Source organism: Panthera pardus, unplaced genomic scaffold (genome assembly GCF_024362965.1).
Source record: "Panthera pardus isolate Hobbes unplaced genomic scaffold, ASM2436296v1 HiC_scaffold_24, whole genome shotgun sequence".
In the NCBI taxonomy this organism is placed as follows: Eukaryota; Metazoa; Chordata; class Mammalia; order Carnivora; family Felidae; genus Panthera; species Panthera pardus.
In genome coordinates this window covers 38,546,762-38,835,119 of record NW_026526810.1, presented here as the reverse complement: position 1 = coordinate 38,835,119, position 288,358 = coordinate 38,546,762, and the positions used below count along the sequence as shown (strand labels likewise).

The following is a 288,358-nucleotide window of genomic DNA, read 5'->3' as shown; positions in this document are numbered from 1 at the left end:
TTATTTTTGAGAGAGAGAGCGCACTAGCAGGGGAGGGGCAGAGAAAGAGAGTGACAGAGGATCAGAAGCAGACTCTGAGCTGTCAGCACCAAGTTCAATGTGAGGTTTGAACTCACAAACCCTGAGATCATGACCTGAGCTGAAGTTGGATGCTTAACTGACTGAGCCACCCAGGCGCCCCTCCCATTTTTTAAATAAGAGTTATTTGTTATACAACATCCCTACGTATGAGCAATAGTTATAACAACTTCTTTCCCTGATAAACTTTGGCATGACATTTCATCATTTTTTTTTCTGATTGTTAAAATGGTTTTCAATCATTGTACTATTCCCCAAAGACTTGCTTACCTAGGGAAAGAAATCTGGAAGACCGATGAAGCAGGAACCCAACTCACAGAGGATCATAGGAACTGAGAGCCGAGGTGGCTTTCAGTGACCATCTATCCCACCCACCCCTGAATATGGGCTCTCGTTTCCAGTGACCGAAAGGTACTCACCTCTGGGGCTCCCTATTTTGAGGTACAGAACCTTTGATTATGGGCTCCTTATCTCTGTGAGCTCCGCTGAGTTGCTCCTGAGCTCACAATTTCTAATTTGTACCTATTGGGTCCCACTTGGTGGCTTTTCCTGGTCCCCTGTTGTGAGGATTTTTTGTTGTTGTTGCTTTTCAGAGCTGCCCTTTTCCCAAGATGGCCGCTTTGACTTAATGAATCAGCTGCAACGCTTGTGATCTGCTGCCAGGTTTTCTGGGAGGCAGCTTTCCTGGGCTTCCATCAGGCTTTTTAAAGAGCCCTCTGGTCTTCCTGCTGGCTGTTTGCTCTGCTCCTTTCTCCTCCTAATTAATGCCTTCGTCTTATCTGAGTGGCCTGTTCTCAAACATAGCAACCAAGTGATTGATGTGTTTTGTTGTGTTTTCTTTTGGAACCCTCCCTATCTGCCCAGACTTGATTTAATTGGGGTTTGCTCACTGTGATTTAGACTGATTCTCCCACTAGGTATCCCTTACATCAAATCCTGCTCCCCACTTAGAAAAACCACAGCTAAAGATTGTTTGGCAAATCTCAGTGTTCACAGGGCTTCCTACCAAGGGTCAGGGTTGACTCAGCGATCGAGAGCTTGGGCTCTTGGGTCAGCTGGAATTGCTTCTGACACAGTGCCCTTGACAAGATAATGAAGCTTCCTAAACTTCAGTTTCTGAACCTATAAAATAAGAATTATAGGACCTACTTCATAGAAATGTTGAGAATAAATTAAAATAATGCATGGAGAATGATCAGTACCTGATAAGGGCTCAGTAAGAGTTATTACTGATTATCCCACTCAGCCTTTGGAAATAGGCAAAGCAGCTCATCTTACCCCCAGGTTATGAATGAACACAGAAGGCTCATAGGCTCACCCTACGCCACACAGCAGATGCATGAGCTATGGTGTGCACTGGACCCCCAGACTCACATTCTATCCACATCCCCAGCAATGCCTCTCAAAGCCAAAACCTGCATCCTCTACAACAGTAGTTCCCAAAGTGTGGTCCCCAGACTCATAGCATCAGCATTACCTGGGAACTTGTCAGACATGTCTCCTTTTGAGTCCCAGGCCTAATGAATCAGAGGCCCAAGACTGTGATGTAAGCTCAAGTTTGAGAGCTACGCCTCTAGGGAATAATAATTTATCTCTTGATCTAACACCTGAAATGGAGTGATCCCCACAAATCCTGGTGTGATCCCCAACATGAGTTAACCCTTCCAGCCCTGTGACCTTATCCTCTTTGCGAAGGATACCTAATGATACCATTTGCAGAGTGGTCCTTACCCCTGGATGCACATTAGAATCATCTAGGGAACTTTTCTTTTTTTTTTTTTTAATTTTTTTTTAATGTTTTTATTTATTTTTGAGACAGAGAGAGACAGATCATGAGCAGGGGAGAGGCAGAGAGAAAGGGAGACACAGAAGTAGGCTCCAGGCTCTGAGCTGTCAACACAGAGCCTGACACGGGGCTCGAACTCATGGACTGTGAGATCATGACCTGAGCCGAAGTCAGACGCTTAACCGACTGAGCCACCCAGGCGCCCCGGGAACTTTTCAAATATGCAAAGGCCCACCCCAGACCACTTAGCATTCAGTCATAAAGACAGCCTGGAATGAGAAGCCAAGAACTTCAAACTACCCTGTGCACACCCTTCAGAACCCTTCTAATCTGGGAATACGTTTATCTCATTAACGTTTGTGTGCTTTACAATCTACTTTCAGTGTATTGTTTCTTTCCTTCCTGTACACATTGGGTCCCCTGCCAGGTCAAGCCTTCCACCTCATGCCCACTTATTTGCACAGCTGCCAGCATTTGTACAGAGATATTTGCCTCAGCTTCACTGCCCTGTCCACACCCAGAGTTACCTGCTTGATCTAAAGGTAGTGACAGGATACGATAAGCATTCAACATTGACTTACTATAATTCTTATTTTTCTTCTAACTTAGAAGGAATAGGGACAAATAGTTTTATGAGCACATTGGAGTATTAAGGATCCTAACATCACTCCCTGGCCCTCCAGGGTCAGAATCACACACAGACTACTGAGCACCTAAGAAAGAAGACAGTGTCAGCCTTTCTCACCCTCACAAAGGACAGGAGGATCTGGCTTGGGCTCCACAGAGGTCATAGTGAGGACTTGTTCTGCAGACCCTCTGAACTGAAGATCAGCAGCCTCCAAAAAAAATCCACCTCAACTTGTCCAGTGGCTCAGATAAGGAAGCTGAGAATCTTGGGGCTGCCTTACCCCAGGAAGGCCTGGCCACTGTTTACAGTGTAGAGCAGAGGAAGACCTTAGCTTTTGCTGGACTCCATCCATAGAGGTGACCGTGCCCTCTAGTAAATGTGGCCTGTGGATTCCAGTTATTAACAGATAAGGCTCCTGGGGAAGAACCAAGAAAAGAATACAGATTAAGGCAGGTGCTCCCTCCCACTTGCCCAACAGAGTAGGGTTGATAGATATTGAATCATGTGCAGACCAAAAAGGACTTCCCCCTGTACATGGGCATAGCCTGGTCTTATGGGGTTTAAAGCCCCATATAGGTTTGAATAGGAAGGGGAGGCTCACTTTAAGAAAAAGAATACAGGGGCACCTGGGTGGCTCAGTTGGTTAAGCATTCGACTCTTGGTTGTAGCTTAGGTCCTGATCTGACAGTTCGTGAGTTCGAGCCCCACTTTGGGCTTTGCACTGACAACATGAAGTCTGCTTTGGATTCTCTGTTTCCCTCTCTCTTTGCCCCTCCCCATACCCCATTCATTCTTCTCTCCCTCTCTCTCTCTCTCTCTCTCTCTCTCTCTCTCTCTCTCTCTCTCTCAAAAATAAACATTAAAAGAAAAGAAAAGAAAAAGAATATAAAATGACAAATACAAAATTAGGCATGAAATTTCAAAAGGGGCCTTGCACACCAAGGCTTAAGTTCAAATTCCACTTGCTGCAGAGTACTTTCCCCTCTACCTAAATTCTCTTAAAAAGTGTTCTGGATTTTTTTTTTAAATGATCACCTCCAGGTGTGCATCCTTCACAGTGCCAGATGACTTTCCACTATGTCATTATCTTCACAAAATATATTCTTTGAATTTCAAAAGACTTCGTAAATGGGAAATTTGCTCATAAAAGAAGGTAGTCACATGTACAAAGACCACCATTTAATTTATTGACTTTATTTTTTTTACAAGGTAGCATATTCACATGGCCCATTGTTCAAAAGGTACAAAAGGATATAAAGTGGTTTAAGTTCTGAATAGGTTTTATAAACTTTTAAACTAAAATGCATTATTATAAAATTCTTTTTTTTTCTATTAAGAAAGTAGTATTTGCTTAACACAAAATTTTTTAAAACAAAAACACAGAAAGAATCACACTTAACCCATTATCCGAAGTCAAAACTTAGGATATTTCCAAACACCTGCCAAAAAGGAGTAGACAAAGGTGGAGACCTGTCCTTTTGTCTGTCTGCCTTTCATCCTCCTAACAACACCTAACGCTTTTCTACTCTGTCCAGTAATGAGTAAGAAATGGGCTTCCTTAAAGAAAGGTGGGAAGAATTGAAGCCTAGTAGCATTTTGTGGGGAAAATTGCAAGCTTTTGAAATGTATAGAGACATCAGGCCATACCCAGTTTAGGCCAAAGATGGTAAGTAGCTTTCAGCTCAGGGAGCAATTCCTTCCCTTCAGGGATGACTGCCATGGGGAGGACTGTGAGATGACCCCAGGCTCGGTGTGGAAAAATGCTGTGGTCCATTAGCTATCTCTGTCACAATCATAGGGAGGTGACAATCTGAGTGCCACACACATGTCACAGTGATCTAGGGGTGGGCCAAGCAGCAAGTGGAGGTTTGACTAAAAGAACCATCTAGAGTCAAGGCTCCAAAAATGAGAATCAACTGAGTAAATTAATTAAAGCAAACAGAAATGCATGGCTATCCAATCCTTGTTGTGTAGAGAGGCTTACAGAAGGCAGGTGCCTGAAGGTCCTCCGCCCATCTTTTCCCCTCACCCAGTGATAGCTGTCCTTGTTGGCAACACTTCCCAAGCCAGGCCAGGCACATGCCCTCTCCCTCCCCTAATGCCCTTTGGGCTCCTTTCCCCATGTTGTTTGCTTTCCCTTCTGGAGTGCCTGCAGGGTAGGGCCCGGTCCCCTACTTCCTCCCATTACCAGAAGCCCCTCAGACATTTACTAGTTATTTACTCTGCCTTTTGTATTCAGAGATGAAGGAGATATAGCCCCTTCCCTCAAGGGGCTCACAGTCTGTGAAGGGAGTAAAGCACACACCTAAATCATTATATTTAAATAATATAGCACCATAAATGTTATCAACTTAAAATACAATTATAATTAAATTATAGTTATTTAAATTAGAAAGAAGAGAAATTACCTGCCAGGTATGGATGCTCAGCATTTTACTTAATATACCACATTTAATATAATATTTACAATGGCCCTGTGAGGTTTATTGATATTATCCCCATTCCCAAATAAAGAAACTGAGGCTTAGAGCATGTAAATCACTCATCAAGCTACTCAGTGGAGAAGCCATAATTCAAACCCAGGTATGTCTGTCTTGTTAATAAAAGGTGAAGGGGGTCATTTCAATTTGGGTTTGACTGAGAAGGATAAGTGATATGGGTATGGGCCACTTTGAAACCACCATCATGACCCCCACGCTCCATTGTTGGCAGAGGGGAGTTGGACACCTGGGGAGGGGCCGGAGAGCCGCCAGAAGTATCCACTGCAGTCCCAACTACTGAGACCCAACATTTCAACCAAGGCCCACCCTGGCCCCGGCCCCCGGCCCCAGCCCCGGAGCCCTGGGTAACAGCTCAGAGCCTAGAAGGCTACTGTGAGCATGTGGTTACTGCATTTACTGCGCACATGCTGCTGGGGTGGGTTTTATGAGACCAGAGAGAGGCGGGGAAAACTGATGAGAAATCAGAGATCTGCCAGAGAGTGGGGAGATGAGCCACAGGAAATGCTTTCGTCTAAAAATATGCCATTTCTGAAAGGAAAACAGTCATTAGAGGGTGTGAGAAGCCCCCGTGGTGAGGAAAGCAAAACAGTAAGACTCACTGGGAGGCCAGTGGAACAACAGAGAAGCCCATTACCCACCCACTTCCTGTGCGATTAGCGAGACTTTAGGAGGATGAAAGCCACGCAGACAAAATGACAACCCACAGTCAGAACTCCAGGGGAAACGTCTGGGGACAGCCTCCCAAGATGCAGCCTGGAGGTAGGAGGAGAGGAAACCGCTCCAGTTAATACTGTTCTCCCATCATTCGGATCAGCTATACATTCGGCTAAAATTGCCTGTGTCCTTACTGTATGCCAGGCACAGTGAGGGGTGCCTGCAGTCCTCGAAACCACACTAAGAAGGAGGAACACTAGGTCAGGTAAATCGTCCTAGGTCATAGAGCTAGCAGGGGACAAAACAGGGCTTCCTGCCGGGGTTTCCTGACCCCAAATCTCTCACTCATTCCCAGTCTACCAAGATGCCTCTGATGAGATCAGGGTCCTGACCATCTCCAACCTACACAAGTCGGGGCCAAGTCACTCCAGTTTTCCTGGTGGACTACAGCTGTTTCACCTTCTTTATCTTGTCTTAGGTCATAGCAGATCTTGTTAAAAGGAAATTCGCCATCGTTTTATTAATGACTCATTGTCAGTTAAAACACATTACAGCCACACCGGCTCCATCTACTCACCCAGGAGCAGTGTAATTTTGGGATGGGAAGGTAACACCTCAGCCACTTGATCCAAGGTCCTTCTACCTCCATCGTGAAGCAACTGTCCCTCCCCTGCTGAGAGTTCCAGGGATTGGGACAGGGAAGCATGAGGACCTTTGGTGGAGGAGGAGGGGACAGTTCCTTCAGGGGCATCTGGACCTTCAGGAGAGCTCTCCTTCAGGGGAGCACAACCTCTGTTCTGGGAGCAGGGAAGTTCCACGCTGACACAGGTAATTTGTCACCAAATTGACATCTTGTATTCCTTCACATTGAGCCCAGATCAAGCTCCTTCTGCTTCTCACTTACGTGTCAGAATTTGGCATTCGGGAACACAAAGAGATCTCCTTCATGAACACGGGAAGGGTCGCTGTGAGGGTGACAGCTTCCTCAGCCCCTCTCATTCCCGACCACCGGGGCTAAACATCCTCAGGCCCCTCAACTACCCTCTTGGACACAAAGTCACTCCTGCCCTGGGGCAGCCAGAGCTGGCTGGTGAGTCTCCCGGCCATCCCCACAAGTGTAGGGGACAGCTTCCAGGTCCCTGATGACTCAGACCTCAGTCCAGCAGCCAAAGCAGAAGGGCACCCACCTCTGTCTACCCAACTGGCCCTCCTCAGCCCTTCCCTGTTAGACCTTCCTGAGTCAGAGCCCTGGGAGTCACTGTGGACCTCTTGTTCTCCCTCATACCACATAGCCAGTTACTAAATCCAGTGATTCAGTGGACATGGAGGCCACTCAATGTCTCACTTCATGTCTCCCATACACCCCCTCCCCTACCCCCCTTTGCTGCCATCCTCTTCACGTCCTTACCCCCTCCTCCCTGTACTGCTGCTCTAGGCCCTTCACAGGCTGCCCCCTACCATCCTTCCCTGGCCTGGAATCCTAGTGATCTTTCAAAGAGGCAGATTTAATCAAACGTTCTCCCTATCTAAAATCCTTCCAACAGCTCCTCATGGCCTCCAGAGAAACACAACTTAGCCTGGCCCCCAAGGCCTTCCATCATCTGCCCCCTACCTGTTTCCTGGCCATCTCAAACGACCTATGACTTCCTGCCTCTGCCCTCCTTCCCCTCCTCTGCCCACAAACGTCTGTTCTTCCTTCAAGACCCAACCCAAGTACCTTCGGTCCCCCACACCTTTCCTGACCTTCCTGCCCTCACATCAGAGGTGATGTGCCCCTCCTGTTTTCCACGAGCACACCTCACACTCACCTTGCCGAGGCACTCCTGGACTACATTGCAACCGCTGACTCACACGTCTGTCTCCGCCAGTAAATCACTGAACTGGGAGGAGCCGTCTTCTGGACCAGGCCTTGAGCAATGCACGGATTTACAAGAAAGAGAGATGCTGAAGGACCACATGAGCTAACTCATGGCATTTGGTCCCCAGGAAAGCAGCAGCCCAGGACACGGCCCAGACCTGGACAGGTTTAACTGTGCAAGACACCATATTAACGACAGGAACCACTCTGAGCACTTTCCATGTGCCAGGAACTATGTGAAGCGTTTAGCCTACATTATGTCATTTAAAAGGATTGAGTGAGTTAATTTATGTAATGTGGTTAACACAGTGCCTGACACAGGGTGAGCAGTGACAAATGTTAGCAATAAAAGTGACAGATCATTTAGGGAACACTTAAATGATCTGCCTGAGCCAGGCAGTGTGCCACACTCAGTCCATGCACTGTCTCACTTCTAACAACTCTGGGAGGACAGTAGTTTCATGTGTCCCCATTTTACAGACGAAGACACTGAGTCTGGCTGGGCTAAGGGATCAGCACAGAAGCACCCAGGTTCTCCCTGTCTCTGGTACAGCTGAGCGCGAGCAGGTCCCCGGAACTCATTTGGAAGAAAGCAGGCCAGGTTCTTTCAGAGCAGAACCTAATGAGATATCCAGAAGAGACATGTGCCACTGAGAGGCTTCTTGTCAAATTCATACCATCCTCCAAGGAACCCGATTCACAGGAAGCAGTGTAGATTCGTTCCTCTTGATTCCTTCTGTGTGCCAAGTAGTTGTGCCTTCCTTCTGGGCTGGCATCATAGTGTAAGCTGGAGTTAGTCCCCTCCTTCGTGCAGCTAGGGAAACTAAGGTCCAAACAGTTAGAGGGATACACAGAGAGCTAAGACATGGGGGCCAGTCCGTCAGCCAGGCTGGGCCCCACTCTGATAGCTGTATACCAAATGACAGTGGCATGGTGCCACGGGTGGAGCACAGGGTTTAAATCTGAAGCCCCAGTTCTGCCAGGTGCTGGCAGCTCTGTGATAATTTGGTCAAGCCATTTGCCTTCGCTGAGCCTCAGTGTCCTCACATATGAAAAAAGCTGAGGCCTCCTTCCTAAAGGGCTGTGGTCACAATCAAATGGATGGTGTGTGTCCCCATACTCAGGTGGCAGGGGATGGGAGGCTGTAAAATGCTCTACGACCTGGTAGCATTTAGCTCAGAGGAAAGTGCATTTGGCCTTGAGCTCCATGGCCTCTCTCTCCCTGTTTCTGCTGGACTGCACTGTGCCTGGGTTCTTATGCACCCCAACAACAAATCAGGTTCGTTCTGCTCGATCTGCACCTCTAGTGGCTTGTCAGGACAGTCTGAATAGCCGGCTGGTCCTGCACCACAGCAACATCATGCTGAGCTGCCAGTCAGGCAATGTTTGTTGAGCTCTGAGTGGGGTCTTTCCCTGCAAGCTTCTTCATGTTTCCCTTTTCAAACAATTTTCCCTTCAACTGTAGCCTGCGGGCATTGGATGATGAAGTCAGCCAGAGGTCTGTAGAGTCTCTTCCAGGGAGGAAGAGGGCTTCGCTATCTCCTGCCTTTTAAACAAAACCTGCCTTGATTTTCTCTGCCAAGATACCTCTTTGGACAGAGATAAGGTGCTTCTGAGGCTCCACAAGTTGGAAAAAAAGGAGTGAAAGAAGGAAGTAGGAGTGAAGTGGCCATGTTCAGGGGCTGGGCCCCTGCTTTCCAGAGAACCTGCCTGGTGGCTCATCCACCATGGACTCGACTCCTGGGGACAGACTGGAAACAGCCCAAAATCAGGAGACATTTTAGGGGCCAAACCACCTTTGAAATTTAATAATTTGGGGGACAATATTCACCATGTGATCATAAAGGGCATGAACCCCACACAGAGGAAAATAAAAGGGTTCAAAAATTATTGGCAATGCATCTCCCTTCAAGCTTGTAAAAGACATGTCTCCACTCACCCTGACTAGCCCTGCTAGAAGTACCCAAAGTGACTCAGAGCCAGATGATGTAAAAGTTAGGAAATGCCTGTATTTTCTGCTTGCTTTAATTTGGGGAATTGCCTGACTGAACAGTAACTGAATTTCATTTTTAGGATAAAATACTTGATCTCCAGGGGAGCCAACTGATTTTTACCAGGTCACTTCTCCTTGACATCTGAGGGCTGGCCTGATTCCTGGAGAAAAGTTTAACCACTTAACATTCTGCAGGGGTCTACAAGTCCCTCCATGGTCTGATCCACCTACCTCTCCAACTGTATCTCATCTCCCTCCGCTCCCATCAGAGCGACCTATAACCACCCACACCCACCTTCCCAGGCTCTAGCTTTCAGCTCCTGTCCACAAAAGGCCTGCCCCCTCCTTGGGTTCAGCATACCCAAACTTGACCCAAATCAAAGCCACGACCACCTGTCTTGCCTCCAAGCTAGAAGAAATGATTCAACTCCAAGAATAGCAATTTATTATTATTATTATTATTATTATTATTATTATAGCTTGCATTTCTTGAGCTGAGTGCCAGGCATTTTATAAGCTTTCTTTCATTTACTCCTCTCAGAACCTTACCATATAGGTATTACTGTGATTTATCCCATCTCACAGATGAGACATCTAGGAATTAGGGAGGTAATGCAAATTGCCCAAGGTCGTATAGTTGGTAAGTGTAGGAGCCAGTAATTGACCTCAGAGTCTGGTTCTAAGCCTATGGCACACCACCTCTCCCAGGGGCATTGTTTCATGCCACAGACCACCTCCCACCTTGCACTATTAGAAGTCCTGTGCACCTGTTTTGAAACCGTTTATAGAGTTATAGTTCAGTGGGCAAATACCACGCAGAATTCTTCATATCTCCAAGAATACTGAGCTCTCAGGAATGAATGAATGAATGAATGAATGAGAAAATGTACATCAGACTAGTGAGTTAAGCCAACTTTTATAAGCATTAAGGAGTTGTCATGTCAATAAAGATTCATTAAGTACCAGCCATGTGGCCCACATTCTGATGGACTCTGGGCCCCAGACTTGAAGTCCGTTGGACTCTCAGATGTTTGGTGAACATTTTCCAACCTACAAGACCCAGTTCTCTATGGAGCCCTGATTTTAAGTCTCCTAGCAGCTTCTCTGCTCATTACTGCTTGGCAAACAATGTGATTTATGCATGAGACACACATATTAAGATGCAATGTAGTTATTTCAACTGTCATAACCACTAAATTGAATTGAATGGCACTCCACTGACAGTTCAACCTCTACAGGTATAAAAAAAGAAAAATCAGGCTGAAAATAATCAATCCAATAGTACTTTAGAGATATTGCTGGAAACAAGTGTATAAACAGTAGGAAAGGTGATGCCATGCTTGTCTTTTAGTAACACATGGAGTTTTGGTGCTCTGCACTGAGATGAAGGCCACTGAAATGTGAAGCTAATTTGTCCAACAGAATTTCTAATAAATACTTTTGATTATTCCTTTGTCTCTATCCTTTACCAAAGACAGGCAATTAGCCGCGTTTGCAATATTACAAGCAGATGAAATTGGGTCTCTTCCCAGCCCGCCTACAAAGGACTTCTATAGCAATAAAAATAATCAATTAGGTTCTTCATTTTCTGCTGGGTCCATGTGATTTCCTTAATAATGTCAATGCAGATTGCAATTTGCAGGGGAAAAATAAATACCACTTGCATAAGGCATGAAATTTCAGACCACAGTAATGTCATCTTTTCTTACAGAGTGGTTTTGTTACAGGGTATGCAGCTTGGACGACTTGAATAGGCCTCAGGTCTGGTGCCCAATTTGTCTTTCATAGACTGACCTACATTTTGTCTCCCAAATGCATCTTGTGTGTTTCTCCTTCTGTACTTTTGCTCTTCAGTAGTTAGCAAGGGAAAGTACCACAGTTAGGATCAGAACCAACATCAAACCCCCAGCTTGGCCACACAGTAGTCCAATGACTTAAGGCAAGCCATTTAACACCCCCAGAGCCTCAGTTTGCTTCCCTGTAAAATGAAACATACAAATGTGGAAGTGCCAAGAATCTAAGTTCTCTAGGCTCCTAGGACATTGCATGGCCCACAATAGGCATGAGCAATATCACTTGAGCAAATGAATGAATGAGTGTCTTGCAGGGTATCTGGCAGGTGATCAGCATAAACTAATTATTGCTTAGAAATTAAAAATTAAGGGCACCTGATGGCTCAGCCAGTTAAGCATCCGACTTCAACTCACATCATGATCTCAATGGTTTGCATGTTTGAGCCCTACATCAGGCTCTGTGCTGACAGCTCAGAGACTGGAACCTGCTTTGGATTCTGTGTCTTCCTCTCTTTCTGCCCCTCCCTTGCGCGCGCACTCTCTCTCTCTCTCTCTCTCTCTCTCTCAAAAATAAATAAACATTAAAAGAAATTTATAAAAAAAGAAATTAAAAATCCACCCCCCACCTCTAGCACTCACCTTCTTCCTCTTAGCCCAGAAAAAGCTTACTCATTCATCAAATTCTGCTCCCTCTGAGAAGCCTTCCCAAGAGGCGACCAGCTAAAAGTGATATGACTCCCCCAAATTCCTAAGATATTTGTTGTCCACAAGCCTCACTTAGAACTTTAGCTCCTGCCTGGCCTTGTATTGTTGCTTCTCTTCTCATGAGATATTTGTTATCTGCCCAGTCAGATTACAAGCTTCTTGAGGGCAGGTGCAGAGTCTTTGATTCCTGATGATTCCTACAGCTTCTGGTAAAGTGCATGGCATATAAGGGATGCTCCATAAATATCCATAGATTGGCTGGTTGAGAGGGGAAAGCCCAGTCCCCATGGAGAGGGGCAAACACCCATGAGTTCCTAGGTTCCTGCCCCTGCCCCAAAGAGGCCACAGCACCAATCTTTACAACTCTCGGTCGAATGCATTGTGACTTGTCTTTCTATAGAAGAAAAGTTTGCTCCGCTTTACAAAAATGCTTCTTGCTTGTAAGGAACCGATATCCTCACGCCTTGTGTTGGAGTGGCAGCTGTGTGACCTCTTCAGAGGGCAGCATGGCAGTATCTGGCAAACTTTAAATCTCACCAACAATTTTTAAAAATTAAAGACATACAGATATCCTTTGAGCCAGCAATTAGATGTCTAAATGTTTATCTGACTTTCACATGTATAGAAATATATTAAGAATATTCGCTTTGGGTCAGCACAAGAGTGGAAACAAGGTAAATGTCTATTAATAGAGAACTGGATAAATAAGTCTTGGTACATGCACATAGAAAAGATGCAGCCTTTAAAAAAAAAATGACATAGACCTGATGTACTGATGTGGAATATCTTCCAAGATTTAAGTGAAAAAACAAGACGCCACCCACCCTGTGTGGCCTAATCCAACTTATGTAAAAGAGGACACGTGCACATGTGTACTTGTATGAACATCAAGTGTCTCTAAACAATAGCAATGGCTGAATGGGGGAAGCAGGTGGCAGAAGGGCCTGGGAGTCAGAAGCAGGAGGAGACTTGTCACTGGGTTCTATATTCCTATTCATGCAGACTAAATTTCGTTAGCAAGTGTCTGCATTATCTTTCTCTTCTTTTCCTTTTTTAAATTTAAATGTTATGTATTTTTATAAGGTAACGCATTTGCACGTAGAAAATTATAACAGGTACAAAACAGTGTATGGTAACAAGTCTTCCTCCTAACCTAGCCCACAGCCTCCTGGCTTCCACCCCAGAGGCCACTAGCAGAGGCTCTTTCTTCTCCCCCCTTTGAAAGGTAGCCCATGCACTACAAGTACTCTCTTTAAAACTCATCTTAATAAAGTGAACTGGGGTGAAGCTTCCATCCGCTTCATCCGCCCCCTCCAGCTCTCCGACCCTCCCTTCTCCACATAGTCAAGCCAACTTTTGGACAGCATTGTCTGTTGGCATGGAGTCATGAGAAGAGCTTTCCCAGGATTGGGAGTCAGGCAGACCCAAGTCTTCTCTGGGCCTCATTGCTCATCTGTAAAATGGGCGAGTAATACATACTCCTAGGTTGTAATACAACCTTTTGTGTTGTAAAGGTGGAAACAGTTCATGAAAAGAAGGAGGGTCACTAAGCAGGTGTATGGAGCCGCTGTGGCTGCTGGAGCTCTGGGCACCCTCCTCACTTGCACGCATCCACCCTGAGCAGTGTTCCTGGGGACAACAGGAGACCACAAGACCCCTGGAAGTGCCCTCCAACCCTCTGATAGCTACATCCCATGTTTTCAAGGCAACATTCTATGGCAAACATCTACAGTAAGCTGAAAAACTTTGTGGCGTGGTTTTAGCCAAATGATAAACACCATCCCCTCACCCTGTGTTTGGGGACTTTTGAAAGGGCTCAGGGTTAGAAAGTCAGGAAACCTATTTTTGAGACCTGACTCTACTGCTAACTGGGCAATGAACTCTACTGCTAACTTGAGCAATGAACTCTCATCCAGAGACTTGCACAGATCGGATGGGTGATTTCTCAGACCTGGCCAGCATTATAACCTCCTGTTGGGGATGTGTTAGGGGAGCACTTTATTCAGTGAGAGGGTAGCTGGATGTGTTTCTGGGCCAGTGTGATTTCCAGCCGAAACTATGATCGGCCCCTGATGATACAGGTATAGAACAAAATGATGTGGCCATGGAACAAGTAGTTTTGAAATTCTTCAAAGCTAACCAACCACATAACTAAGTTCTTCAGAAAGGGAATAAATATTTTAAATTATCTTTAATTCATTTTTATCATTCCTGAGATGAAATGCAAATCATATGAACTATGTAGAGAATCCCTCCGTCAAATGCCAGGTTACTAAATATTAAGACATGACCATTGGTTACAAAAGTTTTGCAGACCAATAAAGTAGCCATTGTGGGGAGATTTTCTATGACTCTGTCCAACTCCAGGAGGCTCTGATCTGATGTTTGGCAAATAAGCAATTGACACCCAGCATTGTGACTTAGTCACACTTACGATCCTGAAGAGAGAAGGGGATTTTGCACCTGACAGAAGATTCCCAGGAGCACACGCACACGCACCACCCCCCCCCCACACACACCACTAGAGGCATAAGTGGGGGGACGGGAGGGCCCGATGTCAGGATAGAAGGAGGTCACCCGTGTCCCTTCACCGTGTCTCTCTCATTGCCACATCACCATTCAGCATACATACTCCATCCCCCAAAATAAACCGCAGATATAAAGTAGAAATATGGTTCTCCATCTATTTTTTAAGTAAATTTTGGGGAGTTAAAGAGCCTGCTGCCTTCGATGATACCACACTCATTGAGTAAAAATATCTCTTAGCAAGTTGTCCTAAATCTTTTTTTTTTAATGAGTACTCTTTTTTCCTACTTAGTGTTAGTAATTTAATAGCTCTGTGAAAAGTGCTATGGAAGCAAGAAAACTAAGTATTTTCTAATTTATTCTATGGGAGATGTATCTGTTAATCAAATATCTGAATTTTGTCCATACTTAAAAAGGGCATTTTAAAGTGACTTTCCCAGACATCCCAGATCACTCCTCAAATTTTTATTGTCTGTTTTTTAAATTTATGTCCAACGTGGGTTCTCTTATTGAGGACTGAGCTGGTTGAGAAAATTGCTATGGAAATTTTGGGTGAACCTACCAGTGGTGCTGAGTCTACCGAGAGGGTGGGCCACTAAAACCTGGCAGGATCATCCCCTCTGACGCTGTCTTTTGGCCTGTCATTCTCATGGGTCTAGACAGAGCTAAGCATGCAGGTCTGCCTCTAGTATCCTGTTCTATCTTTGACATTTCAACCCTCTTCATCACATTATTCCCTTCCAACCCTGTTTGTCAATAATTCCCTGTGCACTGGGTGCTTTTCCAGGCACCAGCATGGAGAGAGGTGCCTAAGCCACATTCCCCACCTTCAGAAAGGCTTTAAGACTGGGCGGAAGGGGGAACGGTCACACTGTGTAACTAATGTTAATAGAGCACTTACTATGGGCTGGACATGGTGCTCTTCAGGGCATTACCAATATTAACTCACTTAATCCTCACAACCACTCACTAGGATGGATACTATTATTATCCCCTTGTACTGATGGGGAAACTGAGGCACAGTGTAGGTTAATAGCTTGCTGAGGTCACACAGCCAGTGTCAGCACCAAGTTCTGAGCCCAGACACCCTGGCTCCCAAGTTCATGCTTCTACCTTTGGGCGCACTGCCTCTCGAAACACCTTCTTGGGGCACCTGGGGGGCTCAGTTGGTTGAATGTTTGACTCTTGATTTCAGCTCAGGTTTATCTCCCAGTTCATACAATCAAGCCCCATGTCAGGCTCTGCACTGGCAGAGCAGAGCCTGCTTGGGATTCTCTCTCCCTCTCTCTCTACCCCTCCCCAACTTGCTGTCTCTCAAAATAAACATTTAAAAAACTACAAAAACATAACAAAGAAAAACACTTCCTTCCCCAAATCCAAAGATGCTTGACTAAAACCAGCCGCAAATAGAACACGCTGAGAATGCTACAGAACACAGTGAGGAAGTGACCCTTACATAAAACCTAAATGATGAAATAGGAGTTAGCTAGGCTAATGGGAAGGAAGTGGGTTGCAAGTCAAGGCTGTCGGTGAAGCAAAAGTGAGATGTGTTCTAGGAACTGAGCAAAGCCACCATCGTAGGAGGGTAGAGATGAAGGAGGAAAGTAGCTCAAGGGGCAGCTGAAAAGTGGGCCTGAACCATAAGATTCAGCAGCCTCCCCATAGGCCATGGGTGGTCCTGTGGCTGGGTTCCCCAAGAATAATAGGTAAAAACTAGCAAAGGGTGTGCGTAGGGGGACGACAGCATCAGCTTTGAATTAACCAGGGATCCCTCCGGCTGCTGGTGTACAGAGGGTGCTAAAAGGGGCAAGAGAGGAAGAAGAGACCCACAAGGGGGCAGCAGCCAGGAGAGAGCTGGTGGTCCCTTGGATGGGGTGGGGATGGGTAAAAGTGGATTCAAGAGAGACTTAGGAGGTAGCATTAACATGAAATGGCAATCGATTATGAGGGTGAGGGAGAGAGGTGTCAATGATGGCTCTAAAGATTCCGGGTATCTGTGGTGTCAGGGAGTGCTGGAGGTGGGACAGGGTTATAGCATGAGCCGCACACACCATTCACCATTCCCCTTGTTCACAGGCCCCTTTGGGGCTCCAGGCCTTCGGTCCTCTGAGAGTCCTTTCCCTCCTGCACCTCAGAGCTTGAACGTCAGTCTTCCATGCACACATTCCGTGCTGGGCACAGTATCAGGCACTTGGGCAGACATCCTCTTATTTGGGCCTCACAGCATCCCTACAAGGAAGCTATTGCCGTCCCTGTTTGACAGATCACTGAGAATCAGGGAAGGTCCAGATTCAGCCAGGCATTCAGGGGGCATGTGGGAGAGCCAACAGACACCCAAGGCCACCTTCCCGGTGACACTGAGGGAAAGGTGAGCTTGGCCTGGGGCCCCTTCTCCTCAGAGGCATTGAGGTTACTCACCCAGCAGAACAGAGACACAACTTAAGGAGCAATGAGAAGCTAGGACGCCTGGGTGGCTCGGTTGGTTAAGCGTCTGACTCTTGATTTCGGCTCAGGTTATGACCTCTCGGTTCCTGAGATCAAGCTCCGTGTCCGGTCGGGCTCTGTGCTGACAACTGGAGCCTATTTGGGATTCTCTCTCTCTCTCTCTCTCTCTCTCTCAAAATAAATAAACATTAAAAAAAAATGTTTTTAAAAAGGAGCAGTAAGAGGTTCTGCAGCATGACTGTGGGTGTGTGAGGGCCTCCGCAAGACGTGTGGATGAGGACTGCCAGCCCCAAAGCCCATGTGCACCACACAGCACGCTTCTCTCCATGTCTCCCCCAAGTGAAGCAGCCGGCAGCCAGGGCTTCCCTGTTCTTCCTAGGAGTAGGTTCCAGCAGACAGCCCACACCATGACTGAGCAGGGACTCTGTGCTTCCTCTCCGACCACTCTTTGATATGGACCCTGCACTCTGACCATGCCACTGCCTCGTGCCACTGTCCCTTCACCTGTGTCTGTCCCTCTGCCGTCTTCCCCGCCCCCTCTCTCTTTAATGTGCCCAGAGAGGTCCTACACTCTGGATCTGTCTCACCTGGAACATCCCTTCCACATCCCCTCAGGCTGGGTGAGGGTGACCACTGTCCCAGTTTGCCTGGAATTTCCTGGTTTGTGGGACTTCTGGTGCTATATTGGGCAGACCCGTGTAAACCAGGACAGCTGGTTGCCCTAGTTAGATGCGTGGACGGCCTCAGCTTGCTGCAAGCCCAGCAAGTGTCCGCCTGTCTCGTCCTTGTTGGTTCTCTCCTCTGTCCCCTCCTCTACAGCAGATATGCCTCCTGGAGACCCCATATCCTTGCAGTCTGGGTGCCGCGTGCAGTCAGTGCTCGTGGGAGGAATGTCTGATATGGCCACAGACCCAGAGCGCGCATGGTCGAGGATGACTCTACCACCCAGCAGTCAGAGGGCGAAGCAAAGCACCAGAGGGCACCTCAATAAAGAAGGATGCTAGTAAAATACGCAGCTCGAAAAAGACTGAACACTGGCCCATGAGAGGCAAAGAACTCGTTTTGCTTTTTGTTTATTTGTCCCATTTGCCAGCCAGGAGCTTGGGAGATAATGTAGTGGAATCCCTTCCTAGATGCATTTAACTTGAAAGAGTTCAACTACAGGTGCTTGGCCAGCAAACCACCAAACAGTGAGATAGCATGTGAGAGAAATAACGACAATAATCACAAGCACGGGGATGGTCCCTCTCGCCAGGCCACTTGGTGAGCACGAATCCACAGTGGGTGTGAAGTAGGAGGTAGGGTGCCCTTTCCTCCTGCATGCCCCACGTGGCGTGAGCATCTTGCTGCCCCGAGTATGATTCTAGCATACAAAGAAAGACACTTGTTTTTCATTCAACCTGGCCTTCATCTGATGATCCACTGGAAAAAAGTACAGATATACCTTGTTCTATCATCCTGGGCCTTACTGCACTTTGCAGATACTGTGTTTTTTACAAACTAAAGGTTTGTGGCAACCCTGCATTGAACGAATCTATCAGTGTCTCCGACGCCGTTTGCTCACTTTGTGTCTCTGGATCGCATTTTGGTAATTCTAGCAATATTTCAAATTTTTCATTATTATTATATTTGTTACAGTGATCAATGATCGGCGATTATGACCTGCTGAAGGTTTAGATGATGGTTAGCCTTTTTCAGCAATAAAGTATTTTTTAATTAGAGAATTCCTTTTTAAGACATAATTCTATGGCACACTTAACAGACTACGATATAGTATAAACATAACTTTTCTATGCACTGAGAAACCAAAAATTTTATTTGACCCACTTTGTTATGATATTGGCTTTATTGTGGTTGTCTGGAACCAAACCCACGATGTCTCCCGCATGAGGTATGCCTGTATTGGCTGAACTCCGTATTGCATGAGTGATTACCAGATTTTCAAGGGCAGTTCTGAATACACATGCATGCTGACTTTAGAACCCTCATGAGCGAGACTCTGGCCCTTCCAGTCAAATACCCCCAGGTTTCAGTCCCAGCTGGACTGCTTAGCAACTTAGTTCTTAAGCAGGTCAATGATCTAACCTTGCAGAACCTCAATTCGCTCTTGTGTAAATGGGGCTGAGGGTATTACCTCTACTTCCTGGGCTTGTTGTGAGGATTAAAGACAATGCATGTACCACACATAACAGAGTGCCTGGGACATAACAAGCACTTGGTAAACACTAGGTGTTGTTTTCTAGCGGTGATAACGGTATTGCTTTTATTGGGCACTTAAAACTTCTAAAAGGAGCATGCCTGCATAACTCATTCAGTTGAGTTATGGCCCAGGTCATGATCCTGGGGGTCACGGGATCAAGCCCCATGTCAGGCTCCGTGCTGAGCATGGAGTCTGCTTGAGATATTCCCTCTCTCTCTCTCTACCTCCCTCCCCCCCTCTGCCCTTCCCCTGCTTGTGCTCCCTCCCTCTCTCTAAAATTACATTAAATTAAATTACATTAAATTAAATTAATAAACTTCTAAAAATGAAAAAACTGTAGAAACAATCTGGACCTTTCCGGATAGTTCCTTAATAAATAGCTTCCAGAAGATTTGTCCCTTGAAACTGACTGCATTTCTGTTTCTGGGTTATCAGGCATGTTATTTCCTACCTGCTGGTTTTGCTCCAGAACATTGTGGTGCAAACAGGCTGACTGATCTGTATGCATTTCCAGAGCTTGTACCGTCATTCAGAAGTAGCTTTCTCAGCAATTAGTAGGTTTAACAGGCTTTTCTTTTCCCTACCCCACGTCTGGGACCTCTAACACGTTAAGTTGATCACAACAGTTATTTTAAGGAAATTTGGCTGAGGTATGCATGGGTTTTGAGGTAAGCTTGGTTCCACCATGGATGCATCATAAAATCCTGCTGTCAGGAATATTGTCAGGGTGTGGCCCGGAGGCTGGAGGTCAGGAAAGCCGGGGTCTACCCCCCAAGCAGCTGTGTGGCCTGGGGCAGATTGCTTCACAACTCTGGGCTTCAGTTTCGTCCTCAGTAAGGAAGTGGACTTATTCAGTCCCAAAGCCCCCTTCCAACTCAGGAACTGGGTGGGTCTTGGAGATCAGTGTCCATGCTCAGGTTGGCCACTGAAGTACACGGAGCCACCGAGTGCCTCAGCTTCCTCATCTCTGCCACGCATCCAACAGCTATTTATTAAGTCCCTGTTAGGTGCCAGGTACAGTGCTGGTGTTTGGAAGAGTCACTCCGTAGCCATCCTATCTGGACAACCTATAGGGATGACTTTTGCTCTCAGAGTAGGCTCCTTGGAAAGGAAAAGACTTTCCTTCCCGTCCCTGCCTGAAATCTTCAGGAACTGTCTCTCTGACCTGCCTCATCCTCTGAAATACCTCAGAGGAGTAAAGCCCAGGCTTGGAGTCTTCAGTGCAAAGGGCCCAGGTCTGGGGAGAAGGAGGAGTTCCAGGACAGAAGAAATCCTGGGATTTTTTTGGCCTCTCATTATCCAGTCTTAGTAAAATCATTCTACAGATAAGCAAACCTCTTTCCCCTAATACTTCCTTTTGGCAATACCTAGGACCCCGTCTATGGGGACCATACCCCAGCATCTTCTGACAACCTAGGGATGAATTCCCTGGTACATCTTACTGGAGGGAGCAAACCCGGATTTAGGAGTCCAGACCTACAACTTGAAAAGGGGACTTAATCTTGACCTCTGGTTTTGTCATCTGCAAAATGTGGCATTCATATAGCTAACTTGATGATGCTGAGTGTGCATTTGAAAGAAGGGGGCCTGGCGTCCAACTTGATTTCAGGTCAGGTCATGATATCACAGTCCCTGAGTTCAAACCCTGCATTGGGCTCTGCGCTGACAGCACAGAGCCTGCTTAGGATTCTCTCTCTCCTCTCTCTCTCTCTCTGCCTCTACCCAGCTTGCACTCTCTCTCTCTCAAAATAAATAAATAAACTTTAAAAAATGTTTTTTAATTAAAGAGCATTATAAACTGTAAAAACAATGCCTGTGTCCCTCTTGGCCTTTATCCACTTCATGATAATACAGGGCTGACCCTACAAAAAAGCTGAAGGGATGGGCATCTCCATAGAATTTGAACGGCAGCAAATAGCTTTACCTGTCCAAAAAAATCTTCCCCATCACCTGAAATTTAACTATTTGTGATTCATTCAAGCACCCTATTAAACACCTTTGTCGCCATGCCCTACCTGCTTATATTATGAAGAACAATTACATGCATTGGGAACTTGCCATGTTCCAGGCCCTTTGTAATAGTTAATTTTTTTTTTTTACCCCAAATGAATATGCGAGACAGGGATTATTATTCAATACATTTTAAAAACTGGGAAACTGAGCCAAAGAGAGTTTAGGAAACTTGTTAAAGGCCCACATGAGTGATAGGGTCAGGACTTAAGTAGGGGTGGGTTGGGAAGGTGGTAGGCCCAGGGTGACATACAGGACCCCTGCTGAGGAGAAGGGTCTGAAGGAGATGGGCACAGGTGCTGGCTTAGGCCACTTAGGCCACTTCCTAACTTTGAGCCCAGTGTCCTCAATGCATGGGGCATCTCCACCAAGACAGCTGGACTTTCTGCCAGAAAAGAAATAGAGAATGTTGATGCTGTTCACTTTATGAAACAGCATATCTTGTCCTGCTAATCTGGAAATATTATTTACAGGGCTCTAGAATGCCCCTTTGTCGCTAAGTGGGTAGATAGGTACCGCGAATATTTGTCACTGCTGCTCCTCTGCGAGCCAGCACTGCTCATTGGATAATTACCCTGTTGTCTTCTCACCTTGGAGGGGGGAAAATGCAAGACGCCCTCTTTCCAAATCTGGCCCATCGCACTAGCAACACTTGTATTTTTAGAAGCTGTTTTTCCCTGATAGTTTCACAACCTCTAATCTGCCACTCTCTGGATGCATATAAATTAAAACACCAGAGTGAAATATGGAGGAATATTTTCTCCCATCATAATCTCTGGTTTTCTGAACCCAGGGCTGGGAGTGGGTGGAGCCCTGATTTGTCTCCAAAGCAACCAGGGAGCAAGAGACAGCGATGAGGGGTGTTACCTGCTTGCTTCCGGCTCTGATGAATGACTGCCAACTGGTTATTAGGGAGGGGAGAAGCCCTTGCAAAACCTTCAGGTCTCAGGTCTTTCAGGTCTCTGGAAGTGTAGAGGATTATAATTACACCCAGGTGGAAGCCTGACTGAAGCCCACCTGCTAAGGAAAAAGTGCTCCCATTAAATAGCCAGGATGGAATGGAGTTCACGGTTGGGCGCAGGGGAGGGTGAATTTTTAGACTGCAGCGTCAGAGTGGTTCTCAAATTTATCCCCTAAAATCTGGAAGTAAAGAAACAAAAGCATCCTTTAAGAACAGGTAAAAAGAGCCTTGTCCATAGGGAAGGTGACCCAGTCCTTGGCTCCTGACGGCCATCGCCTCAGGAGGATACACATCCTGTCTACACAATCCTGCCCCAATAGCCCAAGAAAGCCCCAAAGGTGGAAGCTCCGAAGCTGGCGTTTCAAGAAATGACAGTGCCCCCCACTCCACAAACACAAGGGAGAAATCGCAGCACGGCCTTGCCACAGAGTGGTTGAGCGTGGGGTTTGAGCCAGTCACAGGTTCTAATCCTAACTCTATTTCTTACTAGCTGGGTAGTCTGCAGCCAACCACTTTACTCCTCTGTTTCCTGGCCTGTGAAGTGGGAGGAATTATGCTATTACCTCTGTTGTGAGGTTTAAGAGACAACGTGAATTGAAGTGCCCGACACACTACTTAGAACCTAAGAGGTGCCAAGGCTAGTTTCATCAGTCCCTTTCCCCGCCCCCATACAGCAGAAGGCAAATTCCTGATGGATTCCTAAGTACTATCTCTGCTAAATACTCGTTAGTGTTGTAGCCGGTGGTCAGGCAGCAGAAGCTCCACAGCCCTGCCCCCTCTGATACATCGTTCAGTGAGTGTGGAAAGTTCAGGCACAATGATCAGAGATTCAGGCTTTGGTGGGCACCTGCCATTGCCTGACCATGTAGCACTGTCCCTCTCCCCCATCCTTGTACTAAGCACAGGCTGTCATCGCCAGAGGGCTGAGCCACCACAGGGCTGTCCATCCCAGTGACAACTCAGTGGTGCTGAAAACGCTGCCTGGCGCATGATTCCAGGTCGACCCTTTCTGGCTGTGCCACCAGACCTGGAAACCGGACAGCCTCTCTGCCCGCACCGTCACACAAAACCTGGAGCGGGTGGGGGGCGGGGCTTCTACTTGGCTGCATTTCTGACCAAGTTAGATACCTTGACACAGTCCCAGCAAGCAACAGAGCACCCATTGTTCAGCCTCCCCGGCCCCCGAAAGGGACCGTGCCTGCCAAGTTCAGAGGTACCATCCAGATTCTGGCACCAGAGAGAAAGCTTCCCCAGCCCTCCCACCCAGAAGCCCAACTGCTCTCACCCACATGGCCTGAGGCCACTTAGCCCACAGCTCCTGCAAGAACCTCAAATCTGTCTGCTCTGCTGTTGGTGAAGGGGTGGTCAGAGAGGCCAGGCAAGCAGAAGAAATCTAAACCACGCTCTCCACCTGAGAGTATATCGCTGTACTAGAGTAATAATCCTATAACTAACTAATATTATTGGAATTAATATTACTATAATATATATGTAGCTATAATATAAACATATAATGCAGCTGTAATAACTAACCATTATTCTTACTATATGGCAGGTCTATGCTAAGTGTTACCTCATTCTGAACATCAAACCTTTGTGGGTGTTAGGAACCCCAATGGCTAGAGGAACTATCACTCTATCTATCCATTTATGGATGAGGACAGTGCAGAGAGGCTAAATTACTTGCCCAAGACCAAACGTAGGAGCCCAACTTCCCACTCGGGTAGTCTGACCTAAGTCCTGTGCCATTTGGCTCTGTAAATGTGAGCACCCCAGCCCTCGAGCTGGTCATGCTGGTGGCAGAGTTCTGAAGACCAGATCCAAGGGCCTAGAAAATGTACTGTGTTCAGCAAATGCCACTCCACTCCATCATCACTTGGTGCCTAAAAATTGCTTAATTTGTGTTGCTTTGTTTTCATGCTTCAACCTCTTCTTAAATGCAAATATCCCTTTCAACAGTCTCGAAATCCACAATTAGATGCCTTGGTGGGACTTATTTATGAGGTCTTTCCCTCCAGACAGCTAGCTGAGAGCAGGAGAAAGAGGCCCTGAGCAAATCTTCAATATCACATCAAAGTTTCTTTTCCCCCTCATGTGCCTCTCATTTCTCATGCTTTCTCATTCTGCCCATGATCCAGAACTTTCATGCTGTTGTAAGGAAAACTGACTTAATAAATAAACTCACACTGAGAATGTTTCCTCAGTGATAGCCCATATCCTCATCAGACCCATATATGTATATACATATATATATATATGTGTATATATATATATATATATATATATATATATATATATATATATATACAGATTATTTCCAAGCAAGATCCAGTGAGAACTTCAGACTCCCTGTTTGCATTCAGGTGAAAGGCTAATATACATATATATACATACATATATATATATACATATATATATATATATGTATATATATATATATATATATATGGAAAATATATATTCACGTGATTAGGAAGCCTGTGTAAATAGCAAGTCAAGGAGGTCCTCTCTGCCAGCGACTCCGTCCCCGACACTCCACCCACCACAGCCACACAGTGGGTACTGTGTGCTCACTCAGACCAGCATCTAGTGTTGTAGGACCCAGAGTATCATTTTGAACTGCTCGAATTTAATTCCACTAAAATTATGTCACAAAATTGGGGCATTATGCAGAACTAAGAAAAACAGAATCAATAAAACCTCCATATATGCTTGACTGGTATTTGAGTCTTGCCCAATTTGCATACATTAGGCCCTATGGGTCTCAATTTTTTTTTTTTTTTAAATATAGGGCCACATGTAAATGGCTCTTATCTATAAAAATAAAAACATACGTATCTTTACAAAGGATACTCCTTAAGTAGTGACTTCATCTCCCAGGGGCATTTTCCTAGTAAGAGTCCTATGGTCATGGTTAACCCAAAGGGATGAATAAGCTGTGATAGGATATTCTTCCCTGGAATACCCAGGGCAGCAAAGGTTTTGAGAATGAGGGAAGGGGCTTAAGCAGAGGTCTTCCTACCTCCTAGTCAGAGGGTATATAGTTATCAATTGCCACATTACAAATTACCTCCAAATCTAGCAGCTTAAAACAATAGATATTAAAATGTCACAGTTACAAAGAACCAGACATCTGGGAGCAGCTCACTTGGGTGGCTCGGACTCCATGGGGTAGTCTTTTATGAGATGGCACTTGAGCTCAGGGCCTCTTACGAGGCTGCAGTCAGCAGGGGCTGCAGTCACTTCAAGACTCGACTGGGGCTCGAGAATCACTAACAAGCTCATTCAGTGGGTTATGGGCAGGACTCAATTCCTCACTGGGTGCTGGGCAGAAGTTTCAGTTCCTTGCCATGGGGGCCTCTCCATAGAGCTGCTCATGACTCGGCAGCTGGCCTCCACCAAAATGAGACATCAGGAGGAAGGAGAGAGAAAGAGAGAGAGAGAGAGAGAGAATCTGACACAGAAGGTCTGGTCTTTTATGATCTAATCCCAGCAATGACATCCCTGTGCTGTATGCTATTGGTCACACAGATGAACCCTGGTACATTGTGGGAGGCGCCCACACAAAGGGGTGAAGACCAGCAGGCAGGGGTGTTTGGGGCCTTCTAGGAGTCTGGCTACCCCAGGAGGGTAAAGAGCACAGGGAGGTCCACAGTGAGAGGTATCCAGAGGGCATCCACATGCCCTTGAGCAGGTGCGTTAACCTCACCCGGCCTCAGTTGGCAGTTACATAAAATAAGGGTAGTAGAGTTGTCAGGGCTCAGTGATGTTCATGAAAGCATTGACCAGAGTCCTGCAAACATAAGGCAACACTATTTTGGTTGTTCAGCAGTAGTGGTGGCACACAGTTCTGGGGACTCCTACTCGGTTGAGCTCTCGGGCCCAACCCACCTGTGTAAATCAGTGCCAGTGCGTAGCTCAGATTGCCAATACCCAACGTCAGATAACGAAGTGTTGCAAAATACAGCTTGGGTGGAACCTCTTTAACATCTGTTAGAGCTAATTTATAATTAGCCTTTCACCTGAATGCAAACAGGGAGTCTGAAGTTCTCACTGGATCTTGCTTGGAAATAATCTGTACTCTTCATTTCTATGCCCTCCCTTCATTCTATTTCCTTAGTGATCCTGGTGCTTCTACTTCACAGACAATACGAAACGAAGCGTTCTGTCCAGCCCTCTCAGAGGTATCACAGGTTCACAACCACTCAGCTCTAGGGTGATTGATCCCATCTGAGACCTGCCCAACCATCCGCCCCTGCCCCTGCCCTAGGGGCTTTCAAGACAGACCTGCTTTAACTCCAGTCACTTAGGGCACTGAGAACTTTCTCACTAAGAAATGCCTTTTTCTCTTAGAACCCCAACAGTGCTGGTCAGACAAGTGCCGGTCCAGTAAGAGCACTGGACAGGAGCCAAGAATCTAAGGCACTAATCCTGGCTCTGATCTTTGTCTTTGGTGTGGCCTTAGGCAGGTCACTTCATTGCTCTGAGCAATTTAGATCTGTATCAAAGCCTCCATGATTCTACTTGTTATTCACTGAGCCCCTCTGAGCCTTCTCCAATGCCCCCCCCTCCCTGCCCTACAGCACCCCACCAAAACAAAGTATATGCATCCTTCAGAGGTACTCCTTGTACTTCTGTTTCTCTCCCGGTGAGGTTTTCTTTCCTTCTGAACACTGGCAGGACTCACCTGTGTGCATCATGCACTGAGCACGGAGCCGTATGGACTGGTGCTGATAATTCAGCCTCATCTTCACCACAATCACAGCCAACCCTTACTGAGCACCATGCACGGGGTTCTGTTCTATCTCATTAAACTAAAAATTCACAACAGTGCTGAGGTCGTAACTATCACCATCTCCATTTTAACAGATGAGGAAACTGAGGCTCAGAGCGAAGCAACTTATTCAAAGCCATAGGGCCTGTGTGAGGCCGGGCCAGGATTCAAACAGTCAGACTGGGCCCAGGGTGGTCTCTCTTGGGACTGACGTCTTTTTCCACAAAGAATGTAAATTTCTCGATCACAGGCCCTATTTCTGTTGCACATAGTTTCTGTAAGCCTTTGCTAATTAATATTTTTTTATGTTTATTTTTTTTGAAGAAGAGAGAGAGCACGAGCTGGGGATGGGTAGAAAGACAGGGAGACACAGAATCGGAAGCAGGCTCCAGGCTCTGGGCTGTCAGCACAGAGCCCAAAGCGGGGCTCAAACCCACAAGTTGTGAGATCATGACCTGAGCCGAAGTCTGACGCTTAACTGACTGAGCCACCCAGGAGCTCCGCTCATTAGAATTAATGGAAGTATCAGGCTTCTGTCCTAGGCACTCTAAGTATATGGTAAAGCATAAACTTCATCCCTACCTTTCCAGAGCCAGTGATATAATATGTTATAATCGATAAATCCAAACTTCCATAGACTCATAGGACTGGGAAGGAGTGTTTTCCCAACTCTCATTTTGCAAGTAAGAAAAAGGAAGCCCAAAGAGAGTAAGCGAGTGGCTTGTGATCACATAGCTCACTCCCTGCAGCGGAGCCAGGAAAGGAGCTCTGTCCTGTGGGGAATTCAGTCTCGGGCGTGGTTCTCAGTGTTGCTTAACTGGGGCAATTTTGCCCCCTTGCAACCCCCCACCCCTGGGACACTTCACATTGTCTGGAAAATTTTTTTTGGTCACAACTGGGGAAGAGGGTGCTATTGGCACCTGGTGAGTAGAGGCCTGAGGTGCCACTCAACATCCTACAGTGCACAACATAGCCCCTTAGCAAATAATTATGCAGCCCCCAGCGTCAGTAGTCTGGGATTGAGAAATCCATTCTATGGGGCTTGCCAATTCCCTCTGAGGCTCTTCTCTCCCATTTGTTTACATGCAGTCATCCACAGTCGACACCTTGTCATATTCATCCTCTATTCTGGTGCCCAACAAAGCACTTGGCATGGAGCAAAAACCCCATGAAAGAGAAGGAGGAAAGGACAGAGGAGGGAGAAAGGGAGAAGGGAAGAAAGGGAGAAAAGAAGGAAGAGAGAGAAAGACAGGAAAAGATAGCAGGCTTTTCATGCGGACAAAGAGAGTCAAGCCTTTTAAATCAAGACCTCAGTTCACAAAGCAGAAGACTAATGACTTCTTACATATTTTTCCAGAGAGAAGACTAACTCTGAATACCTTAATTACACCTCAGCGTAATTTAGGCCATTTCTAACAAAGTGAATTAAGGAGACAACCAAGCCTTGCTGCAGAAATCTTCTCCCTATTAGAGTATGTCCTGGTTGATGGGTGTGATGGAGCTGGTGAGGTACAAATGCACTGCCTTTTTAAAAGTAACTGGTTCCTTAGAGGTGTCCATTGGGAAAATTGCAGTAGTTACAGCTGCCACTGAGGAAGACATAATAGACAGCTCTCATTCCCAGGCAGCCGAGCCGTGGAGGAGGGCTGGCCGGTGGGCTGTAAATCCAAATATCCAAGTATGGTTCACGCTTCTGCCCCCGACCAAATGACAAATGGCTCCCCTGCCGGAGCTGGCAGGTGATGCACCACTCCTCACACCCTGCCCACCGCGGTGGGACAATCTGTCAGCCAGTAATTCTCGGGAACAGATAAGGAAGGGGAAGAAGTCAGCCTGTGGCTCTTGGGCAAGGAGAAGGGGTCTCTGAGTCCAGGACCTTCTTGGGAAATGCAGCTCCTGCCCTTTACGGCAAACAAGGCTCCACTGCCAACCAGAGGAGAACATCATCTCTCTGTGTGTTCAACAAGGTATGGTGGCCACCTAGAAAATGCCTTGGAACCATCGGATAGAAATGTGCTTACACATATGTCCCTCCCTCCCTCCCTCCTTCCCTCCATAATTCTCTCCAGCGTCCTCATTGTAGGAGCCTTCCCCTTCTTCATAGGTGTGCCTCTTCCAGAAATCAAACAACACTTCCCGCAGGGTTTTCCCCAGACTCCACACCAAGGCGATGCTCTCCCCACTCCATGCCCCGACTGCATATGTGCCTCCCTGGCAGGTGCTTGGCACACTCCACCCCCTGCCCACCGCTGGCCGGCAGTAGACTATCCTGCCCGGCTGCCCATCTGTGTGACCTATAGGACTGCCACCACCCACTGGATCTTCCACGGGGCTGACTTGCATGGAACCCATGGAACTTAGGTTTCAAGACCTCCTCACCTGCACAAGCCCCTCCCTAAGCCCCCTGCCCAACTGTGTATTCATGATTTCTTATTCCTTTTCCTAAACGAGATACCTAAACTGTATCTACAACTCAAGCCCCAGAGAACCTGGGTCTTTCCTGCCCACAGTGCCCTGCATAACTTGTACAAAAAAGGTGCTTAAAAAGGACTGGAGGATTAAAAAAATGGATCCTGACTGCGATGGCAATTAATTAGGAATCAGTGTTTAACAAGACAGTGAATATTTGCATTTCCCTCAGGCAGGCTCTAATAATTCTTCATCCATTGCTGAACCGAAAAAAAAAAACCCAGTGGTGGTCTGTATCAGCTAGTCCAGTGGTTCTCAAACTCCAGCATGCAACAGAACCCCCTGGAGGGCTTACTAAGGCACCTCCAGCTGGGCCCACCCCCAGAGTGTCTGGTTCAGTCAAGTTCAAGGCAGGACCAAAAATTTGCATTTCCAACAAGATCCCTGGTGCTGCTGCTGGTCAGAGGACCACACTTTGAGAACCACCGTGAGTCTATGCATTCTCAACAAGGATGATACTGCTCAACGGGGATGAAAAGTTGTTCTTGGTGGGGGGAGGACACAGGAATCTTACCTTTTTTTATTATAAAATAGAAGACAGGCAGTGCCTAAACAGATCTGGTGGTATTAAAATTTCATGGATGGGCAATTAGGAAAAAATGTCTACAAAGCCTCCTTAGGGAGTGGGGCGCCTGGATGGCTCAGTTGGTTAAGCATCCTACTTCGGCTTGTGGTTCACATGGTTCACGGCTTCACGGTTTGTGGGTTCAAGCCCTGCATGAGGCTTTCTGCTGTCAGCACAGAGGCTGGAGCCGGCTTCAGGTCCTCTGTCTCCCTCTCTGCCCCTGCCCCACTTTCTCACATGCTCTCTTTCTCTCTCTCTCTCTCTCTCAAAAATAAATAAATATTAAAAAGACTCCTTTAGGGAGTAATAATGAAAAAAAGTTAAGAACATTGATCTGGCCCAACTTTCTGCTTGGTGCTGAATCCCTGGCAACCTGAACCGGGACCCCTCCCCCTCCACCCCATATCTGATACTGTGGAAGGAGCCCGGGACGTGGAGTCAAGAACCCAGGTTTAAATGCCAGCTCTGCCCAGCAGCTGTGAGTTCCTTCCACCCAAACCCACGTTCGCTTCCGAGCCAAAATAAAGAAAGTAAGATTGACCAACTCTACCCTCAAAGGGAGTGGTATGTGTGGTTGGGAGACATACTTTAGGAGGTTGTTATAAGGATGGAGGTGAGTGAGGCCCAAAGAGCATCAGGAGTAACGAGAGCAGCCCATTAAAGCACCTTCCAGCAAGGGTGGGGCTGTTGACAACTTGCTTTGCTGAGCAACAGAAGCGAGAGAATGCTCATCTCAGGGCAGAACCAGATTGCTCCTCACAAGAGAGGCACAAGAGAAGAGGTCTGGGGCAGGATGCAGCCAGATGGTGCTGGTGGCAGCCTAGAAAGGAGAAAAATGTCTAAAACACACATCCAATCCTGCTTTGGGCAGTTTTCTGATTGGCAGCCTTATAAACTCTTTCTTCATCACCCCTACGAATTCTGCACTAAGTTACTTCTAGCACTGAAGAATGCTAGAGGAACCAGCAGATTATCTGGGGGTACAGCCAAGAGGTGTCAGGTCTACATGAATGTGTTGCTCAAAACCAGAGGCTCCCACAAGGTGATTGTCACGCCCCTGGGTTACATTCTTATCTCTGCTACTATTTGCCCAGTCTTCCAGGCCTCAAACCTGACTCCCACCCTCCTTCAGTCCTCAATTCCAGCCAGACACCAAACCTTGGGGATTAGCCAGAGCAGGCCTCTTTTTGTTTGTAGGTCTCTGATTTCCTGGGACCTGCTCCCCTGTGTCTCTTTAGGGAGCTTCTGCCTCTCATCAAGCTCTCTGGCTCCTGTCGACTCCACCTAAGACGCCTCCTGTAGCCCTTCTCCTCTGTATCTCCAGAGCCCCACACCTCATCAGGGCCTTTACTATCTCCCCCAGTGCACTCAGCAGCTTCCTGATTGGTCTTCTCCCTTTATACCTACACTCTTTCTGGAAAAGATTCCAGGCAGCTCAGCAGGTGCATATTCAAACGCATCCACCCCATCCCACTATAACTACCTGAAGGGCACTCTTACTATTTTTTATGCTTTAACTTTTTTCTTGTTGGGTTTTTTTTTTTCCAGTTCTACACTCCAAGATTTCTTTGGTGATGACAGATCTTCCCCCAAAATGACAAAGAATTTAGAAACATTTTCAACTTATTTTTAACGTCTGCGTCAATGAACAAAGAAATCATAGCTGGTGACAGGGTGGGGAGGAAGGAGGAAGGGAACTTAATTAGCTTTAGCTTTTATAGGGTACTTTCATCAGTGCAGGTTGAGCTGGGATGTGACATCTGATGGGGTCTAATCACAAGAAGGGAAGGTACACTAGATTGCCACAAATATATTTACCAGTTTTTACAATACCATTTTTAAAACTCTCTGCAGAAGTCAATTTCCTCATGAGGAAATTTCTGTACTGAGATTTTTTAGAATAGGCAAACCTGAAATTTCTTTCTTAGCTGAAGTCCGTTCATCCGGCTCCAACACTATGATTCTGAGAACAAACATCAGTGCAATCTTAGAGCCTCTGGCTCTCCACCCTTCAGGAATTTTCTGCAGCCTGAATTTAGGTAGGGAAACCTGAGGATGAAAAGATTAACTAGATAGCTGTTATGTGTCTTGGCGTTAGAGAGTGGGAGTAAAATCCCAGCTCAGCCTCACACCTGGGTAGGCTAGAATTTAATGAGATCCTACAGATACGTGGGCCAAGAGAGAGGCAGTAGCTGAAGGCCTGGCTGGAGAGGCTGGACCTAAGGCCTGGCTAAGTAACTAAGCAGCCTAAGGCCTGGCTGAGGCCAGCGAGTTGGAGTCTTGCACGGGCCTTGGTGACAATACAGATGGTGGACTGTGACAAAGAAGGAGCTGACTTACCATGACATCTTTTTTGTTCCCTTTCTCTGATGTTTCACCCCCATAGGTCCCTTCCCTCCTCTGAAGCCCCACAGCCCTGTCCACCCCACTCCCACACAGGGCTGCACCTCTTTATGCATAGGACCTGCCTTCCCACCACACTGTATGCACCTGGACTGCAGGCAGTGACTTACTCACCTATGTATCCTGAACACTACCCAGCATACAGTAGATGCCAAGTGTATATTCATTAAAAGAAAGAAGCATTTGTGGTGCATTATTTCTCAAGTCCTACATTTGGGCTTGTAAATCTTGTGCTCAACTCCATGTATATTTCTCTCTCTTTTGCAAAAACATTATCATTTAGCTTGCCATCACTCTCTTTTTTTTAAGTTTTATTATTATTATTATTATTCATCTTGAGATAGAGAGAGCAGAGAAGGGCAGAGAGAGAGGGAAACAGATCCCAAGCAGGCTGTGCACTGTCAGTGCAGAGCCCAATGTGGGACTCGAACCCACGAACCGTGAGATCATGACCTGACCCAGAGTCGAATGCTTAACCAACTGAGCCCCCCAGGAGCCCCAGCTTGCCATCACTCTTTTTTTTTCTTTTTAATTTTTTTTAATGTTTATTTATTTTTCTAGAGACAGATTGACAGAGTGTGAGCGGGGGAGGAGCAGAGAGAGAGGAAGACACAGAATCCGAAGCAGGCTCCAGGCTCTGAGCTATCAGCACAGAGCCCGACATGGGGCTTGAACCCACAAACTGTGAGATCATGGCCTGAGCCGAAGTTGGACGCTCAACCGACTGAGCCACCCCAGGCACCCCAGCTTGCCATCACTCTAGCTTTGAGGTCACAAACGTCAAAGTAGCCCCAAGTCACTAATGTGTAGTGGTTAGGGTATAATGTTCCAAAATCAGAAGTAAATTTTCTAAAACTAGATTTTCAATGCTGAAGAGAAGTATAAAACTAGTAGGGTATATCTATTCATCCACTTATGTATTCACTAAGCAACTTTTGGGGTATTCCCATGTGCCAGACTATGTACTGGATCTTGGGTGCATGAAGATGAATAAGATACGATTACTACCAGCCCGAGAATCTCTCAGCCTATAGACCTTTCCTTGTCATTCAGCAAGCATTTAATGAGCCCATGAGGTAATGAAACGCTTTACTTGGCCATTCTTTTTTTTTTTTTTAAGAACAAACACCTCCATCATACGTGCCAGGCAGCACTAAAGATTATATATGAACAGAAATAATTTATATATTTTATGAACATCAGCTATTACCTTTATCACAACTCTATGAGGTACAATTAATTAGCTATTATTACAGACATAAAATCTCTTTTAATACTCACAGTTGAATGAGGATGCCAGTACCATGACAAGAATTAAGGAACTGGGGCTCAGAGAAGTCACCTAATTTGCCCAGAGTCACACAGCTGATGAAGTGGTAGAACCAGGATTTTATTTTCCTTCTGAGATAAGAGAACTCGATGTGTTCCTTAAACCCGGGTCAGAATCGGTCACCAGCTTTGCCTGCCATTGATTCAGAGGCTGGAGGAAGACGGCAGAGGCTAAGGTCAGAGTCTAAAAGAAGGAGTCATGAGGGGTACCTGGGTGGCTCAGTCAGTTTACTGTCAGTCAGTTAGGTGACTCCTGACTTTGGTTCAGGTCATGATCCCAGGGTCGTGGGATCGAGCCTCACATCAGACCTTGGGCACTGGAGCTGTTGCTATCTTTGTGAGACCCCACACGTGCTAGGGACCAAGCACAGAACAAGCATCTGAGAGCAAAGAGAGCAGTGGGAGAAACCATGGAGAGGTGGCATATCAGGGCCAGCCCGTGACCCACCAGGCACAGGGGACCCACACCACTCAGAACCCAGGGTAGACTTTACACACACACACACACACACACACACACACACACACTCTTTAGGTCTGTGTCCTCAGGTGGGCATTTTCAGAAGAAAACCAGAATGCCATGCTACCAAGCCCATGAGCTGTTTCAAGATCTGACAAGGCATAATTTTCTAAAAAGAAAAGATTTCTGAGAAAACCCTGTTTACTCCAGAACTCCATAGCCCAGTTTGAAATCCCAGTCTGACAGATTAGGCCAGAGTATGGCCCGCATGGCATCCTGGCTGGAGTAAATGAGCACCGTCTCAGCTTCACAGAAACCCCAGGCCCCTTGGCTTAAATGTCTCCTACATAGTGAGGTTATATTCCAGCCCCATCTAGGCCAATGACCTCTCAGGGCAGAGGAAAATAAATACGCCATTGTTGGAAACCACAGGGCTGGAGTGATGACAGCTGTCCCTTCTAAATTTTTCTTTTTTATACCTGTGACCAGACTTGGACCTTTCAGGAAAGAGATGGTGTCAGAGTCTCAGGCAGGCGATTCTTCAAGCCAAAGCCACAAAGAAATTCCCATTATCTCCAGTTCTATCTCTGGAGGTCAACCCCCCATGCCTCCTCCCAATGTTCAAGGGGACTTTGAGGCGGTCAGGCTAGGCAGAGTGGAGCACAGTCTGGGGACTGCACTGCTGCATCCGTCAGCCTTGAGGCTGCTATCTCCTTGCTGCTCTCCCCACAACCCACTTCCTAATGTTTTGGTGGTTAAGAACAAATTTGGATATTTTTTCCCCTTTTTGTCCTTCTCCTGGCAATTTCAAATGTGTCTAAAGAAAGGAAATTTCTGCCATTGTCAGAAATGAGACCAAAATAACATGGCACCATGAAACCCCGGGCTTTTTGTCACTGGAAAGCAGCACAACTCGAGTAACAGAGCTCTGAGCACTGCTCAGTGCACGTGAATCAGTTGGCCCCGTTAGCTCAACACCGGGAGAGCCGGGCAAGCTGCACCCTGTTTTATAAGGCCCATCATGTTCTGGTGGCAAAGAAATGATGTCCTGGTTCCTTTTTTTTTTTTTTTTTTTTACATCCAAGTTAGTTAACATATAGTGTAATAATGATCTCAGGAATAGAATCTGGTGATTCATCACTTACATATGACACCCAGAGCTCATCCCAGTCAATGTCCTTCTTAATGACCCCTTTGCCCAATTAGCCCATCCCCCCACCCAAGACCTCTCCAGCAGCCTTCATTTTGTTCTATGTATTCAAGAGTCTCTCATGGTTTGTCTCCTCCCCCATTTTATCTTATTTTTGCTTCCCTTCCCTTTATGTTCATCTGTTTTCTGTGATCTCCCAGATCTTAATGTGGTACGAGGAACACCAAGCATAGTTAGAGGAAGAATAGAGCTCACGTGGCCAGATATCTTGAGTCACATGAGGCTTCAAAACCTGAGACACACAGAAGCTGGAGGAGCCACTAAGGCAAAGAGAACGAAAATTCCTCAGACACTGGACATCAGAGGGTCCCCCAACTTCCTGCAGCACGTAAAGCCTGATGTGACAATGTTGGAAGAGATGACCAGTCCATGCACTGAAAGGGACCGATGGGCAGAGAAGCCACTAGAAAGCTATCCAGGTGTTAGGCCAGGGTGGGGCTGGTGGGAGCAGACATAGACCCATGTGCTGATCGGAGCCTCTGCTACAGGTGTTCCCAGCTCCACTTCTCCCTAGCCAAGTGGCCTCAGGCAGGTTGTGCAGTCCCCGAGCCTCAGAGTCTTTGTATTCAAAGGTGGAACACTAAAAGACTGATATACCTCAGTGGTCGTGAGGATTAAATTATGTAATACACAAAAAAACGTTTAGAACAGGCCTCGGCACACCGTAAGCGCTCAATAGTTGTTGTTGGGCAGGAGCCTGGTGGGCAGGGGTTTCTACGAGGTGGGACAGGCATGCCATGAGTATAAAGGCAGACTGTTCACTGCTGTTAGAATGCTCCTCCCTTTATTACACCAAGACGTGTTTCCTTCATACTCCACCCAGCCTCATACCAGCCTTTCCCTTCTTTGGCTAAATATCCCTCCAAAAGTTCTTCGGGTGACATGGCTGCCAGTCCCCTCACCCTTAGGTCGGTCTTCTTGGAACGAGCTCAAGTTGCTGGATGTCCAGCCTGCAAGACAGTTCCCGCCCAAACCAACAGTCCCAGGTCAAAACCACCACGTCCATTGCTGAGCATCCATTTCCATTCGTGGGACTTCAGATTGCATTCTCGGGGCTGCAGGCCACCGACCAGCTCTGGGGGATCCAGCGCCATGCAGGCCCTCGAGCCCCCGCCCCAGCTCACAGCAGATGGCTGTTGCCTCCTTCAGCCAGCCCTCCCAGGCCTCAGAGAGAGGAATCCAACTGCTTGGAGTCTCTTCCTTACGCAGCCAACCTGGAAGGAATGCCTTAGAGGGGGTGGCAACCACACAGCCACCATCCACCTCCCTTGACCGCACCCTCCTGGAGTGCACCCTGTCTAGGCTGCACCTGGACCCCTCAATAACACCTGTCTGCCCTGCTCTGGTCTCCCACAAACACCAGGACCTGTGCCTTACAACTGGGCTCTCCTTAGCCAAGGAACCTCCTTAGCCTGGGAAAAAGATGGCCACACTGCCCATGGCATTGTTGGGGACAAGGGTGTTGTTTTGTCACCTTCATAGATCGTTAAAACCACAGCTACGCCAGAACCCAGAAATAGAAGCCACACCCGGCCTGCTGGGGAGTGGCACATTGGCTCAGTTCTGCCACAACTGAAAGGGCACGTTTCCACAGAAGACCCTCGACCAGCTGTTCTGGGACAGCCACTGGGGAGATGGGCCCTGAATAGGGTAGGGGCTGAAGAGAAGGCACAGCAAAGGGCACCCAGGCACCTTGCTCACTCCCCCTTCATTCCCAGCCAACTGCCCACAATTCCAAATCTAGACCCCTAACTTCTATTTTTTTATTTGTATTTTTATTTGGGGGGGGTGGGGAGAGAGAAGGAGCAGTAGGGGGAGAGAGAGAGAGAATCCTAAGAAAGCTCGAAGCCCACAAAAAGCCCGATGCAGGGCTCAAACCCATTAACCATGAGATCATGACGTGAGCCAAAATCAAGAGTGAGATACTCAACTGACTGACCCATCCAGGTGCCCCCAGACCGCTAGCTTCTGAGAAACCCATGCAGGCAGCAATGTTCTTTTTCTCCAGATGATACCAACTGCTGAGAGGCCCCTCCAAAAAAGCAGTCGTGTTCTCCCTGAAGACACAGGCTCAAACTGTGCTCTGCTCCAAGCTGGCTCTCTTTCTCAACTTCCAAGCCCTGCTGGCTTCCCCACCACCCCTCCCACACACACACACACCTGTCAAGGGCAGACACTCCTGAGGTGTTGGGCCAACCAGGCAAACACCATCATGTTTACCTGTACTGACGGACTCAGAAACAAAATTGGTTCTCACAATGGCTAAACTGTTTGAATTCCTTCTTGTTTTCTCTTATCTTCTCAGGTGTCTTTTCAACCAAAAGAGAAAAACATGTCTGTTTTCTTTTTGGTCTCTTAAAAAAAAATGAAACCAATATAAGCCAGACTAACTTGACCTGACTTAGCTCACTATTAAACATACAAATGGGATCACCCCTGTTCTTGGAGTGTGATCTGTCACCTGCCATATCTGAAATCAAGACTAGAATCCAAGACAAGCCATCCACCAGCTACGGAAAGCTAGCTCTTTCTGAGTGTCAGTCTCTCCGTCTGCAAGGGGCAGCAACACCGTCCAATCCAAGGGTTTGTGTGAAGATTAAATGAGCACGTGCTAGCTTAGCAGGTGTTCAGTAAATATATATATTCTCCTTCAAAATGCATTTCTTGGCATCACGGGCACTGCCCTAGTTCTTTTGTACCTTTCTTTTTTACGTTTTTTTTCATGTTTATTTATTTTTGAGAGAAAGAGAGACAGAGTGTGAGCAGGGGAGGGGCAGAGAGAAAGGGAGACACAGAATCCGAAGCAGGCTGCAGACTCTGAGCTGTTAGCACAGAGCCCCATGCGGCGTTCGAACTCACGAACTGCAAGATCATGACCTGAGCTGAAGCCAGACTCAACCGACTGAGCCACCCAGGCTCCCCACTTCTGTGCCTTTCTAAAGCATAACAACTATCCTACGGCTTGCCAGTTCTTCAGCAAGACAGGGACCCCTGTGGACTTGGAGCGCTTTGCCATATCATTTACAGGGATGCAGCTCTGTCTCCTATAGTCCCAACCTTACACTGCCTGGTGACCAAGAATCACTCCTGTCACTACCTGATAGCATGTCTGTGTCTAGAAACAGAAAAGTGTTACACACAAGTAGTTCACACGATGATATTCAGAATTCTATCAATGGGAGTCAACCATTATATTTTCCAGTCAAAATTTAGTCCTTGTAATTGGTATCACCAATTATATGAATTCAGAACAAAAGAGCTTTCAAAAACAGCAGAAGCTATTTATATACTATTTTATTTCCATGAGACTTCAATCGATTCCACCGCTAACAAAAATGTACCAGTGCAGGATTATATTAATTCCTTCATTCATGTGACACATATTTATTGAGTTCTTTCTGTATCCCAACCTTGTACTACAGTGTTGGGCACACAGTGGCAGACACAGCTGACGACAACTCAGCTCCCTGGTAGAGCAAAAAGATACTTTATTTGATCAATTCTGAACCATTTTCTTCATATGTAAAATACGTTTGAAATTGGAATATATCTTACAAATGCTGGGGTTGTGAGGTTGATAAGAAGTGCTCATGTTATCATCACTTCACTGGAGTTTTGTGCATTGTTGGTACTACATGGGTCAAGGTTCATTGCCAGTTAGAATGTTTTTGAAAAGACTAACCTATGATTTGCATGCAAAAAGGCATGGAGACAGCGTTAAGACATAAATTTGATACGTATTATTGGAGAAATGTCAACTATCCCATAATTTTTTACAAAGTAACAAACAAGTGTTTTATGGGAAGATAATCACAGTGTATGAAATGGTGCTTTGCTGATGCCTGTGCAAAAGGATTGTCCGTTACACTCTAAGCAAACCAACTGGCGTAGGAGAAACTGCCAACCCCTCAAAATAGATGAAAGAAGTCTCAAAGTAATGAGAGGCTATTGTGACCAATTCATGCATGACACAGGACTATCATTAAAGCATCATGTCACAGCTTAATTTGTAGGTTTCTTTTTTTCCTTTTTAGTGGTATATAAAACAATGGTGTATCATACTTTCCATGGCATCATGTTAGATTCAGTGAAATACTGTAATAAACAAGTAAGCAAAACAAAATCATTCCAGGTCTCAAGAAATGTTATGAACACTCAGAAAAATGCTGTGATAGGGAAAAAGAGAACAAGCTAATTTTTACAGAGGTCAAGAAGGCCTCCCTGAGAAGGTAAATTTGAGGCAAAGCCAGCCCTGCAAAAGGCCAGCAGAGCATCCCAGGCAAAGGGCACCGCTGGTGTAAAGGCCCTGAGGCGGGCAAGGGTTCCGGTGTTCCGGAAGGATTTTATCACTGGTTATGAGGTCTTGGTCTGCTTAGAAGCTCATAACAACATCATGAGGCCATAAGCCAGTCCTACACATAGCTAACTTGGTGTATAACAAACATTATAATAAAAATAATTTGGAGGTTACAGAAATATTTATTGCACTTCATCCTGATAAAGGCAATGTCATTGGCAAAGAAACTCAATAGTAAATAATTATGGGGGGAAAGGAATTAATACCCAATTCAGATAAGGCAAATCTCACTTCTCTGCTGTCTTTAGTTTATGTGTGTTATTCTCCAAAAGTGCCCTATATCTATCTAATGTTAGCATTATTCACAACCATGTATTTTGCAGAAATGCCGTAAATCCCTTCAAGCCAATGGATAATTTGGGTCAAAAGATTTTCAGGAGTTTAGAAGCCAGTTAACCTCAAATTCATCAGTATACTGATAACTAGTTAAATTCCCAGAGCCTACATGCCTGCTGTATGGATTTACTTACAATCAGACACCTAGATTGCCCCTCTAGGACTAACTTTCAACAGCTGATCCTTTTACCAGATTTGTGATGTTTATTTTTTTACAAGATCTACGATGCATGTACGAAGCTCCATTGAAAGGCAAGGAAACTGAAGCTCAGTCAGGACAAGTGACTCACTTGAGACCACACAGCTGGTCAGAGCAAAGACTGAAGCCCAACTCGAGGCTCTTTCATTTCTTTTTTTTTTTTTAAGTTTGTTTATTTTTGAGACAGCATGCATGTGTGCACGTGAGTGGGGGAAGGGCAGAGAGAGAGGGAGAAAGAGAGAATCCCAAGCAGGTTCACCCTGTCAGTGCAGAGCCCAACATGGGGCTCTATCCCATGAACTGTGAGATCATGACCTGAGCTGATATCAAGAGTTAGACGTTTAACTGACTGCTCCACCCAGCGCACCGAACCTCTTTCATTTTCTTAAATAGGTCATGTGACCTCAACAGTAAAGAAGCCAGAAGAGGCGTTAGATTGAGGTTGTCAGATAAAATACAACACACCCGATTAAATTTGAATTCCACATAAATAATGAATAAATTCTGATATAAGTATGTCTCATACTTAAAGTGTCCATTATTTATCTGACTTTCATATCTAACTGAGTGCCCTATATTTTGATTTGCTAAACCCTACCACTTAAATGGCTATGGGCTGTTCTTTCCCACCATCCTCTACCTTTGTACCTGGCTGTGTAGTTACCATTTCTCTCTTTCTCTTCGGGTCCATCGTATCTCATCGTAAAAGATTCTGGTTACTCCATACCTCTTGTCAGTCCACACACTAGTTTTCCCTCTCAAGTGTTAGCGTAGAGTTGTCTATGTACTGTTTTTATCCACACGGGGCTTGCACTCTAAGCTGGACCGTTCACTTCACGTACTATTCTTACAAGCACGTTTTATATAAGGAGACTCAGCCTCTGGGGTTGGAAAAAAAGAAGTAGCGAAAGGGTCAGAAGAGCATCAGAAGAGAAATAAGGAGCCAGGCAGCTCCTTGCTAATTCACCAATTTGGTGTTCATCCCCAAACAGATTGGCTCTGCTGTACTTCAAGGAATAGCACCTGCTCAGACCAAAGGGTACAACACCTTAAAGGCTCGCTGTTGGGATTCTACTGGAACCAGACAGGCCTCATTTCAAACCTTGTTTCCCCCAATGACTGGCTGTGGGGCACTGAGCAAGTCTCCGAGCCTCTGTTCCTTCATCTGTTAGAGTGAGGTGTTAATGCCCCCCATGCAGGGCTGTTGGGGGTTGAATGAAATTACTTTGAAAAATGCCTGGTTCTCAGTGTTCCTCACTGAAGGGGCACTATATGATATCTCTGTCTTCCATTCTGGATCCGCCTTGGTAAGACAGCATAGACATGTCATACGGAGGACAGGCGCATTCTCTCTGGCTCACAACTTTCTGCAGCTTCCTAACCAGAGACCTTGCTGGCACCTTTAATTTTCTTCCCAGCTAAATAACCAGCCAGCTGAGCAGCACAAAGATGTGCCCACAGCATGTGAGTACTGACCCAAGTTGAGAGAGACATTTCGGATGCAGAACAGGAACCTCCCTTTGAACCACGGTTGTGTGACCTTCCCCAGCCCCTACCCCATCCCACCCCCACCTCATCTGCAGCTTGAGCAGGCTCTTCCATAGCAGAGATAACAGTTTTCATAGGAAAGACTGTCTCTTTCCCAGCATCATTCTCATAGACAAAGATGATCCCCCACGTGTTTCCCTGAGTCTGCTCACTGTCCCAACCACAGAAGAATTTACATTTGCCTGTTTAATCTACAGGTGTGCAAAATGATAGAAAACTGAACCCTCCGTGTGCCAGGCATTGTGCTAAAGATTTCACAAAAAATTTATTTCAAGTTAAGCTTTGTTATAAGGTCGTGAGCATTAAACTTGTCTATATTAGTTCCTGTTTTATTCCTAGTATCTAGCCTAGTGCATAACCTCTTAATATATGTATATTATTTTCTTTCTACGTATAGTATATATATGAATATATGAACAAATCAATGAGATAATATCAATAAAACACATGGTTGGCACTCAATAAATTGTAGCTTTTCCCATTGTATTTCTGTTTGCCAACTTGACCCTGCCTCAGTAGGTCATCTGGACACACCCTACAGAATTCAAGGACCTTGTTCACTCAGTTCAGAGATGAGGAAGTTGAGGCTCCGAGGAAGTTACATGATTCGACAAAGGTCACAAAGCCACTGGGTGACCAGGTCTGGGACCATGTCTTCCAACTAGAAACCTCAAAGTCTACAGAAATGACTATACTAAGAGCATCTGTAGACAAATCAGTGTCCTGATGTATGCCATTTCATCCAGTCTCTGATGACCTACACCAGGCAGGTCTAAACTCAGCAGCCCAAAGGTCCACAGACGGCTGTGCCAAAACTCAGTGAGAATGACACATTGCCGACAGCGTTTCATGTGGACAACAGCACCTCCCTCCAGGTATACTTCGGCATGCAGAGTGCTAACACACAAGATCTCCCTTCAGCATCCCAACAACCACACCAGGAAGGCATTATTATTATGCCTATTTTACAGAGGAGGGGGCTTGAATTGGTTAAGAGACCCCCTCACTCAGCTAATGCCTATGGAATCAAAACTAGAACCCAGGACTCCTGCCTCCCTATGCTGGGTTTTCCTTCTGTACTACATGAAATGGTGCAAAATATGAATTAAACGATCATCCACATTCATGTGTAATTCTGGCATGGTTCCAGCTGAGACTTCCCAGCTGTTGATCTACCTCCAAAGTATCCTCAGTTCTCCTAATTCCTTTGCAGTCCCTGGGGAGGGAGTGTGGTGAAAGGAAAGTAACTGAATCCTCATTAAATGCGAGGCACAGACTCAAGGAAATGTAGGCAATAACTCATCTCATTGCACCTACCCTGGGGCTCTCCAGTGATGATGGCAGATGCATTCAGGAACATGAATGATAAATACCATACCCCCAAGAGTTAGGATCTCGTGGGGAAAGTATAGGTATGGCTGACTTGGGAGAGGCAGGACCCACTACGTCCACAAGCTATGTTGGTAGTTTGCACGAGTAAGAGCAGTAAGAATAGAGTGGGGCTAACAGACAGCGACAATGTGAATTAAGAGTCTTAAAAGATCAGATCACTTAACCTAGTGTCCACTTCCAGGAATTCATTTGAAATGTTATTCATCTGGGATGTAGAAAGAGGTCCACGAATAGAACTGCATCACGGTGTTGTTTATGTTTGAAAAAAAAAAAGTGAATGTAACTTAAATCATAACAGTAGTAGATCAAAGAATCCCGGTAGAACCACACACTGGGATTATCTGTGGCCATCAAAGCCAATTACTGACGTCGTGGGGAAATGTCCAAGACAAAATATGAAGTTATAAAATCAGGACTGTAAATAAGAAATACATACCTCTTTATGTACACGTACATATAGATGCACATGCAGACACATACCACATTTTAAAGACTAGAAAGAAACCAAGGGTGCCAGGAGACCAGCAGATACATGTGTCCCAGGGTTAGTTACCAAACGTAGGCTGAGGGTGAGTGGCGCAGGGTACCAGACTGGGGGTGGGGGATGAAAAATGAAATCACGGCCCCTATCCTTAAAGTGTCTGCCATCAATGTGAGGAAGTGAGACAGCCCTAAGCGAGGACCTATCACAATGAGGCTCATTCCACAAGCATCCTCCAGACCCCACTGCAAAAGTTCTGCCTTTTGACCGCCATCCAACTAAACAAAACAAAAAACACCCACAAAAACAAAAGTCAAAAAAAAAAAAAGTACATAGAAAAGGAGACACAGAGGAACACAGAAAAGCAAAACACACACACACACACACACACACACGCACACACACACACACACCCCCAGAAACTCCTTCAAACTGGTGACTGTCTCATCCCAAAGGACATCCGACCTTTCTGAGGCATTGTGCCACTGAAGAAGTCAATTTTCCATGGCCCACAGCCCCCAGATTCCACCTGGCACAGTCTGGAACCAAGGAGTTCATTTAATGGAAGCTTAGCAGATTCAGATTTCTCTAAAATTCCACATCCCTTTCTGCCAAGAAGCTGTTTTGAAAGCTGACACTCCCTTGGTGTGAATTTGCAGCCTGCCCCATTAACAGGGCTTCACTCAAAAAACATTTTTAGATCGACCCCGTTCCAGACACTTGCTCCCAAGGACAAACGAGGAGAAATTCTGTACCAGCTCAAACCTTTCTGAGCTCTTTGATGATCAGAAATGAGGGAAAATATTAGAATGAATGTGATTAATCCAAAAATTCTCAACAACCTTCAAAGCAAACCACACAGCTCCTGCAGAGTCGGCCCCTGTGGCCCTGATTCCTATCAGCCAAGCCAACCCCTTAAAAACAGACCTCAGAACAATGGGGGGAAGCGTTAAAAATCAAAGGTGAGGAAAAGAAAAAGGAAGGGGAAGCAGGTAAATGAATAAGGGGAAAGAGGACTGAAAAACTGGCTGCGATTAGTATGGTTTATAAAAGAAAAAGATAAGGTGCTCAAATGGCACAGCCCCTTCCAAGAAGCCCCCTTCATTCACTCTTGTGCAGCTGAGAAGTCTGGAGAGACCCTGAGGCAGCAGGCATCTGTGCCCTGTCTCCACTCACAAATGGCTCAGCACTGTCCCCACCATATGCAGCTGTGTCTCTCTTGGGCAGGGCGGGAAGGGCGTTTCCATTCCAAACCTCAGAGCCAATTGCTCTCAGATAAACAAACACCTCCCCAGCCTTTGCCAACCTCGCCCAGCCGGAAAGCCGTAATGCTGAATTAGTAGCATTTCAATCACTTCTGTGACAAGCTGGTGACAAGCTAGAATATGATGAGTGGAGCAATCAGATGTTGTTACAGGGAAAAGGAATGAGGAGAGAATAATAACAGAGCGGTACAGAAATAATAATCACCATAATGGCCCCCATTTACGTAAAATTTATAATTGCCAGAATAGCCATAGGAATGAGAGCACCTGTTTGCCGTCAGACAGACCTGAGACATAATGCCGGGTCCTCCACTTTTAGTAGCGTGACCCTGAGCAAGTTTCTTGACCTTTCTAAGCCTCAGTTTTCCATCTACTGATGGTGAATCATGATCTCTGCTTCCTAAGATCATTTCGGAGTTTGAGTGAAATAATGTTGGTAAGGCATTTGCACAACATGAGAAGTAATATTGCCACTCGTAATGTTGATAGGAGAAGTAGTATTTCTATCACCTCAACTAGGATCACGTACTCTTTCGTTTCATGTTTGCCTCACGTGGGGGCGATAGTTTTAGCCCTCCTTGGCTGAACGCAAAACAGAGACCCAGAAAGGTTAAATGTCTTTCCAGAAAATATAAGGAGTTAATAGGGAAACAAGGACCGTGTATTACCTTCCGTATGGTACTTCTGTAACAAGTTATTACAGTTTTGTGGCTTAAAATAATACAAGTTATTACCTTACAGTTCTAGAAGTCAAAATTCCTAAAATCAAGTTGCGAACAGGGCTGTGTTTCTTCTGGAAGCTCAGAAGAGAGAATCCGTTTGTCTTCCTCAGTTTCTAGAGGCTCCCTGTATTCCTTGGTTCGTGGCCCCTTCTGACATCTTCAAAGTCTTTAGCCTCTGTCTTATAAGGACCCAAGCAACGATATTGAGCCGGTCCTGATAATCCAGAACAACTCCCCATCTCCAGATCCTTAACTTAATCACACCTGCAAAATCCTTTTGGCCATATAAGATAAAATTCACAGGCTCTAGGTGTGGTGAGTGAGTGGACTTCTTTGGGGGAGAGTCATTATCCAGCCTGCCACAAACCAACGCCTATTCTGCAGAGTATAATTATTTGGGCTTGGTTGGGTTTTTGTTTTGTTTTTGTTTTTGTTTTGCCTTGAATTCTCATTTATTCATTTAGCAAATGCTTTGTGCAGGATGCATTTATAATTTATAATGTGCTCTTCCAGATAAAACCAAATCAGAATCAAGCTTCCTTAAGTGTGAAATAAAAAGAGGTCTGTCTGTATATATACATGTCCTAAAACATCACTGAAACCCAGACTTTAATTTTTTTAACATTATCATTCATTTTTGAGAGATGGAGAGAGACAGAGAATGAGTGGGGGAGAGGCAGAGAGAGAGGGAGACACAGAATCCAAAGCAGACTCCAGGCTCTGAGCTGTCGGCACAGAGCCGAATGCAGGACTCAAACTCACGGTCTGCAAGATCATGACCTGAACTGAAGTCGGACACTGAACCCACTGACCCACCCAAGCACCCCAGAAACCCAGACTTTAAAAATGAAAAGGACCTTGGGAGGCTCTTAGCCACTCTTATTTTGTAGAAGGGCATACCAGACCCAGAGGGGTAACATGACATCTCAATGTCAAATAGCAAGTTTGTGAGAGGTTTTGAGGGAGGGCCTGGATTAGAACTGGAGGAAGAGAGGGAAACTAAGAGGCATTTGGGAGACAAAATCATTGGGGTTTAGGAATCAGCTGGATGTGGGGTTAAAGAGATGTAAGAATCAAGGGTGCCTGAAGTTCATAGCTTAGGGGTGTCATTCACTGAGCGGGGGATATATAACAGAGGGAGCACGTTTTCTAAGGAAAATCATGTATTTAACGTGTTCTGGAACTTGGGCCTCTCTTTGCAGGACCAGGACTAGCTTAGCATTACTGTGAAACTTCTAGTACTCTTTCTCTTCTCCATATTCTCTCGAAAGTGTGGGCACGGAGCTATAATCCTCATCTGACCATCACCTGTCAGTCCTTTTTTTTTTTTTTTTTTTAATTAATAAACTTTATTTTTTAGAACACTTTTAGGTGACAGCAGAATTGAAAGGGATGAGAGTTCTCATATGCCCCCGCCCCCACATACGTACCACCTCTGCGACTAGCAACATCCCCCATCAGAGCGGTTCCCATGTTACAATCGATGAACCTATGTGCCACACCACTGTCACCAAAGCCCATCATTTACAGCAGGGTTCACTCTTGGTGGTGTAGATTCTGTGGGTTCTGACAAATGTGTAATGACATGTGTCCAGCATTATGGTGTCCAACGTAGTTTCAGTCCCCTAAAAACCCTCTGTTCGCCACCTATTCATCTTTCCCTCCCCCCAGCTCCCGATGCCACTGATCTTTTTACTGCCTCTACAGTTTTGCCTCAGTGCTTTTACTTCCCTACTCCTACTGGGCTGGGCCTTGAGGATGAGATTCTGTCCCAACACCTAGCAATTTACATTTGCCCCAAGGCCTTGGAGATGGCTACACACATCTGTTTGATCTCTGAAGATGTTGTGTCACAGTCTTCTGCCTTGCTTCCGGGGAGATGTCTGTTAAATTCTTATCTGTGTTTCTTTGTATACAATGTGGCTTTTTACTCTGGCTACTTTTAAGACTTCCTCTTCACCACTGGTTTTAAGCAATTTGACAACGCCTTGGTGGTTTTTTTTTTTTTGTTTGCTTTTGTTTTTCCTATTTCTTTTGCTTTGGGGTTCATCAAGCCTCTTGGATCTATGCATTTCCAGTTTTCCTCAAGTTTATGCATTTTTCTGCCATTATTTTTTCGACCACTTTTTTCTGCCCTCCCTCTTCCTCTTCCTTTGGAATCTCCAATTACGCAAATATGAAGCTGCTTAAAATTACCCCTCAGCTCCCTAATGCACTCTTCTTTTATTTTCGGTCTTTCTTCTCCCTGTGTTTCATTTTGGACAGTTTCTATGCCTTCATGGACACTGATCTTTTCTTCTGCAATACCTGATCTGTTGTTAATCCCACCCAATGTATTGTTCGTCTCAGACATCGTTTTTTCAATCTGCAGGTTCAATTTCGATTTTTTAAAATATCTTCCGTATTTCTTCCCACCATGCTTACATTTTTTTCTACCTTCTTGAACATATGCAGTATAGTTATAACAACTGTTTTAATGTTCTCATCTACTGGTTTTCTCATCTGTAGCATATCTAGGTTGGTTTCAGTTGATTGATTTTTCTCCTCATTATAGGTTGGTATTTTCCTGCTTCTTTGCATACCTGGTAACTTTCTATTACATACAAGACAGCATGAATTTTACCTTGTTGATGCTGGGTATCCTTGCATTATCTTAAATATTCTATAGCTTTGTTCTGGGATGCAGTTAAATTGTTTGAGAATCGTTTGATCCCTTTGAGGCTTGCTTCAAAGCGTTTGTTAGGTGGAGCCAGAACAACCTTAAGTCTTGAGCTAATTTGCCACGCTCCTGAGGTGATAACTTTTTGAGTATTCTAGCCAATGTCCTATGTTTACAAGGGTTTTTTCCCACTCTGCTGGTGGGAACACAAACCCTTCCCAGACCCAGGAGTTCCTGGGGACTGTTCCCCTGGTCCTTTCTGGTCATTCTTTCCCCAGTTTCACATGGATTCCTCACATGCCTGTGCCCATCTCTATCAGCTGAAAACTGCAGGGGACCCTCTACAGACCTCAAACCTCTGGGGCTTTCTCCTCTCCAGCACTCTTCTCCATAAGCCCAGCTCTGTCTCCCATTTCCCACAGGAGGGGTCCATCCCCTGGAAATGTTCCCCAGGTTGCAAACTGAGGCAATGATGGAGCTCTGCTCTTTTGTTCCCCCTTTCTCAAGTCCACTGTCCTATATGCTGCTTGTTGCCAAATGTTTGAAAACTGCTGTTTCGTATATTTTGTCCAGTTGTTTAAGGTGAGAAGATAAATCTGAATAGTCTTATTCCATCTTGGCTAGAAGCCGAAAACTTTGCCAGACACTTCTGAATACTAGAATTGGAGGCGGCTCACTTAAAATGAGTCAACCCACCACAGCCCTGTATTAAGATTCCAAATGACATGTTAATAATTATAATATGGGGTGCCTGGGTGGCTCAGTCAGTTAAGCATCCAACTTCAGCTCAGGTCATGATCTTGTAGTCCGTGAGTTGAAGCCTCGCGTCGCGCTCTTTACTGGCAGCTCAGAGCCTGGAGCCTGCTTCGGATTCTGTGTCTCCTCTCTCTGCCCCTCCCCTGTGCGCTCTCTCTCTCTCTCTCTCTCTCAAAAATAAACATTTTTTAAAAAATAAATAATTGCAAAATGATGCCCAGCCGTTCTGTTCCACACTATTTCTTACCACACTAAGCCTCCCCTCAACATTGTATTTGAATAGAACCATTTACTGCCTCACTTCATTCTCTTATTGACTCCCAAAGCAAAATTCTCCAATGTTTTTAATAAATGCCAAACAGCTTTTTACACCAGCTTTGCACAGGACCGGACCTCTACCTCTTTCTCACAGTGTTGTACCCTGTCTACTCTACATGGTGGGACCCTAAGCCAAACAACATGCTGTCAGACGGACGTCGTCATAACATCCCATATCCTCATCTAGGGCGGCCTATGGCACTCAGCCTCGCACACGACAAAATCAAACCCAAGATTCAGCACTAAAAATATCTCGTTTTTCTGAAGTGAACCTCTTTGGGGGTCTCACAAGAATTCGAAAGAGAATTTTGAGACTGCAAGTTTGTGTGCTGAGAACTACAACCTCAGAGAATTGTAGAGACCTTAGAAGCCCTGCCCATGGTTCCAGGAAACACCCTTTGTAGATGAGCTCCTTCCCCACACAAATGTGAGAATGAGGCTATGGCCCTGGAAACTGAACACTGGGAAACAGAAATCCTGCTGAACATATTCTTGCACTGACATTAGACACAAAAACACCCATATAAGCATGCTTTGCTGTCACAGTCAAATAAAATAATCATATGTAAGCATTTCAAAGCAATTTCCTTGACATTCTCAATTGATCCTGACAAGTCTGTAAGTATGAAGCAGGCAGCAAGTCCCCAGCAAAAGATGAGGGGAGTGAGCCTCACAGAGGTTAAGTGATTTGAACAAAGTCAAATAGCTAGTTGGTTGGCAGAGGAGGACCTTGAACTTCTAGGGGTCTTCTATCTCTCAGTCAAGAGCTCTTTCCGTGATGCGCTGTTTCTTCTTTTCCTGAATCGGAAAAGGAAACAACTTCTAGAGTCAGTGTTGACCAAGGCTTCTTGGTCCATTTACATTTTGAGCTGGATAATTTGGGGAGTTGAGGGTGCTGTCCTGAGCATTGTGGGATATTTAGCAGTATCCCTGGCCTTCAGCTACTAGATGTCAGTAGCAACCTCTCCCCCAGTCCTGACAAGCAAAAATATCTCAAATTGACTACCATATTGTCAAATGGCCCCAGTGGGGGAAGAGGGACAAAATGGCCCCTCAGTTGAAAACCACATCCCTAAATGCCTGAAAATTGCTGCTGGCATGTTTGAAGAGGCGGCAGTGACAGATTTTGTCCTGTAAAAAGAGAAATACAAAAGCAAAAGAAAAGCTTATGTTTATGCCAGTGAGCCTAGGACCATGGAAGTCAGCAGTGAGGAACTGAATTGCACAGCCCCTGGGAGTTCCTCTAAAAAATACTCTTTTTGGCACCTGGGTGGCTCAGTCAGTTGAATGTCCCACTCTTGATTTCAGCGCAGGTCATGGGGTCATGGGATTGAGCCCCACATTGTGCTCCGCACTGAGCTTGGAACGTGCTCTCTCTCTATCCCTCTGTCCCCCTTCCCCTCCCGTGCTCTCTCTCTCTAAAAAAAAAAAACAAATATTAAATAAATAAATAAATAAATAAATAAATAAATAAAATTTTAAAAAGTTCTCTTTTTGGCCCCACCCTGAACTTAACCTTTTGGGATCTCACTCCACCCGTTCAGGCTCAGCCAATTGTGCATAACCCAAACCACTTTCTGGGAGACATTTCCAGAAGGCAGCATGGCATTAGTTAACTTGACAAAAGGCAGTATGGCACAGAAGTGAAAATACAGGCTCTGTACGTGCAACAACACGAATGAACCTCCCACACTGTTGAGTGAGGGGAGCGTGCACAAAAGAGCAAGTGTGGTACGAACCCACTTACCTGATGTTCAAAAATAGCCAGTACTAATATCAGGTGATGGAAGTCAGAATAACAATTACATCTTTGGTGGTATTCTCTGGAGACAGTTTTGGGGGAACCAGCTGGGAATGGAAATGTGCTCTGAGTTGTTCTGGGTGGTGGCTACAGTGGTTATAAACATATGTAGAAATTCACAAAGCTATACACTTAGGATTCGTGCACCTTGCGGTGCATACATTACACTTCGTATAAATCAATAAGCTCAGGGGCACCCGTGTGGCTCAGTCAGTAAGCATTCGACTTTGGCTCAGTTCATGATCTCACGGTTCATGGGTTTGAGCCCCGGATCAGAGTCTGAGTTGACAGCTCAGAGCCTGGAGCCTGCTTCGGATCCTGTCTCTCTATTTCTGCCTCTCTCTCTCCCTTTGCCCCTCCCCTGCTCATGCTCTGTCTCTCTCTGTCTCTCAAAAATAAACATTTGTAAAAGTTTAAATAAATAAATAAATAAGCTTCATCGCCTTAAAAATAATGTCCACTCTGGAAGCCAACCACCTGTGTTTGAGGATGAGTCTGGCTGCCTCAGAGTGTTTTTGACAGGTTAGTGAACTGAGTGGGGCACAGTAAATACTCGGCGAGTATTAACATCACTATCATTAAAAGGACTACCATTCCAACCAGCCAGGCAAAGGGAAGGATTGAGAAACGTGCTCCTGAAGCCCTCTTTGTCCCCTATGCCCCACCCCACCACTGCAATGAATGCAGAGTGTTGCATACGGTAGGTAGGTAGGTATACGATAACTCAATCTAGCCCCTCCTCTGTAGGCATCCCCATCCCAGTGATCAAGACACGCATGTCTGCCATTATTCTCTGTCTTCTTTAGTTCCTCCCGAATTCTCTCAGGAGGCTTGCTTAGGAGCTGCCCCTATTTGCAGAGCTCTTCATCAATAGACTGAATATTTACAGAACACAGCAGTTTTGATTAAACAGTTCATTTCACTGGAGACTGGGGTATTGTACTGTGTCTGCTTATGAGTTATTCTTGGCAGAAGCTGCGGTCGCTCTGAGCATACATTTCTTTACATTTCAAGGCCCAGCCTAAGGAGGACGGCAGGGAAGCAGATGAAATGAGGAGCAGATGGCATTGTTCTGTACCTTTTACCCAACTGTTTCTCCGTGGGGTTAGTGCAGTATCTTTGCTGCTATTTGCTCCTTGCTGCCTTTTATTCTTCTCTTTGGAAACTGAGTCAGGAGGAAATAAGCAAATGCAAGGGTGTGGAGAAAGGGCATTCAGTGGCGTATTGGGAAGCGTGAGCTCTAGATCCAGTATCCAGAGGTGTGATTGATTAATTAACATGAGGTTTAACTTTTTGGGACCACAGTTTTTGTTTCATTTTAATATGTTAAGTTGATTGGTCTAGATTTGTGGGTTTTAAATGTATGTCATCCACAGAAACCCTCCGACAAACAGAATCTCCAGCAGAAAATGTTGACTCCTGAAGGCAGCATTGTTTGGACTAAAACAGAGGTGGGCAGTCAGGAAGCTGCCCTCTCAACCTGTGCCTTCCCTCCTCACCCCCCGCAACAGCCTGCTCCACAGGGCCCTCGGGCTTGGGATCCTAGGAGCACAAATCAAAAACAATTCAACTTGTCTGTTTTTTTAAAAAAGATCATTTCCCAGCCAGTTAAAATACTATTTGAAAGTGGCCCCACTTCTACACATTCCACAACTTTTGATCAACAGACTCTCCGCACTTCAAGAAAACCCGTAAGTAAAATCCTGCATGCCGTATATCTGTGTGGGAACAATCTGTAAGGAAATACACAAAGATTTCAAGACAGGGGTCATCTCTGGACAGCAAGAATATTATGACAATGGTTGCTGCGGGTTTCACATGGTTCTCACGTTCCTGTATCACCACCTACAGCAAACACCTTGTATGCCTCAAAGTGCCCAGGCCTGTGTCCCACACCTAAGGTCTTGCTCTCATTAGAGAAGCTAGTGTCAGCCTTGGACACACACACACACACACACACACACACGCAGACGCAGAGTTGAGCATGAGTGCAACTCTATCAGGATACAAGCATGATGGAAAACTGTCTATCCTCCAACAAGATGTACTCAGGTGTGTCCCAGAGATGAGATATCAGTCCCAGAGTTGCGGGTACACACAAAGGCATGTGGGGGGCAGAGGCGTTCTGCTCCAAAGTAATTGTGTTTGAGAACCACTGCATAACATTTGCCCCTACTAGAGATTACATACACAGTAAGGAGTGGCTTAACATCTCTGTCTGGCCAACAGGAATGTTGATTAATGTTGCTTAATATAGTTCTCAAATTTATTTGACCACAAAATTCCTTTTCCCCATAACCCTTATTAATATCTCAACAAACAGTTTCAGATCAGAAAAGCCTTCACAAAGGCAGTTTTTAAAAACCGAACTTTAAGGCTTGAAAGAAAATGAGGCATTACAGATGAAGGGAGGTGAGGGAAGGAGGCGGGCTCAGGGTCTCTAGGATTTGGAGGTGAGGACAAAACAAAGAACCGCTCATCATTTCAAAGAATGTCTGGAACTTTCTTCATATCTGTTAGTGCCTTTTTTCCAGCTCATTCCTAGACAGTGAACAGAGGCAGGGATAACTGCATTAGTAGCTCACAGCACTGAAGGGGACTGTGGGTATTAAAAGTGACACAAGTGCGGGGCGGCTGGGAGGTTCAGTCAGTTAAGCGTCTGACCTCAGCTCAGGTCATGATCTCATTGTTGGTGAGTTTGAGCCCTGGGTGGGGCTCTGTGCTGACAGCTCAGAGCCTGGAGCCTGCCTCTGATTCTGTGTCTCCCTCTCTCTCTGCCCCTCCCCCACTCATACTCTGTCTCTCTTTCTCTCAAAAATAATTAAGCATTAAAAATAATTTTTAAAAAAGTGACACAGTGCAGGGTCCCTGCCTCTACCCTTGCCTTCCTCTCAATATTGGCTCACTGTGACAAAAGTCTCCCTAGGAAGAGCAGAAAAATAAATGATCCTGCTAATTCAATCCAGGAAACCACCCACCTCTGTGCCAGACTCGTGCAGGTGCTGGGGCCACGTGAATGCATAAGACACGCCTTAGAGCTGAGTTGTGAAGCCAGGGGAGAGACAAAGAATCCCTTCCTCGGGATCTGCATGGGAGCCTGGGGCGCACACAGAAGGGGCCCTTCACCTGACCGGTTGTCAGAAGGTTCCTGAAACATACATTCTCGTTCCTTCAAGCTGAGGGCTGAGTTGTAGGAAGGGGAGCAAGAACTCCTGGTGGAGGGAACTGCAAGAGCAAAGTCGTGGAGGCAAGAGGGGACAGGCGTTGGGGGATCCCCAAGTGGCTCTGGCTGGAGCAGCATGTCAGGGTGTCTGGCAGGATGGGGAGGATGTGGACAGAGAAGGCTGGAAAGGCCCGTGCAGGCCTCGACAGGTTAAGCAGGTAGAGCTGATGCCAGCTTCTCCATCCATCCCCAACACCCTGCCCCCTTTTGTCCTTCTTCCCGAGACAGGCTGGGCTGGCCCAGCTGGGTCCTGCACCACCACCGCCAGAACGCCTGTGCTCACATCCAGACTCCTCACAGCTCTCCTCTTCCGTGACCAGCCTACAGCTGACCTACTCGCCCAACCCCAGCCCTTCATGGGACGATCCTATCCTCCTTCTTCTGGCCAGCCACAGGCCAGAGTGGCCACCACCTCAGCTTCCTCTGCCCCCGGCTCCTGAGTACCTGGGGGTGCACCCCCTTCCTGCAGAGGCAGAGAACAGCGACACCAGGTGCAGAATGAGGCCATACTGGAAACAGAATACTGGGACGCCCTCCTCTTAGAACGCATGATCTTCAGGGTAGATGTTGAATTCTAGTAACACATTCCCTGGGGTGTTTTCAAATCCAGACACACTGGAGCCTTGTTCCAGCCTCTCTCTGGGCCAAGACCTGGGCTCTCATCCAGGCTCCGACTGGCTCTGGCTGTTGCCCTCCACTCAGTCCTGGCCAGCAGTGTTTACCAGGCCGGCCTTGCAGTCCCAGGGCTTCCCAAGTCCACTCCCTCCGGACTCAGCTCCCGAGTGCCCACTCTTTGATATGCTCTTGCTCCTGAAAGCCACTTCTTTCTGCCAAGACCTCAGGCTCCGCCACACCCGGCCGAGTCTCCACTGACCTCGTGGTGTTCTGACCACTTGGAGAGCCCACCTCACCCGCCACCTACATCTGGGATGGTGAGCAGGAGCAGCCAAGTTTTAAAGACTTGCCAATTTCCTCTGGAGTTCAATTTCTTCCAAAGAGCCTGGCACATCTCAGCTGCCAGTATGAACTGTGAGTTCCCAGAGATGCCGATGGCACTTTCCAACATTCATCACTTTTGACACATCTAAAATATCCTCGCTCCCAGCACTCTGTGAGCACCAGCCCAGATGGACCGGCTGCCGAGGAAGTGTCAGTCTCTGAGAGGTCTCTGAGAGGCCCTGGGCAGAGGCTTCCTGACTGAGAAGCGTGTGCTCTCCACTCCCTCCCTCTGCCCCTTCTGATGCTGAGCTGGTGAGTGGGCACCACTGGGCCCCATCACAGCCCTCGCTGCCCAGCTTCCAAGCTCTAAACCAGTCTCCTCCCATAGAACTCCTCACACCTTGGTTCCCCATAGCTCCAAGCACTTTGCCATCTTCCAGGCTCAGTTCTTCCAGAAGGGAAGCTGGCTACTTGGGAATTCCCTGTGGGGTCACCTCTACTCTTTAAGGTCACATGGAAAGAGCCTGACCTCCTGACCCATCCAACAGCTGAAGTCGAGGGCCCATGAGGCCAAGGTCAGTGAAGACCTAGAGGCATGACAGGCAGATGCCTAGTGAGCCAGAGAGGTAGGCCTGGGAAGACAGATGGGGCTGGTGGAAACTTTGGGCCCCAGTCAGGCAGTGAAAGGTCAGCTCCCAGAGCCCTCTGGGGCTTGGGAGGGGTCCAGCAGCAGGTGCACTTTGTCTTATTTAAGATTATTTTCTGAAGAAGGAAAACACTCACACGGCTCAAACGAAAAGAATATAAAATGGATAGATTTGCAAAGTTCTGCCCATCCTCTCATGTCCTCTCATCCATCTTATCCCCCTCTCTTCCACCATGGGTAATTACTTTTTTTTTTAATTCATGGGGAATCACTTTTTTATTGATTTCTCCTGTATCTTTCCAATGTGTCTTTATGCAGATAAAAACAAATGTGAATTTACTTGTTTATTTCCCACTTTCCCACAGAAGATGTCACACTCTAGATACCATTCTTTACTTGACTTTTGTCACTTAGTAATACATTCTACATCTTCTCAATCAGTACAGAGTGTTTCTTCAGTAGAGCCACATAGCATTCCACTGAGGGACATGTCCCCAGCTTGGTTATCTGGTCTGCAGATGGACACTTGAAATGTGTCCAGTATTTTACAATTACAGACAATACTACAATGACCTTGTATTAATTTCATCTCATGTGTGCAGATACATCCACAGGGTAAATTCCCATGAAGGGAATGCCGAGTAAAGAGCAAGTACATTTGTAACCTTCATGGCTGTCTCCAAATCCCGCTCTATCATTACACTGTTTTGCATTCCTGCTAGACTCACCGCTGAGGAGTGCGATCAATTCTTTAATGTTTACCAACCCAATAAGAAAGACTTGTGCCTCGGTATAATTTTAATTTATATTTTTCTTCTTCTTAGTGGGGTTGAGGACAGGTTGTATTCCTTTTTCTATGAAATGCACCTTTATGGTCTCAGCCCATTTTTCTTTGAGTTGTTGTTCTTTTCTTCTTGATTTCTAGGCACTCTTTATATATCAGGGAGAAAACCCTTTTGTGTTATGAGTTGCAGTTATTTTCTTTTTGTTATTGATATTTTGACTTTGCTTATAACATTATTTTATTTTATTTTATTTTATTTTATTTTATTTTATTTTATTTACTGAGTTGGCCATGCAGAAGGTTTTGTTTGTTTGTTTGTTTTAATATCATCTAAGTTAATAATCTTTTCCAGATTCTGAATTTTCAGTCTCAGAGGATCCTTGCTTAAAAGGTGATAAAGGACTTTGCCCAAATTTTCTCCTAGTCATTTTATGGTTTCCATTGTTTCATTCAAAACTTTGATCCATTTGGAATTTTTCTGGTATATGATGTGAGGTGTGGTTCCAAATTTTATATCTTTCTATCTTTTGCCAGGTGTCCCAAAACTAATTATTTAATTTTTTTTTTAGTGTTTATTTATTTCTGAAGGAGAGAGAGACTGAGCATGAGCAGGGGAGGGGCAGAGAGGAAGACACAGAATCCAAAATAGGCTCCAGGCTCTGAGATGACAGCACAGAGCCCTACACAGGGCTACAGAGCCCTACACAAAGCCCTAACAGCACAGAGCTCTACACAGAGCCCTACCTCACAAACCACGAGATCATGACCAGAGCCAAAGTCGGACACTTAACCGACTGAGCTACCCAAGCACCTCGCAAAACTATTTATTTAGAAGTCCATCCTGGGGCATGGGTGGCTCAGTCAGTTAAGCGCCTGAGTCTTGATGTTGGCTCAGGTCATGATCTCATGGTCGTGGGATTGAGCCATGTATAGGGCTCTGTGCTGACACCATGGAGCCTGCTTGGGATTCTCTCTTCCTCTCTCTCTGCACCTCCCCCACTTGCTCTCTCTCTCTCTCTCCCAAAATAAATAAGCAAACATTTAAAAAATAAAAACAAAAAATAAAAGAAAAGTCCATCTTTACCCCACTGATTTGAGAGGCCACTGCTATCAAATCCTGAATTTCTACATGTACTTAGGTGTTCTGGATTTCTGTTCTGCTTCTTTGGTCTATCTGTCCACGCACCAGTACACACAGTTGCATTATTGAATTTTTATTGTAGGTTTTATCATCTAGTAAGGAGAGCCTTCCTTCACAGTTCTTTATTTTTTCTTTCAGAGTTTTCTTGGCCGTTACTGACAAGCTGAGCTCTGTCACTCAGGTTCTCCCCTTGCTCAGTCATATTCTCTCATACAAGAAGTCCAGCCTATATCTGCAGGTTTCCAACCAGAGAAAGGGCCAAGCACAGCTCACTCCTCAAACAAGTCAGAGATACTCTCCTCCTGGGAGAGTCTCAGTAGGGCATGTCTATGCACATATTTGAGATAACTGTGTTGGAAAAAAGCCAAGGATGAGACCTATGTCTTCCTAGGTGCTTCCTAGGGGCTTTACCCTGCAGATTCCCAACACTGATATTCTGGTCCATTCCAACTTTTGACATGAAGGTGATCCCATATCACTTTGACATGAAAAGTTATCCTATCTGACATTCTATCTATTCATGATAAGTTACTGACAGGGCGTAGAAGGACCCTTCAAAGAGCAAGATGTTGTAATAGCAACACCAATCACTACTTCTGTTACTGCCAATAGGATGATAGCCATCTCTATTCATTGAGAACTTGCCACATTCCAGGCATGTGGGAGGCACTTTACACGTTTATCTCACTCCAGAGAGGGGCCTCCTTTTGGCACAAAGGCAGAGCATCCTTGCCAAGACATGTGATGTTCTGCCTAAAAGAGGTAAACAGAATTCACAGAAAGGTGCTAAGTAGGCTGGCAAAAATCTTTGCAAATACTTATCCAGAAGGAACTCTGCTGGGTCAAGTTATGAGACAAAAGAGATCTTAGGTAAGCTTTGAAAGGAAAGAGAAGCTGTATATTGAATGTCTATAGTAGACATTTCACCAAGTCTCAGATTCATGGTGGCAATTTAAGAGAAGGAAATGGAAGCTCCCACAGGTTAAGTGAACTTTTCAAGATCACACAACTAATAACTGATAGAGAATCAAATACAGGGCCAGCTGCCTCCAAAGCCAACGCCCTTCCCTCTGCACCTCTCTGCCTCCACCATCGCTTCCCGTCGTGCCCCAGAAATTGTTGGAGTCCATGTCTGTGATCTAATGGGGACAAGCAGCAGTGAGCTATGCCTCCAGACACAGGCAGGGAAGGGAAGACAGGGGTGTAGAAAACTATCTTAGGGAAAGTGAAACAAGGGTAAAAGCACATGGCCAAAAGGTCTTACAGTCTCAGAACTTAGATATATGGAGAGAGAGGTCGAAAAATGAGATTCTGGGCCTGGTTTGATTTTTTCAGCCAGCTGTTGGCCTTGGGCCAACCACTGAACCACTCCTTATTTCTTCATCAGGAAATGAATATGCACATAATGGGGACAGCTGTGCTGCAGACCCCACAGCCTGAGGAGCCTCAATGGAGATGAGGGCTCAGGAAAGCTGAAGGGCCCAGGGTGCAGTCTACAGCCATGACCTCCAGCTCTAGAAGTAGAGAGGTGACCACATTGGCCACATGTGGGCTCATCCTCCTTCCCCATTCCATAGTCTTTCTCTCCCCTCAGGACCAGCCCTTAATTGGAATCCCCAAGAGTATCTGGGTAACTGGTGACACTACCTACCAATGGGATTCCTCTGGCTGCCTTCACCCCAGGCACACTATGGCTGGGTAGGTGCCTCTCCTATTCTTCCACCATCAAAACACTTACCAAGCCGCATAACAATTGTCTACTCACTTACTTCCACCATAAGACATGAGCTTCTTGAAAGCATGGTTTGTCTTGTTCACTGTTGTATCTTCATCGTTAAGAACCAGCCCTGCCACATAGTGAGTGCTCATTAAATGTGTGGTAAAATGAACGCATGAATGCATGAATAAATGGGCCATGGTGGTTCATCAGCCTCTAAGATCATACCCAGTGACTGGCCCTCTCAGCTCTAGGCCACAACACAGGAAAGCCCCAAGGAGGCTCAGGGATCAGGTCAAGCTCATTCCTTCATCAGGTTGCCCTCAAGCCCCTGCCCTAGAGAACATAACCCATGTGCTTCAGCTCACGTTCCCCACCTATGATTTACCTTTGCCTGAAAGAATAACCTTGGGGCTGTTTGCCCAAGTTAATGCTTAGTGCTTTCCTCATGCTGCAAGTGTTTACCTTTGCAAAGCATCAGGTTCAGATTCCAGCCAGGGAGAGGGGCACATTCCTGCGGGAAACACAGCTAGGAACATGACCCAGGTCATGCTGCTTTGCTCTCACTTTTCTTCTTACCTGGTTTCACACATTCTTCTCTCTGGCATCTTTTACTCATTGCAACTGAGAGATGGGACAGTCTTAGGGCTTCTCCCAACCTCTCAGTGTTCCAGAGGTGGAAACTGAGGCCCAGCTGGTCTGGGAGGAAAGCCAGGTCTAGAACCCTGGCCTAGCTGACTAAAGGAGATGAGGACGTCTCACTGAACCACCATGGAGACCTTAGGGCTGGCTGCTCCAAACCCTTCATTTTCCAGATGAGGAAAATGAGGCCCAGAAAGTTAAATAACTTGCTCAAGGTCAACAAGGACAAGTTAACAGGAAACTAGGACCTCACAGAGATCTTCCAATGCACAGTTACACCAATAGCCAAATGTGAGTTGAACAATTCTGTGTCTAAAGTCATGTTACCTATAAAAGCAGATGCAGTGGACCCAAAAAAGAACATGTTCAGTTGCTTGTCTCATGTGACATGCCCTCAATTCAGGTTCTGGGCCTTCTTCAAAGCTGCCACATAAATGCAGTTCAACACAGCCACACACATGACCACGGAGTGTAACTCTAAGACTGATTCCACAGCCTCATGGTCAGCATGTGTCCTGTGGGGTTCTGAAGGCCTCACTAAGGAGGTTTGTGGGTCTCAGCAGGTGGCTGACTTCCAGGACCTCAAGGGAGCCACCCTCGGCATGAGACCCAGCCCAACAACCACCTGTGTGACCTTGGCCAAGATCCTTATCCTCTCTGAGACCTTGTTTCCGTTTGGAATAGCACTTACTTGTAGGGGTGTTATGAGGATTCGATAAAATAAGGTGTTCTGAGTTACTAGCAAAAAGTAAATGATAGCCACATAAACAGGCTTTTACCCTGTCTCACCAATTACACCCACTCCCCAGCCCCCCATCATCACCTTTAATGAGAACATTCAAGGTCTTATGCAGTTCTCTGGCTTGGTAATAATTGTAGCTGACACCCTGTGGGGAACTTACTTGTAAAATTGCTTCAGCTCCCATGTCAGCAAAATGATCTCACCATTTAACCAAGTGATCCCACGCCAGGTAGTTCCTTGTAGTAGAAATAATTCTCTGAAAGGAAAAGCTTTCTGCATCAAGTTCATTGCAACCCTGCTTATAAAGGTAAAAAATTGGAAACATACTGCTTGTCCCAGATAGGGTAATGGATACATAAATTATGAAACATCCCCTCAGTGGAATATTACTCAGCCTTTAAAAATGATGAGTATGAGCACTGTTGGAATATGGAGAGATGTTTATTATATAATGGGAAATGAAAAGAGCAAAAAGCAATTATATTTGTGCAGTTACATGAAAAATATATTTGCTTCTGGATACAGAATAGAAACACAGGAAAATAAAAAGTCAATCCATTAAGATGATAAGAATGTGAGTATATATTTTTTGAATTTTGTTTTCTGCTATTACTCTGCTTTTGTGCAACAAATATATTTTTTAAAAGAATAGGGAAGAAAACCTGATACTTGCTCCAGAAAAAATTTAGCTGAAAGCTACTTTCATTTGTGGGAAAATGCCTGGCACAGAACAGGCACTCGGGAAGTGATAGAAAGAGGAATGAATGAATGAATGAATGAATGAGTGAACAGAGTACCCCCACCTCAATATCAGCACCAAAGCTGTGCCACTAGGAAGCTAAATTAGATGAGAAGGATTTGTGTTGTCTTTTCCCATTCAAGCCACTGTCCCAAGGTCTGTTTGGAAAAGCCATCCTGGGTCTGCCCTTTCTCTGGAGCTAAGAATAAGAGAGTAGATGAGGCATTGGAGATCTCAGCAGGTATAAAGTAAAATAAAGGCTTAGCAGAGTGTCTGCCATAGAGTAAAAACAAAAGTTGACCACTTGTATGCCCATCAGTAGTGCACAGAAGCAGAACCAGACTTGAAGAGACCACCTGAGTCTCCAATGGAGATACAGGATTCCCACCCACCAATGCTCCCAGGATGCTTATGTCAGTGAGGTGGGTGGCTCTGAGCTGGGAAAAGACTCAAGTGCTCCTACAGCCCTTGACTGTGATACCATCTGATCATGCCCTAAACCCCATAATTAGAGTTAAGTTCGTCTGCCTTGACCTGTCCTTCTGTTCCTTGTAAGCCTCCTTGGCAATTGTGTAGGTCATGTCAAGACAGACAGGGATAAGAGGACATGAAGCTCAAAGTCAAGAGTTAATCATAATCACGGGAATCTACCCCCAAAACCAAGAGCGCACTGTATACACTGTATGTTAGCTAACTTGACAATAAATATTATATATATATATAAAGAGTTAGTCATTATACAGCCAAATCAAATTTTGAAATAAGAATGTCATTCAGTTCATCTGTCTATTAAAACAGCACTCAGAAAACTGATTTTAAACCAAGATCCACCATTCCAAGAGCTGTTGAAGGACTTGCTCTTTGACTTGTCCAGCTCCTAGCCAGCTTACCTCAGCCAGACGCTGGTCACACACCTACATCACAGTCTCTTGGCTGTGTAAGAATTCTAGTGTTATCCACTGTGATGGGAGGAAAAGACATGGAGTCTGAGGCTGAGGCTGGCAGACAACAGTTCTGGCGGGTGTTCGAGGAGGTCGTGGGTCACCTCAATCATTTGGGGGCATTTCCCACAGGCAAGACAAGGCCCTAGCAACTCTCTTCTTAACTTAAGACACACTTTCTCGTTGACATCTAGGGGCCTCCCTTAGTGAGATGAGCCTTTGTGAGGCATGGTATGTGAGCCCTCTGAGCTTTACAGTAGTGACAGGAACAGAGTCCCAAAAGCCTGGCCAGTTTGTGGGTTGGGACTTCTCAACCCCAGCCCAGTAGAAAGATGCTGGGAATGCTGGGAGAGCTGAGTTCTTTTGATTCTGCTGTTAACCAGATTCACAGTTTGGGGCATGTCAGTTGGCCTCTCTGGGTCCTAGTTTCAACTATAAAATTAGGAAGTTGGACTAGGTCATTCTGGTCACTGGTCCCTAGGGAGCAATGGTTGGGGGTCAGCAAAGGGCATCACTGAGCTATTTCAAACAAGTTGTAAAGAGATTGTATAACACAAGTCAACTAAATGTTGAGTTTCTTTGCTTTTTGCTGGAATTCTAGCTACTGATTCTCTCTAGAGGACTAGAAGAGTAAATTGATGGTGTTGTCTATACCCTTATTAAAAAGAACAGGAAAATGAATTACTCTTCAATAAATGTAGGCTATTTGACATGCACAGAAAGAGAATTAAAAGAGAATTAAAAGTCAGAAACCAGGCTGGGTGCCATGACACTGCATGGTCTCCAAGTCCCTTTCATCCCTAACCTTCTCTGGCCAGATGATTTGGTTTCCCAAGAATGGTCTCCCCAGGCACTCCTGGTCATCCCTAGCCCAAAGGAACTTGGAAGGGCCTTCTAGATAAGCCAAATCTTCCTCAAGTCTTGGAGGACTAGACATGTCCCAGCCTGATCCTATCATTTGGTTCAAAGTCAGGGCTGAAGCACTCTCTGCAGATTGACACCAACTCCCAGAGGACTCAGAAATATCCTGCCTTCTCAGGCCAGCCCAGTCCTGCACAAGTAACTGACACAGAAAACCTACTGTTCAGCCTATAGTGCCCCGGCCTGAACCCTAAGTAATGTGGAGAAACCACAGTATTGCAGGCTATAGTTTATTTTTCCAACATTTTTTTTTAAACGTATATTTAAGGGCCCATTATCATCATAAAATACAGAACGTTTCAATCCCTCCAAAAGATTCCCTTTTGCCTTTTCTGTCCCTGGCCCCTGGAAACCGCTGGTCAGCTCTCTAGGGCTAGCTTTGCCTTCTCCAGAATGTGATATAAATGGAATCACACAGTATGCAACCTTTCAAGTTCGGCCTCTTTCACTTAGTGTAATGCATTTTAGGTTCATCCATGCTACGTGCTTGCATGGATCACAAATCTGTTCCCTTTTATTGCTGAGTGGTATTCCATTGTGGTAGATTCCTGTATATATTTACTCATTTACCAGTTGATGGGGATTTGGGTTGCTAATAGTTGGGGGCTACCGTGAATAAGCTGCTGTAAACTCTTGCATCTTTGTGTGGACATATGTTTGAATTTCTCTTGGGTAAGCTCCGAGGCTTGGACTTGATGAGCTTATGGTACATTTACCTTTATAAGAAATGGTCGGGGCGCCTGGGTGGCTCGGTCGGTTAAGCGTCTGACTTCGGCTCAGGTCATGATCTCACAGTCCGTGAGTTCGAGCCCCGCGTCGGGCTCTGTGCTGACAGCTCAGAGCCTGGAGCCTGTTTCAGATTCTGTGTCTCCCTCTCTCTCTGCTCCTCCCCTGTTCATGCTCTGTCTCTCTCTGTCTCAAAAATAAATAAACGTTAAAAAAAAAAAAAAAAGAAATTGTCAAACAATTTTCCAAAGTGGCTGCAGTGTTTTGCAATCCCACCAGCAATGCGTGAAAAATTCTAGCTGTTCCACATCCTCACCTACAATTGATGCTGTCCATCTTTTTTCATCTTAGCCATCTTAGAGGAGGAGAAGTGGTATCTCGTTGAGGTTTAAATTTGCGTTTCTCTCATGAATAATGATGTTGAGCATCTTTTCGTGTGCTTCTATGCTATGTGTGTATCTTTTTATAAGATGTAGCCGCTTAAACCTCTTGCCCATTTTATAATTGGTTGTTTGTCTTTTTATGCTTGAACTGTAAGTGTTTTTTACATATTCTGGATAAAAGTCCATTGTCAGATATATGTATCTTGAATATTTTCTCCCAGTCTGGCTTGGCTTTTCATTTGCTCAGTGGAATATTTCTAAGATCAGATGTATTTAATTTATCAAATTTTTCTTTCATGATTTGTGTTTTGGTGTCCAAAAAACAAAACAAAAAAAACTTTGCTTTCCTCAATGTCATCAAGATTTTCTCCTGTTTTCTTCTAGAATTTTTACGGGTTTTGCATCTAAATTTAGGTCGGTGATCCATTTCAAGATGATTTTCATTCCTCCAACATTTTTTTATGGCAAACTCATAATAGTGAACATTTACATAGCACATGCTACATGTCTGGCACTATTACAGAATGTATTAATACTAATTCAACAAATAATTCTCTAATATAGGTACTATTATTACCTCCATCTTAAAGATGATACAATGAAAAAATTCAGGCACGGTGAGGTTAAGAAATTTGCCCAAGGTCACACAAGTAGTAAATGTCAGAAGTGGACCTTGAACCCAAGCCACGTGGCTCCTAGTCTGGATGCCTGGCCACGACACTCCACAGCCCCTTGGCCTACTGGATAAAGTTTTAATGTGAGCAAAACCAGACCTAGGTTCTTCTTTCATGGAGCTTATCATCAAATATAGGAGATAGATATTTATGTAATGACTGCTCAATTAGAAAATTATAACTGTGAAATCACCTAAAAGGACAAATAATAGGAAGATGTGACCAAGTCAGGAAACTCAGAGAGATTTTCCCTGAGGAAATGAAGATTGCATTTTGACTTTGAGAAAGAATGATATTAACTAGTCAAATAGGACACAACAGCTGAGCATGTCAGGCCAGGGGACCACAGGAGGAAAGACCAGGCAGGAAAGTACATCACACACTGGATGTTGAATTAAAAACTCAGAATAATCATCAACAAGGATGGCAATTTTTATTATCATTTCTTTTTCCACTTATTCACTCGGTTGCCCTTGAACTGGAGTGACCAACTCATTCTAGTTTGAAAGGACAAGTGGTCACCCTTCCTTGAACTGTTCAGGGCAGAATGTGACCATGACCTTGGAACCACTTTAAGGAATTAAGCACCATTACCTCCAGAGGATTCCAGTACAAATGGGAAACTTTTCTGAATGGCATACTCTTTCATAATCAGATTTTTTGAAAGACAAAAACTCATTCTGATTCTCGCAGAGGTGTACAACTTAAGAAGAAAGTCTGGAAGAAAAAAAAAATATCTCCAGCAAGAAAACTCAGCCTAGAGTTACTTTCTTCCCTGGAATCTCCAAGTAGAAATGAATTGTAGTCTCAGGCTATAGGATGGCTAGCAAAATCAGGCCAAAGTAGACAAAGAAAACAGAATAAATCAGACTTGTGAAAATAGCTTTCCTTCCATCCCTTATGTCATCATCTTATTTCACAGCAAAATGACGACGGGAAAAATTCAAGATGGTGGGAGTCAGAGAAGCATTCCTAATCACAGCCATGGGCCCAATCTGCTTATCACCAAAGATCAGCAACAGCTAAGAACTGAATCTCTAAAGACCCAGCTATGACTAAATTCTCATTCAAGTTTTTCCATCCTACCATCATGCTAGAAATTCTGAAGTCAGTGTTGTGTATGTACACATCACAGGCATGACCACAGCAGTCAGGAAGAGCTATGACTACAATTTTCTAGTAGGTTCCATCCATCCTGAACAGAAGACACGGTCGGACAAGTTTCCAGAGGGATCTTCCGGAGGACCCCTCTCATTAGTCCCAGGTCTAAGAATATTTTCAGCAATGTGTAATAACAAAGTCACAAAGTTTATTAAATGACACACACACACACAGTTTAGCAATTTAAAAAATGAACATTAAGACATTTCACAAACAACTCTGTGAAAGGCATATTAATACCTGTGGCCTCTGTATTATGCACTTGTGTCCTCAGCACTAGTCACACGAAGTCCTCAACAAACCTGGAACTGAGCAGAGGCACCCAGCCCAGGCATCACGGGCAGAAAACAGAATGATTACTACCAAGGCCTTCTACTGCAGAATCCGTGGCTCTCTCCTCTGCCAGCTCATTTGCCTGAAGTCACCACCTAATGATGTCCTTACCCAAAAGAAAATGAAATAATTTGTTCTTATACGAAACATTAGGAACCTCAAACCTGGGGACTGACTTAGGAATGGAGAAATCATTTGCTGCAAGGAATCTAATATTAGAAAATGCAATGGCCTGCACCCAGCTTCTGCTTCTGATTGATTTTGAGGAAGTTCTGCTGCCCCAGGAACTTGCTGTCATGCAGAGGGCAACCCCAAGGCTCCTTAGTCCGTCAATCCACTTTCCAGGTGACAGGGGCTGACTCCTTCAAAGGGTTCCACCGTTTACGTTTAATAGTCTCTCAAAACCATAGCCTCATCCCCAGGTTCTTATCACTGGTGTGTCTTTATCTCTTCTAAAGACAGGAGAAAATAACAATTATAGAAGACGCACCCGGGGAAGGAGATACTCCTATCAAATACAATTGGAACGTATTTCCTCACTCATAGCAGAATCATGGTGTGTTCTCACAACTTGCTCACAGAGTTGCTGTGAGGTTTACATGAGTTAATGCAAAGAAGACTGTTAGAAAAGTGCCTGGCACAGAGGAAACCCTCAATAAATAGTGGCTTAAAAAGTGCAGAAAGTCAGTCTGAATATATATGCATATATAAAGATATATGAACAAGATCACACCTAAGGAGCTAATGATTCTACTTTCAAAAGTCTAGACTAAGAAAATAGTCATAGGTTTTCTAGACAAAGATTTATGTATAAAGATGGTCATCAGAGCATTGTTTGTAATAAAAAAAAAAAATACCTAAATGTCCAACAGTAATGGAATAAGTACACAAACTATGCCACTTTTCAAAAGCATGTTTTTTTCTTCTTTTAATGTTTATTTATTTTTGAGAGACAGAGCATGAGCAGGGGAGGGGCAGAGAGAGAGAGGGAGACACAGAATCCGAAGCTGGTTCTAGGCTCTGAGCTGTCAGCGCAGAACCCAATGAGGAGCTTGAACTCACAAACTGTGAGATCATGACCTGAGCCAAAGTCGGATGCTTAACTGACTGAATCACCCAGGCACCCCTCAAAAGCATGTTTTTGAAGAATTTGTAATGCTATAGGAAAATTATTAAGACAGGTGAAGAAGGATATGAAACCATTTGCATCGTATGATTTCAATTTTAGATAGTCCAAATAAATATCTATGGAACGAATATCTCCACAAGATTAGAAGGAAATACTCCAAACATTACTTGTGTTTTTCTCTCAGTAGTGAGATTCTTTACTCATTTCAGCATTTTTCAAATTATTTATGCATATACAATGAGTTTGTATTAATTCTACAAATAAAAGTTAAGACTCTATTACAATTTCACAATTAAAAAAAAAATTGCATGAAGTTCTAGACTAGGCCAGTGGCAAGGGACAGAGAAGATAATCCTGAGGATGGGTCCTCAGTATTGGGTGACCCGAGAGCATTCTAGAACAGCTCTCCGTTTTCTAGATTGAGCAATAGCATGGACAAATAATGGTGTTTTGAATCATAGTAGGAAATGTAGAGAGAAAGGAAGAAAAATGGATTGGGAGGAAAGAAAATAAATTCAGTTTGGCTACACTGGGTTCGCAGTACCGAAAGGATCCACTGGGAGAGGTGTCCAGTCAAGAGCTGGCTACAACGAGTGGCTAGAGCCTGGGAAACATTTTGGTATACATGTGGGTATGGGTGACAGCAGTGCATCCTTGACGCCATGGCTCGGCCCAGAATGCACCAGCATTCTCTGTGTTCTGTGAAGGGGACAATCAGACTCTACCCCCATGGAAACGCAGACACTCAAGCTCTGGAGCTCTACCTCTTCCTGTTACCCAAAATGTGACCTGAAGTGGCCCCTGCCTCCCTCGGTCCCAGAGACGACTGCTGCAATATAGCGAAGAGCCTCACAGAGATTCGCTGTGACTCAAATGCTGTTTGGCACTATGACTCTCAGAGTCAACCACGTAAAACTTACTACTGCATATTTTGCAGGAATGGTGTTCAAGACAGTGGCCACTGCCTCACCCGGTGGACTCCTTTCACAATAACATAGAAGGAAACCATCTCAGGCTCAAGGACCAGAAATGTGTGAGCCACTGGACGCCATGAATCCTATAATTGCTCGTTTCCTTCTCCGATTTGGCCAATAAGAAGCTCATAATAAAATCTGTGGCCTATCTTCAGCAACATTACATGATCACACAGTGTGCCTTTTAGAGTACTAATCTATCAGCATTTCTGTCTTTGTTGTTTTACTACCCTTATTTTCTCGTTGTCCCAATTTCTTCAACTATAAATTTTTGTAAACTACTTAAAGTCTAAAATTTTCTGCCATGTCACACCCACTCACTGATGCCATTTCTATCTCCTAGAGTTGCATAAAAGAATTCTAGGCTCTCTTCTCCATAACAGCCCTTCAACACTCATGTCCTCCACGAAATCTTTTTTTTTTTTTTTTTTAGATACCAGAGTCTCACTTTCTTCAACAGTTTGTCCTAGATGTGAGCTCCTAAAGCATCTTTCATCCTTCTAGACTCAAATGATGCCTCATCTTCTCTGGACATCTTCTCTAGCCCCTATTCAGGGCACCCCTCCCCTGCAGCACCTACAGCAACCACATGCAATGAGTGGTTCTCACACTTGCCTCTCCCACCAGACTGGGGACTCCTGAAAAACAGAGGCGGTGCCCTGTGTGCCTTCAAAGAGTACCTAGCCAGGGCCCAAGGCATAATATAATAAAATATGCTAATAAGTTTTTGTTGAGGAAATAAATGATTGAATATACACATACATACAACATAACTTCCTCACTCCTATGCGTGCCAAAAGAAAGCCAAGCCAGGAAGAAAAGGGAGAAGCCAGTTCAGTTCAGTTGTTTGAGGGCTTCTCCTTCTGACAGCTGTTTCTCCATAGGACTCTCCCAAAGAGCCTTGAGGCCCTAGACACCCGGCCAAGCTTATTCTCCAGCCAAATCCAGAGTAAATGCACGTAAGACAGAATTGGTCCTGAGAGGGCAACTGGGCTAAGTTTTCACAGAAAGAAAGGATCTCACAGATCAAAAATGCAGGATGCTGGATGCTCCAGTTGGTATTTATTTTAACAACACAGCCTCACATAGGTGCTAATTATGTGCCAGGCATTGTTCTGAGCTCTTTACAAATATCTTATTTAATCTTTGTAACAACTTCATGAGATAGGTACTATTTCTATCCCCGTTTTATTTTCATTTATAGTTTTCTTAGCATTTGAGTCAGCTATCCTGAAACAAAGGAAGATATAACTATTACATCACCAAGTACAAGAAAATTGGTTACATTTAGTACCAGTGCATACATGGCGGACAAATCAAACCTTAGCCTTTGACCTGAGACCTGGATGCATGGAATACCGCATCGTTCAGTAAGCATTTATTGAGCACCTACCAGCACTGCCCTCCGGGAGCTCACAGCCTGGTGGAGGAAACAGCACACACCTAAACAAATAAATTACCAGGTCCCATGACAAGCACATTAGAATCAAAGATGCAATACAGTGCTGGCGGCAAGAGGAAGTAATGATCTCTGACTAGATGAGAAGGCTTCCTGGAGGGTATGATGGCTGAGTTCCATTTTAATGGATGGTCCGGGGCTTACCATGGAGCAGCAGAGATGGGGGAGGGGGGAGTTTGTGAGAGTACAGAGGTGCAGGGAACCACTGGCAGTGGGGAGCAGGAGGGGAGGAGCTGGGGAGCGAGGGATTATCACTGGGTGGTGGCCTTGGCTACAATACTATGAAGCTCAAAGTCACTAATGGATATGATAGTCATTCCTGTTCTAGGAAGATTCTTTGAGAAGCAGTGTGAGAGATGATGTCATGATCAAACAGAGAGAGAGAGAGAGAGAGAGAGGTGTTGGGAGGCTATTGCAATCAACCAAGCAAGAAACAGTGTGCTCCTTAGCTAGAGAAATGGATTCTAGGCATATTTGGGAACCCAAAGCTTCAGATTGACTGGAAGGCTGGTGTAGAGGATCAAGGTGACACTTCAGCTTCTACTTAGAAGACCGGGAGGGCGGTGCAGCCAGTGAAATGGGGAGCATGAGCTGGGAACCCCCCTGGCAAGGATGAGGACAAGTTCAAGCAGCCTCCAAGCTTGGGAAAGCCAAACGGGTGGCAGACATTTTCTTAATTATCACCGAGCAGTACTGCAGTCTCACTCACATCTCCCTTTAATAAAATATGATGCATTTCACTCTGTCATCATAGTGAAAAATCATTGCCCTTTGCAGGAAATTAATAACCTTTCAAATTAATAACCTTTGGGTAGGAAAATTGGTTTCATTAATACCTCCCCTTGCACTTTGTTAGGTTCATCATCTCTCTATCCTGCTGTCCCCTGAAACCAAAAGCCCAAGACTTAATGTCTGAGAAGCCTGAATGACTTTATGCTCAGAATGAATGGTCGGGATCCTTAGTAATTGGACTCAATTGAATTCACTGACCAAAAATGCTGGTGTGGTCTTATGGCTGCCCCTCAGTCCTGGAGAGCCCACCCTGAGCTGGAAGGGAGGATGAGGGCAACCTTCCCCAGCTCCCAGCCTGATCCCTAATCATGGCAGAAAAGATGTCACCCATCTTGTTGTCACAACCTGAGAAACTAACACCTCCCCGGGCTTCTCCCAGCCCCTGAGCAGAGGCGTCAGTCTTTGGCCAACACCACGGCCTTGACAGCTGTTGGGCTGCCTGACAGAGTTGTGTGACTGCTCACTACAACTCCAAAATGGCTCAAGATCAAGGTTAGGCTCCCCTAAAAGAGAGACTAGAAGGCATTTTGAAAAAACAACAGAAGGTAAAATCTTGAAAACAATCTTTCGCTGCCTATCTCATTCTTCCACAGTCTTTGAAAGATTCCAAATGGATACACATTTATCCTTTTCTACTGAAAAACTCCTTAGCAGCAGCCTTATCATCTAGGGCATCAAGTCCAGACTCCCCAGCATCCCAGGGCCCAGGACATTCCAACTGCCCAGCCTTGTCTTCCTCTTCCTCATGCCCACAAGGTACCACCCTCTGAGCCCTAACTCTTCTGTTCCCCCAGCTCAGAAAGCCCTGCTCTCTCCCGCCACCGATGCACCCATCCCCCCAAAAGCCCTTGTCCATCCTTCCAGGCAGGATCAGCATCACTTTCCCTGAAAAGTCTTCTCTGAATGTTACTCCTTCCATCAAGCAGAATCAGCCACTCCTTTGAGATCCTCTCTGCCCCAACCCTACCTGTTCTGTGCAAGTCTGCATAGTATAATTTGACTACAAATGACAACAGGCTGAGCTACACGAGCAAATACATAGTGTCATCTAACAAAGGTGCTCTATTCATGGTTTCTGCAGCATAGGGATGTAGGCAATTGGAATCAGAGGGTGTGGGTTCAAATCCTGACTCCACCACTTACCGGCAGTGTGATTTGGGGTGAAATACTCATCTTCCACAACTGCCTCTTCCATATCCCTAGCGTCTCTGAGTTACTCCACTGTCTGACTGGCTGATCCCATAGTCCCCAGGATGGCAGGACGGAGGATCTGGTCCCTCCACCTCTGTGTTCGATTCTCCTCGGTCAGCCTTCATCATCTCCCAGGAGAGAAATGGCCATTCTGCTGGACACGCTCTTTTGGGTTCCCTGAAGCTGCAGTTCGTGCCTACCTCTAGCACCTCACAGCAACCCCGCTGGCTGGTGCTTTTAGAAACTTCTGGGCTGTCCCAGAGCTGGCAGAAGCAGAACAGATGCCAGGGTAAATACTGTCTCCAATCTTATATTCCAGGGCCATTTGGAAGAAGACCGAGAGCTGCTGAAACAAAGAAAGCATCGCAGGAGACAGAGATCAGATTCCTGCTTTTTCAAGAAGAAACGGATAAGGGCTGTCAGATTCGGCTCAATCACCCAGACACGTTACAGCAGTGTGGCTTCAACTCCTCTCTGCCTCTGGTGATGATAATCCACGGGTGGTCGGTAGGAAATGCTGACATGCCTTTTTTCTCTCTGCTTTTACATTTTCTGTTTTTTTCTCCCTCATGTGTCCAATTTTAATAAAAAGATAGGAAACCAGTGATAAAAACTTCATGCATAATATTAAAATGTAAAGCACATTCTAATTTTCCAAGTGCTTCCCCACACAGCATCTCATTGATTATCTCAATGCCATGAATGAGCAGGATAGGGAAAATAGAATTATCTCCACATTTCAGATAATAAAATACAGCTCAAAGAATCACACAGCACATGAAGGCCCATAAGTGATTGCAGTCCATGCAAGTGAATCTGCATGTTTCACAAGAGGAGGTAGGAAGCCACAGAAGACATAGTCCCCCAGTGAAATGTTGCAACTGTAAGGTTTAAATACAGGTGCAAGTAACGGAAACTCAATTGGCAATAGTTCAAATAAACCAGAAGTTTGTTCCTATTTCACACAACAGTCTGGAGGTATGCAGTCCAAGTCCTCAGGGACCTAGCTCCTTTCCAGCTTAGTAGTCTGCAACCCTTAGACTGTAGCATTTGTCCTTATAATCCAAGATGGCAGCCAGAGCACCAGTCGTCACATCTTTATTCCAGGAAGCACAATTAGTAAAGGGTGTACACAAAGGAGTCAAGGAGTAGGGTTTTTTTTAAACAGCTTTATTGAGATCTAATTCACATACCATGTAACTCATCCATTTAAAGTATACAATCCAATGGCTTTTGCTATAAAAGAGTGGTACTTTTTTGGTTAGCTACCCAGAAGCATCTGTGAAATGCTTCCAGTTACAGTCATTGGCCATAGCTAAGTAGAAATGTGACTGAGACATGCAGCCTCTTAAGGAAAATGTAGCCCTTCTCGGATGCTGAAAATCCTGGACAAGGGGGAGAAAGAATATTGTAGGCAATGACTGAACTCAAACTAAGCAAGGACTTGTCTCCCAGACAAAATTGTACCTCCCTGGCTCCCCAACAACCCACGATTTGAAGCTCAGTTGACAGCTTGAAACCTCCAGAGATTTGGGGGGTCTATTTCATGACTTGGAAATCTTTCCCTGACTTCTAGTTGAAAAATACTCTTGGGACTCCTGGGTGGCTCAGTCAGTTAAGTGTCTAACCCTGGCTCAGGTCATGATCTCACAGTCGTGAGCCCTGCATTGGGCTCCTCACTCAGCATGAAATAGAAAAAAAGAAAGAAAAGAAAGAAAGAAAGAAAGAAAGAAAGAAAGAAAGAAAGAAAGAAAGAAGAAGGAAGGAAGAGAAAGGAAGAAAGAAAGAGGAAGGAAGAGAAAGGAAAGAAGGAAGGAAGGAAGGAAGGAAGAGAAAGGAAAGAAGGAAGGAAGGAAGGAAGAGAGAAAAAGAAAGAAAGAGAAAGGAAGGAAGAAAGAAAGAGAAAGGAAGGAAAGAAGAAAGAAAGAAAGAAAGAAAGAAAGAAAGAAAGAAAGAAAGAAAGAAAGGAAAAGAAAAAAAAATACTCTTGAAACCCTCATCTCTCCTACCATAGAGAACAAAAGGAGCCCGTCAACCCACCAGCCACTCTTTCCACATGTATTCAAGGAGAGCCTGCTATGTGCAGGCTCACAGCCCCCATGAACAAAACAGACCCTGTTCCTGGTCTCACGTGGTAGACCACGTGGTGATGCCACATGGGTATAGCCACGAGGTGGGGTGCTGCCATTGCTACAGGGGAAAGGAGTGGTGACTATAGCCTGCTAGCAGCTTCCCCATAGGATTCAAAGAGCTCCCACCCTAAGGAAGTGGAGGTTCCTAACACCCCAGGGTCCACAGTGAGGGTGGTGATGGGTTTTCCTGCTGCTAAAGAAGAGACCTAACATAGATTGAAGCCTTACCGTAAGTTAGACCCTTTACATTATACATCAACCCATTTAATCCCCACACCTCCCTACTAGGTGGGTTAGTATCTCTCACATCAGGAAAATGCACTCAGAGAGGTCAAGCAGCTACCATAGTCACACAGCCAACAGTGGACACAAATTCACCCAGAACACTCACACTCCAAGTTCACACTCTCAAAGACTCCCAGTTCACTGGGCCTTTGTCAGAGGGGTTTGAATGGTCCCCCCAATTCTGCAGCAGGCTTCACACTGCAAACTCCTAGCTGTGGCTTTCTCCAGCTGGGGTAGGAGCTCAATCCATGCTTCTTTAAGAAAAACAGGGCAGAATGCTAAGATGAAACATGTTTTTAAAGGGAACCAAAGAGCAGACTCTCTCCAATGGGAACCCTGCGGGAAGATATGGATTAGAAGGAGGCAAGTCACTGTAGAGAAGAGTATCCTATTTCTTCAGCTGCTTTAGCCAAACAGACTTTCCTTACAAGAAAACAGAGAGAAAGTGGGAAGGAAGGAATGCATCCAGAGGAGAGATGTGCGAAGGGGTGGAGGAGAAGCTGGAGCTGAGAGCCACCAAGTCACAAAGGCTGCACACAGCACAGCTGGGGCTTCTTCCAGGTGCTCTCCCTCTGACCCTGCCCACTACACACTCCCTGCCCCCCTCACCCTCCCTGCCCCCCTCACCTTCCCTGCCCCCCTCACCCTCCCTGCCCCCTTCACTTTCCCTGCCCCCATCACTCTTCCTGCCCCCCTCACCTTCCCTTCCCCCCTCACTCTTCCTGCCCTCCTCACCCTCCCTGCCCCCATCACCCTCCCTGCCCCCCTCACCTTCCCTGCCCCCCTCACCCTCTCTGCTCCCCTCACTCTTCCTGCCCTCCTCACTCCTCCTGCCCCCATCACCCTTCCTGCCCCCCTCACCTTCCCTGCCCCCCTCACCCTCCCTGCCCCCTTCACTTTCCCTGCCCCCATCACTCTTCCTGCCCCCCTCACCTTCCCTTCCCCCCTCACTCTTCCTGCCCTCCTCACCCTCCCTGCCCCCATCACCCTCCCTGCCCCCCTCACCTTCCCTGCCCCCCTCACCCTCTCTGCTCCCCTCACTCTTCCTGCCCTCCTCACTCCTCCTGCCCCCATCACCCTTCCTGCCCCCCTCACCTTCCCTGCCCCCCTCACCCTCACTGCCCCCTTCACTTTCCCTGCCCCCATCACTCTTCCTGCCCCCCTCACCTTCCCTTCCCCCCTCACTCTTCCTGCCCTCCTCACTCCTCCTGCCCCCCTCACCTTCCATGCCCCCATCACCCTCCCTGCCCCCCTCACCTTCCCTGCCCCCCTCACCCTCACCCTCCCTGCCTCCCTCACCCTCCCTGCCCCCCTCACCTTCCCTTCCCCCCTCACTCTTCCTGCCCTCCTCACTCCTCCTGCCCCCATCACCCTCCCTGCCCCCCTCACCTTCCTTGCCCCCCTCACCCTCCCTGTCCCCCTCACCTTCCCAGCCCCCCTCACCCTCTCTGCTCCCCTCACTCTTCCTGCCCTCCTCACTCTTCCTGCCCTCCTCACTCCTCCTGCCCCCATCACCCTCCCTGCCTCCCCTCACCTTCCCTGCACCCCACTTAGACTCCAGCAACACTCAACTGCTTGGAGTTCGTTCCACTCTCCTGTGATTTCTCTCCTCTTGGCCTTGGCTCAGGCTATGCTTTCTGCCTACAGTATTCTCCCTCTTCTCCTTCGGAACAGTATCCATTATATGTAAGGTGCTCCAAAAATATTTGTTAACTGAATTAATGACTAAATAAGTATCTTGTTTACAAAATGCTACATGAAGATAGCAGGGTTTTCTTGCCAGGGTCTTTTACCAGAATGCACTCTTCATTCTTAAAATCTAGATGGGAATATATCTATTACTACTAGTAATAACAACAACAACAGCTGCATCGCTATGTAAATAACTATTAACATAACTGCATAACTAAATAACTCTGCGTAACTAACATCTCCTGAGTGCTTACTACATTCCAGGCGGCGTTCTAAGTGCTTTCCATCTATTAACTGATTTCATCTTCACGACAATCCTGGGAAAAGCGCTATTATTTTCCCCATTTCCAGATGGGGAAACTGAGGCATGGAAAAGTTAACTAACTTGCCTAAGGTCACGCAGCTAGTAACTGACAGAGTCTGGATTTGAACCCAAGGTGCCCTACACACATGAAAAGCACTGGGTGAACATGAGTAAGTGGACCCACCTGACCTAGGAATGACCTGCCGCGTCATCAGTATTGTTCTGCAGCCTCGCCTCCCAATGTCTAGTCTTGAGCCACACCAGACTCTTTCCCTAAACACACCACGGGGCCCTTTCCTAACTCTGTGTGCTCTTCCTTCTTCCTGGACCACCCTAGACAGCCGTGCCCCACACTCACCAGCCCACCCTTATTCTTGTAAGTGAACTCCTATTTGTCCTTGCAGGCGCAACACAAATGTCTTTGTTCTGTGAGCCTGTCAGGAGTACCCTGCAGGCTGGTTCTCAAACAAGGCGCATACACAGAAAGTTTCTCCATAAACGGGTATTGAGCTCCTGCCATGCTCCAGCCCATGGTGCTTTATTCCCTCGAAAGCGAGCAGATGAGTGGGCCAGAGGAGAGCAAAGGAGCTGGGATTCAGAGCCGTGGCTGTGGCCATGGCCCAGCAGGCCTCCCTCCTGGAGCCGAAGGTACCAGAGCTGATGCTCAAAGGATAGGTCAGCTTTAGCACCTGGTTACACAGACTTTTCCATGATTTTAAGGCTCAGAAACTCTTAAAATAGGGACACATTAAGAGAACAGCTCTCAGTTGGAGGCCAGGGGTAGCCCCCAGGGGACATTTGGCAAAGCCTGGAGACATTGTTGGTTTTCACAGCTTGGCGGGAAGGGTACTGCTGGCACCTATGTGGCAGAGACCAGAGATGCTGCTGGATATGCTACAACGCACAGGACAGCCCCCACAAGAAGAAGGATCTGGCCCAAAATGTCAGTAGTGCCAAGGTCGAGAGACCCCTCCCTCCCCCCACCCCGAAGCCTTTTTTTCTGGAAAGAAGGATCCAGCATTAGTTAGCCAAGACTTGGAGAATTTAAAAAGTGAAGCGAGAGAAAGAAGAGGCCCCTCTGGCCCCTCCCGGTTACACTGACTACCCTGTGGGCCCACGTGCAGGTGGATGGCTTTCTGGAAGACTGGATCTGGCAGATGGTTGCCGCACTGAAGTCTGGGCTGGCCCAGCCAGTGAACGTGGGGCTGGCGGACTGGCTCACCCTGGCCTACCACCACTACACCATGGCTGTCCACAACACCCGCCTCGTGGGCCGTGAGGTGGCCACTCTCATCCGGTGGCTGGAGGTGAGCCCTGCCCCGACCTCCCCTTCCCTCCCTTCCTCTCCCTTCCCGTAAGTGTCAGTGAATTAAGCTGGTCTCCAAGCAGCCCAGGCGGGAGGACAGCTCTGCTAACCCTGTAGAAATGGGAGGGCAGGGGTGGAGATGGGACATCAGGTTTCCCTCAGATGCCTTGCTTAAACCCCTATTTTGCAGAACTATCTTCCCCTCTCCCATCCACTGTTTCTTTTATGCTCACTCCCTAGGATGTGCTGAGGGATCTAAACATACCTGTAACACCATCAAACCCCACGCAAATGAACAGGATCACCGTGCAAGGCATTAATGTGCTAATAAAGGCAGGCAGAGGGGCAGCATCACCAGGCAGGGTCCCAGGTAGCTGAGACTGAAAGGTGGGAGCCAGCAAAAGCGAGAAACCAGGGGCGCCGAGGTGGCTCAGTTGGTTAAGCATCTGATGTCAGCTCAGGTCATGATCTCACAGTTCGTGAGTTCAGGCCCCATGTGGGGCTCTGAGCTCATGGCACAGAGCTTGTTTTGGATTCTGTGTCTCCTTCTCTCTCCCCGTCACCTGCTTGTGCACTCTCTCTCTCTCTCAAAATGAATAAACTTAAAAAAAAAAAAAAAAAAAGGTGAGAAACCAGTTTGGGTCTGAAGGATGAATTAAGCACCTCATTTGCCACCCAGCGCAAAGAACAGGGTGGGAGCCAAGAACAAGCTGGACCCACACGAGGTTACCGTCCAGCAGCTCTCCCCTGTAACCATCTTGCCTCTGTCTTCCAGGAATCTGTTCAATTTTCTCGAAGCAATGTACACCTAATTGGGTACAGCCTGGGTGCACATGTCGCAGGATTCGCTGGCAGTTACATCGGCGGAAAGCACAAGATCGGGAGAATTACAGGTAACCGTGCCTGATAACTAACAACCACGGGGGGCGGGGAGAGGGGGGCGGGGGGAGAGGCGGGGGTGGTCGTGTGCAGGACCCGCTTCTACAGCAGTCCCGTAATTACCAGGTCCCCAGCTTCCTTCACGCGGCGCCGGTGTTCACAGGAAGACTGGTTACGGGGCGTCAAACATGACCACTGTCACAGACTGCTTTTCCTCGAGAATTCAGAATAAATTACAGCCTCAACTTCTGGTGCCTCTCCTCCAACAGGTGCCTCTCGTAGTCATGCCAAATAGGACCTAAAAAGTAGGCTTTCTATACACTGTTCTACCAGCAAAGAGTTTTTCAACCTGTAGTTTAAAAAGCCCAATATGAGCAAGTTAAAAAATCACAGGCTGAAATGTGCAGTAACATCAGCCACGTTTGTGAAACATACGGGTCTTACTCTGGGACCTATTTGGACTGAGGCAGGGAGCTCTACACTCACTTGGGAACGGCCCCAGATACCCAGAAAGAACTGGGGTTGTGTGAGAAGGTCTTTCCCCCCAGGCATCATAGACACCAACCTCATCCCCCATGCTGCCCCACAGTTCTGTTTTTGAAGAACACGTCTCACCAGATATTTCCCTAACCAAGTCCCCAAGGCCCCCAGATACCCACAGGATGAAACTCAGAAAGCCCAAACAAGGCCCCAGAGTTCTCCGACCTCCCCTCCAGCCGTTCCCTCCCTGTAGTCCCAGGCGTCCATGACACTAGGTCTTTCTCCACTTCACAAACATGCCATTGCCTCCTATGCTTCTGGGCCTTTGCCTGTCCTTTTCTTTTTGCCTGGAACTTTTTACTACCACTTACCCACCCAGCCCTGGTCTAGCCACCAAACTCCTACTCATCCTTCAAGACCTAGCAGGTCAAAGCAATAATCCTTCACAGGCTAAAACAATTCAAAGGAAATTTGAGATGACTAGCGTTGTTGTGGCCTTTAACTTTATCAAGTCAGAACATTTTTGGCAGCTGACATCTATGATTCCCATCACTTCACCAAAGAAGAAGTTAAAAGATAATGGCAGACATTTAAAAGAAAGAAATTTGTCATTATGAGAACTCACTTCCTCACCCTTATTTTATTTATTTATTTTTTATCTTGCTGGTGACTGGGGAGCCCTGCTTCACAGGCCACTGTTCATGGCCCCACCTCTGTGATTTAACCCTCCATAGGCTGGGGGTGACCAGACCTTCCACAGAAGGCCAATGAGACCCATTGCCAAGCAACCAGGCCTCGAAGGCTAAGTCAGAACCGCAGGGAGGTGACCCCAGGCCCCAGCACCCTCTCCACTCTGGCTGGCATCATGGGCCACATCAGGCATTATTAGCCAGGCTCACTCATGTCAGAGGCGGCAGGACAGCTAATCACTGCTGTCATCTCATACTCATACCCATGAAGAACAGAATAAAATCACACCAAGACATCTTTCATTTGTAACCATGGGTGAGAGCTGGAGACAGGCGCTCTCACCGCCCCCTATCAATTCCTTCACCCCCAACAGGGATGGAAGCTAGGGCTGATGTGGGACATCAAAGGGCCTTGCAGTGAAGGTGAAGGAAAAAAGACAGAGGAAAAACTCTGAGTGCATAAATACTCCCCAACTACAGTCAGCCAGGAGCTGCGCTTAGTCTCATGCACACACATCTGTCACTTGACCAGAGCTTTGAGCCGTCCTATTTGCTCATGACATTTTCACCGGGGAACAGTGATGTCCCAAGGCTGTTCTGGACAGTCCAAGGAAATGACACTGGTGTAGGAGAAAAGCCAGCTCATTTAGGGAAATTGTTGACAACATACAGGCAAATAAACTCCTTCTTTGTTGGATAGGTTAGAACTACTTACAATAAGCACAGCGGGCTTTTTTTTGTATGCAAACAGATGCTCTTGAAAGTAGCTTGAGAGGTACTTAAAATTGATTCGCTTAAATAAATCAAGCATTCCCTCATAACCTTATTTCTACCACTGGATAGTTCCAGCAGACCTCTCTCCCCATTAGATAACGCACAGCCTGTGTCTAATTTTCGGCACCATGAATTAATGTGGTTTTACTGCGAAAGGTTATAGCAAGATTTTCTAGAGAAAGCTTATCCCCTAGGATTTTCTTCTTCCTGCTAGCTCGTGAATGTATAATAACATCAAAAAACTAAAAAGGGCATTCTCCTTGTTTCCCCTTGCTTCCACCTAACCCTTACCGTTGCTTTCCTGTTAGGGCTGGATGCCGCGGGCCCTCTGTTTGAGGGATCTTCGCCCAGTGACCGTCTTTCACCAGATGATGCCAATTTTGTGGACGCCATTCACACCTTTACCCGGGAGCACATGGGCCTGAGCGTGGGCATCAAACAGCCCATAGCACACTATGACTTCTACCCCAATGGGGGCTACTTCCAACCTGGCTGCCACTTCCTACAGCTCTACAAACACATTAGCAAGCACGGCTTAAATGGTGAGAAGGAGGGCCAGGCCGAGAGCACTAGCCTGCACTGGCTTCTACCTCCCACACCTGTATGCCGCCCCCAGACCCAGTGAATCTCCGGCTCTGTGGGACTCTGGGAACCGTTGAGCAAGGGTCGGCGCCCAGGGTATATGGTCACCAAACCCACTAGGAGAGAGGGTTTGTGGGAGTGGGTAAGGGCTGGTGTCCCCCCAGGAGGCCCTACTTTTAACTGGCAGTGGTTACTGGAGGCTAAGTACCGACGGTGAGCTGGGGAGCCCCAGGAAGGGATCCCTGCCTCTTAGCCCCACCCAGTGTATGCAACAAAGTCTTTCCAGGGGTACTACCACTTCTGAAAGTGGAGTCCTGATGCCTGTGGTTATTTCTCCTTCTCTAGAAGCTTCCTCACCCCGGGGGACTTTGTCTATTCTGGGGCACTTTCTCTATTCTGGACGCACTTAATCGAGCATAGCTTCTTGATCCTTGGTCTGACTGGCGTGGCAGTACCCCTCTTCCACTCTCATGAGGTTTCATCTAGCTGGCCCCACAGGACCTTCCTGGGATTCTTCGGATTCAAAGTTCAGCTCTAATTTGTCACTTCCTTTACACTGGGGCAGGAACTGGATTGTGGCATGATCTGGGCTGTGATCCCACTTCTCTCTCAGATCTGAGACTGAACCAAGAACATGCACATTGACAACATGCACAGGATTAACGAACAAAACTGTCAGCAAAACTCATACATTCCATAGGCATTCCAAATTTCTCATTATTATAAAATATCATCCTGATGAAAACATGCCAACTCACACTAAGCCAGCTGGAGACCTCCACCCCCGCTCACCTTCTTCCCACCTCCATCATCCCAAACCAAGCTGAGAACATGCTCTCTTGTGATTATATCACCACCTTCACCTCTCCAGCATCAGAATGACCTTCACACTCAACATTATCTCATTTTGGCCGGCGTCCCAGCCTTCCACCCACCCACGCCTGACAGAACCTTCTGGGAACTCCCCCTCGCCATTCCTTACATACCCCTCCCATTAGTGTCCCTCCAGTCATTCACGGGTCCTGTTCCATCACCAGCTGACCAACCAGCCCTCTTCCCAGATCTACTCTCTCCCAACGCTCAACACAGGCCTCTAGGATTAGTAACTAGTTGCCTAGTTAAGTACTAGTTTTAAGTACCTCTCTGACCACTTAGTGCCATTTGCTCTCTTGTACTAACCTTCAGAGTGATGGAACCAAGTATGTTTATTTTGCTTGCCCAGTTTTGAGGTGGTTTTTCTCAGTTTTCTTCACCTTTAAGTTTAAAAGTGATCCCATTCTCTGGGCACCTGGGTGGCTCAGTTGGTTAAGCGATCGACTTCGGCTCGGGTCATGATCTCGTGGTTTGTGGGTTCAAGCCCCGTGTCAGGCTCTATGCTGACAGCTCGGAGCCTGGAGCCTACTTGAGATCCTGTGTCTCCCCCTCTCTCTGCCACTCCCCTGCTCACGCTCTGTGTCTCTCTGTCTCTCAATGATAAATAAATGTTAAAAAAAAAATTTTTTTAAAGCGATCCTGTTCTGGGGTGGTTCTCCCGACACACCTGAACAGAAGGTAGTTTGGTAACTGCTTTAGCACCTCAACACCTCCTGGCTAGGTGAGCTTGAATGAGTTAGTGAATGCCTTTGAAGCTCCATTTTCTCATCTATAACAGCTGCCTCAAGGAGCGGTGGAGAAGATTCAGAAAGTGGATGAGTGAAAGCCCTCAGCATGGTACCTGCCTCATAGTAGGTGCACAACAAATGCAGCACTAGTCCAAGAATTAAGGTGTCCAATCTTGGCATTTAGCCTTCAGTACCTTTAGGCAGAGTGACCTGTGCTGTACCTCCACATCAGGTACTTTACATACCTTATGGTGGTTCTTCAACATTCCTTAGGAATAATTTATTAAAGACTAGGTTAAGATTTGGAGAGTTAAAAAAAAAAAAAAAAAGGTCAAAAATCCATGCTAGATAAACTTCCTAAACTAGCTGTTTTGGTTTAGGCCCATGCAAACCTGGTTGCTAGGATGTATCCTTCTAGAGGCCAATCCCCTTGCTGGTTTTATAGGCCAGTTACCCAATGGAGGCAATGGCTGCTTTAGGGCAGAGAGTAGACATTGTGGGAGAGACCTCAGTTTTCACCAGACCATTAGCTGAGCCCCAAGAGTAACCTGGCAGTCATTTTCCTAGCTTTGTTAAGAGACATTCCACACAAGCCTGTTCCAGCTAATTCAACCCAGGCATCAGCCCGTGCACATTTTTAACCATTTAAGACATAAACATATATTTTTTAAGGTTATTTATTTTGCGAGAAAGCGAGTGTGAGCAGGGGGAGCGGGGAGCAGGCAGGCAGAGAGAGAGAGGGAGAGAGAGAATCCCAAGTAGGTTCCACACTGTTAGCAAGGAGCCTGACGCTGGGCTCATTCTCATGAACCGTGAGATCATGACCTGAGCCGAAACCAAGAGTAGAATTCTTAACCGACTGAGCCACCCAGGCGCCCCAAGACATAAATATTTTTTTAATAAATTACACTACCCTGTTTTCCTAAATAATTCAGTGTTTTCTTAGTGACTTAGGCTTCCTATTTAAACACCAGGGTGCCCTCAGGAGCCCCCCACCCCTGAGGTGCCTGGGGTGACAACTCTCCACCACGTGACTGGGAGGGGTCCACTCCTGTAGTTTTCAGTCGATGAGTGGGTCAGCCTCAGCAACCGCCCCCCTCCTTCCCAACATGCCACTGATCTGCGCTGAAAACAATCATCCTTTGGGTTGGGGGTACTTTGGATCAAGGGGTGATAACATCGTTCCTGCCCTGTGTTGCAGCCATCACTCAGACCATAAAATGCTCCCACGAGCGCTCAGTACACCTCTTCATCGACTCCCTGCTGCACGCCAGCATGCAGAGCACGGCATACCAGTGCAGCGACATGGGCACCTTCAGCCAGGGCCTGTGCCTGAGCTGCAAGAAGGGCCACTGCAACACGCTGGGCTACCACGTCCGCCAGGAGTGGCAGGGCAAGAAGAGCAAGAAGCTCTTCCTCGCGACGCGGGCCCAGTCCCCCTTCAAAGGTGAGTGTGGGTGGCCCATGAGGCAGCCACTCTTCGGAAGGGTCAGACGTTCCCCTGAGTCTTTTCCTGCGGCTACTTCAGGCTCTGCTCTTTCAGTGCTTCTAAAACCAAAGATTCCAGACGGTGATGTGGACACGGCCTCTCTCTCGTGTCCACCTTGCTGCCAAGTGCTAGGAGGAGAAAACTTGATACTTTCTGGAACAATCCTTGGGTCAGCCTCTCTTCATCCAGCCATGTTTATGGTGCCCTAGAATGTTAGATCCGGAAGGCCCTGAGCAGTTACTCTGACCACCCAGGTCTCACTGTGCAAGGACCTGGAGGTGTCTTCAAACCCCAACTAGAAGCAAGTGCTCTCAGCTCTGCTCACAGCCTCCGTGGAAAAAAAAAAAAAAAAAAGAGCAAGGCTCCAGGCTATGTTTATAGCTTCTCATTTCCTCTAAAGTTTGGATCAGCCGATCTTACAGGGCATTACTGCTCTACTGAGACCCTCCCAAGATGAAGTTTGGCTTCTTCCAACTTTCACAATCAGATCCTTAACCTCAGGGCAGAAAGCAAGCCCCGACCACTCTGGGTTGAACCAGAGGTCAGAGCCGTGGCCTCGTTTGGGGCTGGAGCCAGCAGAGAAATGCTCCAGTGAAGCCAGAGTCGTGTCCTCCATGAGTGAACAAGCTGACATCTGTTGCTATTAACATTTCTGTCTAATCCTTTAAACAGCTCGTGAGTGATTTAGCATCTTACTGTTTCACTGCACATGCTCACCGGTGCTGGGAGGAGCTCGGCCCTGCACTGTTTGATTATTACCGTGCAGAATATTTGTAGCTGCAGAAGGTGAACATGCCATCACCACCACTTTGCATTTATGTGTACCGCGTTTTATACAAAACATCAGATGCAGCCATCAACTCTTTGTGGTCCCCACAGCAGCCAAGCAAGGTCAGCAGGGCCGGTTATGATCTCATTTTAAAGAGGAGGGAAGCACAGCTTGGGTGGAGTGACCCGTCCACGGCCATACAGCCTGGAAGGAGGCCAAGAGCCAGGTGCATCCGACCCCCAGCCTCTATTCCTTTTATTATCACACTAGCAAGTTCAAGTTCCCAGGCGATTTATTTTTTAGGCACAGGATTCCTGTTTATCTGAACTTCTGCTCTCTAGCCAAATTTCCCTTCCGTGAAGCCCAGGAATGACAGAAATCCGCTGTGGGCAGCTGATAGCTTCTGAGAGCATTATAGTGAAGGTGGACCTTTCCTGCCTGAGGGGACAGAGGGTCCCCTCTGCTGTCTGACCCTTTGGGGGTGGAGGAGGGAAAGGTACTACCCCAGATCAGTCGAGTGAACTTGGAAGGCCTCCTGCTTAAGGGAGCTTTCCCACCGCAGGCTGCCAATTAGACACTCATTTGGGTTAACCATCTCCTCTTTTAAATGGCAAAGCTGCCTGGAGTGATTAAGCCCCTCTGATAATCACATTTCTCTGGATCTACTTTAAATCGTGGAATGTTAGCATTTCTAGAGACTGTTCTACCCTGCCATTTCATGGACGCAGATACCCAGGCCCAGATGGGGGAAATATTTGCCCAGGGACACAAAGTAAATTTCTGATAGTCAGCATTTAGATCTGGACCTCCAAACAACTGGCTGAGTGATTTTTAAACTCAGTAATCTGCCCCTGGTCTGTTCGTGTGAGTGAAGGAGGGAGGAGAGAAGAGGGGGAAGGCTTTGTTTTCTCCTTGACATCAGCTGAGAAGAAAGGAGGCCATTTTTCACCTTCCAGAGCTGAGGTGTGTGTCTGAAGTGAAGAGTTTGGTCTAGTCAGAGGACATCTATGGGGGGGCTTAGAACTGGGGGCGCCATGGGGGGCGGGGCCAGGCAAGCACACAGAGAAGGAAGAGGGGAAAGGAAGACCAGTAGACACAGCCAGGCTGAGTTCCTTCCTTTTACCAAGGACCCACGTGCCCGACCACCACACACCACTGGTGTGAGCTCACAGGGCTCTCTTTCCTATGAAGGAGGACCAGAGAGTTGCATTAGGGCAGCACCACCCCACCCCAGCAGCTCCCAAAAGCCCATGTGTTCATCCATTCATTCATTTTTCAAGCATAAGTTGAGCCAGAGTAGGCAGAGTCCCTACTTCACAGGGCTCAGTGGAGACCAGCCACCTCCCACATGTCGATGCTTCAGCGCTATCCCAGGAAGATGGGCCATGAGTCACTTGGAGACAAAAATCAGGTGTCTTTATTGCCAACTACTGATCTTGCTCCAGACACTTCTGATGTTCACGGGACCCACGAGGCCAGTGATACGGAGGCTATGAGGCAGGACTGTCTGAAACTGGTCAGAACTCACGTTGGCCTCTAACCGAGACTCCTGTGACAAGCTGTAACCTGCACTACACCCTCCCTTCTTTGGGGCCTCCAAATCCTCCCTGGTTCTGCTTCAGTGCTTGCAGTGAGCAAAATCCTATTCTGTTCGTTGGTGGGGAGCAGCATCCCTGGAGTCACATCAAAATGTCCTAGGTATGGCCAGAAATTATCCCCAGTTGAGACTGCCTGGTCAGGAGCAGCTGCTCATGGGACACTGCGGTCCATATAATGCTGCATCATCCAGTATGGTAGCCGCTCACCATATGTGGCGATTTAAATTACTTAGAATTAAATACGATAAAAAATTCGATTCCCCAATCACACCGCCTTCCAAGTGCTCAAATAAGTGGCCGCTAGATCAGAGACCACAAAAATGGATCACTTCCATCATCCCAGAAAGTTCTATCGGTGGTACTGGCACGAGGCCTTTAATCTAGGTCCCCATAACTACACCTCTCTCCACCCATCATGGTCATGATCATCTCTGACTTGGGCCCCCCAAACCTATTTCTCTGGTATTTGATGAATACTTATAGATTCTTAAAAGAAGAGACTTGCCCAACCCTGGTTACAGAGAACCCGTAATTCATATTTTTCAAGAACATCTAATTGCACGATATATTTTAGTGCAGGATCTGGCTGGGCAAGATAAACATCACCTCCTGATTGTAGCTTCACAAAGGGTGACTAACTTAACCCTCCCACCTCTGCCTCCCAAGATATTTCAACAAAACCATCAAAGGATCTGTTTCCTACAACTGCTGGCTCGCCAGAACCCAGTGCCCACTGGGAGAACACACAGCAGCGGAAGAGAATGGGGAGAGTGACGCAAGGCAGTTTATTGTCCACTTCCATTTTCAGTCTCGCAGGAAGAACCCTCACCAGTCCGGGAGCTTGTGTTTTGCTTTGTTTGTTTGTTTGTTCATTTTTATTTGAAAGAGAGAGAAAAAAAAGCACAGGAGCACACTCCAGCAGGGGAGAGACACGGTCGGGGGGAGGTGAACAGAGAGAGAGAGAGAGAGAAAGAGAGAGAGAGAGAAGAGAGAATCCCAAGCACAGAGCCCAATGTGGGGCTCAATTCCACAACCCTGGGATCATGACTTGAGTCAAAATCAAGAGTCAGATGTTCAACCAACTGAGCCACCCAGAGGCCCCTAGAAGCCTGGGTTCCAAGAGAGAAGAGAGGGGAACATATCCATCCTGAGGAAGTCCTGTTTAGCAAAGGCCACATCTAATTAATCTCCTGGGGTAGGACGAGGCCAGTAGGAGGTGAGGAAGGTTGTGTTTAAGGGGGCCTATTCTGTCCAGGCTCCATGAAGGGTATGTCGTACTCCTTTATCATTTAACCCTTGTGACAACCCAAACAGGGAGACAGGGAGACAGAGATTGAAACGGGTGGGGCTGGGAACGAATTATGGTGAATTTCCCAATAAATAAATTGAGATCCAGAGAGATTAAGGCTTCCCATAGTCACACAGTTTGTGAGTAGCAAATGCAGCGTGTGACCCCAGGTCTCACTGATTCCATGGCCCTTGCTCTTCCCCTTCACATGGCCTCCTGAGCATAGCACCAAGGCAGGTTCTTCCCCTTCTCTCCCTCTCTCTCTCTCTCTCTCTCTCTCTCCCTCTCCCTCCCTCCCCCTCCCCCTTCTGCTCTCCCTCTCCCTGTTCCTCCCCCTCTCTCCCTACACTCTGAGCCTCATGCCACCTATGCAAACTTCCTTGAGTACTCTTTCCTCCTGGCTGACCAGACAAACTCTGACTTTGGGTGGTGGGGTTGGGGGGGGAGGGCGGTGGTCTGTTTGTCTTTGGCTTCTCTCGATGACTTCTTTGGAAGGTTTTTGCTGATTTCCACGGAGAGGTCTAGAAAAACTCATGGGTGTAGTAGACACAGCACAGGCTTGAGATTGGGAATAAGGAATGTCCAGAATTTGGCTTTGTTGCCAACCTTATATGTGACCTTGACCTAGTGACAAAACCTATGTGGGCCTGTTTCTTCAGCCACAAAGTGATTGTATGTGGCTGAGCACGGGGGTGAACCATTAAAAGTGGCACCTATGGGTGCAGCTCAGAACCGTGCCTGGTAAGGTCTGTGTAGAGGAAGGGAGTAGGTGTCACTGGGTTAACACGTTCTACAAGTCGGGCGCTTTTATACCTGCCGTCTCATCACATCCTCACAACAACTCTGTGACAGTGCTCTACATGCCCATTTTACACATGAAGAAACTGAGCTTCAGAGAGGGTACGAGGGCTTGTGGCCATGTGGCAGTAGGTGAGAGAGAGAGGATTCCAGCCCCTCAGTTGAGGGCTCTTATTGCCCTCTCATGTGAAGCACTTAGGGCACAAACAGCAGGAAGCAGGATGCCACTCCTTACCACACACACACTCCCTCATCTCCAACCCCAGCAGAAGAGGCAACTGCCCACAGAAAGGGGAAGTGTCCGGGCTCATGACAACAGGGTGTCAGGGAGGAAAATTTTTCCTTGACCCTTTTGAGGTTCATTTGAAAAAATTTGTTTAATGTTTATTTATTTTTGAGAGAAAGAGCACGTGCTAAAGTGCGCTTAAGCAGGGGAGGGGTAGCGAGAGAGGGAGACAGAGTCTGAAGCAGACTCTAGGCTCTGAGCTGTCGATGCAGAGCCTTATGCAGGGCTCGAACACACAAAATGTGAGATCGTGACCTGAGCCAAAGTCAGACGCTTACCGACTGAGCCACCCAGGTGCCTCAACACTTTTTACATTCTTTTGGCTGGTCTCTTAATTAAGTTCACATCAAACAGATTTGCAGGAGAAGACCGTAATTTTATAGGGACTAGAACCTCACATAGACACGAGAGATTTAAAGAAGTCAAACATCTGAGGCCTCTTATAAGGAGAAGGGAGCAGGCTGAGGGGCTTCAAAGAAAAGGAAATTAATTTACAGGAAGATGGGAAGATGTTTGGGAAACAAATGCTTGTCACACCAAGCAGAGGCAATGGGACACAGGAATCAACCAACAGGCCCGTCTGAGCTCTGGCTTACCACGCCTCACCCGGACTCTGCACCTCTCTGCTGTGGGAGCTGTCTTCCTGCACCAGCTCCCCTCTCCAAATTCTTTGGAGCAAATAAGGGGGAAGCAAGAAGCTCTTCCCGAGTCTTTTGGGCCTTGATTGTCTTCGGCTCAAAATCACCCACGTGCCAAAGTAGCACATTTGGGAGAGGCTCGTTCGGGAGTGCTTCGGGGGTATCACATGTGTGGTGCGGTACTAAGCCCAAATGTGGGCACCAACATAAGCACATAGCTGCAAAAGACACATGGTCACAAAACCACGTGTGCCTGCCTGTCCTCCAGCCTGCTCTGAGCACGGCTGCCCCCGCCCTCGCCCCTGCCCAGCACCCTCCTCAGGCGTCTCGGTCCCACCGTCTGAAGCTGCCCCTCTCGCCTCAGAGGCCATTCGTGTCTAAGGACAAGCCCTTGGTGCTGCAAGACAACACAAGAGATCCCATCCCTCCGATCTTCATGAAAGAAAATCGATACACTGAAAGAAAAGACCTCTTTGATGTTTGCAAAGAGAGTTGTAATATGTCCCAGGGCCAATATCTAATGATCCGCAATCATTTTTTTTTCCGTGAGACAAAAAAGAAAGAAAAGACGAAGAAACAAACTATTCTCTTTCTGTAAATTCCACAATCCAATGCCGACAGCAGCTGGCTTATGCAAAGAAACTTAAGGGTTTTATTTTTTTGTTTTTTTTTTTAACGTTTATTTATTTTTGAGACAGAGAGAGACAGAGCATGAACGGGGGAGGGTCAGAGAGAGAGGGAGACACAGAATCTGAAACAGGCTCCAGGCTGTGAGCGGTCCACACAGAGCCCGACGCGGGGCTCAAACTCACGGACCGCGAGATCATGACCTGAGCCGAAGTCGGCCGCTTAACCGACTGAGCCACCCAGGCGCCCCTTAAGTTGTTTTTTAAGTGGCACCAGTGGGGCTCACATGAGATCAGAATCCAGGGTGCTTGGGGTATTTGAATCTCAGAATGACTCTCTATAGGCGGAGAATCTCCAGAGGCCTCACACGTCTGCTCTAGATGGCATTTGCCCGATCTCATTTAGGGTTAATGGACTGTTTCATCCTCTTTATCTTTAAGACCTAAAATAATTTCTTCTGCCTGAACTGAGGAATGCATTGGGCTGGCCCCTTTGCAGTCACAAGATCAAAAGCATTTCTCCTAAATCATTTTTTAAAATCTTTATTAAACATGTCAGAAGGGAAAGTGAGCAAAATTACTCACCCTTTTTTCCTTAATCTTTGTAACAGCATCATTGTCCCGGTGTTGCAGGGAGAGGGGATGATAGGCAAATTGTCTTTTTTTTTTTTTTCTTGTAAAGGAAAACACAAAAATCCAAAATAAGAACATCTAATTAGTTCTCAGTATGAAAGTCTCTTTCATATTTACAAAAATTATGTCATTTCAAGATTTCACCAAAAAAGTGACTTTTCTAGTGCAGGTAATTCAGGACTCTGTGCTGTCAACCTGCTGAGTTCTGCAGCTGGGCTCTTGCAGACACAAGGGTGCCCTCGTCCGCTCACCCCTGTGCCCCTCCACAGCCCATACATCTTTCAGGAGCTCTTGGGAAGCCGGTGGACTCAGGCCACTTCTGCACCTTTGGGGTTCTGACTTCCTGCACAGGCCCCACCCCAGGGAGACAATGAGGGAGGACAGGAGATTCTCATTCAAAGGATGCTAAAGGGGTCCTGGCAGGCCGACCCCTGGATTTTACACATTTCCCCAGAACCGTGGAACCACAGCATTTCAGATGTAGGATTCAATCTCCTCCTACTCACAGTTTAAGAACAAAGGAAGACAAAAACCCATCTCCAGTGCAGGGACATGAAACATTTATCCCCACTCAGGGGCTAGGCATTCAGGGGACAGGCAGGAGGAATCTGCAGCAGTGATAGCCCAGGACTGATGTCGGTGGGTGAGGCCCAGCAGGCACTTCGTCTTGATGGCTTCATTCCAGGCAGGTTTTGACAGCAGCTTTGCTTCAGGGGCTGAGTGTTTGCCATTTGCTGTCAAAGGGCAGATGCAGCTTTCAGAACCAGAACCCCAGGAGACAGTGGGAAGGGGATTTTAGAATGAGACAGACACCTGAGTTCAAATTCTGCTCCACTTGTAACACTCTGGGTGGCCTTGGACATGTGTCCAAATCTCTGCTTCCTTGTCTGTAATCCACCAGAATAACTGACACCCTACCTCTCTAGGTTTCAGGAGAAAACAGGACTCTGCCGGCCGAGGTCAGCTCCAGGGAGTGGGCAGGACTCCTTACAGAGGGTGGGTGGTATTACAGAAACCACACAGCAGCTACTTGTGGGGCACAGTTACTTTGTGGTCCGGCTCCAAAGCAGGCGGGAGCAGAGGGAAAAACACCCTGACCTTTCTCTGCTCTGCCCTTATCACCTGCTCATGCCTCCCAACCAGAAACCATCTGGCAAGGGAGCCCGGGAGATGTAGGCCATGGGGCGGGCAGAGAGTGGATGGGGATAGCAGGGGTAGGTGGAGAAAATGGAACCTGACCAGCATGTTACCCTTATTTAGTCTTGTTATGAGGACCAAAAATGATGTATGTAAACGCTTAGTATGTAGCCTGATGTATAGCAGGGTCTCAGCAAATGAACGTTATATCTCATGCCAATTCACAGTTAGGGTCTTTCAGGCAGCAGATGTCCTGCCTTATTTTCACACAAAGAGACCCCAATACCCCTTAGACACCTGGTGCATGCTGAGACTCGTGGAGATAGAAGCTTTACTATGACACCAAGCCTGCCCTCGGGGAGAGAAGACATGGACATTGACGCCCATGAGACAGGAAAACAGGAGGTGACCAGGGTCACAAATGTGACTCGGCTTCCCAGCTGCAAGGTCCTCTAAGTCCGGGCCATGGCTTCTGGTTCTCTTGTTTTCCATTCTACTCTGTTTAAAAGCTTTTTCTTCTTCCAATAAAATTCTAATTAGAATCCCTGCATATTGTAGAAAACACAAAACTTGCAGAAAAGCGTAAAGAAGAATAAAAATTACCCCTCTTTCCTCTCCAAAGACAAGCACTGTTATATTTTTATGAATCTCCCTCCTGTGTGTTCTGTTTTATAAAGTTGGTCTCATGTTAGATATGCAGTTTTGTATCCTGGTTGTTGTTTGGGGTTGTTTTTGTTTTCGTTTTCCACTTCTTTTATAAGGATTGAAATTGCTCCAAAAATGTCTTTTAATGACTTCATAAGAGTAAATCACATGGTTGGGAACATGAACCCAGAATCAGCAGACTCACCCCTAATTGCAGCTTTACCAGCCCTTAGCTGCGTGACAATGGACAAGTTACTTAACTTCCCCCACTGCGGAGGGAGGATAGAATGGGCATCCCACAAAGTCGTCGTTAATGAGAAATGAGATAATTACGTGAACCGATTAGCTCTGTGTCTGAGACATGGTAAACAGCTGAATGGTAGTTATCATAATGGTCATTATTAGTCCATAGTCTTTCCTCTGTTGGTGACTATCCAAGGTGCTTCTGATTTATTTTTAGTTAAGTAATCCTGCTATGACACTCTCAAACTTAAGTCTCTTTCCATACTTCAACTTTTTCCTTAGGGTATATAAAGTTATGGTCCCAGGTACAAACACTTAAAAGTTCAAGTCCTGGAGCCGGGTGGTCAGGGCTTACAGCTGGCTGTGTGATACTGGAAAGGTCACGTAACCTCTCTGTGCTTCAGTTGCCTCTTCTCTAAAAGGAGGTGATGATAGTGTCAGCTGTTGTGAGGGTTACATGAGATAAGAGATGCAAAGTGCCTGGCACAGGTAAACAAAATACATATTAGCCAGTGTTGTTACCGTGCATACTCCCAATTGTACTCCTTTATCCTTTATCCCCAGCGGCTTTTAGCACTGGGCCGAGCACCAGTAGACTTCAATTAATACACATTAAATTGGATTAAAATTGGTTGGTAGGAGTATTCCTTGAGTACTCTGGAAGATGCCCCGCCTCCTCGTTAGGAGGTTAACCCTCAGGCCAGCCCTCCTGCCCCGTCCTGTCCTCATCCAGCCCCACCCACACCTACAGCCTGTGTCTTTGGAAGGACCTTTCCTTTTGCATCTGTTCAACTTACAACACTGCCCGTTACAGGCTTCTCTTGACAGACCCCAAATAGCATAAGGCCTCGGAGGCTTCTGAGATGATAGGCCAGAGTCCCTGTCTCCATCACTGCCACCTAGGGTTGAAGAACCCTTTCTGGAACCTGGGCCCAGAGCCTTTCTCCTATTTCTCACCCACAGCCTCCTAGTCCTGAGAGCATCAAACTACTTTATCCCATGCTTAAGGATCTGAGCTTAAGGACCTGAGCACCTATTATGCACGGGGCGCTGTCCAAGAGGCCAGATGATGCCCAAGCTGGCTCCTACCTAAAGCAGAAAACTTCATGGCCTATAAATCAACTGTTAGTGTTTGGTTCTTGCTGGGAACATAAAAATACATGAATAAACTTTGGTGCTTCAGAGCAAACCCTAGAGATAACCCCAGGAACATAAGCTAATCCACCGCAAGACCAAATGAGAAGGTTGATTTATGTCAAAGGGGTGGGTTGGGTAAATAACCCAGAATCCCAGCAATACAGGCAAACCAGGACACCGCAGCTGGGGTGTTGGCAAACACACCATGAGCTGCTGCCAGGTTTGCACATAGCTACCAACTTCCGGTAGAAATGCATCATTTGGCAGGTAGTAGGTTGATTCACAAAGAGGGTGAATTTCCACACGCTGGATACATGGGATGGATGAACAAGTGGCTAGTGCCACGATCTATGCTTTCCGGTGGGAATTCTCCTACAACACAGCTTGAAACTCGGGTGTTGGATTCTCACAGGTGACTTCCATCCTGCTTAATGTGAATACCCTTCTTTTTACTCCAGAGCAAACTGTCAGTGTGTTCATCCCACAAAATTTATTAGACACCTACTATGTGGAAGGCACTGTATCAGGATTACTGGATTAATTATTACCTAGAACAGGAAGGGCAAATACACAGCAAGCATGCCATAAATCCCTCTCCTTTGCCCAAGGCAGACACCAGTCTTCCCAAGAACCTGGGTGTAGCCTCAGAACCCATCTCAACACAGGGCTCTGGGCAGTCCTATCAATCAAGTGGACTTGGCATACCCTATGAAACCTGTTTGCCACGTTGGAGCTAAAACCCTACAGGTATTTAGAGAATATGTGGACAGCAAAAGAGAGAAGTCCAAGCAGCAACCAGCCATTTTGGAATGAGGTAGGCTAATTTCAGAAACAGCCCAATAGACGGCTGTGACAACGCAGGGGAAGTCAAGGCCATCTTAGGAGCCTTAGCAGTAGGTCCAAGTGAAGAGTCAGACTCTCCTATGTGATCTTGAACATGTCCCTTCACCTCTTGGGCCCCAGGTTTCTTATTTATAAAAGGGGGTCGATGATGACAATACCTACTTCATAGGGTTGTTATGACGAATAAATGAGAGGATGCCCTGTGAAGTGTTTAACGAACCCATCTAATAGCAAGGAGTGTACTTGTAGTAATTATATATAGACTGTATTTAGGTAAAGAAGAGTAAAATAAGTTCCCCTCTCTAAACAGCCCAGTAGAAGGACTTTCTGAGCATTTGACAAGATGGAAAAATTTTAGGCCCAAGTGCCAGAACTAGAGTTATCTTATTTCCATCAGAAAATGTTCTCCTTGACACCCACAGAGCTAGTGCCCAGGAACTGTTCCAGAATACAGAGATGTGGTCATTAGGGCATATGCTTCTTAATTAGAGCTCTGTCCACCCCAAAAGTGACCCCATCAAACAAGAGGCAAAGCTAAAAAATGACAGTGTATTCTCTCGCTTTTGTCAGATGCCTGAAAGGTGATAATATCCTTCAATTTATGAAAGGGGACTCTTAACAAATACTAACTACCAATTTCTGAAAGGGGACTAGTCCAACAGGATTGTATCTAGAAATGGGTGAGAATGCTAGGTATACCAGATTCCTATTCTGCCTTCTGTTGGATAGTGATTATTGTATTACAAATACACCAGACGTCCCCTGTAGACATTTAGCAAATACAGAGAAAGAAAAAGAAAAATATATAAAGCATTCATAATCCCACCACCCAGGGGGAAAAAATGTTGGTATCAACCCATCTAGACTTTACCCTCTGCATTTTTAAATTTTAAAAGTATAAGATTTTTAATTTAAAACATCCACTTAAATTCTGTCTCTCCTTTTCCCCCTCCACCTTTTCACTTCAGTGTATCATTACCAGTTCAAGATCCAGTTCATCAACCAACTTGAGAAACCAGTAGAACCAACGTTTACTATGACACTCCTGGGAACAAAAGAGGAAAACCAGAAAATTACCATCACTCTGTGAGTACAAGGTGCAGCCCCGTCTCTGGTGACGACGTGCTGCTTTTTCTCGCAGGGTCTAGATGGACCCTGTGCTTTTCAAGGGTCAGGCCGGACACAGCTTATTCTTCTCAGCTCATATGACTGTTCCAAACATCTTTCAGACGGGACGTACCCCCGAGCCCAGCCCCGCAGATTGCTTTATGATGGAACTACCCGGGTTTGCGATGGTTCATTGCCCTGTGAGCTGAGTGGAGAGGGAAGCCGGAGGTGGTGAGAGCCATCCACAGTGCAGGAAGAAGAGCTGGGCAGGGAGGAGCAGGGAGGGCTGGAGCAGGTGTCCACAGGACGGCCCGGAGTCCCTTTCCAGTGAGTTCTGAGAACCGTAACACAGAAATAAAACTAGTTTCAACTTCGCACACATTTCCCATCTCGGTCAGCCTGCACTGCCAGCCTGCCCATCTGTCCTTTGCCCTGTTACACACCTGCTCACAAGGCAAACAGTGGCCTCATGCCTCCCTCAGAGGCTCACCAGCTTCACTGGCCAGAAAAAGGCTGCTTTTTCTCAGCATCTCCACCCTCAGCATGGGGTCTTCCTGGGAAGTGACACTCCACCTGCTCCAGGGACAGTCCTCAGGTCTGGAAAATGGCCCCCAGCTTTGGATCTCTGATCATCAATCACATTGATTCCATCGTTCAGCAAGTGTTTGTGCTATGCCCCAGAGGTAGAGGACCCTAGCCCTAGTATGCTCACAGCCGAGCAGGGTAGATGGATTCCTGAACAATTCTTGACAACATTCTGCAGGAAGAGCGATGGCGAGCCGTGCAGGGGAACCCTCCATCTATCGGTCTCGCCCTAAACCCAGGGTTACCTCTGCACTGTCCTAGATCTCTCCCGGGAAATAGCTCCATAGTGGATAGTGGGAAGTCACTGTGGCTTTCCATGCTGCTCAGTCAATGTTGGGACATGTTAATGTCTTGGAGATTAGTGAGTAAAGCTGCTAATGATATCTAAGGACCTGCATTTAAATCTTGCTCCAAATTGGTCCATCACCTAAACATGTGGTTTTCTGTTACTGTTATACTTTGTTGTTTCTATTCATATAGGGAGAAAAAAAAGCACTAGTGGGAAAATAAAGAGTGTGGTGTGGCTTTACTTAAACCCACAGAGAGCTGAACTGCCCCGAGGTCATTGCCAAAGCCCCATTGTCTTCTCTTTCCTGATGTGTTAGTGTTGAAGCTAGGAAACCTGAGCTAAAGAAGGTTACCAGATTCACTATGTCAGAACTCTCAGAGCCTTTTAAATATGCTAACACAGTGGCCCCTGGGTGGCTAAGTCAGTTAAGTATCTGACTCTTGATTTGGGCTCAGGTCATGATCTCACAGTTTGTGAGTTTAAGCCCCACATAAGGTTTTTTGCTGACAGAGTGGAGACTGCTTGGGATATTCTAAATAAATAAATAAATAAATAAATAAATAAATAAATAAAAATATCCTAACATAGGATGTAGCATGGTTTTCCCAATATTAATAGTCTCGCATACCATTGCTTTTTCTAAAAATAGTCTGTCCAACACCAGTTTGGGAAAAGCAACAGAAAAGACCTCCCTAAGTCACTCAGGCAAGCCTAACATATCCTGCATGTGCTCAAACATGACTTTGCTGTTACAGATAAACTGGGTCTGATTTCCTTTGTATCTTCAAGGGATCAAGAAATTACTAGTAATAAAACCTATTCCTTCCTTATCACGTTGGATTTGGATATCGGTGAGCTGGTCATGATCAAGTTCAAGTGGGAAAATGGCGCAGTATGGACCAATGTCTGGAACACGGTCCAAACCATCATCCCATGGAGCAGAAGGCCCCTCTACTCGGGTCTTGTTGCAAAGACCATCAGAGTCAAGGCGGGAGAAACCCAGCAACGGTGAGTGCAAACACAGCCTTCCCTGACACCTGTCATGCACCTGCATGTACCAGCACTTCCGTAATTAATACTTACATTTATATCATAAAGTGTGCATTATCATGTCCTCCTGATGGCTTATAGATGCTCAGAAATGTGAAATGACCATCCTGAGTTCACACAGCCATAGGTGGAAGGACCAAGGTCTTCTGACTCCCAGTCCAGCCTCTTCCCACTGCCTGTGGTTAACAGCTACCTGCCTCTGGAGTTTGAGAAACCACCTCAGTGGCGCAGTGCTTTTCAAACTTCAGCATGCAGGTGAATCACCAGGAGATGTCCAAGGACTGTACTTTGGCAAGGACCAAGTTGTGACATTTCCTTTTTATTGTTCACCCAGAGAAATGCTTGTAACAGATCACAATCTCAAAATCTCATTCTGCGATGGTGCCTTTCAAATCTTAGAGTGCCAAAGAGTCAGTGGGAAGCTTATTAAATATGCAGAATTCCTGGAGCCCCCTCCAGAGCTCCTGATTTATGGCGGTTTGTGAAGGGACCCAGGACACACATTTGCTAATAAAAGCCCTAAGAAATTCTGATGTGGACTAATGGAGTAAGCCTTAAGAAATGCTACTCTGTGTGATTTAACATCTCCCTTGGCCCCAAGGTCCCCAGGGACAATAAGGGGTTGGGGACAGAGTAGGACATAAAAGAAAGAAAGGGTGGTCCAGCTGTGCCTTCAGTCCTATCAGCAGAGCAGAGGGATGCCCAACATATTTTGCCATGGCAACCATGCTTTTCTATAGTTCTGCAGTTCTCCATGAAAGGAGAATTCTGTCCTTCCCCAGACCATTCCTCCTCCTCCCCACTGTATTCAGGAAACTTGTCTCTCCTCTCCCACCTTCCTTTGTTGGAAAGCCCATTTCTCTCTTTGGCTTGTCCTCAGTAGGGATGGAAAACAGCAGGCCTCTCACCTCTGAACTACATTCCTCCCTCCCCCCACAGGCTTCATGGCCAGGAGCGGTCCCATGGCAGATTTATGCCCCGGAGTCCTTTACACAACAGCGCTCTGAGATTTTATCTCCCTGGGATACAAAATCCTGGCAATTACTAAGAGCATACTCTGCAGCCTGCCAACAGATTTCTCCACATGATCAATTTGAGAAAATTAAACTGTTTCTCTCCTCGTATACACTTAGCTATTCTTGCATGACTTTCTGGCCCTTTAGAAGAGCTCTACTTCTGAAAACCACCCTTCCCCGCATTCTCTCAGCTAGATGGTAATTCCTCAGTTCTAGTGGCTGTTCACCATGACGATTCTCTGTGACTTGACCTGAAAAGCTGTATAAAACACAACACAACCTTCTCACTGGTGCTTACCCACACGGTTCTAAAGAAGGAAAGGGCTAGAGGGAAGGGAATGGCGTTTACAGAGCTCCCACCGCATGGTGGGCACAGAATTAAGTCTAGAGTGTTAGTCTCATGTAACCTTCCCAATGACCCTCTGAAATGGGTAGGACTGGCTGTGCAGATTAGGAAGCTGAGGCTCATAGATAGACATTACACAGCTTGGGCTAATTGTCTGGGCCCAGGTCTGATTCAGGGTTTGTCTGATTCATTGCCTATTTACTGCCCATGCACTGTTTCCAACAGTCCCTTCCTCTATTAATCTTGGCCCCATGAATTTGACTTTCCTTAGTCTAAGCCAGCAGAGTTGCAGGGCTGGACATTAATATACATGCATATCAAACCCTTCCTTGGAGCTGTAAGAGGTACATGCTGGACAAAGAGAAGGGGTTGTGGGACCCATTGTTTTTTAAGTTGCAAGTACTCAGTGCCTCCCTGTGTATCTTCACACTATGAGGTGCCATTAGGGGAAAGCAAAACAATCTGAGCTGTAACTCTGTATAAAGAAATTCCAGGGCCTAATTAGGAAAACAAGACGCATTAATTTTACTAATAACACGCTCCATCCCAGTGCTTCTCAAGCCTTAATGTGCACAGGAATCATCTGGGAATCGTGTTGAAATGCAATTAAAATGCAGGTTGGGCGGGGCCTGAAATTCTGCATCTGTAACAAGCTCCCAGGTGCTGCTGATGTTGCTGGCACACGGACCACACTTTGTGTAAGTGAAGGTCTAGTATTGCATGGTCTAGGAAGCCTAGAAGAAAGACATCGGGTCAGGGGTGCTGTGCTACAACAGGCTTTGGGGAGGCCAGGAGGCATTCCCGGAGAGACAGGCAGCGAGCAAAGCAGTAATGTAGGCAGAATCCACTGACCCACTTCTGCCAGTCCTAAGCTCAAATTCCACTTGCTGGTCGCCACCTGTGTAGCCTCAGACACCGACTGCACCGCTCTGACTCAGTTCTTCTGTGATAAATGGAATTCACAATATATGTCTCGTGAGACTAATAACAACTACCAATTTTTGAGCACCTCCACAATCCGTAATCCCAGAGCCAGGGTGTAAATATTCAACCTCATAGCTCTTAATCTCTCTGCTAACTACAAGGGGGAAAAAATGGTTAAGTAACTCGCTCTGTGCCTCCATGGGAGGAATTCGGTGAGAGGTGATTTTCTCTTCCAAAGACACAGAGTCAGGGATGAAAGGGCCCATTGTGGTTGAAGAGACAGGACGGATAACATTGATTCTACAGCAGGACATAAAAAGTGATCGGCTGAACATAATGAGAAAATGTTCAATTTCCACAGTAATCATGTAAATGCAAAACAAAGATCAATGAAATTAGCACTGGTCACCCATTAGTTTGGCAGGAATTAAAAAACAGACAATATCCAGAGTTGGTAAAGGAGTGGAGAAACGGGCATTCTCATACACTATTCGTGGGAATGTAAATTATGGAGCTTCTGCAGGAGTATTTCATTCAATGACTAACATTTAGTGAGCACCTACTTTATGCTAGGTATACAGCAGTGAACAGAATAGACAAAGCCTTCGGTCTCATGGAGCTTACATTATCAAAATTTTAAATACACCTAAGACCCAGAATTTTAACTCTAGGTATCTCTCCTGGATAAATACTCCAAACATCCACAAAACATATATAGATACAAAAATGTCTATTGCAGTACTATCTGTAAATGGTAAACCATTGGGAAAATCTCAATGTCCATCAACAGGAAAGTGGCTATAATGTGCGGTGGTATATCCATACAATGGGATATCGTGCAGGAAGTGAAAAAGAATGAAATAGATTCATATGGATTGTTATGAACAGGTCTCCAAGTACATTCCTTGATGACAATGAAAAATTTCAGAAAAATCCATACATCATACATACATTACAGACAAAAATACATACATTATAATCCCACTTCTATTAAGAATTCTTCTGTTTGGGACACCTGGGTGGCTCAGTCGGTTGAGCGTCCGACTTTGGCTCAGGTCATGATCTCACAGTCCGTGAGTTCGAGCCCTGTGTCGGGCTCTGTGCTGAGAGCTCGGAGCCTGGAGCCTGCTTCGGATTCTGGGTCTCCCTCTCTCTCTGCCCCTCCCCCGCTCATGCTTGCGCGCTCTCTCTCTCTCTCTCTGTCAAAAATAAATAAACATTAAAAAAAAGAATTATTTATGTTTGCATATGAACATTGATATATGTATAAATGCATAGAAACAGGTCTGGAAATACATAAGCCAAACCAGGAAAGTGGAGGAGAGTGATATTGATGAAGGGTGATGGCAAAGAGGACCTTTTAATATTTGACTTCACTTATATCTTTACCATTTGAATTTTTCAAAATTGCATTCACAAATTACTCATAATACTCTTTATTTTAGCTTTCTTGAGATATAATTGACAAAATTAAGATATTTAAAGTGTACATCAGTGTGATTTGATATATGTATACATGTGAAAGGATCCTCCCCATCCAGTTAACTAACACATTCATCACCTAACACATACATAGTACAGAGTTACCAACTATAGTCACTGTGTTTTACATTAGATCCTCAGACCTTATTCATCTTACAGTTGAAAGTTTGTACCCTTTCACCAACCTCTCCCTATCTCCCCTCCCTCCAAGCCCTGGGAATCACTTTTCTACTGTTTCTATGACTTTTACTTTTTTTGGGGGGGGGGGGGGGATTCCACATATAAGTGATACCATGCAGTATTTGTCCTTCTCCGTCTGCCTTATACACTATTTTAATTATAAAAGTCTGATTTAATGAAGACTTGACCTTAGATGTAATTCAAAAAAAGAGAGGAAGGAAGGCAGGCAGGCAGGGAAAGAGAAAGAAAGAAAGAAAGAAAGAAAGAAAGAAAGAAAGAAAGAAAGAAAGAAAGAAAGAAAGAAAGAAATTAGAAAGAAAGAAAGAAAGAAAGAAAGAAAGAAAGAAAGAAAGAAGAAAAACCATAAACTAGAATTCTTTGTGACTATTGACACTTTCGTCCTAATGGATACAAGTTAGCAAACAGCATCTCAGGCCAAGCTAATGAACAGTCAGAGCAGTCTAACAGTTGGTCTCCAAGAGAGACCCCAAACACAGAGCGATGTCTTCTCGAGCTGCACAGTGTCTGCACCAATAAGAGAAAGGGGCTGGGCTTACAGGGCTGAGCCCAGCAGAGGCTGGTGACAGTGGCCTCATGCCCAGGGACCTTTAAGAACAGCACTGGCAACCTGGAGCCTACCCAAAGAAAGAAGGCTGGGGAGAGAAGCCTGCCTTGTGAGGAACAGTTGAAGGAACTGCAAATGTTTGCCCTGGAGTAAGGGCAATGCAGTGAAAGGAACAATAGTTACCCTCAAATCTTTGACGTGCTGTGGTTGGGGAGAAAAAAGGAGAACAGCCCCGAGGACTTTCTGTTCTCACAGAGCTGAAATCACCCCAGTGCAGAGCTCTAGGAAGCAGCCTTACACTGATTGCTTTTACAGACTTGGGTTTGGTTTTTCTCTGAAGTTATGAAAATATTTGTGAACATAAGAATCTAATTTTTTAAAAACAGCATGCATTACATAAATTGAGTATTTATTTACAAAGGATGAAACACTTCAATAAGCTCCATCTAAAAGCTGATGCTCTGTTTGCTTTATGTTTTCTGTTCAGAATGACATTTTGCTCCGAAAACACGGATGGCCTACAACTCCAACCAACCCAGGAGAAAACCTTTGTGAGATGTAACAGAAACTCTAAAAAACTGAAGGGAAACATCAGATGAGCTTTAATGAAGACCCAATGTGAAAAACAAATGATCTTATTCCTCCTCTGGAATGGTTACTTTATCTGGAAACCCAAGTTATATAAACAATGTTGCATAAAGTTGAAATAAAGTTTAGATTTAAAGGAGGTGTACAGTTTCACTATTCTAAACTGAGCTTTTAAAAACTTTATTATGGGGGAACCTGAGTGACCCAGATGGTTAATCATCTGATTCTTTCGGCTCCGGTCATGATCTCACGGGTCGTGAGTTCAAGCCCCACATTGGGCTCTGAACTGATGGCACGGAGCCTGCTTGGGATTTTGTCTCCCTCTCTCTCTGCCCCTCCCCCATACTCTCTCATTTTCTTTCTCTCTCTCTTTCTCAAAAACAAACATTTTAAAAAATTAAGATAAGTAAATGAATAAAATTATATTATGTAACTGTATTCAAATATTTGTAACTAAAAATTTCCTGATTAGATCTCTGATTAAATAGTAATATATGCAAATATAAGTACAAATAAGAGCCATTTTAGATTCTTTGTCCTAATTTACAATGTCTTTTACAGTTAAGTCAAATTTTCCATATTTCCTTCCTAGTTTATTCTGATCCGTTTTTTGAACCATGCTGGAAAGGTACTTTTTCATTACAAAACTAATGCTTCAATAAAGTGAAATTCCAATTAATCGCTAGTCGTATGTCCCAAAGTACACATCCTTTAAGACAATTCATCTCACTAAAAGAAAAATTCTAATTAAACTAATAGCTGCCATCATACAAATTATACAATTATTTCACTGACTCAAACCAGTAAAAGTAGAATTCTCCTAAAACTATAATGATAGCATGAAAGCTGGACAGTTGGTCACTCTAACAATTAAATTACTATGGCAATAAGTCCAATTTTTCTCTTTCAATAATGCTTACAACAAAAGCTAAGGGAAAACTTACCTCAAAGAGTTAGTTAGATACCAAGTTTCAAACTGTCCAGTAAATGAAAGAATGATGCTTTAACCAGCAAATTCCATCACAAAGCATGGGAAGGAAATACGAGACATGTCAGGACTTGGATATGTATGTGCTTCAAGCAACTCAGAGAACACACTGTGCACACTAAACAACCTTCCCTGACATTCACACAGGCTCAGCTCTGCACAGCTCATAACTCGCCTGCTCTTCTCAGAGCAGGATACAGCAGAGCTGGTGAAACACAAATCCCTAAAAGACATCTGCCTCTGATGCAATCAATTTTAAGATTGTCTTGTATGATTCACTTTAATTTCCTTTGGAAAGACCCACAAGACTAAAGGATAGGAGTGTGGTGATGGGGAGGGGGGCGGGAAGAACAGCTTGGTCAATGTCACCTTCTGTCCTGAATGCTAATCTTGCCTGCAAAAGCACCTGACCACACTTTTCAGTGAAGTGTGTTGTGTGTGTGTCTAGAAATGATAGATAGTAAAGTGAACAGTATGTCCCATCATGTCTAAAATACCAAGATTTGGGGCACCTGGGTGGCTCAGTCAGTTAAACGTCTGACTTCGGCTCAGGTCATGATCTCACGGCTCGTGAGTTTGAGCCCCACATCAGGCTCTGTGCGGACAGCTCGGAGCCTGGAGCCTGCTTCCGATTCAGTGTCTCCCTCTCTTTCTGCCCTTCCCCCCCGCTCACACTCTGTCTCTCAAAAATAAGTAAACGTTAAAAAAAATTTTTAAATACCAAGATTTACAATAAAATACCAAGATTTACATTTGCATTGAATTGGCATGTATTATCATTTAGTGAACCAGAAGGAATTTAAAATATCACTTTTTAAAAACAACACGAAAACACTCTCGGCTATAAACCCTACCGAGCCTATGCACATGCATGCCAGGAAGCACGGAAAAGAAAACTCCTATCAGCCTGAAGTCTTGACGACCAGAAACAGCCCAAATGTCTGCCAGGGTGACACGTAAAAGAACTGTGGTATATTCTGTGGTATATAATGGTATTTTATATATTCTGTGGTATATATATGTGGTATATATATATATATTCTGTGGTATATTCTGTGGTATATAATGGAATGCTAACCGGGAGTGACAAAGATGAACCAAAGCTACATACACAACAGGAACAGGGCTGACCCTAGGGGGATGATAATCAGTGAGGCACCCAGGGTGCAAAATTTAAGGGAGCACTCATGGGTTTGTGTATTCACACAAAGGCATAATATATATATATATATATATATATATATATATATACATATATATATACATATATACATACATATATATATATATATATAGTATAATACAAGCAAGACTAAACTATATTGTTAGAGATGAATACATAAGTGATAAAATCCTAGGTTAAAAGCAGTAACACCACTGCCACAACACCACCACCATGGTACCTCTAAGGAAGCAGGAAGTGACCACCAGCGTTCCAGGGGCCACCAAGACGGTACTTGTCACTCGGGTGGTAATGCCAGGTGTTCATTTTTAAAACCATTTTTTAAACCGTACCTATGTATGTTATGCACTCCCTTTTAGTATGGATGTCACGTTGTGCGATAGGGGAAAAAAAAGAAGATAAAACGCGGAGTCAAAACCAACATTTGTCTACTACAGTGTGATGCATTTCGGTGTGAATGTCGTTTCACACAAAATACAATTAGAAATTATTTCATCTTTAGAAGGAAAACTTGAACTGACACGGCACGTCACAACATTTGAGGCAGAGAAGTCAATAAGGAACCAGCATGACAAATGGTTAACTGGAACATTCGAAACTCCTCTTGGCATGGGTTGTTTTCACTTGGGAAGATGTGTTCGTCGACATCCCATTTTCTGAAGTACGTCTTCGTAGGAAAGTCAAATAGGGAGACTGAATAATGCAGCCACATCTGTTCATCGCACATGCAAAATGCTGGCTCGTGCACTGATTATACGCACCTCTCTCCAAAGAATCTGTATTTATGAGCCCACTCAGGAAAGATAACGCTGGCATCCTGCCTTTCAGGCAAAAGCCTGTTTGTGCTTTTACTTCTAAGAGAGCACAAGGAAAGAAACGGAGGGGCGTCAATTACACTGCAGCTGGGCTCTCGGAGGTGCGTGAAGTCAGAGAGGAAGAAACAAGCGCTCCATTCAACTCGAAATGAATGCTCTCTCCTCCAGAGCAAAGCCGACCGTCCTCAGCGTTCACCTTCATAACGCTGCTGCAAATATTGTGAAAGCTTTGACTGTAGTTGCACATCCCTGGGCGGCAAAGCAAGAAGGCGAGCAGCCCCGGGCACTGCCTGCTCCCCCACGGAGCCGGATGAGAGGAGAGTCAGATGGATGGGAGACAGAGACAAGCAAGGGCAAGAAAAAGAAGGCAATCCCAAGAGTCGCCATCTACCTGCTAACCTTACAGGATGCTACATACTTCTCCTGGAGTCCCAGCTGCCAAACACCCCATCCTTTTCCCATCTCTGTCTTTTCTTATACCTCCTCCCCACTCTTCTCCTCTTTCTCCAGTTCCCTCCTCCCTGCCAAAAGGCATCTTATCCAGGCCCGGTTATTCTCACCAGTTACTTGCTAGGTCAGCCCAGCCCTCGGGGATCTTTCTTGTCTCTTGAGTGCCCGCTGTGGCTGCCTTGGTCCTCCTCCGTCATTCCATCCCATTCAGCCTCTGTGGCTCCTCCTCGGTCTCCTTGCCCTCTGCTCAACCTCTCCAGGTTGGCTCTCCCAGGGGCTGAGCGTCCTCTACTCCCTCAGTGCTCTCTCCTTGGGCATCCTCAGCCACTCTGCTGGCTTTGTCGTTGACCATGTCGTCGGCCAACCATTCCCACCTTGCGGCTCCAGGGTGGGGCTCTCCCCTGAGATGCAGTTGCCCACATAGCAGGGCCCCACGTCTCACAAGCCCAGAATGTTCCAAACTGAACCTCTCTTCCCTCCCAAATCCGCAGGTCTCCAGGCTCCCTGCTCTGAATGTCCTCACCATGCCTCAACTGCTGATGTCTCACATGGGGGAAAGGGGGACATGTCATCTACAATGTTTCCTCTTCTCTGGGCCCCCATGCTATTGAACAGTCGCCAAAGCCTTCAGCAACGTGTCCTCATCTCTGCACCATGGCTGCCATCATTCCAGCCTCCGCCACCACTCCCCATCCTGGACGTTTTCAACAACTTCCCACCTCTTCCTGCTGCATCCACTCTTCTCTTTCAATCCATTCTCATCGCAGCAACTAGGGCAAGTCTTAAAAAAGAGGGAAAAAAAGAAGGTCAGATCCTATCGTCCTGCATAAAGCCCTTCAAAGGAAAAAGTCCCAAATCATTACCCTGAGCTCCAAGGCCTCTCACCAAGCCCTGCTCTTCCCTCCCATCAGTCTCCTCGCCCAAGTTCACTCCATTGTCATCCACCAAGTCCCAACCCAGCCCACACATTGGAACTGCCCCAGAAGCACCCATCTATCTGCCCTCGAGATTTCCATTCACTTGGTCTGGGCAACACCCCGCATCAAGACTTAAAACCTTTCCAGGTGTTTCTAACATGCACAACGTTTGAGAACTGTCAGTCTAGACACTCGGGCCACTTTTCAGTTCCCTCAAAAATGCAAAAGCTCCCTCCTGCCTCTGGGCCTTCACTTATTCTGCTGCCCACACCCCCTCCTCTTCCAGGCTCTCACGTGCATGCTTCCAGTGTTACTGCATCAGGGACAATTTAACAAGGATGACCCCACCCTCCACCAGCCTCTACCAGCTTACCCTGCTCTACATACTCTTAACGTCTTTTTATTCTGGTAAATCCGTGGAGCCATGACCAAAATGAGAAATCGGTAATACTGATCCTGTCTTTATATAAAACTCTGATATTTTATTCATCATAGGTTTTTCTTTTTCCATTGATTTCGATCTTTTAAATATATTGTATTAGGGGCAGCTGGGTGGCTCGGTTGGTTGAGCGTCTGACTTCGGCTCAGGTCATGATCTCATGGTTTGTGAGTTCGAGCCCCGCATTGGGCTTTCTGCTGTCATTGCACAGCCCACTTCAAATCCTCTCTCTCCCCCTCTCTCTGCCCCTCCCCTGCTCATACTTGCTCTCTCTCTCTCTTAAAGATAAACCATATATATATATATATATATATATATATATATATATATATAATATACATGTATATTATATATATGCATTATATATATTGCATTATATATATATTGCATTATACATATAATATATATATATTGCATTAAAATATTACTTATTTTCATAACAGTTTCTGGAGCCCCTCTTAAACTGTGTACCCAGGGCCACCACCTCACCCTTGATCCGGCAATTTGTGGGACCGATTATTCAATGTCTCTCCTCCCCCACAGGAAGTGAAGCTCTATGACGTCAGGGAGAGTTTCTAGCTGTCGGCTGCTTTATTTGTTTTGTTTTTTTTTTTTTTTTTTCAACGTTTATTTTATTTTTGGGACAGAGAGAGAGAGCATGAACGGCGGAGGGGCAGAGAGAGAGGGAGACACAGAATCGGAAACAGGCTCCAGGCTCCGAGCCATCAGCCCAGAGCCCGACGCGGGGCTCGAACTCACGGACCGTGAGATCGTGACCTGGCTGAAGTCGGACGCTTAACCGACTGCGCCACCCAGGCGCCCCTCGGCTGCTTTATTTGAAGTGCCCAGCCCACTGTGGCACAGAGTTGCCATCTTGCAAATACGTGTTGAACCCACAAGTGATGGTCATCTTTTTAGAGGTAAGTCTTATCTTTCTGAGCAAACTGTGAACTCCAACCAGTGCATCCATTCACAATAGAGTTCATAGCTTCCTCGTTACAATCAAGCACACAGCCAGGTTGGTGTCGGGCCTGGCTTCCCGGCCCACCTCAAGGACACCCCCATCGCTTCCCACCTACTAGCCCCCTCTCAGCCTGGCTCAGCCTCTGCCTGTCAGTTCATTAAAAGCCCTTGTGTTCCTTGACTACATTTTTACTTTTCATCTGTGTCTGTCACAAAAAGGGTTTTCTAGAGACCGAGAGCTCTCTTCATGCCACATAAGTTAGAGTTGCGAGTGACCCTAAAGATCATCTGGAGCAGGGCTTCTCAGACCGTACTGTGCATGGGGACCTTGTCGAGTGCCATTTCTGACTCAGTAAGTCTGCCATGGAGCCCGAGATCCTGCATTTCCAGCAAGCTCCCAGGTGATGCCATTGCTGGTCTCCAGGTCCCACTGTCAGCACAAACGTAGGAACGCAGACCAGTGTTCCCCACCCTTGTCTGGTGTTACGCATCACCTGGGTGCAGATGAAAACACTGCTTCCCAGACCCCCTCCCGTGGAGATTCTAATTCAGCAGGGCGAGCACAGATCCCAGAGATTTTTATTTTTACAAGTTCTCTGGGTAATTCTTCTCATCAGAACATTTGGGACAACACTGACCTCATCCAAAACCTTCCTTTTGGGGGAACATCACACCTGTGGCTGAGCACCTGCCCTGAGCAGAGGTCCCTACCCTTGCAGAGAGGAAATCTGATTGCCCATAACTTCCTCTCCTCAGTTTCTTCCCTGGAAGCCATAGAGACAAAATTAATGCCCCAAATAGCTGATGACAGTCTGTATGAGACTGTGAGCACGAAAGGGCAGAAGCTATAAGGTGTCCTTGGGTTTTGTTTACGTGGTTGTTTTAAATTTCATTTTTAAGATGTTTCACAAAACCATGAAAGCAACAAATGAAACAATGCGGAGATGCACAGAAGAAAAACTAATCATCTCCTTGCATCCCCTTACCCCCTGGCCCCAGTGAGCTAGGAACAGCCTCTCACCTTACTCCTTTGAACATCTGCAAGCATTTATACTTGCCCAGGGTTTTGATTGTCTGTGATTTTCACCAAAAGAAAATCAGATTATAGATTACTCTGCAACTTACTTTTATTTTTTATTTTTTAGCTAATGAGATATTATTAGTATCCCTATAAGGCAGGAGATGCAGATCTTTTTCCTCATTACTATACAGGTAGAATTACACATGCTAGAGAAGTTACTACAGTATTTTCCTCCTCTTCTTGCTTGGGCCAGTGCCTTGTCTCCCAGTCCACATTAGTAACTAGAGGTGTCAGTGAAATTGGTCTATAGTCATATGCCCAAACACACATCCACATTCTCATGTAGAAGGGAGATGTCGCTATTTTACAAAAATGAAATGATATTATATATTCTTTTCAACAAATCGATTTTCCTCCTGAAATCTCTCTAGGTATTCAATGGGTACAGCTTTCGTTATTTTTGATGACTGCATAATATTCCACGTTGTAGTGGCATCTTAATGTATTCAATTAGTCTTGTACCAAAGTGCCTTCACTTTGCTTCCAGTTTTTTGCCACTCTGAAAAATGCTGTGTTTAGCATCATATCCTATACATACCTATTTAAGGGAAATATTTCTAGCAGTGGGATTGCTAATCAAATGATTTTTTTTAATTTTATAGATGTTGCCATGTTGTTTTCCCAAAACACTGCCATATTGTGCAGCTGCACCAGCAATGTATGAGCACCTATCCTTTCCCCACCTTCTTCCAGGCAGAAATATTTATACCTTATTCTAGTTTTTGCTTGTCTGATGAGTGTAAGTGGTGACCTCATTGTTACATTATTCTACATTGTCCTACCTACTACTGTGTTTGAGAATCTTCCCAGATGCTTATTGGATTTGCTCTTCTGTGAATTAAAAGTTCAAACCTCATTTGCCATTAGAATACTTGTCTTTTTCTTATCGGTTGGTAAAAACTATGTCTTATGAAATATGTTAACCCTTTATCTTTCAGCTTCTTTGCAAATGTTTTTCCAAAGCTGTTCCTCTATTGGTTTTAATGACAGTGTCCTTTGCCATACAGCTGTTGAAATTTTGTTTAGGTTAAAACGTCTAACATTACTTTTATAACATTGATTTCCTGGTAATTTTATCCAGTTCTCTCCAAATCTCTGTTAATGTTCTAACTGGGAATCATATGAAATATAGAAATTAGCACGGGGAGAATTTTGTTATATGAGGCCTTCTCATTCATGAGTGTAGTATGTTTTCCATTTGCTCAAATCTTGTTTCACGTCCTTCAATAAGATTTTATAGTTTTTTAGTTTTCATTTATTCCTAAGTATTTTAATTTTTTATCATTATTTAGAACAGAATTGCTCATTCCCTTTCTATTTAATGATGGTTATTAGTGTATGGAACAGCTTTGGATTTTATTTATTCCATATTTGTCTACTTTACCAAACTATCTTACTAAGTCTATTTGGTTTTTTTCTTACCCCCATCTCATAGTATACAATCACTTCATCACCAAAAAGACAATATATGTTCAATGTTTTATTTTTCTCACTTTACTGATTTTTTTCAGAACTTCCAAGACAATCCTAACTAAAAATGCTAATAATGGGCACCTACTGTTTCGTTATCGATATTAACAGTTTTAATGTTTTGCCTTTATAATACATCTTTTTTTTTTATTTCGGAAAGTAAACTTTATTGTATTTAGGTGGTTTTCTTCTATTTTTATTATAAATGGCTGTGGAAATTTAGGAAATGCCTTAGTAATATAAAGACTGTCTTCTTTAGTTTATTCAGAAAATAAATTATGCTCATAGACTTCTTGACACTGGCTCCTACTTGCGTTCTTGGATTAAACCCTCCTTGGGTACAGTGCATTTTTTCATAGCATTGCTGGACTTGACTTGCTAAAAGTTTATTTAGAATTTTGCCTTTGTTTTCATAAGTGAAACTGATCTACATTTTTTTTTTGGTACTATCATTTTCATGCTGTGATACTTTACAGCTTTAATATATGGTCTTGAATAGTTTAGATAAGATTGTGATGATCTTTTTATTTTTTTAATTAGAGAAAAACTCAGCTGTGAAACCATCTGGTCCTTGTGCTTTTGCAAGTAAAATTCTTAGGTTTTCAGCTTTTACTTGTTTATTGCATGTAACATTTATTAAAATTATTTTTGCAAAATACCTTCAAGAAAGAGAAGTACAAAGTTATATATGATCACAATAATGAGTAAATGAAGGCATAACACTAAAGCACAGGAAAAAATCCCAAACTAAACTCTGAAATTCAAATAATTCTGCCTGAGGTAACTGAGCAAATGCACACATTTTTCACAGAAAATAAGAGTAAGTCACAGGAATGCTATGTAGTGCTCTGTCCAGCATTAAACTTAGATATAATCCACCAAAGGAAAAAAATGGGAGGGGGGAACCAATAGACTATAAAGTGAAGTTAGCTAATTGTAAAGAGAAACTATGTTAGAGAATGATAATATTCCTCCCAAGATCTAGAGATACTCCTTACAAATATCAGTAAAACCTTGGTTTGCAAGCATAATTCATTCCAGAAACATGCTAGTAATCCAAAACACTTGTATGCCAAAGCAAATTTCAAGAACCATTTGCTCAGATGTGATCATGTGACATTCAGCGTGGCCTACTACTCGTATGGCAAGACATCGCTCATTTATCAAGTTAAAATTCATGTTTTTTTAATGTTTATTTATTTTTGAGAAAGAGAGAGAGAGAGAGAGAGAGAGAGAGAGAGAGAGTGTGGGGGAGGGGCAGAGAGAGAGATGGAGACAGAAAATGAAGCAGGCTCCAGGCTCTGAGCTGTCAGCACAGAGCCCGACATGGGGCAAGAACTCATGAGCTGTGAGATCATGACCTGAGCCGAAGTTGGATTTTCAACCAGCTGAGCCACCCAGGCGCCCCTTCAAGTTAAAATATATTAGAAATGTTACTTATCTTGTAGAACACTCACAGAACAGATTACTTGCACTGCAAGGTTTTACTGTGTTTAAATATCTGGACTGTCTTTTTAGAACACACATTTGGAGTAATTCTAAGTTCTTGCAATTGCTGGGTGACTGGTGGGTTCATCCACTGCATGGCTGATGCTCTCTGAACATCACCCACCACTTGTTTGTGTCCTACCTTATATCCTGAAATCCTAATGGAATAAGAGGTACAATGAGTCTTATTATTATTATTATTTTTTAACAATGACATACACTGATGTGGGTAGGCCCGTAAACTAGGCCCATCAATTTAGGAACACAAAGTAAGATAAGAGACCTAATGCACTTTAAAAAAACAAAAAATAGTTTTTAGAAAAAAAAAAAAAACACCTAATGGACTACATAAGATCTCTTCTGACTCTACTCTCTTCTAGGCTGGAATAAAATTAGTAAAATTAAAAGGTCACAAGAACAAGCATAAATTACATCCACGTTATTACGAGTTTAGTTAATTTAAAAAAGAAAGGAATAGAAATACAGGCCAATGCTTTCTTTTCTCCCTAAAAAGGAAGCTGTTACTTTCAGTCAGGGCCAGGACTAGAGTGAGGCAAGCAAGGCATCTTTGTTACAAAATCCAAAAAGGCAAGATTGTTCAGGTGCCTGCCCCCCTCACTGTGTGTGACCCTGGGAGTGAGTGCTTCCTTAACAGTGAAGTGCCTGAGGGGCGCCTGAGGGGCTCAGTTGGTGGAGCTGGAGCTTTTGACTCTTGGTTTAGGCTCAGGTCATGATCTAATGATCTCATGGTTTGTGAGATGGGGTCCCTCCCGCGTTGCGCTCTGAACTGGCAGTGTGGAGCCTGCTTGGGATTCTCTTTGTCTCCCTCTCTCTCTGCCCCTCCCGCTCTCAAAATAAATAAATGAACTTAAAGAAAAAAAAAAAAAAAAAGAGTGAGGTGCCTCAGGTGCAGGCGGTTGCACAGCCTTGTCTTCTCGAATTTTGTGCCCTAGGCACCTCGCTTACAGATCCACACTCCCAACTCTGTTTATAGTCCTTGCTTGTTCAAACTTTCTTTTGCTTAATTTTGTTCTTTCCATAGAACTTGTTGTATAGAAAAACAAGGACTTTTATTTTTAGTTACTCTTCTTTAATTATAATGGTATGTAAGTTTAATAATTTTCCTCTGAGTACAGATCTTGATACAAAGCATTTCCCTTTCCAATTGCTTTTCTAGTTTGCAATTTTAGTTCTATGTTCCTCTTTGCTCCAGAAGTTATCTGGAAAGTATTCCTTAATTTATAAATAGGCTATTCTGGACACTTAAATTATTTATTTCTAATTTTATTAAATGTGGCCACAAAAATCTCTCACTTCTAAATTTGGCAAGGTTTTCTTCATGATCAGGCACATAATCAAATCGATTTTTATAACGTTCTTTTGGATAGATAAAAAAATTCTGTTTTTTTACCTAAGGGACATAACGTTATATGTTTATCTGTTAAATTGAATATGCTGATTGTATTATTTCGTTCTTCTATATCCTTATTTTTTGTATATTCTGATTCTGAAAAAATGTTTTGAAATCTACAATATTTTTATTAAGTTGTCTTTGTATCTACATCGTCTGATACCAGACAATAGGTTTATTAATGTTAATTTTGCACATGTGCTTTATATTGTTACGTAATATTCCTCTTAGAGTCCCTTTAACCTTAAATTCTTCCTTGTCTGCTATTAATTTTGCTATACCTATTTTCTTTTTCATTGTATTTGCCTGGTATCTTTGTCTATCCCTTTATTTTCAACTTTCTTTATATTTTGTTTCTTTAAAATTTTGTTTCAGATGTTTTTCTTCTAGATAGTGCATAGTGGGCTTATTTATATTTTTAGCTCAATCCGTCTCTCACTTTTAATGGGAAAATCCAGTCCATTCACATTTAGGGCAACGATTAGATGACTCCTACCATCTTATTAGTGACTTGTTTTGCTTATTATTTCCTCCTTTTACTGTATTTATTCTTGCAGGTTGATCAAATTGATATCATTTTCCCTTTCCAGCTTGTCACTAGGACTTCTCTTGTGAATTTCCACTGTCTATTCCAGCTACTCTCCCTTTCCCGTTGCTCATAATCAGATACATATTTCTTTACCATCATATGAAAACCAGACGTATATTTCTCCCACCAAAATACTGTACCCCCCCTCCCACTTCCACTCCAAACTTTAGAATACTTTCACTTCCTCCACCAGTTCCACAGTCACTCCCCAGATGAGACCTTTGGAACACTTCCCTCCTTTCTACCCACCCCCGATGCCCAGATTTGCTGAGATTCGCTTATTATTTTTAGTTCCAGACTGTTTTTAGAAAAGTTGTCAAGGCAGATGGTGATGTGATCAATTCGGAGAAAGAATATACTCTTACAGAGTGGAGAGCCCAGCCTCACTCAACAGCCTGAGAAACGGGCTTCTCCACTTTGAGTATCCAGGTGCTGAAGATACACTCAGAATTGGGTGATGAGCCCTTTTACCATCCTCCTAAGATTTTATATTACCCTGGCCTTTCCCCAGTCTTCTGGAAACTTTGACTCTGAATTTATTTGCTAGGTAGAAGCAAGTGGTAACCTATTTGTGGGTTAATCTGCAGGACTGAGTGAACTGAAGGTACAGGAGGTTTGCTTTGGTGAATTTCCACACCATCCTCTTCTCTGGTCAGTTTTTCACACTGTAGCTTCCAGTGTTGTGGATAAGCAGTCCAATGGTAGGATGGTCCTCTCCCCTTGAGGGGAGACTTGTTCTTCTCTGTGGAAACTTACAAGATTTTTCTCTTTCTTGTAGCTCAAAGATATAACACGCTTAGGAGCCTTTTCATCATCAACCCTTCCTGGAACTTGGGGAGATGCAAGTCTCTCTTCAGCTAAGAAACTTTTCTTGTATTATCGATCACCTCTTCTATCACACCCCCACTCTCCTTTTGGATTTCTATCCATCTTTTGATTTATATCTGTGTATTTTTGCTCTGTGCCTTTAGGTGTATCTTTCTCTTATCTTCCAGAACACTAATTCAGACATCCATTGTGACCTCTTTCTCCTTCAATTCGTCTCCTGAAATTTTGACATCAAAATCAGTTTTGGTCTCAGAAAAACCAGTGTGGGGTGTGTGTGTGGTAGGGGGGCACTTGAATCTCCTTAACTTCTCTTAGTCTTTTGGTTCAAGTTATCTATGCCAGCAGCTATTTCTGTCCTGAGGGTCCTCCTTGTAATTCTTCTCCATTAGGCTGCTGGGCCACATTAGGAATCTTTTTCTTTATTTGCTCCCTGGGGACTCTGTCCCATGTCCTGGGATATCTTAAATGGCAGCATTCCCAAAGCAGTAGAAGGAACAGTAGTGTCGGCCTCCCCTGGCCCAAGCTTAGCAGCAGATGGGCCTCCAGTCATGTGGTGAAGGCACTAGGAGGAAGCCTTCCTCCTCTTCTCACCTCTGCAGCTCAGGGGTGGAGGCAACTCAGCCCATCTGTTCAGCTCTTCAGGAACCAGGGAGCCCAGGCACACTCACAAGGACCTTCCCCCTGCTCCCCTCCTTGTGGCCCCTGTTCGGGTCCTCTGTCAGGATTCTGCCAGAGCCTGGAGCCTCACTCACATTCCGGACCTTGTCTGCCTCCTGGAGGCCCCAGCAGCTGCTTTTCTCAGGAGAGGCAGATGGGTTAAATTGCAAGTAGGAAAGAGGCAGGATGTGTTCAAGTTGCTTTCTTTCCAGAACCCCCATTCCTAGTGCTTGAAGCTGCTTCTCTTGTTTATTTTTGCATTCCAAGGTGCCCAATAAATATGACTGCATAAATACCATCACTCCTACCTCAAATCTCCTCCGGTGCAGCTTCTACTAATTATGATGCTTTGGGAAGCTGAATGAAATAGGCTTCCATTAAAAACAAAAAAAAATTTTTTTTTCAGTCTTACAAAAAAGTAAGTTCTAAGGTAGGGTGGACTTCAGGGATGGTTGATTTAGCAGCTCAGTAATGTCATTAAGATGAAGGAGGGTTGTTTTTTTTTTTTTCTCTTTTCTCTTCTCTACCATCCTTAATGTTGGCTTGCTGAGAGAAAGTTGGCTACTGTGGTTCCAGGCAGCACACTTAAGACAAGACAGCATCCAGAGAAACAAAAGTAGAAATCCCCTCCTATCTCACGGGCCAGATTGAGTTACAAGTCCATTCCTAAACTTGGCTAGGATAATGGGATTAACCAAAGACCAATCATCCCTAACCACAAGGCTGTTTGAGGAGAAGAGACTAAAAATCAGGGAACACCTGCTTGCAAGCTAAATGTTCTCAGCTCAGTGAGCAGTTTTTCACATGGAAACAAGAATGGTTGGCATATGAGTACTCACCATATCCAAGGTGCCTTCCAAACATCCTCACGTAATCCTCATCTCAGTACCCTGAGGTGCCTAGGGGTATGATCCTTGCTTCACAGATGAGGTACCTAGAGCTTAACTGACTTTTACAAGGTCACACAGTTAATGAGCCATCATTTCCCTCCTTCTAGATTCTATATGTCTATGAATGCAGTCTACCAGGCAGTAAGCAACAGAGAACGTCCTGTACATATTAATTCCCCTGAGCCCCATGTGAGCGCTATAATTAGATACTCTACTTAAAGATACTGTCTTTCATATTCTAGAACCTGGTAACTAGCTAACAGTGCAATTCATTTACGGCAGACCGCTAGCTGTGCTCTCCCTGATGCTGCTGGAACTATGCAAGGGGCTTTGTTTATGCCTGGAGTTTCACCTTTGTTTTATTATGTAACAAGCTCAAGAATCCTTATATTATAAAGCAAGCCTCAAGATCTTAACATGGAACAGGTGAGCCCTGTACATTAAACACTCTTGGCTGGCACGTTCATTTTGTCTTTTCCCTTAGAAACTAACAAGCATCTGGGAAGTCAAATAAGTGTTTTAGACTCCTGTCTACACATGAAGCTCTTTGCACTGGGGGCTCTGCAGTGTGTGTGTGTTTCTGTTTAATTATGTGTTTTCCCACTATAAAAGCAATACATGCTCATAGAACATATCCCAGGAAAGGTACCTGAAGCTCTACTCCCCAACTCTCTTTGTCCCAACAACAAGATAAACACTGTTAATGATGTGGCTTAGAGGAACCTGGGTGGCTCAGTTGGTTCCTGAACCTGGTGGCTCAGTCTGATTCTTGATTTCAGCTCAGGTCATGATCCCAGGGTTGGGGGATCAAGCCCCACATTGGGCTCTTTGCTGAGCATGGAGCCTGCTTGAGATTCTCTCTCTCTCTCTCGCTCTCGCTCTCGCTCTCGCTCTCGCTCTCGCTGTCTCTCTCCCTCTCTGTCTCTCTTTCTCTCTCTCAGTTCCTGGGTGGCTCAGTCTGTTAAGCATCTGACTCTCGATTTTGGCTTAGATCCTGATCTCATGGTTTGTGAGTTTGAACCCCATGTGGGGCCCTGTGCTGAAGGTGAACAGCCTGCTTGGGATTCTCTGTCTCAAAAGTAAAAAAAAAAAAAAAAAAAAAAAAAAAAATTTCTTTCTCTCTCTCTCTCCTCTGCCCCTCTCCCCCACTCACTCTCCCTAAAATAATAAAATAAAATAAAAACCTCTGTGCTTTATTTCTATAGACTTTTTTTTGCAATGCATTTATTTTCATTTATGTTTAATTTTTTGCTATGGAAATATTAAACATACATAAAAGTAAAAATAGAATAATGAAGCCCAATGTTGCCATCACTCAACTTCAACAATCCACATTAACAATGTACTGGGGGCACCTGACTGGCTCAGTCGGTAGAGCATGCAACTCTTCATCTTGGGGTCATGAGTTTGAGCCCCACGTTGGGGGTAGAGATTACTTAAATAAAACTTAGGAAAAAAACAATGTGTTGTAACATATTTGACATCACAATGGGTTTAGTGATTTTAAAATTATTTATTATAAAAAGAATCCAAGTTCATAAAAAATGCAAACAATATGAAAAATATAATCCTCTTCCTTTCCCAAGACCCTTAATTTCAGTGCTCAGAAACAACCATTTTTAATGTATCAATCTAGACATTTTCTATATATAAATTATTCATTTTTACAAACTTAAAAAATTTTACATACAAGTGGGGCACCTGGGTGGCTCCGTCGGTTAAGCGTCCTACTTCAGCTCAGGTCATGATCTCACAGTCTGTGCGTTTGAGCCCCGCATCAGGCTCTGTGCTGACAGCTCAGAGCCTGGAGCCTGCTTCGGATTCTGTGTCTCCCTCTCTCTCTGCTCCTCCCCTGCTCATGCTCTGTGTCTGTCTCAAAAATAAATAAAAACATTAAAAAAATTTTTTTTTAATTTTACATACAAGAAATCAAACCATACATATTTATTAATACTTGCTTTTTCCACTTACTCTGTCTTCAACATCTTTATTTTTTTTTAATTTTTTTTTTAACGTTTATTTATTTTTGAGACAGAGAGAGACAGAGCATGAACGGGGGAGGGTCACAGAGAGAGGGAGACACAGAATCTGAAACGGGCTCTCAGAGCCCGACGCGGGGCTCGAACTCACGGAGTGTGAGATCGTGACCTGAGCCAAAGTCAGCCGCTCAACTGACTGAGCCACCCAGGCGCCCCTGTCTTCAACATCTTTAGATGTAAATATGTAAAGGTGGCCTGCATTCTTCAACAGCTACAATGTTCCACTGGAAAGCATACTTAACGCAGGAATTCAGGAAGGGTGACAGCTAGTGATTTGAAAGATATGTAGATTCTGTCTCTAAAGCCAGAGGTTTACAAAGTGGGATGTTTACACACCCAGGTATGTGAAAAATGACTCACTGGAATGTGGGAAGAAATAGTACAACTTCCATTGACTTTTAATTTTGTTCCTTAACAGTTTTACATCTTTTCAAATGTACATAATAGTGAAATAACACATTTGTATAATTTATAAATATTTCCATATACTCAAAATCTTTAAGTAGGGGATACAAGGTACAAAGATGAAGACCACTGTCCGAGGCAGCTTGTTTTAATGAATATCATAGACTGCAGAGCTGCTTCTAAGAGGCCAAGGAGGGGCTAGATCACCTGTCCCCTTGAGTCTCTGCGACCAGTTGTCCCTCCACACCAAGAGATGTAGCATTCTTGAAACTCCAGCTCAGTGAGAACTCCTTAGGTAAGGAGAACCAGTCCCTGGTCAGGGACCCGACAAACGTACCCGCCATCTAAGCAGCAGTCCCCAAAATGCTTCTGCAGAGCCCAGACTCTTTAAGGGGACAAAAAGGACAAGAGCTAATTAGAAGCACTGCATACTCCCAAGCCCTTTTAGAGATCATAGTAGAGGCTCTAAAAGGTACTTCATTTAAATGAAATCAATAAATGAAAATAAAAATAAATAAAAACTTGTTTGATTTTAACCCAGCATTTCCATTTGACCCTAGGATCCATACCCCCTCCCAACCTTTTTTTTTTTCTTTTTTTTCTAGATATTTGTCTAAAATGCCACAGAACTAGAATTTTGTAGGAAAACTTTATAGAAAAATGTTGATCAGGGGGTTTGTGGCAGGAAAATACTATCCATAAAAAGTTTCACTTCTACTTTTCATTATGATATAGTCAAATAAAAATTGCCAAAGGTGATTTAGCTAAAGAAAACACTTGTTCACACACATGAAGTAGTTAGGGCCTCCTCATTTAATTTCTAATTCGAGCTTTCTGAATCCACTTCTCCTTCTGCCAGGAGCTACAATTTGTTGCTTCCGCAGTCCAAAGCTAAGCTGTGCCTTTCCCGTTTGTGCAAACGATGGTGGGTATATTTTATTTTCTATAAACACAAGTGCTTATTAGATTTTGAAAGAGAGTTTCTCCCTTGGGGGCAAAGAGAGGAGGTCATGCAGCCAGGGGATTTAGAATCAGAGATGTTAAAAGTTATAAGTAAGGGCGTCAGTAATGTGTTATAATGGGACCAACTTTTGTGCTTATCTCATGAAAGTAGCTTCGTTGCCTATTTACAAAGAACACACCTTTATTAAAATACAAATATTTCTGGAACACTTATGACAGCCAAGTTCAAGGACACAGAGACTAGTAACGTGGAGGAACCAAGAGCGAAGGGGCAATCCAAGCGGAGAGAAAAACATACCCATGGGTAAGAAAGTATGACAGAGCATGGAGCAGTCAAGGAACCGCCCTGCAATTACATCATGGCTCAAAGCTTGTGACAAATTTGGGTAAGTCAGAGCAAACTAGAACCCTAAAACTCAGCTCAAGTATACCTCCTTTCAGAAGTCATGTTGGCTCACACGTGCAACTCCTCTGAGTTTCTAGCCACCCTGTATCTGTTTATTTTACAGCACAAATCCCTCAGCATTATGATTGTTGGGTTCTTTTTTTCTACTAGACCATGAGCTCCCTCAAAGCATGGACTGCCAACCCTGGGAGTTGGATAAGTGAATGGGAATTGAGGTAGCCACTGCGTATAGATGATTCCAGAGCTTGGCTTAGATGAAGCAGGGTTACCCCACGGTGTGGTATGTGCTGTGACAGAAGCATGCAAAGAATGCCAGAGAGCAGATCTGAGCGTCACCTCACGAAGCATGATATGAAGTTAGATGTTCTGATCCCGAGTTTATGGTAGTCCTGATTCAGAAGAAAAGGTCTGAAAAGCCAGGGGCCTTTCACACCCTCCATAACTGGGAGGCCAACATCCTTAAGAACCACCACCAAGTATAACACATCTGCCAAAGAAGAAGCCAGCTTTCAGTAAATGAATACAATGTTGAGCAAAAATGAAAAATCACCTTTAAAAACTACACCAGGGAATGTGAATGGCTAGGTTTCCATATAATAAAATCAAGAGCGAAAAAACATTACCTTTCCCCAAAGAAAAATTAGCTATCAGTACCCAGGACATAACCATTCACCATTTCTTAAGAACTCTGTTTGCGCCACTGAGCCTTTCCTCAACTCAGATTTGGGCTCAAGCATCACCTTCTTGGGGAAGCCTTCCCTGAACTTCCCGACTGGGTCTCACCTTCTCCCTCAGTCCCATCCCTACATGATCAGCTCTTGGATCACTAGAGGTGTTCCCTTCGTAGCACTTATCAGGGCTGGAATTGTACATGTACCCACATGATTATTTGATTAAAATCCATCTGTCTTACCTACCAGATAGTAAGCTTCACGGGGTGGGGGAAATTGTTACGCGCACCGCTACATTCCTATTATCCAGCAGAGGTGCGGGCACAACCAATTATCTGCCCAGGGGCACCTGGGTGGCTCAGTCAGCTGAGCATCCAACTTCAGCCCAGGTCATGATCTTGAGGTTCATGGGTTTGACCCCCATTTGGGGCTCTGTGCTGAGAGCTGAGTCTGGAGCCTGCTTCGGATTCTGTGTCTCCCTCTGTCACTCCCCCACTTGCACTCTGTCTCTCTTTCTCTCACTCTCAAAAATAAAAAACATTAAAAAAACAAAAAGAACTATCTGCCCAATGAATAACTGAGGTAACCAACGCATGCCAACCAGCATATGCACACCATAGGAGCCAAAGAATTCCAAACATCCTCTGGTAAGATTTCAAGGAAGCAGGGGGAAAAATGGTGGAAAGGTCATTTCATTACATCAGAGGTGCTACTAATAGGGACTGATGGAAAATGAAAACTAACTACAATCACAAAACTAAATAATGAAAATTAATCACAACATATCGACACCTCAATTTATAAAAGGCAGACTTTTTTGTTTAGAAATACAAAGTAAAACTCCCATGCCCAAAGGCAGAGGGGGGTTAAATAAAATATACATTTAGAATGAAGAATTGCTTAATTTGTTCAGCATTCACCTTCCCAAAATTATTTTGAAAACTCATGTAATGGAATTACTTTTTATGGAAGACCGCCTACACCATATCAAATTATTCTCATTTCTTCATACCAAGAACAAACAACCCCAGGATATTTTTTAATTAATTTTATTTTTAATTAATATTTACTTTTGAGATAGAGAGAGAGAGAGAGACAGAGCACGAGCAGGTAAGGGACAGAGAGGGAGAAACAGAATCTGAAGCAGGATCCAGGCTCTGAGTTGTCAGCACAGAGCCTGATACGGGGCTCGAACTCCTGAACCATGAGATCGCGACCTGAGCCGAAGTCGGACACCTAACCACCTAACCAACTGATCCACCCATGTATCCCTCCAGGATATCTTCTTAAAGACACATTTCCACCTCTGGGGATCATTATCATTTCAACAAGAAAGAGTAGAACCTAGTTTACTGTACTGAGTTACTTAACATTTATTCTAATATGGGACACACAGGTTAAATGTGAAAAAAACCTAATCACGGACCCTGACATGGTTTAACAAAAACTAAATATTCCCCTTAAATAGTTAGCAAGATGAACTAGTGAGCAAGGAGGGATGTAGTGGCCTGCTTACTACGACTGCTGAAATGACTGACAGCTTCAAGCATTTACCCTCGCAATGGAAATCAATTAATCATTCATTGTAACTGGAGCAGAATATAATTAATTACGTTAGCTTGACTGATTCAAGTTTAATTCCAGTGGAAAAAAATCATTATACAAAATTACTGTAAGTACAGGCCATTATCATGAATTATTAAAACAAAAACAATAATGAGTTTCTGTATGAATTTGATTCACATTAAAAAAAAAAAACACCTTTCATGGGAAATTTCTAATATAAACACAGGTAGAGAAAATAGTACCTGTATAATTAATTCCCAAGTATTCATCACCCAGTTTCAATAATTGTCAACTCATGGTCACTCTTGTTTCACATATATTCCGACAACTACCCAACTCTAACTCCTCAATTATTTTTAAGCAAATCCTAAATACCCTATTATTACATTTTTTAATGTATTTCAATTCCCATCTCTAATAGGGTTCCTTGTAAAAACGTAACCACAATGCCATTATCATACCTAAAAATAATCATTAAAATCCTTAAAGTCATCAAATATTCAATTAGTTTTCAAACTTCCCCCATGGTCTCATTTTTTTATTAAGTTTATTCAAATCAGGATCCTAATAAGCCCATAAATTGTCTTGGTAGATATATCTCTTACGTCATTTCCAATCCATCTTTTTCTTCCCCCCTTGCAATTCAGTTGTTAAAGAAACAGGGTTACTTGCACTATAGTTTTTCCAGAGTCTGGATTTTGACGATTGAATCTCTCCTGGTATCATTTAACATGCTCCTTTCTTTCCTGTATGTCTAGTAAAGAGGTGGTTGGCTACGGAGGCTCAGTCAGGATCAGATTCAACTTTTGGAAGGACTGCTTCCTAAGTGGTATGTGTATTTCCATTAGGAAGCACCAAATGTGTGCTCTTTGTGAAGTCACGGGTGATCACTGTCTAGACCCGTTAATCTTTGTGGGATAAAATGGTGATATCTTATCATTCCTCTTTAACTTCTTAGCTGGTATATTTCTTTAAGACTATATTCCAGGGGCGCCTGGGTGGCTCAGTAGGTTAAGCATCTAACTCTTGGTTTCAGCTCAGGTCATGATCTCACGGTTTGTGAGACTGAGCCCTGCGTCAGGTTCTGTGCTTCACAGAGCATGCTTGGGATTCTCTCTCTCTGTCCCTCCCTGGCTCGTGTATTCTCTCCCTCTTTCTCTCAAAACAAACAAACAAACAAACAAAAGACAAAAAGAGTATGTTCCACGGGTAACTATGATTTTGTAAACTCCTAGAGTAAAACATAACATGAGCTTCAATCTCTTGCAGATACTATCCTGTTGCTAAAATTAGCTGTGGCCGGTGGGAACTTCTTCAAGGTGCCTCCTGAATCTTTTTTGACAGACCCTTAATGCCTTACTTTGCTCTCTGGTAGGATACAGTGGTTTTTAGGCTCTTCTTGTACATTTCTTCCTCTAGATCTGGAATTAGCCATTTATCAAGGATGTCCTGTTTCTTTGAAGAAAATGGCGTTTAGAGACCACAACTGGGGCACTACATTTGACCTCCATTTGAATTATGTTCAAAGCTACTGAAGTCAATTAAGAAGCAGTCTTCTACTATTTCTCACAAATTCATGTAGCTGCATACATGTGAAATTTTAAGCCTGGGGCTCTCAGATTTTAAAATAGTTACATAATACGCTGGGGCACATGGCTGGCTGTCAGTAGAGTGTGCGACTCTTGATCTCAAGGTCATAGGTTCAAGCCTCACGTTGGGTGTGGAGATTAGTTTTAAAAAATTATATAATATGTAATATGCTAATGGTGGAACTATTCTTCTATGTTAATAGTGGGAGTATAACTTGGTACCATCTATCTGAAAGACAATATCATAATTTTTATCCATGACCTTCAAAAAAACCTTTAACCCAATTAATTCCACCTTTAGGAATTTATTAAGGTTCAGGATTTTCCTTGTAGGACTGTTTAAAATAATAAATAGTATAAAAATCTCTAAGTACAAACAACAGGGAATTGGTTAATTTTAACAATGTACAGTACATCCATAGAATGAAGTCTTCACAGTCATTAAAATGATGTAGATACCGTATCAATATATTGTTAAATAAGAAAGGTGGGTACAGAAGTGTTCATATTATGCCTTTAGCCACATGCCTAGAAAGGAAGTCTTGAAGGCTATATCCCAAAATCTTACCAGGGCAAACTGGGCCATTCTCCTGCTTCCACCGCTGGTTTAGGACTTGGTTTCCCTGGATCTGCCAAATCAGACACTACTCTTTCTGCTTTCCAGTTTCTAAAATTTTGTTTTTGTTGTCTTCTCTTCAACATTCCTTGTCCTTGTTGGATTATGCTCTCTTCTTTCCCCAGTCACTATGACTTTAGTGGAGATTTTAGGAAAGAGCAGAGGCTAATAAATATTTTGTTCAACCCTCCATTTTACCTAGCATCCCATTGTTTTTTATGGGAGAGAGCACACACTCTGAAGGGCTTATCAATTATAGAATATATGAATTTCTACTGAAAATAGTGCACCCATGTATGTATCTAAGACACACAAACAAAATTGTAATATAGCAGCACATAAGGGCTCACTTTGTATGCTAGTAATATAAAGGATTGGATACAGACACAATAGTGGAAAAACCAAAGTGGTAATAGATGGAAAAAGAGATTTAAACGAAAGTTGTTTTTAATCAAGAACTTAAAACCAGAAACGCTGAAACTGAAACTGAGTTGTGGGGCAAAGTGACCATATTTATTACTTAGAAGTCAAAAAATGTTTTCAAGGGGGCGCCAGGGTAGCTCAGTAGCTTAAGGATCTGACTTCAGTTCAGGTCACAATCTCGAGATTCAGGAGTTCAGGCCCCACATCGGGCTCTACTGACTGCTCAGAGCCTGGAGCCTGCTTCAAATTCTGTGTCTCCCTCTCCCTCTCTCTGCCCCTCCCCTGCTTGTGCTCTGTCTTAAAAATAAATAATAAACTTTAAAAAATTTTTTAAAAAAGGTTTTCAGGAAACTTACAATTTATTGCAAATTTAGACTACTTTAAAGATAGATAAACTGTCCCTGGCAGCTGCTTTCAAGCTGTATCTAACATCTCTCCAGTTTGGGGAGACACTGACCCTTTCAATCTAGATAAGGAACATCTCCTCTCTTAACCCCAAATATGGGCTGTCCAGTTTTGCAATGTGTTTACTACACCCTCTTATACTTTTCATTAGAAACACTTACTAACAAGAAATTAAAAGCCTCCTGAAGCACAAGCCCCCACAACTGCACAGCCAAGGACACTAATCCCATCTTTGGAGAAATAATAATTATTATTAATCTTAACACGTACCAGCTGCGCGGACAGAGAAAGAAGTGGAAGGGAGTTTGCTCAATTTGGAGAAATCTTCGGTTTTCACTAGCCTGTGAATATGACAAAAATGAAGTACCCAAACACAGAGGGCTGAAGACACCTCAGAAAACAAGGTTGATCAGATCAATTTTCTTTCCCTTTAAAAAGTCCTTCCCCAAACTTAGATCTTGCCTGAAGATATAGGGAACACTAACTTTAAAAACTGTAATCATTTACTTTATTGATTTTGCTTCTGAGTTGTTGTCTGAATTTAGAAAACTTAGGGGCAAAAACATTCTCAACAAAATTTAGGCATTCAATTCTAAGTAAAAACAACACATTTGCAATCATCTGAATTAATCAGTATTAATGCCTTCAGAAGCAAAATTAAGTATGATATACTTTGATGTTTGTAAATCACAGTAACTAAAAGTATTGCATACTTACCCATTTAACAAATACTACTTAGTTGTAGCTGGTCTTGATTTTTTTTTAAAAATTGGGGGGCAGATTATTCTGTGCAGGGCACCATTCTGGTCTTATAATTCTTTTCCTAGATTAAGACTGAAGTGTCAGTTCTCTCCTTATTTGCTATGAATCTGACAAAACAGGAAAATGTGGCTCCAAATTTTAAAACATAGTTTTTTACTAAAATAGACTTTGAAAATAAATGAGGTACTTAGTATTCAAACCTTTGCGAAATACATGTAAGACCATGGTTTCCAAAATGACTCTGCTTTGCTACCAAGACAAAGACTTTTAAACATTTTGAATATTATTTAGAAATAACGTAAAGCAGTTAAGTGTTTTTTAAAATGATCATTGTGTGTAGATACAGAGAGATCTAATCATAAATTTTTTTCATGGACTCCTAACTAGGAATAATATCTGTATGTGCAGGAAAAGAGACAATCGTCTTTCTGCTTAATAATCGCTTTCAGTTAGTAAGGAAAAGCTGCTTTGTGGGAAGCTTCTTTTGATAGTTCTCAGAGTTCAAAGAGTATGGAACCTTTGAGTTGATTTCATCAAGTCTATTTATTAATGCATTTCAAGTTTCAAAAAACCTTACATCTTTGCACAATACTTTATTTTTTGCAATTTTTAGTAAAAATTTCCAAAGTGAACAAAAAGATACTGTATAAAACACAGTGGACATTAAACTGACAGTAGTATTAGATCTCATTTGTCTTGATCCTTTTGTTTTACCACATCTTGATTTGCAGTGGAAAGAGTTCAGTGCACGTATCTCTTGTCAGAAAACATTTAACTTAGACTCAAAATAAAATAGGGCAGTGTGTACCTGCCAAAACCCTACCACAGGATAACATTACAGGCAAAAAATGTACATGTTCCAAAGTCTACCACACTCAAGAAGTTACTAAGAACTCTTGCAGAATAAAAGTCACCATTTTAGAAATGCAAACCCACTTCCAACCTTTGCACAGTCCAAAAACAAAGGCATTTAAATGATTTAAAAGCAATTACATACATATCTACCTACTTGTTTGTTTAGAATTATTTATAGTCTATCTGGGGTTTCATGTACAAAATTTGTCTCTAAATCATGTACAAAAAGCTGTATTTTGAAAAAAGTCACCACATACTGTACAAGTTTACAAGGAAGAGATCCCATTATTTTCTCTAGCATTTTTGGCCTTGCTGGCTTGCGTCACATTATGAGAATGATTGTGTAAACCTTATACTCTTAAGAAACAAAAAGGAAAAAAAAAAGCCAAAACACAAATCTTTTCACTGTTCCCTAAATTTGCCTCCTATGTGAAGCCAGAAAAATCATAGCTGTTTACTTCTAATTTAAGTGATGTAGTTGGAAAACAGAAGCAATAAATACGTCACAAGCTTAAAATTTTTTTGTAATGCCCCCTTCCATTTCTGCATAGCAATACGCCTGTTAATACATTAAATGCTTTTGCTTTCTTTAAAAAGCCAATTATTTACATCTGTTTAAAAAATAAATTTGGAACGGGACATTGTGCTGTTTCACCTTCATTGTTAAAATATTTTAGGGAAAAAAAATGTCAGAAGGCCTATCTACAATTTTAACTACTAGTTGAGCAAATCACCCTTCTTTAGTGGTTACCAATGATCAGTGATAATATGCTGAAAAAATTGTTTCGGTATTTTGATAAAATAAAAGACCCAGCTTTTCTTTTCCAGGTCGGAGAAAACCAAAAACATAATTAGCATACTTTAGATATATGGAAAGCACAAATAACAGGCTACAAACAAAAAGAAGTCATTTCATTGACGTAATTTCTACCAAAGCATGAATAAAATTTCACCTATCGATTCAAAACTGGAATTGAATTAGAAGGTTTAAAATAAGTAAGCAGAAATCAGACATTTGCGTAAGAACTAACTCTGAAGTAGTATGCTGCGTATGTCCAGTTTGCACACGTAACTGTGTTCCTCAGCATAGCCACTCATGTGCTCTTAGCAGCCATTTGATGAAGACAAGATGAGTATCAGAACCAACTCCATCATTATAAAAAGGTAAATGGATTCTCACTTCAAAACTGCCTGTGTAAAGCATTACAGAATCCTGGACCACTGAATACCACCATTCTCTGTTATCCTGAGTATGTCAATTAAACAGTAATTTTTCATTAAGAGCGGAAAAATTTTATAATACAAAGAAACATCCATATTGCAATTTCTGTTTACAATTGCACACAGAAGTACAGTGTACGTAAGAAATACATGTCTGCATATAACAAGGTATGTACATTGGCAAGTGATGTCTCCAATGTTGAGGTGGTCGAGCCTCCTTAGCCTTGATTGGCAGTTGAAAAAAATATATATATATTTCAATTTGTGATAAAAGTTTATCGAGAGCCAAGTTTGCCTGCAAGTGAAGAAAATGCAGCAACGAAGAACAGGGAACACGGGGCACATAATAATATTCTAAGACTTTGTGCCATTACGTTAAAAATAGCTGTCCATAAGAAAATTGGGTTCCTTTTCCACCCCCCCACCCCCAAATTGGAATTTTCAGGCTTTAAAACTTATGTAATTCCACCTGGTCTGAGGACATGATCTCTTGCCATTTTTTCTTCGACTGTATTTGTGAGGGTTTAGTTTGGGGATGATGATTTAATAGGTGTCTCTTTGGAGTGAAGTTTTCCCATTGTAGGCACTAGGAAGAACCAAGGCAAAAGCTGCAGTTAACGTCTCATGTGTCCCATTTGATAACTCTCCCGGGGCCTCTGACGCTGGGGCTGCTGAATGGGCTGTGGAGGTCTCCTCCTCTTTAAAGTGCCTGTGAATCACAAAAGTAAAATGGATTTACTGTGTGCTTTTTAATCTTAAAAACAAAGGTAACACTTCAATAAGAAAGGTTCTAGATCAGCATTGTATATGTAATTTAAAAATTTCTGGTAGCCGTAATGAAAAAAGGCAAAAAGACAGCAAAATAATGTTCATAATTTTTTTTATATCACTTAATTCAATATAGCCAAAATATTATCATTTCAAGGTGTATCAATACAAAAAAGTATTAATGAACTATGTCATTCTTTTTTATATGCGAAGCCTTCCAAGTCTGGTATGTATTTTATATTTATAACACATCTCAATTTAAACTAGCCACATTTCAAGTGTTCAACAGACACAACTGTTAGATGAACATGAATTCTGAGGACAGAATCCATGAGGAATAAATTACTGAGTGCCTTTGAGCAAATGACTTAACCTCTCTGAAACTCAGATGCCTTGTCTGTAAAACAGGGATAATAATGAACTCATATAGTCTATATATATAATCTGTGAAGATTATATGACAATTCAGTAAAGGTGTTTTTTTGTGAGGGTTCAATAAATGATAGGGTTGTTGGTTTAAGTTTTTAAAGGTGAAATTTGCTTAAGGTGAAATCAAATAAAAGAAGTGCTACATTGCATGAGACCATAATTGGTAACATATCTAAAGAGGGTCATGTGGCCCTTAGGAATCCCTAAGAAATTAATATAAGTTTTAGAGCACTGACACTGTCAATTTACAAAAAGCAGTAACATCAAAATCCAATTTCCTGATTGCCACCAAGATACTGTCGCAAGCAGTACTGAGACTACTGAGCTCTCTTGCCCCACGATAGGTAAATTCAGGGGAGCGACTGAGGGAAAATAGAGAAAACTGTAAGGAACCCCCTAGTTTTAAACTACTTTATGTAGGGTAGTAGATGTGGCCTGAGGCAAGAGGCTTCATGAGAAGTCTGTGCAAGGTAGGAGAGGGACAGCTGCCAGTTAGCTCTTGTTCTCCTCTGCCACTGTCATGGGATGATGTATGCCCTACTCCTAGAGTGAAGAGTTCTGGTCCAGGCGTTCTGAGGGCAGCACAGAAGCCACAAATACCTTGGGGAAGGTGAGGGAGAAACAGATGGGGACTAAATAACCTGGAGCAGTTGCCTCGTACTCTTTTCTTTTCCAAATCCCTGGAGCTAATCTAAAGACAGCCTCCTCCCCGAAGCTGTGTCTCCATGAGAGGTAAAGGGTAGAGACCAAACCTCAGGAGTTATTTTCAGAGATGGAGAGTAACTATGGTTACTTGGTGACTGAAGCCTCTACCGTAAGACCCTCCCACAGACTGTCATCTGTATTTCCCCATAAGCATCACCCCTAGGGAAAATGAGTTTATGTGCCAGGAAATATTTCAAGAGCATAAACATTAGAAACAATAGCAGAAGTACAGCTATTAGAACAGAAAAACCAATCATTTAAAAGTAGTTTATCATAATAAAGACAAAAAAAAAAAGGAAGATTTTAGAATATGAAAAGTAAGAAAACAAGTATCAGGCAAAAAATAAATTTTTCTAGGTCTAAATATTTTTAGTGACTCAAGACAGATTAGCATTAAATTGGCAGCCATAAGTTAGAATGGATTCACAAAGAACACACTCAAAACTCAACTAAATAATTCATCCAGTGATCTCATTTTCAAGGAGAAAGTACTATAAAATTAGTTACTAAAGACTCATTTAGAATTCAATTCTGCCCGCTGAACAGTTCTGAGTTAAAAAAACACAGTCTCGCTCAGACTGTCTTACCTGGAAGAGGTTTAGGAGGAGGCAGCTTTGGATTACTACTTGGAGTATGAACACTGCATATCTTAATAAATCCAGCCATTAGCATGATCAGGGCAATTCCCATAAGTAATACAGCCCACCAATAAACCTAGAAAGAAACAGATTTCTCTACTGAAAAAGCTATAAAATATTTTAGGATATTTTATATTACATAAAATATATATATTACATTTTAATTTTTGAAGAACATTTGTTCAGAACACTTGCTCATTGGGAGTTGTACAGATACCATATATAAGCACATACAGATTTTTTTTTAATGTCACAGAAATATTAAGGAAAAAGACAAAAAACGCCCATAATTTCACACCCTAGATGAAACCACTCAATCTTATTTTTCTTTCAGTTTCTTTTCTAGATATAGCTATGGTGGTCATACACACAGATAAACTCACATGCAAAACTAAGGTTCATCCTGTATATAGTTTACACTGTACTTTCCCATGTTATTAAGTATTTTATGGTTTGAATATTTTATTTACTTATTTATTTATTTCTCTCTCCCTCTCTCTCTCTCTCTCTCTCATAAACTATGTCTGTTTGCCTTTAGATTCTCCAGGGGCTTAGAGGGTATATTAGTTACTTTAAATTCTACTTCTGGATAAATTTTTAAAATAATCTTGAACCTATGCTTTTTTCTAATCGTCAAATACTAAAGTCTCTCTCTTTTGAGCCTCCCCCCTTTTCCTGTTATTCTACTTCATTTGAAATTTAAGCCCCAGACTACTGCTATGAAATTATTTTATCATAAATCTTAGCTTTCACTGTATTTTATATATTACAATATATAAATATTATATATTTGAATCATAACATCTATTATTTATAATAATTTATTTAAAGGTTAATTGTCTTTTTTAATATGAAAAATGGAAGGATATACACATTCTACAAGCAAAGTTTACCCAGTCTAAGAAGGAAGTAAAACTTTCACTTGTAGCTTAAATCATATAATCAATTAGCCAACCAAAAACTTCAAAAATTACTAGTATAATCTTATTTACAGAAAAATTACTGTTTCTATTCTTAATAAATTCTATTTTGCAATTCAAAATACTCAGATTTGGTTTTAAGACAGTAAGTAATAATAAGCATCATACAAAACAGTTACAACTTTATAACCTTCACATTGGTTTAACATAGACTGATGTATTACATATATAGTTATTGCTAATTATAGCCCAAGAAACCCCCATTTAAGATTTTCTATGATATGAAGTCTTATAACAGCCTACTACTTCTATACTGTTTTTTTATCCAGCAGTGACAACATAATTAAAGTAATAAAAACTGAAATAAAAATACATGTTGTGGGAAATGCCCCAAGCCACTTTCTTCATGTGTGCATAAAGGCTTTCACATACAAATTTATTTTTAAGTTGGTTTTATTTTGAAAGAATCTCAAACTTATAGAAAAGTTGCTAGTACAACAAACTTTTTAAAATCTGGAACCATCTGAGAGTAAATTGCTAGCATGATGCTCTGTTATACCTAAACATCTTAGCATGTAATTTTACACCATAAGGGGTTTTCTAGATAACCACAACACAATCATCAAGATCAGTAAGTTAGCACTGATACATTACTACCATTTAATCCTCAGACCCCCTCAAGTTTTGCCATTTGTCCTAATACTATCCAATTCAGAATTACGCGTTGCTTTTAGCTGCTGTATTTCTTTAGTCTCCTAAAATCTGGAGAAGTTGTACAGTCTTTGCTTGGTTTATATAACCTTGACACTTTTGAAGATTACAGGCCAGTTATTTTGTATTATATGTCCCTCAGTTTTGGTTTTTTAGATGTGTCCCTATGATTAGATTCAGGTCATACATCTTTAGTAAGAATATCACACAAGTGATGCTGTGTTGTTCACATCGCATTCCATCAGATGACACAGGTTTTTGATCTTGTGACTGGTATGTTAACTTGATCACTAGACTAAAAGGTGATACCTGCCAAACTTCACCATAGAGACACTCTTCTTTTTTGTAGTCAGTGAGTCTTCTGTAGGGATAGAACTTGGAGCTACAAAAATATCCCCTTCTTCATCAAACTTTCAACTTGCTCATTTCACTCAGTATTGCCTCATGGTTTCCTATTGTATTCAATGGGTTTATAATCCATTATTATCACAGTGTGTCTTTTGAACATGTCCCTACCAGTCTTTGAGCAACTTTACTTTCTGGCACAATTAATTCTAGGTTTATCTTATTCTTTCCCTACCCCAGCCCTCGAATCAGCTGTTTCTCCAAGGAGCCCTGGCAGAACTGCCCCTCCTATGTAGACACCCTTCTCACACAACACTTGTACTCAGATATCCCAAGCCAGCTGCCCCGCCACAAGGTGCCCTTCTCACCTGCTTGGGTTTAACACCTCATATTGGTCTTCTTCCCCATTCCGCACCCTCCCTACTTTGCTCAGGCTCTAACACCCTGTTGTGTGCCACTATAGCTCCCCCCACTTGGCATGGATGCCCACCTTACTTGTCCTCACCTAATGGCTTTAGGAATATACTGTTCAAAAAGACAGAGGTAATGCAATTCAGCCTCACTGCTGAAAGATCTGATTTTTTCAACAGAAGCTACAAATTTCAGTTTTTATGTGGAATCTATTTTTAAGTGCTGTCAACTCACTCAAAATTTCTAAAAACAATACACAGACCTTACAAGACATGTTTACAGAATCTCGGTTGGAAACCACAAGTTTACAATCTACTTTTCAGAGTTCACTTTTTGTATCCTACCGAGACTGCTAGAGAATCTTTTAGAATTTTCTTTTGGTTTCTATAGAAAATAACTTCCAGAGCCTTGCTCTACTTGTGAGTTTTTAGGATAGTATTTCCTTTCTCTTGCTGCATGAATTTTCCATAGTCTATATGCACAGCTTCTGTCCTGTTTCTAGCACCCGGAACCCTTTTAAATATGCCACTTAATGAAATAGGACCTTCTTCTCCCTCCACTGTCTGCATTTCTGACACTCTGACCTAGTAAATTACATAAAGAACTAAAATTACCAGTTTGTACTACTCAAGTGTTCTTCCTGCTCTATACCAGTAGTTCTCAACCTTGGCTTGGCATGTTAGAATCATTTGGAAAGCTTTTAAAACTCAAGATACCTAGAGCAAATCCCAGACCCAAATAGCATGGGGGTGGGACTATGACATCAGTAATTTTATTATGCGGTATTTCATTATGCAGGCAAGACTGAGAACCACTGGTCTCAAACTTTTTCTGTAAAGGGCCAAACAATAAGTATTTTAGGCTTGTCTCTGTCAAACTACTCATTTCTTCATTCTAGTACAAAAGCAGCCATAGATAACATGCAAACAAATTAGTGTGACCATATTCCAGTAAGCCATTATTTACAAAAACTGGGAGCAGGCTGGATCTGACCCATAGGCCATGGTCTGTCAACCCCTGTTCTACACCCATATACAGGACATTAGTTTGGAGCCTTTATCTAAAATGGATACCATCCAACACTAACTCTTTAGTTCTAAATCTCTAGCCCAACTACCAGCCTAAGAATTTTGGGAGAAGCTGAGAGTCTATGACTGGCTACAGAAAGAGAGAGTCCTATGACTGAGAAATGCTGCTTAAATAATCAGCACACATATGGTAAAGGGATGGTTCCTATCACTGAGTAGATCTAAGAATTATCTGATATGCTTATTAAAACACAGGTTCTCAGGCCACAACCCTACAAATTCCAATTCTGGTGTTCTGGTGAAAGGCCCAGGAAACTGCATCTTAAATGAGTACACCAGTGATGAGGATGCAGATGTGTGCTTCTTACCCAGTTTAGACATGCTGCCATTGTGGTACACAACCCCTGTGAGCAATACAGGAAGTTTAGCATCCCTGAACCTCATCCATCAAATGCTGGGAGAGCCCTTCAGTTACTCTGACAAATACGGTACATTCTCAAATTCCCTCTGGGGAAGAAGTACCACCCGTAATGTGATCCAGCCCATAAGCAGAAAGGATCAATGGTTTCCTACTACTTTCAGGCTGATGGGCTAATTACAGGAGATGCACATCTATTCCTAATGTTCATTATATTCTCTAACACCATTCCTTCCTTCCAGTCTTCCCTGCTCAAAACCATTTTCCAGGGACACTTGGGTGGCTCAGGTGGTTGTATCTGACTCTTGATTTTGGCTCAGGTCATGATCTCACAGTTTGTGGATTCGAGCCCTGCATCACGCTCTGCACTACAGTGCAGAACCTGCTTGGGATTCTCTCTCTGTCTGTCTCTTTCTACCCCTCCCCCACTTGCACATGCTCTCTTTCAAAATAAATAAATAAACTTAAAAAAACATCTTCCACAGGGTCATCAGTGTTACAACTACCTAAAATATGGAATTGACTATGCCATTCCTCTATGTAAAACCCTTTTTCAAAAGCTTCATACCAAGGATCTCCAAGACCATTAAGTGGGAAAGAGAAAAAAAACAGAAACAAAAAAAGCCCTTGAGCACAATAAAGTACAGCAAAGTACCTATATGATTCCACTTTTTAAATATATATATGTATATTCTTGTAAAGGTATAGATCCTTTCTGAAGAACACACAAAAAATAATCTTCAGAAGACTAGGCTTCAGGGTAAAAAGATGGCTTATTTTTCAATGTATTACTTTGTCCATTAAAAAAAAGGTTGGGGTGCCTGGGTGGCTCAGTCAGTTAAGTGTCTGACTCTAGATCTCGGCTCAGATCTTGAGTTCATGGTCATGAATTCAAGCCCCACATTAGGAGTGAAGCCTACTCAAAATAAGTAAATAAAATTTTTTAAAAAAGGATAACCACACTTTCAAAAGGAAAAAATGTAAAAAACAAAAACCTCTTTTATTAAAAAAAATTCATACTTATGTGACTTTTTAGGTGCTCCCTATCCATAAAACATCCATCTGTATCCTCTATTTCTACTGGCCCTTAAGAATTTAGTTTTGGCATCACCTCCTTAATAAAGAGTCTTCCCTAAATAGGGTCCTATTTTCTGTGAAAACATCAGGCAGAAATGAAAACATGTTTTTATGTATTTGTCACTCTAATTCAAACTTGGCTACGAGCTCCCTGAATTTATATCCTACAAACTCAGTACCTATCCCATAAAAAAAGCACCTATTAGACTAGTTATTACAGGTGAGTCATTATTCCAAATACTGACTTTTTGAAACACTTCTAAACAGCTCATTTATTATTTATAGATTGTCCATACAAATAATGCGACAAGGCTCTTATAACGGAGACTGGATGTAAAAAATGGTAGTTTTGATACCTCTGGTACTAGTTTTTCAGCATCTAAAAAGTCTCAAATACAGATGCAAGTAGTATGACAGTAACAGAAGCAGGTAACAAAGAAAGCTTGGATTTAATAATGGTTATAACTGTAGAAAACAAAAGTCAAGAGGACCTAGTTCCAGTTGAGATCAATAGACATTTACTAAAACATGGCACCCAGGTCCTTAAGAACTTCCAGGTCCTTTTAGCAGTGTTCTTGGACTTCCTCCAAGTTTTTCTAGGTAACTACACATCTCAAAAGCCCAAAGCTTGAGATGTTTTAGTAACAATGCCAGCAGCTCTTCAGCTCAGTGTGTGAGGAAATGAAACATCACAGTGGTGAGTAGATAGCAAGAAAAACTAAACAATGGTGTATTTGAGAGTGTAGTAAATATGGCCACCTTTGGTAGAGGGTACTTTTTAATACTCCCTTTAAAAGGGGGAGCCCTAATACTCCCTAAAATGGGGGAGCCTGACTGACTCAGTTGGTTGAGCTCACAGTTTGTGAGTTTTATATATAAAAAAGAAAATTATAAAATCAGGGGGAAAGAATACCAAGAATACCAAACCAGGCTAATAAACGCAAAATATGTGTTTCATCTGTAAGGAAACATCACAATGTGTCCACCTGGTAGAATCTGAAAGAAAGGAGAGCCAACATTTACTCAACAAACATTTAATGAGTGTAAATTATGCACCAAGCTCATCTTTCATAGATACAAGGGTGCTAAGTGAAACTTAAAGAAGAGAAGATAACCAAAAGGTTAAAACAAAGCCTTGAAGTTACCAAGCACTAAATCAAGTCTGAGAAAATAATTCTACATAGGACACAGACAGATGTTATTCAACACAGTCATTTATATGGCAAAAAGAACACAAAGTAGAAAAAAATAAGTAAAAACTACAAAATAAAAGGTCAAAATTTACTAGTCTAATTGATTACATACTAATTTGACTTTTTTTTTTATTTAATAACCTAAATAAACAAAACAGACCTATAGGATTATAAAATGATAAAACAGGTATCTCCCCCCCAACCCAAAAGAAAACTGTAAGGGGGAAGGGGTAAGACATACACTCAAGTCTCTTCAGACATAAGACAGTCTTTACTGTTTTTAAACATCTCCAGAAAAAGTCAACCATACAATCATTTCAGCGAATGTTTCAGCATTTGACAACTCCCTCTTCGCAAATGCACTCTAGACTTCCTGGGGATCACAAAACCTTGTCAGGCCCACTGCTCCTTGTGCTGATCCTGGTTTTGCCATCCTACAGAGGAAGAAAGCTTCCCTTCTCTCCTTCAGAATATACTGTTGTCTAGACTTTGCCTAAATGTTCTTCTATCCTTCAACTACCCCCCCGACCCCCCGCCCCGCCAGCCACCACCCCTCCAGCCATGTGCTACCCCTCACACCAATCTGCCGAGCTGAAAGCAACTGGCTTCTAATCCCTTAGTTACTTTAAGTGCAGCCTAGGCCAGCAGGATAAAATACCACTGAGAGAAACCTGAAGATATTATAGCTTCAGAGTGAAGATAATATGCACAATTTTTATTCTTTTCCATATAAATTGACATTTAAGAAATCTGCTTCATGCATCCAACAAATGTATACTGAATCCTTACCATATGCTAAGCCTTGTGACAACACTGCATCTTTGTTGTTCAAGTTTCACAAGTGATAGCTATGTAGCCTATTCCACTAGGCAATGAAGACCTTAGAGGTCCAGATCCACCCTCCATTTCAACAGATGAGGATGACAAGGTAGAAAATCTCTATTATAAGCCTTTCAAAAAGGAGTACTAACACTGCAGAGACTAAAAAAAATGGTTCCCACACTTTAGCATGCACCATCATCACCTGTTGACTCAGTGGATCCGGGGTAAGGTCTGATAATCTGCAGTTCTGTCAAGTTCCCAGATGTTGATGCTGCTGGTCAGCATTTTGAGATCCACTGCTCCAGATTAGGGGTTGGCAAACATTTCCTCTAAAAGGCCAGATAAATATTTTAAATTTGAGAAGCCAGTCTCTGTTGCAACTACTCGAAGTGCAAAAGCAGCCACAGACAATGTATAAGTGAATGGGTGTGGCCGTGTTCTAATAAATCATTATTTATGGACACTGAAATTTGAATTTCATATCATTTTCAATGGAATATTTCAATAATATCTTTTCATTTTTTCAACTACTTAAAAATGTGAAACCATTCTTAGCTTGTGAGGTATACAAAAGCAGGCAGTGGGCTAGATTTGGCTAATGAAACATAGTTTGCCAACCCCTGGTTTCTAGATCAATGGTTGGTGCTCAATCCTGGCTCTTCACCAGAAATAGCTCAGAAGCTTTTAAAAGACCCAGATACTTAAGCCCCATCCTGTGAGATTCTGAATTAGTCTAAGCCCTAAGTAATGAACAACCAGGAATAAGAATTACTGATCTTGACCACTATTCTTCCAAGTGACTTCTATTGATATTTAGGGTTTAATAAGCCTTATGAATGAATAAAGGTTTCTTGGGTCAGCTAAGTTTGAAAAATGAAATTTAAAGACTTTTTACTGTAAGACTTCCCATGATATTATCATAAATATCTAAGAGGATACTACAGTATGCAATATTTTCCAGATTCATTGGACCATCAAATCCATGGATGTAGAATTCTATGAAGCACTTGGGAAACACTGGCCTAAATCTTTCATAAAGAATAACAGATACTTAATATGCAGGTTCATAAAGCTACAGCAAAATCTGAGAGCAGAAATTAATTTAAAAATGAGAAATACAGGGGCGCCTGGGTGGCTCAGTCGGTTGAGTATCCGACTTTGGCTCAGGTCATGATCTCGTGGTTTGTGAGTTTAAGCCCTGCGTTGAGCTCTGTGCTGACAGCTCAGAGCCTGGAGCCTGCTTCAGATTCTGTGTCTCACTCTCTCTCTGCCCCTCCCCTGTTCTGTGTCTCTCTCAAAAATAAATAAAACATTAAAAAAAGAGAGAGAAATACAACTGATTCTTTTTTTTTTTCTTAATTTTTTTAATGTTTATTTATTTTTGAGAGACAGAGAGACAGACATAGTGTGAGCGGGGAAGGAGCAAAGAGAGAGGGAGAAACAGAAACAGAAGCAGGCTCCAGGCTCTGAGCTGTGAGCACAGAGCCCGATGCAGGGCTCGAACCCACAAACCGTAAGATAATGACCTGAGCTGAAGTTGAACGTTTAAAAGTGACTGAGCCACCCAGGGGCCCCCGAAATAACAACCAATTCTTATCAGAATAATAACAAAAAAGAAGAACTTCTGGGGCACCTGGGTGGCTGAGTTGGTTGAGAGTCTGACTCTTGATTTTGGCTCAGGTCATGATCTCATGGTTAGGAGATCGAGCCTTTCGTCAGGCTCCATGCTGAGTGAGGAGCCTGCTTAAGATTCTCTCTCTCTCGATTTTAAAAAACAACCTAAAATTGCCTGATTAAACAGTTTCACAAGACAAGAAAAGACTTCAATCTATCGTAACAAGCATTTCACTAAATCCTCAAATCTAAATATGAAAAAAGCTTTTTTTTTTTTAAGTTTTTAATTTTGAGAGAGAGAAAGAGAGAGGATGTACAACCTGGGGAAGGGCAGAGAGAGAGACAGAAAGAGACAGAGAGAGACAGAGAGAGAGAGAGAGAGAGAGAGAATCCCAAGTAGGCTCTGTGTTGTCAGTACAGAGCCCAACACAGGGCTTAATCTCACGAACCATGAGATCATGACCTGAGCCAAAATCAAGAGTCAGACGGGCACTCACCTGACTGAGCCACCCAGGTGCCCCTAAATATGAAAAAAAGGTTTTAAAAATACTTTTGAGAGATCACTTCCATCAAACATTTTTAAAATAGGAATGAATGAGCTTTTGAAATGCTAAATAAAATGAGTCAAAATTGAGATAATGGAGGAAAGTAAAAAAGTATTATTTTTAGATATGATTCACTACCTGGAAAACCTAAAATACCTGGTACAACATATACTCAGTAGAACATAACTCTGAGATCTCCATTATCCGATTACTTTTTAAAATACATTGTCCTCTACAGTAGACAAGTATACCACATCTCAACTTGTTCTTATTAGAGATAATCAAGGGGGGGGGGGGGGGGGGGGAGAAGTGGATCCAAATTGAAAAGAGGGAAGTAAAGAGCTAAGAAAGGCAAGCTACTTGAAGTCACAGAACTGACAAATGCCAGAGGATGATACGAATCCTTGCATAGTTCCCAAGCCTGCACTCTCCATTTTGCCACAATGCCAAAGGCAACATTAGCTTAATGGATATTTTTTGAACACTTATTATGCACAAAGCACAGGAATACAAAAATGAGTAACATATCATGTTTTAAAGAGACCTAAGTTAAATAAATTGACCCATTTTTTGGTTTAAAACCTAGGTCTCCTAAGGAGTGCCTGGCTGGCTCAGTCAGTAGAGTATGCAACACTTCATCTTGGGGTAGTGAATTCAAGCCCCACATTGGGCATGAGGCTTAATTTAAAAAAAAAAAAAAAAAAAAAAGTAAAGTATTCTCTAAAAATAGATAAAACCTAGGCTTCCTAAATTCAGATTCAGTGATTCTCCTACCTTATAACCCCTATACGTCTAAAAATTGTATATTCTAACACACAAAGTATAGTATTATTCTTCCTGTGTATAATAAATGCCATTTTAATGTTAGAGATAATTCCAAAGTTTTTATTACAAATGTTATTACAAGAGTACCAAAAAGGATCACAACCCACAAATGACTTTCGTGTGTGTGTTTACTTTTAAGGCATCCTCAGTGCTGCATGCACACAAAAAATGTAAGAAAACAATTTGGGAATGGGGGAAGGGAGAAGAGGCTGAGTTCTAAGTCAATTTCCAAACCAAACTCCTTCAATTCAGATATATATATATATGTATATGTATATATATATATATATATATATATACACACACACACATACACATGTTTATATATATACATGTTTATATATATACATGTTTATATATATACATGTTTATATATATATATAAATATATACTATAGTAGAAAATACACAAGTGATATATGAGTCAAAATTTACTGATATTTTAATGTAATCACTTAGAAATGTGAATATTCAAGTGACTTTAGACAGTCATTCTCAGCAGTCTTTTAAGAAAATTTCAGGTAATTCAACATCTGTACAGCTTGGAGAAATGTGGGCTTAAAAATAATAAAGTTCAGTGGATTTATGCTAGATGAACATCTATATTCATTAACAAATCTGCAAAAGGCTCGGTATCACATCTTAACTGTTCAACATTTCTGATCACTGACAAGATAAAGACCAAGAAATTATACTGAAACAGCAAAAAAAACCTTCAGAAAATCACCAATTTCCCTTTCATTTCTCCCATTCCATAAAGTAGAAGCCAAAGCTGGCTATCCGTCATTCTGAGACAAGGGAGAAATATAAAAAGCAAGCAAGGCTTTCCAAAACAACTTGAGAAAAAAATCCCATGAAAATGCTCTAATAATACAGACCAAAGGGAGAAGTAACCCATTCAGGAGAAGAACCAGGGAGCAGAGTAAAATAGAAGGACTCTCATCATCTACCAATTAATCTACAAACAGTATACATGTAGAGATTCTAATCACTTTAAAAGAAAATAATACATGGGGATATTTGAACTTTAAAAATCATTCTTTGGATAAAGTGATTCTGGTATAAACAGGAGAGAAGTGATTTTCTCAAAACATTGGTGACCTCTGGCCAAGTAAAATGATGATAAAACCATTTTAAGATAAGGTTTCTTTACAAATAAAAACTATACTTACCACAATCCATTCAGCAATGTTTTCATAGAGCTCTGGACTAAAAATTGCTTTTTTAAGCCTAGCTAGAGGGCCATCAGCATCTACTAATCTGCATCGCATGAAAACATCACAGTAGCCTCTAAAATCATTGCAGGGGGATCCAGGTTGCAAGGTGATGGTTCGACCAAGGAAGTGCTTGCTCCACTGCAGAGACCCTGTACTGGCACAAGTTGATGGATCCACTGGAAAAGAAGTGCCAAATATAAGTTGAAGGTCAGATTTCCTACCAGGCTAGCTGGGGAGAGAGGGAGGAAAGGAAAAAACTGCCTAAAATCATTACCATGACATGTTATATAGACTTTCATTAGTTAGGCTAGATAACATCACAGGTAATTCGCCTTAAGTATACAACATAGGGGTGCGCGGGTGGCTCAGTCGGCTGAGCGTCCGACTTTGGCTCAGGTTATGATGTCACAGTTCGTGAGTTCGAGTCCAGCATCGGGCTCTCTGCTGTCAGCAAAGGGCCCACTTCTGATCCTCTGTTCGCCTCCCTCTTTGCCCCTTCCCCACTGGTTCTCTTTCTAGCTCAAAATAAATAAACTTTAAAAAATACATACATAAACAAATAGCCAGCAACTCTTGACTTAGTACGTACCATGGCTTTAAAACCCTCTAACAGTTTTTATACTAATTATTGCCCTAAAGCTGGAAGGTTTTTGTCTAGCCTATCGTTTTTAAAACACTGTAGGGACGATAATACTAGAAATACAATGCTGCGCTACACTTGAAAATTTCCACGGAGGATTGGTTTAGGTGGAAATTATCTGTCCAAACTGGATATCAAACTTTAATCCTTAAAATTTAGGAGAAAAATGGGGTGCCTGGCTGGCTCAGTCAGTAGAGCAAATGACCCTTGATTTTGGGGTCGTGAATTTGAGCCCCACACTGGGGGTAGCGTTTACTTAAAAAAATTTTTTTTTTAGGAAACAATTAGGTTTTGAAACAGATTTTATATTCTTGCATTTTAAAAGCTTACTCTTCTTCATGCAGCAGACATGGCATAATTCCTTATCATCTTTGCCATCAGAACTGGCACAGGTACACTCCTCCAAGCCATACTTCTCACAGATAGAACCTGCACATTGCTGAAAGAAAAATAGAAGACAAATTATTTAATCCCTATACAGTCAAGCCTATAATTCATAGTAATAGACAAATATACACGTCCAATGCTAATATAATTAAATAGAAATAAGAGTGGGGGGGGGCAAGCATAGATTAGCATCAGAAACGGATCACATAAACACATCTGAAAAACAGGTAAGTGCAAAAAATACAGGAAATCTTTCAAAGAAATGGCAACTTAAAAAAATCTAAACAAAACAAAAACAGAGAAGAGATTAGATGAGCATCAATTTTACATTGATTATTGCTCCTTTGTAAAAAGAGAAAAATGAAATTTTCCTCATGTACAGGAAAGTGATTATTTAGCCAAGAAAGCTTTAAACACTTCACAGAGAAAATGACCAGAAGAGTTCTTTTATATGGGCTGTTAAAAACTAATTTATAAAGCTCAAAAGCAGTACAAAGTCATGTGCCTAGTCATACAACTACTTTTCTCTAGAGACCATCAAACATATGCAGTGGAAAGACGAAAGGTAAGTCAGTAACTAATTGAATGCCACCAGGCACTTATGCCACATGATACATTCATGGCTTTATGGGGAAACAGACAGGGCTCTTATTGAAACAGGGACTGGGATTAATGGCTGTAACTCTGCAGCTTTAAATAACAAACAATTATTCTGAAAAAGGAGGTTTTATAAAACTAAATAAAAGCTTATAAATCAAATGCTTACCCCATTAATGCACACTTGTGTATGCCTATTACAGTCCGTAAAGTTTGGTTTAGGATCAGAGGCTGGGCACAGAGCTGTGATGCCATTACATATTCCTTCTTTTGCACAGTCTGAATCATCCCGACACTTCTCAGTTTTTGATTTGAATGCACACTGTGCTGTACAACAGGGACCTTGACTTGGGCTAGAATTAACATTGAAGTGTTTAAAGAAAATGACTAGGATATTTCCTATATACATAGATATGGTCCTAATTTTTAAATCGTCAATCTCATCTTTTAAAGGTTAAGTAGGTTACTGGTATAAAACTTCAAATTTTGGACTAAGAGGCTGCTAAATTTCAACATTTATAAGTGTAAATAAAAAAATGACTGTCTTATTTTTACAATCAATGCATACTATATTCAACAGTCTTACTCTACTTGTCTCTAGTGAAATGCTACAATAGGAAATGGATTTAATATTAGGTGAGTTATCAGTGTTTTTCATAGCACATCATACATTGGTCAATTCATCAATTTTTCTCACATTTATATGCTAAAATCAAACTAGGTACACAGACCAACCATTTAAAAAGTCTTGCACAAACAACATTCTATAGCTTATATCTATCACTACCAAAGCAAGTTTGACAAGTAAAATAATCATATGACACTAATGACAAGAATCTATGAAATGCTCATTTTCCTAAATATTTAAAGTTAAGATTCTAAACATACAGATGACAGTCACATTTTTAAGTTAGGAACTAAACAGTGTGTATTCTACTGAGCATCCCTGCATGTCTTTAACACCCACCACACAAGTTACAATTACAAGCAGCTCCATCTGCTAACCACAGCGCACTTACCAATTCTACTCTGGAAAAATAAATAAAACGAAAGCAAATAAAGACAAAGTTTCAAAACCATATGCATCTCTTAATGTCAGTTTTAAATCAGTCCTAAGTGCCTTCAGATGACTGACAGGAGCACGAGCACTACCAGAACCGGCAAGGTACCTGCACTGCTTCCCAGGCTTCAGCTTGCATTTCTTCCCCTCTGGCTGGTTTGCATCATAGCAGCACTCGTCCTTACACTGGTCACTGTAGCCACAGTCACATTCTTCACCTTGCTCTACCATCCCGTTTCCACAAATAGGCTGGCCAGATTCTGAAGACAACAAATAAAACAAAGTAAGCACTGTATGCACATGTTAATTTGATTTAAAATCCACAGGGGCGCCTGGGTGGCTCAGTCGGTTAAGCGTCCGACTTCAGCTCAGGTCATGATCTCTCGGTCCGTGAGTTCGAGCCCCACGTCGGGCTCTGGGCTGATGGCTCAGAGCCTGGAGCCTGCTTCCGATTCTCTGTCTCCCTCTCTCTCTGCCCCTGCCCCATTCATGCTCTGTCTCTCTCTGTCTCAAAAATAAATAAAAACATTAAAAAAAATTCAAAAATTAAAATAAAAAAAATAAAATCCACAAACTCTTCAGAGCCTCATTACAAAGGCAGAAGGGATACTTGATGAATACAAAAAGTAGAAAAAGCCAGGAATCTAGAAATTAGGAGATGTAAATTCAATTCTCACAGTGGCTCAGTCACTAACTAGCAATGTAGCCTTGGGCAAGTCACTTCCTTTTTGTGGGACCTCAGTTTCTAACAGTAAAACGATTTGACATTATGGTCCCCCTGGTCCCCTCAAAGGTTCCTTCTGGGAATGGTAATATTCTATTTAGGCCATGCCACATTCAACTTTACTAAACAAAGACTGCACTATTTACATATTGTGTAATTCACACACAAATATGAATTAAGTTAGTGCTTTATCACCCAGAAAAAATTAAACCTTTTGTATTAACAAAAAATTTCAAACACACATTAGAAGTAGTAAAGGAATAAATACAATGAACTCCCATGTACCACTTAGCTTAAACAACTATCAACAAAATGCTATAAACAATTCCACCTAACATATTTATTTGTTCTTGTAAATACTCCAGGATGAATCTAAGAGGCATTTTTTGTTTTTGTTTTTTAATCTAACCATAATAGCATCATCACATCTAACAAAATTAACAATATGCTTAATAACATCTAATAGCCAATCCATGTTCAATTTCCTCAACTGTCTTTTTACAATTGGTTTATTTAAACCAAGTTCCACACAAGGCTCCTCAACCCCATACCTACTTTTGGTGGATGGTTGATATGTGTCATACGTTTTTTTAATATATAACAGACTCCCTCTGTTTTTTTTATTTTTACACTATTTACTTGTTAAAGAAATTGGATCATTTTGTCTAATGGAATTTCCCACATTGTGTTTGGCTGACTGTATCCTAGCCAACAAATATTTTTTTTAAGCGTATGTTAATTTTGCTCCTCAGCTAGACCCAAGCTCCTTTAGGGAAGAACCACATATTATTTATATCTTTTGTATTCCCACAGAGCCTAGCCATAATGGATCAAATCTTGGCTCATTAAAGTTAGACAGTCTGGTCTAAACATGGTGAATAATTTTAGAAAAAATTTTAGGGTCTTTTAAAGTTCTTTAATTTCGTCAATGGGGCTTAAAATCGAAAGAGGAATGTTGCTATTTTAAGTTCATAAAATCACAGAACTTTAGCATCTGTAGGGAAATGATAAAAATCAAATGTCTTCACTTTACTGAAAAGAAAACTAAGTTTCAGAGAGCCTGTGACTTGCTGTAACCACACGCTCCAGTATGGGCAAATAGCAGACCAGACCGAGGATTCTGAGATCTTAAATTTGATGCTCTGCTCTTTCTGCTACATCAAATCAATGTGGGAAACAGTTGTAGCACAACTGTTGTAGTTGTAGGCTTCAAATTGAGAACTGAGTAAATAGAAGGGAACACATCTTAAACACAAGGCATATCTGAATCCAAACTATTCTAGAAAGACTAGCTTTGTATTTGGAAAGTGCATTCTTATCCTTAACCACATCAAATATTAAAGGAAATCTTAGAGCTAACTGAAGTTCTATCCGTCTCTTTCATTTTATACCACCTCTTTTGTTCTCTAAAACTAGAAGCATGCACATGGACATATATACCAAGTAAATAAAAATGATTTTTCTAAGGTCTAGTAATAATCATTTCAGAATTCATGTGACATGTAATTCAGGAAAAAAGGAAAAATGATCAAGTTAGAAAACCTCGGATGCAATATTTACTACACATTGGTTTTTACCTCACACAGAAATATTACCTCAAATAAGCTATAACACATAGGGGGGCAAATTTAATTTAATTTAAATGCAAAAATTATAATATATACTTATCTCGTTACAATTTAAGAAATTTTCCTACCATAAGACTTATAAAACAATATCTCATTTTTAAAAGACCACTTCAATCAGAAAGTTTATGGTGAAAACCCGGTTTACAAATGAACAATCTCTGCAGCACTTCTACATTAAGAAGTTTTAGAGAAACTACCAGTGATAACAACAATGGTAACATGAGTGTAATTTTAATATGCCCTTTTAAAACAAATAGAAGGCCTTAAAAGAAAAAGCCAATCAAAATAAGTAACAATTGAAATTTGGACCTGACCAAAATTTTATTTTTCTTGGAATGATTCTGGGAAGAGGATAAAATGACAAGCTACAGAATGGGAAAAAATATTTGCAGGTCAATATCTGACAAAGGACTAGTATCTAGGCTGTGTAAAGAAGTCTTAAAACTCGACGCCTAGGTGGCTGAGCTGGTTAAGCTTCTGACTTCAGTTCAGGTCATGATCTCATGGCTTGTGAGTTTGAGCTGTCAGCACAGAGCCCGCTTCAGGTCCTCTGTCTCCCTCTCTCTCGCCCATTCCCCACTGGTGTTCTCTCTCTCTCTCTCTCTCTCTCTCTCTCTCTCTCACACACACACACAATAAACAAACAAACAAACACACCTAAAAAAAAAAAAAAACTCTTAAAACTCAACAGAAAAAAAACCCAATGAGAAATGGCCACGAAACATGGACATTTCACCAAAGAAGATATACAGATGGCAAATAAAGACATGAAAAGATGATCAACATTTTTACTCACCAGAAAAATACAAATACAAAAACCACAACACAATATCACTGTACTATCAGAATGGATAAAATAAAAACAGTAAAAATGCCAAAAGCTGGCAAAGATACAGAGAGATCAGATCACTTATACATTGCTGATAGGAACCTAAACTAATACGTCCACGCTGGAAAACACTTTGAGAGTTCTGCATAAATAAGAGCAAACAATTACTATTTGATCCATTAACTGGATTTGGGGGCATTTATCCCAGAGAAATTAAACCTTTAAGTTCACATAAAAAACCTGCACATAAATGTTTATAGCTGCTTTCTGCATAATAGCCAGAAACTGAAGACAGCCCTGACAGCCTTTAACAGGTGAGTGGTTTAGACAAACTGTGGAGCATCCATACCATTGAACACTACTCAGCAATGAAGACAAACTCCTGATACAGATAACAATTTGAATGCATCTTCAGGGAATTATGCTGAGTGAGAAAAAGCCAATCTCAAAAGGTTTACATATTATGTGATTCTATTTATATAACATTTTTGCAGTGACAAAATTTTAGAAATGGAGAATAGTGAGGGAATTAGCAGGACGGAGGGAGGTGTGTCTGCCCTCAGGTAACTTACATCTTGTCAAACAGGACAGGAACCCAAACACACGTAATACAAGGTAGTATATTTAGAATACATTAAATGCCACAAGAGAAGCATAGCAGGTGAATGGACACACAAAATGTGGTATATCCACGTAACGGAATATTATTCAGCCATAAAAAGAATGGCATTCTGATACATGCTACAACTTGAATGAATGCTAAGTGACATAAGCCAGATATGGAAGGTCAAATATTGTCTGATCCCACCTACATGAGGTACCTAGAAAAGGCAAATTCAGAGACAGAAAATAGATTAGAAGTTACCAAGAGTTAGGGAGAGAGGGAAGCAGGAATTACTGCTTAGTGATTGCACAATTTCTATTTGGAGGGATGAAAAAGTTTGGAAATGAATAGTGATGATGGTAGCACATCACTGTGAATGTACTTAATGCCACTGAATTATAACTTAAAATTAGTTTAGATACACATTTTGTGTATTTTTTATTTCTATTTATTTTATTTGTATCATACATGTTTTATACCTTTTTTTCTTTACCATTAGAAAACAAGAATTTCATGGCAGCTTTATTCATATTGTCCAAACCTGAAGAGCCCAGGTGTTCATCAATAGAAGAGTGGATGAGTGAAGTGTGATATATTCATACAATGCAATACTAAGCAATAAAATAGAACAAAACACTAATGATGAATCTCAAAATATGCTGAATGAAAGCAGCATAAGGCTTTTCTTCCCCCAAAAGGATAAAAACCATATGATTCCACTTATATGAAGTAAAACTAGCAAAATTTCTCTATAGTTAAATAAATCAGAATAATGGTTGCCTATGAGAGTGTCCTGGGGGGAAGAAAATGACCGGGAAGGGAAATGAAAGAACTTTCCGGAGTGACAGAAATATTCTCTATTTTGATAGGTGCTTAGGTTACATAAGTAAATACATTTGTCAAAGCTCATTAAATGGTGGACTTATGGTACAACATTTCACTTATGTTAATTAAAAAGAAAAAAAAAAAAGAACCACAAAGAATACTGAACTTTAGTCAATTATACAGGCTGAAGTATTTGGGAGTGAAGTACACTTATGTCTACAATCCACTTTACAACAAAAAACATGGACGGAGGGGATGGATAAGTTAATAAACAGTGACAGAGTAAATACAGCAGAGTTGTAATAGTTATTAAATGCAGATGGTAGGTGCATGGGTGTTTCAAATTTTCTGAATGTTTGAAAATATATGTTGGGAAAATATACATACCAACAAAACAGTTGTTTCTCTTCTTCTCAAGAACTTGGCTTATATTTCTAATACTACAGAGTGAGAATTTATTGTTGTTAAGTTTGTCCCCGGATGTTGCTCTTGCATACATGATGTAATTGCCATTTTCTTTTTGTCCTAAATTCTTAGATTCTCCTGGAGTGCACTCTGTTCCAGAATCATGCTGCCAAACAGAATATAGAGTTACATAAACAGGAAGTAAAATAAGGTTTTCGGGTCATCTGACTGAATGTAATTTTCTCACCAGAAGAACAATGGAAGCTTGTGGACTCTCCTGTAAAAAAAGATCCTACAATTGTTTTAGACTGTGAGAAGGAAAACACTTTGCTCTTTTAGGGGTCCTGTCTTAGAAGGGAAGGAAAAATGAGTGCAGGTCTAGCCACAACAATTTATAGCTCTGTAAATAGGGAGTAGAATGGAGGACAAACCATGATAAAGTCTATCAAAAATAAGCTCACCATGCACCACTATGTTTATTGCAGCATTATCTACAATAGCCAAATTATGGAAGCAACCCAAATGTCCACTGACAGATGAATGGATAAAGATGTTGTACATATATACAACGGAATATTATTTAGCAATAAAAAATGAAATCTTGCCATTTGCAACAACATGGATGAAGCTGGAGAGTATAATGCTAAGTGAAGTAAGTCAGTCAGAGAAAGACAAATACCGTATGAATTCACTCATGTGGAATTTAAGAAACAAAAGAAATGAACAAAGAGAGGAGGGAAAGAGAGAGAAAGTGAGAGACAAACCAAGAAACAGACTCTTAACTACAGAGAACAAACTGATAGTTACCAGAGGGGAGGTGGGCAGGGGGGTGTGGATGGAATAGGTGAAGGGGATTAAGAGTACACTTATCACAATGAACACTGAGTAGTGTATGGAAGTGCTGAATCACTGTATTGTCCACCTGAAACTAATATAACAGTGTATGTTAACTCCACTGGAATTAAAATGAAAAACAATAAAAATGAAAAAAAAAATAAGCTTGCCTACTTTCAAAACTAGTAACAGGAATATAAACTTAAAATGACTATTCTTTAACATATATGACATTCTTTACTATGACTAGTTCAGAGAAGACAGAGATGGGGAAAAACAGGAAACAAAAGAGAATGGCATGAGGCTAAGTACATACAAGATAGACATCTAAGAGAGTTGACTTATTAACTAAGTACATAAAAAAAGATAAGCAAATGCTATTTTTAAATGAAAATTAACAAAAGCTAAGAGGTAAAACTAAAACACTGTTTTCAGAATCAAACAGGACACATACATGTATATGTACACAAAATATTTATGGTGTTGGCAAATATTACTGAAGTATCAGATACATACAGAAAAGTGCAAAGTACCAACTATAGTTCCATGAGTTTTCTCAAAGTAAATATTCTTACGTGACCATCACTGAGATTAACTAACAGAATACTACCAGATCACAGAAGCTTCCCCCTCCTTCCTTCCTCCCCTAGAGGGTATACATTAAAAAAAAAAAACAACAAACAAACAAACCAGGGCACCTGGGGGGCTCAGTTGGCTAAGCATCGGACTTCAGCTCAGGGCATGATCTCACAGTTCATGAGTTCGAGCCCCGCATTCGGGCTCTGTGCTGACAGCTCAGAGCCTGGAGCCTGCTTTGGATTCTGTGTCTCCCTCTCTCTCTCCCCCTCCCCTACTCCTGTTCTGTCAGTCTGTCTGTCTCAAAACTAAACAAACACTAAAAAACAAACAAACCTCACAATGCTCCTCAAACAACAATGCAGAACTTGTCAGAAAGGGTGAACATATTTGGGTCCTAGAGTAAAGTTCTTCTATTTAATTAAATTGTCATTTGAATACAATTCTACCCTCCAGAAAGAAAGAATGCCCAAGGGCATTCTGTTTCTTCTTGGAGCCCATCTAAATTACTTTCATTTTCTACTCCCTAATCTGAAGCAACTATTTTTTTTAAGATTTACTATTATTATTATTATTATTATTATTATTATTATTATTATTATTTTATGTAAGTCATCTCTACACCCAGGATGGGACTTGAACTTACGATCCCAATATCGTGTTACATGCTCTTCCAACTGAGCCAGCCAGGCAACCCTTGAAGCAACTTAAAAAGCAACTTAAAAATAAGACCACTACTATCACATTTATTCTTTATGATACCTCCTGCTGTTCTCCTGAACCTACATTCAGCATTTAACAATTCTTTACTGTTCTCCAATATTAGCTTGCTTTATATTTTCATTCTATAGAATTCAATTTGGTTTATGATAATATAGGACACTGGAATTATTCTCAGCATTAGAATTTTAGAAAAAGAAAATAAATCCCAATACTGTATAACTCTTGATATTATCACAAAATATTTTATACATTTCAATTCAATAAATATTAGCATGTGTCCAGTATTCTAGGAGGAACTAAAACAGAATATAAAAATACAAGGATGAGTTAATTAAGCACTATCCCTAGCCCTTGAAGGCCTTACAATCTACTTTAAAGAGATAGCATATTTTGATATCCCTGCCTAGTCTCTTTGTCCCATAAATCCATTACAGGTTAATGAAGGGTGCCTGGCTGGCTCAGTTGGTAGAGTGTATGACTTTTTTTTTTTTTATAAATTTTTTTTTTTATTATTTATTTATTATTGAGAGACAGAGACAGACAAAGCATGAGCAGGGGAGGGGCCGAGAGACAGGGAGACACAGAATCCGAAGCAGGCTCCAGGCTGTGAACTGTCAGCACAGAGCCCAATGCGGGGCTGGAACTCACAAACCACAAGATCATGACCTGAGCCGAAGTCGGACACTTAGCCAACTGAGCCACCCAGGCGCCCCTAGAGTGTGTGACTCTTAATCTTGGGGTCGTGAATTCAAGCCCCACATTGGGCACAGAGCTTGCTTGCTTATTTACTTGCTTATATACATACATACAAACAAACAGGTATCACTAATCAAGTATTACTTAACTAGCCCAAAGGACATTGTAATCGATCATTCCTAATGGCAATGGAAAGAGTAACAGGTTATAAACGAGACTACCAGCTATTTGTATTTGTCATCCTCACAACAGGGGACAAACAAACACACCAATAAGCAAAATATACAACAGAATATACAGGCTATCTTGACCGTACCCCAAAAACTGCTGAGAGTTCAAACAGTTTTACAAAGAAACTCTAATCTTAGTTTGACAAGAAAACGGGAAAACTTTTCTCTGACTATAAAAACAATACATACTCTTTTAGAAAATTTAGAAAATATAGATTAAAATTTTCAATCATAATCAACCAACCATAATAACTACTATTAACAGTTCGGTTCACAGTATTTCTGACCTGACTTGTACCTAGTCATACCATATTTTAATGCAAAATTTGAACTATACCATTTGTACAGTTACATACATGGTTTCTTTCAGCTTAACAGTATAAGGCAAGCACTGATTTTTAAATGATTGCAGAGCATTCCAGGATACTTTCCTATTGTGGGGTCATTTAGGCTGCTTAAAATTTTTTGCTACTAAAAATGAAACTGCAGTGGGTACTTTTTATTTTTTAATGTACATAAATCTTTGACAGATTCTGCATTTTTCTTTTAGTTGGATTCCCAGTGGTAGTTTCTGATCAAACATTTTAAGGGTCTTGATATCTACTGACAAGTAACTGAAAAAGGGGCTATATCAATTTATATTACATAATAACATGGATTAAGATTTCAGTAGGCAGAGATGGGAAGGAACTGGATTTCTGGCAGAAGGAAAATTTTCAAGGACTATAAATTACTTATTTTGACACGAGAAGGCAGTTAACACTGGAAATATACTTAAACCCAAATGATGGAAAGCCCTAAATGCTAAGATTAGGAAACTGTATCAGCAATATTAGCAGGTACAGGACATAAGGTTGTAAACACAGGTGACATGATCAAAACAATCAGAACTATAACCTAGACAAAGATTACTTTGGTAAGAGTAAACACATAACTTGCATACTGAGAGACAGAAACTAGTGTCATTATGATTATAACTTCCCAAGACAAAGCTTTTAAGATGGTTAACAACAGGTGTGCAGTAAAGATTTGAGATAAGATAAATAAATAAAAGAGACAGTGTGAACCACTCAGAGAGAAAGTAGCACTGACAAAGTACAGATGTACAACAGGAGAGATAAAGACAGATTTCAGATAAAGATGTCAAAGGGGATCGGCTCAGGAATTTATGGTTCTGGCTGCTCTATTAAAGCACTTATAAATATTTACCCCACATAGGAATGGGGTGTGATTCAGCATGGTAGAGTCATTAAAAGTAATCTCGTATGAGGAAAAGATAGCAGACTATGCAAAGAATGTGAACCAATTTATCCATTAAACAAAAAGCATTAAGTAATATGAAATTAATATACTAAAAAAAGAAAATCTCTGGCAGCTGGGTAGAGAACAGATTACACAGGAAATGAAGAGAACAGATTATAGATTCCCTACTTCACATGTGGTCTGCAGACCAGGGGCAGCTACAGCATCACCTGGGAGTGTCTTAAAAATTCAGAAACTTGCCTCCCCCAGTGGAAATGGAATCTGTATTTTAAGATCCCTGGTAATTTGTATGCACATTAAAAATTGGGAGGCCCTACACTAAAGGGCAGAGGAGTAGCTAAAGAATACCACAACTCCCCTAGTAAGGGCTGGAATCAAAGGGACTGGGAGAGAAAAGAGAATATTTACTTGCCCTTGAAAAAGCAAACTAACCATAAACAATAGTCAGATTACATAAAGAGAAACCACATTGGGTTTTGAACCTCTATAACGCTTTCAATATATATTGAAAAAAATATATATCGAACTCAAGAACAGAACAAACGAAAGAACAGATCATAGAAGCAGTCAAGAAGTAGAGAGATTGAACACATTTTAAACAGTTTATCCAAGAGCATTGATAATAATCTATCAATTTCTAATACAGACTTAGAAGAATAAAGGCTTGCAACTTAATGAGATGGGACTTCCAGTTTACAAACTGGGAGAAAATTAGAGAAGTGCATTTGAGGATGTGAAGCTCCAAGTATTTACTGTTTTTCTAAACTCATGAAAACTTCCATTTTTTTAAGTGATATGGTGCAAGTAAAATGAATTCATGTATAGCTGTCAAATGAAATTTTCTCAAATTTGTTATTTAATAAGCCTATCAAAATCACAAAGAGATTATCTTTCAGTATTTTGTATTTGTGTGTGCATTAAGCTTTAGGTCCCCTGAAAATCAATATAATTAACTGAGGACTAAATGATACCAAAGGATTGTTAATTCTGTCAGGTATCATAACCACATCATGGTTATGTAAGAAAATGTTTATTTCTTTAGAAATGTATACTGAAATATGTAAGGATGAATAAATTTGCTTCTAATACCTTACAAAAAGAAAGAAATACAGAAAGGACATGTGGCAAAATCTTGATACCTGTTGCATCTGAATCAGAGACTGGCAGCCCATAGCCCATTTCTATATGGCGTAAGCTAAGAATGGTTTCCTGTGTTTGAAGAATTGTAAAAATAACAGAAAAACAGGTATTGCCTCCAAAACCTAGAATGTTTACTAGCAGTCTCTTTACAGAAAAAGTGCAATGCCTGCTCTGGACGACGGGCATGTAAGAATTTATTGTACCATCTTTCTCTACTTTTCTGTATGTTACAATTTTTCATACTGAAAAATTTTTAAATACTGCATTCCACTCCACACTCAAGATAAATCTACTAAACCACAGTAACGTTTTAACAGAAAGCAAGCAAAAAAATTAAAAAAAAAAAAAAACCACTCCAAGTTTGCAACATTCAAAATGTACTTTAAACAATGAAAAGTGATCCTCACTGAACAGATATTTGAATGAATCACATACCAGGCACTGTTCTAGGATCAGCAGACAGAGAAGTGAATGAAACAGACAAAATTCCTTGCCTTCATAGAATCCTGCATTGTTATGCTTACTCTTCTTATTTGACTCACAAATATTCTACCTTCCTCCCTTTCCGTATTGTCAAGGACATTATTGTGTGTTCCAATATATAAAAACTAACATCAGTCAACTATACTTCAACTAAAAAAATCCCTAAACATTCACATGTACTTGTTTTCAATGCAAACAAACAAATCATTCAACATAAAAGCTAGGTTAGTAACTTTCTGAAAATCAAATAATTAGACAATACTTACTGGAGATCCAAAGTTATGTCCAACTTCATGAGCAAAAGTAATGTGAGAGACTTTGGGAGGTACATGAGACCCATAGTTCTGAACAGTAATAATTCCAGTGTTTAAGGACTTCTTCTTACCATCTGAATACAGCTTACTTTTTTCACATATTCCTCCAGAGCTTCCTAATTCAGAACAGAAGATGGCTAAATTAGCATCTATTTACCCCTCAAAATAACTTTCTAATATATGCTATATTAAATTAAAACATTCTACATATCCCACTTATATCAAGTACTCAGAAGCTTTTTTAGTCCAAGATTAGGAAGTCATTTCAAGTAAGTTTTAGTGGTACACATAAAGAAAGTGCCAGGATGTAGAACAAGGCCCTTAATAAAATGTTCTTCATAATCGAAGTATTCCCCAATTTTTGCTCCCATCAATTTAGCAAAACAAGTATTTAAGTTTCTGTTAAATCTGAATATATCTGTATTTATGCTGCCAAAGCCTATATACCTTTTCATGTTAAAAAATTACATTTAATTTAAATGAAAGTTGAACAAAATATGCTCAAGTAGATTCTGAGAAAGTCACTTCTACAAATAATAGCAGTGATGCATAGGAGTATGTAATTCACTATCCTGAGAGGCAATACACAATATATTTTTTAAAAGAGAAAATAATTAGTGGTTGCCAGGGGCTGGTGGGCAAGTGAAGAGAAGGACAGGGAGAGATTTGTAAAAGGGTACAAATTTCCAGTTATAGAATGAGTAAGGTCAGAGCACCTGGGTGGCTCAGTTGGTCAGGCATCTGACTCTTGGTTTCGACTCAGGTCATGATCTCACGATTTGTGAAATCAAGCCCCACATAGGGCTCTGTACTGATAGCATGGAGTCTACTCTCTCCCTCTCTCTCTGCCCCTCCGCAGCTTGCACACACTCTCTTTCTCAAAATAAATAAACTTTTTAAAAAAAATTAAAAATAAAAAAATAGAAGGAATAAGGTCTAAGTAGCTAATGTATATATAACATGATGTGTATAGTTGATAACACTATATTGCACAAATGAAATCTGCAAAGAGCATAGAACTTAAATATTCTCAACGAAAATAAACAAATAAATATGTGAGGTGATGGATGTGTTACTCAAGGGGAGGAAATCCTCTCACAATGTATATGAATATCAAATCATCATATTGTACACTTTAAATATCTATTTTATTTGTCAATTACACCTCAATAAAGCAGAGGAAAAAAGAAAAGAATTATGTCCAGTAGGTAATAAAAAAAGGGGGTGGGTGAAGGAAGGAAGGAAGGAAGGAAGGAAGGAAGGAAGGAAGGAAGAAGGAATGGATGGATAGAGGGTGGGATGGAAGGGGAATAAAGCAAATGTGGAAAAAACCTGACTGATTAATATATCAGGAGTTCACTGTACTATTTCTGCAACTTTTTAGCAGGTTTGAAATTTTCTTCAAAATAAGTTCAAAAAATTGAATTATCATTTTCCAATGTGTCTCAAGAATACTTTCAAATTTTAAAAGAAAAGCCGTATCACTGGGGCGCCTGGATGGCTCAGTCTGTTGAGTGTCTGACTTCGGCTCAGGTCATGATCTTGACGGTTTGTGAGTTCGAGCCCTGAGTCAGGCTCTGCACTAATACAGCTTGCTTGGGATTTTCTCTCTCTCTCTCTCTCTCTCTCTCTCTCTCTCTGTCTGCCCCTCCCCTCCCCTGCTTGGGTGTATACACATTCATGAGCCCTCTCTATCAAAATAAATCAATAAACTTAAAAAAATAAAAAGAAAAAAAGTGAAGCCATATTGCTACTTTATTATACATATTAAATCATTTTGTAGTTCACCTCTGCAATAATAGGAACTTTAAAGCTTAATATCAAAACGAAAGTACTTGCACATCTAAAAGCAGTTAACATAAGAAATTAGAAAAACAACAACAGGAAAATCAGAAACTGGCTGACCAACCCATCTTTATGTATATTATACTGACAAGAACATAGTTCTTTTTAAAATTCTGTTAAAGACTTTTAGTGAGAATTCACATGTAAAAGGTTTCTCTCTTTGTTTTTTATTTAAATACAATCAAATGTTAGGATATTCTGATAACTGATCAAATTATTTCAAATTAGCTTTCTATACACAAAGTTACAACCAAGTAAATAAACCATTAAAAAAATCTAATATTTATAATCCTTAATAAAGCATATAATAGATGGCAATTCAAAATAGATTTGCAAGAATGTCATGACACTACAATTGCTGCCCTGTTCCTTTTAACATTAGAAAATATATGGCAACAAAATATAAATCTGAATTACTGTTATGATAGGAGTTAAGAAGTTAGGAAATAACATGCTTCACAGAAATGTAAACTGAAAGACTGGGCCTATGCAGATTTTAACCACCAAAAATTAGAGAACCTTTATGATATTCAAAACTTACTACCTCTTCTACAAAGAAATCTTAACAAAGAAAGCAGCAAATAATTTAATAATATGTAATATATTTTCTTATGCTACTTCTACTTTTGAGATGAGTCCTAAGGACTGTATCACTATTTCCAGACTAGAAAAGATATGAATAGCACTCTGTATGTAGTAATTATCATCTACATATTATAGTTTTAAACAAATAGTAAATTAAAATCCTGCCTTAGTGAAGATTTGTCATATGGAAATTGGTCCAATGCAGTATTGTCAAACTTGAATTAAGCATAGAAGACTTCACACTGTAAATCTTTATCAGTTAAAAAAAGAAGAAATAAATAGCAAGGATTAAAAACTCTGATAATATATTTTTCTGTATGTTTAAGGTCTACCTCATTTAAGGGATGATCATACATAAATTCAAATGTACTTTTCTGAAATACAGTAATTCACACCTTGTTTAACATCTTAAAAACTACTTTCGGTTTTAATAACTATCACTTACAGAAAAGTTTGGTATTTGTTACAAACTATTAACATGTTAACTCAATTAACAGAAAAAAATAAAACATTAAATTTAATTTTATAGGCTATGGTTTAATTTTTTTTGGCAATAGTGCACTGACTTTTTTTAAATTTTAATTCCAATACAGTTAACATACAGTGTTATATTAGTTTAGGTGTTGATTTAACAATTCCATGTAACACCCAGTGCTCAGTTATGGTTTAATTTTGTAAAAAATACCGCAACTGGGGCGCCTGGGTGGCTCAGTCGGTTAAGCGTCTGACTTCGGCTCAGGTCATGATCTTGCGGTCCGTGAGTTCGAGCCCCGCGTCGGGCTCTGTGCTGACGCCTTAGAGCCTGGAGCCTGTTTCAGATTCTGTGTCTCCCTCTCTCTCTGACCCTCCCCCGTTCATGCTCTGTCTCTCTCTGTCTCAAAAATAAATAAACATTAAAAAAAAAAATTTAAAATACTGCAACTAGTTCTGATGTGCCAGAAACTCAATTAGTGATATCATACATATCTACAGTGAAACTATATAGCTCTAGTTCAGTAACTGCTTGATATCATACATTTAAAATTTTACTACATGTAGTCATCACTGCAAAACACAAATTGTAAATAGTAATGAGAAGGGTAAGATTTTTTAAATTTGAGTTAAAAGCTATTAAAACAGACCTCCCCCCCCCGCCTCCAAATTAGAAAAACCACAAGGGTAATATAATACCCTGACAGAGTCCACAAACACAGTTTTGATGTGAACAGGCCTAAACACCTAAAACTTAACAGCAGCATGCTGACCATGCAGTATCAATCTGAGCAGTAATTTTGAACCAGACAGTAGTCCTACTCCCAGAAAGGTTATCAGGAAATGTCCTGGGACATTTCTTCACCTTTCATGTCTGGGGAGCAGTACTCACACATAATAGGTAGGGACCCCAGATGTTAAACATCCTGCACGGAACAATCCAGACCTGCACAAAATGCCAATATATTTAGTGTCCTGTTGTAATATTCAAATGATGCAATTCTCCTAGCCCTATAATTAGACTTTTAAACAACATGTTAAGAATTTGACAGTTTGTGGGTTATCTTGTGAACACCATTTTGAGCTTTGTATGCCCTTAAATCCTAATATGTAAAATCAAACTAAAATTTCTTAACTAAGAAAAACAGAAGAGACCAATGCTACCAAATGAAATGTCTCATAAAATGTTTTTCACAAATGAGTTAGAGGAATACTAAATGGTTCAGGATTAATTATGGAGACGAATTCCAGAGCTTGCCTTATTCGGTGTCCTGCCCAAAGTGAGACTATGTTCATTAGGATAACATTAAGAAGGACAATATATGAACAAAATATACCTTAATAAATTAAAAAAAAAAAAAGGTCCCTATCAAAAGCCATGTTGGAAGGGTGCCACAAATGAAATAAAACAAAAATTTTATCTAATATAGTCATTTACTCAGTCAAGGAATCAATGTTTCAGTCTCGAAATTAAATAAGAGGCTACCTGCTTAACACAGATGAGTGCTCATACAAAGAAAAGTTTAAAGAAATCTTTCTAGATTCATATCTAAGACTGACTTTGTCTGGAAGACCAGACTCCCTTTTTTGGCTCTCTTCTAATCTGTGTATAAATTTTTATTATCTCACAAACCATGAAATCATGAACTGAGGCAAAGTCAGATGCTTAACCGACTGAGCCACCCAAAGGCGCCCCTAACCTGTATATAATTTTATTTTTTCAACGTTTTTTTTTTTTTTTTTTTTTAATTTTTGGGACAGAGAGAGACAGAGCATGAACGGGGGAGGGGCAGAGAGAGAGGGAGACACAGAATCGGAAACAGGCTCCAGGCTCTGAGCCATCAGCCCAGAGCCTGACGCGGGGCTCGAACTCACGGACCGCGAGATCGTGACCTGGCTGAAGTCGGACGCTTAACCGACTGCGCCACCTAGGCGCCCCAATATATATATAATTTTAAATGGGAGCCTCCAAGCCAGCCCAGTTCACTAGTTGTTTCCACTTATTATGGAGTTGGGCAGGAAGTGCTGTTTTCCTCATTAAAGAAACCCAAGGCAGTACCCAACTACAGTGTGATATTAAATAAGAATAAAAAGTAGTATAAGAAGACTTAAAGAAACCTACCATTCAAATGTTTCAGCCTTCATTTTTCCCCAGTTTAACAAAGTCAGCAGAGACTACAGCTAATAATTAAAGTAATATTCCGTGAAAATTAATATCACAACAAAATCTTTCCCACCACCATTTAAGTAGTAAAATATCTACATAATTAAATAAAAGCTAAATAATACAACAAAATCAAAATTAGGCCAAATAAAAATGAAAAGATTAAGAAAGAGTAACTGATCATAAGCTGAGCAGATCAGCTATGAAATGGCATTTTTAAAATATCAGATAACGGTGGGGGGGCGGGGGCCTGGGTGGCTCAGTCAGTTAGGCATCCGACTCTTGATTTCGGCTCAGGTCGTGATCTCGTGATTGGTGAGATCAAGCCCCACGTTGGACTCTGCTCAGACAATGCTGAGCCTGCTTGGGATTCTCTCTCTCCCAATCTCTCTGTCCCTCCCACACGCACGATTTCTCTGTCTCAAAATACATAAACATTAAAAAAAAAAAAAACACAACAGGAAGCATTACTAAGATCTATAGGCAGAAACATGAAGTCCCAAAGAGCATGAACATGAGAGAAGAAATTACAATGAAAAATAAACATGCTGAAGCAAAATGATTTACCTGAATTTACAGAGAACAGACAAGAACCCAGTCTCCTAGCTCCCAAACCAGTGCTCTTCCTATTATGCCATGACAATTACCCAAAATGATATCTAAATATTATAGAGTAGTACTCTTTTATAACTCCTTTTTCTTAAAAAAATGGATTCCAACAATACAAAACCTCCATTAAAATGCAGGAAAACATTTCAACTTCTTATCAGAAGTGTCTTACAGAAAGCTAAGATATTAAAGTATATAATACTTAGCACAGTAACTACTAAATGCACTGAACCTGGAAACAAAAGGTCCAGATTCTAGGCTCTGTGTGATACTGGGTTGGTCATAAAGTCTCTGAATCCTTTCCTCATCTGCAGAATGGAGGCAATAACACCTATACCTCAGAAGGGTACTGAAATAATCAATAAAGACAAATATATTTTTCCTTATAAAAAATACAATGTAAGTCAAATATAAGACTCAGTTCAGATAGTGAAAGGGCAAAGGGAAGTGAAGAAAAAAACTGTCAATGTCTAGTATAGGGCAGGCACCCTATACTAGAAAAAGTTGGATCAAGGGAACAAAGATCCCTTCTCTTGCCCACTCTGGCCTCCATTCTGTCCCTGTCTAGCCCCTTCCCAACAGCTCTTAGAATAAGGCTTCTAAGAACTGGAGTTGGGAATTTAACACAGAATAAAGGCAGCAGATGTAGAACCTATGACAAAAAAATAAGTTATGTGTCCCACCATTTAAAATCCAGAACTCTACCCACTGCCACTTCAGTAAAATGAGCGGCATGATACTTGGTGGTCCAAATAAAAAAAATAACTAGATATAAAAATTAACTGTCCCCCAAATCCATCACCCCAGTTTAATCATGAGAAAAACATCAAAGAGACTGGAAGAGAGGGGCATCCTACAAGATACCTACCTGACCAGTACTCCTCAAAATTGATAAGGCCATCAAAAACAAAAAAAGTCCAAGAAACTAAAACAGCCAAGAAAAGACTAAAGAGACATAACAACTAAATGTAATGTGGTATCTTGGATGAGATCCTGGAACAAAAAAGAGATCTTAGGTAAAAACTAAAAAAATGTGAATCAACTATGGACTTCAGTTAACAATAATGAAGCAATATATTTGTTAACTATAACAAATACACCATACTAATGTAAGCTGTTAATAATATGAGGGAAAGAGGGTGTACAGGAACTCTCTATGCCATTTGCTCAATTTTTCTGTGAATCTTAAACTGTCCTAAAAATATAGCTTATTTTTGCATTTATAGACATGAAGCTATCTAAAGATTAAAAAAAAAAAAAAAAGACCAAGCTCCTTCAGGAGCATTACATTCTTAAAGAGCACAAGTCTGGAGGTGAAAATGTAAAATGACAGCAAGTTTCTGGTTTGTAATCATCCAATCATTTTCCCAGGAGCCATTCTGTAAACAAGTTTCTTTAGAGACAAAAATGAATATGGTAGTTCTGAGTGCATCAGAATCTGGAAGGCTTGTTCAAACAAAGATTGTTGGACTCCACACCTAGTGGAATCAGTAGACCTGGGTGGGGCCTATGAATTTACATTTCTAACAAGTTTCCAGGTGATGCTGATGCTGCTAGTCCAAGGAACAGACTTTGAGAATCACTATATTAATGGTAATTTACAACAAAAAATCAAAAGCATCCTTGAATTTTAACAGTACTTACTAATGAACAAGTAGAAGAAATTATAAACTTTGTGATAAAATCATCCAACTTATTAAAGGAGGGGAAAAGAAATTTCAAAATATAAAAGTTATAAAACATGTGAAATTATCAAAGAAAAGAATGAGTTTGTAAAATCTGCTGACAATGCAAGTAACACAAAAGCAGGACAGATCAACGTAAGAGACAAATATAAATCTCCAAAAATACTGTACTATGATATATACAATCCATGACATAAACTTGCACCTTAAGGACATTATGAAAATGTGGAAGAAAAACAAAAGAAGTTTTGAAAATTGTAAAAAGAATATTCATTGCTGGCTCAAAAAAAAGAGCAGAAAGTATAAAAGCTAAAATATAGTACCACTTAAGATTTAAAATACACATTACAAATCAAACAATAAACTAATAGGAATACAAAATAAACTAGGAACAGAAAAGCTGGCCTTATCCTACATAAAGCAGAAGGTGATTCTTATAAAAAGATAGAAATGATACATCAGAAGAAAGAGACATTACTGTATACAGCTCAAAAGCTGACAGACTGTTGATCAAACTCTTTCTGACCAAATCTATATTCAAAGAGTATGTGATTGTTTCTACTCAACCTTTCAATTAATAAATCTGTATTTCTCTAAACGAGGCTTCTGAACTTAATGTAAATCACAGACTGTTCCACCTCCACTGCAATGGGTAGAGGATCCTATCCCAGATTTCTTAGCAACAGCAGTGTTCACGGCTAAGGCAGAGACCCCAGTAGAACATGGGCCCAGGTGCCGAGGTCAGTGGACTGTGGGTACTGACACCTGCTGCTTACATCTCTTTTCAGGGAACACTTTACTTTTGTTAAAATAAAGGCTATAAATAAAATAATAATAAGAGCAGTCTTTCTTTTCTTTTTACCTACTGCTCTTGACCAGGGTTTCTCCACTCTCTATCTCATTCCAGAACAGAAGCAAGAACATAGTTTTCCCCTTGTAATTCTAAGGCCCTCTTTCCAAGAAAAATAAAAATCTTTAATTAATAATATTAACTTCTATGAAAAAAATTAATATTTCATTTTTGTTTTCAGGAATGAGTACTTCTTTTTCTCACAAAATTATTTATTTCAGCCACTCAATGTACCAAATGTCAGGATACCCCCTTGTTAGTACTCATGACAAAATAAAAAGTTGTTTCATCTATTTTTCTACTTACATCATGCTTGCCTAACTCAAGTTGAATAAATTAAGATAATGTACAGGCATCAGGTTCTCCTATACTTTTATAAAATTCAAGTTGCCCTGAAAACTGCTTTTTGTTTCAAGCATTAAGGCAAGAAACAGTTAAATAAACTACCTGAAGGTGCTCCAACCCAAGCCAGACCAAGAACACCATCATCAAAATCTCGGTCTGTGAAGACATAGGCCAAACAGTAGTCATCATGATTCTGCTCAGAATTCAATTCCAGAAACTTCTCCACGCCAATATTTGGGAATCGAAACGGATTTGTAGGGTCCTTCTCATCAGCAGTTGTGTTGATCTAAAATTCAAAACAATTATTTAAATAAGCAATTAAAGTTAGCAGAGCCTTTGTGTAAAGTCTTTGCTCCCCTTCTTCTGCATGTGCCTGCACAATATGCTTGGGACCCAAGGGAAATCAGGCCTGAATTAAGGCTTCTACAACTCATCCCCCAATGCCCCCACCCCTGAGCTGATTATAGAAGCTGAAAAGAAGGAAGGGGGGGTGGGGGAGTGCGGCGAGAAACAGAGTAGGAGAATTAAAATTGAGCATGTTAAATTTCTGGGCAAGGTTTGACCAGGTTCCTGAACACTGTGCATTCTCTTTGGGATGGAAAAACAAGTTCTTCTTGAAAGAAAAATTCTAATAAAAGTACAGCTTCTCAAATTTAATCATCTGAGTAAGTCTCTTTTAGTGCTAATCTCCTGCGCATGGTGGAAAATATAAGGATATAAAAACCTTAAACTTTAGCTAATTACTAGAACATAACATAGATATCAAACCCAAGACTGTCAATTCAACAGACAAATCGTTTTCTTGGTTCTCCTTGCCTAAAATCACAGGAGTCGAGCCCAATAAACTGCAAGTTCAATTGTTTTTCCCTGACTGTGGGCAAGATTTTATTTTTACTGACAATTCTCTTCTCTTACTGTATCAAGCTGAGTTCCTCCAGAATATTTCTTAAGATGCTTAGCTACTATACTCCTAGTGCAGGTTCTTCCTTCACAATCTGAAGAATAATCAGTTCTGATACCAAACTTCTACAAACAAAAGCTTTCATTTATTAGCCCCTGCCTCCTTTCAGAGATCCCTGCCTAACCTTTGAAGTCCTAGAACAATGTGGCTTTCCTCAAGTAAGTGAGAGCATTACAGACAGAACTGTTGATACAGAATAAAAAGGGGTATCCATGAAAGTAAACATTTTGTAGAAGGCAAACTTCATCCTATTGAAAATGTTGGTAGTAAAGGGAGGATATAACAGTTGATAAAATGAGAATGTTAGGTCTTTTTAGGATCCACACCCTTCAGTAAAACCAAGAGGCTTAGAAGCAGGATTGCAAAAACACTACTCAGGGCAACTGCCTAAGGACAGATTTCAGAACATCTGATTTATCTACTAACAATTAACTAAAAACAATCAGTAATGGTCATCTAACATAAATAATTCCAAAAGCTATCACACTACATTGTAAATAACACATGCTGAGAGACATGCTATAAATGGCTTTTTTCCCAGTCAAATGAAATTCCTTGATATTTCTGTAATATTGGCTACAAATAAAAACTCCATCTAAATTTTAGCTACCTATATCAGAAATGAGATAATTCTTATTTAAGTATTGATACGAACTTCAAATTAATTAATGGGTCACAAGGAATCTTCAGCAGATGAAATCTGAACTAAAATTTCAATCTCAGCTAAAAACCTGAAAACAACTAACTGCCACACTATCCATTCATACACATGCATTTCTTCATAATGCAAAGCATTTTACTCAAAAAAAAGTGCTTCACTAAATTTGTTCTGGTATTCTTTACTTTTCACTACTTTGCATTTTAAATTGATAAGAACAGAGACTACACTTGATCTTAGCCAAAAGGCCAAGAAGTGATTCACTACTTTGCATTTTATTGCTTTGCCTACTAAACAATATTTTTCTTGGTCATTTAAGGGTTTAAATTGCTCTCAATATACGTGAAAGAAATTGATTATGAACAATTCTTACATTATTTATCTACAAACCACATTTCACCTTAAACTCCAATTTAACATTTAATCGTACTACTAAGGATCAATTTTGCCTATGCTATTAAATATATTACATCCATGAACACAAATTATAGTTTAGTCAACCATATTTGAAGAAAGTTAGAAGCACAAAAATAAAGAAACCCTGTGGTAAAATACTTTCGTAAAATAATTTTTTTAATTCAGGTTCTTATCTAGTTTATGAATTCATATTCTTAAAAGCTATACACATTGAAAGATTCACATTTGGAAAACTTCTGAAACAACCAACCCAATTTTGTTAGTAATTTAAAATCTACTTATTTAAACTTATAACATTAAAACTAATCATCAGTGACCCTGTGGCTCTGGGTGAGCATTTCTCAAAATGTGTTCTACATTTATTTGGACTCTCAGTTGACATTAATGCAGCAAAGGTTCCATGGTCAAATTATTTCTGAAAATTATGAGTTTCAGGGCAGCTGGGTGGCTCAGTCAGTTAAGCGTCCAACTCTTGATTTCAGCTCAGGTCATGATCTCACAGTTCATGGCATCAAGCCCACATCAAGCTCCACACTAACAGCAGAGAGCGTGCTTGGGATTCTCTCTCTCCCTTGCTCTCTGCCCCTCCCTTGCTCTCTCTCTTTCTCTCTCTCAAAATAAACATTTTAAGAAAAAATTATGAGTTTCTCTCATGAAGGAATTCTCAAAATCTGAGATAAGTTAGCGTGCACTGTGAATTTACAAGATGAGGGTACAGTACTGTTTTTCCGACTTCCAATTTTATTTAACCGTTCCATCTATCTTTTCCTTCCCTGGAACACCAAATGAGACACACTCGGAAAAATACCACACAAAGCAAATCTTAAGAAGCTGGAAAATGACATCAGGGGGATAAAAGGTCAAGTACTATACCTGGAGTTATTGAAAAGTTATGGCTTTCTAAATGTTAATCAGACAGAATATAGTATGACTGTTACCTCTTTTGCAGTACAGATTACAGCCCTATAGATTTCGTTCTGAATCATAAACCCAGTGTGTGTGTGTGTGTGTGTGTGTGTGTGTGTGTGTGTGTGTGTAAAAGCCAAGAGTAAATATAGTAGGATCAGTAATGTAAAATAAACTATTACTACATAAAGATGAAGTAAAAACCAAGTATTTTTCTTTTTGTAAACATGGTCCTTATGGTCTTTCTTAATGTTCTGAACTACTGAAATTCCTTACTCTTGGGCTGTCTGGGTGGCTCAGTCAGTTGAACATCTGCAGCTCAGGTCATGATCTCACAGTCTGTGGGTTCGAGGCCTGCATCGGGCTCTGTGCTGACAGCTTAGAGCCTTGAGCCTGCTTCAGATTCTGTGTCTCCCTCTCTCTCTCTCTCTGCCCCTCCCCTACTTGTGCACGCACGTGCTCTCTCTCTCTCTCTCTCAAAAATAAATAAACATTGAAAAAAAATAAAAAAATAAAGGAATTCCTTACTCTTATTCGTTTCACCATGAAACTGATGTTGCGGATTCCAGAGAAGTCTGTGGTCTGGTAAATTGTATCAATTGCTTTAACATGACTGGATATCTATAGATTTAAAAAAAGAACAATATTTTAGAGGCAGTATTAAATGTAAAAAAAGACTGTGAATTTCCATCTCCCAAATCAAGAATTATTCATATTCGACCACACTCAAATTTTAAAATGTCTACATCATATACTGGATGAAAAGATGAAATAAGATTAGTCAACTAGGGCTGAGAGGGGAGATTCTGTGCCTTTTCCAGACTCGTCCCCAGCCAAAAACAAACATGCACTCTTGCTTGAATCATATAAAACTTTGTTCCCTCAATCAACCCTGCAATGTCAGACCTCCATGCCTTTTCACATGCTATTTTCTTATGCCTACAGTATCTTTATTTATCCTTCAGGCTTAGTTTGAATATCTTCTGTAAGAACTTCCCTGATAATAATCAGGACACTCAGTCATTCTCTGACTTTAGTCTTTCTATTGCTGCACTAGTACACATTCTCTAAGTTCTGTTGACCACTTTCTATACACTGGCACTGTTTTAGGTGCTAGGAATCTAATGGTGAACAAATAGAAAAGGTCCATACAAATTTACAAAGATTTATTCTAGAGGAGGAGGGATGAGAGGAAGTAATACAAACATAAATAAGATACATTCAGATTTGCTAAATTCTAGGGGCATCTGGGTGGCTCCGCTGGTTAAACGTCCAACTTTAGCTCAGATCATGATCTCACCGGTCATGGGTTCGAGCCCCAAGTCGGGCTCTGTGCTGACAGCTCAGAGCCTGGAGCCTGTTTTGAATTCTGTGTGTCCCTCTCTCTCTCTGCCCCTCCCTGACTCATGCTCCGTCTCTCTCAAAAATAAATTTTAAAAAAACATTAAAAAAAAAAAAAAGATTTACTAAATTCTAGGAGGAAATTAAACATGGTGATAGAACACAAAAGACTTCTCTGTTTATGTACCTGACTCCCAACTAAACTCTCTGGCTTCTAAACCACTTTCCCAACTTTATATATAAAAAGCATTCTTGCTACAATTTATGTAAAAGCATGTATATACACTCTTAAAACTATTTTCAAACAAATTATACAAACATGACACAGTCAGGTGGAAGAATGAACAATAATAATTTCACAAGTAGCTCAGGTTGACATACTGTTAAAGAAAGTCCTAACAATGCTGACAGGGTCTATTATAAATTCATGCTATCTAACCTCAGCTTGGCCTAGTAATCCCTTATCAGATTCTGTTTCTTCTCCATTCCTGACAGTAGTTCAAACATTCCTCCACAGATGATTATACTTCATACTTTACTGAGAGCTCGTCTTGATTCCCCTCCCTCCTAACCTTCAAATTTTTCTAACTTTATCCATTTCTATCTTTCTCAAAGTGTAATTCTTCCTTAAAGGGAAACTTTTCTTTATTCCTGATCCCAATCCTTACTGGCTGGACCTGCAAGAACATTGGCTCCTATCGATTTTTCTTTCTCTTGTACCTTACATTGCTTTTCTACTAGATCATTTTCCTCTTCCTACCAACTTGCTCCTGAGTATTCCCTGTCTTCCTTTCACCCCCAAATACTTCATAGTATTTCTAAATCACCATATCTTTTCCTATTTTTCACATTTCTTAAAAACCTTGCTGCTTCACTGGGGCACCTGGGTGGCTCAGGTGGTTAAGTGTCCGACTCTTGATTTCAGCTCAGGTCATGAGCTCACAGTTTTGTGGGCTCAGGCCCCACATTGGGCTCTGCTCACTGACCGTACAGAGCCTGCTTCAGATCCTCTGTCTCTCTCTCTCTCTGCCCGTCCCCAACTTGTACTCACATGCTCTCTCTCTCAAAATAAATAAACTTTTAAAAAATTAAAAAAAAAATTCTTGCTGCCTCAGCCAACCCATCCATTATGCTTGCAATGTTTTCACCTTCACGACTCTACCAAGAGCCGATTAAAACTCATCAATAACCTTCTAGTAACTAAAAATCAACTACCTTTTATAGTCTTTTTTGTCTTCGGTATTATTGAGGCATAATTGCAAATAAAATTGTAAGATGTTTAAAGTATACATCTTGATGATTTGATACATGTATACATTGTGAAAGGACTCCCCCTATCTAGTAAATTAACATATTGTAGTCATTCTTCATTCTCTTTGATATCTCTATAATATGACATTTTGTTTTGAAACTTGTTTCTTCCTTGGCTGATCCCAGTTCATCTCCAACATGTTTAACTATTATGTTTTCCCCCATAGCTTCTCTTCCTCATCCTACTCACTATATGCAGATATTATCCCTCAGTTTCCTCCCTTTTAATTTCATTCTCTCCCCTTATTTGAACTATATCTTTTGTACCCATAAATTCTATGCAGAAAGCTTAAGGTTAGGCTAACCTCTCCCAAACTCCAGGTCTACTTCAATATCCTAAGGAATGACCACTTGGCTTTTAAACACATCTAAAATTAAGCTAGTCAACACCACCAAAATGAGTCCATCATTTACACTATTGGCACCTGAATCCTCTTAGTCTCAAATCAAATTTGGAGTCAAAATGCATCCTCAAACTCTCACTGGGACTCTTCAACACGAAGGGTATCTTGCATGGTTATCTCCAAAAACTTTTTACTTTATAGTAAGTGTTGAAAAGACACAAATGCAAACAATGCAACTTTGAAAGCACCAAGTACAAAAAAAAAGCACTAAGTACAATGGGAATACAGAATAGAAATTAAATACTTCTTGTTGGAAGGATTCCTCTATTCTTCCATTCTTTAGGACCACAATTCAAAATTCAACCCTCTTACTCTTAAATATAGAGAACAAACTGAGGGTTGCTGGCAAGAGAGTGGGGAAGAGAGGAATAAATGGGCAAGGGGCATTAAGGAAGACACTTGTTGGAATAAGCACTGGGTGTTATATGTAGGGGATGAATCATTGGATTCTATTCCTGAAATCATTACTGCACTATATGCTAACTAACTTGGATGTAAATTTACAAAAAATAAATAAAAATTAAAAAAAAAAAAAAGAAAAGAAAATTCAATCCTCTTTTCAAAGCTAAGCTCCAGTGCTATCATCTTCATGAAATCATTTTCTTACACTTCAGCTTTTCATGACTCTAAAACATCCTAACTGGTCTTTCAGTCATCTGTGTACTTATCCTACATATTCTATAATTATTAAAAATACGTACTTTTTTTTCAAAAAAGAGATATGCCATAATTTTAATTTTAGAGGAAAATATAGGTATAATGAAACAGTGTGAGAACTCCTAAAATAGTAGCAAAATTATAAATACCTGGGCAATCACAGCTTCTCGTGTTCCATAATATTTAAAGAACAGATGATCAGTCTGAATATAAAGCTGACAAGTATTTCTTTCAGCTGAAGTTGTACGTTTTTTCCTCAAGTGTTCTGGACCATTAACAGCATGTTCTCCTTGAGGTGTCTATATGTCAAAAAAAGAGTCATTTCTGATAATTAGTATGCTTCACTATTATACTTCATACAACTAAGAATACACATTATGTACAATTTCATATTCTGCTTTATTATGTAACACCATAGGTATTCCCCCACACCATAAAAATTCTTATAAATCTCACTTTCAGTCTCATAACTATATATATAGACTATATAGATGATTTATAATTTATTCAAGCAATTCTTCCACTTTTAAACATTTTCAAAACATATTTTTTAATATATAATCCTTTAAATATAAAGCAAGTCTTATAGTAGCTTATACTACTTTGATATTTTCTTCTCTCTCCCTCTAACACCCAATCTATTACCTAGCCCCATCAAATTGATCTCCTAAATACCTAGGGAATCTGCCCATTATCTCTGGTGCCTTCACATTAGCCCTGGCTACCATCATTTATTACCTAGGGTACTGCAATATCTCTATCCATATCCACTACCGGCCTTCCCTCTATTCTCCAAACCACACTCTTTCCAAAATGCCAACTTGCAAAATTACCCACCTGCATAACATATTTCAATGGCTTCCTAATGCTCTAAGGATAAAGCTCTAAATGCTTTACATGTGCCACCAAATCAACATTGCAGTCTCTGCTTACATGCCCGGTTTCTTCTCATTCTATATTATTTCAAAGAGAGACTCTACCACATAACCCAACCCTAGCTCTCTGTGCTACAGCTAAACAGACTTCTTTCCAATCCTCCAACATCGTCTGTCTCCTGCCAGTCTTTGCACATGCACATACAGCTGCCTTCTCCTAACCAAGCTTTTTCCTTCAGACCCATCGATTACACCACCTCACAGAATGCACCCATGTCCCTTCCATAGTGCAACCTTATGGTATATTGTGTGGTGATTGGTTTAATTTGTTTCCAGCCTACCACCATTACTTCAACCACTAGAACAGGAGCTCCAGAAAGAACAATCCCTGTTTGCTTCTCACTATATTGCTATCACCTAACACAGACTTGGCAGGCAAACAGCAGATACTCAGTAAGTAAGAATTAACACTGCTACTGAATCCAAGCACTTAAACATTTGCTGACATCTGAGGACTCCATTTTAACTGAGTTTTGATGACATAGTTATGGAGAATTCAAATTAAATTAGATTTGGGGCACCTGGGTGGCTCAGTCGGTTAAGCATCCAACTTCAACTCAGGTCATGATCTCACCACTCATGGGTTCAAGCCCCACGTCAGGCTTTGTTCTGACAGCTCAGAGCCTGGAGCCTGCTTCGGATTCTGTGTCTCCCTCTCTCTCTGCCCCTCCCCTGCTTGCACATGTGCGCGCGCGCTCTCTCTCTCTCAAAAATAAACAAAAACATTAAATAAATTCTATTAAATAAATTAAATTAGATTTTAAGCCACAATTCCAAATTTACTCTCACATTTCATACTTTGCTTCTCCCTTGACAACTCCATGTTTCTCTGTTCTCTCAGTTACCACCTTCATTTTGCCTTTATCTATTTTCACTGAGTACAGCATTCGAGGGTGGCAGTTACTCAGCTTCACCACGCCCTACTGTCTTCTGCTTTCAATGGTCTCCAATGAAAAATGAGCTGTCATTTTTACTGTTGCTTCTGTAAAGGTGACTGGACTTTTTTTACTGGTTGCCTTTAAGAGTATATATCTTTCAGTTTTTAGACTTTTCTAATAACATCCTAGGGTGTTATTTTCACTGTAAAGTATTTATCCTGCTCTAACTACAGGGCTTACCAAAATTGTTGATATCCTCTGTCATATTTGGAAAAGTCTCTGCCCTATCTGTCCTTATTTCACTGTCATTTTTTCCCCTCCTGAGAAATCAATTATACATATGCTAGACCTTCTTGATGAGTCTCCTATCTCTTTTCTGTATTTTCTATCCTTTTGCTTCTGACTGGTTCATTCTGTTTTCTTATGATATACCACCCAGATCTAAATCCATCAAATTCTTAATTTCTGTTGTTATGTTTTTTAATTCTAGAATTTCCATCAGACTCTTTTGTTCATTTTCAGTTTTCTGCTGCAATTTTAAATTCCATCTTTATGTACTTGAACATATTAAAGTCTGTATCTGTGTCTGATCATTTCATTACCTCGAAACCTTTAGGCTGTTTACATGTCTGATACCCCAGTACAATGTAAACTCTTTGAGGGTGTACACTTTATGCCATTTACTCTTGCATCACTGATGTTTGGTATACAACTTTTCTCCTCTTGTTCTTCCATCATGTTGTCTCATTTGTTCATATGCTTATTATTTTCAGCTGAATGCCAGACAGCGTACATGAAAAACCACAGATAGAATTTTAGGCTTGAGGCGATGATATTTTTCTCAAGAGAAAATTTATTTTTGCTTCTGGCCTTCACCGTTAGGCTTGATGCACTAGTAATCCTGGATCACCTTACTTTAATCACAGATTAAGCAGCTGTGATGTAAAGCTGTAATCCCTTTGAAAGGAAGAGGTAGAACATTTTTTTGACCTACCCTTACTTCCAGGGAGTAGACCTTCAAGATCCAAACCTAAAGCACTACAGAGAAGGCCTCATGTACTATTTTTACCCTAAGGCTCAAGAATCTGGAGAGTTCTACTCAGCTTCTCAGTCTCTCAGCTACTTTATCGGAACTGGAAGACAGAGCTGGAGAAAAGGTAGATCCAAATGCCATGCTCACTCAGTCATCCTCATATTTTCCTAAGATCTAGCCCCATAATTCTTCACAGCCTTGTTCTCTCCCCAATGCCTCCAAGCCAATACACAAACACACACATGCAGACACACATATAAACATGTACATATGTACTTTTAAAATATTTATTTTAAAAAAATTTTATCTTGAGACCAGATTGGTTTTTATTAGCAGTTCTGAACAGGAAAAGGATTACTCTGTATCTTGAAAACAATTTTGTGGTAATTTTATGCATCCTGAATATTGTCTCAAAGCTTGTAATTGTCTTCATTTTGAGGTGTCTTTTACCCTTAATTTTCATATGGTGAAATATAACAAATTTTTTATAGTCAAAAGATTTTACATCATATTCTAAGAGTTTCTCTATCCCAAATTCCAAAATATTTTTAAATATCGTTTCAAACAATTTGCCCATTTTTTAATTGGAATTTGATGCATTATTTTAAGTGAGTTATAATACTTCTTTGTATATTCTGGAGAAGCCTTCTGCCAGATAGATGTACTGTTGACATTTTTTCACAGTCTGTGGCTTTTTATATTTTCTTAACTGTGTGTCTTTTGAGAAGATTTTAATTTTGACAAAGTCAAATTGATAAATTTTGGAGACTGGGTATTTTTTTTTTTTTTTTTAATATTTATTTTGAGACACAGAGACAGAACACATGAGCAGGGGGAGAGGTAAAGAGAGAGGAAGAGCCCAAGCAGGTTCGATGCATCAAAGTCAAGAGTCAGACACTCAACCAACTGAGCCACCAAGGTGCCCCTAGAATGGGTATTTTTGTGTCCTAAAAAATTGTTGCCTATAGCAAAGTCACAAAAACTTCTATGTTTTTTTTCTAGAAGTTTATGTTCTAGCCTTAAGTATATAGACTCATTATCTATTTTCAGTTAAATTTTGTATGAGGTGTTAAGTGTATAGGTTGAGGTTCGATTTTTTTTTTTCCATACGGATATCCAATTAATTATACCAGTACCATTTGTCAGACTGCTCTTTTCGCCTTTAAATTACCGTGGGACTTTTGAGGAAATCAACTGACCTTATGGACTCTCTATTCTGTTCCATGGATTTATACGTCTAACCTTAGGTCAAGAGGACACTATCTCGATTACTATAGCTTTATAGTAAGTCTTAATATCAGGCAGTGTAAATCCTCTAGTATGTGCTTTTTTGAAAGTTCTTTTGGCTATTCTAGATCCTTTACATTTCAGCCTAACTTTCAGAATCAGTTTATCAATTACTAGATAAATCCCCACTAAGATTTTGATAGGTGTTGCACTGACTCTACAGAAGAGCCTGGGGAGAATTGATATATTGAGTCTTCCAAACAATAAACACAACATATTCCTCTATTTATTAAGATATTTTATTCTTCTTGGCAATGTCTTACAGTTTTCATATATATGCCTTGTGCGTATTTTATTAAATTTATTCTAAGTATTTTATATTCTTAATCATACTTTTAGAGGTTTTTTCAAAATTTATTTTGAGAGAGACAGAAAGACAGTGAGAGAGCATGGGGGAGGGGCAGAGAGAGAGAGAGAGAAAGAGGGAATCCACAGCAGGCTCCACACTGTCAACTTAGAGCCCAATGGGGGACCTGAACTCATGAACCACAAGATTATGACCTGAGCCAAAATCAAGAGTCAGATGTGTAACCAACTGAACCACCCAGGCACCCCTAGACGGTTTTTTTGAATTTCATTTTCTAAATGTTCATTGGTAGTATACAGAATACAACTGATTTTTGCATACTGACTTTTTATCTATCCTGTATCCTTGGAAAATTCACTTACTAATTTTGTAACTTTTCCTAGATTCATTAGGACTTTCTAAGCATGCTCTCAATTCACCTACAAATAAATGCAGTTTATTTTCTTTATAATCTACATGCCTTTCATTTCTTTTTCTTGCCTAATTGTGCTATGACCGTGATGTGTTATCTTCTTTTAAATATTGCTGAGTTTGACTTGTTAATATTTTAAGAAATTTTGCATACATATTTATAAGGGATGTTGGTTTGTAGTTTAGTTTTCTTACAATGTCTTTGTATAGTGTGGGTATCAGGATAATGCTGGCCTGACAGAATGTGCTAAGTTTTCCTTTCTCCTTTATTTTCTTAAGGGCTTTGGGTAAGATTGATATTATTTTTTAAATGTTTAGACTTCAAGAGTGAAACTACGGGGCGCCTGGGTGGCTCAGTCGGTTAAACGTCCACCTTTGGCCCAGGTCATGATCTCATGGCTCGTTAGTTCGAGCCCCGCATCGGGCTCTGTGCTCACAGCTGAGCCTGGAGCCTGATTTGGATTCTGTGCCTCCCTCTCTCTCTGCCTATTTCTCTCTCTCTCTCCTTCAAAAATAAACATTAAATAAATTTTTTTTAAAAAGAGTGAAACTATATCTGGGCTTGAACATTCCTTAACGGAAAATTATTAAGTATCAATCTAATCTCATGGTATACACACCTTCTATTCTATTTTTGCTTGTTTTTCTTATTTTGTATGTGTAAAGGAATTTGCGTATTAAGTTGGCTGTTGAATTTATTGGCTCAATGTACTGAAAACTTAAACTACTAATGTGTATGGTAATATCCCCTCTTTCATTCCTGACACTATTAATTTGTGTTTTCTCTTTATTTCTTGATCAGACTAGCTAAAAGTTTATCAATTATATTAACCTTTTCTATTGATTTTTCTCGTTTTTATATCATTGATATATCTCTTACCTATTGTTTTATTCTTCATACTTTGAGTTCAATTTGTACTTCCTAATCTAGCTTTTTTTTTTTTTTTTTTAAGAGAGAGTGTGCAAGTGGGGGAGAGGGGCCAAGGGAGGGAAAGAGTGAAAGCGGGGGGGGGGGGGGAGAGAAAGAGGGAGGGAGAGAGGGGGAAGGGAGAGGGAGAGGGAGAGATGGAGAGACAGGGAGAGAGAGGGGGAGAGAGGGAGAGAATATGAATCTTAAACAGGCTCCATGCTCAGAAGCCCAACAAGAGGCTCGATCCCATGACCATGAGATCATGCATGACTTGAGCCAAATCAAGAGTCGGACACTCAACCAACTAAGCCACCCAAGCTACCCCTCTTCTCTAGCTTTTTAAGGTGGATGCTTGTATGAGTGATTTCTAGATCTTTCTTCTTTTCCAATATGATCATTTAAAACTTTACATTCTTTGTTGTTAGCAGATGTTTAATGTGCATTCTTTACTTCTTTGTATAGACCTAAATTTCCATCTGGTACCTTTTTCTACCCAAAGAACATCCTTTAACATTTCTTGCATTTAAATTTTCTTTCAGTGGTTATACAACTTAAGCTGAATCTAACAAATTTTATTGTCTTGTATTTTTGTTATCATTCACTTCAAAATGTTTTCCAATTGCATTATTTTCCAATTGTCTTATTTACATATGACTTAATTTCTAAAAATTTTAGGATTTTCCAAATTTTTTATTACTGATTTCTAATTTAATTTCCTTGAGACTTAAGAACTTATTCTATGTAACTTCAATCCTTCTAAAGTTATTGGGACTTATTTTGCAGCCTGGCATATGTTAGCAAATGTTCATGTACACTTGTAAAGAGTATGTATCTGCTACTGTTGAGTGGAAAGTTCTTTAAGTGTCAATTAGGTTGGGTTGGTTCAGAGTGGTGTTCAAGTGCCCTATATCCTAAATGATTTTCTGTCTACTTGCTCTATCAACTTATCAGTCAACTTACTTGTTTACTCAGAAATGAGTGTACCTCTGACTATACTTTGTAGATTTTTCCATTTTTCCTTTCAGTTTTGTCAGTTTTTCCTTAATATATTTCATAGCTCTATTAATAACTGCACTATTAACTAACTTTTAGGGATTATTTCTCTTGAAGTAAAATGTCCCCCCCCCCTTGTCTACAGTAATATTCTGTAAACTAATATACATTCTTTGATATTAATATGGTTACTCTAACATTCTTATGATGAGTGCTTGTGTGATACATGTTTTGTTATCCTTTTACACTGTGTCTTTTACATTAAAAAAAATTTTTTTAACATATATTCATCTTTGAGAGACAGAGGCAGAGTGCGAGCAGGAGAGGGATAGACAGAGAGGGAAACACAGAACACAAAGCAGGCTCCAGGCTCTGAGCTGTCAGCACAGACCCCAATGTGGGGCTTGAACCCACAAACCGTGAGATCATGACCTGAGCCGAAGTTAGACACTTAACTGACCGAGCCACCAGGCACACCTCTGTGTCTTTACATTTAAACTGCGTTTCTTTTAGACAGATTTGGTCTTACTTCTTTAATCACTCTTACATTCAGCTTTTTAAATCAATATGTGTAGTCCACTGACATTTAATGTAATCATTAATATGGTTAGATTTAAAATTACCATCTTGGTATTTATTTTCTATTTGTCCCATATGTTCTTTGTTCTTTTTTTTTTCCTACCTTCTTTTGGATTAACTGAATATTTTAAATTACAGTTAACCCCTGAACAACCCAGGGATTAGGGATGCTGACCACTCACACAGTTGAAAATCCACATATAACTTTTGACTCCCCCCAAACTTAAATACCATAGCCTGTTGTTGACTGGAAGCCTTACCGATTACTAGTAAGTTAAAATGTATTTTGCGTATTATATGTATTATGCACTATATTCTTATAATAAAGCTAAATAAAATCAGAAGAAAGAGAAAATACATTTACAATGCTGTAGTTTATGTACTGTACAGTATTTACAGGAAAAAAAATCCACATATAAGTGGACTTGTACAGTTCAAACCCATGTTGTTCAAGGGTTAACTGTACATATGATTTCCTTTATTGCCCTGTTAAATGTATCTCCACTATTTTTTTCAGTGCTAATTCCAGGACAGGGGACATTTCTGCAAACATCTTCCTCAAAGGACTGATAGTAAATACTTAAGACTTTTGGGCCACATTGTCTCTGTTACAACTACCCAACTCTATCAGTATAGTGCAAAGGCAGCCACAAACATGCATCTATGAATGACTGTGGTTGCGTTCCAGAACTTTACTTACAAAGCAGGCAGCTGGCCCAAGGGCTGTAGTTTGCTGAGTTTGCTGAGTCTACCTGACAAAATTATGCTGCTTCCTGTATAGTGTTAAGAAGATTACAACAATATACTTCCACTCTTCCCCTTCTTATCCTTTGTGCTATTATCATAAATTTTGATTCTTCGTATATTATAAACTCATTTTACATTGTTACTATTTTAAATAATCATCTTCTTAAAGAAAGTACTTATATGATAAAAATGTCCTTTATATTTTACCTATGTATTTACTATTTTAGGCTCTTCACCTCTTTGTATAAATCTGCATTTCCATCTGGTGTTCTTTTTCTACCTGAAAAACATCCCTTGACATTTGTTGCAATGTAAATCTCCTAGAAGCAAATTCTCTCAGCTTTTGCCTAAAAAAGATCTTTAGGGGCACCTGAGTGGCTCAGTCGGTTAAGCATCTGAGTTTGGTTCAGGTCATGATCTCACGGTCCATGGGTATGAGCCCCATGTTGAGCTCTGTGCTGAGAGCTCAGAACCTGGAGCCTACTTTGGATTCTGTGTCTCCCTCTCTCTCTGCCTCTCCCCACCTCATGCTCTGTCTCTGTCTCTCAAAAATAATAAACATTAAAATAAATTTTAAGATATTTAATTCACACTCATTTTTAAATATTATTCTCAGAGAATAAAGGATCTTAGTTGGAAAGGTTTCTTTCAACATTTTAAAGATGTCATTCCATATATGTCTTCAGTTTGCAATGTGTGATAAGCAGTCAGCAGTTTTTCTTACAATATTTGCTTCCCTGTATGTAAACGTATATTCTTTTCTATGGCTTTTTATTTTTAAGGACTTTATTTTTAAGTAATCTCTACATTCAACGTGGGGCTCAAGCTCACAATCCCAAGATTCAATGCTCCACCAATGGAGCTAGCCAAGTGCCCCTCTATGGCTGCTTTTCTGATGTTCTCATTTCCAGTAATTTGGTTTTTTAATATGTCCTGGTATGCTTTTATGTTTATCCTGCTCAAGTTTCACTGAGCTTCTTAGGTTATGGGTTAAAATTTTTCTTCATATCTTAAAATTCTGGAAACATTACTCTTTCAAATATTTTTTCTACTTTCCTTCCTCCTTGGAATCCAATTGTTTTCTTTATTTTCGTTCTTTCCGGTTAGATTTGGGTTGTTTCTATTCTTCTACCGTCCCTTATTCAAGTTTACTCATGTTATCTTCTGCAATAACTAATTTGCTCTTAAGTCTCTCCATTAAATTCTCCAATTCAGAAAATGTACTTTTCATAGTTTGTAAGTTACATCTGGGTCTTTATTATAATTTCTATTCTCTCCTGTTTGTTTTCATGTTTTTCTGTAACTCTTTGAACATATTAATGATAGTTGTTTTAAAGTCCTTGTGTACTAATGCCTATAATTTTTGGTTCTGTTTCTGATCACATTTTTATCTTTTTATCATCCAGTAATGTTTTTTGAATGTTAGACATTCAAATGTAACATTACTAGATATGTACATTGCTGAGTATCTGCATTCTGTGTCTTCCTTTAATAAATATTATTGAGTTTTATTTTGACAGGGAGCTAATTTACTTGAAATCACTTTGATCTTTCTCAAGCTTCATTTTTCAGCTTTATAAAGGAAGGCTTGGAGTAGTCTTTACTCTAGGGTAAGGTCAACCTACTCCTAGCATGTCGGGATCTCGACCAAGTGTAATTCCTTACAGTTGTTCAATTTAGTTTCTCCAGTAGTTTGTCTTTGTCTAGTAGTTGTCTAATAGAATCTCACCCTATGCATCCAACAGATGAGTATTCAGCTAAAACTCAAGGCAACCTCTGTCCAGATATCTGGAGCTTTTTCTCAGTGTAATCCTCTCCTCTCAGGTACTCTGCCCTAAGTCCAGATACCTCATCCTCCCTAAACTTTGACTTGTCTCTTCAACTCAGCAAGACTGCTATGTACTTCTTACTCTTCTTGAGATCCCCTTCCTCTGTGCCATACCTAAAATTTTGCCACCAGCCAAAAAAAAAAAACAAACAAACAAAAAACAAACAAAAAAAAACCCATCAGGGAAATCACAGAGAGATTTAGAGAGACAATTCTTTCATATATTCTGCAAGTAGTCTAGTTGGAAATCAGTTACTCCATCACAGCTGGAAGTTAAAATCTCTATTTACTTTTTCCACTAAGAGTTTCAAAGTTTTCATTTAGACATTTAGTACTTTAATATATCTGGAGTTTTATACATGATGTGAGATGGAGACCTGACTTCATTTTTTTTCAAATGTACATTTTTTTCTGGCTCCAATTATTCAATGGTCTCTACTTTTCCACATTGATTTGAGATTCCACCTCTACTACTTAACAACAAAGTTTCACACGTGTATGGGTCTCTTCCTCAGTATTCAATTTTATTCCTCTGGTCAATTTGTTCATCCTATGCTAATATCACACTCTCAAGTATTATAATCAGTCATAAAATCTTCCAGAGTAAATCCCTCTTTACAGTTTACAATCTTTAGGTGGTCCCTACTTCTTCTTAGCCTTTACTTTTCTGTATAACATTCTCAACCCATCGTGTGGTGTGAATAACCTTGTTGTAATTTATATTGGAATTGCAGTGAACCTACAAATCAATATGAGGAAAATTGGTATTTTTATAATATGAGGTATTATTTTCCACAAATATGGTATATCTCTCCTTTTATTTAAAATCAATCTTCTTTAACATTTCTTCCAAAGTTCTACAATTTTCCTTATTTAACCCTTATAATCCTTTGTTACACTGCTTCTTTCAATACATGGTATTCTTGATACTATTATTAATGATGTCCTCTCTTTCATTACATTTCTGGTAGTCTACTGCTGATATAAAGAAATGCAACCTACTTTCATATATGAATATTGTATCGAGCCACTGCTAAACTCTTATATTTAGCAATCTGTAGTCTTGTCCTCTCTATTCATATCACCAATACCTTAGTACAGGCCACTATTGTCAACTGAAACAACTTCTAATTAGTCTCCTAGTCTCTAGGTTTGCACTCCACCCTGGAGTTAAAAATTCTTTTTTTTTTTTTTAACTTATTTATTTTAAGTAATGTCTATACCAACAAGGGGCTCAAACTCAAGACCCTGAGATCAAGAGTCACATGCTCTTTCACTGTCTTCTGAGTCAGCTGGGCGCCCCTGGAGTTAAAAATTTTTACTGGTCTTGTTATCTCTCCTTTGTATACACTACTCCTCCTGTCTTCCTATCTCTTTGCAGCCAACCTAACTTCTCCTTATTCTTTTAGTTTCTGATTGCTGTCCTCAAATACTTCCTAGACTAAATTAACTATTCCTTTTATGCTTAATCCTCCATCTCTTATCACTCTCAATTGTTTCTGTCTCCAATTAAACTACAGTTGATCCCTGAACAAACCCTTCAGAGGTCTGAACTGTGTGAGTCCATTTATATGTGGATTTTTTTTCCACACATAAACTACAGTACTGTCAATGTATTTTCTCTTCCTTCTAATTTTCTTAATAACATTTTTTAATCTAGCTTACTTTACTGTAATAATACACTATATGATCATATAACATACAAAATCCATTAATCAACTATTTGTGTTATCAGTAAGGTATCCAGTCAATAGTAGGCTATTAGTTTTGGGGGAGTCAAAAGTTACACGTGGATTTTCAACTGCATGAGGGTCGGCACCCCTAACTACCATGTTGTTCAAGGGTCAAGTTGTATTAACTTTTTGAGAACAAGCTTGTATCTTCATTTCCACATACTCCCAGAACCTACCAGTCTTTAACATGTTAGAAGATTGATACATAACTGTTCAACAAGTGCAAAAATAAAATCTCACTTGTATTTGAAAGATCCCCTGAAATAGAATTGTTTGTCCCACTCTGCAGATCAAGAAATGCACAAATCTGCATTTGTGACTCAAGAAACTCAAGCAACATTACTCTATCTTACTACTTATAGGATGACAAAATACATAATAAATGTTTACCATAAATATAATTTTTTCATTTAAATTTGTGTTTTGAATAACTATTTTTAAGAAGGTCAAAAAAAGAGTTAAAAAAAAAAAAACACAATAGTCACTGGGGCGCCTGGGTGGCTCAGTCAGTTAAGCGACCAGCTCAGGTCATGATCTTAAGATTTGTGGGTTCAAGCCCCGCGTCAAGTTCTGTACTGACAGCTCAGAGCCTGGAGCCTGCTTTGAATTCTGTGTCTCCCTCTCTCTCTGCCTCTCCCCAACTCTGTCTCTCTCTTTCAAAAATAAATAAACATTAAAAGAATTTTAAAGAAGTTTTAACTTATAATCATCATCATCATCATCATCATCATCTCTCCACAGAGGCATAAATCTTTCAGAAATTCCAGAACATATGTTTTTTTAATGCAGGAACACATGCCAAAGACCATTTCCATTTCTTAAATGCAAGCTAGTATTAAAATCCTTACCTGTGTTACTTCCTCTACACCAGTCATCTGGTACTTCCTCATCCTTTCAAATACTGAATGATCTGCACAGCCCCCCTGTGGACCATATTTATGGGGATAGTCTACAACACAAAGAAGCAGTGTCATTACTATCACATGCTTGATATTACTAATTACCTGATAAATGAAAAACAATGTCACAATTCATGAAAGCCACCAATACTTGCTGAGCATTCTCATTTTAAAACCTGGCAGGTTTGTAAGTTTTCCCTCAATAAAATATCACTGGTCTCTAGATTTTTGTCATATAGATGATTTGTGAATTCTAAAAAGAACAATAATATTCCTTATTCTAGGTTTAATTTTCCCAACCTTTCCTGCTTCAGATATATAAAGTATGTTAATACTGAAATTTACTTCATTTTGTAATTTATAACATTCCCTCCACATTAAATTTCATATGCTGCACATGTACACCTCAAGCTGAACTACAGTTAGACTAATATAATATTCTACTGGCTTGAATTCCTTCAATGAATACCAACTGGACTCAAGGAAAAGTGATTTAGGAACATGCTCCATGGCATAGTAAAAGGAGACTGAGTTTAAATTTCTTCCATGTGTAATTCAAGTGAATGCTATTAGCCAGGAACAATTTTATCATCATTTGTTTTCCCTTTATAATTAAGCAGTGATTATTTTTAGTCTTTTAAAAGTTTATTCCATTCTGTCAAATTTCATGTACTTCTCCCTTATTAGGGTTCTCCATATTCATGAACATATTTCATAATTTAATCAAGTTACCATAATTAAGAGAACTGTCAAAATAAAAATACCAAGACATGGGTGAGAGGGGAAGCACTGAAAAGTCCGTAAGTAGTTTAAGACATAATACACAGAACTATAATTAGAAATACTGCAGGCAGTTTCTTAAGAAAATCTAGAACCTTGGGGCTCCTGGGTGGCTCAGTTGGTTAAGCCTATGACTCTTGGTTTTGGCTCAGGTCATGACCCCACAGTTTGTGAGATGGAGCCCTGTGACAGGCTCTGCACTGACAGCGTGGAGCCTGCCTGGGATTCTCTCTCTCCCTCTCTACACGGCCCCTTCCCTCCTCACGTTCGTTCTCTCAAAATAAATAAACTTTTTAAAAAAGAAAAAAAAAAAATCCAGAACCTATAGTGGATACTAGTGGCCTATTTCTTTGGAAATAGTAATAATTTTATTTCAAATTTATTTAAATTCTAGTTAACATATAGTGTAATACTGGTTTCAGGAGCAGAATTAAGCAATTCACCACTTACATATAACACCCAGTGCTCATCATAATACAATACAAATTTATTTATTTATTTATTTATTCATAATTTTTTTTTGACATTTATTCATTTCTGAAAGAGAGACAGAGCATGAGTGGGGGAGGGGCAGAGACAGAGGAAGACACAGAATCCAAAGCAGGCTCTAGGCTCCGAGCTATCAGCACAGAGCCCGACGCGGGGCTCGAACTCACCAACTGTGAGATCATGACCTGAGCCAAAGTCGGACGCTCAACCGAGCCACCCAGGTACCCCAATACAATACAAATTTAAACTGGCAGTTAAGAAGTAGTGGTATGGACAACCTACATTTACTGATATTAATAACTCTGACTTAAACTTTAAATTAGTTTTTTATTAGAGGTCAAGACTGCAAAAGCTGTAAAATTCTGATCAATAAATGTGAGATGATTGACTTAAAAAGGTACCACTTTATAACCTCACATGTATAAAGTGACTTAGGTAAGGATCATCGATGGATACTAAAATCACTAGGTGAAAGATATGAGGTAACAGGATATTCATGGTCACTGAAAGTATCACCCCATAAATTACTTACTAATTATAAAGGAAAAAGATAACTTCACACTAAAGATGTGGTAATGATCACTTCATTTACCAGGTAATGAAGCGAAGCACTACCAGTAGTAGAGAGATATGTGCCTCTTGACGCAATGCAATAAGGAATGCCCAGCTATCCCTCTACAGTATTCTTGACAAAATATGCTCATTGAACCTAATCATGAATAAACAATCAAACACACACCAAAATGCAGAATATCCTAAGTCACGGACCTAGACATGTGAAAATCAGCAATGTCACTTAAAGGGGGGAAAAAAAACAGAAAAAGTTGAGAACTAAGGGTGGAGAGCCTGGCAATAGAGACACTAAAAAAGACATAATAAACAAATGTCAAAAAGGTATTTTTAGTACAACTGAAAAAATGTGATTCTTTTTACCAAATTAATACCAATTTAAATTAATACCAAAAAAATATGGTATTACTGAATTAATGTTAAAATTTTTAGGGGTGAAACACTACTAGCTATTTAGGAAAATGTACATATGCTTAGGGATATGCGTTTTAGGGGATGAATTTACATTTGAAATTTTCAAAATAAAATTAGGACTAAAGGACTGCAATATTGTTGGAACAAACTTAAATGATTTCAAAGTGGAAAACATACAACTGAAGTGCTAAATGAGAAAAAAATTAATACATTTATTATTTTACCATTTCAAAGTTTGGCTGTGGGAAAATACAATATCATCCAACATGTATCTAATAAGAATCTACCACAAAGGCTGAAAAGTTTTTCAATATGAATATGCCCAGAGTTTTAATTCTCACCTTTTAGAATATTTGGGGTTATTATCACAATACCATCTTCTGATACTATAATTTTAACCTGAAAATATCCCAATAAGCCTTGCCCAGATTCTTAATGGAATCTAACTTGCCTGAACCACCACGTGAAGAAGTTCCTCCATACCAAGAACACTCATTTTAATAAATAAGGAAAAATTATACAGGCATACTCATAGACAAGTGTATACACATACTTAAGCACCTTTTGCAGTTAACAGAATTTAGATCCCTTGAAATTTTGCTCCTTACTTTAATTTTTATTAAAAAGCCAGGTTCAGAGTTTGATATTATTTATAAATCCATAATTTTGTACTATTTTATTTTACTCCCATGCTAGGACAGTCCAGTCTCTAGTAACTAAGAACGTGGACTGATTCTTTGGCTTAGTTTTCCCTGAACTCCTGGCTAAGGAAATGGTTTATCTAAGATAACAATGTGTATAAGGAGGAACCCCTCTGCTGATGACTGTGGCAGCAACTAGGCAGATAAGTAAAAACTGTACTCAGAATTACTGATACACAAAATATTTTGCCATATAAAATGGATGAAACTATACATTTTCAAAAGTTTAGTTTCTGTTCCAATGTGATAAGCAACTAAATTTATGATTCAATTAGTACATTATGTTTTTATTTTTCCATTAATGGGTCAGTGTGTGGTGCCCTAATTTAGATTTGTTTATTAAGTCAGTATTTAAGTTAATAAGAATCTATTTCACCACTTACTTAGGCTAATTAAAATCAATGAAATAAATATATATTTACCATCTGATGAAATTCTTATAGTTGAATTAAACATCTCCCAAAACATACACAAAAAAGAGCTATTTTGACCTCTGAAACTAATACAACTGTGCATGTTAACTGTATTTTCTTTAAAATTAAAAACTTAAAAAAAAAGAACTACTTTAAACTATAGTTCTATCATATTTCTTAAAACCATCTTAAGAAGTGCCAAATCCAAACTATCTCTCACACAGACATGAGCACAGACACATGAGCATGGAACACTGATGACCCCACTCCCAAATAAAAAACTATTTAACTTAGCCTTTCAAAAAACAAACCCTGTGATTAAATCATTACAATCAATTTTCAAGTGAACTTTCCCTAAATATCCTTGGTCTCCCCATCCCGCATGCCACGCAACTACTAGAAGGAAAGGAAAGGAAAAGAAAGGGAAAGGGAAAGGGAAATGGAAAGGGAAAGGGTAAAGGAAACGAAAAAGGAAAAAGTAAAAGAAAAGAAAAGAAATAAGAAAGGAAAAAAGATGGGAGGGGAGGAGAAGGGACAGGAGGAGAGGACAGGAGGCAAGGGAAGGAAAGGGGAGGAGAGGGAAGAAAGAAAATGAAGGGAAAGGAAAGAAAGAGGAAAGGGAAAAATGAAAGAAAGAAAATGGGGGCAGAGGGACTAATGTGTTTACTAAAATATATAAACTTCCCAAAAACCCTTCGTATCAGTATGTCACTTAACCAATAAAAAAGTTTTTAACTATTCAAAATTTTTACTTGAAAAACAATTTTTTCTGGCATCTGGTTGAGCGTCCAACTTCAGCTCAGGTTATGACCTCAGGTTCTAGGATTCAAGCCCCACATTGGTTTCATTGCTGTTAGCACAGAGCCTGCTTCAGATCCTCTGTCTCCCCACCTCTGCCCCTCCCCAGCTCAAGCTCTTTCTCTCAGAAAATAAATAAACATTAAAAAAAATAATAAACAATTTTACTCTTGGCTTAGTTTGGCAGCCATTGACCAACAGGTCCTCATTATCCTGTGTTCAAAGGCAGACTGAATTCTCCACCTCCGTTCCAAGTTAGGTAGGACATATAACCAAGTTCAAGTTGAAGGAATGTGAGCAGTAGGGAAGTGCACTAGCCAGGATCCTCCATGCTCTTTTCACCTGAATGTCTCCTGGGAGATAACCTGGGAACAGCATGAAATATAGTACCCCAGATTCTTGGGGCGCCTGGGTGGCTCAGTGGGTTAAGCATCCAACTTCCGCTCAGGTCACGGTTTGTGAGTTCGAGCCCTGCATCTGGGTGACAGCTCAGAGCCTGGAGTCTGCTTCGGATTCTGTGTCTCCCTTTCTCTCTGCCTCCTTCCCTTCTCATTTACCCTCTCTTCTCTCTCTCAAAAATAAACATTTTTTTTTAAAAAGTATCCCAGATTCCTGAATTACTTATTGAAGAAAAGCTGCCTAATAAGGAATACTCACATTACATTGTCACTGTTTAATGAATTTTTAGTGCATTTTGTCACTGAATATGGGAGCTATTTGGTACTGCAGTTAGCAATGCCTTAATACATGGTGAAAACGTTTGTCAAGGAGAACAGAACAATTCATTTATACCTGCTTTCCAATGGCATTTAGCAATTTTTTCCAATCACCAACAGTACCAAAATAATCTTAGACTAGGATATCAGAAATTCTTTAGCAGTGTTAGTATTTATTGTCATTTTCTGAATGTTTTCATTTATAACTACTTTTCACTTATCTCCAGTCAGAACTCTTGCCAAAAAATCATCATATAGTTAAGTTGAAGACTGATACAGTACAGTAATAATTCTATCTTTTAACTAAAGATAAATCTCATAAACCCTATACTACCCAGATAAAATATTTTACATGCTTAGGGAAATGTACTATTATCACTGTTCAAAGAATTTTTCAAAATTTACTCAATGCAAGATTTTCAGTTTTAGAAAGCAAAAGAGCTGTGAAGCTTGTTAGCAATGTGGTTATAAGTCCACCACATAATACATATGTCAAAATAACATTTTTGTTATATATAATTTATATATATTATATATAATTTAGTTCAACTAAAATACTTCAAGATATAAATCATTTGATTAGCTTGATACTATTCACACTTGAGAAATAACAAAAATAATCTGATCATGATAGGAATTGGGATTTACCTCCATTCAAAACACACTAACAAATATATTTTTAATCTGTTTCTACACAGGCAAAAAAGAGCTACTACAAAGTATTTCTGGAAAAGAGAATTTAAACTTCCAAACATTTGAACCAGTAAATGTGCATGGCATTTAATGTATTATCTTACTGAATTCAGATACAAAACAAAAATGTCCCTGTTTTAAAGTGTAACATCATTTTCTTTAATACAATAAGGGAAGCCAAAGAAGAATATACACGTCTGATTTATATAAACCCAGCAGTCCCTATTATATAGTAACCCAATAAAATATAAATACTTTCCAGATATTAATAATACTAGACACATTGACACTCTTGTCATCAATACATTGCCAGTGATGCTCGGCATTTGAGCATTAAGATTAAGGTAAACAAGGGTGCCTGGGTGGTTCAGTTGATTAAGCGTCCAAGTTCAGCTCAGGTCATGATCTCACGGTTTGTGAGTTCAAGCCCCGTGTAGGGCTCTGTGCTGACAGTTCAGAGCCTGGAGCCTGCTTCGGATTCTGTGTCTCCCTCTCTCTCTGCCCCTGCCCGGCTCACACTCCATCTCTCTCTCTCAAAAATAAATAAGCATTAAAAAAAAATTTTTTTAAAGGTTAAGGTAAGCAAACAAGTACTGCCTAAAGGGTATCTCATCTATTTGATAAAATACATAAAGCTAATATATTTACAGACATAAATAAACATACATAGGTGTACACACACATACATATTTGTGACACTATACATGTAGCTGATGTTAGGGTAGATTTCTTTCTACCATTCCTCCACAGTCAGAAGTCAAACACATATTGGGGCGCCTGGGTGACTCAGTCAGTTAAGTGTCCAACTTCAGCTCACATCATGATCTCGTGGTTCTTGAGTTCAAGCCCCGTATCAGGCTCTGTGCTGACAGCTCAGAGCCTGGAGCCTGCTTTGGATCCTGTGTCTCCCCTCTCTCTGCCCCTCCCCTACTCACACTCTGTCTCTCTCTCAAAAATAAAATAAATATTAAAAAAATATATATTTTAAAGAAGTCAAACAAATACTAGTATAATAGCACACCATCTATAGGCTAACATCAGCAGCAGTTGAAAGGAAGCCAGTAGAAACTTAAGAACACAACCATCACCCCCCAGGGTGAAAGGACGGCCTATAGGAAGATCACTCAGCCTCATCCCACCTCCAATAAGTTGTACGGCTGGAATCAAGAGACTACCTATGTTTAAGAAAATCACCTCCTCTGGTCCACCACCTGGGAGAGTCAAGAAACTCCTGCAGCACTGTCCAACTCCATCAGGCAGGCTCCAGCAAGAATCAAGGGGGGACCCAAAAACTCTTCCTGTTTTAGGGAAGACATTCCCCTGCCCCTCATGTCTCTGAACACTCACAACTATCTACCACCTTCTGCCTTGGGACCCTCAAGGACTATTGTCATTGTAACCCAGCTTTTATATTCATGAGACTATACCACCAACTACTCTAACTCATTATAGGTATTTGCTGCCCCCCAGATCACTACTTCCCTTTATTTCCTTATTTTTAGCTCTTAACTCACTGTCACTCTCTAACATCATCCCAACATAATTCTTAGTGATTCCAACATTAATGTTGATGATCCTTCCAGTACACTTACCTTTTCTCCAATGATCTTCTCCTACCTGAAGTTCTCACTTACATAATAATTCTTTTGAACCTGTCATTACTAATAAGTGAAACCCATTTACAATCTCAACTTGCACATCCTACTTTCTTTCCATGGCTGTCTTTTCACAACACTCCCTCCAACAATCTTGCAACACCACTAAGAACTTTCCATTTACCAATGTTACCACCTTGCTCACTATCTATGAATATTCTTTCTTCTGTTTATTCAGCTTAAATCCAATAGTCGAGTATTATCATAATTACTTCACTGCATTGGCTTAAAACTTCCTTTCCCTTCCCAATCCCAACTCTCAACCAAATCCTGTTTAAAATGAACTTTCTACCTACAGCCCTGCAAATGAATAGGCCTAAAAAAAACTGGTAACTATGACTATTCTCACTCAAAAATCATAATCTGTAACTCCTAGCAGCTCCTTTGTGCTACCTGGCATGGATACTTTATTTCCAGAGTCCATTCTCAATCTTATTTACCCAGTTAACTGTAGGCACTCACTGCTTTACCACATGAACAGCAGCAATAAAACTGATTGTGCCAGCTGAAACTATGCAAACTATGATCTTAATATCAATGGGGAAAATTATAATTGTTCCCAGGCTTTAAAATATTTAAATACTAAGGGGCGCCTGGGTGGCGCAGTCGGTTAACCATCCGACTTCAGCCAGGTCACGATCTCGCGGTCCGTGAGTTCGAGCCCCGCGTCAGGCTCTGGGCTGATGGCTCGGAGCCTGGAGCCTGTTTCCGATTCTGTGTCTCCCTCTCTCTCTGCCCCTCCCCCGTTCATGCTCTGTCTCTCTCTGTCCGAAAAATAAATAAAAAACCGTTGGAAAAAAAAAATTTTTAAAAAATAAATAAATAAATAAAATATTTAAATACTAAAATACTAATACCTTTTTACTAAATATAGTAAAACTCTCAATACTAAAACTCCTATTATTTAAAAATCTATAGGACAATGAAAATAATAAAACTATTATTTAGTACACCATACTTTAAAACATTAGAAACATGAAGAATTAGATCTAAAGAAAAATATAGTGTTTTATTTCTTTATAAATTGTATTTTACATATCATCAACTAGAGATACACCTTTTTGAAAGTTGGATATTTAGGGTAAAAAATATATTTCCAAAGCAACAAAACAATATTTACATATGCTTCAAATCCTGTCAGCACAAAACTGCCCCAACAGAAAAAAAAAAAAAGGAATCAAGTGTAGAATTTTCCCTACATACTTTCAAAACTTCTAAAAGACCCTATTTTCCCTGGTCACCACATTAACTATGAAAATGGACAATGACATTTTCCCTCTAAAATTACTGACAATATAATTCCCATTTCTAGAAAAAGCCTTTGTTCAACTAATGAATAAGCCCTCATTGTGATGTTAAATCATAGGATGCACTGTAGTTCCCCTGAAAAGGCCAAACAGCATATTCTTTCACAAAGAATGAATCATTGGTGTAGAATATTCAGCCTATTTAAAACAAAGATCAGCTTTAAATCTATTGCCTTTCTTCCAGTTCTTTTGCATGCCAAACTCTTGCTTTTGTTTTGCTGTAGGAGGGACAAATATAAATAATACATATATTGTGATACTACCTCAAGCAGGAAACAGTTCCAGTTAACTCTCAATCATCCACTCCAGGAAGAGGGAAATATTTACTGTTCAGATTCTCTGTCCAACAGAACTGGTACATAAAACACCCACTGCTTACTGCATCCTAACTAGAGTAGACCTTGCATCCTCACTATTCCCAGTAAGGCTTCCCCACCTCACTGTGACTGACAGGTTAGAATTTTGACTGCAGGGATGCCTCAGTCGGTTAGGCCTCAGACACTTGGTTTCAGCTCAGGTCATGATCATAGTTAGTGAGATCAAGTCCCGCATGATCGCTGATAGCACGGAGTCTGCTTGGGATTCTCTCTGTCCCTCTCGCTGTCCCTCCCCTGCACATGTGCTGGTGTGTGAGGACATGCATTCTCTCTCTCTCTCTCTCTCAAAATAAATAAACTTTAAAAGAAAAAAAAAAAGAAATGTGACTGCAAAACCAAGGTCTTGCCTATGAGATGACTCTAACAGTCAAAACATTTGGTGTAATCTCTCCATTAACATGCTATAAATTACCAAATCCAATGAAATAATCTAATTTTTATTGTATTAATTGAGTTTAAAACAGACGGACTCCACAGACAGACAATGAACAAAAAGCTGTTTTGTTAATATCTGGAGGGTAGGTGGGTAGGGTTCTTGCCCACAAAAATGCCATTTATTCCTAAAGTTGCCAAAAACCAACAAGGATTCACTGATGGAGAGTAAAAAGGGAAAGTAGGCCATTATTTTATTATTTAATTTTTATTTTATTTTATTTTATTTTATTTTATTTTACTTTACTTTACTTTACTTTACTTTACTTTACTTTACTTTATTTTATTTTATTTTATTTTATTTTATTTTATTTTATTTTATTTTATTTTAGAACAGAGGAGTTTGGAGGAATAAAGGAATAGCTAGGACACACCCCAAATGTCCTTTCTTCTAACTCCAGGGGATAGGAGTCCCTTTCTCCCAAACACCCTGTCCCCATTCTCCACATCCAGTTTCTATTTGGGGACGGTGGGGACAGCATGGGAAGAAAGGCATAGTATGACTGTACCTGGGAAGGAGAGGAAGCTGAAGATGGTCCCCTTTTCCACATATACTCACAATACTCATCTCCCAGGAAACAGAGATGGGAAGCTGAGACAAGCATGTCCTTCCCCATCCCTGGTTTTTAAGAAGAAAGGGTTAGTGTTGGGAGCCAAGCAGATCATGGGCATCAGGTCAGTAGGAGAATTGTTGCTCTATTATTCTGATCAATTATAAAGAGAATCACTAGACTCTAAGGTGCATTAGGATAAGACCCTCTGTGTCCACAGGATCTCAAACTATCTTATACAAATTAGGCACTCAAATAATGTTAATAAATAAATTAATCATGTGTCAACCACACTCAAATTTTTAAAATAACTAATCATTAAACCTGTAAAACTTACAACTGAAACATGTATTGAAAACCTGTAACATACTGAATCAACATGACCATTATTTCCATTTATTCAGTCTGGGATAGAGAAAATGGGTGAGTCCAGGCCAAAGAAGATGCCAGTTTCATTTCTTTTCTGAAGTCCCTGAGCTGTGGTAGCTAAAAACAAATATTATCAGCCAGAGTAATAGCTACCTTTCTCCTGTCTTCAGAGATTCTTTTCTCTAACAGCCAAAAGTCTACCCTATGTTCAAGGTTCAAGTCAAATGCCATCTCCCCTAAGAAGTATTCCTAAGGATCCCTAAGGCTCCCTCAGTGTGCACTACCCTCAGTACTCTGATGACATTTTGCTTAAGCATTTATCACATTCTGACGATATTACTGACTGGAAATTCCCCTGAAGGATTTTCTTTTGAAGTCTTAATCCTTCCTATACATTCACAAATCAATAAACATTTGTTGAATTTAATTTTTCAGTCAGCAGCTGGTTTCCATTCCTCTTCAAAGGTCATCCATTAACCAAAGACCTATAAACTGCTGACTCCAATAACCTCCTTTTGGCCTTCATTCCATCCGCAATAACTAGGAACTGTCTGCAACTTAAAACTGTTTCTACATGAAGGTGTGCTCTAAATCCCTAACTACTTTACAGATTCACATAAAATAGAACCTGTTCAAAATTAGGGCATGTATGCACATAAATTTCCTAATTGTGTGTCAGTGTTATTTTTCATTGCGTCAATTTCTTTACAAAACAAGTAATGAGGAAAAAAAAAAACTGTTACCAAACATCAGCAATACAAGAATAAATAGACACAGAGTATACATCCTCAAAGAACTTACAGTCTAGCTGGGATATTAGACATATATAAACAAGAATCCATTTAAATTCACCAAGTGTTAAGTGTTGCCGCAATTATCCACAGTTCATAAACAGTTAAATATCGGTTGAATTTAATTACTCATCCAGTCAACAGCTGTCTTCCTTCCATGCCTCTTCTCAGAGGTCAATCATATGGACCACTGACCTGTAAACTGCTGGATTCAAAACACAGCAACAACTCGCCGATACATAAATGGCAGTAAAGAGAGGACACCCAGAACTGACGGGCCAGAAAAGACTTCTAGAAATATTATTTCTGAACTGCGTTTCGAAGGATGAGTGTTGGTTTGGGGGAAAAAGAATCTATAAGATCAGTGTTTCTTCTGCTCTCTTGCTTCCACAAGGTTCATCTTAAGTTTCCAAAATGTCTCCTTTCTAGACCTCAGGTAACAGACCAAGGCATTTAAAAGTCCTTAGTATGTATTTCATCCTCCTGTCTTTTTTCAAATTTATCATACGTAAAATGATGTTTAATCAATCAGTAGTTGATGGGCTACTATCAAAAGCTTTAGAGTTTTTATTTTTAATAACCCAAAACTAGAAACAACCCAAATGTCCATTGACAGGTGAATGCATAAACATCCATACAATGAAATACTACTCATCAATAAAAAGTAATGCACTATTAATATACACAAAAACATAGATGAATCTCAAAAAAATTGTGCTAAATTAAAGAAGTCAGATTTTTTTTAAGAGTACATAATACAGGAGCACCTGGGTGGCCCAGTCAGGTAAGCATCTGACTCCTGATTTTGGCTCAGGTCATGATTTCGTGGTTCATGACTTCAAGCCCCATGTCAGGCTCTGTGCAGAGATCCTGCTGGAGATCCTCTCTCTCCCTCTCCCTCTGTCCCTCCCCCACTCATGAGCATATGCTTTCTCTCTCTCTCTCTCTCTCTCTCTCTCTCTCAAAAATAAATAAACTTAAAAAAAAAAGAGTACATAATATAAAATCACATTTACATAAAATTCTACAAAATGAAAACTAGCCTGCAAGTTTAGTGCCTGAGGAAAAAAGGGTTGAGAAGAGAAGGACTACACTGAGTAGGAGGAAGATTTTGGGGGGAAATGGATACATACACTATCTTGACTATGGTGATAGTTTCCCAGATGTACACAAATGCCAAAAAACTATCAAATAGTATACGTTACATATAAGCAGTTTTGAAGATAATGTATACCACAGCAGTGTTTAATAGTAAAAAGGGGGGAAGAATTTAAATGTCCACGTAGTTGATGGGTTGCTAAACAATACATTCACCAATGAAACAACAAAATATTACACAACCGTTCAAAAGAAAAATGTTAATGGCAGTGGACACACTTCTACTTCATTTACAGGCAAAAATGTAATTTTTATATAGTCATTTGATAATCAGCAAAATCAAAAATATTTCCAGCTCTACAGAAAAAGTAGTTAGATATCACCCAATTTTAGAAGAGATAAGGGATATTAAAGATCTGGTCTAATGCCCTCATTTTATACATAGAAACTGAGACCTATTTACTTGCATAAAAAAAGTAAGACCTTCCCATAAGGTCACAAAGCTATTCTAGTGCATCATCTTGATTTCCCTTCTACTCCATTCTCATACACATGGCATGCCTCAGTTCTCTGACACATTACCTCTTATGCTTTCTCCCTACCACGTCTGTCACTAACTTGTATGATCCTGACCAAATGAATTAAACCCTGAAACCGTTTTAACTAGTTGATCTACAAGGCCACCTTTAAATCCACATTCTAACACTCCCTAAGCTGCTGAAACCAAAAACAGCGACATCAATGAATTCTTACTGTAATGTCTGAATATAAATAGGCAAGAAAGCAAGACTGCTTATGCAGATTATCTAATTTACAAATTTACAAGCCATGAACAAAGGATTAAGTGGTACTCTGACCCTTGTCATAACTGTTCACAATTCTATGTACTAGAAGAAAGTGCTTTTTACCACTAAGTACAGAATTGAACAAGTGTGAATTTAAGATGATAAATACATGTGGTTATCACCACCACATCTGAGTATCAAAGCGACTGGAGAAGTTATTAAATATTTTCACTGAAAGCTGTGCCTATGTTCTTGTACCACCTCAGAAGCCATTCCCTAAGGTTCTCCAGAACAGCAATATCATTCTCCATGGTGGCTTCATAGATTTATGCCAAGAGGTGCAAAAACAGTATTAAAAGAAGAGTAACCAAATTCTCATCAGAATGCCTACCCAAAGTTGGTATACCCAAAGGTGGTATACCTCACAGGTCATTTGCTTCTGCTGAGAATAACACACACACACACACACACACACACACACACACACACACACACAGACACACGGACACTAAGTTCACTCAAGCATGTACACAGTGTTCTAAACAATCACACAGTAATTAAGTTGTGAAAATAAATTATTAGGACTTAAGAAAATTCTATGAAAATAATAACATACATTAAAGGAAAATCTTTCCCTTTTAATTAGTCATAAAGTAGAATATCCTTTGCTAAATATATTAAGGAGAGAATCTGGCTTATAACCACAAAAGTTGCAAATGTGTCATTTTAGAGAGGCTTACAGATTTCAGAAAAGCCCCAGAAATCCTTGGAGTAATGTTAGAATTGACAGTTTTTTCCCTTGAGTGAAGCAGAAAAGCACACGGTTAAGAATACAAGATCCATAATAAAGTGACATGTTTTCTAAGCCTTAAGTTTCTTCATATATAAAGTTGTGGAGAGGGGACTATGTGTGCCTATTATACTTGATAGTGTAATTATGAGGATTAAATGAAATAATGCAAGCAAAAAACTTTATACAGCACCAGACATACATTAAACAGTAATAACTGTTCTTACTACTATTATTAGTACTATAACCTTAATTATTCTACTCAGAAAGGTTAAAGACTCAATTAAAAGGGAAGGGCACCTGGGTGGCTCACTCTGTTAAGGGTCAGACTTCCGCTCAGGTCATGATCTCACAGTTTGTGGGTTCGAGCCCGTGTTGGGCTCTGTGCTGACAGCTCAGAGCCTCATTCAGATTCTGTGTCTCCCTCTCTCTCTCTCTCTCTCTCTCTGCCCCTCCCCTTTCATTTTCTGTTTCTCTCTCAAAAAATAAATACACATTAAAAAAAGAGAGCCAATTAAAAGTGAATGATCTGTCCTGTAGAAAAGGAGTAAGCTAACTACAGGCTGCTGCACAACTGAGTCCTTTGGTTTGGCATGCAAGCTAAGGAAAGCTTTTACATTTTTTTTTTTATTTTTTTTTAATTTTTTTTTTTCAACGTTTTTTTATTTATTTTTGGGACAGAGAGAGACAGAGCATGAACGGGGGAGGGGCAGAGAGAGAGAGGGAGACACAGAATCGGAAACAGGCTCCAGGCTCCGAGCCGTCAGCCCAGAGCCTGACGCGGGGCTCGAACTCACGGACCGCGAGATCGTGACCTGGCTGAAGTCGGACGCTCAACCGACTGCGCCACCCAGGCGCCCCAGCTTTTACATTTTTAAATGGTTGAAAACATTTGAACAAAATCACTCTTGACATTACTATTTGTAAGCTCTAATCCCACTATTGGTATATAATAAGAAGAATGTGAAAAGGCATGAACATATATTTTAATTGGATAAATAAAAAATAAGAGCTGAAACCAATGGTAAAGTTAAATGCCAAAAAGAATAGAAAACTCAGTCACGTCCAATTTCATTGATCCTACAAGCTAACTCATTATCTTTGGGGAAAAAGAAAGGTTGACATAAAGGAAGATATTTGGAAGTTACTGTAAGATGCAAAGGGGAAAAATGCAATTATAGGACAGGAAGAAATAAAAGTGCAAAAAAAGAGCAGAATATGCTTACCCTACATACAAACAGAAAAGAGGAGGGAAATGAGAGAGAAGATGCAATAACAGAAATCATAAAAGGCAGAACAAACACAGTATAGGGTGCTTATGGGGAAGTATAAATCAGCAAAGGATAACGTTTGATTATAATACAATTAAACACATGAGTTCAAAATCTGTCCATTACTCTCTTCCTCTCCCTCCTTTCCCAAAAGGTCTTGTTTGATTTTGAGAACACATTATAAGGAAAATGTTTCAAGATTTCATTAAGTATCTATAAATAATCTGCTCCAGAGATTAAATAGTATTTGGTATGTTTAAGGAGCAAAAGAAACAGAAACCACAGCTGAAGAATTTATATACCCTGATAGAAAAGGGAACCTGCAATAAGATTAAATTACTAAAAAATTACAAAGTAACACGCAAATCAAGTATATCGTAATTCTGTTGGAAGAAAGGAAGGCAGAGGAATTCATATTCCAACATGTGAAGAGGACTGTAGCTTAGAGCTTGAGAAGCGTCTGAAATACCAGGAGGGAGAACTGGAAAAAGAATCAAAGAGGGATGAATAAAAATATAGCCAAGCAGCATTAATGAATTTGTGAGTTAGCAAGTAGCTAAAGTCATAAATGCATCCCATCTAGAATAATTATGCTATTTTCTGTAACAATCCAGCATCGGCGATAACAAGCAGCTGGAGAGACTGAAAAAGTATGGAAACTGTCAGAGCTGATAGAGCAGAAAGTCAAGATGGTTAGGCTTTCCAATACATTATTAGGAGTGAGAATGAAATTATTGATAATAAATTTCTGGCTGTAGAATGGAAAATGAAGCCAGAAGGAAGGTACCAAGTTAGGAAAATAGGAAAAAATTAAGAGGCTAGTCTAATTATAGTCAAAAATAAAATATAAGTATTCAAGAGGCATTATAAATTACAGGAATGTATTTCTGCATTATTTCATGAAAGCATTCTTGTAATTAGATGACCATGAATATATGGACAATGGTAAAATTAAAAGGAGAAGTCTAAGTACATTTTCTACTCTGAAAATGTAAAACAAGGACTCTCCTGACAAATTACCATCATATAAAGACCATGGTAGAGGACAAAATCTAACATGATAAACCTTCAGTCTTACCAAGCTAAAGTGAAATCATTATTTCAAGATTCCAAAAAGAAATATTCAAAGGATTTAGATATTACCAAATACCTAAAATATTCCTTAAACACTATACAAATATCCACTTTGAAATTTACATAAGAAGATAATGATACTTCAGTAGGCCACACACACAAAGGCATTACAGCATTAAATGACCGGCTGATATCAGAATATAGAATTTCCAGTTCAATCAGTGTTGTTGACTCATAGTTCATATAGAATTGGTTGTATCATATCAACAAAGTAGGAACGGCACGGACTGAGAAGGAAATCACCTCTTTATAATAGATCTATTTTTCATTAAGTTGAGACTTTGGCTGTGAAACTATTTTCACCTCAGACTTTGTATGTCTCACATACGTTTAACTATTTATATGCCTCTTTGCGAAAGGCTACTTGATAAAATTTAAGTACTTACTAATATCATCTTCATGATAAATGACAGAATGAAAAGGTAGAGTTCGGTCTTTAATATATCTCTCTGCTGGCTCAACATAAAATGTGCCACCACGAGTCTGGATGAATCCTTCAAATCTTCCATCAATAACAGACCCATGGCTAAAACTTCCTTCTTCACCTATTAATGAAAGGAACAAACTCTTGAAAAGTTAATTTGCACGTAAATGTTAAATTCATTCTCCTTTAAAAAGCCATTCTTATATATTTTAAAAATGTGATACAAATTTATTGGGGAAACTAATTTTCACATAAAATATATCAAGCTGAAACTGAGATGTGAACAGCAACTAGTACTTAGTTAAAATCTAAACAGTTTAACTAGACAACAACAATCAGAAATAGAACATCTATCTCTCCTTGGCAATCATATTCCCAGCACCTAAGCATAGTGCCTGGCAAGCATTCAACACTCACTCAATAAATAATTGTTACATTAACTCAAACTCAGAAAGAGGCAAGCAGATCCACTGACACAATATGTACTTTCAAAATAAAGATATTAAATAATCTTTTGGGTTTTTGCTCTAATTACATAAGCAAAAAGTTCTTTTCCCACCTGATATAATCTGCATGAGACTTTTGGCATCCTTTTTTTATAAATACATTTTTTAAATAAGAAAGTCTCAAATATTTCAGAAGTAGTTTGAACAAAAAGTAATCCAATAATACTTTTTAAGATACTAGATTTGTAATACTGTCCCATCAATTACACTTCTCTAGTGAAAGAAAATATGGGATAAAAAAAAAGGTATTCTGAGATATTCACAAAGAAAAGCTGAGCACCAACCGTCACATGACAAAAAGAAGTGGAAGTAGGAAGATGGTGCTTAAAAGTTAAATTTACCTGTTAAAATTTTCTCACTAAAATAAGTATCAGGCTTTCCACAATTTCTAAACTGTAGATTAACATTAATTAACTGACTGTGAATTAACTAAGGACTAAAGCTAAGAACCCAAGACACTGGTATTTTAAATGACATGATTTCTACCTGCAAACTTATTTATTAGTCTTGTACTTTTCTTAGCCATCGCCTGGCAAAGAATTGCAGACACTAAGTTATCTTCTCAGAAAGATAAATAGGGAATAGTAGAAAACTATAGTTTGTGGGGCGCCTGGGTGGCGCAGTCGGTTAAGCGTCCGACTTCAGCCAGGTCACGATCTCGCGGTCCGTGAGTTCGAGCCCCGCGTCAGGCTCTGGGCTGATGGCTCGGAGCCTGGAGCTTGCTTCCGATTCTGTGTCTCCCTCTCTCTCTGCCCCTCCCCCGTTCATGCTCTGTCTCTCTCTGTCCCAAAAATAAATAAAAAACGTTGAAAAAAAAAAAAAAAAAAAAAAGAAAACTATAGTTTGAAACTGAAAGTCTAGACTGACAGAAAAACACTTTCCTTTGTTTACAAAATTACAAGAGTACAAAAAACTTTCATTAACCAAGTTTCATCTACAAGTGAGAATTTGTAAGTATAGAAATGCCTCATTTGTGTGGCATAATAAAAAAAATTAGAAATAGTTTTAAAAACTTAATTTTTCATAATGTTATGATTTTGAGCAGAAATCCATTACATAGAAATGAAATTTAACTTTCAGTCAACTTTGTCTTAATAACAGAGAGTCATCTTATTTATCAATATACAATTATAATACTACTTTGATCCTCTCTAATCTCTCCAGAAGACTTTGACTGTTTTTCCCACACTACTAAACTGTCAAATGTAACTTTCTCTTGGGTGAAGTGTGCTCCCCATCCCTTTTTACAGTACCTTTTTAATCAGCTGTAGTAAGAGAAATTTGCTAGAACTGTAAACACAGCAAACAAATTCTGAGAAAGGAAGGCCCTGAATGGATTTTCCTATGCATAACTTTGTCACATTATTTTTGGCTGTTAAGATGATCTTTACAGTTTTCCTTTAGATTTTTCCTCTTTTCTTATAAAACAGATCCAATTTCTTGCTTGAAAGATTAGAAAATTATAAAAGCCATTAAAAAATTTTTTCAAACTAACAAGTTTGTAGGTACTGAGAATCAAAACATCATACCTTTCAGAAACGGGGCACTATATAATTCAATATTAAAAATACATGAAAAGATAGATCCAAGGGTTACTTCATTCTTCAAAGACCATTACATTATCCTTCATGATATACTTAAATCTACAAATCTCCTCAGGATCTCTCTCCCAACTTTCTGTTTTTTGTTTTTTAAATATAATTTATCAGCAAATTGGCTAACATACAGTGTGTAAAGTGTGCTCTTGGTTTTTTATCCCACCTTTCTGAAATATATGTCTATACCTCAAAATACATGTGTTTCCTTGTGTAGAAAAAACGAAAGAAAAGAATTCTTCTAAGGTTCAACTTACCATAAATATGTCCAGTGTAAATATGAGAGGTATCATAATCAAGTACTTTATTTGATGTTTCTACTTTAAATTCACTACTGAAAAGGGATGTATCCCTCTTCATCCGTAGGTTGAAATGTCTGCAAAACAGAGAAGAAACGGGAAAAAATGAAATTAAAAGGACCCAAATTTTAAACAATTTTTTGGTTAAATTTTTGGTCTGCAAAATATAAACTGTTTCACACAATCTGTCTACTTGGGAAATATACTGTCCAAGATTTCTCTTATAAAAATTTCGCTCTAAAATTCAATCTAGTTGTTATGACACAAATCTAAATTATATTCAATTAAACAGTAACTGTCTAGGATATATTAAAGAATGAACGTGTCTATAGGCTGATTCCTACGTGGTAAAAACAAGTTCATTCCAACAGCAACTAAGTTGCTTGGACATAAAAACACGTTTCTAGACCCAATTACTATTATTCACCGCTACCTGCCTTCTCTCTTTAGTCATTCTTCAATGTTGCCATTTCCCCCTACTCTTCACAACTCAAATAATACATTAAAAACTGGCACCTACATTAATGACTTCTCAGAAAAGCAAGTATGCATGCTCTTTCTCTTACACACACACACACACACACGCACGCACATACAAAAGCACAGCTTTCAACTCATATTTTTTCCTTGGGACTTTTAATTCTTCTGTCATTAGATCTTCCTCCGTTCAATTTGAGAAGCCCAAAAGACCATGATATTAGCTGAAATCATACTCAATTGTCCTCTACAGACTAACAAGAAAGACCAAAATATTGAGGTGAAAATAATCTAGGGTTGAATCAAACTTGAAATCAAATCTTATGTCTAAAATCTACTAGCCAAGGATTGCAGTCTGTCAAATGAAGATAATACATTCTATCTTGTAAAACTTTTTAAAGGGCTACACAGTACCTGGCACATAGGAGATGTATAATAAATGGCAACTAATTAGCTATCATTACTAAACTCTTAAAAGTATATCAAGTCTCTTTTATAACTGTCATAAAAGTCTGCACATAGCACAATTTCTACTCAATGAATCTGAACTAAAGTGTTCAATTAGCAAGTGCCAAATGTTAGTAGGATATGGATTAACTAGAACTCTCCCACATGGCTGGTAGAAGTACAAAATGGTGAAATCACTTTGGAAAACTGGCACTTTTTTTTAAGTTAAACATATGAAAACCCTCTGACCCACAATTATATCCCAAGAGAAATGAAAGCACAAGTCCATAAAAACAAATTGGACACAAATGCCCATAGCAGTTTTGTAATAGACCAAAACTGGAAATAACCCAAATGTCTATCAACAAGTAAAGAGATAAAGACTGTGACTTATTCATACAATGGCAAACTACTCAGCAATAAAAAATATCAAACTACTAAAAAATACACACTTTTGTGAAGACATAAAAGAACATATATAGTATAAGTCCATATATATGTAATCTAGAATAGGCAAAAAGCTATCTATACAGAAAGTGGACTGGTGGTTGCCTGGGGTAGAGAGACACTAAGGGTAAAGGCAGATGAAGGAACTTTTTGCTATGATGAACAGGTTCTATATCTTAATTTGAATGGCAGTTACACAAGTATATAAATTTGTCAAAATCTAACTCACACTACACACATGAAATGAGTACTGTTGACCTTTGAACAACATGGGTTTGAAGTGCCTGGGTCCACTTATACATAGAATTTTTTCCATAAATACAGTACTGTACTGCTTTCTTAATAACATTTTTTCTCTAGCTTACTTTAAGAATACAGAATGTAATACATATGACATACAAAATATGTGTTCATCAACAGTGTATATAATCAGTAAGGCTTCCAGTCAACAAGAGGCTATCAGTAGTTAAGTATTGGGGGAGTCAAAGGTGTACATGGGTTTTTGACTGCGTCGGAAGGTTGGTGTCCCAACCCCCACACTGTTCAAGGGCCAACTGTGTATTTTATTTTATGTAAATTATACTTCATGCTCACTTTGGCAGCACATATACTTTAAAAAAATGTAAATTATACTTTAATAAAATTTATCGTAAAGAAAAAACTCACTTTTCAAGTAAATATGGTCAACACAGTATACTTATTAGCTTCAGAAAGTGTCCCTTTTTCAACTTTATATTTTCTTTAATTTCATGTCAACTGTGGCACTCTTTTATTTTGAGGCTGTACTCATTTTTTTACTTGCCTAAAACTCTCACGAAACCACTCCTAAAACTTCTCAGGTGTTGTTTCAAGGACTCTAGACTAGGAAAAGCATCGTTAGAACCTTAAGCTTTCAATCTCCTGCCCCAAATAATCAACAAAGCCAAACATATCTTCCAAATGGAAACTCTACAAAGTTAAAAATAGACTATTGTGAATAAACAGGAATCTTGCCTGAATTCTTGCTGCACATCGTCTTTTCATAAGATTATTTTTGCTAACTGACAGGAAATTCTTGAATGTATATGCAGGTGTAAATATATACATTATTTTTAAAGGATCACAGTATTCTGAAAAACCATTAACTTATCATTATATATATTTTTAATTCACTGTACAAGTACTATCTGAAAACGAGCACTTTTGTTAAAGAGACTAAAACACTAAATGTCCAATGGCTTAATATATTTATCATTCAGTATTTATTATTCAGCAAAACTGTTATGCCCTAAAACTGTTATAAACAGAGCATATTCTATATGCAAAAAAGGGAAGATATAAGCTTCAGAAAGACATTTAAGTTCAATATAAGAACAATCTATGCTACACTCCCTACCCCTAAAAAATAGTTCTACATCACTTAAAATGTCTAAGCACATAGCAAATATAGAGGGATGTTGTAATACAATTTAAGAACACTTAAAGCAGGTACCTTCCAACCCTGATACTGACAGCATAAGAAAATCATCTCACATGTACAAAATATTATTCTCTATATTGATTTAAATTGGACTAAATCGTATATAAAATCAGTTCTCAATTACCCATGCATAATCAGTCAGGTCATGATCTCGCAGTTCGTGAGATCGAGCCCCACATTAAGCTCTGTGCTGATACCACAGGAGCCTGCTTGGGATTCTGTCTCTCTCTCTCTCTCTGCCCCTTCCCCGTTCACATGTGCACATGTACACATACACACTCACTCTCTCTCTCTCCCCCGCCCAATAAATAAATAAATAAATAAATAAATAAATAAATAAATATTTTGAAAAATCAACCATGTATCAACAAAAGAGGAAACGGAATGACAGTGAGGCTGAAAGGCAGGCAAATGGTAGAAAGAAGCCAAATTGAGTTAAAGTTTGTCACAATCTATGAAACAGATTAACTATGAATGAATAATCAGAAGCTGGGCATAATTTATTCCATTAACTAAGCCATTGAATTCAAATTCCTTAATTTTAATTCTACCACCATCTGTTTAATATATATCTTTATGCTATTTTAATATTTCTATGAATTATAAATTCTTTGCCGACTCTGTATTAAACATAATACAAAATAATAATAATAAATACATTCTACTTTCCAGTTTCTCAATAAGCCCTGAATAAAAAACTATCTGAAAACTTGGCTTTTAGTTGTTTAAACTTTTGGCTCAAAGGCCAGAAAAAGTATAGTGAACACTGCCTTATAAAGTCATTATACTCTGGAAAAACAGTTTGATGATTCATCAGAAGTTCCTAGAATGACCCTAAAATGTTCCTAATATGTTCCTAATATGTTCCTAATGTTCCTAATATGACCCAGCAATTCTTCTTCAAGGTATACAGCCAAAAAACTTAAAATCGGGGACTCAAACAGATTCTTGTACACCAATGTTTATAGAACATTATTCACAATAGCAAAACATGGAAACAACCCAAATGTCCCCCAGCAGATGGATTAAAAAAGTGTATGTTTAAGTGGTATAAACACACAATGGATTATTCAGCCTTAAAAAGGAAAGAAGCTCTGATATATGCTACAACATGGATGAACCTTGAAAGCACTTTGCTACGTCAAACACAAAAGGACAAAGATGGCATGACTCCATTTATGGGAGGTACCTAGAAGAAGTAAATTCCTAGACATAGAAGGTAGAATAGAGGTTACCAAAGACTGATGAGAAGACAGAGAGGGGGAATTAGTTTGATGGGTATAGAGTTTCTGTTTGAAAAGATGAAAAAACTCTGAAAAGGGATAATGGTGGTAGGTGCACAACACTATGAATGTACTTAATGCCACTGAATTGCATACACTTAAAAATGGTTTTGTCAGGGCGCCTGGGTGGCTCAGTCGGTAAAGCGTCCGACTTCGCTCAGGTCATGATCTGGCGATTTGTGAGTTCGAGCCCCATGATGGGCTCTGTGCTGACGGCTCAGAGCCTGGAGCTTGCTTCAGATTCTGTGTCTCCCCCTCTCTCGGCCCCTCCCATGCTCATGCTCTGTCTCTGTCTCTCAATAATAAATAAATGTTAAAACTTTTTTTTAATGGTTTTGGGGCGCCTGGTGGCTCAGTCGATTAAGTGTCCGACTGCGACTCAGGTCATGATCTCATGGTTCGTGAGCTCGAGCCCCGCATCAGACTCTATGCTGACAGCCTGGAACCTGCCTCAGATTCTGTGTCTCCTTCTCTCTGCTTCTCGCCCCTCACACTCTGTGTGTGTCTCTCTCTCAAAAATAAATAAACATTAAAAAAAATTTATTTTTAAAAAATGGTTTTGTGGAGGGGTGCCTGGGTGGCTCAGTCGGTTAATCATCCAACTTTGACTCAGGTCATAATCTCGCAGTTCATGAGTTCAAGTCCGCAACAGGCTCTGTGCTGACAGCTCGGTACCTGGAGCCTGCTTCAGATTCTGTGTCTCCCTCTCTCTCTCTGCCCCTTCCCTGCTCAGTCTCTCTCTCTTAAAAAATAAACAAAAAAAAAAAAAAAAAAAAAAAAAGTCGAACTAACACATGCTGAGTGCTATAGTGGTTTTAATGTAATATTACCAGTCTCTGTGAACAAATCGTCTTTTAAAACCTGAACAGATCTGAACAAATAAGATAATAAAGAGACAAAAATATAGTATTATTTAACTTTCACTGAATATTATATTTTAATAGTAGCATAAGAAATTTTCTTTATTAATGCTTAAGCCACTTTTTTTTTTTTTTCAACTTTTTTTATTTATTTTTGGGACAGAGAGAGACAGAGCATGAACCGGGGAGGGGCAGAGAGAGAGGGAGACACAGAATCGGAAACAGGCTCCAGGCTCCGAGCCATCAGCCCAGAGCCTGACGCGGGGCTCGAACTCACGGACCGCGAGATCGTGACCTGGCTGAAGTCGGACGCTTAACCGACTGCGCCACCCAGGCGCCCCTATGCTTAAGCCACTTTTAAGACTAAGACTAAACTGTCCCCTTTTACTATGTTTCTTTCAGTAAGTTTAATTTTCTTATTATTATTATAGCACACTGTCATCAAAGATAAACTTTAAATTTAAAAACATGGGAAAAAAAAGGTAAACTTTAGATTTTCTTTGAGAGGGAAGATGCTCTGTATAAAGAACATTATCTGCACCTGCTTTAGATTTTCTTTGAGAGGGAAGATGCTCTGTATAAAGAACATTATCTGCACCTGGGATGTTCTTCTACCCTCAGATTGAACCACTATATTGATTCTACAGATCAACAGTATTTTGTCTCTCATCTTAATTATACTAGTTCCACCGGAATTCTTTCTTGGCTTTTCTCTTACAGTAAAAATGTAAAGAATGGAGTGAAATTACAGGAGGGCAAAATCAGTTAACAAATGACAGTAATTTAAAAAAACATAAACAGGTCCCAATTCTCTACCTTCAGTGCTTTGAAGATATAGCTATACCAAATGGTTTTCCTTTCTAGGCTTTAGAAAAGCACTCTATCTCTAAACCAAATAAATAGAGGTACCAGAACCACTTTAGGTGCAGAACAACAAAATAAATTTTGTTTAGGATACAATTCTATAAAAGTTTCTGGAAGGTCATGTACCTTCTACATCTGTGTATACAGAAATACCTTTCCTGTAGATTACAACAGTTACAACATTAAGAATACTGAGTAAATAGAAGCTACCTTTTTCCATATGATTGCTATTTTGACTAAAGAGAGTATGGCCTTGATTCTCAGAAGAAAATAACAATGGATAAAAGGTATATCCCTTGAACTGAAGTCATACGAGGACAAAAAGCCTCAAATAATGAAGTACCATAACAACATAGAGAAGAAACCTAAAAGCAAAAGCCTTGCTTAAAAGTGTGTCAGTGTAGGGGCACCTGGGTGGCTCAGTCAGTTAAGTGTCACACTCTTGGTGTTCAGCTCAGGTCATGATCTCATGGTTTGAGGGATTGAGTCCTGTGTTGGGCTCTGCACTGACAGCGTGGAGCCTGCTTGGGATTCTCTCTCCCCTCTCTAGCTCTTTCTGTCCCTCCCCTGCTCCCACTTTCTCTCTCTCAATAAATAAATAGACTTTTAAAAAATTAAAAAAAAAAAAAAAAAGTATGTTCGTGTAATCCAACAGTCCCAGGGACCAGGACTCTCATCATGAATAGAGGTCTATCATGTCTGAGTGAAACAGACCTATGGTAGACCTGGCTCAATGACTCCTAGAAATAAAACTATACTTCCTAATAAGACATACCTGATATCTCTGGTTGTATCTCTTTTTGTTGTTGTTGTTTATTTTTTTTATTTATTTTGAGAAGGAGGGAGAGCACACACATGCACAAAAGAGAGCATGTGCACTCAAGCGTGAGGGAGGGGTTAAAGAGAGAGGGAGAGAGAAGCCCAAGCAGGCTCCTCACTATCAGCCCAGAGCCTGATGTGAGGCTCAATCTCACAAATCATGAAATCATGACCTGAGCCAAAATCAAGAGTCAGACACTTAACTGACCGAGCCACCCATGTGCCCCATGATCTTTATCTCTTAACATTCACTTTATTCTTTTTTTTTTTTTTTAATGTTTATTGAGAGAGAGAGCAAGTGAACGCACAAGCAGGAAAAGGGCAGAGAGAGAGGGAGAGAGAGAATACCAAGCAGGCTCCATGCTGTCAGTGCAGAGCCTGACACAGGGCTCAATCTCACAAATCATGAGATCATGACCTGAGCCAAAATCAAGAGTCAGATGCTTAACCAACCAATTGAGACACTCAGGTGCCCCAACATTCACTTTATTCTTAATAAAGATCCTTGAAAGAGTCTCCATAAGTTCCCAATGTTAATATATCACTATGAGTCATATATCCAGTTTACTTCCACTAGTGCACTTTTTGAAATAGAGAAGTCCTTTTTTCAAATGATCTTTAAAATGCCAATATAAAAATCCTTTTTTCAGAAGTCCTTTACAAAGCATATATATATATAAAGGCATATATATTTATCATATATATACATATATATATATATATATATAGTGTGTGTGTGTGTGTATATATACATATACATATATATATATGTATATATATGTATATATAATTTTTTTTTAAAGGAATAAAACAGAACAGATTGGTAGAAGGGGAAAGGGCATAGTCAGCCCACTGGCACCCCACTGGGCAGTACCTGAGGCAACCACCCCAGAAATTCTAGGGCTATACAGTCTGAAAGACATAGTTTCAGGCTTATCTGTTGATCCTGAGGTAGATAAATTACATTAAATACACAAAAATACATAAGCTTCTTTGTAAGAAGACAAATATATATAGATCATTAATGTAAGTCTTTCCCATATAAAGAAGAGGCAATCTACCATAATGGCAAGATTACAGAACACAAGACTACATGTATTGTACATCATTTGAAAATAAGTAAATTTATCTACTGGAGAGGATAAAAAGTGTTCTGTAAACCCTTTCTGACTTTATGTAACTACTTCAACCAAATAATTGACAAGCAAAACTACTATATACAGGCATACCTCATTTTTTTTAAGATTTCATTTTTAAGCAATCTCTACACCCAACGTAGGGCCTGAACTCACAAACCCTAGATCAAGAGTCGTATGCTCTATCAACCGGGCCAGCCAGGTGTCCCCAGGCATACCTCGTTTATTGTGCTTCACTTTATTATGTTTTGCAAATATTGTGTTTTTTACTAACTGAGGGTCCGTAGCAACCCTGCATCTAACAAGTCTACTGGTGCTATTTTTCCAACAGTTTTTGCTCACTTCATATCTCTGTGTCACATTTTGTTAATTCTCACAATATTTCTAACTTTTTCATTATTATTGTATTTGTTATAGTGATCTGTGATTAGTGATTACAACTTACTGAAAGCTCATACTGATGCATTTAGTATTTCTTAGCAATAAAGTATTTTTTAGTGAAGATATGTACATGTCCTTTTAGACAATTCTACTGCACACTGAACAGACTACAGAGTAGTGTAAACATAACTTTTATATGCACTTGGAAACCAAAAAATTCATTTGATTTGTTTCACTGCAATATTCACTTTACTGCAGTAGTCTGGAACCAAACTTGCAATATCAGATATTTAATATAAATCCAACACGTAAAATCATAAAAATCACCTAAATTTATTAATTTCACAAATCAGATAAGGCTGATTTGACCTAGACCACACAAATAAAATTAGAGCTTGAATCTGAACCAAATTCTTTAATTAATCAACCAATGATCTTTCTACCATATCAAGATACCATTCCCTGCGTAGGATATATAAGCGAGCTCCAAAATGGCAAAATACAGGACATTTTCCTAGTGAAAGACTGACTTAAAAAGCGTAATCAGGGACGCCTGTGTGGCTCAGTCAGCTGAGTGTCCCAACTCTTGGTATGATCTCGCAGTCATGAGATCAAGCCCGTGTTGGGCTCTGTGCTTTAAGCATGAAGCCTGCTTGGAATTCTCTCTTTCCATCTCTCTCCACCAACCCCCTCAAAATAAATAAATAAACATTACAAAAAAAAAAAAAAAAAGGTGTAATCAGTGGTATTGTTATGCCTAAAATAAAAATATGTCAATGGAAGGGCGTTAAAAGAAAGGGATCAAGACTCGCAGTATACATACAAAGAAAGTGATCAGTATCATGAACTTGATTCCTGATGCTATTCCTTCATTCTGTAATTATTTACCGAGCACTTACTAGGACAAGCACAGTGCTAAGGTGGGAGATACAGGTATGAACAACACAATTCACAGAATACATGATAGTTTACACATGGTTAGTGACCAGGAAGGAAGGTAGCACGGGAGGAAAGAAAGAAGGTCTTGTAGTGACAAGTGCTATGAGGAAAAACAAATAAGAAAAAAAGGAAAGAACAGTAAGAGGAAAGAAGGATGTTATTTTACAAAAGATGCTAGGAAGGGGTGCCTGCTGGCTCAGTTGGTAGAGCATGCAACTCTTGATCTCAGGGTTGTAGGTTCCAACCCCACGTTGAGAACAGAGTTTACTTAAGAATAAAATCTTAAAATAAAAAAAAGATGCTAGTAAAGGTCTCTGAATACATAACATTTGAGCAGAGACTTGAATGAAGTGAAGGAGCAAGAGCCATGTGGTTATGCAGGAGAGGTAGGGAAGGGTTTCAGGCAAAGGAACTACAAGCACAAAGGCATGCACTGTGTGCTAGAGAAAAATCACTGGGGCTACAGTGGTAAAAAGGAGAAACTTAAAGGAAATAAAGAACAACAAACCAACCTCAAAGTTAGCAGAAGGAAAGAAATAATAAAGATCAAAATAGAAATCAATGAAATAGGCAATAAAAAGACAATCCAGAAGTTCAGTGAAACAAACAGCTGGTTCTTTGAAAACGCAAACAAACCTTTAGCTTCACTCACCAAGAAAAAAAAGAGGGCTCAAATAAATAAAATTAGAAATGAAAAAGAAGTTACAACTGATACTACAAAAATACAAAGGATCATAAGAGAATATCACACACAATTATATACCAGTAAATTGCACAACCTACGAAAAAATGGATAAATTCCTAAAACATACTATCTTCCAAGACTAAACCATAAAGAAATAGAAAATCTGAATATATCAAATACTAGCAAAGAAACTAAATCAGTAATCAAAAACCTCTAGGACCAGACAGATTCACTGGTGAATTCTATCAAACATTCAAAGAAGATTTAATACCTATCCTTCTCAAACTCTTCCCAAAAAGTATAAAAGGAAGAAACACTTCCAAACTCACTTTACAAGGCCAGCACTGCCCTGACAACAAAACCAGACAAGACTACCAAAAAAAAAAGAAAAATTACAGGCCAACAACCTTGATAGATATAGATGCAAAAATCCTCAATAGAGTATTAGCAAACGAATTCAACAATACATTTAAAGGATCACACATTGGGGCACCTGGGTGGCTCAGTTGATTAAGAATCGAACTCCAGGTTTCAGCTCACATCATGATCTCACAGTTCGTGAGTTCAAGCCCCACAATGGACTTTGTACTTATGGTGCAGAGCCTGCTTGGAATTTTCTCTCTCTCTCTCTCTCTCTCTATCTCTCTCTCTCTCTCTCTCTCTCTGCTCCTCCCCTACTTTCACTCTCTATCTCAAAAATAAATAACCTTTAAGAAAATAAATAAAAATAAAGGATCATACACTATGATCAGGTGAGATTTATTCCAGGAATGCAAGGCTGGATCAACACAAGGAAATCAGTCAACGTGAAACACCACATCAAAAAAATGAAGGATAAAAATCATATGGTCACCTCAATAGATGCAGAAAAAGCATTTAACAAAATTCAACATCCATTTATAATAAAAACTCAACGAAATGGGTATAGAGGAAATGTAGTGAAATATAGAGGAAATATAGTGAAAGCCAAGTTTGATAAACTCAGCTAACATCATACTCAGTGAAAAGAAAGCTGAGTCTGATTTGGGCTCAGGTAATGATCTCACGGTTGGTGAGTTTGGGCCCCACGTTGGGCTCTGTGCTGACAGCTTGGAGCCTGGAGCCTACTTCAGATTCTGTGTCTCCCTCTCTGTCTGCCCCTCCACTGCTCACTCTCTCTCTCTCTCTCAAAAATGAAATATATACTTAAAAAATACATAAATAAAACTGAAAGCTTTTCCTAAAATCAAGACAAGGATGTCTACTCTCACCACTCTTATTCAAAATGGTTCTGAAAGTCTTAGCTTCAGCTATCAGACCAAAAAAAAAAAAAAAAAGAAAAGAAAGAAAGAAAGAAAGAAATAAAGAAAGAGAGAAAGAAAAAGAAACAAAAAGAATCCAAATTGAAAAGGAAGAAATAAAACTGTCACTATTTGCAAATGACATGATACTGTATATAGAAAACACTTAAGATGCCACCAAAAACTATGAGAACTAAAAAAAATGAGTTAAGTTGCAGGATACAAAATCAATATACAGAAATCTGTTGCATTTCTGTGTGCTAATAACAAACTATCAAAGAGAAATTAAGAAAACAATCCCATTGGGACATCTGGGTGGCTCAGTCAGTGGAGCATCTGACTCTTGATTTCAGCTCAGGTCATGATCCCAGGGCCGTGGGATCAAGTCCTATGTGGGCTCAGCGTGGAACCTATTTGAGATTCTCTCTCCACTTCCCATCTCCCCTGCTCACACAGTCTCTATCCCTCTCTCCCTCTCTAAAATAAAGAAAACAATCCCATTTACAATAGCACCAAAAAGAATAAAATATTTAGGAATAAATGTAACCAAGGAGGTGAAAGACTTGTACACTGAAAACTACAAGATACTGATAAAAGAAGACACAAATAAATGCAAAGATACTCCATAATCATGAATTAGAAGAATTAACTGTTAAAATGTCCATATTATCCAAAGAAATCTACAGATTCTAAGCAATACCTATCAAAAATCTCAATGCCATTTTTCACAGAGCCAGAACAAATAAGGAATCATAAAAGATACCAAGTAGCCAAAGCTATTTTGAGAAAGAACAGAAATTGGAGGTATCGCACTCCCTGACTTCAAACTGTTACAAAGGTATAGTAATCAAAACGGTATGATACTCGCATAAAAAGAGACACACAGATCAATGAAACAGAATACAAAGCTCAAAAATAAGCCCACACATATATGGTCAGTTAATTGACACAAAAGAGCCAAGAACATAAAATGAGGAAAGAACAGTCTCTTCAATAAAAAGTGCTAGGAAAATTGGACATCTACATGCAAAGAATGAAACTGGATCATTTCCTTAAGCCAGACACAAAAAATAACTCAAAATGGACTGGAGACTTGAATGTAAGAACTGAAAATATAAAATTCCTAGAAGAAAACACAGGTGGTTAAGTTTCTTGATATTGGCCTTAGCAATATTTGTTTTGGATCTGACTCCAAAGGCAAGGGAAACAAAAATAAATGAGACTACATCAAACTAAAAAAACTCTGGCAGAGAATAAATAAATAAATAAATAAATAAATAAATAAACAAAAAGGCAAACTACTGAATGAGAAAAGATACTTGTAAATCATATATCCAACAGAAGGTTTACATATAATATATATAAAGACCTCATACAACTAAACAACAACAAAACAACCTGATTAAAAAATGAGCAGTGGACCTGAATAGATACTTTTCCAAAGAAGACATACAGATGGCCAATAGGCACATGAAAAAAATGTTCAGCATCACTAATTATCAGGGAATTACAAATCAAAACCACAATGACCTACCACTTCACACCTGTTAGAATGTCTATTATCAAAAAAGCAAGAAATAGAAAAGTGTTGGAGAGGATGTGGAGAAAGGGAACTATTATGCACTGCTGGTAGCAATGTAAACTGATGCAGTCACTATGAAAAACAGTATGGAGATTCCTCAAAAAATTAAAAATATGATCCAACTATTCAATTTCTATGTATTTATCTGATGAATACAAGAACAATTCAAAAAGACATATGCACCCCATGTTCACTTAAGTATTATTTATGATAACCAAGATATGGAAACAACCTAAGTGTCCAGTGATGAATGAACGGGGTGTGTATGTGTATATACATACACATATATGCATGCATGCAATGGAATACGATACCTGGCCATAAAAAAGAAGGAAAGCTTGCCATCTGCAACATGCATGGATGGAACTTGACAGTACTGTGCTAAGTGAAATGAGTCAAAGAGAGAAAGACAAGTACCATATGATTTCACTTATATGTGGAATCTAAAACACAAAGCAAAACAAAACAAAAACAAACTCACAGGTACAGAGAACAGACTGGTAGTTACCAGAGGAGAAGGGGGTTGGGAGATGGGCGAAAGGGGTAAAAGGGCTCAACTGTACAGTGATAGATGATAACAAAATGGATGTTTACTACTTCTAGAATATGAAAATACCGAATAATAATGTTGTATACCTAAAACTTACATGATGTTATGCATCAATTTTACTTCATAAATAAATAAATAAACAAACAAACAAACAGTTAAAAAAAAATAGGGGAGGAGAGCAGAAGATAAGGTAGGAAAATAGAATCTAGTTCAGAGAAGGGACTCCAAAACCTTCCTGAATTAATGAAGACTTGTCTGGGCAGCTAGCACATTATTCATTATGTGGGAAACACTCTAAAACATCTCTATGATTATATCCCTTCATACTACAATATTCCCTATTCCCTTTTGGGAGAAGTAAGGGATGGGAAGGAAACATGCCCTTCTGCATTCATTCTCAGTGTTTCAGATCTCTTTTTTAAAGATAAAACCTACCATTATCTCTTCCCTATGCTCCTCAATTATTCCACTCCTGTCCAAATTTTCCTGCCACTGTTAACTATCCAGATCCAGGGAGGCCTGAGGATCCAAACCCCTCCTCCAAGCTACTCCCAGGCTCCACTCATCCAACTGTAGCTATTCAAGTAGCTCAGGTTTCCTTACCTCTGGAGATGTGAGTACTATACGCACTTCTTATCCTACGTCTTCCTCCCACTTAAAATAAAGTTTCTGATGAAGCAGAGATACTGCTGCTTTGCTACAGCAAAACATTTGACAGCTTTCTGATTTGCTTTGCTGATCATCTCAACTTCCAGAAGAAAAAGAAAACAATGATAAGAACTTCTATTCTAGGCCTAATACTAATAAACTATGAATAACTGGTTGATGATGAAGTGATGAGAACTTAGGAAGAAGATACCACCACCATCTTACATTTATAGTTGGTAAAAATGAGAAAAGAAAAAACAGCATAAGATAGCAAAGATTTTCAAGAAGCAGATTCTTAAATGTTCACAGAAAGCACAGGTAAAATCTCCTATTTGAGGACTTTAAATACATAGAAGTGAAGTTTAATGACCATGTCTCAAAAACATCATCCAATATTACAATGGACAAAGTGACTTCTACAGGCTCTCAAAATAAAAAATGTCAAAGGCTCACTAAGTCTGACAAGTGGGCGTAAGCTATTTGTGAAACTGACACATAAAAATATTTTGGGAGTCACGTATATGGTCAGAACAGTTTTACTATGGATCAAAATCAAAAACAAAAAACAATGAATGCTGCTCGTAACAGAACTATTTGTCCCATTCCATCATTTCTAAGATTCTTGATATGCTAGACTTCATGTTCATACATGGTTTGTTGGTTCAGGATTATTCTCCCAGAAATGACAGTTTGGGAACCTAACTAATACAGAGTGATTACAATTTAAGATTTCAGAGATACACACAAATGAACAATTTATTAAGTTACTTAACATGTTTGCACTTCACACATTTAATAAAAATAAGCTATAAAAATTAATTTAATAAAAATTAACCAAAATATCTTTTGCTATACTCAAAAGATATCAACCACCACAGAATTAGTAGAGATGGCTACTCAGAGATACTGGCCTAATATGCTCTTATAACCAAAATGCCCAAAGATACATTGGCTATTAATCATGAATCATTAGAAACTCAAACCAAAAAAGAAGTTACTTTATTACCCTATTTATATGGGTCTATGATGTATCCAAACCTGGACTACCATGTGCAATTAGATCCAGCAAGATCAATAAAACTAAAGAAATTCAAAGAGTAAGTAACACAGATTAAGAATATTGCTAATATGCAGCATAACAAAAGCAAAAAGCAGCAACTGACCACTCTCCTACTTGAAACACCATTTCCCTTGGCTTCCAGGATACCACACTCTCGGGCTTTCTTCTACTTTTCTTACCACTCATCAGTCTTTGCATTCCCTCCTCTACCTAAACTTAAAATGTTGGCATTTGGCAGTTCTCTCCTAGGCCCTCCTCATGAATTTCACAAAACATGTCCAAAAGTGAACTTACGATTTCTCCTCAAATTTATAGCTGTTCCAGTATTCCCTATCTCAGTAAGTAGACCCAGTAGCCTTTTAGTTGCTCAAACCACAAAAGTCATCTTTGACTCCTTCTTTTATACCTCACTACCAAGTCCAATAAATTCTACCTTTTTTTTAAGTTTATTTATTTATTTTGAGAGAGACAGAGACAGCACTAGTGAAGGAGGATCAGAGAGAGGGCGAGAGAGAGAATCCCAAGCAAGCTCCCTGCTGTCAACACAGACCCTGAAGCAGGGCTCAAACTCACGAAACTGTGAGATCATGACCTAAGCAGAAACCGAGAGTCACACGCATAACCAACTGAGCCACCTATGCACCCCTACCTTTAAAATATCTCCTAAATCTATTGATTCTCCTTCATCACCTCTAATACCACCTTAATCCAGGCTACCACCTCCCATGGGGACAGTGCAACAGCCTCCTAGATAGCCTCAATGCGTTGAGTTTAACTCTCTTCCAAACTATTCTTCATTCACAGCCAAACTGAACTTTTAAACCTTATACACTTAGTTATCATTAAAAACCTTCCACAGCTAGGTAAAAAACTTGTCACCGTAACTTACATAAACTCTCAAAAGATCTGGCTCTTACGTACATCTGCAGCCTCATCTGGAACCATTCTCCTTCACATTTTAAGCACAAGTCATACAAAATTCCTTCAATTCCATAAACATGCCACTTCTCATCTCAGTATCTTTGCACATGCTGTTTCCCCTGTCTAGAACACATCTTCCCCTTCTTTGGCTAACCAACTCCTCTTCTGTCATCCTTCCAGGATCAATTTAAATGCCATCTCCTAAGAGTGGCCTTCTCTGACCTCCAGACAAGATGGCATCTCCCAATGTTACCACAGCAATCTTCTGAACATTCCGTTCTTAGCATTTATCACAGCTGTCATTCCTAATCCAACACCTGCCCATCTCATGAATTCATAAACTCCTCATCAGCAAGGACCTGTCTTATTCAGTTACTCTATTACCAGCAACTATTAAAGTGCCTGGAATACATAAGGTGCTTAAAATATGAAAGCGGACTTAGTAAATTATAGCATATTAAAACTACAGAAACATCTCTTGTAGCTCAAATAAACTTAAACAACAACAACAACAAAATACACAATATATTTGTTCACTGAATCCAGCGATCAAAATTCCATAACAAGACTATTTGTCCCACACCAACATATCCAAAATTCTAAATACGCTAGACTTTTTGTCTATATTTGATTCGTTGGTTCATCATTATTCTCCCGGTACAGACTATTTTAGAAGGAGTTCGAAGCGGTTATAATGTAAGATTTCAGAGACACACACAAAAGAACAACTTGATTTTATCCCTATGTACAAGTATTAATATCTGTCAACCCAGAGAAGCAAAGACTTGAAGAAGTTAGAAAAGATATGTATGATACAAGCAAATGAGGAAAGCAAGTATTCAGAAACTTTTCAAAAAGAAACTATACATGTAATTACCAAAGAATTTTTAAACACAGTTACCAGTTTAAAAGTATCACACAACTATATAAGATTTCACTGATGCTTTTAATAACACAATCCAAACAAGCATAACACCAATAAACTAAACATATCCATTCAACAGTTACGTAAAAAATTTTCAAGTATAATGAAACAGGATAAACAAATAACCTTTATAGGTGCCTGAGTGGCTCAGTCAGTTAAGAATCCAATACTTGATTTTGGCTCAGGTCATGATCTCTTTGTTCTTGGGATTGAGCTCCACATTGGGCTCCCCACTGACAGCAGGGCCTGCTAGGGATTCTCTCTCTCCCTCTCTCTCTCTGCCCTTCCCCCACTCATGTGCACATGATCTCTAACTCTCTCTGTCTCTCTAAATAAATAAATAAACATTTTAAAATAAAATAAATAAATAAATAACCTTTAGTCGTAAAAAATCCTTGCTACACTTGTAAGAAACAGCACAACAACTTACATGGGGCTTAATCACTTGAAGAAAAAAAAAACAAGAAGGGCTATGAATCTAAATTAAAACTAAGCTGGAATACTTATCTCATATAAAACCCAACTGCACATGCAATATTTCAGAATGAAATATAATTTACATCTGAGGAAACTGATAGATGGGTTTTTCTACTACTAAAATATACTTAACTTCTGAAATTTACTAAGATCACCAACTCTAGGAACTGTGACATTAAATACAGATCAGAGGGGCACCTGGGTGGCTCGGTCGGTTAAATGTCCGACTTCGGCTCAGGTCATGATCTCACGGTCTGTGAGTTCGAACCCCGTGTCGGGCTCTGTGCTGACAGCTCAGAGCCTGGAGCCTGTTTCAGATTCTGTGTCTCCCTCTCTCTCTGCCCCTCCCCTGTTCATGCTCTGTCTCTCTCTCTCTGTCTCAAAAATAAATAAATGTTAAAAAAAAATTAATAAAAAAATTAATAAATAAATAAATAAATAAATAAATAAATATCAGATACAAACCTGTTTTTGATGAACTTTTAGAGGTAATGATGTATTAAAAGAATTAGAGTCAGAAAAGCACTTTCCATAAAATTTTTTTTTAATGTTTATTTACTTTTCAGAGACAGAGTGTGAGACAGGGAGGGGCAGAGAGAGGGGGAGACAGATAATCCAAATCAGGCTCCAGGTTCTGGGCTATAAGCACAGAGTCTGATGCGAGGCCTGAACCCAGAAACCACGAGATCACTACCTGAGCAGAAGTTGGACGCTTAACCGACTGAGCCACCCAGGCGTCCCAAAGCACTTTTGTTTTAGCAAATTCAATTCTAGTCTAGTCTAGTCTATTCCATTCCATTCCCTTCCATTCTATTCTAAATAGGCTCCACACCCAATGTGGGGCTTGAACTCACAACACTGAGATTGAGTCGCATGCTCTACCAACTGAGCCAACCTGGTTCCCCAGAAACATGTTTTTAAACTCTTTCATTTCCTTTTCATTCTCTCATTCCATCTCTTCCACATAAAGCCTAGTAAGTGCTTAAAAACATGTAAAATAAAAATGATATTTCATGTTGAAATGTCTAAGAAGCTAAACTCAGAGCAATCATCAGCTCTCAATTTAGCTTTTTAAATACAAAATTAACATGAGCACAATAAGCTCTTGTTTTTTCTTATGATTCAGGAAGTAATTCAAATAGCCAGGGTCACTTCAGATTTTTTTTTAAGTTTTATTTATTTATTTTGAGAGAGCAGCCGAACAAGCGAGTAGGGGAAGGGGCACAGAGAGGAAGAGACAAGAATCCCAAGCAGGTTCTGCTCTGTGCTGTCAGCACAGAGCCCAACACGGGGTTCCAACTCACAAACTGTGAGATCATGACCTGGCCAAGATCAAGAGCTGGACTGTTTAACTGACAGAGCCACCCAGGTACCCCACCTTCAGATTTTTTTTAAAAAAACATGTTTGTTAGGCTTTTAATTTCCGTATAAAAAGAAAACAGGCAAGAATAAAGAATGTGACCTCCTAGAAAATCCATGACTAAAACAAAAAGCAGTATGAAATAATGATATATGCTAAAGAGCACTTCACCTGACATAAAGTAGGTATTACATAAATAGCCTTTTCCTTTACAAATTTTTGCTCAACCTTGCTCAAATTTTGCTGGGAAATATTTCATTGCCAAGTCAGTATTTTTCAAAATTTAGTTTTTCCTCAAGCACAATAATAGCATTTATACACAATTTAAATTTATTCTGTTTTTCTTTATTGTTCTGGCATCTGTTCTGTTTGTGCTCCCTGGATTCTTACTTCTGCTTCTCAAAGTATGCTTGTTTGTCTACAGAGTTAAAAGTGTCCTATCTGAGCTTTCTGCTACCCCACTATTGCTATGACAAAGATAAAATACAGACACGCCCAGACTAATAACCCAAATCTAGTCAGGATCCATAGAAAGGAATATTTATATCTTTTACAGATTACTTAGGCTTTATTCTTGATACCCTCATATTTTAGGAGTAGGGAGAATTTATGTTGCAAACTGCAAAAGAAAATGTCAAATGTCTGACCGTTTGTTTTAAACAGTTTGTGAACATATTACTAAGGCTATAGGAAGAATTATGTTGTCACAATCAGAAAAAGGAAACTTGTGAGTTTTCCAAAACATTTTACAGCACTTAAAAAAAATCCAATATCTTTTTACATTATATACAAATCACATATTAGATAGAAACAATTTTTGATTTATTACGTACCCAAATAATTAAACACAACGGCACAAAAAATAACTTACATGTTTTTATTTTTTTTAATTTAGTTACTTGAGTGTTACTAATATATAGAATTTTAAAGCAGGAAAGGGCCGAAACATTATCACATCTAAAATTCAGGGTTTTACTGAGAGAACCGAGGCTCGTAAGAAATCTCTAGATAATCCACGTTAACTTAGAAGAGAACTCCACTCAGTCTCTGAATGATCACAATACTCCTTTCTCTACCTAGTTTATGACTGTTTCAATATATTTATTATCCTTCCTATAAAATCACAAGTTTCTTTACTAAGTGATGTTCCACTCAAATGTAAAGTTGGTAGATTTGAACCATCAAATCTATGAAAGGCAATAAAGTTAGCAAAGTGGTGAGAAGACCAGAAAATAAAGACACCTGCGTATAATTTGGAAAATAAGATATAAAGCAGGAAAAGGCTCAAAAATATATACACACAACAAGAAAAAAAACATGATTCAATATAACAATATACACATACTTCCTACCAAAAAGATCAACTGTATTATACTGGAGTTCTTAGATTTTCGTTCAACTTATTTTTTTTAAATACCACTATGAAGCAGTATTTCAGAAAATTTATAGAAATTCTATTAATAGGAATAGTAGTTGGGGTACCTGGGTGGCTCAGTTGAGCATCCAACTCTTAGTTTCAGCTCAGGTCATGATCTCACGGTTATTCAGTTTGAGCCCCACATCAGGCTCTGCGTAGCCTGCTCAGGATTCTTCTCTCCCTCTCTCTCTCTGCCCCTACCCTGCTCACACTCTCTCTCTCTCAAAATAAATAAATAAACTTTAAAAACAAAAAAGGAATAGTGGAATGATCCCTTATGCTTCTCTTTAATGACAGTTGTAACAAAAGTCATAAATTTAAAAATATTAGTTCACATTAGAATCTCACTGTGAGCTATATTAAAAATAACTACTAAATAATCTTGCAGTGAGTTTTTCTCAGGCTATACTAATACTCTTGGATAAGTCCAAGAGATAATTATTTTTCATAAATTTTCATCTATACCAATATAGGACTATAATAATATTTCAGTAATTACATAAAACCCAAACTTGAACAATATAAAATATACATTTTATTAAAGTCACTTAAGTCACATAAGCAAAATTCCTAATGAAACTGCAATACATTGGTAATGTACAAGCCTAAAACACAAGACAAATGAAGCCAGGGATGGTAGGATACAACATGTCATTTCCTAGTATCAAAGAAGAATAAGGAAAGGGAATAACAAAGACAGTCCCTGGCACATCACATGCTTTCACATGAACATGAGGCCTGACAAAAAATGTATCTTCCACAAGTATTTTAAAAATCCTGCATCCCACAATATAATAAATCTGCCTACCACTCACCGATTAGAAACAACTGCTTAAAAGGATGAGATATTTTAGGCTACACAATATTTAAGCTGAAAATCGATTTCTAATATCTTAGCGTACTTTATTATCCATCAAATTCAAGATGCAGGGGCACCTGGGTGGCTCAGTTGCTTGAGCATCTCTTCATTTTGGCTCAGGTCAAATGGGATCAAGCCCCACGTTGGGCTCCACACTGAGTATGGAGCCTGCTTAAGATTTTCTCTCTCCCCTTTGTCCGTCTCCCTGCTTGCACTGTTTCTCTCTCTAAAATACAATTTTTAAAAAGTACTTTCAGGGGCGCCTGGGTGGCGTAGTCGGTTAAGTGTCCGACTTCAGCCAGGTCACGATCTCACGGTCTGTGAGTTCGAGCCCCGCGTCGGGCTCTGGGCTGATGGCTCGGAGCCTGGAGCCTGTTTCCGATTCTGTGTCTCCCTCTCTCTCTGCCCCTCCCCCCGTTCATGCTCTGTCTCTCTCTGTCCCAAAAATAAATAAAAAACGTTGAAAAAAAAAATTAAAAAAAAAAAAAAAAAGTACTTTCAATATTTAAAAAAATTAAGTACACAATAAGCAGCTGATACTTATTTTACCTTACTTTTTCTGATTAAACTCTCTGGTAAGGGCCAGATATTAACATAAATATTAGTTACATATCTCCCTGTCAGCATTTTATGCTTGTAAATGTTGTACTCCCTTCATAATGTTTCATTCATTCATTCACTCATTCAGTATAACTTAAATGACCAACACCTATAGAAAAAAGGTGAATATAACTCAGGCTTTGCCCTTCAAGTTTGCAGGAACAAAGGACATATGGATGTAAACAAAGTTATAATAAAATGTAATAAATGCTGTAATTGATATACTTATTGCTAAGTGAGCTTAGAGGAAGAAGCAATGCTCTGGGTACAAATCACTCAGGCATCCCATTTATCAGAACTTATCCAAGTAAAGCAATTTCTGAAATTGAGAAAACTGATTCCTAATTTCTAAGCAAAGCTAAGAGGTATCTTTTACCCTAGCATCTATTATCAAAATATTTTAATACTCTAATCAATATTACAGAAGTATGTTTCAAAATACTTACATTTCCTTAACAATCTTTCCTATAGCACTGTCCACATGCCCACATGACTTTTTATTTTATTTGTACTTTAGCGAGAGAGAGAGAGTGTGTGTGTGTGTGAGTGGGTGAGAGGGGCAGAGGGAAAGAGAGAAAAAGAATCTCAAGCAGGCTCCATGCTCAGTCAACATGAAGCCCGGCACGGTGCTCAATCTTAGGACCACAAGATCATGACCTGAGCCGAAATCAAGAGTTGGACCCTCAACCAAACCACACAGGCTTTGCCAGTCACCCAGCCACCTTCAAAATTTTGCTTTTTTTTTTTTTTTTTTTTTTTTTTTTTTTTTTTTTTTTTAAAGTAGGCTCCATGCCCAGCATAGAGCCCAATGCAGGGCTTGAACTCATGACCCTGAAATGATCAAGTGAGTTGAGGGTCGCCTGGGTGGCTTAGTTAAGTAAGCATCTGACTTCGGCACAGATCACGATCTCACAGTTTGTGGGTTCGAGCCCAACATCAGGTTCTGTGACAACAGCACAGAGCTTGGTTGGGATTCTCTCTCTCTCTGCCCCTCCCTGACTCCTGCTTTCTCTTTCAAATAAATAAATAAACTTAAAAAAAAAGAAAGTGGAAATGCAAGCTGGTGCAGCCACTCTGGAAAACAGTATGGAGGTTCCTCAAAAAACTAAAAATAGAACTACCTTACGACCCAGCAATTGCACTATTAGGCATTTATCCACAGGATACAGGTGTGCTATTTCAAAAGGACACATGCACCCCCATGTTTATAGCAGCCCTATCGACAATAGCCAAAGTATGGAAAGAGTCCAAATGTCCACTGATGGATTTATGGATAAAGGAGTGGTGTATATGTATGTATGTGTATGTGTATATATATATATATATACACACACACATACATACAATGGAGTATTACTCAGCAATCAAAAAGAATGAAATCTTGCCATTTGCAACTACGTGGATGGAAGTGGCGGGTATTATGCTAAGTGAAATTAGTCAGTCAGAAAAAGACAAAAATCATATGACTTCACTCATATGAGGACTTTGAGACAAAACAGATGAACATAAGGGAAGGGAAACAAAAATATAAAAACAGGGAGGGGGACAAAACAGAAAAGACTCATAAATATGGAGAACAAACTGAGGGTTGCTAGAGGGGGGTGTGGGAGGGGGGATGGGCTAAATGGGTAAGGGGCACTAAGGAAACTACTCCTGAAATCATTGTTGCACTATATGCTAACTAGTTTAGATGTAAATTTTAAAAAATAAAACAAGTTAAAAACAAAGAAAGAAAGAAAGAAAGAAAGAAAGAAAGAAAGAAAGAAAGAAAGAAAGAAAGAAAAGGACGTGAGCTAAGACTAAGAGTCGGATACTTAAATGACTGAGCCACCCAGGCATTACATATTTTCAAACAACTTCAAACTTTATTTCAAGAGCACTAGTTTTTCATGGAATTCTTTTTTTTTTTAAGTTTATTTATTTATTTTGAGAGAGAGTATACACATGCAAGCAGGAGACGGGCAGACAGAGAGGGACAGAGAGAATCCCAAGCAGGCTCTGCACTGTCAGTGCAGAGCTCAACACAGGGCTTGAAACCACAAACCGTGAGATCATAACTCGAGCCAAAATCAAGAGTCAGAGGCTTAAATGACTGAGGCACCCAGGTGTGCCATTCATGGAATTCCTAAGAATGGACTTCAGGCTTAAAAAATCTCAACATTTCTTCATTTAACATTAATATCTGTAAATCTGGTATGTGATACACCCTTTCTGATTTAGGAAACTTGGAAGCCAGGTTGAAAAAAGTTTGCTCATGCACTTAAGCATAAAACAAACAGCACAAAGAATGACTTTAATACACACACACACACACACACACACACACACACAGACTGTGCTAGTACTCAGAGATACAAGTCATCTAAGCAGAACCCTTTTCAGGTATTTTCCTCTTTTCTAAGTTAACTACACAGTATTTATTATATTCTGTAATTTTTAAATCACAGCAATGTGATTCTACGGGATTAAACTGAACCATATAATCAGAAGAAACAAACTCTACTTGATTATGTTTTAAAAGATGGAAAAATAGATAACAGGTCTAGCCACAATGCACAAGAGCAGCACACATTTTACAGACTGGACTACTAGGTATAGCCCAAAGTCACCCCAAAACCATATTCAAAATAAAACTGGGTCTTCTAATCAACACACTATTTTATCATAATCACTTCTCATTTGTATTATAAATTGTTATTAACCAAATAACCCATAATTTGTGTATCAATACAAATCCTGTTTAAGGGGGTCGTAGAGTACCAAAACTAACTTTTTGTATATGGTGGAGGGGGAGAGACTTAGCAGGAAATCTATAACTATACCACCCAGGTCATTTCATAGACCTTTGCAAGGAAAGAGAGAAATAAAACGATCAGATCATCACATTTTTAACTAATGTATGTTACAACATAATTAAAATGACCACATTTTAGGGCACAAATTGAGACAGCATCAACATACAAGTATGATAATTGAAACAGTAAAATACAATACCTCAATTTGGATCTACTCTAGAAAAAGTAGTGTGTATATATATATATAGTTGATTAAACAGATTTCTGTTAAAAGTACTTAAGATGACCACTTATACACAGCATGAGATCTCCTGGCTGCAGGCCCTTTGTTGAGAGCTTCAGGTCTCATTTGTATCATTTGAATATCTATAGTATTTTATCTATAAAGCACCATATCACATTTTCCTCCTACGAAATGACTTGCACACATCTTAGAGCCCCTATTAGATCTATGTTTGATTTATGTTTCTACCACCCACAGCCTAAACTAGGTAACTTTTAACTAGCAGTCAATAAATAAGTTTATGGATGACTAAACAGCATGCACTCACATGCTCTCTCTCTCACACATGCATAAACACAACAAAAAAGGAGGAGTGGGGGAGAGCTAGGAATTTAGCTTTGCCACAAACTCAACATGAATTATGTCAAAGATCAAATAAAAATCTAATGATGTAATAGAAATGTGGTATCCAAACCAAAAGCAGCTAGAATCTCGACTTTTCCTTTTGGTAGTTACACTGTATTTGGAATATAATATTAAATTTATTTCGAGGTGGTCACTAAAAACTTAGGAAGGCTGAAAGATTGCTATTATTTCATGATACTGATAAAGAATGGGGAATTAAAAAATATCTGAAGTTAAGGGTCATAAAAATTTACATAAATTGCTGTCAGTAATATTCTTACCTTAAAAAAAAGACCCTAAATGTATCTTCTTACCTCCTTCAAATCAAAGCAAGAGATTTCATAACTTAAAAGTACTTTTTTCTACAATGATCAGTACATTTTAATATGGAAAATAAGTTAATTTAATATTTATTTACATGTGCAGAACACTTTAAGTTACATAGTATTTATTATATGATTAGTAATTAATAATTTTATATCTGATTAAAAATAATTATTCATCCATTAATATCTTTCTTAAGCATCTGTACATCTGATCACACTTTTAATTTTTTTTTAACATTTATTTATTTTTGAGACAGAGAGAGACATAGCATGAACGTGGGAGGATCAGAGACAGAGGGAGACACAGAATCCCAAACAGGCTCCAGGTTCTGAGCTGTCAGCACAGAGCCCGAAGCGGGGCTTGAACTCACGAGCGATGAGATCAGGACCTGAGCCGAAGTTGGACGCTTAACCGACCAAGCCACCCAGGCGCCCCAAGCATCTGTACATTTGTACTTAAGCATAAGTACAAAAAATAAACATTACTAAACAGTAGCCAGGATGCCTCCCTGTGAGGAACAAAAGTTATAGAAAAATAAACAAATATACTCATAAAAAGGAAGACAGAACAAATCAAATACCAGTGGTACAGATGAGCAATTTAAAAGTTCTGAGGAAGGTGTAGGTAAATTTTTAAAGAAGTAGAACTTGAACTGTACATTAAAAGATGATCAAGATTTAAGATAAATGACTCAGAATACAAACTGCTCATGGTATATTCAGCAACCAGATGATCATTCTGGGTGAAAAAGACACTTATATTGGGAAACGGAACAAAGTTTACAGAAACAGACTAGAATTAATTTACAGAGAATCGTGAAAGCCAAGTTAAGAAATGTGGCTTACAATCATTAACTGAGGACTTTAGAAAAATAAGCTGACATGAAAAAGTAAGCATTTAAGGAACAGTCATCTTGTAGCAGTCCATAGGATAGCTTTAATGATAAATGGAAAGGAAGCTGGGAAACCTATTAGGAGGTGAACAATAAATCAGGGTTGTATCAATAGGAAAAACACAAAAGGAATAGATTTACCAATTACAGCAAGCAAGACAAAGTCTAATAGAGAATACTCCAAGATTTTGTATCTATGTACCCCTAAACAACAGAAAGAAAAAAGTACAAGGTCTGAGTCAGTCACGTCTGGCTCAAATCTATGCTGTGTAACTTTAAATTTTTTTTTTTTTTAACGTTCATTCATTTTTGAGAGACAGAGAGAGACAGACTGTGAGTGGGGGAGAGGTAGATAGAGAGGGAGACACAAAATCTGAAGCAGGCTCCAGGCTCTGAGCTGTTAGCACAGAGCCCAACATGGGGCTCGAACTCACGAACAGCGAGATCATGACCTGAGCTGATGCGACGCTTAACTGACTGAGCCACTCAGGCGCCCCTATGCTGTGTAACTTTAAAGAAATAATTTAACTTCTCTGAGCCTTAGTTTCCTCAGATATAAATAGATATTTACTTTGGGTTTTGAGAAGATTAAAAAAGAAAATGCATATAAAGCATATATGCACCTGGGACACCCCAGGCACTAAACAAATGTGATTTCTGCCTTTCTTCCCTGGCTCCCTGTTCTTTATCCCTTAACAATTCTGTCTGAGAAATGAGCAGTACAGTAGGTGATCTGTCTACAAACTGTCATTTTAGAGTTAATAAAATTGAGTTAATGAGAAATTAAAAGTATTAATGACATAAAACCAGCTACCTTCACTGTTGGCACCAGAAGACAGATCTATTGACCCATAAAATACATAAAAAGTAGTGGGAAATCAAGACTCTTCTTTAAAGATATATCCTCTACTAAATATACAACAGAGGATTGGCTTCAAAATTTAAAAACATTTAAATCTGACTGTTGCCTTAATATAAAAAGGGCAATCCATTTTGAAAGAAAACATTTTTCTAGCATATATACCAAATTCTAGACTAGAATGAGGACCTTTCCATTAGAGAAGGAAAATTAATGATATACATTTCTTCTTCTAACCAGACTAAATGTAAGAAAACTTCAGACACAGCAATAAGTTTACTCACCTTCCATGGGCATGGAAATTTAGACGTAAAAACTGGTCCTCATGTGAAATTGCTCTTTTGGCACGCTGGTGTTTTTGGTGTAATGAATCCACATCATAAGATAATCCTTCATAATGTCTAATGTATTTATTTAAAGGATTTCCATATTGACCTATAAAAAATAAACAGTTTGAATTAGTATCATAATGAAGGTCCATTCTAGTCCTAATACGATTCCATGATTATTCAAATATCTATAAATATGTATGAAACAACTGTCTCACTAATGTTAGTACTTTATTTTCACATACATTTTTCTAAAAATTTATTGTAATGGGAATTTCAACCATACACAAAAGTTTGAAAGTTAGCCACAAGTTTGTCTTTGATGTCTTTTATCAGGTTAGGTTAAGTTTTTTATTAATACTTTATAGATAAAAACTATCAGGGACAGATGCTGACCTGTCACCTGCTCTTTCTACACCTAGTAAGTTGATTCCATGGATTTTTTTAGCTTATTAACGTGACAAAGTTGACTGATTTTTTTTTAATTTTTTTTTAATGTTTATTTATTTATTTATTTATTTATTTTTAATTTTTTTTTTCAACGTTTTTTATTTATTTTTGGGACAGAGAGAGACAGAGCATGAACGGGGGAGGGGCAGAGAGAGAGGGAGACACAGAATCGGAAACAGGCTCCAGGCTCCGAGCCATCAGCCCAGAGCCTGACGCGGGGCTCGAACTCACGGACCGCGAGATCGTGACCTGGCTGAAGTCGGACGCTTAACCGACTGCGCCACCCAGGCGCCCCAATGTTTATTTATTTTTGAGGATAGAGTGTGAGTGGGGGAGGGGCAGAGAGAGAGGGAGACACAGAATCTGAAGCAGGTTCCAGGCTCTGAGCTCTCTGGACAGAGTCCAATGCAGGGCTCGAACTCAAGAACCGTGAGACCATGACCTGAACCGAAGTCGGACCCTTAGCGGAATGAGCCATTCAGGTGCCTCCCAAATTGACTGATTTTCTAATATTAAACCAACCTGCATTACTGAAATAAACCCCACTTGGTTACAATGTACTATGTTTTACAATATTGTGGGATTTGACTTGCTAATATAACTTTGTTTAGAATCTTTGTTATCTGTGTTCATGAGAGACACTGGTCTGAAGTTTTCTATTTTTTGTACTATCTTAGCCAAGTTTTGATATCAGAGTAAAAGAGGAATTGGAAAATATTACCTCTTTTTCAACTTTGTGGACACACTCATATAGCACTCGTATTTGTACCTCCTTAAATGTTTGGCAGAATTCAGCAGTAAAGCCATCCTGGCCTAGACTTCTCTTTGTGAAAAGGTTATTAACTATAATTTCAATTTCATATATAAAGAGCTATTCACATTATCTACTTCTTAAATGAGCTTTGCAAGAATTTGTCCATTTCACCTAAGCTGTTTAAGTTATGTTAATAAAATTGTCCAAAATTCCCTTATTATGTTTTTACACCTTTTTGAATCTGTAGTGATATTACCTCTCTCATTCCTGATATTGGTAATCTATATCTTGTCTCTTTCATTCCTGATCAGGATAGCTAGAGATTTATTGATTTTATTTATATTTAAAAAAAAAAAAACAACTTTTATTTCCTTTGATTTTCCCTAATTATCTTTGTTTTCTATTTATTGATTTTCCCTTTGGTCTTCATTATTTATTTAATGCTTACTTTGAGTTTAACTACTCTTCTTTTTTGTTGCATAAGGTAATGCCACTGATTCAAGACTTTGCTTCTTCTCTAATCCAGATGTTTAGTACTATAAATGTACCCTTAATAACAGCTTTAGCAGCATCCCACAAATTCTGTTATGCTGTTACCATTTTATTCTATTCAGTATACTTTCTAATTTCCATTTTGATCCATGTACTATTTATAAGTCTGTTACTTATTTTCGAATACTAAGGATTTTCTCAATTATCTTTTTGCTATTGACTTCTAATTTACCCCACTACAGCCAGAAAACATGCTTTGTATATCAATACTTTTAAATACATAGTTATTTTATGACCCAGAATATGATATTTACAATATTCCATGTGCACTTGAAAAGAATGTGTTTTCTGCTGTTAATGGTGAGTGTTCCAGAAATGTCAATCTCTGCTCTTCTTGAGTATTCTATAAATTTCAACCAGGTCAAACTGGTTGATGGGATTGTTCAAGTCTTTTATATCCTTACTGATTTTTCTACCTACCTGTTCTATTATCAAGAGAGGGGTACTGAAATCTGTCTATGATTGTGATCTTCTGTTTTTCCCCTGCAACTGTTTGCTTTGTTGATTTTTGAAGCTCTGTTATTACATGCATAAATGTTCATGATTATCATGCCTTTTGGATCAATTCATCCTTTATCATTAACAAATGATCTTCAGGGCGCCTGGGTGGCTCAGTCGGTTAAGTGTCCGACTTCGGCTCAGATCATATCTCACGGTTTGTGAGTTTGAACCCTGCATCCGGCTCTATGCTGACAGCTCAGAGCCTGGAGTCTGTTTCAAATTCTGTGTCTCCCTCTCTCTCTGCCCCTCCCCCTGCTCATGCTCTGTCTCTCTGTCTCTCTCAAAAACAAATAAACATTAAAAATTAAAAACAAAAACAAAAACAAATGATCTTCTTTATTCTTTGCAATAGTCTATGTCCTAAAATCCACTTTGATATTAAAATGGCCACTATCTTTTTTTTTTTTTTTGGACTAGCATAGTGTATCTTTTTCCATCTTTTACTTTTAACCTATCTGTATCTTGATATTTAAAGTGAAGTTGTCATAAGCAGCATATAATTGGGTCTTGCTTTTTTTCTTTAAGTGATCTCTATGCCCAACATAGGGCTTGAACTCACAACCCTGAAACCAAGAGTTACATGTTCTACCAACTGAGCTGGCCAGGCGCCCCTTGGGTCTTGCTTTTTATCCAATCTGATAATCTCTGCCTTTTAATTAGGATGTCTAGATCATTTACATTTAAAGTAGTTACTAATGGGGCACCTGGGTGGCTCAACTGGTTAAGCACTGACTTCAGCTCAGGTCATGATCTCACTGTTCTTGAGTTCAAGGCCCATGTCAGGCTCTGTGCTGACAGCTCAGAAACAGAAGCCTGCTTCTGATTCTGTGCCTCCCTCTCTGCCCCTTTCCCACTCGTACTCTGTACCTCTCTCTCAAATATAAATAAAAACATTAATTTTTTTAAAAATAAAAGTTACTAATATGGGTAGATCTAAGTCTATCAATGTTATTTCTATTTGACTCATCTGCACTTTGTTCCTTTTTTTCTTTCTTTTGTACTATTTTTTATGATTTCATTATTATCTCTTCATTGGCTTATTAGCAAAACTCTTTGGCTATTTCAGTAGTTGCTTTAAGGTTTATAGTACACCTCATTAACTTATCCCTGCCTACCTTCAAGTGATATTATAACATGTCAGGTGTAAGAACCTAACATTTATATACTTCCATTTCTCTCCTTCTGGCCTTTAGGTTACTGCTATTGTATATTTTACTTACGTATATATTATAAACCCCACAATATATTGTTGTTTGGGTTGAAATAATTATTTTATTAAATTTTTGGAAACAGTGAGAGACAGAGTGCTAGCAGGGGAAGGAGAGAAAAAGAGGAAGACACAAAATATGAAGCAGGCTCCAGGCTCCAAGCTGTCAGCACAGAGTCCAACAGGGAGCTCAAACCCATCAACCATGAGATCATGACCTGAGCCAAAGTCAGATGCTTAAATGACTGTGCCATTCAGGTGTCCTGAAATAATTACCTTTTAAGGAGGTTTAAATAACAAGAAAAAAAATCTCCTTTAATCATCATTTTCAGGGTTCTTTATTCCTTTATGTGAATCCATATTTCCATCTAGTATCATTTTCCTTCTGGATGACTTCCTCTAATATTTATTCTGCTGGTGAAAAACTCTTCCAGCTTTTCTATGTCTGAAGTCTTTATTTTGTCTTCATTTTTGAAAGATATTTCCATGAAGCATAGAATTATAGGCTGACAGGTTCATATATTTTTCTTTAAATACTTTTAAGATGTTGCTCCACCATCTTTTCAATTGTATTCCTTCTGACAAGAAATCTGTCATCCTCATCTTCGCCTCTGAATATAATGTGTCTTTACCCTCTCTAGTTTTTTAAGATTTTCCTCTTTACCACTGGCTTTGAATAATTTGATTACTATGTGGTTTGGTTTCTCCATATTTCTTGAGCTTTGTGGTTTGGTTTCTCCATATTTCTTGAGCTTTGTAACAGTGAACTTCTTGGATCTGTGGCTGGACACTTTTTCAACCATTATTTCTTCCAGTTTTGTTGTTGTTGTGTTGTTGTTGAACTCTCTCCATCCTTCTCCAGAAGGATTCCAATTACAAGTATATCAGGTCATTCAAACCCTTCCCACAGTCCACTAGTGGTTTTTCATATTCATTAAAAATTCTTTTATCTCTTTTTATTTTGAATTGTTTCTACTGCTATGTCTTCTAGTTCACTAATATTCTGCAATATCTAATCTGCTGTTAATGTCATCCAGTGTACTTCCCATTGAAAACAGTATACTTTTCATCTCTATAAGTCAGATTTGTGTTTAATATTTTCTATGTCTCTACTTACATGAAATACAGTAATAACTCTTTTAATGCTCTTGTCTGTTAATTCTAATACCTGTGTCACTTCCAGGTTGGTTCCAATTGGTTGCTTATTCTTCTCACTATGGATTATTGTTTTCTTGCTTCAATGTATGCCTTATAATCTTTCACTAAATGGATCCCAGACATTACAAATTTCACTTTATTGGGTGGTAAGCAATTTTTGTATTTTTATAGATATTCTCAGGCTTTGTTGTAAGAGAAAGTACAGTTACTTGGAAACAGTTTGATCCTTTTGGGCCTTGCATTTTTAATTTGTTAGGTGGTTCTGGAGCAGTGCTCACTGTAGGGCTAATTATTCCCAACTAGTGAAGGAAGACTTTTCTGAGTAGTCTACCCCATTGCTCCACAAATTAAGAGTTTTCCCAGTCTGGCCAGTGAGAACAGGCACTATTTCCTGTCTTATGTGAACACAAGGCACTGTTTCTTTCCCTGGACTCAGACAGTTTCTTCACATGTATGCACTGATCAATACTCTGCCAAACACTAGGAGAACCCTTCGCAAATCTCAGGGATTCTCTCTCTATGCAGTGCTCTTCACTCTGATATTCTGTCTGTGAATTCTAGTTACTTTGGTCCTGCTTGAGTCTCAGTTTCATCTTCTCAACTCAGAGAGTTAGCTGGCTTCCACCTAGGTTTCCTCTCATATCACTGCAGATGGAAATTTTCTCAAGATAGAAAGTTGCAACAACCATACGTCTTGACTCATTTATTTCCCCTCTCTCAGGGATCACTGTCATTTACCATCTGGTGACCAGTCTTAAAAACTGTGGTTTCTCTGCTTTTTGGTTTTTTTTTTTCCCTTGGTTTCCTTAGATTTTTCCAGGCAGGGGGATAAATCTGGTCCTGGTTTCTCCATCTTCACCATGAGTGAATCCTTAACAAACCAAAATTTCTTCCTAAAGAAAACTGCCCTCTTTTATAAAATAAAACACCAAGTATGTTTTCAAAAAGAAACTATAATGGTTTCTCTAATGTACTGCATGAAGCCTAAGTGTCCATCACTGAATTTTCTGTACATACAAGTCTGTGACTGGTCACTGTACAGTTAAGGACACAAATTCTTATGTCAAATGATCTGGGTTTAAATGCTGGAGAATGGTTGCAAAACAAGGTAAATATATTTAATACTACTGAACTGTATACTTAGAAATGGTTAAGGTAGTAAATTTTATGGTAAGCATTTTTTTACTAGAATAAAAAAACTATTTGGTTTAAATCCCATTACCTTTATTTATTAGCTTGTTTCCCTGAGCAAATGCAAGACTCAGCTTCAGTGCCCCATCCTTAAAACCAGAGAGAAGTAGGTGTGCCTGGGTGACTCAGTCGGTTAAGCATCCAACTTGGCTCAGTTAATGATCTTGCAGTTTGTGAGTTCGAGCCCCACGTCAGGCTCTGTGTTGACACCTCAGAGCCTGGAGCCTGCTTCGGATTCTGTGTCTCCCTCTCTCTCTGCCTGTCACCTGCTCATGCTCTGTCTCTCAAAAATAAATAAACGTTAAAAAAGAATGTTTTTTTTTTTTAACTGGAAAGAAGTAGAATACCTCTCTCTCAAGGCTGTTTGGATTATGATTTAAGCCATGGGTGGCAATTAGGAAAGTGCCTACAATACACTAGGCACAGTAAATAATTCTCCTCCTCCTCCTTCTTTTTCTTCTTGTTCTTCTTCATCATCATCATCACCATCATCTCCTCCATCTCTTCCTCTACTTCCTCCTCCCACACTTGCCTTTGAGACCTACATACACTAATTGAGGCCATACTGAGGAATAAACACAGAACTGGATTTGCATCCTGACACTTCCTAGCAATGACTGCATGAGCTGGGTAATTTTTTAACTTTTTAAAAATCTTAGGTTTTTTATCTGTAAAATAGAGATAAGGGCTACCTTAAATGCATGTAAACTGCTTAGCACAAAGGCTGGCATTAAAGGATCATTTAATTTAAACTATTATTGAATCACTTCACTGTACTATTGAATGCACTGTTCTCAAGAGAAATGACAAGAATGGAATCCAAAACTAGAATCCAAAACTATCTTTGCAACTAACAAAGAAAACACAGTGAAGCTAGGGTATAAGAGATGATAAAGCCTACTAGTATGAAATATTTAAAAATCAAGACTAAATAATGGAATCAAACATTATATTAAACATTTACCATATCCTTTAAAAAAAATTTTAAGTTTATACTTAGGTTTAAAAAAATACCCCACACAAGAGAAAATATCAAGAAGAAATCAAGAATGAGAAAGTTGTAGTATGAGAACTTTTGGGTGGTTTCTTTCATTTTGAAAATCAAATGTAGGATTTCCACTGGATTACTGAATTGTATTTAAGTGGACTGAATAACCACAGCACAAACTTGGCTTTGCAAAGTTACTGCTTCCACTCCTTTTTCAGCACCAAAAAAGTCAACTTTTTAAGTCACAGTTCAGATAAAGTGTTCTGCCATTTCTGATAACTTAAAACAATAACCATGGCTATTTCAGTGACATGTGATAAAAGCTCATTTATTTGCATGGATGGAACACTCCTGAGTTATTAAACAGTCATCTTTTCTCTGTCCCACACACAAAGGAATTTTCTAAGGCAAGATAATGTTTACTTTCATTGGCAAAGGATCGGACTAATGATTTTTCTGGATCTTTAAAACGGAGATAAAACACAATTCACAGATTTTAATGGGTCAAATTAAAAAATGCTACCCAGGAAGGGTGCCTGGGTGGCTCAGTAGGTTGAGCGTCTGACTTTAGCTCAGGACATAATCTCACAGTTCATGGGTTTAGGCCCTGCATTGGGCTCTGAGCTGACAGCTCAGAGTCTGGAGGCTGCTTCAGAGTCTGTGTCTCCCTCTCTCTCTGCCCTTCCTCCCCTGCTCATGCTTGCTCGCTCTCTCTCTCTCTCTCTCTCTCAAAAATAAATAAAAACATTATTTAAAAAAATGCTATCCAGGAACACATGGTTACCAAGTCCATCTTCTTATCATCTTCTACACAAGACCCATGTTTTTGGGTTAGCTATGCCTAAACACCAGTATTTATGATATAATCCCAGTAATAAAAAAAGAAAAAAAAAAAAAACTGAAGATAATGTATTGAAACGGAATTATGTAATTTATCTCCCCCCAATACTTAATAAAACAAAGGGGGATCTGTTGGGGGGAAAAAGCTTATAAAAAACAGCACACCCTCCCATATTAAAAAAAAATTCTTGGGGCACCTGGGTGCCTCAGTTGGTTAAGTGTCTGACTCTCAATTTCAGCTTATGTCATGATCTCTCAGTCCTGAGATGGATGGCTCTGCACTGGGTGTAGAGCCTGCTTGAGATTCTCTCTCCCTCAGGGCACCTGGATAGCTCAATTGGTTAAGTGTCAGACTTCTGCTCAGGTCATGATCTCACAGTGCCGTGAGTTTGCTGGAGCCCCACATCCGGGCTTTGGACTGTCAGCATAGAGCCTGCTTTGGATCCTCTGTCTCCCTCCCTCTCTGTACCTCCCCTGCTCCTGCTCTCAATGTCTCTCAAAAGTAAATAAACATTAAAAACAAATTCTCTCTCCCTCTCCCTCAGCCACTCCCCTACTCACTAATCACTCTCTCAAAAAAAAGTTAAAAACAAATTCCTCAAGAACTGAAACCAAGTAAGAAAAGAATATAACCAGTGTATGCTGAAGTGACCTAATACAGGCTCGTAAGCACCTGATCTCTTCCCAAATCTGTAACCAATGACATTATGTTGGTAGCTTGAAATTAGCCATGGGGGGCGGGGGGGGTGTGGATATTTACAGCACTGAAATTAGAAAAGGCTACCAAACAGAGGATTTTTTTATTGTTGTATTCAAGAGACCCAGGGCACTAATACAACACTGAGAATAATCTAATGGCATAATCTCTCAAACAGGCAGCCAAGGAAACAATATTCTAATGAGAAAGTGGAAAAGCATAATACAGAACTGGATTTGCATTTTGACACTTCCTAGCAATGACTCCTAGGATTCCTGATGCTGTCTGTCCCTAACACTCAGAAGTCATACAATTCACTTTTTTTTTAATTCCAAAAGAGAACAGAGCCTTGGAATTCTCAAAGAGGTTGTATATAATCATGACCCCATGACTGGAGAAAAGCGGGTAAAACACAAATAATCAGCCCTTCTAACTACGGCTCAGAGACAAGTTATCCACATTTTATCACAGCAAAAAGAACAACAGGACAGAGAAAAGCCACACAACCATAAATATCACATTGTCCAAATATACTAGAGCAAAAACAATGAAAGAAACAAAACAAAAAAAAAAGTGCAAAATAGTAAATAATCCAATTAAGAAGTAAACAAAAAACATTTGGAAACAATCCTGGACAAACTAGAATCAGTCCTGGATAATATTTAGAAGATCTTGTTAATTCTCTTCAGTACAACAACATTGTGGTTATATAGCAGAATATTTTGAATTTTTGGAGATATATTTTAAAGTACTTAGGGGTAAAGTGACATGCATAATTTTCACTGTAGCCTACGCAGGAAAAAAGGAAAAGGACTCAAATTATTAAACCAGTTTCCACTTCTGGCTATAATGGAGAAAAAGGGACTGAATTTAACCTACCCTCACCGTAAACAATTAGAAAACTAAACAAAACACATAAGAAGATAAGCAAAATGAGATGAGATCTACAACTGGCCCAACTTACTAACTACAAGCAGTGTCCAGGCCAATGTGTGGGGTGGAAGAACACAAACAGCCTGGTGTTCTCACTCAACTGAGGGGCCAAATAACTGAGTTCAGTGAGGCCAGGCATTCAGAATCTGTGGGTTAGAGGGTCAAGGGAAAGTTGAATAGAGAGAGCTGAGACCTTGTCCCTTTAAGTGTCTGGTTGAGTACTAATATGAACACATGAGAGAATAAACTATGCCAGCCCAGAAAAATGAACCACACACAAAAGAAGTAAGAACAATCTTCAAAGCCAGTAAAGGGCTGAGAAGTGTTCATATTTCCACTATCCAGGGAAAAAAGACCTGCAATATATGGAGCATAGGTATAGCCCTCAAAAAACATCACCTTATTCATGGGGTAAAATTACCCATACACTAAAGGTGTTATGGACCTTACCCTAGCAAAGATTAAAGGCAATATTTCAAAGGATTAAACTGATTCCAAATAGTTGAACTATACACCAAAAAAATCAGACAGTATCTAAAGGAGAGACAAAATCTAAGTCACAAAAAAAAGTAAAAATCAGAATGATTTCAAAAACTACCATGCATGTAAAAAAAATCAGGAAACTATAAATATATTTTTCTGCATAACTGGGAAAAAATCAGACAATAGAGACAGAAATTACAGAGATGATGGAATTAGCATACAAAGAGGTTAAAACAGCTATTATAAATATGTTCTATATGTAAAAAGCATACAAGGAAACAAACATGAAGGGGGGGTTGAAAAGGTAAAAGATTTAACTATAAAACTACAGAACCAAGAAACTCAACAAATCTTAAGCAGAATTAAATATAAAAGAAAACCACACAGAGGCAAATCATAAGCAAATGGCTGAAAACTAGGGATAAAAAAACCCAAAGGAGCTAGAAAAAAAGACATTATATACAGAGGAACAAAAGTATAAATGACAGCATAATTCTACATAAGTCAGAAGATAATGCAGCAACATGTTTATAGTACTATAAGAACAAAAAACTTCTCAACCTAAGATTCTATATCCAGTGAAAATATCTCTCACAAATGAAGGTGAAGTGACATGACCACTTTTTTCAGACATCAAACCTGCTAAATTATCACTAGTATACCTGCATTACAAGAAATGTTAAAGGAAGTTTTTCAGGCAGAAGGAATGATACCAGATGTAAATCTGTACTGACACAAAGAATAGTGCCAGAAATAATGAATATATGAGAAAATAAAAATAATTATTTTCTCCTTTTTTAATCTCTTTAAAAGTTAAATGACTAATATGGAACTGCATATGAAGCAAAACTGTTGCTAAAAAGTCCGTTATGTTGGTCAGGTCCTATTTTTCATGCAGCAATAGTAATTATGATGATTTGATTCAACTAGAAAGTGTCTTTGAATATTAACTGAAAAACATAGAACACAATATGATGCGTCATTACTACATATTGTTAACCATGTGTGTAGGTCATAATGATGAATTAAAGATTGTTACATAAAAAAAAAAGTTAAATGACTATGAAAAAAAACCCACAATGTGGCATTTATGCCATAAATGCATATGCTGTGGCATTTATGATATAGAATTAAATGCTGTGGCATTTATGATATAGAATTAAAATAGATGATAATAGCCCAATGGAGAAGAGAAATGGAAGCGTGTATTATGTAAAGGTATATAATGATAAGTTATTGATATACATTGCACACCTTAGGAATAACTTCTAAAAAAAAAAATAGCTAACAGGCTTAACACATAAGCCAACAAAGATAAATGGAATCTTTTTAAAATAAATTAGTCCCAAAAAACTGCAGGAAAAGAAGGGGGTAAAAAACTAACAGAAAACAAATAGTATGGGGTGCCTGGATGGTTCAGTCAGTTAAACATTTGACTCTTGATCTCACAGGGTCGTGAGTTCAAGCCACACATTGGGCTCCATTGCTGAGTGTGGAGCATATTTAATTAAAAAAGAAAGAAAAGAAAACAGAAAACAAATATTATAACAGTAGTTTTAAACTCAACCGTATCAATAAATACATTAAATGTAAATGATCTAAACCAATAAGTAAACATGAGACAGTCATTTTCTTTCTTTTTTTTTTTTTTTTTTTAATTTTTTTTTTTAACGTTTATTTATTTTTGAGACAGAGACAGAGCATGAACGGGGGAGGGGCAGAGAGAGAGGGAGACACAGAATCGGAAGCAGGCTCCAGGCTCTGAGCCATCAGCCCAGAGCCCGACACGGGGCTCGAACTCACAGACGGTGAGATCGTGACCTGAGCCAAAGTCAGACGCTTAACCGACTGAGCCACCCAGGCGCCCCGAGACAGTCATTTTCTTATTTTTACAAAAAAAGAAAATATAACTACAGGCTGTACAAAGACATTTTAACACAAAAATAAAGATGAGTTAAAGTAAAAAGAATGGGAAAAGTTATATCATCCAAACAATACAAAGAAAGCTGAAATGGCTATGGTATTATCAAAGTAAACTTCAAAACAAAAAACTTATGAGTAAAGAAAGATGTTTCCCAATTCATCAGAAGGACATAACTATCTTAAATGTGTATCACATAACAGAGCTTCAAAGCACATGAAGAAAAAGTTGACAGAACTGAAAGAAGTTGTAATTATTAATTATAATTATAGTTGGAAATCATTAACAGTCCACACTGAACTAGGAGACAAAAAAAAATAAAAATACAAAAAACTTGACCACTATCAAACAATTTGATCCAATCATTCCACCAAACAACATTACACCAAACAACATTCCACCAAAACATTCCACCAAACAACAATACATTATTTTCAAGGACACATGGAATATTCACCAAGACAGACCTTAATTCTGGGCTATAAACCATGTTTCCATAAATTTTTAAAGGCTGAACTCATACAGTATGTTTTCTGACTATACTGCAAGTAAATCAGTAACAGATGTGTGGCCAAAACCCAAAATATTAGAAACTTAACACACATTTAATTAGCCCATTGGTCAAAGAAGAAATCAAAAGGGATATCAGAAAGTATTCTGGGGGTGCCTGGGTGGCTCAGTCAGTTAAGCGCCCAACTTCAGCTCTGGTCATGATCTCATGGTTCGTGAGTTCGAGCCCCATGTCAGGCTCTGTGCTGACAGCTTGGAGACTGGATCCTGCTTTGGATTCTGTTTCCCTCTCTTTGTTCCTCCTCCACTCATGCTCTCTCTTTCTCTCTCAAAAATAAAGATTAAAAAAAATTTTTTTTTAAGTATTCTGAATTGACTGCAAAGAGCTCAAGGGAATTTTATAGGCTGATGTAAATGTTCTATGTTATGGAAGTGGTTATACAGCTATGTACATTTCTCAAAATTAACTGTTGAATTTTATTGTATGGAAATTAAACCTCAATAAAGCTACTTAAAATTTTTTTAAGAAAAATGTTTAATCAAACTGGTAGGTATATGGGTATTTGGTCTTTCTTTTACCTTTCCCTAAGTCATAAAATTTTCCAAAAAAAAAAAAAAAATCCAGGGGCATCTGGGTGGTTCAGTTGGTTGAGCGTCCGACTTCGGCTCAGGTTGTGATCTTGCAGTTCCTGAGCTTGAGACCCACATCGGACTTGCTACTGTCAGTGCAGAGCCTGCTTTGGATCCTCTACCCCTCTCTCACATTGCCCTTCCCCTGCTTGTGCTCTCCCAAAAATAAAACATTAAAAAAAATTTTTTTTTAAGTCCAGAATCAAAAACAAAGACAACTCAAATATTACAACTTGTCATCTTTAAGGAAAATTAATGAAATCAACATTCTACTCGCCTCCAAGAAACTACTAAGCAACCTGCAATGACTCATTATTCATAATTAACTACATTTTTGTTAATAAATAATTAATAATTAATTGTTAATAATAAGTAATAATTAATCATTATTCATAATTGACTACATTTTTGTTAATAAGACATAAGTAGTAAAAAATGGGGGAAACAAAAAGATTAAATGACAACCAGTGATCACAGGTACCAAAAGAACACTGGGGGAAACCAAACATCAAGGGAAAATATCAGTTAAGAAAGTAAGAACATACACCATTTTCAAGAACTTCTTAGCAGTACTGAAGTTCCAAACTCAACACTTAAGCTAAAAAGCTAAAAGAAAATCCGGGAGCCTACTACTCACCACGTGTTCAAATAAGGCCATTCATTAACTATTACCAGAGAGACTGGAAATTTGTGTTTGTAGATGTTGAATCTTGACACACACAGAATCTTGCTATTCAAATTGTGTTTCAGGGACTGACTGCATAGATGTCTCCTGGGGAATTGTTAGCAATGCAAAATCTTGGGCTCCCCTTTGGAATTTCCCAAGCAACTCAGGCTCTACCCAGCCCTACATGGTTCCCAGTGATCTGTACGCATTTTCAAGTTTCAGAAGCTCGGCAACTTTTCTGTATACACACAAATTCCCTCGACTTCTACCAGCTGCTGCATATTTCTTTTTCTACATGCTTGTTTCAATCTAAGTGTTTAATAGTATATTAATAGGGCTAGTTTGCCACAGGTGCTATCATTTAAGCAAGAAATGCCTTGCCCTGATGTCACAGGTAATATACTGATTAGAAGAAGTTCCCAAATAATACAAAACAGATGTCAGCAAATTAACTCAAAAGCCAATTCCAGCCAACCATTTGTTTCTGCAATACAGCTATATGCTCATTCTTTTATGTATTTTCTCTCACAGCTTTCATACTATAACAGCAGAGTTGAATAGGCAGAGTATTACAAAACAGGAATCAAATCTGTACAGTCACTCTAGCACTTAGTTTCATTAGTACTGACTCATTATAAACCCTCTTTTTTTCCCCTCTCTACAAGAGGAATTCTAATAAGAGATCCATGTACCTCTGTAGGGTAGGGGATTCATGAGCCCCTGGGCATGCAAAAGTCTAAGAATATTATTTTGTCCCTCTCTCCTTTTAGCTGGCACTTTGTTGATTCTGCTTTTCTTATTTAAATCTTTTATTCCTCTCTTTATAATTCTATCTTTTTTTAAACTACACTTTTTTTAACTACACTAACTAGAACTACCAAACCATGCTGAATAACAGTGAGAGCATTTTTACTTTGCTCCTGGTTTTAACAAGGGTATCTTCAGTTTTTATCATATAATATGTTCATAAACGAAGCTAAGGTTGTTTCTTCCCATTCCTATTTTAGAAATCTAGTATTTTAAAATTCACACGCAAAGTGTGGCTAAAAGACATTTGTTTTTTAAAAAAGCTTCACATTTCACATCTTTAAACAGAAAAGTTAAAAATCTAAAACTGCATATGCCTATTTTATTTTTTAAATGTATTCTAATTGATTTAAATGTGCACTGATAGCTCACCACATACAAAAAATAACTTGACTAGATAAACTTAAGTATTTAATTAAATAATGTTTAAAATCAGATCTAATAACTAAAACTTATTGAGCACTTACAATCTGCCAGGCCCTGTAGTGTTCTACATTATTTTTCATTTAACCCGACCAAAAGACCTAAAAGTAAGAACTATTAGCCCACTTGAAAGAAAACTGAGATTTGAGAGATATGTAATAAGACCAGAGTCACACAGCAAACGGGAGGCAGTGCCAAGAAGATAATTTTGGTTTCAAGGACTTCATAATTTTCTACAATAATTCCATTACCCTCATCATAAACAAGGCAAGCCACCATTCACATTTCTGATGGGACTATAAAAACTGAAGAGAGGGGCGCCTGGGTGGCTCAGTCGGTTGAGCGTGTGACTTCGGCCCAGGTCATGATCTTGCAGTTCACAAGCCTCCAATTTCGGACCAGGTCATGATCTCACAGTTCATGAGTTCAAGCCCTGCATCAGGCTCTGTGGTGAGACCTCAGAGCCTGGAGCCTGCTTCGGATTCTGTGTCTCCCTCTCTCTCTGCCCCTCCCCGCACTCGCTAGCATTTTCTCTCCCTCTCTCTCAAAAGTAAACATTAAAAAAATAATAATAATACTGAAGAAAGAGGGGTGCCTCGCTGGCTCAGCTGGTAGAGCATGCGACTCTTGATCTCAGGGTTGTGGGTTGGAGCCCCACACTGGGTGCAGAGATTACCTAAAAATAAAATCTTAAAAAAAAAAGAGAGAGAAGAAAAGTATCAAATTACAGCACATGGCAGGGACCTTTTAAAACCTAAACTGACATCTACCTCTAAGATGTGGAAAAACATGTAATAAAATACCAAATAAGAACATACCTTTTAAACACCCAGAAAATATATATGTATACCCTTGATTTCCACAGCTAGTGAACGAAATTGGCACAGTTTACTCTATGGGAGCCCATGCCAATCTCCAACCCTGCATTACTTATCTCAGTCAGATACCACAAAATTGCTTGTTCCCACATAGAGTATCTGGACCTACTCAACTGAGATATGTTCCTGTACTTTAGCAAATAGTCAAAAGCTCATAAATTAAGGGCAGAATGCGGTTCTACCACCAAATCTCACTGATGCAAAGATTCACCTATCTCCTCAACTCCATCTGAAGAGAGCTTGGCCTCTGACCTACTCACCTTTGTATCTGCTCTCCCCTTACTGCGTATCATCCTGATTCCCTTCTCCTAAGCTGCTTATTTGTCTACTCCAATCTGTCAAGTACAGGCGACCACTGAATGATGTGGGGGTCAGGGACACCAACACACACACACACACGTTGAAAATACACGTGTAACTTTCAATTCCCAAAAACTTGACTAACAACCTACTGTTAACCAGAAGCCTTATCAATAACATAAACAGTTTTGTATATGTGTTATATACTGTATTCTTACAATAAAGTATACTACAGAAAAGGTTACTGAAAAAAACATAAGGAAGAAAAAATACATCTACAGTACTGTACTGTATTTATCAAATAAAATATGCCCATAAGTAAACCTGTGCCATTCAAACTCATGTTGCTCAAGAGTCAACAGTACTCTATTCCTGACCCTTGTTACTTGCTAGATTCTCCCAGGTTACATCAATACATAAATATATATGCCTTAGTACTAACAATACCATTGCTTCTGTAGTTTCAAGCTTGAACCAAGAGAAATCATGAATCAGGCAAAATAATACCAGACACAAAGAGGAATCCAAGATTTTGTGTTCTTTGCAAACCAAACTACAAATCCTAAGAAACTTGACCTAGAACCTACAAATTTTTCCATAAATACTAAAGCATTCTCTATTATGATCTTATTCAATTCCCATACTTCCCATACAATAGTCTCTTACTTGAAGTAATAGTCTATTACTTGACAATAATACTGGAACCCTCTCTACCTTTATCTTCTTCAAGACTATCTAGGTATCCTAGAAGCCAGCAATATATACAATGATCCCAAAAATATCACATGAAAAACACCAACACTGCCCCGCCTCTCCAACACCACTTTTCTACCAGAGACACAACAATAAAACTAGGAGAAAATCTGCACTTGGCTGGCTCAGTTGGTACAAGATGCAACTGTTGATCTCAGAGTTGTAAGTCTGAGCCCCACTCTGGGCATAAAGATAACTTAAAAAAAATAAAATCTTAAAAAAAAAAGAAGTTTGGAAGATGTACACTATTGGCAAAACTTCAGCGAGCAAACAGGTCTGCTCAATTCAGAATCCAGGTCTCCAATGAGCCTTCTGATTAGAGGAGCCTCGTTCAGAAGACAAGTTTACATGCCTGTGTCCTAGCTGCAAATGAAGAAGGCTGGGAATTTGAATTAGGAAAACAGAACTCATGAGACTGAAAATCAGTGCCAAACATAACAAGGTTCAAAAATTTCTAGGCAATCAAAAACCATAACTCGCCTCTTGTCCCCACTATACAGTTTATTTTTCACATAGCATACCAAGTGATATTGTTCAAGTAAAGCCATATCATGTCTGTCCTCTGCTCAAAAACTTCCAAATGTTTCTCCCAACTGCTCAGTCCTAACCATGCATGGCTTACAAGGCTAACCATGAGCCTTACAAGGGACTGCATTCCCTTACTCTACCCCCATAACTGTCTCACCACTCTCCCCTTATGCTGTGTGCCTCATTAGTCTCCTTATCATCCCTCTGCCTAGAACATCTTTTCCCAAAGCAGGGTTGGGCACCACATTTTATTCAGGTATCTACTAAATCTCTGCCGAAGCTTTCTTTGGTCACCCTATCTAAAACCATGTATCCCAGTCACCCTTATTCTAAAAAGCTGCTTTAGTTTTCTCCATTGTTTCTTACTGACATATATCCCTCCATTATATACCCTTAGTGCCTAGAACAAAGTGAGACAGAAAATAAGTGCTCAATAAATATTTGCTTTAAGAATTAATGAATCCATTCAATGTTTAATGGAAATTTCCATTTTCATTTGTATTTATAAAGAAAGGAGCCTAGTCCTTGCTGATAAGGTATAAATCAATCAGAAAATACATGGTCTTATGATACTTATTCAAGAAGTATCAGAATTTCTAACATGCCTGGCATTTGCAAAATGCAATGTGTTAAAAATAAAATTGGGGTGCCTGGGTGGCTCAGTCGGTTGAGCGTCCGACTTCGGCCCAGGTCATGATCTCGCGGTCCATGGGTTCGAGCCCCGCGTCGGGCTCTGTGCTGACAGCTCGGAGCCCGGAGCCTGTTTCGGATTCTGTGTCTCCCTCTCTCTCTGACCCTCCCCTGCTCATGCTCTGTCTCTGTCTCAAAAATAAATAAACATTAAAAAAAATTTTTTTTAATAAAAAAATAAAATAAAATTATAGGTCTATTCACCAGGTAATTTAAGATTATTCTGAGAGGAAGAGAGAGAAAGAGAGAGTGCATGCACACACGCATGCACACACACACACACACACACACACACACACACACACACACACACACACAGAGTCAGGGAGGGACAGAGAGAGGGAGAAATAGAATCCCAAGCAGGCTCCGCACTGAGCGTGGAGCCCAACACAGGCTCAATCTCACAGACTGTGAGATCATAATCTGAGCAGAGATCAAGAGTCGGACCCTCAACGTACAGAGGCACCCAGGTGCCCCACCTTCTTTTTGAGAGGGAGAGGGAGAGAGAGGGAGAGAGAGGGAGAGAGAGAGAGAGAGCACGCAAGCAAGGGAGAGAGGCAGAAGCAGTAAGAGAGAGAATCTTAAGCAGGCTCCACACTCAGTGCAGAGCCTGATGCAGGGCTCAATCCCATGACCCTGGGATCGTGACCTGAGCGGAAATCAAGAGCAGGACCCTCAACCTACTATGCCACCCAGGCACTCCACCATGTAATTTTTTTTTTTAATTTTCTAATGATGCCACAACTGCATTTCAGGTACTTGTCTCTGCAATTACCTATGCAGATTTTTTATCACCATTTTGCATGACTTTATGGACAATTATAACTCTCATATTCCTACTGCAACTAAGTTTTTCAATTACCATGGCAGGTCAACATATCCTACTTGATGTTCTAACAGCTTAGCAAGCATTATCTTTACTTATAAGTAGAACTAAATTTCATGAGTTAGGATCCCAGCTTTGCCACTTATTTAGCTGAGGGATCTTGCACAAGTTACTTAACATCTCTGTGCCTCAATTTCCCCATCTGTAAAGCAGGTGAAATAGTCTGTACCTAAAGTGTTGTTATATGGATTAAATGAATTAATATAAAGAAAGGGCTTAGGAGAGTGTACAGTACATAATAGGTAAAAATTTAGGAAATTATGTCTAAATTACTATCTAATTTAACTCTTGTACAACTGCACAGAACAAGTATAATTAATCTTAAAATGAGGCACAGAGAGGTTAAGTGACCCACCTAAGACTACGAAACTTCCCTCTAGCTCTAACATTCCAATTCTAAATTTACCCCAAAATGAAAATGAGTTTTTAAAAGTTTCATATTGGGACGCCTGGGTTTCTCAGTCAGTTAAGCGTCCAACTCCCGCTCTCGGTTCAGTTCATCATCTCACGATTCACAGGGTTGAGCCCGAGTCCAGCTCTGAGCAGACAGATGACAGTGCAGCCTCTGGGTGAGATTCTTGCTCTCTCCCGCTCTCTCAGCCCCTCCTCGACTCACTCTCTCTCTCTCTCTCTTCCTCTCTCAAAAATAAAAAAATAAACAATTTTTTAAAAAGTTTCATCTTAACATAAAGTTAAAAAGTTAACAATAAAGTCTACAAGTTTTGAGTATAATCAGATAACCATGAAGACATTCTACATTTCCCCTTGGAATCTAATTTCTGCAGTGAATGACAACTGCTAAATACTTTAAAAATAACATCTTTTTAGGAGTGCCTAGCTGGCTCGCTCAGAAGAACATGTGACTCTTAATCTCGGGCTCATGAGTTCAAGCCCCATGTTGAGTGTAGAGATTACTTAAATTAATAAGTAAACTTAAAAATATATATAACATTTTAAAAAATAGATGGAATAGTTGAAAAAAAAGCAACTTAGTTTTTATAGAGAAAATTCTAACTCATTCAACTTACCTAGTTTAATTAGCATATAAAAATACTCAATGAACAAGACCAATACACTAACAAAAATGGTAGTTTCATTCCACTCTAAAGTAAATTTACATAAAAAGACTAATTAGAGGGGCGCCTGGGTGGCTCAGTTGGTTAAGCGGCCGACTTCGGCTCAGGTCATGATCTCTCGGTCCGTGAGTTCGAGCCCCGCGTCGGGCTCTGTGCTGACAGCTCAGAGCCTGGAGCCTGTTTCGAATTCTGTGTCTCCCTCTCTCTGACCCTTCCCCGTTCATGCTCTGTCTCTCTCTGTCTCAAAAATAATAAAACGTTAAAAAAAATTAAAAAAAAAAAAAAGACTAATTAGAAGCATTCAAAGCTCTTTTTCCAGACATACTTAGAAACTTAGGATTCTTATATAATTAACAAAAACTAAAATTATTCAGTTCAATGATCATTCATCTGTTCACTTGACACATATGTAATGGGCACTTACTAATATGCTAGACATTGTTGCAGATGCTGGGAATACAGCAGTGGACAAAACAGTTACTGACCCCATGAAGCTTTATTCCAGAGAAGGAAGACAGACAATAAAATAAGCAAGTAAGTAACTTTAGATGGTTATAAGAGTGTAATCACAGGGTAAGCAAATAGAATGCCAAGAAAAGGGTTAGTCTTGAAGTAATCGGAAGACCTCACTAACACGTGAGCACAGACTCTTTTAAGAGGGCCAAGCACAACAATATGTGTACAGTAGTCCTTCCCTTCCTTGTACCTGCAAGGGATACATTCCAAGACCCCCAGGGGAGGCACCAACCCTTGACATACAAGTTTTCTTATACATACATACCTATGATAAAGTTTAACTTATAAATTAGGCATCACAAGAGATTAACAACTAATAATAAAATCGAATAATTTAGAATGCTGTAATAAAAGTTATGTGAATGTGGGGCATCTGGGTGGCTCAGTCGGTTAAGTGTCCAACTTCGGCTCTGGTCATGATCATGCGGTTTGTGGGTTTGAGCCCCACATCGGGCTCTGTGCTGACAGTTCAGAGCCTGGAGCCTGCTTCGGATTCTGTGTCTCCCTCTCTCTCTCTGACCCTCCCCTGCTCATGCTCTGTCTCTGTCTCTCTCAAAAATAAATAAACATTAAAAAAATTTTTTTAAGTTATGTGAATGTGGTCTCATTCTCAAAAGTATCTTAACGTACAGTACTCACCCTTCTATATGTGATGATATGAGACGATAAAATGTCTTAGCAATAGATAAAGTGAATGACAAAGGCACTGTGACATAAGAGTTGGGCTAATACTGACCTTCTGACACTAAGTTGGGAGTACCATCTACTTCTGGACTGGGGTTGACCTTGCGTAACTGAAACCATGGAAACTAAAACCATGGATAAAGGGAAATTACTACACTTACCACTACTGAACTGCACAAAATGGTCATGATGTTAAGTTTTATGTGATTTGTATTTCACCATTATTTGTAAAATAATTTTAATTTTAAAAATAAAAAACAAAGATGGTAGATAAAACCGCAATCTAAAAGGGAAGTGTTTCATGTAAAAAGGACCAGCAAAGGCAAAGTCCCAGAGACAGAAGCAAGACTGGCACTTTTTAAAGAGCTCTGTGTAGCTGGAGTGGAATCAAACAAGGGAAGAACTGTAGAGGTACTGTGGGGGAGAAAAGCATACAATGTACGTCACATAGGGCCTTATAAGCCACTTATAAGGACTCTGGCTTTTACTTAAAATAGTGGGCCAGTGAATCGTTTTTTTTTTTTTAGCTTGCTTTTGCTTTTTTTGAGGTGCAATTCATGTAACACAAAACTCATCATTTTAAACATTTTAAAGTATACAATTTGCGAGTAGATGGTTTCTGACTAAAGAAGTACCTTTTGAACAGGATTCCAGACTACTATGTTGAAAAAAGATTGGGAGAACAAGAGAACAGGGAGAACAGTTAACAGGGTTTACCGTGATTAAAGTGAGAAGATGTTGGTTTGTATCAATCCAAAAAGCAGTGGTGCAACTAGTGAGAAATATTCAAAGTCTGCACATACTTTGAAGGAGGAGCTGACAAGATTTGCTGACGGACTGCATACAGAGTACTACATTAAATATCTCCATCCTGCAGCATTCTATGTCTCCTCCTTTCTCTACTGATACTTTATTTTACTCATATATAAAAGCATACTAACAACATTTTACTTTCTGGTCCTCAGTTGTAGTTGCCAGAAATCTGGCCTTCAGAAATCATGTAATAAATTCACATGGTACCTAGTACTTGCAAGCTTCATGAGAAATTTAAACATCCCACACTTAAAAAGAGAAAGTAATCTTCTTGGTTATGTAAGACAATGTCCTTAATCTTATGAGATGCATTAACGAAGTATTTATTGTTACAACTTACTTTAAAATGGTTCAGAGGGGAAAAAAATATATATATATGTTTTTTTTTTTACATCTATTTATATATGAGCAATAAAGCAAGCAAGGCAAAAGATAACCATTAATAAATTTAGGTCAGGGGCACCTGGGTGGCTCAGTGGATTAAGCATCCGACTCTAGATTTCGGGTCAGGTCATGATCTCACAGTTTGTGAGTTTGAGCCCCTCCTTGGGCTCCAAGCTGATGGTGTAGAGGCTGCTTGGGATTCTCTTTCTCCCTCCCTCTCTCTCTAAAAGTAAGTAAACTTTAAAAAAATAAAATAAATTTAGATGAAAGGTATACAAATATTAATTGGACTACATATACTTCCAACCTCTCAGAAAGTATAGAAGCTTTCAGGGCGCCTGGGTGGCTCAGTCGGTTAAGCGTCCGACTTCAGCTCAGGTCACGATCTCACAGTCTGTGAGTTCGAGCCCCGCGTCGGGCTCTGGGCTGATGGCTCAGATCCTGGAGCCTGCTTCCAATTCTGTGTCTCCCTCACTCTCTGCCCCTCCCCCGTTCATGCTCTGTCTCTCTCTGTCTCAAAAATAAATAAATGTTAAAAAAAAAAATTTTTAAAAAGAAAGTATAGAAGCTTTTAAGATACAAAGTTAGGAAAAAAATAGAGTATATATATCAAGTAAATGCCTATGTGTCAAATTGGTAAAGAATAACTGGATTGGATCTATTAAATGGAGAAAACATAACAAATTTTCAAAATTTTTAAATTAAAAGAAAAAATTGGAGGAAAAGTAAAGCAATACCAGAAAATCACCTACTTGCAAGAGTGATAAAAAAAATGGCCAGCAAGTTCTAAGAAGTAGAAGAAAAAACATAACTTGGTCTCCCTTGCTGCTGGAAAGCTTGGAAAGTCTCTCCCTTTTTAAAATTTGAGAATAGTAATTTTTTTTTTTTTACATTTATTTATTTTTGAGAGACACAGAGCGTAAGCAGGGGAGGTGCAGAGAGAGAAGGAGACACAGAATCAGAAACAGGCTCCAGGCTCTGAACTGTCAGCAAAGAGCCCAATGCAAGGCTCGAATCCATGAACCATGAGATCATGACCTGAGCCGAAATCAGGAGTCTGACACTTAACTGACTGAGCCACCCAGGTGCCCCTATAATACCTTTTAAGGCATGAGACATGTTTCTTAGAGGCAGTATAGTATTTAATGAATTCAGTATGAATTCTGGAGCCAGACTGACCATGTTCAAATCCTGACACTGAAAAAGTTACCCTCCCTGGTCCTACTCCCTATTTATAAAATGAAAATAACAGAACCTATCTTTCAGAGGTGTTGTAAAGACTGGGCCCTGAGAACATTGCCTGGCATATAATAAGGGTTCCATAAATGAATACTGAATATTATTAAATATTTTCTATATTCCATGAGTATTTTCCATATTCTGCTTACTTTCCACAATGAGGCTACAAACAAAAGCTTCCTTTCCAACTTCTGAATCCAAATCCTACAATCTTCTGTTTAAATCTAAATTAAATATAAGAATAGGGCAAAACACATAGGATGAAAATTTCACTAACATCAAGATTAAAAAATAATCAATATATCTTGTTGATGGTGGGTCAATATCATTATCTTTGTGTGGAACAGCAATTATTATACAACAAACTTTTTTTTCTATCTATATCAAAGAAAGTTATTCTACAATTTTAAGAACGGGACAAGAAAACTCTGCAAACATGTTTTGACATTACAGATCTCCCTATTTACAGAAAAACTCAATTACAATAAATGGGAGGATGTGTAAGAAAAAGCTAAGGCTGGCACATTTCCATTCCTCAGAAAAATTACTTGTAATCAAGTTGTTTTCAACAGACTTTTCACTTGTATAATTCTAAAATTAGGTACGAAGAGCATTTTTCCCCAACAGAAAAGTGTATTTCCTTCCTGAGAAACTTGAGTCATCAACTGTGTCTTAGACATCATACTGTGTTGACCAATGCTTCTTGTATTTGATCCTGAAGCACTAAATACCATTAACGAAACTGTTCTCTTGTATGACAAAGTTAAACTTCCAGGAACTATCCTGTCCTTAATTTCAGCAATATACTTAAGTATCTTTACTGTATTCTCAGAAAAGTTACTTCAACAATGTGACTTCAAACTTAAGCCACATTATCAATTTCTTCACTAGAAAGGAGTCAGACCATTTTCTACAAGGAAACATCTATCTACACCTAACAGTTTTAAGTAAAAGTTCACAATTGTAGGGTGTGTTCTACAATTATAAGCATATTTCAACACACCCACTTTTTGCGATGAAGTGGTTTCTGAAAATTAAAATAATAAAGCTAGCTGGCTCAGAAGTTAAAATAAGTAGCTCTTTTGTCCATTATAAGCTAAATTAATTACAAAGGGCACAAAACATCAATGGTTAAAACGTACTTAATATATTAAATTTCTACCACTAACTTATGAAATACAGCTTAAAAATCCAAAAGTGGAAACATGTATATAATTTAGATTTCTATACTGAATGAAATGCCTTTATACCATTTCAAATAAGAGCAGACACAAGTACAGAGAATAACCCATATAAGACACTGTGACTTTCAATCTACCTAAACACACACACACACACACACACACTAGGTTCAGCTACAACTGTACTGTTGGTATAGATCCACCCCACACCCTCACTTAATCCCAAACCCATTCTCATTACTTCACCCTTCTCCCATATTACCCCCCAAACCATCTGCCCATCTGCCTCTGCCTCCTTCCAGGATATTTGGACGTGCAATTCTGCCAAAGGTGTTAATGATGATAATAAGAGGAAGGGGGAATAAAGTTATAAAAAAAAAAGATGAAAGTTTTTAAGAACTGAGGAGTTCAAATTTCAAAGAAAATATTTTGTAAAAGTTAATTCTGATTGCAGAAGTTACTGGATGAGTCCCTCAAAACTATCCCACAGAAACTAAAATCCTACTATCTGTGGCTGTTCTGGGTTAACAAGCAACTTGTTTGGTTTGGTTTTTAAATAATCTTCATGAGTTATCAGTCATTCAACCACTATTATAAATTAACAGAATCAGATTTACTTCCCAACCACAAACTGGAAAATGAAGAATGGGAAATGCTAGAAGATAAATGATAAAGTAAAATTTTCAGAGCTACAGTGCATAGAACACTAGGAGAAAAAGGTTTAAACAGAATAGAAATATGGAAGCTTATGAAACTTGAGTAATCAATTAAGACAGCAAGCGATCAGAAATTTAAAAAAAAAAAAAAAGGTAAAAAGACTCAAGTTTCCTCTAGAGTTAGGTTTCTCACCCTCAGCACTACTATTTTGGCCAGTAATTCTTTGTTGTGGGGGGCTGTCCCGTGCATTGTAAAATGTTTAGCAGCATCTCTGGCCTCTACCCACTAGATGCCAGTAGCATCCCTCCAGTTGTGACAATCAAAACTGTCTCTAGACCACTGATAAATATTTCAGTGTCTGCTTTGCATATACACTTTACACGTTAATTTTTTAAAGGCTACAAAACTGCATAAATACTACAATGCAAGTTCATAATAATAAGCATTTTAAAAGATTGAATGATTAATATTAAAAAGTTATAAAACTGCACGGGAGAAGGAATTATGTCTTTTCTTAAATTCTATTTTCTAATGCTTGGTATCAACTTTCTAGCATTTCGATTTCCAGAAATACATCTTATCTATCTGTATTTTGAAACTAATAGATTCCAAATGAAAGTAGGCCTGGAAACAACATAATTTTAATAATATTTGCATAACATAGTCTCCAGCATTTTTACAAACTTATACCAATTAATTCTTTTAAAACTATTTTTTAAACTTTTTAAATGTTTATTTATTTTTGAGACAGAGAGCGAGTGGAGGGAGGGGGTAGAGAGAGAGAGAGGGAGACACAGAATCCAAACCAGGCTCCATGCTCTGAACTGTCAGCACAGAGCCCGATGCCTGGCTCGAACTCATGAACCATGAGATCATGACCTGAGCCGAAGTTGGACGCTTAACCAACTAAGTCACTCAATTAATTCTTAAGAAAAGAGGTAGCAAATTAATATCGCACTCAATTCATAAGTATAGGATTATATCTATAGTCTTAAGAAAACTAAGTCCAAAGTTCAAATACGTTTATGAGTATGCCTTGCCATTATCAATTCAAGCAAAGGCAAATGGAAAGACAATTCTGCTCGAAAAATCATATATGTACATTTGACTCAAATGCAAAGATCACATTCTTTTCCCTACTTTATCTCTGAAATAGGAAGTTCATAATTCACATAATATCAAGAGTATCAAGCATATTCTTGAACCAGAGAGGCTAATTCCAACTTGAGAGTAAACATATACTTGCAAAGTAAAAATATACTTGCTAATGTATCTTTAAATTTAACCCTCCCCTCCACTCCAAATTCACCAAACTTCTACCTTGCAACTATCTGGAGCAGTGCTTCCCATATGATGAGCCACATATTTCTGAAAGACTGTGCAAACTTTTAACCAATATCCAACAAAATTATTAGTTTTGCAAGTAAGACAAAATCCCAGACTCTGACATACATCCCACACTAGAACCTATCTAGATTCAAAATCTTACGATGTCTTATTTTCAGCTTCAAACACTGAGGTCCTCTAAGTTTTATAAAACCATACTCTCTCCAGTGCAACAGCCTCTGAGATGTGCATTCAACAGTGAGCCCTCAATAAACTTTGTTAGCTTCACTTTAAACTTCCGCCAAGTTTTACCAGTTTTTCTTCTGTGAGATTTCTTGTTCTATCCTTATTTATTTCTACAATTACTACCCTAATCAAGGACTCAAACACATAATTCATCAAGCAGCTAATGTATCCCCTACTGTATCATATTGCACCTTCTCAACATGGATTCCAACCAACATTCCATAATACTCTACCTTGCAGTTATCATGGCCTAGAATATGAATAATTGGAGTCCTGGTTATCATGGCCCAGTTAGCACTTCTCATTTCCTGCCATGGACTCTCCGTTCCAGGCAAATAAGCCTACAAGAACCTTACTAGACTGTTATGTCATTCCCTTTTCTCAAAAAGCTTTCCCCAACTGGCTAATGTTCCTTTAGCTTAATAAATCCTCATTTCAACTGCAACTACAATACATAATTGGAACTGTATTTTTATATCTTGGCATTTCTGTCTACGCTGACAAACTCAGTGCTTTTTACTCCTCACTCAAGACTGTAGCTTCACGACTCCTACTAACCACAGACTACAATAAACTGGTGACTAAACAGCAATGTTCTCACTGTACACGTTCTCACACTGTTTACTTGGAATTGTAATAGCTTCAGAATGAATTCACCCAGTATCAAAAGGAGTCTACATTCTCTAAGAACTATTCTCAGTACTGCTATTTCCTGCAACCTAGTGAGACAGGACTGTCCCTACTGGTACCAAGGCAAAGCCTTCACACAGCAGGATAGCAATGTTACTGCCCTCACGGGAATCAAACTGGTAGGATTATTAGTTTTTCCTTTTATTCTTATTATAACATTGCTTTCTTTACCTAGTATAAAAATTGACAACTAAATTAATTAGAATTACTGGATTTTTATTCACAAAAAGCAGCCATCTTAGAGTTGCTTGGAAGAATCACTAACAATCATTAAATAAATCAATTCCTCCTTAAAAAAAAATCTGGGGCTCTTTACCCAAGCATATCACAGAGAGTTGCCCATGTGCAAACAGTCCAAATGCAAATCAATTCCTAGAATGTGGAATGTCTGCCCTGTGACTTGGGGCTCAGATTTGAAAACACTGTGTTTTTCTGTCCACACTCTTTCATATATACAATTTATCTCCCCATTAGTGGCCACACAGGCCTCTCACTGAAACTTGTGTTGGCAGCTTTAACCAACGACTATGCTAGCCCTGCCCCCCAACTTCTCTACACACACAAATTCCATTTTTGTTACTCCACATATATATTTTATGCTAGACCATTCCAAAAATATACCTCCAACTTTGGCAAAAGTTTTCTAACCGTTTGAATACGATATAATTCAAAGGCAGACAAATTTAACTTTATGCAAATCACAAAGTCACTGAAACCATATGTAACACACAACAGTTACTTACTGCAAACAATAAAACACAGTCTGATAGTATGGGGAGCCTCTGTCACCTACCTTTTACCTAACTGCTTCTTTAAACACAGAGAACAGTTGTCTTTTTTTTTTTTTTTTTTTAATTTTTTTTTAACATTTATTTATTTTTGAGACAGAGAGAGACAGAGCATGAACGGGGGAGGGGCAGAGAGAGAGGGAGACACAGAATTGGAAGCAGGCTCCAGGCTCTGAGCCATCAGCCCAGAGCCTGATGCGGGGCTCGAACTCACGGACTGCGAGATCGTGACCTGAGCCGAAGTCAGACGCTCAACCGACTGAGCCACCCAGGTGCCCCGAGAACAGTTGTCTTAACTTGCAGTCTACATTCCTGCAGAGACTACTGCAATTGCCTATATTAAGATGCGGTTAATATCAACAATCTAGTATATTAGTTTTGAACCACAGTACTCATGATTCAAATCTAGGAAATGATCTACCTGTAGCCATATGAGTGTGCATTTTATTATTGTGTCTTCCTTTATTCATCATTTTTCTCTCTTCATTCTACCCTGCCTCTCTTTAACTAGCAAAATACATTGGTACAACATCATCCTAATTGTTCAGAACAAGACAACCCCAACACTAAACTCCCCAAACCAAACACATATGTTAAAAGAGATAGATAGACATAGATACATATTTTTCATATATACATATATAAACACACACGCACACACATATATATGTATATATACAAAGCTCATGTACATGTATTCCATAGAAGATGCAGAACTTATTCATTCCACCTTGTGTGTAAATGTATCAAGTATAGTTATTTAGTTTCCCACAGAAAATGTATTAGGAACAACTATTTAGAAGGTGATATCCTAAAAGTTTGCAAGAAAGTCAGGAAATCTAACGAAAAAGTTGGAAATACTATTGAAACTAGGTACAAAAATAAAAAGCACAATCACTTAGAATACGCATTTCAATTGCTTCTGGGAAAATTAAAAACAAAAACAAAAAACCAGAAATGACAATACAGACCAAGAACAAGAACAATTGTTCTTTATACTAATCCTCAATCCTTTAAAAAAAGATTAAAGTCAGCCCATTTTAAGGACACAGTAAATGTGTAATACATCTTAGAAAAACTTCCATCAAAAATTGCCAAAATTTTACAAGTCTAAGTCCCAGAGACTTGTTATTTGGAATCTTCCCATATGTGAACCTGTCACTGTCATCTCCCAACAATGTTGGAACATGTAGCTTATTGCTGAATGTATTACTCCATTTCATTTTATGAATTCAAAGACAGAGTTTATGTTTATAACCTGTCCTTAAAAGAAAGGAAGCCTAAGTTTTTACTTACATGACCCTCAACCACTTTTTTCTGAGTCTCATCCAAGTAGAAAAAGAAATGGTTTCTTATTTGCTCACTGAAATAAAGTGATTCAGAAAAATTATAACCATCATTCTTTAAGACCTTCAAATTGTTGGGGTGCCTGGGTGGCTCAGTCAGTTAAGCATCCCACTTCAGCCCAGGTCAGGATTTCATGGTTCGTGAGTTCAAGCCCCACATCGGGCTCTGTGCTGACAGCTTAGAGCCTGAAGCCTGCTTCAGATTATGTGTCTCTCTCTGGGTCCCTCCCCTCCCTGTTCGTGCTCTCTCTCTCCAAAATAAACAAACATTAAAAAACAAATTACAAAAAAAAAAAAAAAATTCAAATTGTTATCATGGAAACAGGAATTTTTTTAATACCAAATAATCTAATGGTACATAAAAAAAAAAAGCACTGTGTATGCCAAAGCTTTTAACAAATTTTTAAGACTACTGAAGAAATAAAGAATTACAAAAAAATATAATAAAAGTTGGATAAGAGGTTACAGTCAAAAAAATATTTTTAAAAGATTGGGTTCATCTATGCAAGATGAAGCCAAGGCACAGATGCAAACAGCATACTCACAGGATCCACACCAGTAACAAAAATGAGTGAAGCAGGCCAAGTGTATTACCAGTAACTGCACTGATAGTAACTGCACTGACTGGTAGCACATGCCCAGTCTAAAAAGAACAGCTACTGCTCTCTACCACTCTGCTACAGACAATGGGACTGCGGCCCAGAAGAGCCTGGGGTTTCCAATTCTTCCCCCCAAATTCCAGAAATTCACAAATTTCATTGAGAAATTTCCCAATTTTTCAATGTTGAGAACTAGTTGAAATCTAAAGACACCGCAAATCAAACAAAACACATCTCTAAGGTGTTTCAGTCCAGGGGCCACCTTTGAGCTAATATGTGAAAACTGCTTTCAAAAAGGCTATGAGGGGGCAATGGGTAAAAAGTTCAGGCTTTGAGGTTAAGCTGGCTTGGGTTTGAAGATCTAATTCACCACTCAGCAGGTGGATGATGCTCAAGAAGTTATTTCATCAAGCCTATTCCTTCAACTGTAAAATATCACCACTCTCTCATAAATGCTGACAAGTGAAACTCCTAACACAGTATCAGACACACAAAAGACATCAGAGAAATGTCCCTTCCTCCCCCTCCTTAACCCTGCAAGTTCTTTGTAAAATGTAAAAGAGATCAGATAAGAAACACCCCAGATCTTAAACAAGTTATAAAAAGAACATCAGGAAACAAAGGTGCCTGCTATGCCCATTTTCCCTCAACCCCTGCTACTCAGAGAGCTCCTGTACAGAGAAGACATAGTTAATGTAGGGCATGACTTGAATGGGCCTCAAGATGATACAGCTAACTGGATTATCAATCTCAAGTTAAAAAGATGAACAGTCAGAACTCTTAAAGACAGAGACAAAAAAAAAAAAAAATCTGTCTCTCAATTTCATAGACCCTTATAGAAGTGAGAGAAATTGCTTAAGCTTAAGCTTTGATACTTTTAATACTGTTGGCCAAACTTCCAGAAAACTTATTTCTAGAGAATGAATGGTACAAAGCAAATCATTTACACTGGATTTTTAAATATAAAAAAACATGCCACACTCTAAACTTCATTTCATATATAATTTCATCAAGTACTATTGGACTGAATACTGCTAGAGCTAAAATATCTTTGCTCCTCTCAAACACACTAATTTTTAAAAAGAGAAAAGACAACAACTCTCCAAAATATTTGTGTTAAAAAGTAATATTCACACATACATAAAAATTCCTTGCACTATATTTACTCAGAATAGTTTCAATAAATTTCTACTACCGTTACGAATAATAAAGAAAAGATTTTTATGTATACATTTGAATACATGTCTGTTAAGACACTAACTCTGGAAACTTTACGGGATCTTCCTACAAATACAATAGACTGAGACATATGTTAGAAATGAACACCCTTAGGACAGCTGAAGTTTTAGGATTCTAAACACTTTCATTCTCTCTTCCAACTTTCCACTTGTCATATTAAAAGAAAAAATTAATGCAAAACAATGATTGGCAAATCAAAATGGGGGAAGCAACTAAAACCATTTATTAAGAACGTAAAAGTGATCTATAAAGTTAAATCCAAAGTTAAATCCAACTTCTCCTAATATACATAAACATATTCATTTCTTTCATATGCTAAAACAAGTACATTTAATTTGAATGTATTCTATTCTGTGTATCATCATCATATAAACTTCTTACAAACTTGACCATAAATATAAATAGCTCAAATTCATATTTAAAGGTAGTTCCTATCACAATAAAATCACAAATATCTCCATATGCCCAAAGTCTACAATCTTGATGCTAATTTTAAAATGGAAGTTTCTTATTAGTGTCTTTAAGTTCTGCTTAAAATAAACATAAAAAAATCAAAAAGTAAGTAACCTTTTAATGTTTAATGCAATGATACTTTCTGAATGACTCGAGAGTTTTGAATTTAGACTTTTGTGTAAGAAGGGTCTTAACCCACAAAGATTATGCCGTTAATTCACTTTTTCTTCAACCATCAGGCTACACCAGTTTCTATTCTTACTGTTTCATTCCTTAAAAACAAAAGTCATTTTATATATTACCACTCCTCAGTAGTTTAAAGTACCTCATGTGTTTGTCTTACTTTTTACCACCTTCTAGAAATCAAGACTCCAACACCTGACTATAATCACAAATAGAACAGACAGAAAAATGATTTGTTGGAAGCCACATACAGAACGTAAATACAAATGTTAAGTGAAAAGGCCCTTATAAGAGTTTGTAGCACATGATACTTCTTAAAACTAAACATCTACTAGAAGCTCTTAATCTAAAATATGTATCTAACAAAAAAACACCACAAACTACAACAAATGTGTACCTACAAAGTATCATTCTCCGACTAAGTAGAACTCGAGTCGAAAATACACTTGGCTCTGCAATCGCCAAGTTAAAGTGACAAAGAACAGAAACAACGCACTACTTAAAATATACAGCATTTTCTAAGTGATCACATTAGGTTATACTCATCCAAAGCATTCCGGGAATTTTTTTTAATTCAGTGCTTTTAAACACACTTTGAGGTGTTTTAAGTATACTTTGGGCAAAGTCAAAAACTTTACCTGAAATAAAGCCCTTTACACAACAACAAAACAATGCAGCCGGTCCTAGGATACGCTGGAAATAAAAATCGTCTTCAAAACCCGAGTTATCAAGAAAGTATCCGCTTACGGTAAATTTAACTCCAATTTGCGGGGTGGGATAGTTGCTACAGTCTGACAACCCACTAACTACACTGTTCGTCTACTCCACCTCAGAGTTTAAGAAAACTCAAGTTGTGGGTCACCCAGGGAGTGTCCCTCTAACAGACACAATCCAACCTGCAGATCAAAGAACATCCCGAAACGGCTTACCTTTCTCCCCACCAAACCCTTTCCCCTGGGCAACAGAATGTTTTCACTGAGCATAAACACACCCTCCTGAGAGCTGTCTCCAAACACTCGGGCAGAGGCAGGGCACTATCGACAGCGGAAGCGACTCGTCTCAGACAAGCAGGGGACCACTGTTACCCCTCCACGGGCTGCCCCTCTGCAGAACCGGGTCAGTCTGGATCGTCGAGCGGGGTAAAGAACAATACATCAGCCCCGCCGCACACATCGCAACTTCCCACGAGCCTGCGCGGCGGTTCCCCGCGGTGGAGCGGACTCCAGAATCCCCCACCGGGCACAGGCTGGGGACGGAAGGAGGGAGGCAAAGACTGCCGGCCCCGCGGCGACTGCCAGTCCCGGCAACCCGGCGAGCAGGCTGGAGGTATGGAGCCCCCGGCCTGGGCTCCACGGCTCACGCCCGGCGACTCGGATCTCCAGACTATTTCTCTGGGAGGCGACCCCCGCCTCCCGTGGCGCCGGGGCAGTGGGGGTAGGGAAGGCCTCGGCGGAGGCTCGGAGCCTCCACGGCCCGCCACGGAAGGGAACGCGGTCGGGGCGCGGGGGACAATAGGGAGCCGGGAGTGCTGCGCGCCGGAGTGGCGCCGCCGGCCGGCCGGGCTGACTGACGCGCCCGCCGCGCGGCGCGACTGGGCTCCGCTCGACCCGGCCGCCGCTGCCGCCGCGCGGTCCGCGGTGGTCAAGGCGTCCCCGGCGTTCGGGGTCGTGCCTCACCTCCCAGCCCCGCCGCCCAGGAGAGGAGCAGAATTAACACTCTCAGCAACACCATCTTCCGCGGCCGCCGCCTCCTCACGGGTTAACAGCAGCACATCGATCCGGAGGGAGAAGCTGAAGGGGCTTGGTCCGGAGTCTCCACGGGAAGCCGGGACCTCCCCTGGCAAGAGAAACGGCGAAGCACCTCCCTCTCGCTCCACTTCAGGGGCCGGCAAAGCTCCCAGCTCCTCCAAAACAGGGACCTCCCTCCCCCTCGTTCGTTTCCTTCCTCCCTTCCCCGCGTTCCTTCCCCGCGTTCCTTCCCTCTTCTCTACCTCCCTCCCCCGAGCCTGGGGCCTCCGCCTCCTTCCTCACCACGTGACGCACCGGTGCCCAACCAGCAGGCCCAGCCGCACCCCTTCCTCCCGACCCTCCCCCTCCCCCAGGCACCCCAGGGGCGGGCGCATGCGCACGGGGCCCGGTTCCCGGGCTGCTAGGCCTGCCGCCGCTTCCTGTCCGCCGGCGGAGAGCTGGGATTGGGTTTGGGAGGCGGGGTTTCTCCTGGTCCCGCCCCTCCAACGAGAGAGCAGCTCCGCAGAGCTAACCGGGCTCCCTATTTCTTATCGCTGCTAATGACCGTCCCCAAGGCTAAAACGGGAGAGTGAAGGATGTTAAGAGGCCGCTTTTGTCTTAACTTCGCATGAAAGGGAGATTTGTATTTCGTTTTTTTTTCTGCCTCGGGTGGTGCACGACATCACCCAAGTAAACGAAAGCAAAGTCCCAACAAGCGACAGCCACCAGTGATCAAAACAGATGTAAAACCTTCAAGCCCAGAAAGGAAAGACGTAGCCTATGGCATTTTTTCTGAATTGTTTAAAAATTTGTCGCAGATAAGGCTTTGGCCATTCTAAATGCGTGCAGCTTAAATCACATGGTCCTCAATCTCCTGCCCAAAGCATGTCCTCTTTACCACTCTCTTTTTCACATCTCTGAGGAAAACTCTTTTATCGTCCTCACCCCAACTTCTTTGAAGCTCATGTGTGGTTTCTCAGTAACTCACTTTGGTTCTTCAAACTTCTAGTCCATGGATTAAAGACTTAAACATAGAACGTGAAATCGTGAAACTCCTAGAAGAAAACAAGGCAAAAGCTCCTTGACATTGGTCACAGGCAACAAAAGCCAAATAAGTGGGACTACATCAAACTACACAGGGTAATGAACAATCAGAATGAAAAGGCAACCTATAGAATGAGAGGAGATATTTGCAAATAAAAAATATATAAAGAATTTACACAACAGCAAAGAAACAAATTATCCAATTTAAAAATAGGCAGAGGACCCAAATAGACATTTTTCTAAAGAAAACATACAGATGGCCCACAAACACATGAAAATATGCTCATCATCACTAATTATCAGAGAAACACAAAACCACAATGAGGTATTACTTTATGTCAGAATGGCTAAAATCAAAAGCACAAGAAATAAGAAGTGTTGGTGAGAATGTGGAGAAAAGGGATTCCTTGTGCACTGTTGGTGGGAATGCAAAATAGGTGCAGCCACTGTGGAAAACAGTATGGAGACTCCCCAAAAAGTTAAAAATAGGGGCACCTGTCTGACTTAGCAGAGCATGCAACTTTTTATCTCAGGGTTGTAGGTTTAAGCCCCATGTTGGGTGTAGAGATTACTTAAAATTTTTAAAAATCTTGGGGCACCTGGGTGGCTCAGTGGTTTGAGCATCCAACTCTTGATTTCAGCTCAGGTCATGCTCCCAGGGTCAGACCTGCATCAGGCCTGCTTATTAAGATTCTCTCCCTCTGGCCCTCTCCCCTACTCACTCACTTGCTCTCTCTCTTAAAAAAAAAATTTGTTTATCTTAAAAAAAGTTAAAAATAGAATTATCATAGGATCCACTAATTACACTAGAAGTGTATAGAATTGTTGAATCCTCATGTTGTACACCTGAAACTAATATAACACTGTATGTTAATTATACTTGAATAAAAAATAACTTTTTTATTAAAGATTTTTTTAAGTAATCTCTATACCCAATATGGGACGTGAATTTATTAAACCCCAAGATCAACAGTCACAGGCTCCACCAACTGAGCCAGCCAGGATCCTAAAGAATAAATTTTAAAATAGGCAGAGGAACTGAATAGACACTTTTCCAAAGAAGATATCCAAATGGCCAACAGTACAACACTGATCATCAAGAAAATACAAATCCAAACCACAATCCTCACTATTAGAATGGCTATCATCAAAAAGACAGGAGATAATAAGTGTTAGCAAGAATGCAAAGAAAAGGGAACCCATATGCACTGTTGATGGGAAGGTAAACTGGTGCAGCCATTATGGAAAATAGTTCCTCAAAAAATTAAAAATAGAACCACCATATGATCCAGCAACCCCACTTCTGGGTATACATCCACAGAAAATGAAATCAGAACATTGAAATGTGCACTCCCGTGTTCATGGTAGAATTATTCACAATAGACACAACATGGAAACAACTTAAGTCCCTCCATAGATGAATGGATAAAGAAGATATAGTATATACATACAACAGCATATTATTCAGCCATGAGAAAGAAGGAAATCCTGCCATTTGCCACATCAGGGGTGAACTCTGAGGGCATTGTGCTAAATGAAATAAGAGATCTGATATTGTGCGATCATGCTTATATATGGAATCTAAAAAAGCCAAACTCATAGAAACAAAGAGTAGATTGATGATTACCAGGGGCTGGGGATAGAGAGAGGGAAATGTTGGTTAAAAGGCACAAATTTCTAGTTATAAGATGAGTACATTCTGGAGCTCTAATGAACAGCATGGTGATTATAGTTAATACTGTATTACATACTTGAAAGTTGTGAAGAGAGTGGACTTTAAATGTTCTCACCACAAAAAAGAAATGGTAATTATGTGAGGTGTTACAGGTGTTAACTAACCCCCCTGTGGTAATTATTTTGCAATATTGTGTATCAAACCAGCACATTATACATCTTAAACTTATACAATGTTATATGTTGGATATATCTTGATAAAGCTGGAAAAAATAAAGTTGAATAAAAGTACATGATTCAGTGGCATTTAGTACATTCATATTGCTGTACAACCATCGCCACTATCTAGTTCCAGAACATATTCATATGGCAAATAAGGGAGAAAGGGCACTTTTATTTCATTAACTAGAACTTTTTAAAAATGTTTATTTATTTTTGAGAGAGAGCGAGAGAGAATGCAAGTGGGGCAGAGGCAGAAAGAGGGGGACAGAGAATCCAAAGCAGGCTCTGCGCTGACAGCAGCGAACCAGATGTGGGCTCAAACTCGCAAACTGCAAGATCATGACCTGAGTGGAAGTCGGACACCCAACCGACTGAGCCATGTAGGTGCCCCTTAACTAGAACTTTTTTTTTTAATGTTTTTATTTATTTTTGAGAGATAGACAGAGCATGAGCTGGGGAGGGGCAGAGAGAGAGACACACACACAGAATCTGAAGCAGGCTCCAGGCTCTGATCTGTCAGCACAGAGCCCGACGTGGGGCTTAAACTCTTGAACTGGGAGATCATGACCTGGGCCGAAGTCGGATGTTCAACCAACTGAGCCACCCAGGTGCCCCTTAACTACAACTTTTTGATGGCATTTAACTAGATATTCTTTTATCTATTTGGCATCCTGTTTCAATAGGCTGAATTCGGAAATATAAATATTAGTAGTATCATTATTAATAATAAAATGGTATTCCTATACTTTTTATGCTGTATATTTTTTAAATTTGTTACCCTTTGCCTAAGTCAAGAGTATGCTTCTTTGTCAGTTTGACAAATACATTATTATAGTTTTGCTCTAACATTAATAAATACAGTCAGTCAGTAATTCCAAAGCCATCATTAAGAGCTTCCATTTATCAAGGTGCTTGGATAGCTCAGTTGTTTTAGTGTCTGACTTCAGTTCAGGTCATGATCTCATGGCTCATGAGTTCAAGCCCCATGTGGGACTCTGTGATGACAGCTCAGAGCCTGGAGCCTGCTTTGGATTTTGTGAGCTTTGAATTCTCTCTCTCCGCCCCTCCCCTGCTCACGCTCTGTCTCTCTCCTTCAACAATAAATCAACATGAAAAAAAAAATTTTTTTTAAAGAGCATATCCATTTATAATGAGGTACCTGGCTGGCTCAGTCAGTACATCATGTGACTCAATCTCAGGATCTTGGGTTCAAGATCCAAGATGGGTGTGGAGCCTACTTAAAAGTAAAAATAATAACAACAATAATAATAAATGGAATTATTAAAGGATGACAGGGAGGCCTGGGTGGCTCAGTGTGTTAAGAGTCAAACTTTAGCTGAGGTCACGGTCTCACCTTTTGTGAATTCAAGCCCCTCATCAGGCTCCTCAATGACCATGCAGAGCCTGCTTGAGATTCTCTCTCTCTCTCCCCTCCCCCTCTACCCCTCCTGTGCACTCTCTCTCTCTCTGTCTCTCAAGAAAACAAAACAAAAAACAAAAACCTTAAAGGATGGCAGAGTTTCATGAACTTTTTTTCCATTTCTTAAAAGACACAGTTACCTGCAAACATTACATTGTCTATCACCTTTGCTTATTACTATTTTCTTTTGGTCGTGCTGTCAACAATTATATTTTGATTTTCCATTTATTCGACTATCTTGCGGCATGTTTCATGTTGCACAGTATATAATTAGTTTTATTATAATTATTTTAAATTAATTTTTATAATTGATTTATGATGGTTAGAAGCAAATGACACTTTCTCTTTGAATTCAACTGGAAAGAATCCAAAATCATATTTTGCATTACCAAGATGACCACTGAATATCAAACTTAAGTTTGTGTCCCTTTTCGGGCACCTGGGTGGCTCAGTCTATTGCGTGTGACTTCATCTCAAGTCATGATCTCCTGGTTTGTGAGTTAGAGCCCCACCTTGGGCTCAGGGCCTGCTTCAGATCATCTGTCCCCCTCTTTCTGTCCATCCCCTGCTTATGCACTCTCTTTCTCTCTCTCTCTCTCAAAAATAAATAAACATTAAAAAAAATAGATTCATGAGCCTCAAGTCAAGCTTTGTGTTGACAGCTCAGACCCTGGAGCCTGCTTCAGATTCTGTGTTTGCCTCTCTCTTTGCCCCTCCCCAGCTTATGTTATGTCTCTCTCTCAAAAATAAAGAAACATTTAAAAAAAAAAAATCTTAGAAAAATAAATAAATGAACTTTAAAAATCTTTAAAAAAAAGGAATACAGGGGCGCCTGGGTGGCTCAGTCGGTTAAGCGTCCAACTTCAGCTCAGGTCACGATCTCGCAGTCCGTGAGTTCGAGCCCCGCGTCAGCTCTGGGCTGATGGCTCAGAGCCTGGAGCCTGCTTCCGATTCTGTGTCTCCCTCTCTGTCTGCCCCTTCCCCGTTCATGCTCTGTCTCTCTCTGTCTCAAAAATAAATAAAACGTTAAAAAAATTAAAAAAAGAAAGAAAGACACAAAGGGAAATTGCTTTAAAAAAAAAAAAGGAATACAATCTTTTTTTTTTTTAAGGTATCTTTTGGCTTCACTTGTTTTTTTTTGTTTTGTTTTGTAACATTTATTTATTTTTGAGAGACAGAGAGACACAAAACATGAGGAGAGGAGAGGCAGAGACAGAGGGAGACACAGAATCCAAAGCAGGCTCCAGGCTCTGAGCTGTCAGCACAGAGCCCGACCTGGGGCTTGAACTCACGAACCACGAGATCATGACCTAGCCAAGGTCAGACACTTAACCAACTGAGCCACCCAGGTGCCCCTCATTTATTTATTTTTGAGAGGTGGAGAGGGGCAGAGACAGAGGGAGAGAGGATCCCAAGCAGATCCCAGCATGGGGCTCAATTCCACAAACAGTGAGATCATGACCTGCACCAAAATCAAGAGTCGGACTCTTGACTGACTGAGCCACCCAGGAGCACCTAAGATTTTTTTTTAAGTAATCTCTGTATCCAATGTGGGGCTGGAACCCATAACCCTGAGATCAAGAATCACACACTCTCCCCACTGAGCCAGTCAGGCACCCCACATTTTTATTTTAAAGCATAAATACATAAAAGACCAGCTTCATAATGAATGGTATTAAAATGTTACAAGTTTGAACTGCTATTTTGTTTAAAATTTTAACTTACCACATTTTTGGTATTTTGCAAATGTATGGGAAACTGATGATTTACCATCATAGACTGCCTGGGTTTGGCTCCCCACTGTCCCATGTGTAAGCTGTATGAATTTGGCCAAATTATTTCACCCTTTCTAACCTCAATATTTCCTTATAAAATAGGAATGATAAAATATTTGTCTCATGGAATTGTTTTGATGATTAAATTTAGTTAACACCGTAAAGTGATTATAACAGTGCCTGGAAGGTAATAGTTGGTATGTAAGCATTTACTTAGTTAGAATATATAAGTATCACAGTCCTTCCATGAATACTCAAACATCCATTCAAAAGCAGCAATTAATAGTATTACTTCCTTAGCAGCAATACACAGTTTTGATACTACCAGTATAATAAAAGTTATCCTCAAGCTGCAATAATGAGAAATTTGGCAAGTATATGTCTGTATACAGAATATTACACAAGTAATACTACATGAAAACGCTTGTTGCACAACTCAAGCCAATCCTGGTAAATGTTTCAACAATTACATTTTAAACTTCCAACTCCTAATAAACTGCCTTCTGGATGTCTCACTGTGATGCCAAATTCAATATGTTAACTTCCTGTCTCTGATAATGGCACCACCACTCTCCCAAACCTGGGGTAGAGGGTAGAATCATCGCAGACTCTTCCCTTATCTACTCAGAACCAGTCACCACATGCTAATTCTTCCACTAAAAATGTCTTTCTTGTGCTTTTAATCTTTCCCTTCCCATGACTGTCACTCCGATTCACACAGTTGTTTTCTCTTGCTTACACGCGGCAGGACTTCTAACCCATGTCACTCCAGTCTCTCACTTCTGGTCCTCACCTCAGTGCACTGCAATTGGCTTCCACCCCCTACTATTCCTAGAAAGCTAATCTTGCCATGGCCATCAAACATCTGTTATCAGTGTCACTGGACACCCATACTCCTTATCTAACTAGACCTCTTGATCAGTTAACATCTCTTGTCAAAATTCCTTCCTCCAGTGTTTTCCAAGGCCCTGCTCACTCCTGATTTTTCTTCCTACTTTTAACTGTGCCTTCTTCTGCATCTCTTCCCCGGGGCTTTTTCTTCTCTTTATCCTTTAAATATTGGTGGTCCTCAGGTCTTTATTCTTGGCTCTTTTGTCTTCTCATTCTTCACGTGCATAATCAGTTTTTACTACTCTCAAATGTCTATGACTCACTGGGTCTCTCTTATACTGAATTCTACCCCAGTGCCTAGCACACAGCACTTTTCCTATACTTGTGTCCCAAGTTCCAGACCAAATCCTAGTTGTGGCATTTACCAGCTGTAAACTTGAGTAAGTTAAGGCACCTGTTCCACACTTTGGACATTTTTTTTTTTAATTTTTAACGTTTTACTTATTTTTGAGACAGAGAGAGACAGAGCATGAACGGGGGAGGGGCAGAGAGAGAGGGAGACACAGAATCGGAAGCAGGCTCCAGGCTCTGAGCTATCAGCTCAGAGCCCGATGCGGAGCTTGAACTCACGGACTGCGAGATCATGACCTGAGCTGAAGTCCGACGCTTAACCGACTGAGCCACCCAGGCGCCCCAACTTTGGACATTTTTACGATGGGTAGAATAGTTAAGACCTACCTCAGAGGGCTGCTGTGAGAGTTACATAAAGTGGTAGATGTAAAACACTAAGAATATTACCTGGCAGATGTAATTACAAAATTTTAGGTGTTGTTATTATTGCCTATCTAACATTTACTAGCCAAACCCTCCCAGTACACCAAATATAACATGTCCCAAAACGAACAAACCCCTATATCAACCTACTCAAACCACGTTTTCCTCCTAACTTTTTTGTCTTGGTTAGTGACAACCCCGTGCAAGCAATCACCTAACTCTTCTCCCATTCCAGTAGGGTCACATGTTTAATCTCCATCCTGTCAACCACCCCCACTCACCTCTATGGCCACAGCCCAAGTTCTGGTCTCTCTGTCTCACATTACTCGCTCATTGTCCTTTTGCCCCCGTTGCTACAAGAGTGATCTTTTAAAAAATATACATATATATATCCTTTTATTTCCAGGATAAAATGCAAGGCCTTCATGATCTGGTCTTTGCCTTCCTTGCCAGATTCATCTTTCATGGCTCTCTTTTCTTACTTTATCTTCTAAAAGCTGCAAGGACAAAAACCAGAATAACAGTAACAGCTGGCAGTTAGTAAGGAAATGAAAGCTTAAAGAACTTAAATAAATTGCCATCTAGGAAAAAAAATGGGGCACCTGGCTGGCTCACTTGGTAGAGAATGTAACTCTTGATCTTGGGGTTGTAAGTTCAAGCCCTGCATTGGGTATAGAGATTATTCTGTAGCAGAGCCAATGTCCAAAATTAAATCTGCCTCCAAACTTTGTGCTTAATCACTACAATATGCTGCTGTTCACCTGCAATTGTCTTCCCAAACACAAGTGTCACTTCCCTCTTTGACATCTTTGCACATTTTATTCCCTCCATGAGGAATGCCTCTCCCATTTATCCTATATATTCTATAAAACTAGGCTCAAAATATCCAAGACACTTTTTGTGCTAGGATTTTGCTTTCTGTGTAAGAATCAGAGAAGAAAAGGACTTAGAAAATCCACTTTTGGGGAAAGAGAACATTGAAAAATGATATTTAAAACTTAAGGCATTTAGGGGCACCTGGATGGCTCAGTTGGTTGAGCGTCCAACTCTTGATTTCAGCTCAGGTCATATCTCAGGGTTATGGGATTGAGCCCCACATCAGGCTCCAAGCTGAGCATGGAGCCTGCTTAAGATTCTCTCTCTCCCTCTCTCTCTCTCACTCTCTCTCTCTCTCTCTCCCTCCCCTTCTGCCCCTCCCCCCTGCTCATGCATATTCTCTCTCTAAAACAATAAATAAATGAATAAATAAATAGCTTTTAAAACTTAAAGCATTTATTTTTTTTAAATATTTATTTGTTTTTGAGAGAGAGAAAGTGAGTGAGCATGAGTGTGGGAGGGGCAGAGAGAAAGGGAGACAGAGAATCTAAAGCAGGCTCTGCACTGACAGCAGCAATCTTGATGTGGGGCTCAAACTCACAAACCCTGAGATCATGACCTGAGCTGAACTTGGATGCTCAACTGACTGGGCCACACAGGCGCCCCAAGTTGGTAGAGCATGCAACTAGAAGACATGTGATAAATGTCAATTTCCTTTCAAACATAAAGAAACAGATATTATTAAAAATATGGCTCAGGCTTCTTTTCTGTTAAATCTCCCCTAACTTTGTCATTAGACAAAATTTAATATATACCATTTATTTCTAATGTAGCTTTATTAAACTGTATTGTATTTGTTTATTTAATATCTTCCCTAATTCTTTTCTTAAAAGAAAAGCATCATAAACTATCCCCTCCCTATGTTTTTCGTTCCCTTTATCTCCCTTCCTTTTATACAGTGTGTTAAAAAACAAAACAGCAGGCTCAAAATGGAGCCATTTATGCTAAGCCCCACATCACCAACCTGAAACTTAATTACAGTTGCTACTCAGAAATGGAATCTTAAACCAGACAGTCAGAAAATGCCTGATCAGCACTAGTTAGGTAATCTGCCAGATAGGCTCCTACCATCTCCTAAAGGAATTAATTTTGCAATAACCAACCCACTTTTTTGCCTAGTAGAACTTTCCCTATTCCCACTCCCTTTTGCCCCTAAAAGTCCTTCATTTTATGGAGGTCCTCTGAGCCCTTATCTATCTGCTAGATTATTATTATCTGTTGCCTGATTTGAATTGATTTTTGTTCAAATAGTCTTTAAAATTTTTATTTTTTTTATTATTTTTTTTTAATTTTTTTTTTAAACGTTTATTTATTTTTGAGATAGAGAGAGAGACAGAGCATGAACGGGGGAGGGGCAGAGAGAGAGGGAGACACAGAATTGGAAGCAGGTTCCAGGCTCTGAGACATCAGCCCAGAGCCCGACGCGGGGCTCGAACTCACGGAGTGCGAGATCGTGACCTGAGCTGGAGTCGGACACTCAACCAACTGAGCCACCCAGGCGCCCCTAAAAATTTTAAATATGCCTCAGTTTATCTAATTGTTGCCTGGGGTTTTTCTAATACTTAGCCTTTAAAGCTCTGGTCACAACCTGGTAGTTCATAAGCCAAATTAGACTCAGAGGCATGTTTGGTTTCACTTGTAGTCAAAAGTTTTTTCTTAGGGGAGCCAGGGTGACTTAGACAGTAAAGTGTCCAGCTCTTGGTTTCACCTCAGGTCATGTTCTCATGCTTGAGCCCCGTGTTTGGCTCTGCACTGACAGAGCCCAGCTTGCTTGGGATTCTCTCTGTCTCCCTCTGCCCCTACCTTGCTCATGCTCTCTCTCAAAATAAGTAAAATAAACTTAAAAAAAAAAAACATTCTCTCTCTCTTTCCCTCTACCCCTCTCCCCTGCTCATGTGTGCTCTCTCTCTCTCTAAAAAAATTTTTCTAATAAAAATTAATAAAATAACAATAAAAAACATTTTTCTTAATTATACATCAATATTCAACAATTAGGAGCTTTTGTGTTAAAACGTAGATACTGGATTTTCTGTGAAAACTGAGAGGTTAAGCAGACTTAAGTTCTTGCAAAACCTCAGTTGGCTGAAACTGGGTAGAGGCTGCCCTCCTTGGATGGGCTGGTCTAATGTCACCCCAGCCTGTGTTATTCCTGTCAGAATTTTAGTTTGTGACCTCTGTTGAGAACTAGACCAAGTTCCAAATAGTCCTGAAGTGTTTTCCTAGATCCCAAGGGCCCCACAAATCTCAATCACATTTTAGAACCAAACACTTATCATTTATATCACTCATCTCCAGTTAATCCTTTGTTACTTTAGGGAAACTCTCATTATTATTATTCTGATATTACAGAGGACAGAGATAGAAAGGCTTTGAGGCAAAGCGGAGAGCACCCAGAAAAACCTTACAGGGTGCGAATGGTAATTACTGATCATTCATTCAAGAAATATTTGTTCTGCTCCTGATTTGGAGATTTCCACACTACCAAGACAATATTCCTGCCATAGTGCCATAGAGCACCATAGGCACTTTGCATACATGATCCCCTTTAGTCTTCACAATGATACTATGAAGTAGACATATCTCATTTCACAAATGAGAACACAGAGGCGGACCGGGCTTCTAGCCTGCATTTGTCTGCCTGTAAATCTTATAGTCCAGTTTTTTAAATTACTAGGTGAATCCATTTATATTATCACTGCCATGGTCCAGGATCTACTACTCCGTTTGGAAGATCCAGAAGCTTGACTTTTCATAGTGCAACCTGAGTTGATCAGCCGACAAGGATTAATTCATAGGAGTTAAACTCTCAAGAGACATGTTTTGACCGAAACATCACCTTATTTTTCTACAAGTTACATAGTCATGTTAGCAAACCACTGCATTCCCTTTTTTATCTTTTAACACTTGAGTGGCTAAATCATAATTAAAAGCAGCTTAGTAAGCAAGGCATCATTGCAAAAGAAATTATTTAAATGATTTTACTGTCTAGTTTATCCAACTATCCAACTTACTATGCCACATTAGAATCTGACAAGGGACTAGACAGGAACCAGGCCATCCACCTGCTCAGGTGACCTCCACCCTAGATGGTTATGGAAACACTATGACAAACCCTTATATTTTGGGATTTTCTTTAGACCCCACATAGACCAATATCTCTCTTTCTCTTATTATTTTTTTTCAGGAATAATATAATTGATTAGGCCACAACCTTTTTAAATTTATTCAGATTGCGATTAAATTTCTAAGTCTCACTTTTGCTTCTTTTAGACCTGGAATAAATCCTGTCTTGTAAGGGAACTATAACAAATACCTAATCTGATTCATTTTATATTGATATGGTTATTCAATTCTTATCGTTCTGGGAAGCACTTCATAAGTAGGCCTTATATTCAGCCTCAAGTGTCATACTTTTATTTCACTTGTAGATGCTTATGTCTTGTCTTCTTAACAAGATTGTAACCAATTCAGGGCAATGACAATAATAATACTATGTTAGAAGAGCTTTCCTATATGTTCCCATGTCATTTGCAAAGCAACATAGCAATATCATTCACTCTTTTCCCCCCGCCTTTTTTTCTTTTACAAAAGGTGAAATCTCATGTTGAGAGAAGTAAATTGATTTACCGAAGCTTGTAAAATTAGTCAATGCAGGACCAGCTTTTGGTCCCAGGTCTTGTGGTTTCCATTCATCACAATTCCTACTATTTAGGCTGCTTCTGTGTGACCATGCTTGATATTCCCTTCTGTGCCCCAAAGCACCACACCGTAGATACTCAATACATAATTACAGAGGTTCATTATTGTAATTAGAAGCCAAATGAGTCATAATTCTTACTATATGCATATTAACAATTACCAACTATACTTTACTTCTCAATAGCACACGTGGTTATTATCTGATATTGTTCTAGATGAGTGTTTCTCAATGTATGGCCAGTGAAATACCTGGATCAGAATCGCTTAGGATGCATGACAAAACTGCAGATTCCTGGGCTTTTCTCCAATTCTGAATGAGAGAATCTGAGTTCTTGGGCTCGGAGCCCAGAAACATGCATTTTAACAGGCTCCTCATGTGAGCATTAATCACACTGAAGTTTGACAATCACCATCCTAAATAAACATGAGGGATAGAGTGAATGTAAAAGACCAGGTTGTCTTGGTAAGTCAATGTCAACATACAGAAAACAGAAAAGATGATATATTTCCTTGATTCTAAGATACCCTCAATTGTAAGATACACCATTGATTTAACAATAGCTATTGAAGAAAAGAGCATCAAATTGTTCACAAAATATTTAATTCTGAATCTAGAAATTTTTTCAATATTAAGAAAGTGAATATTAGACATAAGAAAATTCAATAATTGTATTTTTTAAAAATTGCTCTATTGTTATTGCTTTAATTTCTCATACCAACACATATCTCTCTTAAGTCTATCCAAACTTAAACACTTGCACTAGAAATCTAGATAACAAGACATACCCATTATAAACACTATATTGGTCAGCATTTATTTTAAGGTATAAGACAAACTAAACACTTTGCATTAAACACTTTATATGAACAAACAAATCATTTATGTGGGGCCAAATTGTTTAAAATATAATTAGTTTCTTTTAAAGCTATGTTGGGGCGCCTGGGTGGCTCAGTCAATTGAGCGTCCAACTTTGACTAAGGTCATGATCTCACCATCCATGAGTTCAAGCCCTGCATCGGGCTCTGTGCTGACAGCTCAGAGCCTGGAGCCTGCTTCAGATTCTGTGTGTCTCTCTCTGTCCTTCCCCCACTCATGCTCTGTCTCTCTCTCTCAAAAATAAAATTAAAAACATTTAAAAATTTAAAAAAAACAAAGCTAACTTATAATAAACAATTCAAATGCTGAGGAGTCATCACAATTACTAATACAATTTTGCTTAGTTAAATGGATCATATTTTAATCTAATGCTAACTAGCTAAACAGCACATCTTTAACAATTTTTCAAGTCAAGACATTTTTGTGTTTTGAAATCAATCTTTCTTTCCCAAGGCCTCTGTTGTAATGTGTGTGCTACATTGTAACAGAGCAACACTGGACTGAAAGTTCAGGAACTCTGTTCTAGCACCAACCTGTGGTAATAATGGAACTGTTTCACCTTGGGTAAGTCACAGGACTTCTTTCAGCCCCAGTTTCCTCATTTGCAAAAAAAAAAAAAAAAAAAATTATGTCTGAGGATGCATTAAGCTCCAAAATTATTCAGATTCACAATATTATATGTTGCTCATTGTTACATTGGGCCAAACATATCAAATTAATTAGAGACTAGATGTCTTTGCAAACGTGCAGGGTAATCTTTTTTTTTTTTTCTTATCAATAATGGTATTTTTTTTATTTATTTATTTATTTATTTATTTATTTATTTATTTATTTTTACGTTTATTTATTTTTGAGACAGAGAGAGACAGAGCATGAATGGGGGAGGGTCAGAGAGAGGGAGACACAGAATCTGAAACGGGCTCCAGGCTCTGAGCTGTCAGCACAGAGCCCGACGCGGGGCTTGAACCCACAGACCGCGAGATCATGACCTGAGCCGAAGTCGGCTGCTTAACCGACTGAGCCACCCAGGCGCCCCAATAATGGTATTTTAAATGGTGTATTGAAAACAGGGGGTTTTGAGGTAGAAAGTTGGACATAATCTGAGTAGACTTTGAAAGCTAATATGGAATTAAGAGAAAAAGAGAGTAGATATTTTAAATTAAGGAAGCAAAATGAGCAAATCATTTGCATAGGTATAATTAGTTCAAATGGTATAGAAAAAGGGTTATTACATTTTAGTAATTGATAAGGCTAGTTACATAGAATGAGGATAGATTAAGAAAAGCTTTGAATGCTAGAGCAACTCATGATATTTAGTGGTTAAGGAAGTGCCTTTAAAGGTTTTCAGTGGTAGATGGAAATAATAAAATCATTGTTTAATCTAGCAATATACACAATGTACTTGAAGGAAAATAAAGCAAAATCAATTAGCAGGTTTACTCCAACATGCTCACTGACCTAGGATAGCACCAGCGAGAATGGAAAGCAATGAGTGGATAAAATACTGAAGTAAAAGTCAGATCCTGATTTGACTTGAACATGTGGAAATCTATTAAAGGAATACAGATGGGGCGTCTGGGTGGCTCAGTTGGTTAAGTGTCTGACTCTTGATTTCAGCTCAGGTCATGATCTCACAGTTCTTGAGTTCGAGTCTTGCATTAGGCTCTGTGCTGGCAGCAGAGAGCCTTCTTGGGATTCTCTCTCTCCCTCTCTCACTGCCCCTCCCCTGGTCTTTCTCTCTCTCTAAGTAAGTAAAATTTTTTAAAAATTTAAAAAAAAAGAATATTCAGTTACAAGGACATTGATTACAGTGAAGTTCATAAAATGGTTAAACAATCTAAATGTCTGAAAAGCAGGGATTGGTTCAGCAATATAACAGAATATTATTGATTCATTAGAAATGTTGTAGATGAATATAAATTAATACCTAAAGATGTTCACAAGATAGGTATCTTTAAAGATTTTATTTTTTAAAGTAATCTCTACACCCAGCGTGGAGCTTGAACTCTCAACCCCAAGATCAAGAGTTATATGCTCTACCATCTGACCGAGCCAGGCACTCCAAGTGTTCAAAATATATTGATAACAGTTCACAATATATTGATATCAGTGCAGAGCCCAATGCTGGGCTTGATCTCACGAATCATGAGATCGTGACCTAAGCCGAAATCAAGAGTCAAACACTTAACTGACTGAGCCACCCAGGCACCCCACAGAATGGTCCAATTTTTGTTCACAAAAATATGTATGTGTTCAGACGCCTAGAAAGGTTTGAGGAGGATATACATGCAGTGAAGTATCACTAGTGTTCTCTCTAATACTTCATTCCACACAGCATGCTGAAAGGTGGCTTTTCCTTTCTTTATTTGCTCATAAGTGTTTGCTAATCTTTTTAACTAGAAAAGCACAATATTTACTTATATTAAACATTTTAAATTTAAAAAGGGGACTTGTTGACTATGAGGAAACTAAATGGAAGTACTTGAGTGTTTTAACCCTAAGTAACAGAGACTGATATGAAGGTGGAGAAATGTGGGAAAGACAAGAACAAAGAAGCATTTTGAGATCAGGATAACAAAATATGGTTTCGACATGACTTTGAAGGTATACACACACACACACACACACACACACACACACACACACACACTCCTCAAAGGAGAATATATAGAAAAAATGGCCAAAAGACTAACTTTGGAGCATTGTGGAGTCCTAGGAAAGTAATTAAAAATTGGCTATAGAAGGTGAATTTAGAAGCCTTTTACTTTTGCTAAGGTTTATTTATTTTTTTATACTACAGTAACTTTTACTTTTTAATTTTTTTAAATTTAAATCCAAGTTAGTTAACATACAGCATAATAATGACTTCAGGAATATAATTTACTGATTCATCACTTACATATAACATGCAGTGCTCACCCCAACAAGTGCCCTCTATAATGCCCATTTAGCCTATCCCCCACCCAACACCCTGCCAGCAACCCTCAGTTTGTTCTCTGTATTTAAGAGTCTCTTATGGTTTGCCTCCCTCTCTGTTTTTATCTTTTTTGCTTCCTTTTCCTTATGGTCATCTGTTTTGTTTTTTAAATTCCACATATGAGTGAAATCATATATTTGCCTTTCTCTGACTGGCTTATTTTGCTTAGCATAATACACTCTAGTTCCATCCACGTTGTTGCAAATGGCAAGATTTCATTCTTTTTGATTACAGAGTAATATTCTACTGTGTGTGTATGTGCGTATGTGTATGGAATATTAATATAATATTAATGGAATATTATATATATACATATATATATATATATATATATATATATATATATATATATATATATATATCTCCATTTGTCATTCGGTGGACTTTTGGGCTCTTTCCATACTTTGGCTATTGTCAATAATGCTGTTATAAACATTGGGGTGCATGTGCCCCTTCGAAACAGCACACCTGTATCCCTTGGATAAATACCTAGTAGTGCAATTGCTGGGTCATAGGGTAGTTCTATTTTTAACTTTTTGAGGAACCTCCATACTGTTTTCCAAACTGGCTGCACCAGTTTGCATTCCCACCAGCAGTGCAAAAGAGATCCTCTTTCTCCACATCCTCATCAACATCTGTTGTTGCCTGAGTTGTTAATGTTAGCCATTCTGACAGGTGTGAGGTGCTATCTCACTGTGGTTTTCATTTGCATTTCCCTGATGATGAGTGATGTTGAGCAGTTTTGGAATGTCTTCTTTGGAAAAGTGTCCATTCATCTCTTTTGCCCAATTATTCACTGGATTATTTGTTTTTTGGGTGTTGATTTTGATAAGTTCTTTACAGATTTTGGATACTAACCCTTTATCTGATATGTCATTTGCAAATATCTTCTCTGATTCTGTCAGTTGCCTTTTAGTCTTGCTGATAGTTTCCTTTGCCATGCAGAAGTTTTTTATCTTGATGATGTCTCAATAGTTCCTTTTTGCTTTTGTTTCCCTTGCCTCAGGATACATGTTGAGTAAAAAGTTGCTGTGGCCGAGGTGAAAGAGGTTTTTGCCTGCTTTCTCCTCAAGGATTTTGATGGCTTCCTGTCTTACATTGAGGTCTTTCATCCATATTGATTTTATCTTTCTGCATGGTGTAAGAAAGTGGTCCAGGTTCATTTTTCTGTATGTCGCTGTCCCATTTTCCCAACACCATTTGCTGAAGAGACTCTCTTTTTTCCATTGAATATTCTTTCCTGCTTTGTCAAAGATTAGTTGGTCATATGTTTGTGGGTTCATTTCTGTGTTCTCTAGTCTGTTCCTTTGATCTATGTGTCTGTTTTTGTGCCAGTACCATACTGTCTTGATGATTACAGCTTTGTAATACAGCTTGAAGTCTGGAATTGTAATGTCTTTGGTTTTCTTTTTCAGGATTGCTTTGTCTATTTGGGGTCTTTTGTTTTCTAGCTCTGTAAACAATGCTGGTGTTATTTTGATAGGGATTGCACTAAGGTTTATTTATTTGCCATAAAGGTGGGGAAGAGATGCTTCCCTTAGTGCTAGAATAGCAATTCTCAAACTTCATTGTGAATCAGAATCATCTAGAGGTCTTGTTAAAACACAGTCCTTTGGGGGCGCCTGGGTGGCGCAGTCGGTTAAGCGTCCGACTTCAGCCAGGTCACGATCTCGCGGTCCGTGAGTTCGAGCCCCGCGTCAGGCTCTGGGCTGATGGCTCGGAGCCTGGAGCCTGTTTCCGATTCTGTGTTTCCCTCTCTCTCTGCCCCTCCCCCGTTCATGCTCTGTCTCTCTCTGTCCCAAAAATAAATTAAAAACGTTGAAAAAAATTAAAAAAAAAAAACAAAAAAAAAAAAACACAGTTCTTTGTGTCACTGGACTTTACACACAGAGTTTCTTTTCTTTTCTTTTCTTTTCTTTTTTCTTTTTAAGTAAGCTCTACGCCCAATGTGGGGCTCAAACTCATGACTCTAAGATCAAGAGTCACATGCTTCACCAACTGAGCCAGCAAAGGTGCCCCAAGAATTTTCATTTTTAACAAGTTCCCAGGTGATGTTAATACTACTAATCCAAAAACCACACTTGGAGAATAACTGTATTAAAGTTGAGAGATATCTAGCAAACTGGTAGGAGTGTGTTTGAAGAGCTAGGTCCTAAGACATTATATATGTGAGGCAATAACAAAACCTTAACCATTGTCCTAAGACCAGAAGAGTAGGGATTTTGAGTTGAAGGTGATGGAATATATTCCTTGAATTCATTCCTGCTAGACTCTATTTGTACCCAAATTTAGGTCCCACTCTTAAAAATAACTACATAGGTGGGGCACCTGGATGGGTCAGTTGGTTAAGCATCTGACTTCAGCTCAGGTCATGATCTCATGGTTCATGAGTTCAAGCCCATGTCAGGCTCTATGTGGAGCCTGAGCTGTCTCAGAGCCTGGAGTCTACTTGGGTTTCTGTGTCTTCTCTCTCTGCTCCCCACGCCCCCCACTCACGCTCTGTGTGTGTCTCTCTCAAAAGTAAACAAACATTAAAAAATTAAAGGGGCGCCTGGGTGGCTCAGTCGGTTGAGCGGCCGACTTCGGCTCAGGTCATGATCTCGCGGTCCGTGAGTTCGAGCCCCGCGTTGGGCTCTGTGCTGACTGCTCAGAGCCTGGAGCCTGTTTCAGATTCTGTGTCTCCCTCTCTTTCTGACCCTCCCCCGTTCATGCTCGCTCTCTCTCTGTCTCAAAAATAAATAAACGTTAAAAAAAAAATTAAAAAAAAAAAACTACATAAGTAAAATTAAAAAAAGAAATGTTTCAACAATACTTAGCATAGTAGAGGTAAAATAAAGGGAAAACAAGGTCATTTTCCTCCATTCACCATCATACATCTTTAATACCACCAGGACAGACTAGCATCTGGTAAAGCAGCATGGAGTAGAAGCAGCACCTGGTAGAATATCATAGGATTGGATTTGTTTCTGAACAGGTGTGGGACTCCTCATGGGGGCTCTCAGAAATAATTAAACAGGGGATGTACTTTGCAGGAGGCTGGAATTTCTGCATAAGCAGATGAGGGCCAGAGCCAGCGCAATTTGAGTTACATGGAAACACTTGATTTTAACTCAAAATTTCACCACCATATCTTGAGTAGAAAGCTAAGAGAAAAGAAATAAAGGTATATATGCCAAGCCTGTGCAATCTGCTCTGACCCAATTTTGGTTCAGCTAACAATAAAGAACCTTCAAATTATTTTTAGTAGCACCATCAACAAAATAAAAGCAAGGTGGACTAGGCTTAAAAGTCAAATAGTTTATATAAAAACAAAGCAATTCTCTCTGCTCTATCCCTCCACACTTTTGAGTCCTGTTCTTTAGAAGCAGTTCCATACTCCTAGGTATTCTTTAGTTCCTTATCCCCAAATTTCTTTCTGAGTAACATGATTACACTCTTATATCTTCATTAAAAAGTTGTAGATATTGTTTATTGACTTATTTCTATGGAATATGAGGATTTAGGGGAAAAAAAAACCCATAGGCTGAGGAATAATTAGAATGATGATACACACTAGCAGTAAGGTGATAAAGACTTAGCAAGGGGGTGGCTACAGATAAATGAAATAGAAAAGGAGTGTATAATATCAGTAAGACTTGACAGATGAGGTAATAGTAAATAAATCTGGGTAAAAGTCAAAGATAGTACCAACTTTGCTGTTATGGTAGCTAGCTATGATTCAATTAAAAAAAATTTTAAAGAATAATAATTTTGAGAGTTAGAGATATATTTTTTGGATTTCTTAAGCTTGAGGTAACAATCAGCCTATGATTTCAATTAGGCTAATATAGCTTAATTCCTCAATTATCTCATACAAAAAGATTTTCCTCATCTGAATTTTTATAAGTTATTGCTTGTACCACTCATTTAGTATGAATTATTAACTGACTTATATTCTCAGTATTTCATGTGAATATATCTTATTTCCCAAAACAGATTTTGCCCTTCCAAAGAGTAAAACCAATGTTATACACTTGTATCGCCCATATCTCACTCTCTCTGGAACTATCAATAACTCCATACTAAGTATATTTTTTATAGCATATTGTTCAGATATCCTTTCAAAAATATAAAGGATACAATAAAAACTGTAATCAATATTCTAAGAGATGAATGATCAGCATGTTTCTAAGCAATAAAAAGGAACTACAAAGAATTCTTGGAAGTTAAATATACAACAGCACCAGTAAGTAATGCATTAAAAATAATTGAATGGGTGTCTGGGAGGCTCTGTTGGTTGAGCACCCAATTCTTGGTCTTGGCTCAGGTCATGATCTCCCACTTGATGGGATCGAGCCCTGCATTGAGCTATGCATTGACAGTGCCGAACCTACTTGAGATTCTCTCTCTACCCCCCTGCCCCTTCCCCTGTCTTGCATACATGTGTGCATGTGGGTGTGCACTCTCTCTTTCTCTCAAAATAAATAAACATTTTAAAAAAAGAATTGAAAGATAAAGTTGAGAAAATCTCTTAGAAAATAGAACAAATAGATAAAATTAAAGAATAAATAAGAATTATAAAAGAAATGAAAAATTTCCAGAACTGAAGAATATAAGTTTCTACATTCGCTGTGTGATCATCAAGTATGCATCCCAATAAATAAAGCAAGACCCACTCAAAACTATATCAAATATTGGGGCACCTGGGTGGCTTAGTTGATTAAGCATCTGACTCTTGATCTCAGCACAGTTCTCCAACTCAGGGTCTTGATCTCAGGGTCCTGAGTTCAGGCCCTGCATTGGACATTAAGCCTACCTAAAAACAAAAACAAAACAAAACAAAACAACATCAAATACTGAAGTGTCAGAACACCAAGAAGAAAAAGACAATCAAATACACTTCAGAGAGAAGAAATAGGTAATACGCAAATAGGTAATACGGAAATAGGTTCTGGAACATCAGACTACCCTATAATCATTTGGAAGCTGAAAGACAATGATCAATGACTTCAAAAGGAAGAAGTATTTCCTTTAATTTTATGTCTAGCCAAACTATAAATGTAAAGGTAGAGTAGACTTCTATCTCTTTTTCAGACATAGACAGTCCCCAAAAATGTGCTTCCTATGCACTCATTCTCAGGAAGCTAAAAAAGAATATGTTCCACCAGATCCAAGAAAGAGGAAGAAGGAGATTCAAGGAAGGAATCAACATGGAAATGAGGAGGAGGGAACTCCTAAGACAATAGTGAAGAGAAATCCCAGGATGACACGTGCAGCAGTCCTTCAGAACAGTAAGTTTAGATCAGAGTAAGAGAAGTGTTTCAGGAGGGAAATACCCAAGATTAAAATGGATCTGGGAGGAAACCTGATATGTGTGACTGTACTGGTAAGTCTGTGGCTGAGCTACTAGTAGGTGAAGAGTTAAGCAAATAAACAAAATGATGAGGTAATTGTTAATTCTGGGAAAAACAAGAACTTAAACCAAAGATACATATAAGGAAAAATGAGTGAGACATTTTTCAGCTTATTGTCTTCTGACATTTCTCCCTAGATGCTACTCCCCGCCTCCCTTAGAAAAATAACTATGCACATCTTCACAAACTTAAATAATTACATACAAGCATACATTTTTTACCACTGTTCATTATGTAGTTGCTGACAACATATAGAAAAGAAAAATTGGTTCTGTTTCTATTATAAATAAATTATTAAATTATGCATGTGAGCATTTGAAACATATACCAATGAAAACTACCAGAGCAAGTTCAGGCCTATCTAAGCAAAGTCTTAAAAAAAAACTGGTGAAAGACTATTATGTGAGACATGTGTTCCATACTTTCTGGCTCTGTGGTTTCTGGCCTGTAAATGATCCAGTCATTCAATTTACTCATACACTACACCTTCATTTATTTATTTATTTATTTTAGCGTATTATTTTTTTAAGTGGCTCCACACCCAATGTGAGATTTGAACTCACGACCCTGAGATTAAGAGTTGCATGCTCTACTGACTGAGCCAGCCAGGCAGCCATATAATACACCTTTAGACATCTATTTATAATCAAGGCAGCATACTAAATTCTGAATTTCCTGAAATCTCTTATATTCTCATTTACACTTAATGGCCTTAAATACTGTAAAAAGCTTGATCCAGCAGCATATACCTTGTAAACTCTACATCCAAAGTGTGGCTCGAATTATGACCCTGAGATCATGTTCTACAGACTGAGCCACCCAGGTGTGTCTTACCCTGGGTGGCTCAGTCCCTTAAGCATCTGACTCTTGGTTTTTGGCTCAGGTCATGATCTCACAGTTTATGAGTTGGAACCTCACATTGGGCTCTGTGTTGGCAGTGTGGAATCTGCTTGGGATTCTCTCTCTACCCCTCCCCCCCCCCCCCCCGCCCCCGCCCTTCCTCTGCTTGCTCAGTCTCTCAAAATATAAATTAAAAAATTTAAAAAAAATGTGAAAATAGATAAATAAAAACGTAGCAATAAGAAAAAACAAAACAAGAAACTACTAGATAGTAAACCCAAAGAAGATATGAGCCCTTTCTCTTATTCGCCAGTGCCACAGTTTCCAGAATGTACTTGGACTTGAGGGGTGTTAAATGAGTGAATGAAATACCAATTTGTAATTTTGTCTACCTTCTCGAACGAAAAGAGATACAGAAAGATACCGTTCCATTAGATGTCAGTTATTTCTATGGCTAACCACGAAAGAGGACCTGCCCTGTCATCTTTTGTATCCCCGGAGCTTAAAAAATGTTGAAAGACAAAAAACAACAACAACAACAAAAAAAAACAGAAAACAAAACAACAACAAAAAAAACAAACAAAAACGGGAGGAGGGGAGAGAGGGGCGTCCTTGTGGGGAACAGGTCAGAATAGGACCCAAATCCCATTTTGTCACCAACAAAATTTGCAGCCTACTCTGTCCTCTCTGAAAATTGTACGGCCTTAAGACGAATCAATTGCAATTAGAAAACTCTTTCAGGAACAGGCACTTCCCACTCCATCAAAGTGAAGCCAAGTTGACAAAACCGCAAAGACTTGGCTAATTCAGGCAGAAGCTAATTTATTATTATTGGCCCAAAATTACCCACTTTTTTTTTTCCTGTGCAGGCCAGTATCCACAACCGCACTGACGCCTCAAGTAGGGCGAAC

At 40.3% G+C, this 288,358-nt stretch overlaps 2 protein-coding genes and 1 pseudogene across 3 annotated transcripts in view; 1 reads left to right on the top strand and 2 right to left on the bottom strand.

Annotated features, from left to right (window-relative positions):
- LIPC (lipase C, hepatic type) overlaps positions 1-103,564 on the top strand; it is a 138,828-nt gene extending 35,264 nt beyond the window's left edge. The window contains exons 2-9 of the mRNA XM_019441968.2: positions 72,759-72,946; positions 77,977-78,159; positions 78,934-79,051; positions 81,289-81,522; positions 84,365-84,610; positions 96,262-96,379; positions 98,064-98,282; positions 103,325-103,564. Of these exons, the coding sequence (XP_019297513.2) occupies positions 72,759-72,946; positions 77,977-78,159; positions 78,934-79,051; positions 81,289-81,522; positions 84,365-84,610; positions 96,262-96,379; positions 98,064-98,282; positions 103,325-103,436 (1,418 nt within the window). The 3' untranslated portion in view covers positions 103,437-103,564. The remainder of the gene's footprint in view (positions 1-72,758; positions 72,947-77,976; positions 78,160-78,933; positions 79,052-81,288; positions 81,523-84,364; positions 84,611-96,261; positions 96,380-98,063; positions 98,283-103,324) is intronic.
- A 24,399-nt stretch (positions 103,565-127,963) lies between these two features.
- Positions 127,964-285,936, bottom strand: ADAM10 (ADAM metallopeptidase domain 10). 2 transcript variants are annotated; one of them, XM_053889028.1, is made up of 16 exons: positions 285,897-285,936; positions 231,107-231,257; positions 203,804-203,922; positions 201,408-201,566; positions 184,837-184,937; positions 172,497-172,646; positions 169,163-169,255; positions 165,795-165,978; positions 157,091-157,254; positions 150,862-151,045; positions 145,974-146,124; positions 144,974-145,157; positions 144,151-144,259; positions 143,136-143,356; positions 132,005-132,131; positions 127,964-130,224 (listed from the first exon to the last, which is right to left on the bottom strand). In XM_053889028.1, the coding sequence occupies exons 1-16, from the start codon at positions 285,919-285,921 to the stop codon at positions 130,130-130,132; spliced, it is 2,217 nt and encodes a 738-aa protein (XP_053745003.1). In that variant the 5' UTR covers positions 285,922-285,936; the 3' UTR covers positions 127,964-130,129. The 2 variants fall into 2 exon arrangements, with proteins under 2 accessions (XP_053745003.1, XP_019297510.1); XM_019441965.2 differs by lacking the exon at positions 285,897-285,936 and adding an exon at positions 264,995-265,268.
- LOC128773342 (U2 spliceosomal RNA) lies at positions 167,459-167,571 on the bottom strand (annotated as a pseudogene).
- Positions 285,937-288,358: the final 2,422 nt, after the last annotated feature.

What these genes read in the sequence shown, in the direction of transcription:
- ADAM10 (XM_019441965.2), bottom strand. Translation starts at nt 265,049, where the DNA reads ATGGTGTTGCTGAGAGTGTTAATTCTGCTCCTCTCCTGGGCGGCGGGG. An exon ending in GAGAAGCTGTGATTGCCCAG is followed by an intron (nt 169,256 to 172,496) that starts GTATTTATAATT and finishes TTAAATCTATAG; the next exon opens with ATATCCAGTCATGTTAAAGC. An exon ending in TCATGGTGAAACGAATAAGA is followed by an intron (nt 165,979 to 169,162) that starts GTAAGGAATTCC and finishes TTTGAATTTTAG; the next exon opens with ATCAACACAACTGCTGATGA.